This window comes from Molothrus aeneus, chromosome 2 (genome assembly GCF_037042795.1).
Source record: "Molothrus aeneus isolate 106 chromosome 2, BPBGC_Maene_1.0, whole genome shotgun sequence".
Lineage (NCBI taxonomy): Eukaryota > Metazoa > Chordata > Aves > Passeriformes > Icteridae > Molothrus > Molothrus aeneus.
Window position 1 is genome coordinate 101048521 of NC_089647.1, and position 230118 is coordinate 101278638.

Below are 230118 nucleotides of genomic sequence, written 5' to 3' on the forward strand. Positions count from 1 at the left end.
ACAGTTTTTATCAGCCTCTTTCCCTCAGTGGTGATATGAGAATTCTATAAGCTTTAAGTTGGATAATGAGATACACAAAACAAAATAGTTGAATAACTAGATAAGTTCTTACTTTGAAAGCATAGAACAACCCAAATTCAAACATTAATTGCTTCAGATGAACAAGGTTGGAATGATCTTACCCTTTTCATGAAAACCTCCTCATATCAGATGTTTCCATGAACTGTCAGGAACAGCCAAATGCCAGATCAGGCAGCCACCCTTGCCTACGCAGAGAGCACTCATCCATCCACACGGCATCAAACAGAACAGACAGTTACAACAATGAACAAACTATTTTATTTTTCTTGCTAGATAAGAACATCCCACTGAAAATAAAGAATAAAAAATATATTCTGTTGTAAGACTCTGAATGCTTGAAACTCACACAACAGCACACGGAGAAATTCTGGTACAGCAACATCACAGTTATCTTTGTGCACATGGGTACACAGAAAGCCTTGAACAAATATTTATACCCATAATAGTGCCATGTACAAAAGACCAAACAGAAAATTCAAACATCTTTGTTTTTCTTATGCCAAGGGCAATGTAAAAAATGAAAATTGTTTCCAGTCAATTACTTCCACTTAAATTGTATGGGATCTTTTTATGCTGAAGAACCCAAATTCAGCATAATAAGGCATAGAAGAAGTAGTATACAATTATATATATGTATAAACAATATACTGAACACGTGGGGCATGATGTTTTCATTAATATATAAATCTTGGTGTAACCATATGAAAGTGAAGCCAGTATTTTTCTAACACCAAGAGAAAATACTCTGTTTCTTCAATCAATGCTCTGACATTTTCTTACTATAAACAGCATGCCTGTATTGTATCATCTAAGCATACATGCACCACAAAAGATATGCAAAACAAATGGATACAGATAAACTTTAGTGTCAAATGTCTAATGATGTAATAACAAAAACAATTCTCAGGGCCCAAATGACTTTCTGAATTGAAATTGCATTGCAGTCACTTAAAATAACAAAATACTTGGACTTGTGAGTCACAAAATTCACTGGTTTTTAGTAGTACCTTGCTGAAATCTGATGAGTATCAGTCTACGGGTAAAGAAAGTCATTTTCAAAAAAGGAATTTGTAAAAAATACATTTATACTATATGCTTTCATATAAAAAGGCATTAAGAAATATAATAAATCCTACCATTTTAGGACTACACCTTCCCTAACAAACAGTTTTATCACTTGACTATTACATACAGTACATTCAATTTCCTAAACAGAAAGTGTATTTTCTTGTCCCTGATGTATTTTACAACTGGCAGTGACAACAAACTGTTTTATTATCACCACTCGTTCTTGCAGCTTATACAAACAGCACCAATTTTACCCAAAAAAAGGTTTATCAGTTACATAGTAGCACTTCCTCACAGGAAATATAAACCCAAAACATTGGAACCAAATGTGTCTTTCCAAATATATATCAGAATATATGGCTCAGAGTTAAGGGATGAATAACCAGGAGTATTGCATAGTACAGGGATCTTGCCTGTATGAATAAAAACACCTTTTGATTGTTTGTCACCTTCTGACTCCAAGAACAAATTAAACAGGTGCTAATGAAAGTAATACACAACTAAATTTACTGGTAAAAAAACCCTAAGAAATTGTACAGTTCTCTCTGGCACAGTGCAAAGTACACATTATAAAACTGAAAAAATATGTACAGTGTGTATGTATATTTTTATATAGTACGTATTTCCCTGACACATACACATGTACATATAAAAAGCATGAACACATCCATGCCAAACTTAGCAAAAAGATGGAATGTTTAATATGTGGATGCATTGTTCCAGTGAAATCAGTCTGTCTCAGAAATGGCTGTTTATACAGCCAATATGACCTTCCATGAAACAGAAATATTTACTGCCTGCCTAAACTGACAATATATGATACATTTGTCCTCATAACTTCCCAAAGGACTGATAATCACTTTATAAAAGCTTATACTTGTATTAAGCTCTCTCTTCCATTACCCTTCCTCTCTTCCGAAAGACCAGAATATTCACTACAGAGATGAAATCTTCTATTTTAAGATTTTCTTGCAATATAAAAGTTTACAGCCACCCCTGTAAAAAATATTAACACCTGATGCTGGTTTAATTTATTATTTCCCTTTGGGATTCAGCTGTTTTGGTTCTGGATATGAACACGTTGGCTGAAGCCTGTAACTCAGAACACACTTTTCAGGATTCAGAGAGCGTTGTTACCAGACCTGCCCACACCCGGTATGATCAACTGTCCTTCCCTGCCAACTTTCTGTGAAAGAGTTTGCAAAAATACTAGAATGTAATACAAATCCCTCCCCCCTGCTTTATCCTGAATGTCTCTTTTACAATTCGAGGCCACTTTCAAAAAATAAAGGTTTGTATCAGCAAAAGCGTTTCAAATGAAGGCGATGGCTGTGAACCTGAGAGCTTGGTGTGACCCCAACTCACATCTGTGGCATTGAACTGGCTAGAACTTCCCTTGTTTAAGTCGTTCAATGTGGTAGCACAGCTTTAGGGCAGGCCCCAGCTTCAGTCCCATATATTTCATTATCATATCACTCCTCAGTAAGAGTAGTGCTTTCCCATCAATTTCCTGCAGAAGGAAGAGAATAAACACAACAGACAACTACTTTAACAAGCTGCACGGGAAACCGGGAAAGTACATTATAGTTGTTTATACTGTAGTAAAAATATATCTACTATATACAAAACAGCAACTGTAAGTTTGAATTTACAGATGACCACTGAAATTTAATTTGTTTTAGTATTTTTTAATGTGTGATTAAGTATTTGAGATGCTAAAGAAAGAAAATAATAGTGAATAAAAGAAACTGATCAAACAACCCTCAGAATTAGGGTTTCCAACCAAGAAAAGAAGTGAATGGGTCAAGGGAAAAAATAGAAAGAAGCAGCAGAGGAAGGTCTGTGCAGTTTGTGATTAAATGACCCAAGCACTGAGGCCTTGCACTGAACCTTGAAAACAGCTGTGGGAGGATTTTGGCATGCATGTGCAAGTGGTCATATGGAGAAAAGGGCTAGAGACCATCTAAATATGGGAAATTAGACAGATCTATTTCCATGTTGAACCAAAGAGATTGTCAGGATCAAGACCAAGGACAACCTAGTCAGATTTCAACAGTCTGACTGAGAAGCTGCTGAAATATGACAGTCCTAAGCTCTTAGTATCATTACTTACCACAGAGAGGCAATTAGTTCCATAAAGCACCATAAAGAGAAACACTTTGTCTTACTTTTTTAAACATAAACCTGACAAAACAAGTGACATTTACTGTTGTTATACAACTAAGAATAAAATATAAGACAGGAATCTACATCAGAAGTTATTTTGATTTTTCATTCCAATCCAGCTTACTCAGAGCTTAAACTGTTAGGAGGAGCTGGAGCAGAACATAGGTGAAATACTACTAAAGAGAAAGCCAATCTCTTTTTGGAGGGCCATATATGCAATAAAATAAGAAAGCAGCCATTTACTGAGCAACCTACCATAGAAAGACACAGCAAGAAGAAATAGGGGAGATCAAACCTACTGCAACCTGGTAACAGTTTCTGTCTCTAAAGATAACATCTAGTCAGACCTATGAAACCCTTGTTTTCTCAAACAGATTAATTAAATATTTCAGTTCTCTGAATTTTAGTATCAATGACCAAGTGCCTAGCTAATGATAGGTAACATCATCTCTGCTCTAGAAGATTAAGTCTCCAAAACACGGGGGACTGAATGCCCCACACTGTACATGAGAATGCCATTGTCTCTAGAGGCACCAGGGAGGACAGGGGTACCACAGATGTTGGCCATTAGAACTTGGGCACTTCCAGGTTGGCAATATTCCACATACACTGGAAAGATGTGGCTATTTATGTTAGTCTAGTAAGACTGAAAAACATATACTGCAGGAGGGGTTTCAGGTAGGAAAGTAATTTTCCACCTCTCTCTAATATATCTGGAGAGTCTTCTCCACCTCCAGATGCAAAAAGACTGATAGACATGAAAGTTGTATTTTAAGAGATTAACATGATACAATCTACTAGAACAGAATGGACAAGCATCATACATGTCTTCTGAAGAGTTCTGCATGTGGAGCCAGTGCACGTGGATCAGCTTCTTTCACAAAACGCACTACTTCCTCTATTGACCAAGTGGAAGGATCCTTATTCAATATTCTTGAAGGTTCCCTTTTTAGTGAATTCAAATCCGGTCCAGTTGTGGAACTTGCAGCTTTTAATACAAAAATATTGTAAAAAGAAGAAGCATCACTAGTTTGTACAGGGATAACACATTTCATTTCACATAAGACACTTTAATATTACCTTATGGAATTTATTATGCATTGTTTCCAATATATTAAAATATGCTTTCTTTCCCTTCTAATAATACTGAACTGTTCCTTTTGTCTTTAAATGTCTTCTATAACTGCAAATATTTACAGCAGCACAAATTAGCACTGTGACATACCTAGAGGGATTAGTTTTACTTGTACTTGGCTCCTGAGTCCCAAGATGCTATTAACTGGGAATGAGGCAAAGGCAAGTGAAGCTGTGCAGACAGAGGGAGAGACAGTAGGAAACTCTACTCCTGTATTTCAGCAACATGGCAATATTTGATAAGATGCTCAGGAAGTGAGCTGCATGTAGCTATCCCTGTCTGCTCTGGCTTGCTGCAGGGTCCATCACAACAGCAAGAAGAAGCTGCAGCAGCAAAGACCTTCCCTGGCTTGCACTACACTATTAATACTAAAAGGCTTAAGTTTTGTATTTGCAGTTACGTTAGCAAGACTGACATGCTTGGCAACAGCACATTTCACTCCATATGCAAGCTCTCCAATGGCAAAGAACTTCTTTATTCATAACTTTGTCTGTTAATTGAAGCAGTTACATACTCTGGAAGGGTTTGTGTAACAGCATACCTTCAATCCGCCTCTGTATCCGATTCCTGCTGACTTCATAGTAACCACTGCTCCCAGCTGAGCTCAGGGACAGCCTGCGCAGGACTGGGGCTGAATTTGAGGTAGCAGTTGCTGGCTGATGGGAGTTTCTGTAATATGCAGCATTTCCTGAAGGGCGGTACTCTGTGGAATTTCGACAGGCTGGGTTTGATGGATTTACAGAATTAAGTGCAGAATCCACAGAATCCTCAGAAAATCGGTGTTCTTTGGAAGTGCTGTTTTCCTCTATAGGCAATGTTTCTGCTACACAAAAAGCAAACACCAATTTGTTCAAAGTGATGGACATTACACCTTTGTTACTTAAGGTCTAGCTATGTTCTCTTGAAGGTACTGACAGATTGTAATACTGTTATCAAATTTCTTGTGAGACAATCACTGAGACGGAATGTTTGTCCCTTTTCTTCAACTAATCATTGGGCTCTTATTGTATTTTCAAACATTATTTTTGTAGCAGAAGATTTAATATGTCAAGTTTGAGACATTCTTCCATTAATCATTTCAGTTGTACTTACTGAAAGCTATGAGCAGGGAAATGACAGAGGAATTCTTTTTTATAAAATTGTCTGCTGTAAATATTGATACATCAAATAATTTTAGTCAAGAATTTTCATTGCTTTTTAAACATATAATTAAAAAGCCAACCATTAATATTATGTAGCATTTATTTTGCAAGACATTATTAATGCAAAAAAACCCCGCATGTTAACTAACAATTGTTTAGTAAGTTCTAAACAGCAGAGGGAGTTACCAACTTCATAAAGAAAACAAATGTACAATTAATATCTATGGACCCACAGGTTCAGACAGAGGTGCCATTATTAAAAAGGGAAGAGGTTACAGACAAAGCCACAGAAGGCTGTGAGTGCCTGGTATGGCACACTAATGTAACATGTTTTGACCACCCTGATTTATCTTCACACAGTTCTTTGCATATGGCAGGGTTTCAAGGTCTCTAACTGCAGACTCTGGAAAGCTAAAGATTCAGGTAAATTACTGAACCCACAGAGCAAGCATAAAAAAAAAGTGAAGTCTCGGGGGGGAGTATAACAATAATCTAGTTCTTATGTCTTTTCAGTGAATAAAGGAAAGCAACATCCACTCAGAAGACTTGTGAACTCTTTAAAGTCTGTCAATACTGATTCGAGCCACCTGAATGTAGTTAAGCATGTCCCTTTCCCTGGGCCGTGAGATAGGAGCCAGGTTTGCTTGATTACTGAAAATTCCACTCCCATTCAGCCCAATTCAGGTCTGTTTGAGAGAAGCATGCTGCATGAGGAAAAAAAACCCAAATCAACAGGAACACCACTCCATTCTCTAGCAATCATAGATACTCTCCTCTGTTTGCATCAGACCACTATCTAGCACAAGAAAGAACTTGGAAGCATGATGTACAAATCTGTATGAAACAAATGCTGCTTTGGCAGGAGAGTTAAGAGCTGGAAAAATATAGCTAACAGGTTCACAGAAGTGTAAGCCCCACACTACCATCTTGAAAATAACTCTACTGAAGTTATAAAACATATGCTAGTGAGGCAGCATATTCTTTGGAATAAGAACTGGTATGTTCTGCAAAACAAGTTCCTGAAATAAGCTTTTTTACTACTCTTCTTATATGAAAACTTTCAAGAATTATTGGGCAAATGCCCAATTAAAACCAAAGGAAGAGTATTTTCCTAAAAAACCCAGTGACCTTCTCAAGCATGCTTTCAACTTGCTTGAGGTTCTCTTCTGCACCTCTTGCTTGAGGTTCTTCTCTCAGATTCTCTTTCTGAATCCTGTTTAAAGTGTACTACAGCAAGGGAACTGTTATGTGTATTTTGACCTTCAAACACCATAACCCTGAAAGGGAGTTAAAGGCTCTCAGAGAGCCAGCTCCCTGCTCAGTGAATTCAGTAAGGCAAGACCATAGAATCAAAGAATGGAACCACAGAATCCTTTTGGCTGGAAAAAGCCACAATGACCATTGGTAATCCAGTACCACTGTGTTCACCACTGAGCCACATCTACATGTCTTTTAAATACTCCCAGGGATGGTGACTCAAGCCTGGGCAACCCGTTCCAATGCTTGACAAGACTTTAGTGAAGAAACTTTTCGGAATACCCAATTTGAACTTCTTCATGTGCAACTTGAGGCCATTTCCTCTTGTCTTATTGGTTGGGAGAAGTGTTAGGTGGGAGAAGATATAAATTCCCACCTGCCAGTAACCTCCTTTTACATAAGTGTAGAGCACAGTAAGGTGAAAGGAGGTGAGCACTTCCACCAGCTCCTTCAGTACTCCTGGGCAGATTCTATATAGTCCTAGAGACTTGTGCACATTAGTGACCATTTTCTCTTGGCTTGTGGGGGCTTCAATCTGCTTCCCATCACCACCTTCCAGTTCAGGATGCTGGGTACATGGAGAACAACTAATCTTAGTACTGAAGACAGAACTAACAGCTAAAACTTCATCACTTTGTTTCACCCCACATCCAATAAAGGCTTGAGATTCTCCTTAGCCCTCCCCTGACTGCTGAGAAAAATGGGACAAAAAAATGGGACAAAAATTTTCTTGTCTTTTATGGCAGTAGCCAGATTAAGTGCTATTTGGGCTTTAACCTTTCTAATTTTTGCCCCAAATAACCTAAGAGCATCTTTGTAGTCCTTCTGATTTTCCTGCCCCTTCATCCAAAGTCCTTTTTTTCCCTGAGTTCCAGCAAAACTTTTCTGTTCAACCAGGACAGTCTTCTTCCATGCAAGCTTGTCTTTCAGCATGTGAGGAGGGCCTGCTCCTGCATCTTTATGTCCAGCCTTCCTGGACTCCTTATCTGCAAGGTGATGTAACATCTTTTACTGTATTTGATAGTCATGGAATAAAGAAGCTTTTATGGATACAAGTCCTTCTCTTTCATACAAATAACTTTCAAAATAACCGCTGCAAAACTTTCTAGTTTGTCCGACCTGAATCACAAAAGCAACGAAGAAGCTACTGAGGTATTTAAAGAAAACAAACAAGAAAACAAAAGCCTTTATATTTCTCAGAAGTACTTACAGCAACTTACCAAGATTAAAAACAAAAGATATCATTCCACAAAATTTCAGAGAGACTTTAAAAGATGAAGTAAATGATGGACACTATAAAATTAAAAAGTAGCCAACCAAGGGAAAATTAGAGCTGTAGAGCATGAAACCACATCTCAGTCCAAGGCTGAAAGGCAGAGGTGATACCTTAAATTGTTACAGCAAAGCTGTATGAAGGAGCATAACGTTTAACTGACTGAACCTGTACATTCAGATTTCAGAAGTCTTGAAAGGTAGGATGGAACAATGGAGACAACACTCCTCAGCAGAGTTTCAACTGGAGTATTGTAGCATATACTAACTCCATGTAACATAATAAGGAAAAAGATTTTTAAAGTTTTTATGGTAAACTAGCAGGAATAGCAGGAATCTGGTAGTAGGTTGGGGTTTTTTTTTTGTTTTTTGTTTTTTAATAATTGGCTTGCATTATGTTTGTCAAGATTTCTGTAGAAAAAAATGTTAAAAATTGACTGTATTGCAAAAGAGCTTAATTGTATTCATTCCAGGTGTATGCCAGGTTTCTCTGTGATGTTAAATATCCTGGAGGTAATACTAGGTTTGGGAAAGATCAACTCTGCTTTTTTCCCTCCAAGATATCAGCATTTGACTTTATCGTACTGTAATTCTAAACTCATATACACAAGGTAGAAAAGCTGGCATATTTCCCATCATTTTTTAGGTAAGGCTTTCTGTTCAGTAGCTAAAGTATTCAATCCACTTTCCAATCCATCCATCCAGCTTCTCTACAAACAAAATGCAGCCAAATTGGCATCTAGGAAATGGAGCATTGCAATCCATGGAGTGACTCAGTTCGCCTACCTCGGCATTTTGAGCAGCTGTGAATAACAGGGGTATGGAAGGAGATGGGAGGTTCCACTGCAGAATGCCTGACCTCTGGGCAGATTAATGAAGGCCAGTAAGAGGCCTTCAGTTTCAAACGTAGGGCTGACAGCAGACTGTTTAGGCACTGAAGCCTTAGCAGGAACTGGATGTTTTGTTTTCTTGAGGCTCTTCTGGGAATTAGAAGCCAGTTGTTCTGTCTCATACATAACAAAATGATGTAATTGGACACAGTAGTAGGAACACTCTGTTTTCAGGGGAAGGGAGTCTGAGTTATTCCCCACTCCCTCCTTCTTTATCTTTCGTAACTTTAAGAAGAAACTGTTAGTGAGCAAGAAAGGCAGCAAAACCTGCAAAGCATATCCCTGAGCAGATCAGAAGGAAAACGAGCTGTCTGAAAGACTTTCCCACAATTACTCCATTTTGCCTTCAAATGATATTTCAAAACAACTATTTTAAGACAACTGTGTCTCAATGGAACCAGAACTTTTTGGGGGCAGATCTTTCTTGTTAACCAACCCATGACTGACCGCTACAAAATTGCCTCCAGATTTTCAGCAGAGGACATTGTCCTAATGGGAAACACACAATGCTAGAGAACACTTTGCCTGTTAAAATACACAGAGTACAAATTCAAACCTCTGAAACTATGGAAAAACACTTACTTTAATTACTTCTTATTCAAGTAACTGCATTTTAAAACGAACTTGTGATCTTAAAAAGTATTTTAAAGGTTACCCTGACTCCATCTGTAGAAGATCTGCTAGCAAACAAGGAATAAAAAGCAGAATGTGTACTCATGTTTACTTGAGTAAGATTTCTTACAAGATACTGCAGATCTACTTAAACATTTCTTTTGCTCCAAATGAAACAACTTCATTTGAGTATTATTAAGTGCTCCACACTAATTATGTTAGTACCAGAAATATAACTTAGATATATAATGTATCTCTGGAATTAAACCAGAACTTGTTTTGTGAAGACACGGAAGTCAATAATCAATGCAGAACTGTGTATAATAACAGCTACAGGAAATATAAAGATGTGAATATGTTATATATATAAAAATAATAAGACATATAATTTTAAATAAGTTATCGTTTGGAACATTTTAATTTTACATCCTTTTCTGCTTTAACTGTAGTCTTATGGCTTTTTAATATGCACAGAAGAGATATCCTGCCTCCACTCATGGCAATAGATACAAAATCATTTCAAAGTCACAAACAAAAAAAAGAAAAAAAGGAGGAAAAAATTACTAATCTCCACTATACTTCAAAAAAGCCCTTGGAAATGATGTGCAAGTATTTTGCTGCAAGAGAAAGTATGTATCAGATGGGATAAGTCAGTATCATCAACTTACCATGTCTTAACCAGTTAAATAGCAAATACTCAAGCATTTTGCTCTGTCTCTCTCACTGACATTTAAACCTAGATGCTTTACTTCACATCTGAGGCAGACTAAGACTAGACATGTGCTCAGTTACTGCAGCTGAGCTGCAGCACAGGAAGAAGTGTTATTTCATCTGTGAACTACACCAGCCTAAGAGTGAGCTGTCACAGGGGGGCCACACTGCCCCCTGGCCATGGCTGCCTTCCACTCAATCCTTCCCTGTGCTCATCCAAGTCCACAGAGAGTCACTCCAGAGAAGTAAAACAAGACTTCACCAGAATGTTTTCTGTGCTTTTGCTCACTGCTTCAGCTCACTACCCAGCCAGGGAAAGGGAGCAGGGGGTGGGCTAGGACTCAGTGCAGGGACAAGGAGGCAAGGAAAGCAGGAGCAGCACAACTTCCACTGGCAGCTAGCTAGCCATAAACTCAGCTGAATTGTATCATCTAGCTGCACCCTTACTCACTTAACGAACTCAGCCTGGAGTTAAGAGTTGCTTCCAATTTACCACCTAACCCATTTCAAGGCAATTGGTTTTCTGCTTAGTTGCCCTACATGGAGCAGGAGGCTTCATCTGTCACCTGTGTGCTTGAGCCCCTTCACAGAAAAGGCTGTGGGTTTAGGAGAAGCACTGCTGGAGCCTGCAGTAGATCTTCTTTAAGTGAAAAGTGCCAGTGATCAATAATTAACATACTTCCACCCTGACCTGTCAAAGGCTTAGAGACAAACCAGATACATATGTTGTACTCAGTCCTTTTTGACTGGAAATACTGAAACCATAAATAATCCTCATATATAATTCTGACATAATGTAATTACCTTCAGATGGATGAGCATCATTTCGGGGAAGCTTAGGGGAAAGAGGAGCAGTGTATGGTGGAGAGTCCTGAGGGTATCGTTTAGCACTCCTGTTTTCAGGTATTTCTTCTTTGGCTGTGAAGAGGAAAAGTCACTACCTGTTACTCTAGCATAAAGCTGCTCATGGGCTAAGTCCAGAGACAGAAGCTAATGGCTGACAGACATCAGCCATTCACCAGGTTAGAGTTCCATTTCTTGTGTCACACAGACTCAGTCACTTCAATACAAAATTTCAAAGCTGAATAACCTTGACCCTGTCTACCTTCCCGAATAGTTAAAATTAAGAACTTTCATACAATAGATAGAATTATAAACATAATTTCTGCATTGGAAAGAGGAAAAAAAAATCTACAGCAGCACCAGAACACAGACTCAGCTATCAAAGAGCTCTGAGGAAGCTTCATTCCCAATATAAATCTTGTGAAATTGTCTTGACAACAAAGCTATCTCAGCTGTGACCCCTGGCTTCACCTGGGACTTGTAATACCAGGTCCTACAAACAACCTGTTGGGAGATCTTGGGCAAGTAATTGCATCTCCCCTTCACTCTACATTCCTGGTGCAGCAAAGGTATTGGACTCACACAAAATTTCACAAGCAGACAATTTCACAAGTTCTTCTACTAGATCACTGGACTGTACATAGTAGAATGTAAAAATTTTTTAGCCACCCCTAAGTAAGGTAAAAAGAGAAAGAAAAGACTTTGTACTTGTGCTGAACTCCCTTTCAGGGGAAGTGCCTTCTCCCAGGTAGCAAGCATCTTTTGGTAAATTCACTTTATGAGCCGCACATAAATTTAACAAATGAAATGTGAAGTTTTGAGCTTGTCTTTTTAGCAGTATCACAGTGGTGAAGTACATATGCTTTCTGGCTTGCCTACAAGGAGAAGTTTGCTGAACAAAATTATTTCTGCACATGTGGTATGACCTATCCATTACTGTCAAAGCACTTCCACACTGGAACCAATTCACTAAGAACTGACGTGTATAAATTTTAAGCAATTCATGTCACAAAAAGACTAAAAAGTTGCATTTCCTAAAGTCCCCACATTTCTCAGAAATATCAGCACTTGAAAATAACAAGTGATGAACAGTACCTGGCTTATTCCTATCGTACTCCATAGGACTGTGGGCACATCCCATGTAAGGGCTGAAGGGCTGGCTACTGAAGAGATTATCACACTGCAGACTGTGGCAGAGCTTCTCCAAGAAGCGTAGGACAAACGATGCACTGTTTACAGAAGGAAGATTGATGGCATGCTTTTCCCCATCAAAGGAAGCTGTGAATAAGAAGATTATGTCAAACACCCCCCAAGCATCATGAAGTATAGTAAAACACCATCATTAACTTAAAGGAAAAGACAGCCAGACTTGATTTAAACCATGCAAGACATGAGAGGAGTAAACAATCATTCTGATAGTTTAAAAAATTTATATCCAAAGGACTGATCTCACCTTCCATGGGATCCACGTCAGTTTAAATTTGCTTTATGGGAACTTATTTTAATAAAATAATTTTGGATTCAAACCAGTATAACAAAACTTACAACTCCCTCACCACTGAAACTCTATGTGGAATTTCCATCACTTATAAAGCAGCAAGCTCTCCACTACCTATTTACAGGAGATAGCAAAAAAAACACCCCTTACAATACTTGCTAAAAAATACCCCACAATCCTCCCAAAAAAAAATCAACAAAAAGCTCAGCTCAACAACAACAACAAAAAAACAAACAAACAAACAAAAAAAAAAAGCCCAAAAAAAACCCCTAAAGAAATGAAACAAACAATTTTAGTATTTTCTCAGTTTCTAACTGAATGGAGAATACTTGTGGTAAGGTGCTGGGATCCATTACCACTGAAATTCTGACTCAGAAATTGTTTTGCCATTTGCTATTTTATCCCTAGAGAAATCTATCCTGCTGTCAACACTATAGTGGTCAAGCACCCATTTATTTCAACAGGAGTTAGGTGGCAGAGATACCACAGCAGCCACAAATGGATCTGTTGTCTTTTAAACTGAGTGATTACAAAGAGTCTGGACATGTGCCTATGTCTTTTCCTTGTTGATATCTTTCCTTGCCCTCAAATAGTGTGGCAGCTGAGGATATTTTTCTTTTTTTGTGAAAATTAGTAAGGTTTGGAAAAGAATCAATACTCCAGATACATGGATAAATAATTACCATTACATCAGCTGAAACTTTTAGTTACTTGTGATTAGGAAGACTTTAGAACAAAGCAGGAACAAACTTGCAACTTGCTTAGGACTGAAAAGAAGTGGCATAAACACCAGGTTTATGCATCAATTTGTCTTTTTGGTTTTCAGCCTGTCATGTAGCTTTCTCTTGTTAACATAAGTTTCCAAATGATAAGCAGAGCTTTAAAGGATCACATTTTGTTGGTGGCAGATGCTTAAAAAAAAAAAAAAAAAAAAAAGCGAGCCAGAAATGACAAGAAAGCCTTTACTCACAGATCTGAATTCAGGAATACTTCCATATTGTGTTACAAAAGAGACAGATAATATATGCAAAACCAAGGAAAATGTCTAAGTCTAGCATATTTTAGGCTTCTTTAGGAAATCTGAAGTGTCAATTACTTACACTGTTGATGTAAGGAAGCTTCTGATTAGAGTTAATGTGAGTTAACCAGCCAGCACCAACAACAAGGTGCTGCCTCTCCCACCTGCTTTCATGACAGACTGACCAGTGCAAGTGCTTAAAGTTTAAGAGTCAGTACTACAAGACTGAAGTGTTTCCATGGCCTATTAGGTTTTTTCCAGGCTCCAGTGTCCAAATGAAGTGCTAATGATTAAAGTCCCACATGTAGCTCAGACACAAGGTCCTCTACATCCTGTTTGGGGAAGGAGTCTCCAAAGGCAAATTTTTGCTTGGAACTCAACCAGTTCTGAAGAGCAAATGGGCTGTGAGAGCTACCATAGCTTGACCTTCTGACAAATTAACTGTAAGGTAGTAGTCAACTACAGCAGAAATTTAAAATGCTCTATAATAGCCTTATGGATCTACCTGTATGGCCTTTGGGGAAATGACTTCTTCTATACCCCTTAATTTCTCATTTTGAAAAAAAACATTGAAAAGAACAATGCTACTCAGGAGTTGTCAAGAGGATAAAGCAAGAAACAGCTGAGGTGTTGTGACTGCCCCAGCAAAACATTTCATGAGAAAAATCCACAAATAAAGATTCAGTGGAAACACAGCTCCCCCAGACTCTTAACACCTGAGGGCACCCATACAAACTCCAGCCAAGGGTGTGGGATCCAGATCCACAGGCTCAACTGTCTACTCTGATTGGGAAAAACATAAGCATCTTACTTCCCAGATAAATGCTAGGGGAAAAAATAAAAAGGAGTACCTCTGAGGTGTAATAACCTCAATTTTAATGATATATAAACAGGGACTGAAGCCTGCATGTGCAACCCCAGCTCTCAGGATGAAGAGTCATACTCATTTCTTCGCCTTCCATTCTTTAAGTATGTTTTACATACCAGGTTCAAGCTGGGAAAAAGACTGAGAACGAAACAATCAGAGAAATGTGTTTTTCTGATAGTGATGACACTCATCCTAGAGTCAGATTTTAATTGAGAAAATTTATCTGAGCCTCAATCTTTTTCATCCCATCAAACACCATAGTCTCTGTTCTACAAAGAGAAAAAAGGGGCTGACACCACCACCATTAGTGGGCTTGCTAATCAAGCCTTTAATTTCCTTTCTGTTTTATTTGCCTGAATTGAAAGCTTATGCATTAAGCAAAAATAAAATAGTTTGTGCTTTTGTTTGAGAAGGAAAAGATGGAAAAATCCTAAATTTAATGTTATTCAAAACAATTATTTTCCTTGGTAGCTGAACCAAAAGAACCCACTAATTATTCCATGTATTCTAGCAAGATTATTTTATCCATGTCCTCATCAGCACACTGTTGCCTCCTATGGAAGGTATAATACTTTCTATAAAAGCATCAATTCACGAAAGACTTAGATTTCTTTGCTTATTATCTGCCACAACATTTTTTTTCTTGACAGTTTAAAAAAACCCCAATCAAATCCTGAACAACAAGCCACTCTCCAGACCCACTTTAAAACAAAAAGGCTACAACTGTATTTCCTTATTTTATTCTACAGATGCTTTCCTCTTCTTCCTTACTATTCATGTGCACAGCTAGATGTAATGTGCTACATTAATCTAAGTCATATTTTATGCTTCACAAAACTTATCACACACAAATTTTTGATAAAATGACAAGGAGTGTTTGCTCAGCCACTCCTCAGCTACCCATTTGACAAGCCAAGGAGAAGCAAAAGCTCAAGAACACTAGAAACCCACTGGGGACTTGTGGCTTTACTATCAGCCAGACCAGGACTCCAGAGCAGTCCACATCGCCAGGTTCCTCAAATCCAGAATACAGGCCTTGGGGTGAAGCCAGGTGCACAACAGTAAATCCTTTCTGTACAGAATTTTTGAATGCAAACAAGCCACAGCTACATAAGGAATCTGAAATTTCTCTCTCCTGTTCAAAAGTATTATTTTCAATTACTCAGTCAACGCCCAGAGATGCCACTGGCCTGGGATTTAGCCCTTGTTGATAAACAATCCCAAAGAGAATACTGGCAATGAACATCTCAGGGCATTTTGCTCCAGAAAACTGACTTGCCTGAAATAGGTACAGCAAGGTATTAATAATATAACAAACATTCATATACATTGAAAAAATAAGGCAGTACCAGTTTCAAACGATGCCATTAAACCTCTACTACACAGCAGAGAAGCAGCATCCATTTTGTGCACAGACTCAGGGGGATGCCTGAACAAGGCTTACTGTAGGTCTGCCATACACAGGTTGGGGTGCTGCTCTTTAAATACAGTTAGACAGCAACATCTGTATGAATACTTAACTGATTCTCTATTCCACTAATCATCTTTCACATCTGGTTTAATGTAAAGAGATTAAAGTAATGCCAGGTCTTTTACCATCACTGATGGATTTATGAATTGATGTGCTAACTGTTATACATAGAATATTTCCTAGTCTAGAAGGAAAAAATGTCAAGCAGCAGCTATTCAGATTGAGACATAGAGATCATTTATCTACAAACCTGCCATCAATATGTAATAGAAATAAACCTATTCCATAACAGGTGACATAGGTGGGTGAAGAGTGACCTGAGATACTGCTGCAGTTCTGGGGAATGGGACAAGGGAAGCAGCAGCAACTTTAACGTGTGGAATCACTTGCCTGGAAGCTAAACAGATTAGTTTGAGACTTGTCACCCACTTGGTTAATGCTTTAAGAGCACAAACGTCGTGCATGGATAAGATTATGCGAATGACTTGAACTAATAAAGCTGATTATTTCACTTGTAGTGAGTTTACTTGACAAATGTTTGGCTACAGCTGCTAAATGAGGTACACAAGCTCTACTTAGTGTAAGAAACTAAATGTATTGTGCATTTGTAATTTAAACACTGCTATTGCTATATTTTAATTCATATTTAAAGAATTGTTCAAATCACTCTGAACTCAGAGTAAGATAAATCATACATCATCAATGTTCACACCTGTGTTTACACAGCTACAAAAGTGATATAAATTCATTGCAACTACTTCAGTTCTTCTGCCCCACCTCAAGTTCAACAAGTAAAGAAACAAAAGAAACAGAGCATCTTCACATACCAGTTATCATTTCCCCTCCATGATGGCCAGATTTCAGAAATCCAAAGACTGTTTTGGCTTGATAGGCACAATCCACACAAGCCTGTACAGCCTGCTGAAGTACCACATTTACAGGACCTGGTCCAAAATGGTCTGGAAGCTGCTGAACCTTCTTCTTATCCAGGTGAGGCCCAGAATTTCCATGTTTGTTCACATAAACACACACTGAAAAGGTACAAGCCATATTTACTGCCAAGGAACCAAGACACGTTTCCAAGTTAGAACTGCAAATTGTCATTTTAGTTTTAATCCTGCAGAAAAGTTATACTGGTCAACTCAAGAAGCTGAGCATGCACACATATTTTTCAGAGCATGCAGAAAGTGCTCTTCTACCAAGGTTCTCCTGACTGAATCCTAAACTCACTTTTTCTCATGCTTTCTGAAGCCCTCTTTTACCTCACTAATGTAACAAAGCTGACATGATCTGTGCTTGTGTTTTGACTAATCTCTGCTCATACACTAGTTCCAGTAAAGTACAAATTACTGGTAGGTACTCCAAACTACCAAGCCACAATTCTACAAAGCAGGCCTTACCAAGTTAGTGCTTAATTTTTTTCCTATTTGAGAAGCTGAAACAAAGAGAACCGTGTGTTATATACTTGTCACTGATGCTCATTCTGCAGCACCCATAGGGCACTAACATATACATCACACAGAGTGGCTACCAAACTCCTGCAGCTTCAGAAGACCTGAACCACTCACAGGATTTCCACACTGCAATGTGACTGGTCTGCTAAATAAACACTTCTTTACAAACACTAAGGTGGTTTAAAGTGTACCACAAAACAATCATATAGGACTTTTGTAACTACTTTTTAAAGAGACAATGTGAAACTGTCCTCCAAAACAACTACCAAGGCAGAAGAACATGGGAAACATGCAAATTATGATTTTTTTCTTGTTCATCCTGGCTGCCACATGACCATGAATGCACCCAAGGCATTATTACAGCTTAATAAAATATGTGCCTCTGTGGTGATTGAGCAATCTAAACATTCTGTTACAGAGAAGACTGACATATTTTCTGAACTGTAGTTTGATTTTAGATAAAACCCTAAGCATTTAAAAATAAAGTATTTCTACAAGAGTTTTAATGATGTAATATCTTCGTGCATATCTGTTTACTCTCTGATGTCATCAAATTGAAGGACACATATTTGTACAAATAATCAAAGCTACAAAACAACAAGAATAGTGTGGCATTTTCTGTCTGGGCTCAGCAACAACTGTCTTGCAAAAGGTTTATTTTCCTAGGAAAAAGGTACTTGTTTTCCTCTCATCCATGACTGAAATTGGGTGTGAGAAGAGCCTGACAACTTCTATTGTAAAAACACATTTTGAATGTAAAAAAGCACCACAAGCAAAATGATGGTAATTTATGGAGTTTTTAGAAAATTCTGAGATTTTGGCTGACAATATATGAATTGTTTCACTATAGGGTTACCAGTTGCTCAATGGGTTAGTTCATCTACTGGCTTATTTCTTTTCTGCCAATCCATTTCAAGACACATTTCATTATATTTAGAGGCAAAAAAAAATCAAACATGAGGAAAGAGGAATGTATTTCTTCTGATTGCCATTACTGGGTTTTAACAGAGTTGGTTCTTTTCATGTAAGGTTATATAGAGATAAAATCTCCATTTTGTAACATTACAGTACAGCTTGCATGGGATCAGAATATCATATGGGCTTTTGGCTACATCTATTCCCATTTCATACATTAAGGAGTAGGACAGACATGAAAGAACTGTACAGTTTCCTTCTTCACACAGGAACAAACTGCCAGGTCTAGCAGACCTATCAAAAGTCCCTGTGCCCCAGCACTTATTGCTATAATGTGGGCATCCAAATACCATTTCTGAAAAGTAACTCTGGCTCCTACAAATATCTTTCAAAAATAAGGCAGCTGGATAATGATTTACAGTAATAAGAAGTTAGTTTGCAGCACATTCTTCATAAAAATGAAACTGCTTGACATGGAAGCCATTTCACACACTTCTTTGTTTTTTACCTGTGGATATAACTGCTGCAGTTGTACCAGACAAACTGATTCCATCTTTAAGTATCTGTGCAGTGCCATTTTCCCCCTCAGGAGATGACTGAGGAGAAAGAGATGTAGGAGTCAGTTGTTCAGGCAAGGTTTTTTTCTGTTAAGAGGAAAAAAAAAACAGAGTCAAAATATTTAATGTTTTTTAAGGAGTCTGCACAACCTTCCTGCTATCAGTTACCATCTTAATGAATGTGTGTGGTTCCTTATTATTTACCACACACAGCAGAGAAGGGAAAGTTCAGGAAAGGAAGACCAGAAACTGTCAGTTTGCAGTTACAGCTACTTTAGTAATGCAGTGGAAGACAAAAGACTTAGAAAAGAACCCACCTTTGCCTAAAAAGTGGGAAAAGAAAGAGCTTTATATACTACTTCATGACTCTTCTAAAAATCTTAGGAAGAGGTATTCCAGGTATTTTCCTGTCCATGCCCTTCCAGCTGGGTTTATCACAGCTCAAGTAAGTTAGTTGAGCTGTGTATGTACTGCCATTAAAAACCTAACTCACATCTACGGTGTCAACATTACAGTGCACCTGTATTTTTCCTCAGCTTGTTTCAAAGGGGCTGAAATTGTCAAGTAACCACTTCCAGGAATTTTGAGGTGCTTCATGCAAGATATCAAACAAGCCTGTAGTTACAATCCAGTCATGCTGCTTGCCAATACCCTTTCCTTTCCCAAAGCAAACTTATTTGCAGCTTATCATACTACAGATAACCAGAGTTCAGAGCACAGCAATTTACAGATTAGTCCATGTGCATTACTTTCTCCACCTGAGGAAAAGAGAATTTTGTTGTAATTTGGTTTGGACTAGGGTTTAGAAAGAAATGTGCACATGGAAGACATTTCACAGAATCACAGAATGTCCTGAGTTGGAAGGGACTCAAAAGGATCATTGAGTCCAACTCCTGGCCCTGCACAGGACACCCTAAGAGTCACACCTTGTGCCTGAGAGCGTCCAAACACCTCTTAAGCTCTGTCAGACTTGGTGCTGTGGCCACTTCCCTGGGGAGGCTTTTCCAGTGCCCAACCACCCTCTGGGTGAAGAAACTTTTCCTGATATCCAACCTAAACCTCTCCTGACACAACTTCAGGCCATTCCCTTGTGTTCTGTCACTGGTCACCAGAAAGGAGATCAGTGATGTGTTTTGTCATACTATAAAAATACATCAAAACAAAAGAAATAATAAATTGGAGTTACCACTTTTCCCTTCACCACTTATTCCTGCATGAGAACAGATTACTTTTTGACTCTCTTACCTAGCAAAAATTAGGAATGTAAGAGATCACCCACAGTCTTGGCATTGCTGAATGCAGCAGAGACTTTGGCAATGTGGTAAGGATTTACCATTAAAACTGGTACATAGAGAAGTAAAACTTCAGCTAGGGAAGGCTAAGCCCTCTTCCATTTAGCAGTATTCATCCTCTAGACTTTTAGAGAAGCCTATTTTTCAAGTAATGTATTGAAAACCATGTAGAAAGCAATCAGAATATACACCTTCCTAAAAGAAGCAGTGTTTAACTTCTTCATAAAACCTAGAAAGAATTAACTTTCTTCTGAAATCTAGGGCACTTAAAAAAATTCTGTGCCACTTACATTTTGGAGAAGATAGGTTTGGCTGGGGAAAGTACTTGACAATGTGGCACTGGGTGGAATCACCATGAACATTAAGAATAGACCGCCAAGGCTTGGCATTGCATTGTGAATGAGATGAGGTGGCACAGAACCAAGGAGTGATGTACTTGTCAGGAACTGCCCATTTATCTTACCACTGGCTGACAGAAAGGTCTCCATCCTTAATACAGAAAAAAATGCACTTGGGAAGATTGAGGTTTTGATCTGAAGTCCAACATTCCTGAAGGTCCCCTCTAGCAGGGATTCTTGCAGGGGGGCAGTTTTCTTTTACCATGCTAAAAAATACCCATTTTTGGTATTGATATTGGTCAAATTGAGGAAAAATATGAGGGAATCAGGGAAAATGCAGGAATGAAAAGAAAATACAAACACTAAACTAAGAGGAACCATCCACTCTCCAGACCAATGCACACATGTGGTGAGACTAGCTGGCTGTTTCCTAGCTTCTCCCTCAGAAGGGAATATAGCACATTATGCTTGCTCAGCTGAGGCTCTCATTTTGGAGCCCCCCCCCCATGATGGGCAGTGTTGTTTCATGAGACAGGCCACAATCCCAGCAGGGCTGGGCACAGTGGCTTTGTCTGGCTGGCCCCTGCCAGCTGGAAGGGCACACCAGCTCTGTCTGCCTGCAGAGAGCAGGGCTCACAGCTCATACCACCAGGACAACACCACCAGTTTCGTCCTCATGCTCAAAAACTCTTTTTGTGGGGTTGAATTTAGGGCTGGTACCCACACTCAGATCAAGGGGTTTCCTCAAGAAATTCTGAAAGGAATTCTTTGCACTGTTATGCAAAGTGTACTTTTAAAATATAATGAAAGAGATGTACAGAGGTTCTTTCTTTATTATGGAAGAGTAAAAACATACAGTGCAAGCTGTGAGAAACAAATGAAAAACAAAATCCAACATGCATCTCATACTTACAGAGCTTAGAAAAAAGTTAAATAAAGGAGAAAAATAATGCAACAGCTCAACATTTCTAGCTGTATAATAAAAGTTAGTATCTGCAAAATGATAAATACTGCAACATAACAAACCTAAAGGGGCAAAGAAATTCAAATAACTCTGCAGAGAGCCAGGCAGATACCAATGTCCCTAAATACACCAAATAGCCAGCTCACACTTGAAGCACAACCATTTAGTGCAACATCTGGAGAGGGGGTTTTTTTGCATCAGTCTGGAGGGGTGGATGGAAGAAAAAAAAGCATTTTCAAGCCTCTAGGCACATACCACTTGCATATTTGCATACATACTGTGAGGTGTACAGGCTGTATGGCTGCACTTCATGTCAGACACACCCTGTCTGCAGAACTCCCACAAAGCCCCATTTCCTCTCTTTACCCTTATGCTAACAGGTGTAATAGTCCAAAGAAAAGTTTGCACATATGTATAACATCTTGGCAATTTAACCACTTACCAAAGCAATAACAGCCTTCTGTTAATTCTCAAAAGGAGCTAATTTTTCAAGTTTTTAATGCTTAAGTTAAAGTAAAAATTCCAAATTAGATGTATCAAACCTAGATTTTGCAAAACCTCTCTGTTGCCTGGTCCCACAGAAGAAATTAGAAGTTCACAGAGGTACCCCAGATTTGCTGCCTCAGGACAGGGTATGTCAGCACTAACACCCACTCCTCAAACAATATCTCCAAGCACTTCACACAAACCAGGTGTCAAATACTCCAAGCAGACACTTTCAGACACCTAGGGCCCAGAAGCCTCTTCTAAAGGCAAGGTACCTCCAACTATTGCTTCAAAACATAGATAAAGCCTCTCCATTTCTTTTTAATAAGAGTTAAAGACAAAATTCTTACATGCAAGTGCACATCCTGCCACACCTGAATAAGACCTTAAGATATGACAGTCCTGTGTTCAATGGTGTCCTTTAAAGCTCTGTCTAGACTTACAAAGAGCACCCTGCCCACCAGCTAAGCCTGGATAGGAGCACCTTTCTCCTCTTTAATCCCTGTCACTGTGCATTTTTATACACCAAGTAAGAGAGAAACAAAACTGGAGACCAATTCCATCAGTCTGGATGTCTGACTGCAAGGGGCAGGCAGCAGAGAAGAGTGCTCGGCTTTCAATTTATGGTCCCCAAAATATTTTTTTATCTTGTGATCATCATTTCAATGAAGTGCTGCTTCCAGTTTCATACTAGAGCTTCCAGCTATGCTCTAGTAATGCTACTTCACCCTGACCAGCACAGTCACTGGAAGGGAGAATCCCCACCTTGCCATTACTACACCTCTTCCGAAGCATCATTAGGAATAGATCCCACAGCCCACACTGATACAGACTGGACAAGAGAAGTCCCAAGACTTCTACTTTTAGATTCTTGTTCAGAGGAAAGGGGAATGAACACAAAAAAACCCCTCAAAAATACCAGGAAAAAGCACTGCCCCCCCCACCTCCTCACTAGTGCTAATGCAAAGCAGGAAGGAGCACAAGGACAGCCTCAAATTGCCTGAGGAAAGACACTGCAGCATTGCTACTCTTCTTGGACAGCCTGCTGTGCATGAGCAAGCCTCAGAAAATAGACTGTACTTCCATGGCAATTCAAATTGCCCTAAGTCTGCCCTGCTGTGATCCTATTCTTCTTTGCAGCAGCTGTAGCATTTGTGCTTTTTTTGGAGTGGAGGAGACAAAGAAGGAAGTAGGAGGGATGGATGCTGTGCTACCTGTCTACCAGATCAGCTCCCTGAACTGGCTCATTTGGAGATTGTTCATATGCCAGTGCTGCTGTCAGTGGCAGTGAGCTGAGGGGACAGCAGTTGCAGTGTACACCTGACCAAGGATCCAGTGTGTACCTGACCAGAGAGCTCCAGTGTGTACCTGACCAGAGAGCTCCAGTGTGTACCTGACCAGAGAGCTCCAGTGTGTACCTGACCAGAGCTCCAGCGTGTACCTGACCAGAGCTCCAGTGTGTACCTGACCAGAGAGCTCCAGTGTGTACCTAACCAGAGCTCCAGTGTGTACTTGACCAGAGAGCTCCAGTGTGTACCTAACCAGAGCTCCAGTGTGTGCCTGACCAGAGAGCTCCAGTGTGTGCCTAACCAGAGCTCCAGTGTGTGCCTGACCAGAGAGCTCCAGTGTGTGCCTGACCAGAGAGCTCCAGTGTGTACCTGACCAGAGAGCTCCAGTGTGTGCCTGACCAGAGAGCTCCAGTGTGTACCTGACCAGAGCTCCAGTGTGTACCTGACCAGAGAGCTCCAGTGTGTACCTGACCAGAGCTCCAGTGTGTACCTGACCAGAGAGCTCCAGTGTGTACCTGACCAGAGAGCTCCAGTGTGTACCTGACCAAAGAGCTCCACCAGAGCTGAAGCTGGAGGCAGCTGCCAATGCTGCAGGTCTGACTCAGCTGGGCAGGGAGAAAGGCATCATGCCTTTCAGACCAGGGCAGAATTAGGCCCACATCTGGAGAAAAAGAAGCTTCCTGCCTCATGCTAGTAGAACCTCCAGGATTAGGGAGTATCCACAAGATTCATTTGGAAAATCCAGCTGTATGCTTAAAAAGCTTAAATTATGCAACGAAGTCCCCACTGTTTTTAATTCTGTGTTTCTAAACCTGAAAAAAACCCCAAAAATTGCAAGCTATAGATATGGTTCAGTAAAAAACTAACCCAAACTAAAAAGCTTAAATGCTTCCCTGTCTCTCTACTTCAGAATAGCATTTTTCAACACCTATTACTCACCCATAAATAAAACAGTAATCTTGTTTGGGAATAAAATAATCCACAGGATCTTATACTAAAATATTCCAGAAGAGCTATTCTAAACTTTTTCTTGTAATCAGTTGCTGAAAACAGTAAAGCCCTGAAGGCTGAAGAAAAGATAGAAAATTAGGTGATAATAATAAAAAAATCTCACTGCAAAATTCTGCAATATAAAATAAAGTAGTAGATAAGGACTAACCTTTTTTCCAGGTTTTAAACTTTTTTTCCTTGTTTTAAGATTTTCAGTATGAGAGGTGCTTTTTGTCAGGGGAATATTTTTAGGAGACCTGCCCTTCTTGGGAACTGCAGACTGTCCAGGGGGTTTGCCCCGACCTGGTTTCCTGCCCCGCTGCGCTGGTACTGGAGCAGATTTCTGTGGAGACTGCATTGAACGCCGGGTCACTTTGGAAGGGGAAGATTGGATTTTTGCACTGCTCTTTGTAATGGAAACTGAGGAAAAACAAAAACAAAAGGGAAGGGGGGGAAAACCTCAAAATGAACAATGGAAAGCAACTTTTCTAACAAAGGCTTAAAAAAATAAAAGTGTACTGCACAATTAACATTGTAAAATGAATATACTTTTAACTTTGAACTTAAGTAACTGGCATGAAACTACAGAACTTCATTGACGCCAAAGAGAGAACTCTTTGTACCCATTCTTTTACAGGGACTTTCCTAAGAGAAAAACATTCAAATAAAAATTGGGAAAAAAACCCAAGAATTAATCCACTCACCTTATAAATGCTTCCCATAATTTAATTACAATATTTATAAAGTGCCATTCATCAAGAAGGCCTTCAAAAATACTTCACGAATTATACAGCTTATATTACATCCCTTTTCTGCTAAGAGCAGCTTCCACAACTACAAGACATGCAAACTACTTCTAGGGAGCTACAAAACAACTTTGAGCAAAAAAGAAAATCATCCCAGTGACGAGGAGAAACTGATGACAGGCAAAATGTCTTTAATGAGTATTTGTCTGAGATGCTGATTTAGAAAGTTAAGCTCACATAACCATACCCAGATTTTTCTACCAGGGGCCATTTCAAAGAAAGGATTCCAAAAATCAAACACAAAGTATCATTTTTCTTCATTCTTAACACTGAAGTGATTTTCTCCCATGAGATGGGTTAATCTCTCCAATTCAATATGGGATCCCAACAGATATCCACTTGGATATGTTCCAATATGCAAATGCTGTGATAGCATTGTAATCTGGTGTGAGGCTCTCAGATGTAACCAGATTTCATTAAATTAAAACTTCCTAGTGAACAGGTCTTTTCCACCCAACTCGCTCTTCTCTGAAATAATGATAGTTTTATTTTAACAATTCCCTTCCCAATGGACAGATTAGAACACCAAAAGGATGCCAAACAGAACATGAGGACCTACCCTCAATGAACCTGCTACAGCAGCACCTGTGGCCAACAAAAAGCAAATATTAAGTCCCTGTGGCCAACAAATACTCCATTCTGTTGGCCCAACTGCTGGCAGGCAGATGCAGAAATTGCAGGACAAGTAAGTAGAAGATGAAATAGGGAAATAGGGAAATTTTTTGACATCAAACCACCTTTGCTGAGAGGTATGGGAAAGAAACACACAACATATTTGAAATAATGTGAAACCTCTACACTAAAATCAGACAGCTTTCTAGTGTCAAACTACCCCTATCACAGCCTTTTGCATCTTGCTGATAGTGAAATTCATGTGATTCACCCCAACCTTATATACCATAAACTTAATGTGACATAAGTTAGAGAAGTACTGCAAGTTAAGAGTTAAAGCAGGCTTTGACTGTGTCAGTCATCAGTGCCTGATTCAAAGCACTAATTAATACTGGAGATGGAGCATAGGGGGCTGTTAATTCTGGATTTTTTTTTTTTTTAAATTTGGAATCTTTATTCCCTGAAAATATTAGTATGTCGAAGCTTTCTGGTAAGCAAGTAAAACAAAAAATAAAAGACAAAGATACTTTTGAAATAAGAGATTGAGAAAATAAAATATTTAAAGATTGAGTAACAATTTTAATGTCAAGCTCTATAAATCATATTCAACTTAACATTCCAGCACCTTGCTTTACAACTATTCCTTTAACCCTGTATCTTCATTCAGGAGTTAACTGTTATTAAGTATTTGCAATAGAAAATGTCACTATTTTCAAATTCACTAAGATTAAATACACACTGCACACAGACTTCTTATAAAATACAAGCACTACTGACACACATTTCTAAAGCAGGAGGAGCATTTACATACATTGCTATTTGCCTGATTCAGTTACTAATCTAATATTCCTTAATGGCAGTTCAGAAGAAATCTCTTCATTATGGCTGGTTGCAGTCCTAATACATCAAATGCAGACCTGATATCCTGAGGTATCTGAGAAGGACCACCTTCTGGATGTACAAAGTGACCACTTTCCTTTTATTTATGTTTGCCAAAACATCTTTTCATATGCGATGACAAAATAAGATGAACAGAATTTTAACCAAATGCTGGCACAGCATTACTCTTATGTTCCTGAATTGCTGAACGACAACTCACGTTAAGCTGTATATCTGGAAAGCAAAACAAGATCAACTGTATGCTGTACAATGCAATACTACATATTATACTTACAACAATATAAATGCAGCTATTTTATTTATTTGTGCCCCACAATTATGCATTGAACAAAACAATTATGACCTTGGAAAGAAAGGTTGTTTAACAAATTCTTTGTGCTTCTGCCTATGCTGAAATCTAGCAAATGCATTTCTAGTCTCCCACAGTAAAGACATAGCTGTTGTTAAATACACACTACTTTCAAGTCAATAGGTTCTAGGAGCACAGGTAAAAGTTTTGGACACTGGGCAATCCCTACTCCCTTCCAGAAGGACATTTACCAGACAAAGAGTAACAATGCAAACAGCTCCAGCCACTTCCTGCTGCCCTCTTGAACCACACACATCAAGCACTACCTTATCTCAGCATCTTCCTACCTGTATATGCCAGAGGACCAAATATGAGCAGCATTAACCATTAAGGGAGTGGGGGGAATCAGGTCCCACTTGGTATTTTTCCTTCTGCCTAGGGCTGAAGCTGCTTTTTTTAATAGGCAGGACTGCAACAAAGCCCATGCTGCCTGGGCAGCATCCCAGAGATAGCAGCAAATGAGGAAGCTGCTATTTGCATTTGTTGATTTAAGAGAGGATGGGGGGAGCACAAGGGAGCGGGAGACTGCTAAAGTAATTCCCATATTGTCTGCAGGCTGTATTGACAGTGATCATCAGTCACCTGCTCATACTTCCCTCACCCTGGCCTTCAGAGGGAGACCAAAGGTTACACTGGGTCACAGGATCTGGGGGAAATGAAAAGACATGCAAAATCAAGCCGCCAACCCACTGCATCTGTAGACAGAGTTATCCCCACTAGGCCACATGTTCCAAAAACTAAGACACTTTAATAGTCTCATGAGAACTTGTTAAAATATAACAACGAAGAGAATAGAGAGGAAAAATGCCAAGCTCTGCTTGCAATTACTGCAGTATTTAGCTGGGATATTTACAACCAAAAAAGCACATTTGCCTTTTGAGGATGCTGCTTTGCATCACAAAGGCCCTCTCATTTGCACAAAGAGAATCAAGCATTTGTGTCATGTTGCTCATCTACAGAAATGTCCGCCTCTCCACTTTCAGGAATGGGATGCATTGCATGGCTTTCCTTCCCAAATATCTTGTTAAGAGCCAAAACCTGTACAGGCACCCTGAGTAACTGAAGAACAAAGGTCACACTACACAGATACACTTTACCATAGAAATGTTAGCAACTAAGCAGCACTTTCAGAGTTCACAGAGCTCCAATCATACTGCCACGTTTGTGTGGGCTATAGGTACCTAGCCCTCCATGCAACTCACAGCTTTCATACTTTCAAATACTTCTCTTTCAAAACATTCTTTCCTTCCTCCCAAAACGGTTCTGTGACAATCCCAACACCTGTGAACTTTGCATTTAATATAAGAGAAACCCCAGATCCTGTATTTTGGAACTCACAACCTGGAGATGCACGGCCACCACTCAGTCCCTTGCTGAAACAAGCAGATCCACTGCAATCAACTGAGCCCATTTGCATGAAAAGGACCCAAAAGGTTACATCTCACATGAGGGCCAAATTCTGCTGGCAGAAGTAGAAAAGCTTTGGCCCAGACACAGGTAGAACTGCAAAATTGACCCCAGAATGTTATCTCCAAGATCTCTTGCCAGAATAAGTAACATATTTAAGACAACTGTGAAATCTGAAGCTACTGAAACCTCCAGTACTTGGGAAGGGGATGGAACAGATGACAGCTCAAAAGCCTGAATTCTCATGCAATTCTAATTAGTAAAATTCCCTCAAATAATCAGCAGTGACAGTTTCACTCCATGTTTTTATGGAAAGCAGGGGAAAAAAAATGTTCAGATTTGTAATATTTAAACATTATAAATCTCCCATTCGTTAGTGCCACAGAACAGCAATTACAAGACAAGAATTAAAACAACTGATGGGAAATTACACAAAGCAAGGTAGGGGCTCAATGCTATGCATTCTGTGAACACAGAATTGCTACCTGAGGTGAAGGTGCCAATTAGGCCAGTAAAAAAAGTAGCTCACTTTTTAAAATCAGATTTTCTTTCAAGAGATAAATAATTCTATTTGTACTGTAGTATTGTTCCTATGCCCCCCCAATATATAAACCCAATGTTTTTCTGAGAATATAAAAGCTTGGTCCTTCTGTCATGTACAGACAAAAAAAAAAAAAAAAAAAAAAAAAGGCAAAGAGGTTTAGCAACTTACCCTAAATCCATGTGAGCATTCCACAGGAGAAGTAATGGAAACATATCTGCTGAGTTCTAGCCTGGAGTTTTAACTATAAAACTAACCTTCTTTAATACAGTCAGTTATTATCATGATAGTTTTGACAACTGGCAAAAGAAGTGGAAAAGATTAGCAATTTTTTCAAAACAGCTTAGTGCCAAGGATTATAAAAATTTATGTCCTTATGTCTCAATTGAACAACAGAGCCATACAAAACTGTAATTATCTGTACTACATTCCACCTCTTCCTATCTGTGTATGGATGACTCCTTGTTATGAGGTAGCTGTGAGATACTAATTGATATGTAGCTATGATACAAAATCAGGTGTAAGTCATTATTCTGCTATCTAAAAAGCAACATCACACTTGGAAACTTCAACAACCACCTTGGCAAGACATGGACACTACAGCTTGAAACTTTCTTCTTTCTAGATTTTAGTTTCTGTTACCAATATAATAAAAGAAATAGGAAGTCTCCGTCTTTGTGAAAATTTTTAGCCTTCTTTACACAAGACTGAAAGGCAAAATGGAGACTGCCAAGTAATGTAAGACAGAAATGGATGAAAGAAAAAAAAAGCATTCCTCTCCCAGTGACCTCCCCAGGCAGCACTGTAGCACCTTCAGTCCCTCAGTCCTTCACCCCCATCCCCAGTCTGCCACATTTTCAAGAGGTAGGCAAGCCAGACCCTACAGAAGTGACCACTGAAAATACTGTTTAAGATGCATCAAAACCCACTGCTAACCAAATTAACACTCATCACTTCCAAAAAAAACAACTTCTATGAGCTAAGATGGGGCAGGGAATTTGTGGGACTTGGGGGGTTACAGGCAAACAGAAGAAAGACTCCTGGAAGATCTTTTCAGTTAGTCCCCAGAAATCAAGAACTGTGAAAAGCCAGCTTCTAGTCTCATCCTTCAACAAGCATTGCCATTACAACCACACTAGCAAAAAAACCTAAACCAGAAAAACCGCAACAAAAAACTCCTTATACTTTGTTGATAATCTGGAAGGAAGGAAGACAAGGAAGACAGCAAGCAAGTAACTTGAGCTATCAAAACAGCATCAACTTGAGTTACCTGAAGTGAACTTAGATGTGCTGGTGATGAATCTGTCAATAAGCCCAGCAAGGCCCAGCTCTACAAACTGGGTACAAATTTAACAACCTGACTTTTCTCTCAATCATTACTGATTCTGCCCTGGTTTTGCCATTATTTTTTCCCCAAATAGCATAAACAGGATGAAAGAAGGGCCCAAAAATGACAGAATAAAATGCAACAAGCTTCCAGGGAAGAAAAAAGACACACAGAGCACGGATAGTACAATGCAACAATTTGTTTTGTCTCAGCATGTGAATGATGCTCTGGACATAGCCTATAGCTACTAACGCAGATTCGGAAAATATCTACTCAATCACATCCACCAGTAGGGCACCACAACCATTGGCTGTGGCTTGGCACACCTGGGTTAGCAACCCTTTACTCTTTTGTCCCCACAGGAGTAGGGTGTTTTATTACTCAAGCTGCAGGTGGGAGGTCTGTACAGTAGTACAACTTTCTGTTTAGACTATACTGAAATACCTGCAGTGTCCATAAGACCCAAATTAAAAAAAAAGTCCATGTAGCAGTCAAAAATACATGTGTTGGAGTACTTCCAATTTACAAGAAAATTACAATTACCTTATAAATAAACATGGTAAGATGACAGGGAATCCAGACTTACAATAAGGTCACATCTTTTGGAAAGGCAAAACCTTTATTCTCTCTTAAGTGATTAGTGTTCTGTAGCAGCACTATCCAAGCCTTGCTGCAAGATGTCAAGAAACATTAATACCAAATAAAAAAAGCTTAACATTTGAGAGAATGTGGCAAATCAGGTTTTAGCCTGAAGCACTGAGGAGTTTTTCATGTACAATTCTGAAGACAGCATAAATCTGCTTACTGTGTGTGTCTGACTTAACTACTGTGATCTGCTCATGAAGAGAAGCTGGCTGCAGTGACAGAAAAATAAAACCTCCAGCAGTATGAAATTTTACCACTTCACTTTTTTTTTAATGAAACTTAATTACCATGCTTATCTGATTTTTTTTTGGCTACTCTAAACATCACAGAGTCTTCACAGATCTTACTATAGCTCTGTATAAAGTTTCAACACTTCTTTTGTTTCATCTGCAAACAGGGAAAATACTTAGGTTTGTACTGATGTTGCACATTTGTGCACAACTCAGCTGAAAACATACCAGAGCTTTTTTTCACATAATTTCATCAACAACAGAGACCATCTCTAGTATCTAGCTCAGTAAAATCTGCACAAAGTAAACATTGAGAAAATAACTGAAAATTAAATAAAACTAAGAAATCATAAAGACAAATAAGATATTTTTAAATCTCTGCTTGAGTCTGTACTGCTCTTTTGCTGAAAACAGTTTTAAAAGGAGATCTTTAACATCAACATGCTGATTAGCATAATGAAAGAAGATTGCTCTCACTGACAATAAATGCACTAAATTAGGAGAAAAGCAATGATGGGACACAGGGTGTGGAAGAGGGGGAGACAGGAGAGTGAAAGAAAGAATATGACTAATGGTAAAAACAACATTGTATCATGGTTTTGGTTGGTTTTTTAAAATTATTTTATCATCTTCCTTGGGCCTCCCAAATTTTTAGAGCACAGAGAGCAGTTCCAATTTTTTGAGTTCTTTGCATCACCTTTATCCTTCAAAAATCCAGCTTCATAAGGCTGGGGGGATCATGAATATGTAGAAACTGATCCCCCTCTTTCTGCTCACATCTAAATGATAGATAGTAGTTAATACTGAAATCAATCTTTGCAGGTGAAATTACTTATTGTTTCCCACATGGCTTGTCCCCAGTTGTTCTTTTGTTTTCTCTCTTTTATGAAAAAGGTATTACTTCTATTATAAATAAAAAGGTGGGTTGCCTAAGTAACTGCCATTTACATGTAATAACTAAACAGTAAAATGAATTTATACAGAAAAAGCAAATAGAAATTGTTCTGACAATCTCCAGTCACCTGCTGCTTACTTCAATCATAAGCCTCAAAATACAACAAGCCACAAAGCAATACATGAATATCAAGAATATTCTTGGGTATAGTAACAGATTTCTATTATTCAACAGAGTAAAGTAAAAATTACAATCTATTGTGGTTAAATAGAAAAGTACAATACATTTGGCCTAGAAAAAGAGTGAATAAAAAAACATGCAGAAGATATAAAACTTTAAAATCCTTCTTAAAGTATATCAAAAGCATAAGTTACATGGACCCAAGAGATGACCAGATTTTAGAATAAGCAAATGCAGAAGGTAACACTAAAACAAGACTGAATTTATTTTGCATTCATACTCACTCCAAGGAAGCACACAGTATCAGTATAAGTCCAAAAATTCCAAATATCAATTAATGAATAATCATGGAAGGAACAGAAAACATAACAGAAGGCACCACTATGTCACTAAGCTTCCATATATTGTGCACTTCTGGATCCAGTGGCTCAAAAATGCTGTAAGTGAAAAGGAAACAGTACAGAAGAACAAGGGTGACCAGAGGAATAAAACTGACTCCTGAACAACACCACCAAAATCTTCCTGTACAAGTACTGGAAGTACAAGAACCTGTTTCAGTACAAGAAACCAAGGACAACAAATGAAACTACCAGCAAGGAAAAGGAATTTCTCCTTTTCCACAAAAAATATACTCAAGTAGAGAATGCCTTGTGCTTTAGGTGCTAAAAAGGATGTTGTAGGTGCTAAAAGTTCAGATGGCTCCAGTATATAATAGAACAGCTTAGATCAAGTTCCTCCCCTTTTATGCTGAGTACCTGAGAAAGCAATCAGCATAAAAGCATTATTCTGGGCTTGGAAAGACCGTGGCTGCAGATGGACAGATACTAGGAACACTTGAGCAAACCTGTCTCCTATGTGCTTATAATTTTCTTCAGACATTTGCTTTCAGCCAGTGCTGGAGGAAACCTTCAAGAGCAGATGGTCCTTCGATGGTCCAGCACAGACCAGTGTCAATCTCTTTCATTAGGTACTTTTCACAACACTGGTTGTGTTTTTTAGTCTTCTCTAAAAGCATTTAAATGACCAAGAGACACAGAGAAAACAATCTACTGCATCCTTAAAATATTAACCTTGAGGCAGTGGGCCAAGCCAACATCAAGCACTGAAGTCAAACCATACATGACCAATAAGTACTGTTGGAGATATTTCTAATGACACAAACTACAATGTTAGCTAAGCACAGCTTCTGATAGCATAAATATTGAATGGTACATTGCATACCACTGTGCACATATCCTGACATCCAGCCAGGTCCACTGAAGTCACACCTTCTGATAAGGACCAAAGACAAAACATAAATATTAGGGCCTGAAGGCTATCAACAGTTGGTCCAAAACAACTTTTCACCCAACATCTCTGTATTATCTTTTATCTTAGTTCATGAGCTAATAGCAATGAGAGGTACAGAAGATACAGTTGTAAAGAGTAAAGATAACACAAAATCTGGTCTGAATAACCCAAATCCTAGAAGCCTGTTCTTAAACACCTCCCATGGCAGAGGTCCTACATTCTCTCTGGGTGTCCTAAAAGGCCAAGACAGTAGACAGTTGAAATACAATCTTCCCTAATTTGCATACTGTCTCCCTTACTGCATTTAATCTCTCTTTCAAAAGGTTAAATTAGACCCCAAAAATATATCTTATGGCAGGAAATTGTTGTACTAGGTATGAATGAAATTTAAGGAATTTAAATTTAAAGCAAGAGCAATTCTTCTCTTTCATACTTTGATTGCAGGATACTGGCTTTGCATGTTCACTAAGATCTGAGGCTTTTTTCAGCCCTCTAAGTAGAGATTTAACACATTTAAATGTTTTCAGCTTTACAAAAATCAAGAATACTTTTCATATTCACTCTGGAATTCAAGCCACACTTAAATCAATTATTTTCACTTTTTATTGCAGAAATTCAAGCCAGAAATACTGAGGTAACCAGCAGGAAAAAGTTCCAGACCAAAATAACACTTCAATACTCCAAGGAAATTCCTACAATGTAGTACCTGTAATATTTTCTTCCTTAACAGGAGTAGTTAATGTTAGTATGATGTAATAAAGAATCCTGACAACATCATCATATTTCTGAATTCAAACGACTTGATTGTACTCTCCTTGAAGCTATTATTTAAATCTTAATAAAGGATTGTCATTGCAGTTCTTTAGTGGCTCCATAGCAATCAAATAACAGTGAAAAACCTAACCTGAGAGCAAAAAATATTTCATCCAGATACGTAAATTCAACAAGTGTGTATAACACTTACAAACATAAAACATAAAATAAATAAAAATAACAACACAAAGCAAAATAGAAATAACAAATTATTTATGCTTAGAATGAATAGTGGAAAAATGAATACACAATTTCAATAAAACTGCAGTTAACTTTGGCCTCACTTTTGGAAACAAAAATAAAAACCACTCCAGCCTGCATCTCTCTGCACTCAGTTTCTATTACATGTCCAAAATTCTCAATTTTAACTACAAGTATGTAAGAACCCTGCTTCAGATTTTATTTATGCCTGGAGTGTTTTTGTTTCTTATTACAAAGCAATAGTATCCTAACTGGATAGGTATTTCAAGTCTGAATTTTGTTTGGTTTATTACCTGAAGAACTGGATTACATAATCAGCTTTACTCATTGTCAAACAACCTTGAGCTCTATCAAGCACTGGTCAGGCAAGAAAAAATTCTGGATGTCTTACCTGAAAATATTGCTGGCTTTCCAGTGTGAAATTGGAGTAGACTAAACAATTTAATAATATTCTTTCCAGAAGATGAAATTGGACTCAGTAATCTGTCACAAAAATATGTTTTAAACTTCTATGCCACTTATTTACACAGCCCCTCTCGTGTATCACAGAATGGGTCAGGTTGGAAGGGACCACAGTGGGGTCATCTGGTCCAACCTCCCTGCTCAAGCAAGGTCATGCCAGAGCACATGGCACAGGATTGTGTCCAGACAGCTCTGGAATATCTCCAGTGAGGGAGACTGCACAACTTCTCTGGGCAATCTGTTCCAGTGCACAGTCACCCCCACAGTAAAGAAATAACTAGCTTAAGTGTAATAACACACCTCATTCATGATCTCCCACGACAAGGTCAACCTTTCTGAAGAAAGACACTTTAGAGATTGAGAGCATAGAAACATTAAGACCAAGGTCAGTGTGGTACCTATTAGATGACTTCTGATCCAATGTCCATCATCCTCACATGCCTTTCCCCTTCCCTCTCACTAGAGGTTTGTACCAGCAGATCATTTTGGGCAGTACAACAGAGTTATTCCTTTGCTGAAATCTGCCAGAATGGACTAAACACGATTCCAGGTACTATGACCCCTGGCAGCAACTTCAGACAGGTGAGAGCAAGGATGCAGAGATGCCATTAGCTAATTCCAGTTAGATTTTCCATACAGGTTCTTGATCTGCTAGCAAAAGATGAGAAAAATAACAGGGATGGAAAGGCCAGGAAACATTACTAATTTCTTGCCTTCTTGCTTCTGTTCCTTTCCTACTTCCATGTGAGAGTTCTGTGACACCAATCTATTTGCTCCTTACTCACCTAACACCAGCTATGAAAATTCTCACTGAGAACAAATCATTCTGGTTAATAAAGAAATTAATTAGTTAATTAATTCTGGTTAATAAAGAAATTAATTAAAATATTATTCCCCTCCTTCAAACCTCTCTTTCTGACATTTTTTAATGGGATGAGGATAGAAAAGCTCAAACAGTTTGACAGAAAAGCCTTACACAATAGAAACCTGACAAGCAGTCCCATAGTAGCGAGGGGATTACACTGAGGGATATCCCTCTTCATGCTATTTCCCTTCTTTCTAAGGTAGAGAGTTATTCATTTTAAAGCAGCCATCAGTTAAAGAGACACTATCACCTGATCAACAAACATCCCTAAAGGCAAGAGGATGACAAAGCACTCAGAATAGGCAGCTGCAAGACAGAATTTTGTGAGTATGAAGGAAGAAATATTAAATATATAGTTTAGACCTGCAATCATCAAAGAAGTAAACACTACTTCACTTTACTTAGCATAACATAAAGTGCTGCAGCAGCCAATATACTAGTATGACTAAACAGGAGCATGTATCTATCAATAATACAAACAGCAAATCTAGTTCAAGATTCTTTATAAGCACACAAAAATTAGAGGTCATCAGAAGTCCTCCTAACAGTATTAAATAAAACGTTCCCAGAGATACTACGAACAGGCAAAAACTGTTTCCCAGCAATTTCTATTAGCTTTAAGCTGCATAAAGAAAACAACATTTCATCCTCATCTGCTACTCACAAATCAAATCTTCAGTCTTATCTGCATATAGCCAGCTGGTTTTTAAAATTCTGCTGTAATTGAGGAGAAAAACAATTAAGCAATATTATTAGTCATCTTACCATTGTTCCCTGGTGGTTGTAATGCATCTCCTGTCAAGCTACACCATCCGACTGGGAAAATATCTCGAGAATCACACCTGCACCAATAGTCAAATGCTCCTCTCCAACCATCAAATGTAACAAAAACTTCATCTCCTTTAACATCTCCAATGGTTGCTGGGCAAATTAGGTATGGGTTCTTCCTATCTATAGCTTCAAGTTTCATTCCAACTTTAAAGCAGTTTGGCACAGGTTTTGGTGGCTCCTACAAAAATAAACAAGGTAGAATATTTGTATTTCTATGACTTCTTGAAAAAAACCCGAAACTAAGTAACAGCCCTTTTTTTTCCTCAACATTCTTACTATTTATAGTCACTACTCTCAGGAAGCTATAGAAACACATTCAAGGAAACTTAGTCGAATTTTAAATTTGCCTTTGCTCTTCTGCATGACAAAAATCTTCATTCTATTTCCCCAAAACACAGCTGGGATAATTAGCAAAATTCTCCATGACAGAAAGATTCTGATAAAAGTATTTACATAAGCAATAGGTTGCAAACAATACATTATGTCTGGGCAGCAAGACAGCCAAGACACTAAAATGAAATTATTACATGCTAATAAAGAAGAGGTTTGCAGAGCATGGATATTTCTGGGGACTGATAACTGTCTGGTAAAAGCTTTACCTCTCAATTAATCCATGAAAAATTCATTAGCATTGGACATTATTTATAGGCCTCTGTTAACTCACTTGGCCTTAGACCAATTCCAAGTGGACAAAAGAAAAACAAAAATCAAGTGAATGTGACTGGTGTAGGTGTACCTCCACAGCAGGAGTTGTGATCTGACAGAACACAAATTACCACCTCAGCCTCAAGAACCTTATTATCCAAGCCATCTCAGATGTGCTGCAGGCTAGCACAGAGAAGCATGGCTCATCATGCCTCAGAAAATTTATATTATCTTATCTAAAAAAAATTATATGAAGTTAACAGCAAGTAATGTGATTGCAGGCCTAAACCCAACTGTTTGATTTGCTGACATACTTCTCAGTATCACTCTCAGTATCCAAAAAGAACACACTCAGTATGACAACAGGGTTTTATCACCTCAACAAAAAATTGAACCAAGTCATTTTAATATCACTGTTATTTTTATATAATTTTCCATATTTCAAAGTAACTTACTGAAGAGTCATGTTTAAAAAACTGAATGGCTTTTTCTGCTATTTTCAACTACTTTCTCACTACATTTTAAATGATGAGTGTGTGCCCACTGAAAATCTTTAACAAAACCTTTCCAAGCACTACTGTATTCCAATGGGTCTCATTCCCCATTAATTTTGTTTTACTCCTGTGCACATCCACATGAGTACAGTGCTGTTAAGAAATGTGATATGCATTTTATCTAAAGTCCATGAGACAAAACAGGAGCAACACAATTTTTCTAAGTAACACACCATACTTTGAAGTCTCAGCTCAGGAAAAGAAATGGCCCTCTCTAAGGACTAGAAGCAGACTCCTTTCTGTCTAGTTCCATAGCATGTCAATCCAGTTCAAAGTAATTTTAAATAATAGTCTTGCCTTCCCTGTCTTTGCTGCAGACAACAGGGTAATATCTAATCATCCTCATTAAAAAATGTAACCATGGATGAATTGATAGGAAGTTGTTTACTAGAAAAGCCTTTCTTCTTACCTTTTTAAAGAATGCTGCAGGTGCCATTTCAGCTCCATTGAGAGTTCTTAAGAGAAACATTGGCCAAGAGGATGCATTCATCTGGAACCCTGAGGACAAACAAAAAACCAAACAAACAGCCCTACTTTCAGTTTTTAAAGCACAATAGGAGAAAAAGTCTGTTTCACTAATGCCTCATTCCCTCTATTTTAGTTAGACTTGGCCAAAACAGAAGCAGCTAAGAAGAAATGAACATGGTCACTGTCACTGCAGAAAGCTGTGCAATTCATTTCCATTCTGAGTGACTTGCCTGCAAAACCACTCATCATAACATCAGCCACTACAGATTAATTTCTAGGATTCAATGATATGCAAGTCCTAGTACAGGAGACCATTAGGTTGTCTCAGAGAGTCTCTGGTCCAGTGGAACTTCCCTGGCACAAGCACCTGGCTTCCTCTTCAGTTTCTAGCTCATTTATTGAGAAGATACTTTTTTATTTTTGAGAATCTTGTTTCACCAAACCGCAGACAAAAAAACAGTGCAATTGGTTTTTCTCCCTCTCTCATTAAAAGAAATACATAAGTAGCCATAAAAACAAAGCATACCTAAGAGTGAACAAAAAAAAAAAAAAAATCATGTATCATATTGAAAAACATAAGCCAGATGGTCTTTCTATTTCATTATTCTTCATTAACAAGTGAATAAAAATCAAAAACAACAATCAAATTTGTTTAGATGAACTACCTTATTCAAACAGAACAAAGATTTGGCTGAAAACCTTCTTATTCCAGATAATCTTCCCTCACAATCAACCACTTTACGTTAGAAGATAAAACAAAGCAAACAAAAAGTCCTTTTGCTTTCTTTGCTTTCCAAATGAATGTTTTAAAGTAATGAGTAAGATAACAGACATACTGGACATTTTTTTCTGCTTCTTTAGCAGTTAGATGTCTGGAACAGTTCTGCAGAAAAACAGACATAATACATACAGCAAATCGGAATTTTTTCCACAAAGCAAATAGTACCATAATCTGCCAAGAGCTCATGAGTTCCCTCATAACTGATCTTTAAGAATTGTCTTAAAAATCTGTAACTAGAAAGGTGGACCATACCTGCAATTCTTGATCAGGTAAATAATTCACTCATTTAAAATTTGATTATACACTATAGTGGTTCTTGAGCTCATAGCTTTAAGCTATCTTCAGTAGAATAAACAGTTTTCAAGCAAGCACTACTTATTCAACACCTAAATTAATGCAGAGCTCCTATATGATGAATGGTGTCATAATTCAGGGACCACTGAGCTGATTGTCAGGACTGGTTTCATACCAGAGTCTTCATAAAACCTGAACACGTGTGGTTATTGAAACACAAGATTCCCAACTCAGTAGCTCAGAAAATATACACAAGCAAGACAGAGGAGTGACAACTAAACAACAGTTCCAATTAACTTCATTTGGCCTTTAAGTTGTCCTGGTAAAACCAGAGAAACTGCTATCTGCATTGTAATTTGCTCAGAAAATTAAGCTCTCAACAACAAAAAGCTATGGAAAAGCTATGGAAAACAGAGGCTGGAACAGGAACACTTTGCTGCAATAATCACTTTCTCAAAACCCTTATGTAACATGCATAATTAAAGCCATGTAAAAATCAGGTAGGAGGGACTATTTTAGTTAGTCATTATGATAGAAGTGGAACATTAGTATCCAGAAGGTTCCCTACTACTAAGGAAAAGAAAATCCGTTGGTTAAATGTCTAACAGGAGGTAATTATACACCCAATTAGCTCCCAGCTTTACCCAGGAACAGGATGCTGTAAAACTGCCAAAAAGGCTTTTTCAAAAATTTATCTAGGTATGCCTGAATGTTTGATTGCTGGAATTCAGCCTATCTCTAGAAAAATCTAGGGCAGGAGGGCCAAACTAGTGGCACTCACATTCTTTTCTGAATAATCAGCAATTGTTCAGAGGGCAGGTAAACTTGCCTGAACACAGGGAAACAGCTGCTTGTTAGGTGCTGCGCTGCAGGCAGCCTGACCACATAAGGGTAAGAAACAGTATCTGAGGAGAAGGCATCAACCTTTCTACTGATGGTCACGGAAAGTTTCTCCTCTTAACAAATCAACTGCCCCCATCACACATAACCAGAGTTGTTTCATTCATCACTCTGGCTTAGAAACACAATTTTAAAACTGTTGTGCTCCTGAAGCTGTATTTTTTAACCCTGTACATGTGTGTAGCTGAAGGAACCTCCATACTCTTCCATTTTTATACTGGTATCATTTCATTCATTCTAGAAGGTTATATACCAAGAACTTCAGAGAGGTTTAACTGAGAAACTTCTTAAAAAAAAAAGGAAAAAAAAACAACTTCTTCCCTGATGTCAAGAATTTTTAGTGTATTCAATCAAAACCTCTATATATTCACTGAAAGAAGGGGGAAAAAACCCTTCTGGCTCAAACTCTATCTATCATAAGCAATATTTTTCTAGACTGGCACTCTGGTTGCATTCATTTTCTTGTGCTCCTGAAGGACCACAACAGCACAAAAATCTGCCTTTATAATCTATGTGAAGTGTCTTAATGGTTATGTCAACTGTTCCTGTGTCTATCTCTCTACAAGCAAATCAAGATTCATACTGTAGTGAAATTATACTTTTCTCTTCATCTTTCACACAGAAAAACTGGAAGTTGCTTCCAAAGCAAGATGACAAGCTTTTTGAGATGCTACTGAGAGAAAGCATACCTATCCTCACTAAACCTCCAATAAGAATTCTCTAGGAATTACTGATGGCAGCAAACCAGAAGTAGGTTCATAAGCATGAGATGGAAAAGCAGCAGCAACCAATTTCTGTTTACAGGTAGTTTTTTATTATTTTACAGTTTATTACTTTTATCTTTTCTTGCATCTTCTAAAAGTCACAGAAGATAATAAGATAAAAGGGGAGAGAGTGTTAAATTTTGGTCATTATTTGTCCTTTTTTTTAAAAGCAAAACTATTTGCAGATCATCATGAAATCTTTAAATATTTCCATACACAGAAGTTTAAGCTATTGACAAATATGGTATAAGACTGTAGATCTAAACATACAAGTTAATCACAGCAAAGAAAGGCAATGTCACATTTTTACTACCTCTAGCAGTTTAGTCCAAGTTACCTCTGACCATTCACCAGGTAACAAGGAATTGCTTTGTAGAATTTCCAATTTAATAAACTTCCTCAGTAAGTCTAAACCCAAGCACTATTTCTCAGACTGGGGAGACACAATGTTGTCACTCATACTGCTCATGGAAGGCAAAAGAAGTTCTGCATGATATTTCTAAGCCTTAGAAAGCTATACATTGTTCACAAGCATTTGCTGTGCTCACAAACCAGCCATGACACACTGATCTGACATTCCTGAACATATGCTGATCTGAGGCAATGAGAATATCAGGCAGTCTAAGCCTGCAGTTTGCTAGAGCTCTGAAGCGCTGCTTTTACTACCTCAGAGTAAAAATTCAGAGCAGAAGGCTGCAATTCTGCACTAACCCATCTTATGCTGCCTGTCCTAGAACACAAATCAATTTGCTTGGTGCCCAAGGAAACATCCTGACTGCCCTGCAGGGGCGTGCTTTCAGCAGCCCTGCTGAAGCTTCCCAGGCCTGCAGCAGCCAGTGCCCTCTTGTGAGCTGCTTGGATGCACTGATGAAGAGTAAAGGGGCAATTTGGCTTTCTCCAGTTCTTTCCAAGGGCTCCCACAAGGAGCATGCATGGCATCATGCAAGAAAACACTGTATACACATACACAAGGTGTGTGAGGAACATTTACAGAATGGGCACATTTAAAATTAAGGGCCTATTAAGAAAAAACAACAAAAACCAAAACTGGTCATTCTTATGTCAGAAGAATGAAAAACTAAGAGAAAGCCACAATTCACTTAGCCAGAATTAGTTTACTTACCTCTTTTTCAATTAAATAATGGTTTGGTGAGATGTTCATACCATTGAATTTGCCAAGACGAAAAGGTAAATTTGACTTCCTGAAAGCAATACTCCACGCACATTTGTTCAGCAGCTTTGTTACTTACCAAGTGGAGGCTGGAGCATGCCCCCTTTCTTTTCACAGGTCCCAATGGGCTGTATGTCTGAGGAATCCACAAGCCTCCAGAAATCATTTTTGTTGTCACTCCCATCGAGCCGCAGCCTTAGCCTGGCACCAGTGATTCCAATGACCGTAGCGATACAAACTGAGGTAACGTTGCGAGGATCGTGCGCTTCCAGCTTCATTCCAACTTTGAAATCGTTTGTAGGTGGAATTCTAGACTACAATAAAAGGCAAAAGACTTTTTCTTGTAGTTGTTAATACTGCTAAATTTACCAGCCAGATCAATAGACAGCTTTATTTCCTCCAAACTTAGCATAAAAATTATAAATATGAAGAAGCTTTTAAACTTTTGAGTGTCTAGCAGGAAGTCAGAAAAGGCAACTGGATAACCTGCCAACTGCATAAACATGTTTGATTTCTAAAAAGATAAGGACAGGGTAACAAGGGAATCTTTATGAAGATATGAACACAAGAGTGAAGTGAAAGAAATAAAAGGACATTAGGAAACATGACGTTCAACTCAAAAAAGCCCAAAAAACCAAAACGCAAACCAACAGACACATGCAAAAGAAAATCCCAACCACAAGGTTTATTAGCTTCCAATTCAAAAGAAATAATTATCCTCATTGTAACAATACTTTGGAAATGTAAACAAAATTTGGACCCTTCTGTATCAAAAAAAAAAGCTTTCATTACAAAGAAAGAAGACAGAAAAAGGAGTTAGTGTGAACATTTTTAAGAAAGAAAACAGTCCTAAAGATGCATAAAACTTCCATGCTGTGGTGGTTTGACAGGAAATGTGTTTTTTGGGATGCTGTGTTTTGGGCCAACGGATATTCAGGCTTTAATATTGGCATTTAACCTGGCCATTAGGACATGGACACAGACAACGCCTCTGAGAACACGGGTTAAAAGCAGAGCTCTCCCCTGGGAGGGTCCTCTTGGGTTTCTGGCGGGAAAGAGTTCGGGTCTCTCCCCTGGCCCAGCTGCTGGCTGGGCAGGGGGAAGGGAAAAGCCATGTGGCCAAGAGAGGTAGGCCTGAGCCCCGGGGTGGAAGGGTGGAAGAGAGAAAGAGAGAGAGACCGGGAGCCATCGGGCAGCCCCCCCTGAGAGACACAGAGAGAGAGAGAGACACCGGGAGCCATCGGGCAGCCCCCCCTGAGAGACACAGAGAGAGAGAGAAAGAGAGCCGCTGCCTGGGACTGTAACCTTGAAGCTTGATAAACATGGGCCTGTGCCGGCAGCACGGCTGGGACGGAGAAGAAGGGGGGGGTTCAGCCGGCCACTTGTAGGAGCTTTTAACCCCTTTTTGGAGAATGAGAACTTTACAGAACATTGACCTCTCCTAGAAGAAAGAGTGGAAGATGAGGAAGGAAATGTGCAAGTGAAGTGTGAGAGAGGTCTGGGCGAGCGAAAGATAGTAGAAGAGTAGAGAAGAATCCTAGTGGGAAGAGATGATGGAGTGGCTTTTGCTGGACTCTTTTTGTATAGCCATGGACAGACCCATGTTCCTTGTGACACAGAGACTGCATTCTAGGGGGAGGCAATGGCCTCAGAACCAAGAGGGTTCAGTGTTGATGCCCCTCGGCCCCAGGGGGTGAAAAAATATGGGGGGGACAGGTGTCCCAAAGGAGAGATTGTGGGGACAGGTGTCCCAAAGGAGAGACTGTGCCTTTTTTGGATCGGGACAGAGCATCCTTAAAAGACAACCCTAGAAGCAGCTCTGGTCCGTGTTCAGTGGTGAGAGCACTGGACATGAAAGGAAGAAGTCACGACGGCAAATGTACTCCGGGCGGTGCCACGAGTGACACAGAAACACACGAGGCTTCGACTGTGTTTCCAGGGGAAGCCCATGGTACAAGAAGGACTCCTCTCCTCTTGATGAACTGAGGATTGATTGTCTAAAAGGTGCTGCTGGACCGAGAGTTGGTGATTTGAGGAATAAATGTATTGTGTTGGAAATTTGGTGGGGGGAGGAGGAAATGCATTTGTGAGGTTTTCATTTTCCCTGTGTGTGTTCCCTTTTATCTGTAGTTGTAGAGTAGTTAATAAAGTTCTGGTTCTTTTTTCCCTAAGTAGGAGCCTGCTTTGCTTATTCCTGGTCACATCTCACAGCAGAAACCAGGGAGAAGGTATCTTCATGGGGGCACTGGCATTGTGCCAGTGTCAAACCATGACACATGCTAAGACAAAAACTGTAGCTTGTGCTTATTTGTAGATAATCACAAACATACAATGCAATGCCAATTTAATTAGCACAGGGAAAAGAAATGTGACAAATGCAATTTGGTTGCTAGGAAGAACTTTTTGTCACATGCTAAAGATGAACAAAAGAGGGTATTTTTTACTCATGTATCAACACACTACAGGCAGAGATTGACTGGATTGCAGTCTGATTACTTGCCTTCTGTCATATTGCAGGCAAATAACATGTAATGATGTTTAAAACTTTGTATGAACACTAACTGGGATGGAATGACTCTCACCATTCTCTTGTCTCCTCATTTCCAGCCTAAATTTTATTGATGGAATTTTTGGCCAACACTATCATTTAATATCATTTAATTTATTTTTGCACTTAAGCAAATAAAACCAAAAGCTACAACTGATCCTTTCTCAGTACCTTTTCAACAATGCAAATAAGTAAAGCACTGAAATTTCCCTTAGGGGAGGATGACTATTCTCCTACCACCCTGGAAACTCTTTTCTGCAGCTCTTCAGTACGAAGTTGGTTTTGAATACAGACATCCAGAACTATAAGCAGCCTTCCCCATGACATTTAAACCCAGTAGCTACCCTATCCAGACTAACACAGTCTGACTTCTAATATAGGAGGCACATTAGAATACCCAAAACCATAGGCATTCACACCCACAGGACTCCTCTGTCCCCTTGTGCCTGCCTGACCAGGCCAGGTGGAGATCCCACAGCAGGCAAAGTGCACTTACCTGTCTGTGGGCACAGGAAAAGACAGGAGAAGAGTCTGCTCCTGCAACAAGTGTTAGTGATGTTTTTTCTTCACCACATTTAAATGTCTAAAATACATCTTGCTCTACTTGCTATATTGTGCAGGTGCACTATTTACAACACACCCCTAGATCAACAGCAGGTGCCCTGGAGGAGCCTGAGCCCAAAAGCCAAAGAGGTGAGCAGAATTCAATGAGCATTTGCCAGTGCTGAACTCAGACAGCAGGCTGGCTGAAAGGGAGCCTGAGCATATTAAATTTAAAGGGCAATTCAATTTCAGGATATTACTTGTCAAGCTGTTATTTTGTACAAGCGGGAAAAGCAACAGAAATTGAGAAAGTGGGGAGTTTGTTTCTTTGTTTGTGGAAAAGGTGAGATTGTTGAAATACCAACAACTCAAGACAACAACTCATTCTACTAAAAAGGTAAGTCCGCCATGCTAGTTTGTCTTTAAATAAAATTACAAAACCTCACTCAGTAAGAGCTTTCCTTTTAAGTTCTGCTCAAACCACAAGGGACTGAGCTTTTACAATTAAAATTTTCAGCTGCTTGGGAAAAAGTTTTAGGGCAAGAAAAAGGAATATGAAGTGCATTGAAATTTTAAGTAGTTATTAAAAACAACTTAAAGCAACAGATAAAATACCTTCTAAATTAAGATAAATACTTTAATCAATTTCCATTATCTGTCTGTGTCTTAATTTATGGTAGAGGCTTTAATTTATTGTTCCCCAGGTAATTTTTAATTACTACAAAATTTAAACTTTTAAAATTCCCACAGGTCACAAATTCTGGATGTAATTGTCAAATTAATTTTCTTGCTGCACTTTATTTTCTGGCTGGCCACAGCAGCGTATTTCTTTGCATTACACAGAGTAATAATGACATGTAAAATCCATGTGTAACCCAATAAAAGTCAAATTAGTCCTAGGCAAAGCACAAGCACTTTAGGTTCTAAAAATCTGCAAACATTATGTAGCAAGAGGATCTAGCTCTGCACCTATCACCATTGCATGTCACTTCCTACCTAAAGATCGACTCTTAGAAAAAATGAAAATCTGCATATGCAAATTGCTTTGAAATTTGTTGTGCACATAAATTAAAGTTCTTCTTTTCAGCTCACACACTACTTAAGCAATCTAGGTCCCTTGGATTTCTCTGTCAATGCATGACATCTAAGCATCTCTATTCAAGGCATTATTTGGTTGCTCAGTTCAGACTTCTTGAGCATTACTAGAGGAGAGGAAGATGCAAGAAAGGCACAGGGAAAGGCTTTTGAGCAGCTTTCTGCAGTAGTTACATTCCTTGGGAACATACACTCTGGTCATGGTGGTTTATGGTCTGTGAGTATGGCATTAACCTCAGGAAGATCCAGGGACAACACACCACCCTCTGCCTCTACCCAAGAGGAGTCTGAGGTGTCTGCCTTGTGAAAAACACATACTGTGAAAATAATTTCTGCAGCTCCACTCAGAGCTATGGACACCAGTGTTTTTAGCCACCTCTCACTGAAAGCAGCATGAGAGGGGCTCTTTGCCCTTTGTCCTCATCTGCAAAGAGCAAGCTGAGATTCAAGATCTAGCATGAGGAAATGTTACCATCTGTGTTTCTGTCTCCTAATTCTCCATTCCTGCAACTGCTTCAGACTCACCAAGTGATGGCTCCTCTCCTTCTCAGACATTCAATTCGTGCTGCTTTTTATTTGGGCCCCCACTGGAGGCCAGTATCACTTACAGTACAATCAGACCACCAACAGACCCTAGAAAACAATTTCAGAACATGCCCAAGCCACTAAACTAGACATGTACTGCCTGTCACACCTATTACATTTCTATGACCTGAACAATCCCATTCCTTAGCAACTATCTTCCTAACACAGTGAGGGCACTGAATCCTATTTAACTTTACATAGACAAGATACACCTCAGCTTGGGAAAACAGAGAGAAAGATGCCTAAAGAGATTGACTCAGTCTCCAGAGGGCTGAACAACTGGAGGTCATTAGCTTACACAAGATGATAGATTTAAATTGCATCTGCAAATACATACTAAACCATCAGGTGGAGGGATCAAACTTGTAGGGTATAGAGTAACACCAAATAGTACATTAAACACCCTTCATCATAAATCCAGTATTTTCTTTGTATTCCCATACATTCCACTTGTTTGTCTGCTTGTTTTTTAATTTTAGTATCTGTTACCCCTAAGGAGAAAGCACTCTGTTCAGAAAGAGACAAAATTAAACATATTAGAGACCCAGGAAAAAAGTGGTTATTCAAATCTACTACACAGACATCTTATAGCTAGACAGAATTGAAAGGAATCTTTCAAAAATGGGGCAAAAACTCCTCTGACAATCAGGCAATTTTTTAATTCTCAATAAAACCATGGTAGCGCTAAGATTATTGAAAAAAGTAGAAAACATTTTTGAACACTGACAAGGCTATCTGTTTTCATTAGCTAGTCTTTTTTTTTTTTTAAGGAAAACAGAGTTCAAAGAAACAATTTTAATGAAACCCTCAAAATTTGGCTTGAGGCAGAAACCAAGAATGAAAAAACTTCCGTAGCTAGTAACTGCCAAAACTGTAAGCTACTGATAACTACAGATCAAAAGAAGTCAAATGGGAAGTCTGCAAGCAGTCTAAATGTGAAAGTTTTTCTAGGATCACCCTGTAACAGGCATACAATAGACACACACTTGCAAAATAGATTCTGGCATACCTGTCTGAAACAATGCAGAGGGGCAGCTACTGATTCAGTCTCTTTCAGATAATCATCCCAATTAAACTGTTCTGGAAGACACAAGATAAAAAAATACATATACACACTTATAAAAAAAGGAATTTACATTAAATGAAGATTTGAGGAAAGAAAGGGACAGAAAACCCAACGATCTTGTAAAATACATTTTCTCAACAGCAGAATCATTCTCAAATGGAAACTCCACCATCGAAATACATACAGACCTTGAAGGAGCTTCAAAAGTAATGTTAATTTAAAGGGGTGAACACACAATAGGCATAATTAATATAAACCTTCCTTCAATTTTTTTTCCAAATATAAAATAATCCAAGTCAGAATATCTAGATTCAGTTCTCTGCATAAGGATCTCCCAAGCATCCTTATATAAATCACATTAGCTTTCCTATATCTTTATTCTCCTAACAGCAGGGTTGATATGACAACCTCATATGAGTACTGAGATGATATACATTGAAAAACACAGGCACGTGAATACTGTTGAAATGTATGTTATGAACATTTTCCACTAGAAAGCAAGAAGATTAGCACAGCCTTCCAACTGTATCTTTGTCTCTTTTTATCTGAAGTCACATAAAGGTTTCTTTTTGTAGACTATCATGTAATATGGCACAGATAGGTAAACATTATGGCAATGTTAAGTAACAAAATCATGGTATTTTTTCCAGTGTTAGCAGTGTCATTGTTTATGTGTAAAGTGTTTATGGGCAAGTGGATTCTGAATTTGATTTAATTAGTGTTACCAGTTTTGCATGAATGGAAAAATATGAAGTACCAACATCAAAGATACAAGCAAGCATATTAATTATTTCAATATAAAGTGGAAGAGAAAAGCTACAATAGCACAGCTAATATTTTTGTTACTAAATTATCTGAGTGAGCTCTTTTGCTTATTTTTCTTGTTTGGGCAGCTGGCATCTTTCTGATGTTCCTGAAGAATAAAGCACTGATGAACCCAAAATGATGCAGTGATGCCACCCAGCGGCTCAGCAACAGCCACTCACAGAGCCTAATGCAAAATCCTTGGGGATGATGGAGAGCTTGCTCCAGGTGTGCCAGTAATTCTTCCAAAAACACCACTGGGCACAGATGCTTAAATACAGGTCTGCAGTTTTCAGGAGAGAGGAGAAGCAAAGAAACAATCTGAAAATGGCAGCATTTTCCAGCACTTGCACACAGCTTCTCTGAAGGATGTGTGGTGGCTCAAACCCAGATTCCTCCTGCAGCAGTACAGCGTTCAGCTGACAATATCAAGTGCCTCAAGCAAAAGGGAACCATCCCTTCGGCCTGCTGAGGTCCTGGGTCTTGGTGAAACAGACTCAGAAGTGTACAACTCCTTTGTCCTTGCCACTGCAGAAGCCATGTGCTTGTCAGCAATGTGAGAAGTCAGTAACAAGTCAGTAAAATGTCAAAAGCTCTTAATTTGGTGGTCTGGAATATATGCAGGCTGGTAACAAAGACACTTTTACACAACATCTTGGAATTCCACCTATTTTGGAATGAAAATTTTATTCACACATTTACACAGTAAAACTGATTTTGTATTCCTTACAAAAGGCAGGATACATTAACTTAAGCATATATTTGTATTTCAGGAAGGCAGAAATAGCTCTTCAGAACTTTCCCCAGAAAGAAGCCTCCAGATTTGTTGCTCTTTTCATTAACAAGCCAAGGAGGGTGCAAAAATTAAATATTATGAACTGATAGCAAGGTTTTATCTTATAAAAATTCTTCTTGTACTCCAATAATAAAGCTGCCACTTCAGGTTGCCTTCTGATTAAAAAAATATATTCAGAGTTTACCTTAGTAAAGTACCTAATTCTACATAATTAAATCTAGTCAAAGGAAAATATTATTTGTGTCCCAGCTGCCTCAGATCTAACATGATGTAAAAACTGTAGTCATGCATAGCCTCGTTGTGTTAAGGACTGTACAAATACAGATACTTCAGTGACATCATCGCATTTACCAGGACAAACAGTCATTCACCTCCTCCCAAAAGATTATAGTAACATTTCCCAAATTATCTGAATTTTAATAACAGGATGATAAATTTCGTGGGGTGACCAAAAACATAGAGAGAAAGAAACAGTTTTGTTTTTTCAAGGGAACATTTACTAGAAAAACACAGAAGGTAACAGAACATGTACTAGAAAGACAGAGAAGGTAAGCAGCCAGCTACAGATAAGCCAAGAGGAAAACAACATTGCCTAGCTCTTTGCTTTAAATCCTGGCTATCAAGAGCTCTTGCAGCAAGCAGAAATGTCCTGGAGTTAAAATTAGAAGCTCTCCACCTGTGAAGATACACTGTATTAAATTAGAGCCAAGCTCTCAGAGATGGTGCTAATTATCATTTAATTACTGCAGTTATAGAGATAGAACACACATGTATGTTTGCAACATATAAGATTCATCTCTAGAAAGATAAGCACATTGAAAAAATATCTACCCAAAAGCTTCTCTGTATTCTCAGTGTGCACAGGTAAAGAAGCAATTGTGTTATTCATATTTCTAATTCTAAAGACCCTGAAAATATGCAGCTTCTGACAAATAGAAATCCTTAAGAAAATTAGCTCATACTAAATAATGTAATGTGCATTTCTCTTCACACTCAAATCTGCAGGCTGAATAAAACAGCCTAAGAAAAGACTGTTATGCAACAACCACAACTTTATAACCCACCAGGAAAGTGAAAACTAGAGAGAAAAAGAAAATTTTATGCTGAAGAGCAAACCAGCATATACTGGAAATGGAACGAAACAAAACCCAAACCAAAGTTAACTAGAGCCTTTTGTAAATTAAAAAAACTATTAGTTTAAAACCTGCATAGGAGGGAGGCTCTTAAATAGTGATTCAAAAAAAAGCAGCAATGGCAAAAAAGCCTGACTAATTTAAAAATGGAGGGACTGAGTTCATGTCACAGTTGCCTGCATTACTGGCACTGACCCATGGGTCAATGACCCCTGATGCTCTCTTCAATGCTGTATCAATACCCTATCACTTCTTGTCAAACCTGCCAATCCCAAATTTACTCAAGCTAGAAGGGACCTCAGGAGGTCTCCAGCTCAGCTTCCCGCTCTTCCAGGGTTCCATCAGACTCAATGTGAAGATTTCCTCATCAAGGAGGAATTTCTCATTCTCTAGCCAGTATCTGTCACTTCTCCTTCCACAGTGGCTCTGACAGGAGCCTGGCTCTGTCCCCTTTCCATCCACCTGACAGGTAGTTGAGGACAGCATGACCATCTCCCATAAGCTTTCTTTTCTTTTAGCTGAAAAAGAAACATTTCTTCTGGTTTCAGTACCAGTTTTTTGCATTCAATTTTTTGCAGGACTTCAAGCCAGCCTACTCCAGTACAGCAGCGCCTTCCTTGTACTGTGCAGCTCAAAGCTGAAGAGAGCTCTCCCGATAGAGCCTCCCAAATTCCCCGAAGCAGTGAACGCCTGCCTCCTCCCGGCCCGCTGCCCGCAGGAGCCCGTTGCAGTGGAGCTCTTTGGCCACACGAGCTCGCTGCTGGCCCACGCTCCGCTCTGCCCGCGGCCTCGGGGCCTCTCCGGCTGAATTCCTGCCCGCCCGGGCTGCCTCAGGGCTCCGCTCTGCCCGCGGCCTCGGCGCCTCTCCCGCTGAATTCCTGCCCGCCCGGGCTGCCTCAGGGCTCCGCTCTGCCCGCGGCCTCGGCGCCTCTCCCGCTGAATTCCTGCCCAGGCAGCCGCTGCCCGCCTGGGCTCCGCTCTGGCCGCATTCACCACTGAGTCACAGCGTGGTCCTGCCATTCCATTTCCCCAGCACTGGCAAGTCCATCTGAAGGGCAGTCCTGCCTTCCAGCCTAATCCCTACTCCTCCCCATTAGATGTTACCCACAAACTGCTCTGGCAATGTGTCCCCACCTGACAGTAAGGCCTTAAACAGCATCAGCCCTAATACTGACCTCTAAGAAATGCCACTAGCTACCATCTGACAGGTGCACAGCTTGACAGTCCACTCAATTTTTCATCCACCTATCCAAACCACATCTCACCAGTTTGGCTGAAAGGACGCTACAGAAACTGTACAGAAAGCTTTGCTTAAGTTGACATGAACAACATCCATTGCTTTTCCTTGTTTCCAGAGTAACTAAGCACAAAAGGCAATCAGTCATGCACAGTTCACACACTTGACAAATCTACCTCCTCTGTTCCTAACCTCATTGCTGTCCTTTATTTGCTTGGAAATGGTTTCCAGAAATATTTTCTTTATAGTCTTCCTGAAGACTTAGACTGGGCAGGCCAGTCTGTAATTCCCCAGGTGATCCCATCTTGTCCTTCTTGACAGTGTGTACTATTTGACCTTTTCCAGCCATGGTGAAATTTCCTCAACCACTACAAGTTCTCCAAGAGAAGTGAGAAGCCTGCTTGTGACATCAGTCCCCTGCCTCAGCACCCCTGGAGGCATCACATCTGCTGCCATGAATAAGTGAAATCCTGATTTGTTGAAGTCCTCCCCATCTTTTTTCACCATATGTAATTCTCTAGTTTAGTAAAAGCTAAAAGTTTTACAAAATTTTAACTGAAGATTTAAACTATGAGTTGTCACTTGCAGATTGGTAGAATGTTTGGGCAGATGGAACATGTCATGTCTTCTCAGATCACCCCTAGGTTCCCTTGGCAGCCATCTGAGACTTTGGACATGGAGATGCCTATTTTCTAGTCTTCATCCCATAACCTTTCTTCTTCAAAGATGAGACTTCCTTATAACTTTTGTTCACATACTCTTGAAAATGCAGTAGTTTAGGTGTAAGGTATTTCATACTCCGCTTTATACCTTGTACCTCTTTCTTTACGTTGTGATCCTTCAATTAAAATTTTTCTCCTCCTCATATCTTTCTCTACTTGCTTCAGTCTATTTTTTTAACCTGTTCTTCACTTCTGTATCTCCTCTTTGACTTTTCCTATCACACATTGCCCTGGAAACTCTGGAGACTTCCTAGCTGCTAGCCCAAAGCATTGTATGGTGTCTTCATCTAGCATCAAGAAGCTCTTTCTGCTCCTTTGCCACCAACAAGCAACAACACAGGATAAAAAATATTTATCTGTAGATAATTGGAGATCTTGCAAGAAACTCCTCTCTGTTTGACAAAGCTGAGCCTAGATTTCATGAAGCAGTTCAGTTCCCAGACACTGGGTTAATAGCACAGACCAAGTCAAGAACACAGAATGAGGCTTGTCTGCTTAGCTCTGCTCTCCACAAAGAGAAGGTTTTTCAACACCTTGCTCTCAGCTGCAGGAGGAGGCAGGGACATTTTCCAGTAACTCATGAAATATGGTTATCTTATCCACATATGAAGAGCACTTTGCTGGTGAGGGGTGTCTACAGCACTCTGTCATGTCAGACAACATTATTTAAAACAGACACACAGAGTCCAGTTTGACTGGAGCTCCTTTTACACTGCAGAAGAAGAAAAAAGACAAATATGCCTCCTTTTCTGGTTCAAAGTAACAGGGACAAATAAAGATGACAGGTTGCCTGCACAGGTTGTGGATTATCCTCCTCTGGAGATTCTTGTACATTTTCTGGACACAATCCCAAGTAATGTGTCCTAGGGGTTCCTGCTTGAGCAGCAGGTTGGGCCAAGATGACCTCCAGTGGTTGCTTCCAACCTTACCCACTCTGTGATGGCCAAAGTCCCAATAAATGAAAAAAATAGCTCTGGCAAATGTAACAGCTGAAGGCTGCACTATGACTGGTATTGTATCTTTTATGTAAAGTCATTACCTCAATTACCCAGCCAATGTGTCAGTATCCTGGCATTGTTTGATCAGTGACTATGCTACTTGTCTCCACTGGTACCCAAGAAGAACCAGACCATCTATCAGGAGTCAGAAAGCACAGAAAGGTGAGCAGAGTGAGAGTTTAAATAATTCAGTGTCATTTTTTCAAGAACTCCTGAAAAGATTTTGTACTTTAGTCAATACTACTCATGACATTTCTTACTGTCCAAATTCAAACAAACAATGTGAACATGCAAAGCATATCTAAGGATGTTGCTGCTGTCTCACTGCAGCCCACCACAGAAGCTACCCTGATAGCAATCTCATGTATACACTGCCTTATGGCACCTGCTGTGCACAGGAGAGGCTAAGTTAGCCAAAAATCTGGATCATTTCTGGTAAGTGTGCACTTTTCCTCCGTTTACTAAAAAAAAAAAAACCCACAAATTCTGCTGGCACATCAATTATTTAAAGTAAAATTAGAATCCCAGGCAATTTAATCCCGTTAGCAATCCTAAAAACTCAAGACTATTAAACTGAAAATCTTTCTTTTGGCACCAGCAAACACAGTAAGGAAATAAAAGGTAACTGCAGCAGAAAAGGCATGAGACTGAGAAATACATGAGGAGAAGAACAAACAAATCAGTAACAGTTTAAAAATAATAAAGTTTACACAGCATCTTTGTTTATGCATACAAAGAATACTTATTTGGCTCGTAAAACTAGCAGGTTCAACTCAAGCAGCTTCAACCATCACTTTCTATAACAAAACATACTTTCCTAACAGCTAGACAAAAGCAAAGGTATGTTTTTTACTACCCACCATAATAACCCAAGAGATTCCAAAAAGGAAAAGAAGTCAGAAAAAAGTGCAATCCAAACACACATTTTTTTTCTTTTAGAGTACCTTAACTAAGAACCTGACAGCTGCAATACCTACCACTTTTTAAAGATGGGTTGTTTGCCTGCTGATTCTTTCCATCTTTCTCTTTTCTAATATTCTTTGAATCTAAAAGACAAGATTCCATTACATAATAAATTTAATATTCACATCATAACTATGTCCAGCATAGCACAGAATGCTTTCAAACAATACAGAATATCTTGTTGACTTTATTTTATTCATTTCAGTACATAATTTTGTATATTGAAAAGTACAGCATGAAAAAGCAGAGCTTTTGACTACTTTATATCAATTATTAGAATAAATCTAGTTGCAGAATACAGAATATGAGCTCCACAGACAGCAATCCTGTCCTATTTTTAAACAGTTTTACTTCAATCTACATAAAATTTGAGATCCTAAAGATCACTGGATAGCTTTATACATCTGGTTATACACAGATCACTGTGAACTGAGAAACAAGGAAAAAAAACAAACCCATCCTAAAACCATCTTTCTGAGTTAAAGATTTCATTCTATATTGAGATTCTTTAATACTCAATAGTCTCAATATAAAATTCTCAAATATTCAAAGCAGCTATCTCAGCACTCATCAGTTATTTAAAAGAATCACTCAAAAGAATCCACCTTCTCTGTCATTAATCTTGGCACACACTCAGGGGTCTGCCATATTTCATTTTTGATGGATTTCAGCATGCATGAGAGATGCAGGAGAGCTGGGCAGCTATAATGGAGAAGACTGAGAGAGACAGTTCCACTCATTCCTTTTAAAATACATTGTTTGGTGACCTGCTTTTGACACTCCTGGACTTGAGTGCGATATTGACATGATAGTGATCTCACAACAAAAATGCAAGCACATTTTCAGATCTAAAAATCTTTTTTGTTTTTTAACAAGATCTGCACAGGAGAATAACTCTCTTGGTCTGCAAATGCCTCACTACTGGGAATGGGGCTGCTCCTCTAGTTAGGCTTGTGCCTAGCTCACACCTTGGGTTATCCCACTGAGCCTGAACTGGTACAGGTGAAGGGAAGGCTCACTTTTACCGAAGATTGCATTAGTAGTCAATTATTAGTAGCTGTATTCACTCACTTTTAAGTCTACAACTACTGATGGGTTGCTCTTGAAAACAAAGCACTCCTGACCTAGAATGTGAAGCATTTGGTGACAGAAACACTTGAAATACAATGAATTGTTCTGCAGAAAAGACTAAGCCCTAACAGTGTTTCTTTTCTGTAAGTAAAGTATTTCATTAAACATACTGACAAGCAACGTGTGGTGTTCAGCACTTCCATCTCACATCTTTCATCATTATCGGGAAATTGCCACATAATGCAAGAGCTGGGTCATGACAAGCCTCTGCCACCAGACCCAAAATCCTGCCCTACCACTCAGTGAGGAGAGGATAAGCCATCCACATGGATGGATGGATGGATGGATGGATGGATGGATGGATGGATGGATGGATGGATGGATGGATGGATGGATGGATGGATGGATGGATGAGAGCCACCCCATCACCCTGCCAAGGAGCTACTGGGGGGGTGGCCCTGGGGGCAGCCCCAGCGCTGGGGGCCATCCCAGGAGACAGGCTGGGGCTGGGATGGGGCATGGGGCCAGGGCTGTGGTGATCTGGAGACTGGCTCTGCTGCAGCACCACTGGGGCAGGGCAGGTGGAGGGCCCAGGTGAGTCAGGGTCATTAAAGCCTATGAGTGTACTCAGGACCACAACACCTTCCAAGAATAATCCAGACTTCACAGTCCTACAAAATCAATGCACAGCTTACACAACTGCTCATAAAATACACTGCAAAAATACCACCCTTTTTTCCTAAAGCAGACACAGGCAGAACTCCAAGTCCTTTGAAAAAGAAAAAAAAATGCTATGTTTACATCTTGACTTAATCTTCTTTCTTGACTTATATGCTCTTTCTTTTGGAAGAAGTTTACTTTGGAAAATTTTCTATTATATAGATTCCTGAAAAAAAATGCTAATGAAAGTCAGCTTCAGATGGAACTGCTGAAATTATTTGGGATAGGGCCTACAGACCTCTAACCCCAGTACCTCCTCAGCAGTAGGGCTTTAACCCATACAAGTGGATACCCTACAATTACCTGTGGGAATCTCAGAAGGGATAATGCTAAAACTAGTTCAGTAACACTGAAAAGATGCAAGGCTAATGTTCACCTTCTCCATCCTACATCCTATGAAAATATATTTCATCCAGCCTCTTTGGGCTTGAGCTGAATCCAGATAATTTTCTACTAGCAGGACCTTTTGCCACATTCTATAACCTTAGTCAGTATTTCCCACAAACAGTCATGGTACTAAGGCAGACATCAGGCTGTCAGCTTGCAGAACAAGTAACTTCCCAATCTGACTATGTCCAAAAAGGAAATCAAGAAGTCTCTTATGTGGAGCTCCACTGAAAGAAGAGAACTAATAACTGCTTCCTGCAAACACCCAAAGCTTGAAAGGACAGAGTCATGAAAGAGTATCTACCAAACAGTGTCAGATTAAAAACAAGATGACAGCTTTTCATGACAAGAGACATCAAGAACAGGTGAAAGAATGTGAAAAACTGCAGCCTGGACACCACATGTCTTCTTGCTGACAATTGCTACATGAATTATTTATTCCCTATACCAGCAAGCTTTAGGGCCTCTTTCAAAAATATCACAGCAAATATGAAAGTTGAAACAAAACACTCTCAGCAATGTATTTCTCTTATCAGCCATTAGAAAACTACAGGAAAAGAAGAGATGATTATATTAATAAGTGGATTCCTCAACAGCATTTTAAACATTTCATTTGAGGTGGAGGCATTTTCATGCACAGTAAACACAAAGCACTGTCATTATCACTTGTTTTTGATGGTAGGAAATCTCATCTTTAAAACGTACAAATAAATCTCACCCAGCGTATGCAGAAGCATCCAAGAATAAGCCTGAATAAAACCAACACTGCTTTCAAAGGATCCCCTTGCTTTTATGCATTCCAACCTTCATCAGTGGGAAGCTGGGAATACCATTACAAAGCTGGAGTGTTTTGTCTAAACAGATGCAAAGCTACTAGCAGGAAGAATTACCAACCTGTTCCCACATCAGAAACCCTGTATCTTTCTATTGCCACCCCAGAAAACTTTCCTCAGTCTGTATTTCACAGTCACTATTCACAGTCTATACTGCCCAGCCTTGTTCAGGTATGCTTTTTCCAATGATGGCAGGTAGGCTGGATAAAAAAAAATGGTTTATTTTCAAAAAAAGATAAAGAAAGTAATATTTTATTAAAAACCAATTTTATAAATATTAAGTTTTTATAAACACATGGAGTTTTTTAATGCATGCCAATCTATATTTGAAATTTTAATATTCTATATTTTAATAAATTTAGTTTCCAAAGATCACAGAAAAAAAATTTAGACAGAAGGCTATTATTCAAATCCCTGGGCCAAACAAGATGATTCTGTCTGCACATGATCCCCAGCTTGGTCAAACTTTGAGGTCAAACCTCAAAAAATGAGGTAATGAATGACATAATATGTACCTGTAAATAAATGTACATGTACAAAGAGTATTTTCTCTTCATCCCATTGCACATTCGGCTCCTAGCCACATTCAATGGCTAATTCCTTGAAACCTGAAAAGTTCAGTTGAAAATAGGAACTCTATTTATATATTGGAGACAGAAGAGACTTATTAGTCCTACAGTCTTGAAGCTCATAGTAACAAAAAAAAAGGTCAGCTTAATTAATCATCTATCTTCTCCTGTCTATTTCTAAAGGGAAAAGTTTCAGTTTATTTCTTAATGTAAAACACAATATGTGTTAGATCATTTGCCAAAACAAGAGCTAGAATGAAATTTTGCTTAATCAAATGGGACTATATCAAATGCTACTCAGCTCTCTAAAAGAACAATGAAGAACAGGATACCTATCTCAAAAAAAGTTTTGAAAATGAACTATTACATATAAGTACATAGCATTTATATATTTGCTATGTATCTATGCATATTTAGCCTATACCATGTAAAGGCTAAATACCCTATGAAAAATTTCTTTCTTTTAGGGCAGCAAGATAGGAGTACAGCATACAGTAAAATTTTAAAAGCAACATATTCTATTGTTCACGAACAACTTATTTTCTAGAGTGCACTGCATAAGCTAAAGCTTTAGATACAAGCCAAGATTAGAGTAAGATTATTTAACATAGGGCTTTCTGCTTACTGATTCAAAACTCTGTGTGTTTACATTACTCCCACCCTATCTGTAACCACAGAATTTTGCTGATAAGATTACTCAACAGAAGACAGGCAAGAGCAACCACATCTATCACTTAAGAAATTAGAGACAAAGGGAAAAAAAAGGACAAAGCTATCCTGACTGACTTGTGAATACCAAACAAAAAATAATCAGAGAAGGCAGTGGTAAAGCTCTGGGCAAAGATAATCCTGGTGACCAATGTGTATTTCCTCTTATAAGCTCCCATACTGAACTACAGTTTCTTGCCTGAGAAGCTTTAAAACTTTGCAACTTCTTTGTAGAAGACTTAACCTTTCAGCAAACTAGATGACTGTTTTGTCTAAGGGATAGCAAACATCATGTCTTTTAACAGCAATAGTTTTCAGCCCAGAATGGTGTGCTACATGTAGGGAAGGCATGTATGTGCTGTCTTCTAAGACTTGTTATTTGCTCATTGTCCACTGTGGGGAAAATGAAGTTCACAGTCATGCTTTCAAGACTCCTGCAGCTATCCCTCAGCCACCCTGATGTCTTCAACTCTTCTGGGTCTTCAGAACATGGCAGGATACCACTCTTCTCAAACAAGCCCCTTTTCTTTTCCTGATGTAAATACCTTTGGGAGACAAAAACTTTTGCTCTTCCCATGCCACACAGTTACTCACCCTGAAATGAAGTTTACTAAAACAAGCCCAACACTAACTATTGCTCAGGAAGGGGCCTTCTTCTCACTCCCCACTACACAGCGTTGTGAGCGCCTTTCACCAAGCCTCAGTGCACACAGTTTAGGATATCCAGACAGAGTGAATATGAAAATTTCTCCTTTCCTTTCTTTTTGTGTTTCCCAAGCAGGATTCTTATCTTATCTGCTTGGAACAGCCAGTCTCTTTGACTATATTTAGACAACAGCCATGCAGAAAACCTACAAGAGAAGGGGTCAGACTTCCTCCATAAACTCCTGGTGCAACAATTAAATGGATGACTCCTGCCATTACAGAAAATCTATTCTAGCAAAAGACAATTATTTACCAAGGGAACACACAAGCACATAAAGCAGCTTGGGGTGAAGGTGGTAAGCTCAAGGAAAGTACAAAAGTGCTAGCAGCCTTTTATGGAGGATGACTACCAATCTGGAAGCTTCCAAAGCAGCAACAACATGGTTCCAGAGAGTAGATCTTTTGCTCTTCTAATTTTTTTTTTTGTTTCATCAGCCCAAACACTCTTGTTTCTTCTTAAGTCTCTCTCTCTATTTTAGCTCTGAACTCACAATTAACATCTGCAAACATGACACAGCAGAAATCACACCTTTGTGGTACACCATGTACTTGTGGATGAATTTCTTTTAAAATGTTCATTTTATCTTCAAAGACAGTTGCTAATGCCATTCACTGTGATAAAATTTGATTCTTTGTACTATTTAGTTATTATCCTGCTAAATTATAGGCAACTCCAGAATAAAGCCCTCAGTTTTATTTAATAGCACACCTAGACACATTCCTTAATTTCACAGTACAGTAATGATTTCAAGGCTGTCACAGGACAGAATTTTTTTCATTAAACTTGTGGAACTCAAGACAGCCAAATTCAGCATATATATTCTAAAACAATGGGAAGTTTGAACTTACCTGGATTCAGAAGATATCACAAACTGTCTTCCTTAATCTAACAGTATGGCAAATTGTCATGTTGTATTCCACCAGATCCAAAAAGAGAATTTAACAGGTTCCCCACTTTCTTTCCTCTTGGATTAAAGCTACCAGGCCTTACCTTTCGCTGCCGTTCTCCCCATGGTAACACTCTGTGATCTCCCCTCTCACAATAAAAAGGCTGAAGTTGAAAGACCAGTTAATTCTTCCTTTCAACACAACAGTTTCCTGTGGAGCAATAATACAACAAGTTAGGGGGGGAGGTTGTTGCTGGCATTTGGGTTTTCTTTTTTTGGAAAGGATGATTTTTTGTATTGGTATATAATTATCTTGCTGGTTTTAAATTGCAAGTGTTTAACAAACTATCTCTAGGAGAGTAGTGTGCAAACAACAGTTAAATAAAAGTAGCAAAAATACCAAATGCTAACTTTCATTTCCTTGTTTTAGACAGTTCATTCTCTAATGATTTGCATTTTCTGTGGATTTCTAAAACAAAGAAAGATATAAAATGTGCTTTATTCCTTTTCACCCCCAAGAAATATTACTGAAAAATGGAAGACTCTTCATACATAACCTACTCACCCTGCCTCACTTGCACAGAGTTAAACAATCATCAACTTCAATACCTCTGGGTAAAACACATTATCTTGCACAACTACAGTTGAAGAGGGAACAAAACACTAATGTGAAAAATCTGTACAAGGCCCAAGTGCTCAGTGATAGCCCAGCCCTATGATTTGTAACAGACTTGTAACAGCACACAGAGAAGTGTTAGGGAAATGCTAACTGCAGATAAAAGCACTGAGCCACATTCTTGTAGGGTTTAGAAACTGGAAGAGACAGATTGGTTAAACTAGTGTAAAACAGCAAAAACAAGCTTTCTTTTTTGTGTGTATTACTGTGATTTTCTACTCCAGCATCTAGTATTTTGAACTTTGACTGTGTTCAAGTCAAACTCATTTCAAGCATCTAGCCTTGAAGCAACAAAGCCAGAAAGTTTATTATCCTTGTCCATTAACTTTTCAAGTAATAATGGGTAAATATATTCAAATTTCTGAATTATGTTCTTGAATAATTTCCTTTCAAGCAACTTCCACAAGGTTTAAAGGTGACATCACCAAAAGCATGAGGAGTTTTTTGAATTTAAATATGTGCATACTCTTTCCATGATTAATTTTGTCAAAGGTAACATTTTTAGAAGCTACATCTTTCCACTGTGACATAAAAGCAGTAACAGTTGAAAAGCAGGTTATCTACATGGAATTTCTTGACTCTTCTACTCACATGCAAAAAAAAAAATTAAAATACTCATATATATCACATATAAAAAGAGAAGTATCATACAGCTGAGTATTTTCCTGAAACTGCGATCCTTTACTGAAACTTCAAGAAACTTCAAAGCACTATGATGATGGACTGGATGATGAAAACTTTATACAGTGCAAGAACATGACTAAAGCTAATTAAAAGTTTTTTAAAATGCCAGTGACTGATGAATTTATTTCACGTGTGTGTTGCCTGTGAACATGCTGGACAGTTATTACAAAAACTCAAGACTGAGACTTGAAAGGAGTTATAAATAAAACTGAGTACTACCATAAAATAAGCAGGTTTTGCTACACAATAGCATTCATAGTATAAGTGATCATCGAGATTAAGAACAGAATCCTTTTAAGCCATCAAATAGATTTGAAATACTTTATACTTTCACAGACTCCCCCAAAAATTCAAAGCTTTTCCACTGCAAGTAATAAATCATGGAAGGTGATGCAGAGTCAAAGTAACTGTTTTTACAGATTACTTTAGAACAGCGCATGGTTTTTATCTTTTTGTTCCAAGTACCAGATTGCACTTGGTGCAGTAATAAAGATTCCAACCCTGCAGTGATAGTCATCAAGTTTAGCACAACCGGAGCGTCTGTGAGAACATAAAAAGGATTCCAGCTTTTCATTAGCTTGTGTTGTACCAGATAGGCTGTTTTACAGCATGCCCACCAGCCTGTTAAAAATATAAGACAACTGAAAGTTCTGAAAGAGCTGTTTGAAATGAGGCAAATCCAACTGCAGGAACACAATATATTACTGTTTCCAAGAGGTGCTACTTAGAACTCAGTTACACCTAAGGATTCAATTTAAAGCTGCTATTAAATTAGCTCGTTGATCGTACTGTTTGTCACAGAAAACACTAAAGAACGGCATTTCTGAGCCTCTAACAACCACTACATGCTGCTGAACCACAGCAAACTTCAAACCAGTTACCTCAAACCCAGGGCAGGGTCAACCTGAAACAAAGTGCAACTTCTTCTGCAGGGGCAGATGTAGGAACTATTTTCCATCACCTCACATACTTAAGTAGCAAACTCTAAGCAAGGCAGTTGTGCCCTTTGCTAACCAAGACAGAGTCCCTTATGTCACACTCACCATCCCCAGCCTGGCTCAACCCGCAGCACACCCAACACAGAAAAGAAGAAAACCACCAGCAAACACAGAGAAAACACCTCCAGGCAGATTCTGGTAAAATTACACAGCAAGGACAGATCTCAAGATTCTTGTACACAAGCCTTGGCAAGCATGCTGAATAAGAAAGATGGGGTTAAGAAATTAATAGAGAAGCTTCTAGAAATAAAGGGAAAAATGAAACAAACAAGGTCAGGAATATATGAGCAAACAAAGAAATGCAATGGCAAGGCTGAAGTGCAATGGCATTAGAGTGCACAAAACAACAGAATGAAAACCAAAGTTATAAAGACTGAGATGAGCACAGAGGTTGTCAGTCACAGACAAAATGAACAAAGTAGTTAAGTGACTGTCAGTACAGAATCCAGTGAGAAACCATTTGCTGCAAATTAAGGAAAAAGCAATGGGGGAAAAATATTCCACAAACCTAGGATACTATTGGATTAATCATCAAAATGTCTTCAATCCAAAGAGCACTCAAAGGATATCCACACACTCCTGAAGTGTATTATTTACATCCCTTATGTCTCAATTCATCCTGTAAACTGAGTTTTAGTCTTATCTGATTTCCATCCCTTACATGAATTCCTTTTTAAAAAATCTGAAGGAAAGCATTTATCTGCCTTTAATTCCTTACTGAAGTTTTTATTGTTAATCCCCAAATCACTTCTACTAGCCACCTCCCACTGTGCAAGCCCTTTGTCAGAAAGCATTATATTAGTAGACAAGCTACTAATAGCTTGTCTACTAATATAATGCTTTACCTTCTCTGTATTGCTAGTACATAATACTGGGTGTCAGAAAACAGGGTAGAAAACATTTTTCCTGCCTAACTTTTCTCTTTCTATTTTTGGAAGAATTATTCAAAGGGCATGCATTGCTGCATTTCCAAGAAGGTAGCATTCTACAGAAAACGTCAAAATTGTTCCTTCTTTTGCCTGCCATGCATCTCCATTATCCTTCTGTTAGCCAGGCATTCAAGTAAGCCAAATGTCCTGAAAAAAAAATATATTTGCATATCTAGGGCTTCCCAGTGCAAGTTTATCTTGACAGCATGCTTGCTCATAAAAACACACAACAGAACTACGGAGATAAATGTAACATTTAAAAGAAGCCTAAGCAAAGAAGAGACTGTGGGTTCAGTCTGCACACAGAAGATTCAGGTTTTTCTCTCAATGACTGTGCATCTAAGGCAGGACAAGAGCCAGCAATTTTAGAGCCCATTAGCTTTTTTGACCCTACCAGTGGTACAAATGCAGTAACTTAGACCTCACCATTGGCATCTTCATGGGTGGGACAGTCATCAATGGGCAATCTCTGCTGGGTAAGGACTGAGACTATTCTTTCACACAGATACACTGCACTGAGGAGGAATCTAACAAAACAGCCACTTGGAAGCATCAATGAAGTTCTCAGTTTTAGCCTGAAATAAAGGCAGATATTTTTCAGGCTTAATGGGAATGAGTTGTATTTGCCCCTTTTTTATTCTACAAATGCTTCAAGATTAAAATTCCATATGCAAGGGTGAAAAAGAATTACACATAGTTTGAACAGCAGAACCAGTTATAGACAGAAAATAGGTACAGTGTAAGCTAAGAAATGCTTCCCCCTGCCAATGCTGTCATTTGTACAAGTCTTACATTTGCTTTCCCCATTAGCATTCACACACTATTACATTTAGAAACACATGAGACATCAGCTCCAAGTGCTGGCCACGCTCCCTGCTCCTCTCCTCCCTGCTGTCTGCCACTGCCAATGCTGCAGAGCCCTTCAAGGAAGGGACCTGTGCAGCCTCCCCATGGGCACGGCCCAGCAGCCACAGCTCCCACTCCAGGCTCCACACACGGGGAACGGGACCTACAGGCACCAGTCACTTCCCAAACCAGTGTGACCTAGCTGCATTACTTCAAAGCCATCCTTCATGAATCTGGAACATCTTTTCCTTAAACCTAATCATCTGTCTACTCATCTCTTGTCTCTTAAATAAAACCCTACTTCATACCATTTCTAAAAGTCTTTAAGGGGCTGAAAAGAGGCAAACAAGGAGAGTAAAACTTAAAAGGATTTTTAAAATAATATACAGTATTAAATAAAATTTTCAATACTTAAAAATAATTTCCAGCAAACTACCCAGCATATAGACTCATCCAGTATACTTGAAGACACAACAGCATACTTCCTTATTTCTGTAATAAAGATTTTTTATTAAATAAATAAAGTTTTCCTCTCAGTGCACACAGTGGCATCATTATGGTAAAGTAAGATCTCAAAGGCTAAAGGAAGAAAAAAATTACACTTATGTATCAGAACTTTAGAAAATGTAACAAAAGCCTCCTACTTCTAAACTTAGTATTATTTAGCATTACACATTTATGACTGTGAACCAAACATTAAAAATCAGGTCTTCTTTTATTTATGCACACAAATACATAATCAGTCGGTGTTCTGACAAGAAATTTGATCTGAGTTGGAATCCCTTTTAGTTCACATTCTTTGTATTAAAAAAAAAACAACCAAAAAAGTTAAATTCTTTCAAGGAAAGGAAATTAAACTTCTACATTTTCATACAGCTCAACTTTCAATAAAGTGATATATCTGAATACCTCCTCTAGTCACTAAGAGCAAAGCTAGACAGATAGACTTTAATGAAATTCACAGGCTTTCAAACCAGCAAATATTAACTAGCCATATGTATCATTACAACAACTAAGCTTGAGTATTTCTTAAGTTGTTAAAGAAAGCCAGTGGGTACTTAGTGCTTTACAAATATATTTTTGTAATGTCATTTTCTTTAACATCAAGCAGAAATTTTCTGCATTTGCAAAACTGCTTGGTAAGTCACCAGTGGTGTACTGCTCACTATTTATGAAGTGATTAGCATAAACAAACTTTTAAGCTGTCAGCAGTAAAATATTGCCTGTAAATGTTCTGCTCTCTCTCTCCAGGTAAGTTTATGACCTGCTTTAGAATATGAGCAACTGTAATTACAGTAAGTCATACATTTCAAGAATGCGAAACTCTCTCTAAACTCTCAAACCTTATTAAGTGTGTTATTCAGTAGAGTAAAGCATTGCATATTTTAAAAAGAAACATTAACATGGTTTAGACCAAAGATTTGTCCCAAAAAATCCTGAAACAAGAAATAATACTTATACATGAGAACATCAGAGAAGTAAGGTCTCCAAATTAAACAGCACAGCTTGTATTAATGCACAACAGAAACAATTAATGTCATGGAGATACAACATTTACTAAATTGACAGTAATTTTTAAAATTGCAGTTTAGAGCTGCTCTATGGCTACCAACAAAAAATGAAAAAGTTTTTCTCCTCCTTCCCTCCCTCCCCATCCTGCTTTAAAAGTCAGATGTGGGGTTGTAAAAACCTGAAAAAGGAAATGGTATGTGTGAAGTCAGCAGTTCAGCAAAGCGGCTGGCCATTAACAGCTTTAAATATTCTTAAAATGCCAATCTTCCCACATGAAAGGGTATTTTAATGTTATATTAAAATAAATAGAAATTTTATTTATTAAAATAAATTTTAAAACACAGCTTACGTTTCTATCTTAAACAAAAATGCCAGTTTTAGTAGTTTACTAGTACATATTTACAGGAGCACAAGATTTTGACAATTTGTTTAAATATTTTGGTGAATTCAGCACACTGAAACCTCTGTGCTATTTTCTACTTCCCCCTTCAAGCCTGGAGTACTCTTCCTGAAAACATTCATCATCATTATTCAACCTGGCTTTGTCCAAATACCTAACTCAATTTTTTTTCATAAAGTAAACTAATTAATTGTGGAAAAAACCCAACCAAACCTGCGTGATTAGCACTAAGAGCTACATACCTGCATGAAATTGTCTCTACACTCAGATACATCTCCTCTGTCCTCAGCTCAGCCTCCCTTACAGCCTTACAGAAGAGAGGTCTCAAACTATTCATTCTGCAAAGCACTGATCTTACTTTTAGCACAGTGTAAATACAGCAGGCAAAGGAGAAAAGAAATTGCTGTTGCAAACATAGCAAGTGCTAAAGAACTCTATACAGCTTTTCTGCACTTGTCTTTAGCAGACAAGAAGCAACAGCACCAGCAGCAGTCAGAGCGTGCAATGCATAAGGGAACTAGGAGAAAAAGAAAAACAGAGGCCCAATGGCAGAAAGGGAATTTTTCACCCTTTTAGGCAACTTTGGCTTCCTCCCTTCTACGCTGCCTTCACACTGGAAAAGGACTGTAAAATCTTGGTTCAGCTATGATCCAACAGAGCTCTGTCCACACAGTGCACAGCCAGGAAATTCATCCCCAAAGTCCAGATTTTTTATTTACAACGGATTATCTAGAGAAACACATCTACTTTTAGTCTGATGACGAAATATACAGAAGTCAAATAGCATGCACAAATGTTTTTTTCATTGAAGGCATGGAGAAGAGCCTTGGGACATTTCTGCACAGGATCTGACTGCTGCTGTCAGCACCCCAGATGAAGCTTCAGAACAACGTGTTTGTCTCCTCTCGCTTCTACTCAACACCAGCAGCAACATACTTCTGCTACCATCCTCTTCCAGTGCATAAAATACCTGTTTCTCTCCCCCTCTTGAGAATCCAAACAACATAATGCTGACTGGGACTACCTGCCACTATATATTAACAAAGACACAATTTGCCTCAACTCATTTTTCTGCTGCTGCAACACTCCATGGTGTAGCCTGGCTCATGTAATGGAATAACTACACTGATCCCACATACTGGTGTCCAGTCAGGGAACAAAACCAAACCAACCAGAACTAAACAACCCTCAAGCAATTTCCTGATAGCTCCTCTGTCGAGACAATGTTTTCTGCAGAAAAAAAAAACCCAGAGAGCTGCTTGCAGTTTCCAGGCACACGCACTGGACTCACCTGTTGCTGGTGCTCATAGCTGTGCTATTTCCCCAACTCAAAAAGTCCCCTTACACAAGGGATCTTCGTGCAAATGCCACTAAAAATATTTGTCCATCTATTGAACAAACTTATTATTGAATCTCAGAATATTGTGAGTTGAAATGGACCCACAAGGATCATCAAGGTCCAACTCCTCTCCCTGGACAGAACAACCCCAAGAATCACACCAAATGCCATTCCAAAGGACCATTCAGTGCTGCTAGACATTTCTGCAGCTAACAAAGCACTAACAGGTCATAAAAGACATAACAACTCCTAAATGCTCAAAGGACTAGACAGCTGCAAATACTCGGCTGTACTATTTGCTTCGCTCTGCAAAAACAGAAGACAACTAAAGACTAAAAGCATCAATTTGCAGCAAATCTGTATCTTTCTTCCCACTTTCTATGACAACTTCCCAATTGTATTAAAAAAAACAACACAGAGGTGAAGCAAGCCATAACAGGGCAATCTCCTCCACCTCTTCCTCAGCGTGGCAGCACATCTGTCACTGGTTGTATGTGGCTCAGGCCCAGGACAGTGGCAGAGTATCTCCCTTTCTGCTGTTTCTGGAGACACCCTTTCTGAAGGTAAGCCCCCCTCTTTCCTCCACTCAGTGCTTACACCATTGAGAACTAGAAATATTCAGACTATGTAGTATTTTCCTACAACAAGCTGAAAAATAATTACAAACCATATTCAGAGTTTTCCATCTAACCATAACACTGCTTATTTTGGGATTAAAACCAGTTCATATCATCTGACCTTCCCAAAAAACTGCTGTCTGCCTCTTTACAGCGCTCCAGTGCAGGGTACACATATAAGAGATCTGGTAGGGGAAGTGCCATCAAACATGCAGCAGCCCTTTTAATCTCTGAGCCCCTGACAGACATTAGTGACAATAAAGAGTTCCACCAAATTTAGCAGCTCTGATACCCTTTCACATTCCTCCATGCACAAGACTCACTTTTACAAACTGCCCTTTTTAAGTGGGCTTTTAGAAGTGCCCCACAAACTGCACTCCTTCCACTGAACCTGCCTGCATTAATCTCTGATAGATTCCACACAGTACATAAATAATGGTACATGCTCCATTTTAGGTATGCACCTCATTAAAATGGTGCTACTCTCTTACAGGTTTATAAACTTCAGCTGCTCCCTGCACTAATGTATGGTAGAGGATGAAAGGCTCAACCTCGTCTTCGCCCTACACTAAAAGGAGTCTCGTATTACCTTGAGAAGACAACTGACTTAGATTTCCATCAAAGAAGTTCATCCCTTTTATGAAAATTGATGGAAAGGAAAATGATGGAATTCCCTTGGTATCTTAAATTGAATTTGACCTGATTTGTGAAGGCCAAAAATAAAATGATCTAAACAGCACATCTACCTTTAATACAATGTTTTACTTGGGTTTAGATGACAACATACAAATATTAAGAATATAAACCACTTATGGGTTAAAAAAAAACCAAACAAACAGGAATCAGTCCAAAACTACTCATGCTTAAACTGGATACAGCATTATTCTTACAAAGTCAAAAAAGAAAATGTACTTTAGGATTAGTTTGGACCTAAGATATCTAGAGAGTATTCTACCTGTGAAGCAGAAAGGCTATCACCGTGCTATAACACATGAAAGAGCACTAAAATTGTGCTAAAGGTGTAGTATTTCAGAAACACATTAATATTAGGCTCTGTAAGTAATTTAGAAGAGCAGGAAGAGAGCACACATAACCACAACAAGCACACCATCAGTATTGCACCAGCTTGGATCCAAACTGATCAGCCAGTACCCAGAAAGCAGGTGCCTTAGTTGAAGTTGCCTTAGTGCCTTAGTATGAACCAGTCTTGAAACAAGACTGCTGAAACAAAAGAGACATGGAACTTAACATCACAAAGAAGAAACCCCTATTTCATTTAGATCCAAGATAAGAAAATAATGAATTTTTGCTCCTACCCAAAAGACATAGAAACTAAAGCTTCCTTCTTCTGACAGGGATCTTGGGCAAAGAGTTGCTAAGGGCACGTACACAGCACATCCCTGCAGACACACAGTGCTAAGGGTGTATGTAACACATTACATCCCCTTTACAACTGGTTTCATTGTGTGCACTTATGCCAAATGTCCATTGTATATAAAAGAAACTATCAGAGCAAGCCCAAAAAATAAAAGTAATAGAAACAGCTGCTGCTTTCTGAACGGTTATGAGGCAGCTCCTGACTTTCCTCCAGACCTACACCATTGTTGACCAAGCAGAAAGACCAACAAGGATGAGATACAAGTACCTCTGATGGTCATCAGCACCATTTATGCACCACTCACTCTTTGTGTATAGATCTGCTCCGGATAAAAGGGGAGCCTGCTCACTGTTGGCTCAGGTACCTGAAGTCACCCTTCCCATCCCAATAGATGGTAATCTACTTGAAGAGATCACAGATACAGAACACAAGTTTTTGGCAACGTGCTCCGTTTACAGAAACACACCTGGACTGAGCAGGTGACTCACCAAATGATCTTCTGCTGCTCCCAGGAGCGAGGCAGCATTGCTGCTCCAGCACTGCTGGCCAGCACTGCAGCAGGAGCTGGGTGCACACCCTCAGCCCTCACTGACCACACACAGCAAGTCAGCCAGCAGGTGCATGAAGGTACAAAAATAGTACTTACACAGAAACATACTCTTAAAAAGCCTTACAGTTCACTTAAGTACTCAACTGCCTCACTTTTCAGTGACTTTACCTCAAACAAATTAATTGCCCCTCCACTTGGACATTGTAAGGAAAGCTGCTCACACACACATTATCAGTCATCATTACGATGCAAAAATAAACTTAACTGAATATAACTAATATTAAAGCATCCTAACACTTATTTATAGAGCAGTTGCACCTTACAAGAAATCTCCAAAGAATATGTACAAATTTTCTAGGAAAAGCACCCTCATATACCAAAAGCACAAATCACAGTAAAAAAGAATTATTCATCAAATTGTATTTATTTACAAATATTCTGGAACTTTAAATTTAAACATTTCCACTGCTTCTTATTTACCCACTGCTCTATTACACTTTGACAATTTTATATGGGCATTTCTGGCTCTTCCCACACACTAGAAAAATCTCATTCTGAGCAATTTATGTTGCATGTCTTACACTTTCAAGAATACAAACGGTATAGTCCTTTACATTTAAGATTTTAATCTCTGAAAAAAGCAATCAGCACTAAGGCTGGGTGCCTAAGGCTATTTCTTTCAAATGGGAATGAAGAGAACTTTAAATGCCCCCGCAGATATGGAGCTCACAAAATTAGTTAACAACCTCCCTTGTCTAGACTCCTTGAAGCAGTGTCCTGGTCCCTACCTGTAATTTCTTCTATATTTACACTTTAAAAATATCACAATAGACTGTCAAATTATTTTTCTAAAGATTTCCTTAAAACATGAAAAGAATAACTATGTATTTCACTCACCCTTCTTTGAGGTAGATGTATCCAGACAAATAAGAAAGCCAGCTGAAGTGTCCTGAACAGTTAATGACAAATGTCATTTCCTGTTAGTGACACTATTTAGTGGCAGTGGATAATTGCTGAAGACTTCATTTGTCCCTGTACATTCACTCAGCAAAGGGAGTAAACAGGACTCACTCACAGCTCACGATCCCATTGGAATATCAAGAAAACAGACACCTATGTACAACAGGCACAAGCAGCTATCTAAGTTTGCTTAGAGTTTCTTCACATTCTCTCAAGTAAAGCTGCACTTCTGCACAAATTTTAGACAGGTAATGGAATCAATACTTTCTCAGTATACAAATTTCACACTAGCAAAATGTATCTTTTGAACTCGAGCAGCTACTCCAGAAAACAATGCCTCTGCCTTACGAGCACACTATCTGGTCACAGCAACGGCAGTCTCAGCAAAGGGGGAAAAAAGCATCTGTAATCTGTACATTTAATGTAGGAACACACAAAGTCAAAAGAAAAATATTTTAAAGTACAGCCATTGCTTGTTTCCTAAAATTCCTACATCAAGACTTATATATGTCTGAATGTTAAGAACAATCTAGTTATGTTATGTTCTCATATCTACATGGTCTCTAATTGTTGTGAAAGTAATTTATGCTTTTACTACAGTACATCATGAAAAGCCAACATTTGTTTTTGCTGAATCTAAACATTATTACAAGAATATAAAATACCAAGCAACCTGAAAGATATCACACAAATACTGCTACCTATTTACATCAAATAGAAAAACAGAGCATCGACTCCATCAACTGAGTTTCAAACAAAATTAGCAAACTCTATTTTCATATTCAATACCAGACCATATTAAAGTTAAAAGCCATATAAACACTTCCTGGTCTCAAACTCCGTTTCACCATACACTGTTTCCTGCAGCTTCCCACTTGCATTACTGCACAACTTCCCATAAATAAAATACTAACAGAAGGGTCTCCAATGCACTTCTTCTTTACATCAGATCAAGTAATATCATCCTTAAATAGTACTTACATTTTATGGCACCCTAAGGGATAAAATCAGCTCCCCCTGCCCCCCAAAGCACAGCCTGGCTATACAAAGAGTTTCTGTGGACACACTCTAAGTGCAATGGCTCACATGGGCTGTGGGCTGCTGTGGCCTGAGCAGCACTCGATGGTGGCCCGTGGAGAGCTGGTACAGCACAATGCATCATTCCCTCCCCTATTTACTCTGAAACATTAACGTGACAGCCCAAAACCCAAGGGTAACACAGCAAACGCCTCCCTGCAATACTGCTCCCATCTGTACCAGTGCTGCAGTTCTTGGTGACCCTGCACGACTGCCTCACCAACTGCTTTGCTCTGCCACTTCCAAAGAGTAAGGTGAAGCAGGAATGATCTTAGAATCCAAAGGTTTAAGACTGTTAGTCTATATTATAAAAAATTCATAACCAGTCATACTTGAAGAGCTGTTTACAAGTCAGACACAGCATGCTCTGAAAACCTACTGTCATATCTACAGAGTCTATGCTTTTTAAGTTTTCATCACCTTGTCTAGGTTAGTTAGGATATGCACGAGTCACAAGCAAAGTTTACATTACCAGAACCCAGTAAAATATCACTATTTTCCATTTTCATTAAACCTTTTAGGTCTTAGAATTATTTTTTGCTATCTCTTATAGTCTAACTCATCAGAGAGAAACAGCAAATTACTGTGGAAAGACTTCAACTTTAAATTGTATTAACACTTAAAGCATGCCTTCACTCCTAAAGAATAATTGAGCATAAAATTTAACTTGAATATTGATACACACTACAGCACGGTAATAACGTGTTATAGGTGAGCCTAGCTAACGAGAACAATGACACATAACACGGTAACAGAACTTTCCATATTTGAACTACTTTCTTTGAACCATCCAAAATTATGACTCCCCGTGCAAGATACCCCCTTTAAGTCGACAATCAATATATGCCACACACGCAGTTTAACTGTAAAGAAAACGGGAACAGTGCCGCAGTGCACAGCAACCCGACAAGTGCCCCACAATAGGCCACGTCTGGCACCGCGCTGTCTTCAAGCGGCCCCCCCAGCCCCCTTACCCAACACAAGCGAGCGCTCGGAATTAAATGATTTTTAACAGGCACCCGGCTTTCCTGGTCGACGCCCGTTGCCCAGTACCTCGCCAGCCTCGGCGGTCGGCGGGCAGGGATGATCGGGAGCAGCCCCCGCCGGGAGGACGGGGAGCCACCGCCACCGCGGGGGAGGCAGCGGGGCCGCCCCGGCGAGGGGAGGCGTGTCCTGCTCGGGCTCCTGTCAAACGCCGCCGGCCCCGCCGCTCGTCCCGGAGGCACCGGCGGCTCGGGGACCTCCCGTGCCGCCCTTGCCCACCGGAGCTCCTGCTACCGGGAGTCGCGGCCACCCCGGGACAGAGAGAGGCACGCTGTTAGCGCCGGCAGACAGAGCCGCCCCGCTCCTCTCACCCTCGCAGCTGCGCTCGGACTCGGCCACCCGCGGGTCCCCGCGGGCGCAGTCGGCGGGACCCGCCGCACTCTTAGTTCAGCCCGCAAAGGAGGGGAGCGGTGCTGGAGCATGGGGAAGCCCCGGCCAGACCCGGTGCCGCCTCCAGCGCAATGTTGTTGCCGACGAGGAGAACCCGGACCGGGGCGCCCGGCGGCCACGGCGGGCGGAGGCTGCGGTGCGAGCCTAGGAGGGGGCGCGACGTCCGCCTCGCCTCCCTTTCTCTCTCCGCTCCTCCCTCCCCCTGCCCGCCACCGCGGGGAGCGGGAAACGCCGCCGCCGCCACTCACCGGGCGGGCGGGACGCGGCTCCGCGGCGTCCTGTCAAGCAGCTCCTGCCGCCGCCCGCCTCACGCCGCCGCCATGTTCCGGGGGCACCGCGCATGCCCGGCAGCGGCACCGGGGGCGCGGGGCCTCTCCCCCCGCCGTCCCCCTTCCGCCCGCCGCGGCGGGGGCGGCTCCGCTCGGGGCTGCGCGACCCGCGGGCATCCCGAGATACCGGCATCTCCTCACGGCCAGAATCCCCGCACTGCCCGCCATCCCCGCCTGCATCCCTTCATGGCCGCCAGCCCCGCAACCCCCCTCCATCCCCGCGCCCCGCCGGCATCTCCGCACGGCCGCTATCCCCGCGCCGTCAGAATCCCCGCGCTGTGCCCGGACCTGCGGCGGGAGGGGTTGGCGGGGGCTGCTGCGTCCGGGAGCGGGAGCGCCTTGCGAGGGGGGAAAGGAGCCCTTGGCAGGTGTTTTTGTAGGAGACTCGGGTGTGAGCAGTGAACGCCTGCAGAAGGCGTGAGGGATCGGTGGCGGGGGCTCTGAGGGGAAGCTGAGGCGGCCGGTGCCGAGCGCGGCAGCCGCGGCGCGGTGGTGCCGGCACCGCCAGCGTACACGTGGTGAACAGTGCCCTGCGTTGAACGTGCAAGAGTGATCACGGAATATGAGTATATTTACATATCACCCCTTATAACGGGTAATAATGCACGTTATAATCGGTGCATATCCACCTGGGAAATAGTACATTATTATTTTACAGACATCTAAGCTTACAAGTACTGTATAATAGGAAAAGCTCTTCCTTGGCTTTTTGGGAGGATGCATTCCGATTTTATAAGTTTTGGGTGTTTTAATTCAGACCCGAAGAGGCGAGTAGGCATAAGCATAACTGGTACAACATCATACTTTAAATGCTACCAGCATTCAGAGGAGTTTGTGCCCAATTTTCATCTGCGGTATTTAACATCACTCGGAAGTGAAATTTTAAATGCGAAATTACGCAAAAGTCATCAGAGTGAGGTTCTGTGAGTTTTTTTTTAATGAAAAAAAAACCCCAAACCACAGAAAAGAAACCCCAAATATCTACCCAACCCTCCTCATACTCTTCTGTATGACAGTGAAATTCGTACAGCCCATTTAGTATCCTGCATATACTGCAAGTTACTAGTAACAATTTATTTTAAGCACTCTCATAAGCAGCAAATGGATCTTTAGAAACAAGGAAAATGAGTCCTTGACATAGTTGTAAATATTTAATATTAAGACAACATGAAAGAAACAAGTAAAAATATGCTAATCCAAGTAATTAAAATACACAAGAGGAAGAGAAAGAAATACTGAAACATGCTTACAGAAAGCCTTTATAGTGAAATGTGTTATGCTCATCACCAATGCAGATGAATGCTGCTTTTAATTTAAAATATTTTCCCCTTTCTGTAATATTGGACTTTTGCAGGAAAATGAGAGATTATGTTCATTGTAATGATAGATACAAAAACATGCCAAGTGTCACAGAATAAGTCCCTGTGAGACACAGAAGAAATGAAAACAGATTTTAAAGCTATTCTTTTAACCCAAGCCAGTTCTAGATACAACATCTGAGGGATCTGTTCCCTGGGAGGCAGTGGGACACCGTATCTCAGTTTCTACAGCTGTTGTTGCAGAACAACATGAACTGGTGCAGTCCTATACCAGCTCGTAATTGTCCCTGAAGGCTGAAATCGGGAAGTCCAGCCAACAATAATCCTGCTTCTTAGATCCCTGATGTGATGAAGCAGAATAAACAATAGTCATGAGAATAAATGTCTACAAGATACATCACCAGAAAAAAGAGCAGAATAGAAGAAAACTTTTAACACCTTCTTCTAATCCAGGAATGGATTTATAATGCTTTCACATGTGTCCTTCACCTCCAAGCTATTGCTGACGTAAAACAAAAAAATTCTTTACAGGATTTTTAGAAAAGGAAGAAAAAATCCTGACTGCTTCTATTTTCCAGCAGAATGATGACCTTGTTTTCTGGTGACTCGCCCATCATCTTTCATTTTCTTTTGGAGGTACTTAACTGAAATACTTGGGTCAGAAAAACAAGCTTTTTTTAAGTTCTCAGTGTTCTTCACAAAGAAGGAGATAGACACATGCATCTGCATGTATATATAAGTATGTATGTATACATATATCTGTATATGTATACATATATAAATGTATGGCTTCGCAGATTTTTTACAGGGAGATTCTGTGATTTTAGAAAAAAACATCAAAACACACCAAAAAATACATTTTATGGAGGTAGGTTCCCATGAACTCCTACAAGTGGCCAACATGATGTTCTGGGAGGTTGATAAAGGAAAAAAAAAAAAAAGTTTAAGAATTTCCCCAAAGAAACAACACCAAGGGTATAAGTAAATGAACTCTCCATGCAGAAAATGCAACAGGCAGAGTAAAAGATCAGCCCGGCTGTTGCAAGCTCCTCCTGAGCCTCAGATAGGAATGAAGCTTCTAGAAAAGAGAATTTGGGTCAGATTACTTGGAGGAGCTACAACAGCATAGCCTGATCATGCAGGGATTAAGTAAGAAAAGGCAGCAGAAAATGAGAAACAACTTGTAAGGGACATTTGGGGTAACATGAAATAATTTTAAGTGCACTGCCAGGCATGGAAAAGAATCAAGCAAATGATTATGCCCCTATCAAGCAAAACTGGAAAGTTTTTAATAGACAACACTGGGAAAGTCAAACTTTTTAATATTTTTGTATCTAATTTTTACTTTATATATATATATATATATATATATATATATATATATATATATATATATATATATATATATATATATATATATACACCAGGCATTATGGATAATTAGGAAAAAAGGCATTTCAAATTTGACAATCACAGAACCAAGTGAAAAATTATTCAAACACAATTTTCTGTTTTTCCATCACCTGAAATTAAAGGGCTGCTTGATGAAAACTAATGGTTATCATTGATAATTTTTGGTGAATGAATATTACAGGACAGAAGGGGAGAAACTCTATTGTTGAAAAAGAAAGAAGGAAAGAGGATATTACATACCAATCTGTTGGACCTCAGTACACAGAAAAGATACTGGAGCAAGTAAACAAGCTATCTTTGAGCAGTTATAACACAACAAGTAACAGCCAACACAGCTTTGTCAAGAACAAAAGATGTCAAATCTAATCTCTCCTGCAACAAAGTAAGAGATCATCAGCAGAGGAGAAACATTGAAGGTCATGTTGAATGTCACTTTAGTAAGATTTTTGACATGGTTTTATATGATATTCTTTCAGCAAACAAGGAAAACAATGTAAAAGGAGTTATTTAGGGAGCTCATACAAGCGGCTCGTTGTCAGAAGGATGTTAATGAACTCAGTGATGGTTCAGAAAACGTGTTTACATTACTGGAGATTATACCAAACTGAGAGTCTTTAGAATGCTGGAGGACAGATGTTGGGTTTAGAAGGATTTTTGCACACTAGTGGTTTGGTTTGGAAAAAGGAGGGTTCTATTCAACAGGGATAAGTGCCTGCTACTGGGTGGCGGCAGATGCGATCAGCTATACAAACAGGAAAGGGGGAACTACTGGGTGTTCTGCAGGGAAAAAAAGCTGCAATTATGTGACCAAAAAAAAAATTCTGTTTTTATGTGAATCACAATCTATAAAAAAGGGATAATGTCACAAAGCTGCAATGAGAAAGTTAAACCACATAAAACAATACAGAAAAGGATGGACTCTTTGTGAAACAGCCTTATTTACATGGCCCTAGGAAAACTTAGTAGCTATGGTCTGTTTGGCTTCAGTAAATATGTGGCCCATGGAAAGAGCAGAAAAGAACAATCTGAATGATCAGGTATCTATAAAACATAACTTAGAAGGAAATTTTAAAAAAAAACCCACAATGTGGAATTTAGGTTGAAGGGAGAAAGTAAAAGAAGGAGAAACATACATATCTATGCAGTACTGATATGAATGTGTATCAGGTATATGAAAGTACTGTAAAGATAAAAGGATGAATTCACTCTCCAGTTCCATAGTGGATGTATCAAGGTTTAAAACAAAGCAAAAAGATTAGAAAATAACAATTATAAGGATAGGAAGAAGATTGGCTGGGTGTTTGTGCAGCCACCAACCTCAGACTCTACAAGAAGAGCTTGCACCACTGTTCAGAACTGGCACTGGTATATTGGCCATCAGGCAGAGAGTGGACTCAGCCACCTTCTATGGTCCCTGATAATAACATGATTCAATGAATGTAAGCCTTCTTGAAGGCCATTGGAAAATATCAGCTTCCTCACGGAAAGGATTTTATTGTTTCTGCGAAACTCATGCCACTGTCTTCCAAAAATAAATTGTTTCAATAAGAATTTTAAAGTGCTTTTCTATTTTCTGAGTCCTCCTCCTTTCAAGCTGTCACAATATGATTATGTGACTAAGTATATCAAAGATATCTGAGAGGATGTGCAGTTTCACTAGCTGAAGAAAGCTGCAATTTAGACCTAAAGAGGTCTGCCTTAGCATTCCGTTATGTGAATTCAACAGATACAGTAGATTTTTATCCTACAGCAAATTAACATTTTGTTCTTTCTCAAGAATGAAGTTTGCCTTTTCCAGAACAGCCTCAGAAGTCCTTCAGGGCCTGAAGTGTGACGATGACATATGCTTTTAATAACATCTTCTTTAATGTTTCTTTTCCTTTTCTGCTGGCTTATAGAAAATGCCATCACCTCCTTCACAATTTTTAAACTGTGTAGATTAAGAGCAGGAATAATTTCAGATGACAAGTGTAAAGAACACTCACTGTGACTAGAGTAAGTAAAAACATTCAGGCCTTCTAAAGCAGTTTCATTTAATGCTATAATATTACAGTATATACATGAGGTGTTTAGACATGCATGTAGGAACTGGTAGCCCTGAAGAAAAGGAGTTATGTTACTTTCATTTGCATAGCTGCAAACCTGAAAATAACTTCTCTGAGGTACAAGAAGTTCACAGAAATAAGTGGGAACAGAATATTCACCACACAACTTGTTAAAATATTTGACTGTGTTAGTTAAAAATTGATTTTTAAAGGAAAAGCAGTGAGAAACCAATTTCCTGCAAGACAGACTTAAACTATGGCTAATCTTTTGCCACTGGATGAATAGTGATTAAAATTGCCCAGCAAGGGAAAACAGATTTTTTTTGATATTATTTTAAGTGAGTGCTTTCTGCACAATGACAAACAACAAGAATAAAATGTTTACTCCCAAAATCTTGTGGGCAAAAACATGTAATAGATTTATAAAACCAAAAAAGACAAAACTTTAAGCAGTAGTTTTTTCTATAATTGAAGTATAAGAATCCTGAACATGTTCATAAACTGACAAAGTAAAACCGGTTTTTATATGGAAATTATTTGTTTCAGTATTTCTAAATACCTCATTTGACCTGTTCTTTACCTTGACATAAATTGCATTGTGTTTGAATTCAAATTATGCAAATCCAATGTTTTCAGTACTTCAAGTTCTAACTATCTCATTTTGAGAGTTAAAATACCAACCTTGTTTTGAGGTTTGTTTTTTTTTTAATCCAGGAATAATAATCCCTCTACTGGAGACAATTTCAGTGATCCAAACTACTTGTGTAAATGTAGTAGGAATCTTTCCAACTAGGATAAAAGAAATTAATAAAATAGGAGAAAAAATTTTATGAAATGGATTCAAACATGGGATTTCAAATAAAGCAAAGGGACCAGGGAACAAAACTGTTACTTCTGGGTCATAACAACCCAGGTCAGTGATTTGTATTAGAGGTCCGAATACAAAAGCTCTAATAAACATCCGGCCACCAATCCTGATTATGTCATCAAATATTTTTGCAATGCACTTGACTCAAATTCCAATTTATTTTGCAATAGTAAAAATTAATGATTAATTATTGTCATTTAGTTGGCACACTCCACAAAACAGGATAGAAGGTAGCATAACTTTTCTCTTAATGCCATTGATTTCTCTGCAGGCCTAGGTAAGAATTAATTTCTCCAAGGTGTACTACAAGTGTCATCCAACAGGAGAGTAATAAATGTTTGAGCTTTTATAATTACCAGAGAGGAACTATTCTGGCTCCAGGTTCATATTTTGGCAAACAAAAGCAAAGTCTCCTTTAATGTGCTGACATTTCTCCTTTGGATGCTCTTTGAAAGTGGAAAGGAAATTCAATTAAAATAGAGCACCCTCATCACTAAGAGTGAGAGCAAACAAGATGAAGTGCTAATAATCCCTACCCTTGAATTCAGCAGCTGCTGCAAAGCCTGCCATCTCCCTGCTGCTGGGGCTTATCCAGCTGTCTGGGGACATCACTGCCCCACTCAGTCCCACGTGAAAAAAAACCTCCAGCTCTTCTAGCTGTGAGAAAGCTTTGAGAAATTGAAACACTTAAGCAAATGCACTGTTGTCTCCCAATATTTTTAGGTAACCTGGCAGAGTCATACAGACACATGTAAGGGGGTGTTTTCTCTCAAATGTAGCCTTTGGACCCCATGGTGCCACAACTTCCAAATCCAGTCCAGTTTCTGTGATGCTACTGAAACAAGCACTTCTGCCATGGGATTTGCCAGTTACTGCTGACAGTTCCCTGCCAGCCCGTGCTGGCAGCCTCCTGTGCCCCTTGGCTCTGTGCAGGGTGGGGCAGGCAGAAGGAGGCCAGGGGCAAGCAAGGGAGCAAGGTGGAGCCCAGCTGGCAAGTGAGGGGAGGGAGTGGGCCATCAGCTGGATTTAGCACAGGCTGGCCACCACTTGGGCTGCTTTGGGGCAGGGTGGCAGCTGTGACCTGCTGGAGCCACTGCCCTGGTTGGAACAGGATCTCAAATCCACAATCAAATGAATCAGGTCTCTGAGTGATGGGTGTGTAAATCCTTGCTTGGGCTACACCCTGGGCTGAGCATGCCCTGGGACAAATGGAGGTGACAGGGAGTGCCATGGCTGGGCAAAGGGCTAACTGCTAAATAAATGTGCTGCATAAGAATCAAACCAGAAAGGTGCTTTCTTTGAAGCCAAGAGTATGAGGATGTTTGAGCCAGGTTGCTATCTCTTTCAATTAGTACCCTAAAACCAAAAGAATTAGCTAATAAAAACACCATTAAAGCATTCTTGAAAGTTTAGTTTCAAGTCATGCATTGTTTGGCTTGATGTGACCAACCATGTACACCCTGAGAGGCCACCACAGGCATGAATAATATGACAAATGCCATTCTTTGTGTGAACAGCACTTATTTCCATTTCAGTGCAATGAAACCTGAGATGCCAGAGTGGTTAATCCTGTTTAGTGCTACTGCCAAGTCAGGGATCTGTCAGCATTATGTTTTCAAATGATGACAGAGGCAGTTTGCTTGCAGCTCTCAGCTTGCAAGCTCACAAATGCCAGTGACTTCTGCTTTCCTTAAAGCACTATTCCTTGTGGACAGAATACCTTGGTTTAAATAGGGTACTTCAATTGCTATTTCATTTACCCAGCTTCTAATAATTTATTTATTCATTTATTTATGGCTAAGTGTACTTGGCTTTATTAAGAATAGATGCTTCTGCCCCTCAACAGCCCCTTCAGAGCAGCATGGGCACTGGTAGTGTGCAGGGGTCTCTGCCAAGCACAGCTTTTCTCAGCTTTCCACCCAGGGGGAGCCTTGCTGCTGGAGAGTGTGAAGGGAGGGAGAGAGGGGGCAGGTGGCCAGGGAAGGGGGTCGGACAAAGGCCACAAGCAGCAGCTGCTAACACCTCTGTCTCTCCCTTTCTGCAAGGAAAGAGTGGTCATCTCCTGTCACCCATCCCTGTCCTAATAATAGATGACCCCAAGTCAGCACTAAATAGAACTAATGGAATTTTATTTTCTCTGTGTCAAAACATTACCTTTAATTATTTAGAACAAATACATAGGTTTTTAGTCTAATAAATGATGTTTGGCAGTTGAAATATTTTATATAAAGATACAAAAATAATGTACTTTTCCTTTCTCATAGAAATACCACCTTACCTTCAGCTTTCAATCTTTGGGTGAAAAAATGAAGCATTTCAACTCTTTGTTAGCTTTGAATTTTAACAGCATTTTTGTATATGTTACTTTTTTGAAAAAGTATATTAATGTTCTTTACTAAAAATATGAAGATAAAAGAAGAGGGTAGAAACAGTAAGAAAATGCCAGAAAAGCCCTATACACCATTTTTATTCTACCTCCAGATTGGAGATTGAGGAATCAGAGGGAGAGTTGTTGAAACAAGGATGAGGTGAAGGACAAGTCCTCAGTTTAAATAGTACATTCAGAGAGTTTTAAAATATATCATGGAACTGCTAAAATAATACACACTCGCTCTTAGGCAGACAAAGAGATACTTCTCAGGAACTTGTTAGGAATACTTTCTCTGCCTCAACCACAACAAAGGGTCAAAGATGCTCATGGTCCCGAAGGCAAATCCTAAGGCCACACTTAGGAAGCATCTGCATAAAAGGATCTTTATCAAGAAAGGTGTCTATAAACAACACAGAAAATAATTCTTATAATATTCAAGCACTATTTAAATCAGAGTTATATTTTCTATTGTGTTTTATTTTGTTCTCTCCATCTCAAAAAATGCAAACAAAATTATTACAAAAACGGATGATGAAACAAATTAGAAATTCTCTTGAGACTTTTATGCAAGGAGACACTATATGTGGGGTTGTTTAAAGTAGAGATGAGTAGGGGACAATAAATAAATACTTTCAAAAAAAATATAAATAATGTAAACTCACAGACAAACATAAGAATGTACACTTAAATGTCAGAAAATGTGATGCACTAAAATAGAAAAACCTGTGAAACTCCTTAACACAATATAACATTGCTGTTACCAACAGCTAACAGGGTATCACAAAGAGATAGACCTGTAAAGGTTAAAGTAGTTCTGACTGTCTTATGATGATAATAATAGAGATAATTTTAAATAGAGAGCATCCCTTTGGGTTTTGCTTTTGTAGCTGACAGATGCTGAGGGTAAGAAAGAAAACTCTTTTTTTTTTGGCCTGTAATAGTTGCTTGTACTTTTTATATAATCATTTATGTTGTCAGTTTCAGAGAAAAGTAATGGGACTTCATAAATCCCTGTTTCCTTTCCAAAAATTCCTTTGTTCTTAAAAATGAAAATCTGTCATGACCAAAATACCAGCTGAGCAGGACACAGGGAAGGAGAATCATATTTCTAATGGAAACACCAGAGATGTACAGAAAATGCATTGCATAAGAAGTAAGACATCAAATATGGGAATTATCAGAACATAATGTTTTTTCATTCTAGTAGTTCTTTTTTTTTTTTGCCAGGGATGTAAGTTCTTACACACTTGGCATTAACAGATTTTTCTTTATTCCAATGTTTATGTATTTATTGTTGTTCAGTTTCTTGTGAGGTTATTCCCAAAATAATACCACAAAGTAAGCTCTAATGGGAAAATTCTCATGTCTTCAAAGGAAAGAGGATATAAGCACAGAGACAGAGTCAAAACCCTCTCAAACTAAACCCTCTATGCTTGTACTCAGTCACTGGTGCAGAGGTTGATGTTCCCATCACAAACACATTATTTCTACACCTGCAATAAGGATCCTTCAGCTGCTGACTTAAGTGCATTCTCCTCTCCTTGAGTGAATTCTTTACAGCAGGATACTGCTGCTGCTGGGACAGCAGCAGTGTTGTATAGATATGTATATATCAGCTATATATACACACAATATAACATATATACACACACAATATAGCAATATGTAAAATACATCTAACACTGGAGGGAGCTACGGGAGATCAGAATTAGGAATGGCTGGAAGATACAATGGGAACTGAGAAATGGAGAAAGTACGGCATGAGCACATTGTGTAAACGGGTATGAAATAAGGTACTAGTTTCTGCAGTGCTAAATCTGCTCCACTCCTGGTGATGTTACCTGGTGTGTGTTGTCTGTTGCCTGTTATGGCAAATCTGTGTGAGCTGTACAAGAAGTCAAAGCACCCCTCAACTGTAACTACCTCCTGGGCAGCCCTCTCCTCCCCAGATGGAACTTCCCACTATGATTTGGGCCCACTGATATGGCAGTTCTTTGTGCATACAGGTGGAGTTTTGCCCATTACCTCTTTAAGGGACCCCAGCCCCTCAGGAGGAATGTGAAGCATTAGCCCCTTGGCCACAGGCTGGCCAGAAATGCATCAGCCTCATCAGTCTTGCCAGCAATCTGTGTGAAACAGTCTGAGCAGGAGTTGAGCATGTCTGAACACAGTTTGGAGATTTTTGTGCTAGAAATTGTCTAATCCAGGGAAGAGGCAGGGTAATGGAGGGGTTCCTGTAAGTGATGTGGCAGGTGTGATCCTATACCTGTTATAGGTCTTTTCCTACCTCTGTGGAACACACAGAGTTAATTTCTGGACATCTTCTTTCTCAGATTAAAGATGTCAGAAGCTAAGGAAAGAAAAGTGATTTACCTTCAAATAGTTCTGCTGACCTTACACATTTATCACTTTACAGGACTTCATTTTTTCAATGGAGTCCATTGTTTCAACACCATTACCTCCACTTTTAGCAAAGACAATTACAGGGCATTTATTTATACACCAGAGACACATTGCTAACATTTTTACATTCTTTTCACCCAAAATAGGTCTGTCGTGAAACAGTTGTTTGTCTTAAACAAATATTTTTTCTAAGTTTTACTTAGAAATGCTCAAATGTCTTTTTATTTGCACAAGACAAAGACCTGTTTTACTACCTGTGACAAGTGAAGAACAGGTTGAGGTAATGCTGGGAGGACATGGATTATTTAGGTAATGTCATACCATTGTATGGACAGACTATTTAAGGATTGGTTTTGGGAGGTTTTTGTATTCTCTTAGTTAAGCTAGTTATCTTTCTATCAGACTATTGTAAACAAATAGCACATTACTAATGTCCTACTTACAATTACTTAGCAACAAGGAAAAACCCTAGTTTTTTATTTTTTAAAAATTGTTATTTAACATAAAGATTATTTTTATTATTTAAAAGACAGATAAATATTTTTAAAATATTTTTACTTTAAAAACTCTCTACTTCATCCTAGTGCCCTACCACCAATCATGTGATAATTAGCATGATCACCTTAATAAATTGAAGATTAGAAAATCACCACTTTTTGTTTGTAATTTACAAAGTGGCCTGGTTCCATGGGCAGAATAGGGCCTTCTATGCCCCGGACCTGTGTTCATCACTGGATTTCGTGGCAGCATTGCTATATTCATTCCATCTGCCTCTCTTGGCCAGCTGGCTGAGGCGATGCCTGTGGTGGTGCTGGCTCTGTTCAGACACACCATGGCAGCAGAGAAGATACAGGACCCTCTTACTTCATAACCTTTGGCTGAAAGCTGTTCCTTAAATACATTTGCAAAATCCCACACATGCTGGAATTGTGCCAGGGCAATAAGCCCTAGAAACCATGGGGACTATGACCGATTTTTCTTGTTGGCCAGAGACATGAACACTTTGAGGTATCTTATGCCTCCAGCTCAAAAGTGCTCACCATGGAATAGCAAATGCTTGTGATTTGTCTGGTCGACTTTTCTGATCCAATGTAGGGATGTTGAAGGACAAGGAGAGAGCTGTAACACCCAAATAGTGCTTCTGAGATCATGGGATGAGGAAAGAGAAATGCCATTTCAGCTGTCCGGCCAGAGAAAAGCATCCCAGCTAGCTCGGCAGCACAGCGAGCAGCACAGGGGGCACTCAGCCCGATGGCCGCGCTTCGGGTCAGCGCCTCAGGAAAACGCCCAGCGTTATAGCAGGGGACGTTGCCAGGTGCAGGATGAGGCCGATGAGTGGCTGTGGACAACAGGGAAAGAAGAGATCGCTCTCCGGTCGGGGGAAAGTCCGGATTTATCATAGATCCCAGAGAAGCCAGCAACCAAAGAGCGTAGGGGGAAGGATTACATGAGGTTATAAAGGGTGTGGGAGGCAGGGGTGGAACCAAGTCGGGAGCAAATGGGAATCCAGGGGGGAGTGGGGTACAAGGAATTGACACACAGAAAAGACCATTGAAAATAACTTGAGGGAGGGTCCCTGGCCCCTGATCCAATCACTCCGAGCCCTAGACAGAAGTTTCTGGAGGAAAAGGTGGTGGCAGGGAGTGACTGGCAGGGCACTGGGGTGGGGTTGAGGGAAGGATACATTCGGTTACTAGGGAAACTGGGTAAAAAGATACAATGTGTAAAAAGATACAATGGTCACTATAATAACTGGGGTGACAGGCAGGAACTGGGAGGGGAGGGAGAACCTGGGCAGAACCATTTTAACCTAGAGCGGGAATGGAACAAACCAACACAGTACAACAGCCATTGCACTATCCCCATCCATGTATCACTACTCTATCCAGTCCTGATCATAGGAAACTCCTTTTGAAAATTGGAAATTTTCACTACTGAAGAACCTGTAAATTCAGTTTAATACACAAAGTTGGGAACCTTTATATTTTATGATTCTTGATGCCAACTCACTAATAAAATATTGTTTTCAAAATAGTGCCCTAGAATTCTTTGTTGAGTCAAGTTTAACAAATTGACATTCCGAGATGCCCAAGGCATTTGGAGAAATGACTGCTGCACAGAGATGACAAAAGAAGGGTCAATTTCTCTTATTTTAGTTACAATTAAACCCATGTACTGCTCTTTAATGAAATCTGTCCTTGTGGGCATTTTCAGTGCTTCAATAACTTTAGGAAACAATGATCTAAAGAAAATATAGCAGTAGGACATAAAACTGCCTTACTCCAAAAAGGCAAAGTAGTACTGGAGGAAACACGAAGGTAAACAACAAATCCAAAGATTGGGCTACAAGCTCTTGTGAGATGGTCAATGCTCCAACCAACAGATGGAAAAAGCAGCAGACTGAACAGAAACAAAAGGAACAGTTGTTTTTGTTTTGCAACTTTGGAAAGCCCCCCAGCTTTAGCTTAGCCCCTCCAAAGCCCTAGTTTTGATAAAAATAGGACACAAACTAGGACTGTAAATCTGACTGCAAAACAACATCTGAAAATCAGATACTGAATTTGATAAATAAAAATATTTCAACTAAGATATATTCTCAGGGAGAATAATGGGATCCAGACCAAATTAATTTTCTCTCTCTTTTGAGTCAGGACTATGTTAACATTGCCTAAAATAACACTAAATCTGAATTACATTGCTCTGAACAACTTCCACATAATATTAGTCCTGGCATGCATGATGCTACAGGTCTGGATGACACCACCTTTAGCCTACCTTCATTCTAAGCCATAAAGAAACATATACATTTATATGTGGTTTTGCCTTTTTTTTTCTTTTTATTTATCTTTAGCTACATTAGAAGTTTATGTGCTACAGTAGATTTTTGCACATATTGATACTTTTATTATATTTATCAAGACTTCCATGGCTTCCTTGGAACTTTGTTGGCTATTTCCACTGGTAAGAAAGCTAATTACACCAATCATTGATTACAGGAGTATTTCTGTCTCTTCTGGTTTACAGAGGCTCTTTGCACATCCCTGTTGCCATGAACATATGACCATATGCAGCATAATCAAATAAATCTCCAAACCCCAGACAAGGATATACCTGTTCAGAGCTGTTCATGTCCTTTGTAATCCAGAATTCTTAACCATGCCTTTAAATCCAGCACTGTGCAGATTAAATGGGACATTTATTACTACAGGCTGACTGACCCTTATGTATCCAGCACCTCCTGAACACTTATGTGCTCAGCTCCTTTCTTCCCTCTGTTCACATAGCAATCTATTACAGAACAAAAATGCTTGTTATTTTAGTGTATACTGGATTTGGCTACTTTAATTCTCACAGGAGTCAAAAATTAGAAAATGCTTCAAAAATTATTTTTAAAAAAATCAATTTTCAACGATCTTTCTTTAAAGGCTTCTAGACTATTTTTCTACATCACTACAAAATCCCTCCAGAGTACAAGAAGCTATTGTGAAATGAATATTCCATTGAAGGCACAAACACAATTACTAAAAAATAAGGCATGAAAGAGAGCATCAGAAACATCAATTGGTGTATGACTGAAGTAAAACAGAAAGATATCTTCCTGTTATAATGTGGGGAAAAAAGTCAGACCAAAAATGAAAATTTCTCCATATTGGTTGTGCTAAACAGAAAAGAAAGCCCTAGAACTGTAGTAATACTTATCTTGTTAAATAATACTAGGGATTTCAGGTGCTGAAAAGGGTTAGTAAACATACATCATTATCTAGAAACACTTCAACCTCATGAGAATTAGCAGGAGCAAAGAATTTAATTAAAACAATATTGATGTAGCTGTGGCAGTAATTTTTGATTTTTTTTTTCAGATAAAGTAAAGTAGTTCAGTGAACTAACCAAGCCATATTTCAGAGAAAAGTTCTGTACGAATGGGCCACTATGGCAGAAATGTCAATAGCCACTGCCTTTAGGCACAGGTAAAAAAGCCCAAAATACAAGACAACATGCAGTACGGAATCAAATGTTAAACAAATGTTCAAGAAGGAGATTTTAGATCTGACTTAAGTCAAATCTTTCCCAGCTGTATATGGCTGAGGGAGAGTGAAGTTGGACCTTCCATGAAATGAGCACACAGTATAAGGAATTTGCATCAGGCTGATTTGTGTTTGCAAGATTACCAAGAATTTTCAATGTGCTGTATGCAGTGAATCAGCAAAACAATGCAAACCCAGAAAACCCAGGAAAATATGATACTGGTAGGAGGTAACTATAAATAAAGTGGAATCTATGGAAACTGCATAGTTAAAAGCTATATCTAACTTATGGTTTTCCATGAGAAGGACATCATCAAATGAGTATACCATTTTTTAGCTGGTATTTAGCTGGTCCATACAAAGAAAAACAAAACAAAGAGAGGGTAACCTTAAAACAAGTCCTGATCGAACATTTCTGTCTTCCTGCAGTCAAGGACATGATGGCTCAGAAGCATTCATCTACCAGCATTGCTTTGGCATTTCTCCCAGAACTTTCAGGGTCTACTTGGCAAAAAATATGTAGCTGAATAATTTTAGTATGCTGAACATCTTTCATCCCATGCATCAGAGTCATCTTCATGGAAACTCTGCTTAAGCTGCAGGGGTGTAACTGGGAGGAACCTCTGTATTTCAGCTTCCTCAGGGATAGGAAGAAATCCCTGACAGCCTCTGGGCTATTGTTTTACACAGCAGCCTCCATCATGCATGTGTGGGAGCAGAGAAGAAGGGATGCACATATTGCAGACCAGAGGCAGCAATCCTCATCACCTGGCATTGGTCATCAATTCTAAAAAGGGTTATGGTCAATACAAACTCTACCAAGAATTCACTGACCTCCTGTTCTTGAACTAACAGGTCAGTATCAGCAATATCAGGTCAGTATGGCAAAGTCCTTCATACCCAAAATGAATTTACTGATCTTAGAGCAGCCCACAACCAGTACTCAGTACCAGCATGATCTTGGTTCCATAGCAAAGACAAAACTGAGCTTGAAATATGCCTCACCTTTAGCTGTTTTCTTTCCCTCACAGAGAATTTCCTCCTTTACTTCCTTTACTTCTATACCTGAAAGGACATCCCCACCTTGTTGGTGCTGAAGGGGAGCCCTCACTCCAGCTCAGGTGATGTGCATTTTCCACCAGGAGATCCTCATCAGGAACAAAACTGAGCATTGCATCAGGCCTTCCTCCTACACACCTCAGTCAGGGTTTAGAAAATGACATCTCAGCAGCTTCTACTTCTCTGAGAGTTCATTTCCTCATCTTTCCATATAGCCTGCTTAGAGGGCAAGTGATTTAAGCTGTTCAATTTAGAAAGTCTTCTTTCTCAAAATTAAACATGGCTGTAGCACAGGGAGTCTTTGTGTGACTCCTGGGGCATGTGTCAGACAATCATATTGTGGCCAGTACCTGCAGCACATCCAGACCAGCTCCAGAACCAGCCTACAAGAAAGTCAAGTGGCTGCTTTCTCAGAAGATGTCCATGTGATAACTGGAGTAGGTTTTAAACTGAGCTTATTACCATTGTGCCATCTCTTGTGATTAAATACTACAATTAAAAAATGCGATAATGGTCACAAAAAGAAAATACCAAATTCTGGAAGAAAGTGAGCAAAAAAAAAAAAGATTAAAAAGGGCAAAGAAGAACCTAAAGGAAATGTTCTCAGAAATTCAGACTTCCATGGTTAAACAACAACTGCAAAGCTGAAAGAAAATCCTTTGTAAACTTTATCAGTAAGTAAATAAAATGTCAGTCCTCTTCTTTTGCATAGAAGTTTGGAAGATCTAATCAGCATATTTTTTTAATTATTTAATATACACAAGTTATATGAAGGACTGAGGGATCGTTACCTGTATTGGGTGTGACCCACAAGCCACAGGGCAGTTATGGTTTATTGATTGACAAGATTTATTTCCACATTTCACTGTTCAGACTGTTACAGAGGGTTTGCATGTTTTTGTTGCTTTCCACACCTTTCCATCCCCTCACTGCTAATTTAAGAGCTGTTAGTCTCAGTTCATAGTGATTGTGAGAAAATAAAATTCCATCTGTTTCTGTCAGGAAAAAGAAAGATAGGGAAGGGAATGAGAAAATCAACAGAAAATTCCACTTGCTAGACGTGCTTTGCTGCTGGCTATTACTTTTCTAAAGGGATGCCTTACACAAAGGACCTAGAACTGAGCATATAAACTGTATTTTAGTTTTATGTATGACCTTAAGTTAAGCACTTCCAAGAATATTGTGCAAAGCGCTATTCTTTGACTGTTCAGCTAAATCTTTAAATATTACTCCCATGTGCAAATAGTGCCATACAGAACTATTTAACTAATAAGCAGCCTAGAGCTCATTTTTTCCCTTGCTGGGTTTTCAGTTCCAGAAATATTTCTGATGGGAATGTGTAGGAACTTATGCCAGAGTTGTAGAGCATAATAGCAAAATTCAGGCTTCTGTCTTTGCAATCTGTCTTTCCAATAGCTCTGGAATGGCTTAAAGGTGAACAAATAATGAGGAAGAGAGACAGAGAGATGAGGAGGGAGACACATATGCTCAGACAGAAGCAGAGATAGATTTAGGATGAAAAGCCATTAAGAGTTAAATGATCTGCAAAGAGTAAAGCCTTGAAATTAAATTTCACTTGATATCAAATAGGAGATTTAAGAGAGGTATGTTAGGAGAGGCTCCTTTCATGAAAATGCAAATAGCAGCAAGCTGGTTTAATTATAGGCTGTAAGTGTTGCATGATGGAAGACCAGAAAAAAAATGCAGAAGGGAGCAGAACCATAAACCCTTCCCGCTGGTATTTTCAGGTCTTTTTTAAACAACAGTAATCTCAATCAAACAATATTTTGCATTGCTACATTTTTTTTTCATAGTTCATTGATAGTTTGTCATATGCAGACAGCAGTGGGACTTCTTCTGCTTGAAGGTACGCCTTCAAGGAGGATCTTGCAACTAAAATGACAAGATGTTTTCTGCTTCTGAGGGATGGAAGTGCAGGCATGAATCCCATTTTTCTCCTCATCCAGAGACCTGCATACACTGCTGCCAATGGCAAGAAGATTAGATCCCATAATCCAGTTCCCTGGAAGAAAGAGATGGAAGTATCTGGATGAGGCAGCTACAGACCACAAAACTTTGCCAGCAAATGAGGCAGATCTCCCCTACAAGCAGCTGTACACAATGCAACCCATTAGTCTGCTATTCATTAGTTCATCTCCAGTATAAAACACTGCTTACTACAAGAGGAGAGCATAAAGAAAGCACATATTCAAATATGCTCTACCTAAAGGTAATAAAAATACAAGCAGTTCCCCTTAGTAGTAGAAGTGACAATTCTCTTGTCCTTTCAGCCCATTGTGGCACACAGCAGCCAGCTCTGTCTGAACAATATTTATGCTTGCCAGACCCCTAAATTCTAATCTCTCCCCTCCTTCAGTGAGCAAAAAAGTCCCTTTACTTCCATTCTCAAATGGAGAATGACCTAAAACTAAACCACAATCTTTCAGGAATTAAGTATTTGCATACAAAACAGGTCACAGAATACATTAGTTATGTGTTTAAAGTCTGGGAACATAGTGGTGATAGGTGCTTCCTAAAAAACAGACAATAATAGCTCTGAAATTGACAAAGGGAAAAATGTTAAACCTCTCAGTGTTCAATAATATATTAAATCCCTGATGTTTGTATTATGTTTTAGAAAGGCAAAGACTGCTTTCCCAAGACTTTTTTTGCTTTCCTTCAGTAGATGTCACTGCAGTACAGGATAACTAGTTCCAACACAGTTTTGGAGAAAAAGATATTAGTTTCATCAGGGAGTGGTCCACGATGGAGAACTGCAGCCTTATGTTTTCAGATTTTCAGCAGTGACTATCAGGCTGCACATCCAGATTTTTTTCTTAGACATTTTTTCCCTGGTTGGGGACTAAACACAAGAAACTATTCACTGTTGTGGTTGGATGCTGTTAAAATGATACCAGGGAAGCTAATCTGGGACAACCATCATCCTGAACCAAAACCAGCTACTGTGTAATTCATTCATTTTGCCTCTGAGGATTCAAATCACCACCTTTTTTCTGATGCAGCTTCCACCAAGTAATTAATCCCACATCCCATTATTCTGATCAAGACCTGAACTTTTTTCTCTGCATTCTTTGCTATAACTTGAAAGCAAAATCTCCACCATACTAGTTCTTAATTTTTCTGATTTAATATATTTCACTTTTAAGATGCTTATATAGTCAAACAAAATTTTGGTTTTAACCAGGGTCAAGGGGTTTTACTCAAAACAAGAAATCTTCAGACATCAGCCAACAATGAAAATATATGAAAGTAATTGGTTTACTAAGTTGAGAAAATCCATTTGAAAATATTTCTGGAAAATCCTGTGTGCCAAACCCAGAAGGATTGAAGCTAAAAATGGAAAATAGCATCATGTATGTGAGAAGCAACATCAGAAACTGAGGAGGGTTTTGCAAGATTAAAAACATACTTTCAGCATGCTGAAAGTACAGTTAAAGCAATGTGGTTGCTAACAGCGTCATCAGAATATAGTCAGAGAGTACAAACTCCTCCTCTCTTAGTCATTCCTAGAAAACAAATCAGAACCACAGTCTGCTGCAGCTCCCCAGGCTTAACAACCAAATCCCTTCTCAAAAACAGGAAGGAGAAAGCTTCTCTTGGAAACAGGCTTTTTATGGGCATTATGACTGAAACAAAAATGCTGGTGGAGAGCACCACGGTGAGCCTGCAGAACACGAGACCAGCAGACCTTTCTTTGTCACCTTTCAGGACAGGTGAGAACAGAACCCCCTCAGCAAAGAGCCCCAGCTGCTGAGCCCTGCCAGGGACTGAGCGGTGCATTCCAGCAAGATGGATCCCGTCCCAGAGCTTTGCATGTAAAAACACACACTTTGAATTTCACAGGAGCCAAAGCTGCCTGCCAGGAGCATTAGGAGGAACTCACTCTGCCAGTGGGTGTTCTGTGCTCACATGGGAAAGCTGCCTTTTGATCCCTGGGCATGGTCTTATGGGCTGTTCTCTGCAGAAACCCAAGCTCCAGGTGACAGAAGCACAGCAAGGTCCATGTCCAGGGGGAAAAAAAGTGCACTTCCAAACAAAGCAGAAGCAGCTGCAGAAACAGGAAAGTCCCTAAGACAGAAGCCAACACTATTATCAAGCAGCAGGGCCCTCCAATGCAGAGTGCTGAAATAAACCTGGTCTCAGCCATTTAGGTTGCATTCAGGATGAAGTCTGTATTAGGCATCATCCAAACAGACCTGCCAAATGTGGTGAAACAGAAAGATCTACACTTGTTTAGGAATGGTACTATTAACATCTATTCCTTCTCTCAGCCAAATGAATCACCTGATACTTTATTAAATATAGTTTCTGTCAGCCTTTCCACCACCACCTAATGCACACACTGAAGATGACAGAGTAGGAATCCATAGTTCATTTCCCACTGCTCTCTCCAGAGAAAAGCCCACACATCTGAGTAACTATTTGCAGATGATGTCTGGAAAGAAAAAAGAAAAATATTTTGAGGGACTCTGCTTTAAAGCCACCTTCTACTAAGATGGCTAAACAGAATTTAAGATCATTATTTTTACCATCCAAGTTTGAAAATTTTGTCTTTATGCTACATCTTCCTTTCTTACTGCTTCTACCTGTCTTTTGCATCTTCACATTTCACACCTACACCCTTCTTTCCTCCCACTTTCTTTGTCTCTGTAAAAAACCCCTGTCATCCATGACTTTTTCATATGTCGTTCCTTTCACCCTCACCAAGTCTTTTTTTATCTTCCCTCTCTTTCAGAAGTTTCTCTTTTCCATTCATTTCCATCTCCCCAGATACATTTCATGACAATCACACTGGACTTTTGCTCTTTCCCTGTTTGTACGCCTCCCAGGCTACATCCCTTTTTCTCCATTATTAGCAGCATTAAATATGACCCTACTCACTTCCCCGTATAATTTTCTTTCTGTCTGCTCTCCATCTTCAGCCTTGTCCCTTTATTCAGCTCAAGGCATTATTTTATTTTCATTGTATCCCATGTAAGTCTTTACCAATTCACCTGAACCCTTGGCTGAAGAGTCCCATGTCTCCCTTCTGTGTTCATTCCTCCTTCAGTTCAGCCTATACCAAGGCTTACAGCCTTGCACTGGTTTCCATCAGCCATATTCTTGAATCTCTGATGCTGTGTTCCTCCCTTTAAAACAATGATCATACCTTTCACCCTCATACTTGAGGTCATCTTCTCCATCAAGCCTTGTCAGTCAATCCTTCCACAATTTGCAGATGATCAGTAATTCTTGGTATTTTTCTCCCTTCTCTTTTCCCCAGATTTCTTCATTTCTCCTTTCATCCCAAGGATTGTTGTTAATTTTCTACATCCTTCACTTCACCCCTTTTCGCCACTGCAAGCTTTTTTTATCCTTCTATATTTCTTCCTGTTTCCTGGTTAGGTAACTCTCCGTTCTCCAGTTGGGGAACATCTGTCATCTCAAGAAGGATTTTAGCTACCCTGAATCATCCTCCCTTTTACTCTGCTCCTCTCTACTCTGCATCTCCTTCACTCTCCACATTGGGATCTCACCAATGTCTTCTACATGAAGACATGTGCTTTCCATCACTTCCCTTCCTGTAACTCCTTTCCTTCTTCCATGTCACATTTAAGAATTTCTTTTCCAACTCCTCCGTTTGCCTCAGTTCTTCCATCCTGAGCAAACTGTTGTTCACTCCTCCTTCAGTTCTCACGCTCCCACCAAAAATATTCTTTTTCTGATCCCCTTTTCTCACCAGCTACAAACTGCTCTGCTCCTCATTCCCATCTCCAAGCTCATTAAATTTACCTCTTCTCCAGTTTCATTCCAGAACCCCTGTAAACTAGGTTTCTCCCCTTAGACACAAGATAATCTGCTTTTACCTTTGACTGTTACTGATTTTGAACAGAGATAAAGTTGAAAAATAATAATCCATTACTGAAACCTTATTCTCCTTAAGTTTCCATGATTTTTCCTTTTTTTGTTGTTTTCTCTCTGTGCATCTACCCATCCCCACTTCATGTCACTTGGCGTTCTTTCAAGACCCACCTCCAGTATTCATGACAATGTGACCCTATGATGATTTAGTTATTATTTTGAATATTCATCTCTTCACTGCAGATCTGACTGTTTTTATTCAAAGGAAAGCCTCAGAAAATTTGGCTCAGATTTGTTCTCCAGGGACATGACCCCAAGAATGATGTGTTTAAAACAGCAGTTTCAGTTGCATCTCCTTTGCAGTCACCATGACAAATCATATCTAGCCTGCCGCTTATCTGCACTTTCCACCTCCATCTTTTTTTCATAGCCAAATTATGCTGAAATCCTAACAACACTTTTCCCTAACATTTCCAGTAGAAGAGTTTCTGCATTTATATGCATAATTAAAACTCATCCAAATTTTCATTATGCCACACATTTATTGCTGCAACATCTGTTTTCTTATCCTTGACACCAACTACCTTAATAATTCATCATCACTATGGGAAATGGCAAGTTCTAAATCTTCCTCTCCTACAACCCTCTCTTTGTTCCCCCCATCTTTACTGCACTAGGATACACTGTCTTCATTTGGAAGTCCATTTACAGTTTGTCCCCACTATATCATCTCCTAAGCTCTCACATCCACCCTACCCAGGATAGATGGGTGTTAAAAATTCAGGAATGCACATCCATGTTATCTCCTGTGTGCTCCTATGTGTTCTTGCTGAGTTCCTCATAAACATCAGGAAAGCTACTTCAGTGTTTTCCTCAAAAACCTCTGCCACAATGCTACAAATTTGGATATATTTAACCAATTGTCTATCATGCGTGTGATCTACTTCATCCTTTCCCAACGGTCTCTCACCATGAACCCTTGAATTATAAGGCAGGGGGAAGCAAGGATGATTCTATTATTTTGTGTTTGTATGAAACCTGATCCATCTATGTAAGAATTCTGTCCAAGACTAGGACTCTATTTTAGAAAAATTGTGATGATAATACATGTTACAATAAATAAAAATTGAAACAACTGCATTGATGCTGTTGTCCATCCCCTATTTCTCTGCTATATTTAAATTCAGATTTCAGAACATAATCTCTTGTATGTCAGGCTACAAAAATACATACACATCTTTCCCCTTACTAAAAATACATTTAAACAAAGTTATATTTTTTATTTAATTGGAGATTACATTTAGTGGTACATGAGCCTAGGTGCTGTATTTAATATATTATATGAAGTTTTTTGATTGTGTATATAGACACTAAATGTAGAAGCATGGACTCTCCGTGAGGCTTGACTTAGAAAGACAATTAACAAATTATATTTCTTATAGAAGGAAGGGTGATTCTTCTTTTATATAGAAATATTGTCTCTTAAAAATTAGGTCAAAAGAGCCCCCAAATGAGGATACTGCTGGTATGGTTGAAACAATAGTAACTACATAGTTTAAATGCAATCAAGAGACAAAGGAGTAAGAAGGAGAAGTCAGACGCTGAAGGAAAGTAAAGTATTTAAATACGATGAAAGGGACATGCTTTGGGAAACTGTTTATGTAAAGCTACAAATGTTCTGAAAATGGGACTGATTTTAAGAAAATAATCACTACAAAAATATGTGAGCTATCCTATCTAATCTGTCATCATTGCTAGGGACACCATAGGGACACTCATTCTGACATCATTGCTGGGGGCAGCGGAGCTCCATGGGGGAAAAATAGGTGGAAAACAAAGTGATGTGCTAGTCTGTAATGATATATGTCAGTACCATTGTTCTGAGATGAAGGTGAGGACTGCAGCATTGAAGGGTCTAGACAACCAGGAATTGCCCTCAAGAGCTTTACACACAGACTACCTCAGCAGAAAGCCACCCTGCAATCATGTTATCTTACCCCTGTCTGTTCCAACCAGATGCTGACATAGAACTATAAATTATGCTCAAGGATGAAATACATCATGGGCAAAGCTACCTATGTAAACACTGAAGGTGCCTATTACACACAGGAAGAGATATTAGGATGAATGAAATCCATTAACCAGAACTAGTCATTAATATTGAAATAAAGATGTATAGTTCTTGAAATGTCAGATTGTCTAAATTACTGTAGTCTGGTAAAAATATTTTTAAACTTTATTCTGTCCATTATTTTCTCATCATAGACAAATAACAAAACCACAATGATTTTAGATTTACAAAAGAACAGCAAAAGTGTTTTTACTTTGCTGAAAGTCAATTTACTTCATTGGAAAATACAATGCAAATGATCACTTGCACATATAGGTAATTTTCTTCAGGTATCAGCACTGTCATAAGTACAATAAATTACAGTAAAAAGAGGACTGAGTTCAGAATATCTAAAATTAAATGCCAACAATTCAGTTATTCATCTTTGCTTCTGCAAGTCAAAACAGTCACATTCTGATCTTGCAGGTTATAATTAGGCTGAGTCCTGCCTCTGTAAAAGCAGAATGTGTATCTCGCAATCTACCCACGTATGTTTAGGGAGCCAGCAGAAAGGGCAGTGCTAATGCATAGGGGGAGAATACAGCAGGTGGTTAAGCAGTGCAGAAAACCTATTTTTAAACTAAGAGGCAGAGAGTAGGTAAGCTCTAGATCACTGGTACTTTTCATAGCCTAAACAAGTCTTGTTAAAGAAGACAGACTATTTCTTAAAGACCAAGTACTATTTCTTCTGTTACTTTCCTGCTCTTGGAAAGACTTCATCTACCTTAGAAGTGCTGGGTAGAGCTGCCTTGTATTTCTGTCTCAGGGATGTGCAGAAACCCCTCATCCCTACCAGCACACACATCACACCCACACCAGGAAAATCTTGTGGAGTGAACCACTTGCCATTTTGATTGCATTGCCCACCAAATGAAGGAAGAAAGAATTGATTTGTAGGCCTTGCACAGAAATGATTGCACAGGAAGGAATAAAGCCGTAGCTCTTTGATCATGAGCCTAATCTTCAAAATGAAACAATCAAGAGCAATACTTGCAAGTTACACATTTTGAAATATACATTTTAGGAAAAGTTTTGTAAAAGGATGTCAATGCAGACTCTGCCACCTGAGAATTGTGACTATTGGATGTATTAAAAGTGCAACACTGTATAGGAAATTCACCATAAAATTATTTTAAAAGTACTGATTGCTCAACTGAGAGCTTGGTTCCCAGGAAAGCAACAGCCAGTTCGTTGAGAACAATAATAAAACCAGCATCACTCCCTTTTGTTACACTGTTTTCTCTTAAGACCTTAGGAAAGAAACAATATCTATTGACTATTTCATGGTTTTTCTTTCTTCTGTGTGTAATGAAATGTCATTGCAAGAAAGAAGAAATGAATATTCTGCTACTATCCATGTGCCAATTTCTGCACTTTTCAGCTAAGAAAAACTCCCATTGATTTTTGCCCTTTTAAAGGCTCTTCTAACGCCAGGATAGTATCTTGGCCCTTTTACATACATTCACACCTCACTAAACTAATGCTCATTACTCAATTATTCCTCCTTGGCTCTTAGTATCAGTGAGAATAGGGATGCAGTGGGTAAGCAGGTCTCTCCTTCCAGGCTGTGTGACATTGGTTGGCCACCAAACCAGGAGGTGCCTTTGCACCCAGCTGAAGTGGTGACTCACAGGTGCTCCGGAGAAGTAGGACACGTGTAGGACTTGGCACTTCTCACCAATTCCAGCAGAACTGATCAGACTGCTCTGATCTGTACTGGAGGGCCAGCCTGACACTGAGCCAACCAGTGTCTGGGACCAAAAAGGGAAGTCAAGACAATCTGGCTGCTGCCTTCAGGTGTTTGCCTCTGGCCTTCATCACTCCACAATCCCTTTAGGAGTTCCTGGAGAAAACACTTATCTGGCTCTTAGGAAACTTGGGTGTTTCCCCTTTTTTAACAGGAAGTTTGTCTAAAAAAAAAGATATCTTGTTATGAATGAGACCTGCTTATTTGTATTCAGAGTCATATATGATTGCTTCACCTGGTAAAACTTATTTTTTCCTACATTTTGTTTTAGTGACCTTATGAAATGTAGTCTAGCTTGCCAAAAGAAAATCTTTATAATAGATGTGAGTGTCAGTAAAAAAGGGTTTGGCCTCCACATCATTCCTGATTTGAATGGTTCATATTAGAAAATTCCATCTTTATAACTGAGTTAAATTAGCCTTATATTTTTGGAGACAGTAAACAAAGATCTCTTGTATTCTAACATTTCTGTTACAACCACAAGATGAGGGCAAAAAAATATGATGATGAATATGAAAGTAATCTAGAAGACAAGTGAGCTATGATGTTTGATTTCAGACATGTAAAATTATGGACTGCTGTCTGTAGTCAAGCTCCTCAAGAATTAAAGTTTATAAAAAAGTGTTTTATCTTATCTATCAAATAACATATTTCTCTCACACACACCTTCCAAAAGTAGACAGATCTCAGTAAAAGGAGTAACTACGTCATGTTAGTGCATTAAACTGGTTGCCTGTGAGAAGCACTGTAAGAAAAAGAAATTGATTTTGTGTATGTTTTAAGAAAAAATAAGCTCTGACTTTGCTACCACAGTGGTTCTCTGTATGCTTTCTTACAAAAACTTTATGTGTGCTACATTTCTTACAATCTGGCCTCATATTAAAATGACAAGATACACTGATAGAAAAAAAATGTTTTCATTGCTAACATATGTTATTGGAAGTTCATTCAGTTATTTTTAATCATTAAACCACTACCCAGTCATTTATTTTCATTTTAAACTTGCAGCACCACTGCCTTCTATCCTGGAATCTGTTGCAGGTGTAGGGAGATTAATAAGGACGACAAAATCCACTGACAATATCTGGATCAGCAGCAGTGGTAGCACATTTTTTACTCAGCTCAAGTCATCCTTATAGCTGTGGATGGTGTGATGTACTCCTGACACAAGAATATGGGATGATCCATACACGAACTGGAAGTTCTGGCAGACTTTTAAGCATCAAAGCTTTTAGGCATCGGTTGAGTGCCAGCTGTGAACCAGGAATCAGATGTTACTTTCAGATGTTACACTAGAAATCCCCTGGGACCTTCCTTCTGAACTACAAAGCTCCAAATCTCCAACTTCTCTGGCAAGCACCGAGCTCTATCAGAGCTGTGGAGTGCAGCCCTTGGTGCTGAGGGCCTGATCTTCAGGCTGTACTCACCTTAGGGATTCCTGGTGTTTGACTAGTTCAGTTTGAGTCCTACCCAGTGCTCATTTGTGGCTGGAATGCATTCGTTTAGCTTTATACAAAAGGGAACTATTTCATGCACTCCAGCACCACTCCACACTCTGAATTACAGCGCTGTTAGCAGAGATGATGACAGCATTTACTTCAAAAGTGCATCTCTGATCCAAACTAAAACAGTTCAGTGCCCCAAGGCTCATGAAGCAGTCTGTGTGGAACAACAAATGAAAATGAGATGCCTGATTTTTATGCACTGCAATGCCTTAAATTCTGCTATCTGTCTGTGCAGATCTTTCTAGATCCTATATTATTAAAGAAGAAATATTCTTTTGGTTGCAATACGCAAGCATTGCTGAATTCTGCAGCATGTTATGTCCATTGGGCTTCATAACATTTTTCTAATTTAAATAACCATTGAAGCATTACCAAGAAAATGGGAGTCGCGTTCAAGCATCCATAACTCGCAGAGCTACATTTTGCCGTGATGCATCTGATATTCGATATCGGCTGGAAAGTGGCTTTTACTTTAAAACTGTTATTATGTGTGAGTAAAGCTAAAAGGTGAAAGCCTTACAGGCGCCAACCACAGATTCTGAAAGGCCAGATGAGAGTTTCGTAAAAAAAGATGGAGAAACGCTTAAGGGCTGGAGGCATTTTCACCGGAGATACTGAATTTTAACATCCCCTTCTCTCCAGCCGCTCTCCTTCTCTCCACCCCTCCAGCACAAGCAGCAGCAGCTCCTACGGCGCTTCTCCCACCTCCCCGCCCCGCAGCCGGTGACAAACGGCTCTGCGCGCCGGAGGCGGGGACCAGCTTACATGCCAAAAAAAGAAATTAAAAAAATAAAAAGAGGAAGCCCATCCGTTCCGCGGAATCCCCCGCACGAAAAGCCCCCTGCCCCCTCCGTTAGCGAGGGACACATCCCCCACAGCCGTGCCGTGCCGTGCCGGGCCGGGCCGGGCCGTGCCGTGCCGGGCCCTGCTGCTGGGGGCTGGCCCCCGCCCCTCCCCCTGCGAAGGTGTCCCCACGTCCCCCATGACCGGGCCTGTCCCCGGGACCGCCCGACGCGACCCACGGGACCGGGACCGGGACCGGGACCGGGACCGGGACCGGGACCGGGACCGGGACCACGCCGCGCCCCGCGCCCCGCGCCCGCTGCGCGGCAGCTGCCGGGGCGGTGACGGGGGGCGGTGACGGGGGCGGGGAGGGGGACCCATGACTAGCTGCTATTGGTCGAGGCGGGAGAAGGCGTGGCCTGGGACACCTCCATCCTCTGCTATTGGTGGGCGGAGACGTTAGTGCGGGTTGGGGGCGGGCCCTGCGGCCAGCGGGGTGGGCTGAGCGCGGCGGGCGGGGGAGCGCAGCGAGGGGGCGGCGGCGGGCAGGGAAGCGCCAGCGGGTGCACCGAGAGCAGCGGCGGCGCCGGAGCGCAGGTAGGGGAGCCGCGCTGGGGGTTCGCCCCATGCCCCCCGCCGCCCTCACCTGTCGCCGCCCGGCTGTCGGGCTCCTGCCGCTGCTGCGGCGAGGCAACCCCGCGCCTCACCCCCTTCCCTCGGCTCCCTGTCCGTCCCCTCTCCTCCTCGGCCAGCCGCGACTCCCCAGCCGCCGCTGGCGGCCGCCTGCCGCCCTCCTCCCATCCCGCTGGGGCCGGTCAATGTCTGCTCGCGGCTCCGTTCCCAGCCCAGGTGCGCCCGAGGCGCCGGGAAGGGCCTGGGGGCGAGGCTGCGGAGCCCGGCGGGGTCCGCGGCTCGCGGGGTCCGCGGCCGCCCCTCTCGGGAGGGGGCAGAGCCGGCGGGCGCGGCCCTCGCTCGGTCCCGCCGGTGGTGCCGCGGGGTGCGGGGAGCGCCGCCCGTGGGATTCCGCCCGCGGGATTCCGCCCGTGTGCCTTGCCTTGGTGAGCTCTCCCCGCTTCCTCCCCGATACCCTCTTCCGTCGCACTGGAAGCGCTTAGAGCTTTTTCTAAAAAAGATGCTCCTTAGGTTATTATGATTTGGCGGAGGCACTGTTTCGCTGTTGGGTGGATTTGGGTTTGTTTTTTTTTTTTTGTGTGCGGTTTTGGGTTTTTTTTTTGTTTTGTTTTATTTTATTTTTTTAATCAGTCACCCTGTTGCTGGGCTTATGCATTGTCGGTGCCAGTTGTGAGGAAACGTACCAGTTGTTCCGAGGTAGGCAGGTGGTGATGGAGAGCATCAGAGGGGACAACACCCAGGAGAGAGAGAAGGCTGCTCCTCACCTCTTGCCGCTAGGAAGATGAGGGATGCCGGGATTCCCGTCGCTGGGCTGTTCCTTGCTTCTGCTCTCAGCTTTCGTCTTTTATATTGGCGGGTGAGCAGGGAAACCTCGGTTGCTGTCCTTGGAGCATACGGAAGGCGAAAGGATTTTTTTCAAGCAGGGTTTTGTGTGTCTGCAGCAATGCCTTTTCTAGGGCTGGAGGAGCAAGAAGCTGAGCTCCTATTCGGTTCTCTCTATGAATGTGAGGGCTCTGCACGCTGTTGCTGATGCTGAACTACTCCAGCCTTGCTCGCAGAGATCCTCCTGCCGTCTGCATCGTGCAGAACCGAGCATGGCTGCGGCAGGTAGCTGTGAGAGGCAGCAACAGCCTGCCACTGCCATGCTGAAATTAGTAATGATTGTGCATATTCCTGGTGCTGTGCCTCGGGCGAGGGAAGCTATTACCTGGCTTGTACTCAGTAGGCTTGTCAGGATGGTAATACATTAGTCACGGTCACATCTGGAAGAATCATATATTACTAATAGGTGTTTATCGAGTAAAGCTTTGCAAGGTCTCAAACAGGCTGTAAGAGAATGTATGACAGAGGAGGGCTGGGAAAATCCATTGGCACACTGGTAAACGCAGATCATAAGTGCCTCTGCGGTACTGCATGAGGGAAGTTTAAAATTGTCCTTAGTTTCTTTTGTTTTCCTCATGCCTCTATGCTGTTTTTCAGAGAATTTTTAAGCACCACCAGCTTCCAGTGTAATGAAAGATCAAGTTGTATTTGGCCAGCTGATCCTGGCTCCTTGGCTAGTACAATCTACAAGGCCCACTTTATTTTACTATCTATGTGTACACTTAACTATTTAGTTCCCAGATGCGGTGTAAGTGTGTGAAAATTTAGCATTTCAGATTGTCTTTTGGGTTTGCCTAAAACAGTGTGATCATTAAGACTGTTCCTGTCTTAGCGTGTGTGCTTTTAACAGCAAAAAGATCTGCAGTTGGTGGAAAAAAAAGCAAGCTTTTTATAAAATATATGTGTGTGTAGTAGAAGCACGAAGTGCCATTTTTAATAGGTGGATTGAATAAGAAAAGTATTGGCCTTTTCTATTGTGCAGACTTAAATACTACCTCTAGTTGTGTGGGTGTTGAGAATTTCTCTCATTTTGCTCATCTGGCAATAGGAAAGAAAATCTCCCCCTTTGTACTTCTGGCAAGATGCTCTTCAAGGAGAGATCTCTTGCCTCAAGAAGCCTCTACATTAAATAACTCTCAGGAATATGGGCTTGTTTCCCAGTGGTTACCTAAAACGGTAGTATTTAGATAATAACATCAGAATTGTGCGAAAATCTTGGTTGCCTTGATTTAGCTCCTTAGATTTTTCCAGCATGCAGAAGAACTGGATGGCACATTATAACTGGTGAAAGACCATATTTTATAGGAGCAGGGAAAAATCTATAGCTGTAGAAATCAAACCTTGCAAGGAGCAAATGCTATACTATGTTTTAAATATTTTAAAATTAACTCCAGTGCGTGTTGGACTTGCCATTGCCTGCTGTTGAAAGAAATTATCTTTAAAAATACACATGTAAAAAAATATTTGCATTATGCTAATTTTTTAACTTTAACTTAATGTGGATATTTTAGTGAATCTGATATATAATCCATGGTTAGTTTATGTTAAAGTTTTTTTTTAACATTTTAGATTGGAATTTTATGGAAACTGAAACTTGATATTGTTTTGATTCCTTTTGTCTAACTTTAAAATGAGAGTTGCAATAAACCTGTTAATGTAGCTGATGTGCCCTGGCTTAGTTTTCAAAACTTGGTGTTGAAACAAAAAAATTGCAGATCCTTTTTAATGTTCTTGTAGATCCTATCAGTTTATTTTAATAATAATGGGGGAATAAATAGACTTGGAGATTTGAGTACTGAAATGCATACTCTAGGTGTATGTTCCTAACAAAACCCTTGAGATTATACATTTCATAAACCTTCTTTACCAGTGAAGCAGCTACAGGGAAGTGTAAAAAACTGCATGATCAGTACAAAGACAGCCTCTTTATAAGATAGAGGTTTGGGTTAGTTTGGTGGAAGCTGTTATTGAAGCACTGATCTAATTAACATCATGTTCCAGTATTTTAAATGTGGCTACAAAGAAGATGAAGACTCCCTTTTGCCAGGAGTCCTATGGAAAAGATGAGAGGTGATGGGTACCAGTTATTCCTGGGGATATTCCAATGGGACATGAGAGGAATGTTTTTCACAACAGGAGCAATCAGCTGAAGGAATAACCAATCTTCCCAGCAAACTGTTGGTTTCCCCAACACTGGACCCATGCAAGACCCAGCTGGAGAGGGTCCTGGGCCATCTTGTCTAGATTGCAGTTTTTCCAGGAAAGGCTGGGCCAAATGATCCTTGGGGTCCCTTCCAACCTGGTATTCTGGGAGCTGTAGTCCCAGGCTGGCCTTACACTAGCAGTGACTCTTTCTGTTGTTGTGTGGAGCAAGACCATGAATGAGAGAAGAGCTAAGACTGGAAGTACAAGGTAGAATAACGGAATAATTTCTGTAAGCAGAAGACACCCTCTCTGTATATATTGAAAAGTCAGTTCAGTGCTGCTATAAAAATAACTATTTGTAATACTGACTATATATGGAAGCTCTTGAGAACTGCTCACATGTAAGCAAGCACTGGCTTTCACTCTCTCTCAAACATATAACAGCAATAGGAATCTGGACAGAAAGGACCTAACCAAGAGTTTTTCCTAGGTACTATTTAACTTCTGACTAGGATATGAGTTCTTATTTATGAAATCCTTTTTTGGTTATATGCTTATTGTGTGTGAAGCATGAACATGGGTCATGAAACAGTAATGAGAGAGAGCTACTCTGGAAATGTGTTGACATGGAGGATAAATGTGTCATTGTGAACTGCGTGCTCATCATGTGAAGAGAACAAGAATGCCTTATATTTGTCATAATTTCTATTTGAGAATTTTAAAGAATTTTAGTATTACCCATGAGCTAAATCTATAAACTCTGGAGTATTATCTTGATTTTTACTTCGGAACATTCTGATGTTATTTCTAACATGAGAATGATGAATGTTTGTAATCTAATGAATAATAGACTTCATTTCCTGTCCAAATTCTGTGTTTTAGCTCTGATACTTTAGTATCTAGATTAAGATTTGTTTGTGAATGGTTATAACAGCTTTCTTTCTGCATCACGAGCAGTAAGCATTAATTTTATAATATAAATTAAACATTAAAATAGTGCATAAATGGAGGAAATCAGCATTACAACATCAGCCCTACTGCTGAGTCTGTGCAGTTTCATAATGTTAAATGCGAATTAAGGAAAAATGTTACAGTTCTGAATGTTCACAAGACCAATATATTCAGCTTTTAACTATTTTCTAAATTTAGAACATGGTAATATATTTCTTTGTCACTGTTAATGAAGACATTTTAGCATGGCAGAAATAGTTGTGTTAAATATCTTGACTAAGTCACAAAGAAGGAACAAAATAAATATAAAAGGTGCTGCATGTCTTAAACTGTGTTGCTATAGAAATATTGCATTTTTTTTCCTCTCTTCTTTGAAGCAACTGTGAGAATTTCATTGGAAATAGGTTAGCTTTAGAGAACTTCCATGCCTGTTTCCTTTAGGCAAAGTAACTTTCAGAAATGAATGTATGGGCTCTCAAGTTGTGTTCCTCTTCTCAGTCATATGAAGTTTGCGATGTAAGTTACGTTTAGCTGATGTGGAGTAAAAATATTCTATTGCTGTGTTTTAAAATGAGGAAAGTGCATGTGGAATAGCTATAGTTATTGTATGATGACTTTCTGTGATACTGAACTGTTAGATCCCCAGAAGCTTTTAATTCTAGCTTTAGTGTAATTAGATTTATTTTTCTAACATCACTTCAGCAGCGATGTTTGTGTGTTCCAGCCTGGCTTCAAATTTGAATTCTTAATGCAGCCTTTTAGTGGTGGAATTGCCTACTAGTGTCTTGAAATTTAGTTATTTATTTATAATAATAAGACAATTTAACACTGACACTTATTTGGAGAAAAGAATATAATCTTATCGTGGTGATGTAGTTGGCACTTACAAGAAATACTTGCCTGGCAATATTATTTAAAAAAAAAATAAAAGGAGGGGAGAGAAAAACCCAAAGTGTGAATCAATTTTTAACTGAATCTTCAGCATGCCAGCCACATAGTTTTGGTAAATTGTATCACTCTCTCTGTTAATGTGTTCTTACAGATGACTGTAGTAGTACAGATGTTGATGGTAACACACTGCTGTATTCAGCTGAAGGAAGGGGAGCATGTGGCTGCAAGGTTCAGTAGAATAAAATATTTATTCAACTGTTAAGTATCAAAAAAAATATTTCTTGGAGCTCAAGTGTGAAACCAAAACTTTTTTCATTCCTTTCTTCTCTTCGTAATTAGGTGTTAGTGTTTAAAAGTCATCCTGTATTGTAGGAGCTATACATTTCTTAGTGAATTTGGAGAAACAGCTTACACTTAATATGATTTCTATGAAAAAGTATGTTTTGGCGGACTTCATAATCACATTCAGAGAAGCTGGGATCCTAAAATTGATGTTTTTTGAAGTCCTTACTAAATTCATGATTCTATGGGATTGCTGTCTGGTGTAGAAACACCCAGAGTTTTTCAGTGTGTTTAGTTTGCTTTGAGTTAGTGCTTATGAAGTGAGCTGTAAAGTTCTCAGCTGTGAAGTCCCACTTTATATGCAAAGTGAATGTACATCGAGGGATTTTCAGTCTCATCACTTCCTGACTTTGAGAGGGTAGATCCTTCTGTTTGGCCTGTATGTGGTATTCTGGGTGATATTTTAACTTGTTAAACCAATCTGATTTCATGGCTGCAACGTAACTGCCAGCTTTTTAAGCTTTGTACTAGCAAGTGAGACTTTGTACTTCTATATATTTGTTTTTAAAGCACAGGATATTTTGAATTAAACTTGATAGCATAGTAAATTTTTGTTTATACGCTTTCTACTTGCTGCTATATTTCCTAATCTTAAGAAGGTCATATTTATTTTTTGTGTGTTTTTCATGTAATTCACTTCTCAAAAGCTCCCAGTGTTTGCTTCAGGATACACCAGCACTGTGCTGGTGTAGAGCAGAAGGTCCAGTGTGCCTGAGTGTTGGGGGCTCATGATGCTTGGTGGTGTGTGCTGCTATTCTCTCCTCTCTCTTCTCATCTGGATGCATTTCTAGGTGATGGTGAAGAGGATGGTGCTCTGATGGGAGATCTGTAGTAGACAACAGAAGTGTGCTAGAAGGATTTGGGTATTACCCTCTGCTGGCTCTTACTCGTACCAGGCACACTGAGATTTGTTGTATCTTGTGTGTTGCAGCATATGTTAATTGCAGGTTTGTCACAGGCATTTTCAGTGAATAAATATAGTGTAGTTTGGTCATTCTGCTTCTTTTAACATGGTAAGAGTGGGGGGTTTTTTTGTTTGTTTGTTTTGTTTTTGGCATGGATTGGTTTTGTGTTTGTTTTTAGGCTGCATTTTTAGCTGTTACCTGAAATATTAATAGCAAAACCGAGGTGCATGGAAGGTGGGGGCATGTTGTAGTCAGCTGTTGCTAGAGCTCTTCTTGTCAGACCTATTACACTTGTTCTAAATTCCTGTTAACCTCTCGTGTTCAATAAAATTTCCAGTAGCTAAAAGAAAAATTGCAGCAACATTTTCCTTTTTGGTTTTTGATTTTGAACACTTGGCTGCATTTTGTTTATTCCCTGGAGTCACTTAAACCTTCTCTACAAATATTTGTGCACATGGTAAGTTCAGCATGTGTTTGACCTTAGTTGCATTGCTTATAAATGAGTGTATGCAGGATTAAGGCCCATCTGACTTTGTGACCCCTTTCAGAGGTGAAGAAATCTTAAAGTTGTCAAAACATATAGCATCTCATATAGGATATGGAACTGGTTTTAACATATCTTAATTGATATTTCAAGTTGATGTTGTTCAAAATAGTTGGTAGGCATACTGGAAGCTCTTCAGTGTTTCCTGTGTTGTGTAAATATAAATGTAATGATGATGAGCAGGAGATGGGCATAGGTTTACAATACACTAAAACAAGTTTGCTTTTAATGTTATATACCATTTGAGATGAAAAATTGTTTGTTGTGCTTATGGGTTATTTATAGATGGGATTATTCATCCAAAAATTAAAGCTGTTTGTTAGTCAAAAACTAGGCAATTGTCATAGCAGTGACAGTAGCTGTTACTAATTTTCAATTGTGACCCTCAGAACGTACACTACTTTTAATGATAACCTTTTTTTATTGCAAGATGGGTGTTTACTGAAATGAGGCTGTATCTATTAATAAATATAGAATACTCACTCTCCTACTTTCTACTGCTGTTTTTACTAGGATTGCATGGGGTATTTTGAAGTGATAATTAACATCAGTGATGGAAAAGGGCCCTCAGGAGGTTTTCGAGGTAGACCTTCTGCTCAAAAGCAGTGTTTTCCTAGAAGTATGTTTATTCCTAAAATGTCAGTAGGAAGAAGTTGTGTAAAACTAAATTATTTTTCTTTTTCTGGGGAACAAACAAACTTCCCTGCTCAGCTCATGGTAAGGACACTGTTGCAATATTTTCTTTTGAGCACTTGAAAAGAGAATTCTAACTAAAACAAAGCTAATGTCTTTGGTGCAAGCAGGCTTTTTTCCCCCCCTTTTCTCCTGGCTCTGATCTCCCTCTATTTTTGTTTCTACTCTTGATCTATGGCATCCACAATGTTGCCATCAGGTTGTTCGCTTAACCTCTGCAAAAATGCTTCCAGTCTTGCCGTGCATGTTGGACAAGGATGGAGTATTCCCAAATCCACCACTCCAGACATGGACACATAGTGTGCTGTTACCTACCTACACCTATAAGCTTTTTCAAACCCAAAGAAACCCCCAACTTGCCTCACCTTAACTAATCCTTTTATGAAAACACCTACAGGAATCTGTGCTGGCTTCAGAAGTTTCATGCTTTAAAACTTTAGTCTACCTTATGGACCTCTTCACACTTTCCTGATCCATCTGTTCATCTAGCACAGCTTCTTCTCTATCCCTTCACGCAATCTTAGGCTGTTGAGATGCAAGACGCCTTTGCAGATCCTTTAATTGGTAGTAGTCTTTATTTTTACTTCTCTACTTCTTTTCGTATTTCTTGAAAAACAAAACAACCCCCCCCCCAACAGAAATAAAAAAAAAGAAATAAAAAAGAACCTGAAAATAAAACCACCCCAGAAGCTCATGCTTTTTTTCTCCTTTCCTTGCTGGCATTATTACTACAAAGGATGTTTCAAATTACATGCCGTTATAATGTTTTTATGCAACCATTCTTTTTCTCCTTAACTGTGAAATCTTGTTTGTGTACAGCTTGTGTTTAAAGGCAGTTATTTATGGAGCACTGTGGCTGTACATCGTGATGTACAGTCAGGAATGTGTTGATCTGCTAAGTCTACAGACTAAAGCTACTTCTTTATGCTGTATAGCCTATTATAAAACAGAAAACCTTGAAGTGGGGAGTGGCTAGTGCTGATGAAATGCTTTGTGGAACAGGTGGGACTTCAAAGTTTTATTTTAGTTTGAGGGAAGGTTGCTTATGCAATTGTTCCATCTGTCCATCCATCTGTCCATCCATCTGTCCATTAGCTTGTCCTCCCACCCTGCCAGTAACTCCTGAACTGCTTGCCCAATTCCTAGTCAACTTTGGCAGAGGGGGCATGTTCTCCAGGCCTGTTGCATGCATATTCAGGTCTGACAGAAACAGGCAGGTGGTTAGAGAAGAGATTGGGCAAGAAAAGGGGAACCCCAGTCTGTGTGTCTGTGGCTGGCCTGTAATAATAACCACAATGGCATTTGCTGCCTTCTGCTGGGCCAGTGTGCATAGGGAAGATCAGATGGAAAGTGGGAGAGCCACGATGCTGCTGCAATAGGTGATTCCATGTGCATGATGGGAGGGAAGTCACAGGGGTGATAATTTGGGGGTGTTACTGTAGGCGGAAGCAAGGGTACTCTCATGGATGGTCATGGGACCCAGAGTTACTGTGGGAGACCTGTTTGATGGTCTAACCTAGGTTTGTAAAGAATTTCCTGTCTTTAAGGGAATTGGGGAACTGCTGGGCTTAGACCCATCATCAAGAGCAAGGAGGAATAGGTGGCATAGAAAACATCTTCTGATGTAAGAGGTGGTGCATATCCTGTAAAGTCAGTGACAAAAACATGAACTGGATGAAGGAAGAAGACTGCCAGCCAGCCAGGAGGAGCTTCAAACACAGAACCTCTATATATAGAAATGAGGGGGATTAGAGAGAAATTAGGTGCTGTAGCACAGCAAATCAAATTGAAATAATTGAAATATTTCTTGAAAAAATTGGAGGGCTCAAATGGTTTTTTTTCAGCTTAGGATTTAAAGAAATCTGTAGCTTCAGTATAGCAAATATGTTGCTTGACTCTCTTTAAAATCTTTACTACTGGTGTAAATAAAACCAGATTTCAGTATGAAGGTGACAGTGTGGGATGCCCACAATAATAGTAACAAAACAGTATTTTCAGAAGGTGAACTGTGACTATGCTTTTCCCAAGCAAATAGCTATTCCTGTCATTTGGAGATCATTAAATCTGTTTCAGTAAATTCTATACTCATTGACGTTTTACTTGCCTAAAGGTCTGTGAGTGAACAACATATCAGCAAAAAAAAAAAAATGGCATGGCCTTCCATCTATTAACCTAGTTGCTTTTCAGTTGCCTCTGCTGACTCAATAATATGATGTAACTCACAGAAAAAAAAATCAATGAATATTTGTAATTAATGTATTTGAAACTTAGGATTGTTTTAACTATAAGTTTGGATGCTTGGAGATTTTTGTTTTGGTTTTCTTTTCTTCTTCTGAGATAAATCACAATTTATCTATATATATCACTGTAAAATAAAGTGATTAAAATTGTATTGCAAATAATATGTATGGATGAGGGGAGATAGGAAGATATTTGTATTAAGGTCAGAGTCTGTTCGCCTTTGATCATACAAACTACTGAACAGCCCTGGAAGCCTTGGAGGCCAATCCTGTATTTTTCCATACCAGTAAAATGGGTGACCTTTTGTTTGACTGTTCCAGTTATAGTCACTTAAAATAACATTTGAGCTATTGTTGGCTATTTCAGTGAAAATGGAAGGCAGATCAAGCTTGTTATCTTGCTGCTCTTCAAAGAAATTAAGCAAGAGGAGGTATGCTGTCCTTAAAGAATTAATCTACATAAAGCTTCAACGCTAGTGAGAAGAGATCATTCAGTTATTGAAAAAATAAATAAACTGTTTACGCTAGCAAATTTACTTTCCCACTTTAAAATCAATGGGTAATTAAAAAAAAAACTGGTTCTTACACCTAGTTCTTCTTTTTAATAGCTCAGTTTTTAAAAGAATTCATTAATAACAGTAGTAACTTTCACTTTGTGACTATCAAAGTATTTTGGAATTTTTCTTGCTCGCTTTCTGATATTTTAATGATTTTTTAAATCTCTTTGTAATTTGTGAGGTGCAGAAATAGTTACAACATAGCAGCTCCCACCAAATGGCCCAAATTGCCAAGCCCATGCTCTTCTAGCAATCTGAAACAATTCAGATTGCCAAATTTGGAGAATAACTTCTAGTATTGAATAGAAGGATGATGGTGCAGGGTGTGGAAGTAACATTATGAATGTAATGCATGAAAATAAGAATGTGTTTTTACATGGTTAAATCTCAAAGGTAAGGGCTGTATGATGGGACCCCCAGCCTAATTTGTGCTTCTGGAAGTTACTGTACAGATGAATGACCTGACCACTTCCACCTTTCTACAACCTGTTGTGAATGTAGCTAATACTTAGAAAGGAAAATATGGTATATTTCCTACCCTTGAAGCTGGTTTTGCATACAATGCTGAGAATGAAATAGTGGAAGCTGGGTTGCAGTAGTGAAATGGAAGCAGGGATGAAAGTGAGACTATTCTGTTGAGCATATTTACAGATTTTTCATCTGCTCTGGAGCCCTGACATTGAGAGAGCCATGTGTTGGGTGATCTGGAAGACTGTGTGCACTGTTCTGGGCCATGTGGTCGAGAAGGGTCTGGTACAAGGCTGTGAGGAGAAGCTGCCCCTGTTGATAAGGCTCCCACTGGCCTGGAGTGTTGCTGCTTGAGGTGGAACACCAGGTGAGCTGTACTGCTCAAGCGTGGCATTGTACTGGGGGTAGCAGTCCTTGGGCTGTGTTGCTAACGTTAGAGAGGATGTGTTGTGCTAAAGATTTAAACTGGGGAGCTGCAGATTCAGTTTGATGTTTAAAGTGTGGGATTTGACAGCTTGGTACGTAACATGTATATTTTGGCAATGTTAATTTACATTTTTTTAAAATCATTTCAAGGCTCATTCATATTTGTTGGGTTGAAAAGCCAGTCTACCTGTGAAGCTGAAATAATTGGATCTTATTTGAGGTGCAATGATAGATAAAGATTAAAATGGACCTCTGGGATCAATTACATTTGTGTGATGCATGGTAAATTTTTTCCTAACTTCCTTTTCCTTCTCTAATAGACTTTGCCATTTTATTGAGGAACTGCAGGACAGATAAAATTACATATGGCTGACTGTGGTGGTGAAGTTCTCTGCTGTAAATCAAAAATAATTCTGAACGTCATGTGAATTGCTTAATGTCTGCAAATGCCTGGTAGTTACATAGAACAGATTTTTGGCATTGTACCACAGCAGAAGTGACATCATAGTATGCTTTAACCTGAAGTTTCAATCTGGAAGAAAAATAATGAAAGCTGAGATCTTTTTCAATGTTTGATAACCTTGCTTTTGTCCAGGTACATGTTGCAAGCAAAAGGACAAGGATATTACTGCAGTGTAGTGTGTGCTCACATTTAGGTTCTGTAGGGCTACTGGTGGAACAGTAAATGGTGCTGAGCACCTAAATATCTGTAAGCTAGATAATGTCCTATGATGTGTGCTTTAAGATTGACTTTATGAATACAAAAATCTACAAAATACACTGTTAATGCTCTTCAATTTTATTATAAATCAAGCTATTAAATTGTTCGTTACAAAAATCAGATTATTTTAAATTACAGGATGCCTTAATGGAATATTTAAGTTACAAATAATACCATGCTAAGAGCTTATTTTCTCCTGGTAATTTTTTTTTTTGGTTTTTTTGGCTTGTTTTTTGTTGTTATTGTTTTTTTAAAAACACCTCCAGAGTACATGAGCTGAAGAGAAATTGTCCAAAAGGTATATGGATTACTGGAACATGAAGAATTGTTTTTAAACAGTGTTCAAGAAAGTCATCTGGAAAATGTACATACTTCAATTTGATAAGTCTTTTTCCATTTTCTCTGATTAGATGAAGACAAGTAGACATTCTCTTTAAAATATTGCTCCTTAATAATACACAATAAAGTAATGGATGTTGTGTTTATCACTTTTATTATAACTCAAGATGCTTTCTAATAATTCCATCTGAGGAAAACAATACTGCCATTTAATTAGAAGCAAAACAAACAGAAGAGGAGAAACAGCTCAAACTAATCTTAAAAAAAAAAAGAGATGAAAGCAGGGGTTGATCAATTGCACTGCAGTACCTAAGAGAAATAATGTAATGCTTCTGAAGGAGAAACATAAAAGTTTTCAAATTGATTTCAAGTTAATATGTCAGTAGTGGGGGGGGGGGGTAGAAAACTGTGCATGTGCCAGTGCTAGCTCTTTATGGTACAGCTGTGACTGGAGTGCTAAAAAAAGGCGGAATATAAGTCAAGGTAGCTACCCTTCTCAATTCCAGGTGAGTAAGTTCTAGGGTGCAGCCATTGACTAAGGCTTACTTTGGTTCATTACTACGTTCCTAAAATACTGTGAACCCAGCATGCCTGAATTGAACTCTAAACACTGTTAAACACACATCCTTATGACCCTTCCCTTTCACAACAGAAGAATTACATGAAAACAGGAATTTGTCCTTTGGTAATGAGAAACAGATTTAAAGTGTTGAGTAAATAAGAGTTACTTACCTGCATTTGTTCTATGATGAAAACTGTATATTTTCTATCACATTTTTGAGAGCCCCTGTTTCCAAACTAGTACTCTAAGCTTTTTGTTTAAAACTCTTCTAGAATTGCCCCTGTGCCTTCAAGGAGTTCAGGTAAAAAAGCATTGTGCACTATGGTATAAATGACTGACCAATTGTTGAAAGTTATTAAGGGGCCTAAATAAAATATATTAAATTTGCAAAGAGTGGGAAAGAAAAAAATCTGAGCTGTATAAGGAGTTGTACTGAGCATGACCTGAAAATATACATTGGTTTCCATGAATGGGCTTATTTAATTGCCTTGTTTTGCATGTGTTCCTTTAAGAGATTTGTGAAAGAAGGTGGAGAAATACAAACTGGAGCAAACCTTGAGAAAACAGAGATCTGTAGCATGCTTATGCTTCTTGGTATAAACTGTGAACATTATGGGCTGTATCTGAAGTTACTGTGTGGTTTTTATCTTTGTTACTTGGCTCTGATCAGGATGGCACCTTTAGTCTTTTATTCCCCACTGTTCATATGCTGTTGCTTATACAATTCTAAGGTTAAAAAGTGGTCAGTATTTTCTTTGGCACTTATTTTTAATGATTCTTTTAGTTAAGCAGTATAATACTCAAGTAGTCCTTTTGCAAAATAAAAAACATAATTTTCCCCAATTATCTGGTAATGCTAATAACTATCCCTCTATTGTAAGTATTTCTTGCAGCAGAGGCACAGCTTAATGGAATCAGAGCTGAAGGATGTGAACAGCAGTAGTTTTTATCTATTCTTCTTGTTTCAGAAGGTTGAGGTTAAGTGGAAATGAGTTTTACTGGTGTCTACACTGAGAAGATATTTTAGATAGATTTATTTTGCAGCTTTGTCAGTGGCATAAGATCGGATGTTCTGAGCCCTCCTCGGTGTCCCTGCTCCTATCTCTGTACACAGGAAGTTGTTTGGAACTCCTTAATTTTCTCCTTTTTGATAATGGAGTTCATGGTTCAGCATTTAAGAATACTGAATAGAAACCAAACCTAAAAAGTCTCCCTAGGTTGTCAACTGCTTTTAAGACAGAATACTGAGGTATGCTGAGCTCTTTTATTCAGTGATAATTGTCATTTCTCTCTAAAGTTCCAGTAATGTCCTTCACTGTTTTGTCCATTTGTATTAAAGAAATTAAAGCTATTCAACTGCATAATGCATTTGTTCTTCTAACTGGGACACAAAACCCCACTATTATCTCAATATTTTTCTCTTGAAGACTAAAGGCCTGGTAGCAATTAAGTCATAATTGCATAAACTTTACATTTCTAGCTTTGCAGTTCAGTTGTACTTACGTAAAATACAGAAAATAAAAAGCAAAGCAATAATTGATGAATGAGGTGATAGGATGTGGAAGTACCAAGAGGGGAAGCATTAAAGCATTTCTTTTGGGACTGGGGGAGGAGGGGGAAGTGTGTTGCTGTAGTACATCTATAAACACATTTTAAAATACTGTAATGCAGAAACAGCAGGCTAATTTGCTTTTTCAGTATTGGGAAATACACCTTTAATGAGATCTGCTCTTCTGCTCTGTTTTGTGGACAGCCTGATCTCTGTAGTTCTTGGGTTTTCCAGCATGGATTATTCTGTTTGATAGGCTTCTACAGTTCTGAAATTTTTGGGGAGAACTTCTACAAGTGTTGTAGGAGCTTAAAGAGAGGAAGGAAAAAAAATTATGGTTGGAAAAAAATCCTGGTGAAATATCAAGATCTACACCTCTGTGGTTTTTTTGTCATTTAAGAACTTCATGTTTAGATGCCAACTGTGTGCTGTATCAAATAGAAAAATGTCTGTCTGTACTTCATTTATGTTCATTTTCACTAGAGGAAAACAAAAGTGTAAACTCAATTCAGTCAATTTCTGTTTCTCTGAAGTTTCAAGCCCTGTGTGACCCTGAAGTGAAGTCTACCTCTTACAAATTTTTCCTCAAACAGCATTACATTCTTATAAATAGTCCACTTGTATGTTAGAGAAATACTGTGCATATGGTTTGTAAATGTAAGATGATCTTAAGAGCATTCTTTTGCATGCCATGTGGGGTTTTAATCTTTCTGGTTTTTTCTTTCTCTGCCTAGTTTTATTCCTCAAATAGGGTTTTGAAGCTCTTCAGTTGAAGTACTAAGTAAACATCTTTTGAAATTTATAATGGACTATGTCTTATCAATTGAACAAAACAAAGTAAAAAAGGACTGAAACTAATTAGCTAATTGTCTTTTATTCCAGCTGATGTTTTAACACTTACCTTTAGATATTTGCAATACAGTCACATTTTGAAGACTAAAAAAACTCTAGCTTTGGTATTTTTGTTGAAAGATGTGCCTGTGATAGCTTATCTATAATGGTGACAGTAATAAAATGAAATACTGAACTAAAACTACTCCCCAAAGTCTTATTTCCTGTCAAATATCCCAGAAAACAGAACGGTGCAAGGTGTCTATCCCAAATTAACTGAAGATGCCGATACTCAAGTGCTTGTTTCAGATGAGACAATAATGCATTGATCAGGTACTCTGAAAGAAGGGAACATGCAGGAAATCATTCATCTCTAGAAGACTGATACCTATATGCAAAACTGACACTATTTGTTAGGCTCTGCTGGTGGGTAGGAGGTGTAGGAAGTTCTACTTTGTTAGTCATCTTCTGCATATGAAAGCTCTACTGTTGTTCTGCTGCACTTCCCAGTGGCTAGCATTTTAATTAATATATGGTGGAATTAGCATAAATCAGCATCAGCAGGTTTTAAAGCTTATTAATTTTTGTAAAGGTGTATGTCATAAGTGGAAATCATACAAACATGAACTTGCGCTTTCTATTACTTGCCTGAGAATGAAAAGTCACTGTTACTGCCTATAGGGTTTATTTTGCAGCAGAAGATCATGTGACAGTGTCTTCAATATTAATCTTTTGTCTGTTTTCTACAACTGAGTCTGTGTAATACTTGTTCACACTGCATATTTATGACAGATACAAGGTGTATTAAAGAAAATATATAATTTAGAATCAGTTCTTTTTACAAGGCATTTTATTTGGTGTTGAGTGTAGGATTCTCTTGTTAATCATGTTTGTGTGCTAATCAATGGAAATTAATTGAAGGAGATCAGGAAATTCTGAGTGGTAGTTCCATGTTGTTCTATGCTTTTGTGTTAGGTAAAGAAATGCTTTCAGACCAGAAATAAATGTCTTTGCCTTCTCAGGAAGACTTCCATATTAAAACAATTTAATTGTAACCCTTAATGAATGTTGAGATGAATGAATCAAGTAATCTGCACTTCTTAAGCTACTGAAAACACCCTATTCAATTTCCATTCTAGTTCAATTTAAACTGATAAAATTACACTTAACTATTAGATCAGTTTTACAGAAGCTTATTTCAAAAGACTAATGTCAAAAGGTAATAGGGTTTTTTTGATGTTTGAAGTCTGAAAAAAAGTAAAAGGCATATGAATTATTTGAAGGTGTAAGCAGATAGTGGATGTTCCGTTTCTGCCAGTAAACTTATATGAGAATTTCACAACATTAAACATGTTGATTTTTGAAGCAATTGAAAGGAAGAGAGGGAATTATTGGAAGCATAAAATGTCCTGAATTGAAAGGGACCCACAAGGATCACAGAGCCCAGCTCTTGGCCCTGCACAGGACACCTTGAGAATCCCACCTTGTGACTGAGAGTGTCCAAACTCTTCCCAAGCTCTGTCAGACTTGGTGCTGTGCCCACTTCCCTGGGGAGCTGTTCCAGTGCCCAAACACCCTCTGGGTGAAGAACCTTTTCCTAATATCTAATCTAAATCTCCCCAGCACAGGATTGTCCCACCTCAGGTGCAGAACTTGGCACTTGCCCTTGTTAAACTTCACAGGGCTGGTGGCTGCCCAGCTCTCTGATTTGCACAGATCCCTCTGCAGGGCGTCTCTGCCTTCAGAAGTCAACAGCTTCTCCCAATTCTATATCATGGGCAAGCTCACTTTGAATACCTTGAATGTAAGGTAAGCTGGCTGTTTTCCCTTCTGTACCTGCCCTCTTCTGCTCCCACAGTTCAAATTTGTCATTATAGCTGGATTGCTACACTTAAACAGCTCTCTGGTAAAATGAGAATAATCACTCCTGACTAGATGAAGTCATAAGAACACAGACAAGTTGCAACTACAGCTATAACTTAATAATTTCTGAAATTTCTGGGTTCCTGTGTTCTAGCAGACAGGTACCACCTAGCAGTGTTTTCAATATTCAGTGAAAGCAATCTTAAGACACGGTTGGAATGGAATGCTTTAATTGTTCTGCACTTCATGTGAACTATTGTGGGTGAAAAGTCCTTCAGCCCTGTATTAGTTGCTCCAGCACCATGACCTTTTCTGTTGACAAGTACCCACTTTAGGTTCTTCAAATTAGGTACATGCTTTGTGCCCTTTGAGTAATGAATGTGACATTTTTAGAAAAAAACTATTTTTAACATATGGCTGATTTATTACTCAGTCATTTTCAGTGAACTGTTGTGACTTTTGGTTAGCTAAAGCAGTTTGTTTTTAGCTGTTCTGATACTCTTTTTACTGTTTAGTAAAGCTATTAGGTTTTTAAGACCTTGAGTAACTACTCTAATGAACTGCTTTAGTCTGTCACAAATCATCCAGAAATTTGTGTGTAAGGATGATAACATCAAGTTTGAGCTAAACTAGGTTTTACTTGCAAATCTGTATTTGGTAGATTATTCTTGTATTAAATTACTCTTCTTGTTACAACTGTCTTGTTGTCAACATGGCATGATATTATGCTCCTTTTAGTTTCTGCAGTATTTTGTTAAATAAACATTGTTTTGTCAAAGTGTACAAAACAGGGCTGTACTGAAATCTAGGTCTGAAAAAGTGGTGATCTCACTCGAAGACAGTGAGAACAGTTCTGTGTTTGGGGGCTGTGTCTGCATGGGGAGAGTCTTTGGGAGAATATTTGTAGTGTTCTTGTTCTATTCTCGTTATTACCTCCTGGATGTTGACAGAAACCACATGCTGGATTTGGTAAATTTGTGGTTAATCAAGTGTAACGTTTTTACTGTTCTTGGAAGATTGGATATTAGTAAAGCTCCATTTTTTGGGCTGATGACAATACTTCATATAGACTCGTACGATCAGTCAGCAGAGCCATAAATATTTGAAATACCTGTGGTCTGCAGGTCTTACTGGTGTTAATGATTTACTTTTGGTTTAAAGAGATAAAGAGCATCTAAAGATAAGTAGCCTCCACCCCTTCTTTTAAAGAAACAGAATCCAAGTTAATGAAAAGTGCATAATACTTATTTTGAAGACATTGCCTGTATTCTTTCTTAGCAGGGAGGGAGTTTTAGAAGAAGGATTTGGTAACCTAGATGTGTTGATACCTACTCTGATTCCATATTTAGCAGGTACATTTTTTAGTGTCACAAATTAGGGTTTTTACTTTCTTCATTTAGAATCTGCATTGGTATCTGCAAGGGAACTTTTTGTCTTGTGTAAAGTGCAAGGTGAAACTCAGGGGAAGTAGAAGAACCAGTACTAGGAGCAAATAGAGGAGAAAGAGTAATGGTATATTTCCCTACTCATTAATTGGGAAATGGGTAATAAGTAGGCATTTGGCTTTATTTTTTTTTTTTTTTGTTAAGATATTTGCAAGTACTAATGTTAGCCTTTACTTAGGCTGTGAGTGTCATGCTGTTCACTATGTATGTGAATTACTGGGTTATTGATGGCTTTGCTTTAAATGGGAAGATGAGGTATTTGTTCTCATCTCTTCCAAATCTTCGAATGATTGAGTGTGATAGCAAAGTACTTTCCATTTTCTAATGGTGAATAGTGTATTTGCCAAAAAAAAATCCTCGAGGAATTGTAGATAAGGAGTACCCTAACTGAAGTTGTTTGACTCTTAAATGAGTTTATTGCATTCTGCATTTATAACATGGACTAAAGCAATGGGTTTTGGACAGAGTCATAAAATATGGGCAGATGATCATGTGAACAGGTTTTTTACTGTTGCTTCTACCTGCTCTTGCACAATTTTGTATTGGTACTGTGGTGCACTAAAATAATTTTTTGGACACCATCTTGTCTATCAGCACCTAGCAGATGCCATAAATAGATCCCATTTTTTTAATACAGTGGGGGAATTTGAGGCTCCTGAAAACCTCAGGAACTCTGAGAAAGAGAGAAAATTTTTAAAATTCATTTTGATGAATTAAATAATCATGGAAGAACCGTAAGCAGGTAAGAGGCAATTGTTTCAATGTCAGTTATACTCAATTATGTACCTGGGGAAAGGACTGAAAATATTATCCCTCTCCCCTGATTTATATTGTTTTATTTTATGTAATATTAAGTTTTATAATAGACACATGATGTCTACAGGTGGACATGCTTGTTCTAGGGCTTTTTCCTCCCCAAGTGTCTGTCTGTGAGGAAAAGCTGTTGAGCAGTTCTTTGATTTGTGGATGTAATTAGGTAGCCTTTGAATTGTACCATGTCAGTCTAATTGTAAAAGGTAAGTAATGCAGGCATCAGTTTTCAAACAGTTAAAACACTTGAAATTAATCCTATTAGGGCTGTGGTTTTTACTATGCCAGGGCTGGCTGTCCCTATATGCTGAAACGGGAGAGGATATTAGAAGGGACCTTGTAAGGAAAGAGTTTTCCCTGGAGTCTCATCTTATGCACTGTGGTGAGTAGGAGAGAGAACAGAATCCAGTCTTTCTTCCTTGATTATAGGAGATCAACCTTTCTGATTTCAACAACTGTTGCTTAGTATACTTGTATATTCCAGAGAAATCATAAGTATGGTTAGAGTTAAGCAAGCAATGAAAAGGCTAAAAGCTTCCTGTGGGAATGGAAATACATATTCTGGTCCTTTTCAGTAACTTCTCACTGAAACCTTTTCTTTGATGTTCTAAGTGTTTCCCCATCTGTTCTGTATCTCCACAGCAAATTAAGACTGACATCCTACGGAGAACCTGAGTCAGTGATGCATTTTCATTTTTGGTTCTAGGTGTGATTTTCCTGCTTTTAGGTCTGAGATGTTTTTGCATTATATCACTGTATTCTCCTAGTTACACTCCACACATTGTTCTGTCTTGGCATTTTAGATTTGACAGGGTTTTTTTTTGTAATACGAAGTAGAGGATAAGCAGCTAATAAATAATTTGCTATATAAATGAAACCACAAATGAGGAGTAATCCACTGGTGAGGTAAACACAGGTAACCTAGAATGTCTTGAAGAGTAGTTTCAGGCTGTATGCAACTTCTTCAATGGGAGTTAAAATTCATCTTGTATCTCTGTTTCCTTTCATTGTCCGAAGGAAGATGACACAGCTCATACTGCTTTTTCCAATAACAAAAGCTAGCCTGGTAAAATAATTTCATTCCTGGGGCCTCTAATAGGGCTTGTAAGTGGATGGCCTATTGCTTTAGTATTATTAGCATTTTGGTGATACATCATTAAAACTATTTCAAAACAAAACTTGCAATTGCTGATCTATCCCTTAAAATCTGAGATATTTTTGTATTTCTGTTTGCTAAAGTAACTGCTACATGACATAACAAATTGGTTAATTTAATGTGGCAAAGTGTAGGGAATAAAGAATAAAGTTATATATTTTTTTCTTTATAATTTTTTTTTAATTAGAAAGCTATAAAGACATCTGAAAATTCAGGAAACTCTTCACGTTGCATTCAAAGAGGGAACACACAATTCATATTTTGCAAAACAGGCATCTGAGCCAAGATTAGCAATACAAAGTTTAAGAACTGTCTTAATTTAGGCACATCTGAAGGGACTATGTATGGATAACATAATTATTAGAAAACTGCTAGCTGCCTTGAAGTGTGGGCAGGAGCGAAGGAATATCTCAGGATTGAAGAGGATTGTGGCAAATTAAAATGTAGGCATTAAACACAGACACTATAGAACAAGCAAGGGATAATAAAATTTTGCACTCCTCTCTTGAATTTGGGCAGTTCCTTTCTGTTGTTGGGTAATATCCTCAGACACATCATACACTATAGTTTGAGGTAACTCCAAAGGTGTCTAACATTCAGAGAGTAGCTGAGGCTGGAAGGCACCTCTGGGGAGCCAAACCCCCTGTCCAACAGGGCCACCCTGAGCAGACTGCCCAAGGACCATGTTGTGACCATGTTTTGAGTGTCTCTGACGTGAGGCTTGCAGCCCCTGGAGCAGCCTGCTCCCGTTCAGAGCCCTCCTCACCACCCCAGGGCTGCCTCAGACAGAGCTGCCTCTGGGGCAGGCCCTGCCACTCCTGCTTGGCCTTTCAGGGACACCTTCAAGAAGAACCTGGGTTTGTCTTCTTCACCCTCGTGTCAGACACTTAAACACTGAGAAGATCCCCCTCAGGTCACCTGTCTGAAGTCCTTGACACCCTAGTGTAGGGTATTGGAAAGTGGCAGTGCCTGCTGACTCATGAGACCACCCTGAGCATTCCAGCATTCCTGGAGCTGCTGCCTCTCAGGGTTTTGATTCAAAAACTTGGACTGTTTTGATTCTTAGAGCAATTAAAAAAATAAAAGCTCATTATTATGTTTTGGATCTTTACAAAGTAAAGGTATTTTATAAGTAAAAGTTCAAGATATTTTTGTATATGAGTACTTCACAAAATCCCATAACTCTCTTCAAATAACCTTGAAAAGTTATCTGCATCTATACATCACTGAACTGGTTGCTGTACTTCATTTGCTTTTTAAATTTGAAGGAGAACAAAATTTCTGTTCTACAGCTTGAGATGAACCCTGCTAATTTTGCTTGGATTCTGCAACTCCTTTGGATAACTGAGGAGAATTTCGAGTATTTTTTTTTCTCCCTCAGCCTTGAGTGAAGTTCACAGATGTTGCTGGTGCAGTTACAAACAACGTTGCTCAGCAGTTCCTAATCTGATCAAACACAGTACCTATCCTTTTCAGTCTCAGGAATGCATTGTTCAGCCTGCAGTTGGTTAATTATCTTGTAAGCAGTTCCTCTCTAATTTTCTGCTTATTTTCTGTTTCCATGGATTAATCTTCTTTTTAGAATTAACAAGAATCTTTTTAGAATTAACAAAGTGAAAAGAAGAATATCAGAATCTTACTGATTTGTTCATGTTGATGAAAGTGAATGAGAGGCCATGATAGCAAACTGCTGGTTTTTCATCTCAGACATGTGAGTTGCTAAAGATTCTGGTCATGAACAAGCCATGTTATTTTTTGTGAGATTGCCATGGTGATCAGGTGGGTTGTGAAGCACACTGAAGAAATAAATACCTTTTCCCAATTTATGAGCTAAGAAAAAGGGAATTTGGGAACTCCCATTTATCTGAGCCTGTCAGGATTTTTTGTGTCTTGCCAGTACCATTCTCCTGTTGGTGAAACTGCAGGGGGAGGGAGCACAGTAGCCCCAGTGTTGTTCTGACAGGGTGGAATTGGCCAACTCTTGGTTGCTCCTGTTTCAGCTTATGGAGAGTTGTTAGTTTGGAGATGCCTGGAGCTTGTCCAAGTAACTGGGAAACCTCTGTAGTCTTCTGCAAGTGTCTTGATTTTTATCACAGGACTTTATAGCCATTGCTGGAATTGTGGGGTTTCTCAAAGATGATTTTTTTACCAGTTGACCTTCTTGGCCATTTCTCCTGTACCTCTGAAGTGCACACAAACCAAGTAGCATGAAGGGAACATGAGAAAAACTCTTTACACTCAGTTGAACATTTTTTTATTATCTCCTCCTTCTGCTATAGCAATTGGTCCAAGAACTCTTGGATTATGCTGTTACTGAAATTTGCTTGTAATTAGTAAGACTGACATGAAAGGCATAACGTCAGTTTCTAGAAATTATAGTGTATTTAAAGTGATCATTATTAGTGTAGAGTAGTACACTGGTCTTTTTATCAGTTGTTGCTGTTGGTACAGAAAGAAGTAATTCATATTATTCTGACTGCAGCATTGGTTTAATCTGCTTGATGTCCATTTATTCATGCAATACTCTGCTGTTTAATCCCTAAAGTAGGGTTTAAAGGTATATGAAGCTGGATCATATGGAAGGGGAAATAACACAGTAAAAAATACTTACTATATATAGAAGTAATGAATTAGACTTCAGAGGCTGTGCTAGAGTTGCTGTGGGGAATAATATTATATCTATCATAAATTTAATTGTTATTGCTCTATATAGACAAGCTCAGCACGTGTGGTAGAAACATAACACTTTTAACTTTGGTTTTCTTTCTTAAAATGAATGCTATCCAAGTTAACAAGGCCTTAATGTCTTCCCTGTGAAGTTTGTAGTTTGACCTGTAAAATTAGTAATTACTGAACTGAAATCATTGAGGTGATTGATTATTATTATATGCTGGGTTTTAAAAGTATACATCATGCCAGAAAGGGACAATTTGTTGTTATTTTGAACAAGATAGGTGATTATTTGGATCCCTCAATTTTATATATTTTTTTTCAGGATAAAGCTATGTAGAGAAAAATTTAAGTGCTGAAGAATCTTCTATAAAAACCAATACCTGGATGGAATGCAGCCTTAGTACCAGTTTCCTTGTGTGCTCTGATGCAAACTGATTTGCCTATCAAGTTATAGTGGCCCAAGGAGATAGGAACTAAGAGAGATATCAGTGCAGTACAGATTGACATACAAATATAACTCAGGATTTTGCTGAAATCTGGATTAGTGAAAAACAGTATTGTTGGTATTTAACTGGTATAGATGATCAAATATCTTTTTCTTTTTTCTAAGGCTTATATTTCAAGTTTAAATTTAACTAAGCTGCTGAACAGGTTCCATGATCTATATTTAAGCAATATTTAACAGCTGAGGATGCCAGTCCCAAATACCATTCTTTAAATGGTTGCATAGCATTTCCCTTTTCACAGGAACACAAAGGTAGTTCCAAAATTGAATCTGGTAACCTTAAATTACATAATTACAAGCAGAATTTCTAATTTTTTTTTGGGAAGATGTGCAGTCAGAAGTATTTCTTTTGCTTTTGTAATTTGCTGTAGAGATACTCTTATGTGATCCCTCCTGATCATGCTAATAGAGACTGATGCTAAACCTTAAGAGAAATAAGTATTGTAGATGAACACTGAATTGCATTTTCTTGGCAGATACACAAATCCAATTATCAATATTAATCTGCAGTGTTAATCCATGAGGCAGAATTGGTTAGTGCTTTTCAGGGTCATGAAAGGCAACAGAGCATCACCCAGAAATGAGTTTTGAAGGTTCTGGTGGGAGAATGTGCCAAGTCTGTGCTTAATACAAAATAATATTAAGTGTTGCTTCTTGAGCTGTAGATTTCTTTTTCTTGTGACAGACGAAAACCTCATTAATGTCAAATATTTTAGAAAGCCCAAGAATCTGTGCTAAAGGTGTATATAAGAGGCTAGGGTTTCTGGGGGCTTATCCCAATACCAATTTTACTTCTGAAACTTCTGCTGCCTTCAGGTAATTCTGCAAATATCCTACCAAGTAAGCAACTGGCAGTCTTCAAGTTAAATTGCATTCACATCTGTTTTAAGTATGTATCAGTTTGCTGATCTAAGTTTTGTGGTAAAGAAATTACACCATGCAATACTTAATGAATTGCAGTACTTCAGATGGGTGTGGTTCCCCCACCCCATTATGTAGGATTTGAAACACTTTCCTTGGGTAACTGCTGTTCATTTTACAGCTCATTATATTTCCCTCTTTTTTCTGTTGTTGGGGTTTTGTTTGTTTACAGTTCTCCTTTATTTCAGTCTTTCCTGTTGCACTAGAAACAACCAATCAGTTCCTGATTGCAGACCTCTCTTCTTTATTAAAACTAGAAAAAGTCTGGTATATCCATATTATTGCATGAACTGATCTTTTGATTTAATCTGCTTTCTTTTATTTCACTAAGTGAAACTTCTGAAGAAGTGGTATTTTGCAGGAAAGATATGCTTGGGTAACTGAAATGGGCTTCTTGATATGGCCTTAAACTCGTGGACAGACAACAGTTTAAGGAATTTATGAAAAAAAACCCAAACAGCCAAACCCCACAAACAAAAATCCAAACAAAAAGAACCTGGTTTAGCATTTGTGCAAGGTGTGGGGTTTTTTAGTTGTTTGTTTTTTTTTCAAGATGACTGCCTACAATCCGTAGACTCATTTTCAGTCATTTCTAAAAATTAAATTAAAGATCGAGGCATATACATTTTAAGCAGTCTTTTGTTTATCTTGCAGTGCCAGTTTTATTTATTACTGAAAGAAAGATCAACACCAGTTCCACACTATAGATACATATACTGAATTCATCCCTTTCTGTTTGTCTCAGATCTCTGCTCTAAATGGAATGAATCCTTTGTGACTATCGTGGTTGTCAGCTTGAAATTCGTAAATTTGAGAACTGAATACTGTAACAGTACTCATATTCTATGATATATACAGATCTGGAGATATAAAGTGAGATTTCTTGGTTTAGAATAGATGTTGATATATATGTGGGACTTTCTAAGCTTATTTTAAAAAAGTGATGTTTATTTAACAAGGGTGCAAAAAGAATAAATTGAAACATCTGGTCTTGCTAGCTCTTTGGATGTTTTTGGGTTTGTTGGGTTGGGTTTTTTCTAGTACACAGGTCTGGAACTCTCTATAATTAAGGTTTCCAAAGCTTCCCCTTTGGATCCCACTTTTAAATTGCTTATAAGTTTTGCCAAATGCATCTGGGCTATTTTTTTTTCTTCCCTCCACCCTCTCTATACTGGATGACTACCTCATTATTATTTGATGGGTTTTCATGTGGTTTAGTTCTGACTCTTACTTAGTTCAAGCCAAAACAGTTAATTGTTGAAAAAGCAGCTACTTCAGAAGTAAAAAATCAAAGTCTTCTTTTAGAGTGCTGTTAGAATATCTAATAAGGGATGGAAGAGTCACCTTCTCATGGTTATACTCAAGATTTCACAAATAATGATAAAAACTTGTCCAGGTTTCATGCATAAAAAAAATTAAAAATTCTTGTTTGAATGTGCTTATTGCTGTTTGGAATATAGAAGTTGTTGAGAGCCAAAGATGAAAAGCTTGAGTAGGAAATTGATTTAACTTAGTAGAGTGACTGAGCTCAAGATATAGGATAATGGTGTGGGAAGGGGAAGAAGAGATGGTATTTGAGGACAAGGTAGAGATCAGTTATTGAGAAGGGGATATAAGAGACCAAAGCTGAGAGCAAAGGGAGTCTGCTCTAATGCCAGCTTTTTAGAAGGGAGTTTCTTCTTCCTCTGCTGTGAGGCTTGGTGGCAAAAGATGCATCTCTTATCGCTCTCTAGGGATATGATCACAGAATCACGAGTGGTTGAGGTTGGAAGGGGATTCTTCAGGTGATGCAGTCCAACCCCCATGCTCCAGCAGGGACACCTGAGAGTCAGCTGCCCAGATCCATGTCCAGGTGGTTTTGGGTCTTCTCACAGGTGGACACTCTGCAACCTCTGTGGAGAAACCTGTGCTAGGGCTCAGTCACCTTCACAGTGGTTTCCTGGTGTTCAGAGGGAACCTTGTGCTTTTCAGTTTGAGGCCATTGCCTCTGGTCCTGCTGCTGGGCACTGCTGAAAAACTTCTTGTGGAAGCTGATATTTCAGTGGGAGCAGTGTTTGAATGACAGGGATAGGTCAGGGGCAGTCAGGTGTTCTGCCTGGCTTTTCAACTCTCTATGGGCTTTGTGCAGAATGAGTTAATCTGCTCCTCCACTCCATACACACCACCTGGAGAACCTACACAGAGGTGTATGAATGTGTCCACGTATGCAAATTGTTAAAAATATTCCTATGTTGAAATAGAATAAAAGAGAAAAAAATTAGGATGCCTGAGTCTTCTTAATTTGTGGCCTGTATTTGCTCATATGATTTCAAAAATAATATGATTGCATACCACAATAAACAGGAGTTAAAAATGAAATATGGAATGACTGATTATTAAATGAGCATTATACATTTTGCAGTGTGAACAAAATCAAAAAGAAAACAGTATTTGTTTGAGCACTGATAGGAAAGTTATTTGCTTTCTCAAAGGCTCTGTATGTCCTGATCACTGTAGTGTACAAGTGCTTGGTACAGCTCTCTGATTTTGTGTTCTGCTTGGAAAGGTGAGTGACTTTAGTGCATACAATGTTTAAAATATATTTTTGTGTTCAGCATCTTATTTTAGGTAGTTTAGTTTTTAGCATTTCATTTTGTGCTTCAGCTTTTTATTCTTCTTGAAGCTGGTTGTAGCCTTGAGTGTTGTATGTGGTTGGAAAATCCTGCTTAAGCTATCAAGATGGGAACCCAGTGTAGAATGACAGAAGAAATCTTTCCATGCTGTAACAGGCTTTTTTGGTAACACATGCTTTGTGGTGTTTCAGTGTATTTCCATTTGGAAATAATTAAATTTATTGACTTGTTTGTCATGTGCTAGAACTTCTTGAACTTAATTCCAGAAACTTCCTGGCCACGCAACTGGCTTATTTGTACTGACTTCCTTTGCTTATTAGAGAGTATATTTAATTAGTTGGAGAGTAGAAATAATTTCATTTTTCTTAGATGATATTCAGGAAATTTGGCTGCACCTTAATATGGTTGGTTTAATTTTTTTTTGCCCTGAATGAATGGGGGTCCCAATACAGGTTTTCCATATGGTTAAATGAAGAAAAGATAATTGTCTACTTTTTTGAATGCTATAAGGTTTTTAAGAAAACAAAATGTTATATTTATTTTCTCAGGATGATTCATAATGCTTCAGTGTATTTATGTCATCCTACAAATCTTGAATATTGAACTTAACATAGGAATATTCTACCTCAAGTATTACAATACTGTTATCCTTTATGCTAGGAAGGGAGGGATGGCTAATGACATTGTAGGCATATATTCTTGTATATTTTTGTGGGGTTGCTGATCAATTGTTATGCTTTCTTTTTGCTTGTTCCAGTTCCCTCAGCACTGTAGCTTAATGATCTATATTAAATATCTGTAGGCATTGAATTAAGCAGTACAGGGTAATGATATACCCAGACTTAAGCCCATGACAAGGCAAACACATTTGCAGCTGTTACAAAAACTAGGTTCAGTTACTGCTTTTTAAAACAGCTTCTGTCTTTCTCAGTCTTTGTTCAAGCTGATCACTGTTGCATTGGAAAACAAGCAGTGATTTTTTTTCTTTTTGTTTACACAACAGGGAAAACTTTTACCATTGTGATTGCTGTGCTATGAAAAAAAATTGTCATGCTGCTAATCTGTTAGTGATACAGGACTACAGGACTTGGTCACCTGTGTTAGATACAGAGTTGGAAGACAATCTTGAATTTGTAGTGTGAAATCTTCAAATGTTAACCTAGGCTAGGTTAAGAAGAGATGTGTGAGAATCCATGTATTCTAGGTAGCTTGATCTGTGAATTGTCTTTGCTACATGAGGCTGGAATTGTCATCTAGCAAGAGAAAACAGTGGCAGGATTGTGTAAAAGGTTTGTTGTCTTTGCTTGGAGTCATTGTTTGAAAGAGCATTAATAATTTGGCAACCTGGAATCCAGATGGCAAAGCTACTCCAGAGTGTCCCCTTGAGCCTGCTGTGACTGTGGCCTAAAGGGAGAGCAGAATTTTTTTTGAAAAACCCCTCTGCTCTCTATTCTCATTGTGTAAAATCTTCTGTACTGAAAAAAGAATATAGTAGGTTTATTGCAAAGGTTTTTGGATGTACTGTCTAATTTCAAAGAAGAAAGCTAAATAAGTGTGTGGGGATTTCTTCTTTAAAAAAAAAAGTCATATGTAAACACATAAAATAGATTTGTCTAAAAACTTTCAAACTAGAACTGGTTTTTGACCCTGGACTAGTAGAGGTGGTAGAAATAGGGATTTGTGATCGACTGTGGATAATTGGATTTGCAGACAACTTTATCTGGATCAGGAGCAGCTAGAATTGAGTATCTGGTTGTATCCTGAAACATTTCAGTATTGTCTTGCAAATATTTGTGGACACTTACTTTTGTTAGTCTTGCTTTCTATTCAGTGGCGTTCTGTGAATGCCAAATCTGTGGTGTACTTCACAGTTGGCATCCTTAACATCCTTTAACAGTAAGGATAACAACAAATTCATGCTCAAACACCATAAAATAATATTAGGGTGTTTTACTCTTTAAACACATGCTGGGCCTGCCATGAAAGACATCACTTATTAATGGTGAGGCCTCAGCCAAGTTCTTCTCTCTGAGTGGGCTGACCCTTGCAAGAGAAGGGGGTTGGTTTCACAAACCAAGAAACTCTGTTTTCTGCATCTGCAAGGTTCATAAATTTTTATTAGATTTTCTGCCTTGAGTCAGGATAAGGGCTTTTTAGAAAGACATTTATTTTTATTTTTCCTTTAAGGAATAGATAATCTTTTCCCATTGTAATTTTTGATGCTGCATGGAAGTTTTCATCTAGTAATGCCCTGAAGAACTTTAACTCCAACATGGAAAATATGTTGGAGAAAGAGGAGGGCAAATAACAAAGGTTAAGACATGAAAAAACTTACAGAAAATTTACATAGGTAGTACTGAAACGTCCTCACCCAAAAAATATGTTGAATTAACTTGGGAGTTAATATTAATTTCAATAAATAAATAAATGTCCTTTAAATTACTGCTAGAATAATGTGTAGATTTCAGTCAAAACCTGCATAAACTGAGAAGGTGGATATGTTTATCACATTTTGTCATATTAAAAAATGAAATGTTAAAAATTGTCGGGTCTTTGAACACTTAGATGAAGTCAACAAGGATATGTCACAGTTCAGATGGAGTCTGTTCCTGATATTACTGAATGCCTTTTTGCCTACAGTGTACTGACCTTACAGGCATTGCAGCAATCCAAAGCTAGTTATTTGTTACTGTTTCATGTATAATGAGACTTTTGGGAGATTTGATTGAAAAGAGAAGAGATACTCAAAAATTGGCATGTGTTTGCATTTGGATTTCTTTTTCCTTCTCTGAATTCCGTAGTAGTTTTTGTCAAGGCTTGTTCTTTTTTAAAAGGTGCTCTACACACCTGTATACTGAATGCTCCTTTCCATATATAGGATGATCATGATTAGAAAATTGCAGTCAGTAATTTTGTAACTGTAAAAATAAATGGTAAACTGTACAAAATTAATATCAGCAGTACACCTCAACAAAAAATACTGTGCTATTTTAAAGAAAAATTAAGCCTGTAGTAATATTGTATGACTAATGTATAAAAATAAATACCATATGTCTTGCAAAATATCATCTGTTCTCTTGAAATGAAACTTTGTCATTGCCTTTTGCTAAGTGTACCTATGAATTTAGTTGACTGTAGTCCCTCAGTGCAGTTGTCGTTCTGGCTATTGATGAAGTTATTTTAGAGCATAATCCTTTTTTTTTTCTTTTTGATAGACCAACATGAAAATACTGAAGGCAGATTATTTTTCTTGGGCCTGTAGAAAGCACAGGCTTTAAAAATCTGTCATGCAGAATTTCCAGTCATCCATTTCTGTTGTGGGTTATTCAGATGGGTTGAGCTGCAAGTTCTTTGGAAGTCTTGCTAGCAATGGGGGAACACCTGAGAACACATCTCACAATCTCTATTGATCTTTTTTGATTATTCAGCTCACCTGGACCCTAGCTTCTCCTTCTAGAACATATTTTTTGTGTACTGACCTCATTTAAACAGGAGAAACTAAGCAAGCACCGGGCTTTTAGAATGCTAATTTCTGTATCTCAATTTGCAGATTTCAGGAGGTTCCCAACTGACTACTGAGGTCTTACCTGAGTGCAAAAAAAGAAGCTAATCTGCCAGCATGACACTGAAGAAAATAGATGAGGCTCCAATTCACTGCAGAGAAAAAGCCCTTGATTTTCCTTTAGAGATTTTTCAAAACTAATTGTGTGCCATTAGACAAGCAGTTAAGAGGATGAAATGGAATGAAACTTAGAAGTACTTTTGTATACTTCAGTTTTGTTAATATAGGCATATTATAGTAGGTTGGTTTGATATTGGGAAGCAGTGCCAATAACTAAAAAAATCCAACCAGCAAAAAGTAGCAAACTTGGGGCAGTTGAATGTTTGTGTTAAATCATGTTTAGTACAGAAGCTCCCTTGAGACTGTTGAATTTTTATCTGCTCATCCTTTCACTCTTAAATTTGTTGATTTGATTTGGGTGTTGTGTGAATTGTTTTCTTGTCATTGCTGATTTGTGCTGTAAATGTGATACAGGTTTTATTGTTGTTGTTGTTGTTTGGTTGTTTCTGGTGGGTTTTTTTTTGCTCTGGATACTGCAATGAAAGCACATCTGTCATCATGTTGTTCTAGTTTGTCTTGTTTGAAATGCTTCACAAACATAATAAGGATTATGAGTCCTGAGCAGTCTGACTGAATGGCTTTGCCCCATTTTGAACTAGAGCAGAGCAGCCTGTGTGCTCTTCTAGTCCCTTCCAGCCCCATCTTCTGTAGTTCTAATCCAGTGCATCTATCTCCTCCTTCATAGCTCTGCTGCTCACTTCTGGAAGCCAGTTTTTTTTCACAGTCTGGGTGTGGTTATAGGTCTGCCATGGAGACATTCTCAAAGACAAATGCTTCTTTACATTTTCTCTCATATTATGTTTTCTTCCTACTGTGTACACTATATAATATGTATATATCTTTATAAATATATATGAGTGTATACAAACATACACTGTATGTTTTTATACACTCACATATATATTTATATATTTTTCTATATATTATATATATTATATTATATATAATATATATATATTACAAATATATATATATTGCATATATATATTTCACAAAGCAGTGTGTTTCTGGCTGCTGACACTCTGTTGATGTATCTGGAGCTTATACCTTTGGTTCTACTGCCTGATAGGTTATAGTATGTCAACAGTTTATTGTATGAAAGCTGATACTTGGAATTTCATATATGAGTGTTTAGAAGCTGGTAAATAAATTGGTTAGTGCTTTCCAGTGAATCAAATTATGTATTATAAAGGTGAGGAATTTTGATTAAGGTAGTATGTTTGGTTGTGACTGGTTTACATACTGATGCCAAATAACCCATGAGTGTTGAAAAGCGAGCTGATGTAAGTTACTTGTTGAAAGAGCAGCTCAGTGGAGGTGTAGCTTTGCTGGGAGCTGAACCTTTAGCAAATGTTGATTCCTTTCTTCCTTTCAGCTGTAAAATCTCTTATCTGAGTTTTCTTCTCTTTTCAGTTCAGGTGAGCTGTTGAAGCTCAGTGTTGTGGTTACAGGTATGAGTGTAGGTAATTGTTTTACTCCTGGTGAAGGTGTCCTTGGCACATTGACATTTCTCTGGTGTGATCTCACTGCCAGATCTAGAAAGAATTTCCTGGTTTGCCATGGGGAAAATGTATGTTGCTTATTTTACTGAAATGATGGATTGTTCTTTGTGGTGTAGGGATGACACGAGATTAGACTGGACAGTATCTCTAAAGGTGCTGTAAGACTACCACTGTTGTACTCCCACCACCCAAAACTTTGTTTATATTTCTCTTTTAAGGTAACTTTCTGGAGGGAGTAGTAAGATTATATGGCTCCTCTGAGCCAGGTTTTGGAAGCTGTTTTTCTTTACTGCAGGAAAAAGAAGGAGGTTATATATAAGGTAGGACATGGGACTGGGAAGGCAATGCAGAGAACTAAAGCCTTGTGTTCTTATTTCCTGTTTTCTTGAGTTGCTATGTGAAAGTTAATTGGTTGGTGTTAATTGAAGGCTTGTCAAGGTTTTGGCTTCATTTGTGTGTGAATTTAATAAACATTAGAGCCTCTAGTGACCCAGCACTCCTTTCCTCCTCAGTGGTCTTCTGCTGGCAATCCCCAGTCGTCTCTGGATGATTTATGTGCAGAGTACATGACACTCATTGTGTCAAGATTTCTTTGAGGGTGAAAAATTTTTATCCCCTCAAAAGTTGATTTGGATTATATCCAGAAGAAAAACTGAAGTAGTCTTGGAGGGTTTTGTTTGGTTGGTTGGTTTTTGTTTGGATTTGTGTGTGTGTGTGGTTTTTTTATTGATTGTTGTGGACTTTTTTATTTTGTTTTCCTTCTGTTGTTGAATTGCTGTGAGTAAGGACAGCATGGTAATATACTTTGGTAGGGAGTAGATGCTGGGATCCTTACTGTACTGAGAATAGGGAATTCTGTATGAATGCCTGTGAATTGATTGGAACACACCACCAATGGCTGATGCTTTGTATTGAGGTGGCTTTGGTTTGTACACTTCTTCTAAGTAGTTTACACAATCTTCCTGTAAAGCTTAATATATTTACTATAACTGTTTCAGTACTAGACAAATTTGACTTTTCATGGCAGTAGATTTTTAAAAAATACTCTTGATTCCTTTAAACATGGTATAAATGTTACTGGTAAAAATCTTGATTTTTCATTTAGTGTAAATCTCCCATCACAACGCTTATTTTTAACTAATGAGATAGAAATGAAAATAAATCAGGTTCTACATAGTAAAAGCATGTTTTCCTAGCCAAATTCAAGCTGGCACATTCAGTGTCCAAACAGTTTACATAAACTAAGCGGGTTAAATATAAATTGGGCAAAGAACTGCTAAAAGGACACAGAATAAATTAGCCCTGGGTTTTAGAATGAATTATATTTGCTTAGTGGGCACTTGACAGTGCCTCTGTTACAAGTAAAATAAGTGTTTAGTATGCTTAAACCTCTAGTTGCCTATATTCTTGAACTCTGAAAGTTGTAATGTTTTCCCACTTTAATTGGAAACTTCAAATGAGGTTAAATAGTATTTCTTCTTTTTACTAAACATTTATTTCAGTATTTTCCTCAAGTAGACACAAGTTTTCAAGCAGCTTTGCTGAGGTCTTGCTTGTGTACTGTGTCTTGGGAGGGGATTTCCCTTTTCTCATATGAAAGAAGAGGATGCAACTATTTTTGATGGCATGCTGTATTTAAGAACTGTGTGGAGATAAGAAGTCTTTTATTTGTGGTTTTTTATTTCTGCATCTCATTGATGCAGGTGTTCGGTACAAATGTATTTGTCTTCCTAATAATGGCATTTGACATTATAGTTTTTAATTATTAAAAAAACTAAACACTAAACAAAAAAAATTTAACATAATCTTACTTAGAGAAAGTCCATCAACACTTTCATCAGCCTTAGAATACTTGCTTTTGTTTGCAGTGTGAATATCTGTGCATATTTCATTAACCTTTATCTTGCTTGATGTGTAAATGTGTGCTGAGGAGACTTTCAAAATGCCTGAAGTTAGCTGCATTCCGTGTTCTATTCCTGGTGTTACTTAGCTGCTGCTACTGCTTAGAGGCTGAACTAGAAGGAAGATCATTGCATTTCACTGCCACTGGAGTTAAGGGTACAAAATTATTTAAGTTCTCAGTTGGCCAAGTTCTCAGCTTGCCAAGAAACAAGTTTCTAATAGTTGGAAAATGTGATGATGGATTCCTCCCCCCTTCCCCCCAATTAATTAAACTTCAAGAGCTAGAATATATTTCTGAAATGAATTGAGAGCTTGTTATTGGAGCAGATTCAAGTACTATATGGAGAAGTTCTAAGAGAAGGAAAAAAAAGGTTTGCTTTTACATAAGTAAAAGAAGAGGGCTGATACCTCCTCCTCACACCCCCAAACAAGATCAGAATGGTATTAGATTTTGCCTCTCTCTGTTTTTACTTGCAAATTAATAAAAATGGCAGTATAATTTGTGTTCACATCTCATGGCAATAATGACAGACCTTCTATTTTGAGAAATTGACTCTTTTAGTGCTGGAGACAGTTGACATTTTCCTTACAGTTGTTTCATAAAAGTGTTCTCCAGTGCGCTGGGCAAAGCGTGATCCACGGATCTGTTTTACCCTCGTGTGGGTGACGGTCCTTTGTTAATTCATCAGCTGCTGTCTCTACAGGTTTGTAAAGCATATAATTTCTTCAGTCCAAAGAGCTTTATTTTACAAGTGTTTTCTGTGTAGAGCTTTCAGAAAGCAGTGGTCTGTAGCAGTGTTTAGTCCATGGGTGTATGAGAAATCTGGTTTTCTTGGTGCTTTTTTTGCAATGCAAAAATCTCATTTGTTACTGTAATAGCGTGGCCTTTTGTAGGAGATCTTCCAACCATGGAGGAAGATGTCCATCAGACCATTTCTTCATTTTTGTAGTTTACCTTGTGAATTTAGACTAAAAATAGGAAGTAAATTACTTTTTTTTTTTTGCTTGGGAATCTAGGGTCTATTTAAAAGTGCTAAAAAGAGAGTAAGTTATGATTTCAGTGAAGCTTTTGGCTTAAGTATGATTCATTTCTAGAAAGTAGAAAGAGTAGAAAAGGTAATCCATTTAATTCCCAATTAGTTTGAATAAAGACAAGAAAGGTGGTCATTTAGTTGAACTTCTAAGAAGTTACATTTTCTGGAAGGTGGACTTTGTCCCCTGTTAGAAGTAGGTCCACACATATGTACATTTCTCTGTGTGTGTATATATGTATATAATCTGCAGAGATAAGGAAAAAATATTTGACCTTGTATGTCTGTACAACAAGGGTATTTGTGAGGAATTTTGGGCATCAGTTTGCGTGAGAACCAGTTCAAAATTTGCCAGTCTTAGCTCTGGCAAAATTGGCCAAACCCTCATTTTGTTGAGCTGAGTGAAGTGTAATCGTGTTTGAAAAACCCAAAAGAACAAAAGCTTCCCCAAAATACCCCAACATAAGTCTGAGGTTTTGTGCTGGGGAAGGGGGGGAGTTGGCTAACTTTAAATGTGAGGACAAAGCAAATGAAAGAAAAGCATAATAAACCTGGAGCATTGTCTGGTCTAAAAGACCCATAGTGGAAAGAGATGTGCTATAACTTTTTCTTGTTGAATTTCTTGAAGAAGACAAAGGTATTGCACACCCCCACCCTAATGATAGTCTTTTTGCTCCCTCTTTTTTTCCCCCTCCCTTGAATTAGCATTTTAGACTGTTTTATTTTCCTTCTTCTGAAGTTAACTGTTAGTTTCCATGCAGAAAAAGTAGTTTAAACTTCTGAAATACTACTAAATTAGAAAATTTTCATTCTTTTTTTTTTCCTGTATTCTGGCTTTCTTGAAAATCCTTTCCCCTCCCCCATATTCATACAGTGACAATTCAAAAAACAAATTTTATGTCCATTTTACATTACAGGCAGCTAACTAGATTTATTCTTTTAAAACAATAAGAAGCAGGCAGAGAATATAGCCCTTTTTTTACCTTTATTCAGTATTAACAAAGAAGAGAAGGTGGCTTCTAAAGTTGGGTACTTAATGCAAATTCATTCTCTTGCATAAGCTACAGAGCAATAGAACATAACACTGTCATTAAAACTGACTCATAGCATTCAGCGAAGGTGTGTTTCAAGCTTTAAAAGTGTTAAGAGAATTACTGCAGTCTAGTAAATACCTTGCAGTGGGAAAAAGTACTTGAGCTGCATCTTGTTGCAAAATGTTGTGCAAATTATTTTGAAAGTATTTTGTTTTTTAAAAATATCTGACCATATAAGCAGAGAAATAGAGTTATTCTAAGCTATAAAGTATTTTATCAGTTCAAAAATGGATGCAAATAGACTGTGAAATTCATTTAACATCTATATTTGAAATTTCTGCTCGGGAGGGAGACTCTTTACATTACTTGATTGTCTTTTAGCTCTCTTCATTGCAGCTGTGGGGGGATGACTCCTATATATTAGAAAAAATCTCCCTCCAGCAGTAGGTGTTCAACTCTGTAAACTGCTGTTTTGGTGGGTTGTATTTGGTTGGGCTTTTTGACATCTTAATGGAGGGGAACATAAAATACATATCTAGCACCACAAAAAGTCCTAAATGTTAAACATGCATTTGAAGTGGTTTCATATGTAACCTCAGCAACGAAAAAAGTGGTCTAATCCAAAGGAGATTACAACATTATTTCTGACTTTTTGTCTGAGCAAATAGCATATCACCCATTCTATCTGGATTCCAAAGGAAGGTGGAGATGATTCTTCTAATGTTAGAAAGGCACAAAGAGAACATTAGTGGAAAGGAGCGATGTGGTGTGGTTAAAACTGTAATCTCTGCCTTGCCTCCCTGCCTGCTGAGCAGTGGCTGCTGGGCTTGGATGTGCTGGGTTAGGCCTGGGCTCCCTGTGCTGCTGCTCTGTGGTTGCTGCCCATGGTGGCTGAGGAAATGTCCTGATATCCATCTAGTTCCTTGATGACCAATATTCAGGCCTGTCAATGTGTATGGTTCTGTAGAGCTTACTTGCAAGCAAAAGACAGCTGTTTCCTCTTTGGTTTGGAGTCTTTCACCTCAGCATCTCCCTAGCAGCCTTTGTCAGTAGGTATAACTGGATATTGGGAAGTTCTAGTTAACCCTCTGAGACATGGTATGCCCTATATTGTTGCCAGTCCTTATTTTCTTAGTAGTTTTTGCTTTTCCTTTACAGGAAATAAATGACAGTATTTTTCTGGGTGTATTTTTCTGCATTCATATCTCCCAAGTTACTTTTATTTCCCTGAATATTAGAAGCCTGTTTGTTCAAGAAGTAACTAGATATATAAGAAACAAGAAAGTCAGTTATGCAAATATTGACTTTTGGATGCTGCAAGTCTGTATTTTTTATAAACTAATATAAATCTCAAATATCATGATGAACTCATTGCTCACGCCTGAAGCATCTTGTCCTTAGTATTTTGTTTTCTTCTTTCATTTCAACACTTCTCCATATGCCAGTCTTTTACTGTCTTCTCTTGTGACTCCCTGCAGTAGTTTCCCTTCTCTTCCTCCCTCACCCACCCTTCTTGTCCTTTGCCAGGAGCACTGCCTTCCCTCTTTTTTCCCTTCTCCTCCTCCCACCTTCCACACTCCATAATTAAACTTGGAAGACTCAAAGGATAGAAAACAAATGAAGGATGAAAATTAGGATTATGAGGTTTTTTTATTACCTTTCTTCTGGTAGGTCTGCCAGCATTATTTACTGTTTAGATGTATGTCCTTTTTCTCAGGACCTGTTTTTCAGGTCCTCTTTTGGGTCACTTGCATATCCAGACATGCTTTTGCTGTCATGGGAATCTCTCAAGCAAGAAGCTGTCAGCATAGCAGGAGACACTCTGCTTGCCTTGCCTTTCTCTGTGGGAGAAAGGCCATGGATCTGCCATTTCCTATTTATGTTTCAGTATTTTTCCAGTGATACCTAAGCTTCTAATCTGGATGATTCTTCTCTTTAGATTAAGGTGCAAATAATATCCTTTTACCTTTTATTTATTTTCTGGGGGGTTAGTTCATGCCTTCAGTAGTAAACTCCTTGATTTACTTTAGAGACATTTTTGTCAGATTAATAGTGTGGACAAAAGTACTAGTTAAGCAAAATTCATTGGATATGAATGTTTTACCAGTGTATTAATGGTGGTTGATGAAGGTATAGAGCAAGTACAGACTTCATTTGTATTAAGAAAGTTAGTCTGAATGTTTGTACTTTTAATTATGAGGATAGTTTTTGTGTTATGTGGGCTTTAGAATATTTCCCTTTTCTTTCTTTTAACTACAAAGTGGAAACCACTAGGCTGAAATTAAAAAAATAAGTGAAGTAATAGCTCCTCTTTTGAAGTGATAATAGAAGCTGGCATTGAAAAGATATTGCTTATTATTTAAAAAATTAAAATATTACCACATCCTGTTTCCAGAAATGAATCAAATTTTCTCCTAGTTTTTTTGAAGTTTTTTCCTGAGTTTTCTGGTAAGACTTACCTTAAGACTTATATTTTACCACAGCATGCTGTTCATGCAAAGAGCTGTTACCATAGCATGGTTTCAAACAATATCTTAGTTATTTTATAACACCACCAGAGGCCTTCAACATCACAAAAAGTTTCCTCATCAAGGAGCTTAACATGTAATTAAAGACAACACCTAAGAATGCAGCTAACAGTTGAAATAAAGAGGAGAGGAAAAGACATCATCATGAGTATGTCTTTACAACTAGGAATCTGTGGGGGGTTGACCTTGGCCATCCACTGTCACCAAAGTCGCTCTGTCTGCTCAGCTCCTCAGAGCATCACGAAGGGCTTGGGTTGGAAGGGACCTCAGTGCCCATCTTGTTCCAACCCCCTCTCCCCAGGGTCTTTTCCATGCTGAACAGCCCCAGCTCTCTCAGCTTGTCTGTAGGAAACATCCTCCAGCTCTCTGACCATCTTTGTGTGTGGTCTCCTCTGTACCTGCTCTGGTATGTTCACGTTTCTCTTGTGCTGAGGACCCCACAGCTGGACACAGCTGCACAGCTGGGGTCTCACGAGGGCAGAGTCCCCTCCTTGACCTGCTGGCTGGGCTGCTTTTGCTGCAGCCCAGTGTGCCTGAGTGCACACTTGTTGGCTCATATGTAGCTCTTCATCCATCCGAGGAACTCCCATGTCCTTCTCTGCAGGGCTGCTCTCAATGGCTTCTTCTCACAGCCCTGACCCTTTGCCGCACCTTGTCCTTGGACTTGTAGAACTTCATGAGCTTCTCATGGGCCCACTCCTCAAGTTTTTCCAGGTCCCTCTGGATGTCATCTTGTCCTTCTGTTGTGTCAGCTGTACCACTCAGCTTCTGTAATCTGTAAGCTTGCTGAGGTGCACTCAATCTCACTGTCCATGTCAGTAATAAAGGCACTAAAGTGCACTGGACTCAGCACAGAGCCCTGAGGAACACCACTCATCCCCAACTTCCAACTGGAACATGGAGCCATTGACCACAACTCTCTGGCTGCCTCCCGCCAGCCAATTCCCTACTCGTATTCTTGGCTGGACAGGGGAGAGATAGTATAATTAATATTTATTTTTCTACTGCCTTTGGATGAGATCAGCACATTAAATTTGTGCTTTTGTTTCTTGCTTTTTTTTTCCCTCTACTGGAAAATTGCTTGCACATACTGCAAATTCCAAAAATGCATCTTCCAAAAATGTTTGCAGTAATTTAGCAAACTGAAGTTCCCCTACCTGAAGGTGTTGTAGGTGGCTCAGCATGAGGACATCTGTCCTGACAGCACAAGTCAACGCTCTGTTGCTGTTGCTGCACTTTCTCTGCAGTGGATTTGCATTGAACACAAACTTTATTTCAGAGTTTTCAGTTTAATGTTCAGAGTCCTCCCTCAAATTGCCTTTGGTCCATGATACATTGCTGCTGCTGTTTCTGTAGTGAGACATTCCAGAACACTAAGCTTTTATCCTCTGCTTCAAGGAAGCCTATGTTACTAGGTTGTGATATTAATAACAGTTAACAATTGACAAATAATGTTAATTTAGGAGAAATGTCAGTTGTTGAGTTTTTTTTCTTCTTTATTTGGAATGTGATTCTTTTTTATTGAACTTCATCTTATTGTGATGGTCATAAGCTCTTAATGCAGTCTGAGACACTTTGGAGATTAGTCTTCTTGACTTGGGTTTTAGTTAATTGATTTATTCACCTGTGTAAGTTTAATGTTTTTTTTTTTCCAACTAGAAAGCGTAGCAAAACTCACCTTGAATTTAAACATGGTTAGTGTTCAGTTACTCTGATAATAGACATCTTAAAAAAGCCCCAGCTATGAAGTGTAAAATAAACACATTTAGTACACTTTTGCACTTTTAGTACTAATCATACTCTGTTCAATTCCTGGCTGGTAAAACTGGAGCAAATAGCTTGTAATAGAGTTTCATACAGTGAAATAGTAGCAATATCTTCAAATTCAGATGAAAATTAATACGGAGAGATGTTTCTATAGGTTTTAATTTCTTTGGGTTTTTTTTTAACCAATCTGCTTTGAGATTGATGGAATTAGAGAAGAATTGATGGAATTAAAAAGTAAGTCAAACCTGAACAAAATTATTACAAAATCCTCCAGCACTCCCCCACAAAACCCCAATGTACACCATTTATCCACCACATATTTTAATCACTTGTAATGACTTTAGTGACAGACGACCCTATGATAAATCTTTCAGTTGTTTCTTTCAATGTGCTCCTGCACATATGCCTGCATACTAATATGAATTTATTCTTGAAATGACCTGTCTTAGGACCATTAATTGTTGAGTGGCTTCTTTTTGTCTGTTTTTAAAACTTTTAATGGCATTCTTTTCAGGGTTAGCATTGTATAAGGTGGATCATTATTATTTAAATAAAATGTTCTAATTATTTGCTTGGAAAATGCGTGAAGAAGCAATGATAAATAATTTTTTAGTGTAGAATGTAGTGCTGTTCATTTGTATGTATTGTATTTTATTAGTAATTTAGTACTAGGTTTTGGGGGGCTCCCACCTCATACTTTTGTTTGTTCTATGTATTTGGCATGCCCTTTTCAAAGAAAAAGGGGTTTCTTGGGTTGTTTTCTTTTTTCTATTTGATAGTGAAGCAGTCATCTGTATTTAATTATATGCTTGAAGATTACAAGAAGAGTAGTCATTGCAGTTGTTCTGATCTGCATTAGAATGCCCACAGAATTTAGTTCTGGCATTTGTTTGCTATTTATAAATACTTTTTATTCACCTTTACTTTTCTGTACTCTTATGAGAAAGATCCATCTCAGCCAAATACAGTGCAGAGAGGAACATCTGACTTTTAGAATGTGAATGGGAGTTATTTTTAGAACAATGAAGACAAAACTGGGTTGGAAGGAGGGGGAAAACTTTGTCAGATTAGCAGAATTTCAGTCTCACAAAATCACCAGCATGCTTTGTGTGTGCACGTATGAAAGATTCAGTGGCTGATCCAGTGAAGAATTCATCAGAGGACTTTTCCTGAAGTGGCCAGCACTTGTGCATGTGTTGTTTTGTCTGCAGCCAGCCTGGCAGTGCAGCAGTGCAGGGCTGGTCGGGGCTGCTGCCCTTGTGCAGAGGAAGCTGGCAGTGCCAGAGGATGCCAGGGACCCGGAGCGTGATGGGCACACTTGGCAGCTCCATTCTTCCACAGCTGCCCTGCTGAGCTCAGACTTTAGAGCAGACCTCCAGCTGGCTGGCTGCTTCTAACACGTCCCCTTCAAGAGAATATATTGTACTTCTCTTGGACAGGAACACCCTCTGCCCTCGTGCCTTTTTTTTTCCTTCTTATTCCTAAGAATGTATCTTTAAACGTTGGAATTAGCTGCAAAGTGAGTCCTGATGTGTAATAGCAGCTTTTTTTTGGTGCTTCTAAAGATGAAAAAGTCTGTAATATTATTTTGTAATAGTATATTGAGGATTTAAAGTCCATGGCAGATTGTCAAAAATAATATGGGACTAAATCATAGGCAACGTGACAAATTAATATAGGATATATTATTGGAGACTGTTGTTCTGAAAAGAAAGAAGGAAATATTAAAATCAAGAACTAACTTCCAAGGAGACCACTACAAATATTGTGTCAGATAAAAAAATATTAGCTTCTTCCCACAGCAAGCTATTCTGTTATAAAATAAAACCTTCTATTATGTAAAAGAAATAAAATAATTCCTTCTCTTTGCCTAAGAATATATCACTAAGCCAAAGTGTGCTTTTACTTCAACTACAAATGTGTTGGGCACCTGTTTTGGATAGAAATGAAAGTGTAAAGGGTCAGGCACCTTAAGCCAGAAGAAGCTGCAAAGGCTTTGGGTTTCACAGGTTGCTGTTGGGAGTTTTATCCTCTGCACACTGATGATTTTCCTTCAGAGCTGCCACAGGTACAGTGAGGCCCACCCAGCATACGCCAAGACCGGCATCAAGTGCGTAAGAAGCTGTCACACCCACAATAGACTTTCTTGTTAAGGTTCTTGCTGGAGAGCAAGACTAAAATGGAAGCAAAATTGTCTTTCCTGTCCTCCTGTTATGACTCATGGGAGCTGCTTTTGTGCTCAGTGCTTTCATAATCAGTCTGCTTATTTGTCAGTATGGTCTTAGAAGCATCCTGCTCAGCACCCACTCTTTTTGAGTTGGCCACAGCTGTTAGGGAAGATCGTGAATCCTGTGTTTTAACTCGGAGAAGTGAATTTAGTTCATGTATCCAGGATGAGCTGAATTTATTTTTGAATCTGTACTTGGATACAAAAAAAGAGCACTCATAGAACAAGACAAAGCAAACCAAATCATTATTTCTTCCCTGCCCTTCAAGCTCAGGTTTCCATTAGGAATTTAACCAAACAGGTGTCTTGAATAGTTGGGAACTGTTTCACCCATTTTCTAGTTGTTTGCTTGCTGCAGGATGGGAACTTTATTCAGGTTCTTCCCCCATGCACTCCTGGCCCTGTGGCCATGGAGATCTGTTGCCTTTAGGCCATTCAAATGATGATGCCTTCCATTGATGTATAATCATTCAGATGCATTTGCAGGTTTTGTTGTATCAACAGCTATTAAAAAACCCAAAACCAAAAAACCCCAAGCAAATTCTCCAAAAACCAGCAATGGTGAAGTCAGGGTCCAATGCTGATATTAGCAATGTCAAGAAAAGCTTTCTGGAACTGAATTTTAAAAATCTGTGAGCCTGTGCAAGGAACCTTGGTGTTTTGCTTTTACATAATTTGTTCAACTTTGACAGCTTTCTAAACTTTGTATTTATTTTCACCAGCTGTTCTTTTCATTCCTAATTTTTTCTTATGAGCAGAGGAGGATAGATTAAAGTTTTGAGTATGAAAAATGGCTTGCTATAATTAAGTTCTTGTTGATTTTTATCTCTTCAGCTTTATCTTTTTTTCACCTTCCTTGTTGTGGATTTCTTCATATTGTGAAATCTTGATGGCTCTTTCTCCAGAATCTTATCTCATTTAGAAGGTCTACTGTCCCTCCATAAAATGGAAAAATAAAGTGGTACCTGTTTTTCCAAATTATGGAGTGAGATTGGTACAATGTCACTAGGAGTATGATTGGATTATTTTTCCCTGCATTCCTTAAGTCAGAATGTTACTGCTGGCTTCCTCCTTGCAGCTTTTCATACACTGATTTTTTTCTTCCTGATCAGTAATTCCTTATAATAAACGTGACACATTCCTCTGGATCAGTAAATCCAGAAAAAAAAAAAACAAAACCACACCTATTTTCTTTACCCTGTCACTTGTATTTACTGCTATAACAATGAGTTGGGTCCCTGTAAATCTAACTGGGGTTTTCCTGGAAAACCTCAATGAATAGAGCTACATGTATATTGGGGAGGAAGAGTAAAGGTGCTGAATGATGCATCATTGCTGACAGAAGTGGTTAATGCTTCTTTCATCCACCTACCTTGTTTGACAGAAGACATGCCAGGGTGTGGATTAATGCATAACCATCAAAGATGGTATGGTATAAGTTCTTTACATTTGTGTAGGGACCTGCTGTTTTGTTAATGCACAGAGGAAAATGTAAATCAGCCTCTAGAAATTCCTAGTTGTGGCCTCGTGGTGGGTAAACATAATAAATAAAACAGATGAAGTTTACTTCTTGTTTTAGAAGAGCAAGAGGGGTGTATTATCTGCTGGCAAGAAGCTTGTTTAAAAGCTCATGGATGACTTGGAAGTCAGTTAGAAGTTTGTAACTAAGTTCAGCCAGATGCAGATTGCATTCTTTCTGTCATGATAAATGGAATTCATACGTGATTTTCAAGATCTAGATATATAAATTAACCTGTATTTCTAGAACAGTTTTATTTCTCTACATTTTGTGAAGCCAAACATCTACCTCACATGTTTCATTATTCTCACTAAGTGTATCTACTAAAATCTAACTGTGTAAAAAGTGCTTCTCTCTTCACACAGATACTGATGATTATGAAATAAAGAATAGCATTTCTAACCATTGAGGCTTTGGGTTGAGTGGTTAAGTCTGATGCTTTTGGGTGATGCATTAGAATTCTTAATGGTCCTGAAGGGAAAAGGAGTTATGAAAAAGCAGGGGTTTTCCCCACTGCTTTAATTTCAATTCAAATGTTCAGGTACCATAATGCTGAGGTATTCTATATGCTCATTTTGAAAATGTTTGTATGTTTTCTGTGATTTATGTATAAGCCTTACATGCTATTGCAGAACAGCTACTTTTGTATTAAAGTCTCACACTATTACACTTCTGGATTAAATAAAACTAATTTTTTGATGTTCATCTCATGATGTTTCATTTTGCTGAGTTACTCTGTTTTTTGTAGAATATGATGGCAATGTTGAGAGCATCTCAGATCTGTTGGTTTAATTAATAAATTGTTGATGTGCTGTGAATCTGGCTGCCTTAGAAAGGGATATTAGGAGAATGACTCTCTACTGAGAGACTTTGAGAGGTAAATGAGGGCCTTATTTCCACTTCTGCAGCAGTTACTCTAGACAGCAAGCAACTTAGGAAAACAGACCAGTGGCACTCAGTGCAAAGAATGAAATTGTGGCCCCTATTAGGTTTTCCTTGCTATTTCCAGTGTTCAAGTTGAAAGAATCCGGCCTGTCCTCACTACGTTACAGAATAAAGTAGTTCTTGCTATGGAAAACTTTCTTGAAATTACTTTTTTGTTTAAGTTTCTCTTTTGCTTAAGCTTTTGTTTAAAGCTTAAGTTACACACTTTTAGGTGTTTTTCCTTGTTTTTGTTACTACAGTTACTGACTCTGACATTCGTTAAGACTCTGTGTCATTCATGGAGTTTTGAGTTCATGTTACCAGATTCCCTGCAAGAATCAGTGATTCTCAAAACAATCTTAACAAGGCCAGTGCCTTTTGAAAAACAAAAGAATCCTAAATAGTGGGTACTGCCACTGAAAAAATATTTTAGCAGCTTGATTTTAATCTTTCAGCAGCTTTTGAAGACAAAGATCTCAAATAAGCATATAAATTTTGTCTAGAGATTAAATGGGTCTAACTAGTCTGACTTCACTAATGTTTGAATTATAGCCCAGTTTGAGGCAAAAGAGTTGGGGCAAAAAGTGTTTGGGTATGAATCCATACTACTGCTGTGTGCCACTAGCCATCTTACACTAGCTTTCCTTTTAATTTCAAAATTAAGTTCTCATATAGTGTCCTCAGCAGAATTGGGCACAAAGCTGCCTGGAGCCAGTGTAAAAGAGGGACTCACTCGGGTGCAGTTTGCTTTTGGGAGCCCCCCTGTGTGCATCTGTGTTCCCTGTGGTGTCAGTCACTCATGATGCACTTTGGGGAGAATCAGGGGAGCTGCTTTGTGTGTTTCTTTGGGCCAGCTGAAGTGTGTCACTAATGGTGAGTGAAGATCACTAAGTGGGTTGGCAGGGTCTTAACTTTAAGGAGTTGCAAATGTTACTCTAGGTGCCATGAATTCAGGGGTAGCAGGGGATCAGCTTTCTGTGGCTCTTCTAATGCAGTGAAAAGGGAAGATGTGATCAGTGGGGAGAAGATATACAGCATTGAATTTCATAGAATCATAGAATTTGGAGAGTTAGAAGGGACCTTAAATATCATCTTCTCCCAACCCTGCCATGTGCAGGAACACCTCCCACTATTCAGGATGCTCAAGGCCTCACCCAGCCTGGCCTTTAACACTGCTGGGGTTGGGGATCCACGACCTCCCTAGCTGGGGGATTTGAGAAAGGAAGATTAGCTGCTTGCAAGTCTAACCTTTGTTCCCAATAAAAAACTAGAATTCATACTGAATAAACGTGCAGAACTGAAAATAAAAATAGTGGCTCACAAGCTGCAGGCCTGTATAGATTTAAATAGTTTATGAGAAATTTAGAAATTATGAATGAGGGACAAAGGAAACTGCATCTTAATTTCTTCTTGAGCTTTTGGTACATTATCTCATAAGTTTCTTTACTGTTTCACCATATATCTAGAAGTATTGTGCACACTGTTAGGCAGAATGAGAGTGTACTGTGATAACATTAGCTGATAAGTAATCAATTTATCACAAACTAATTTCTGGTAGGACTTGTCAGTGAATAATGTTGGGAACTGAGGTAAAAGATTTGGTGATGTTACTGAATAGTGCTGATAGAAAACAATATATATTTTCTGACTTTTCCTTTCTCTCTGGCAAGTAGTTTTGCTGTTCTGAGTTTGGCTGACCAGTTTTGTTGTGTCTCACTTGTGTTAGAGTGGCATCAATAGTTGTTTCAAGGTGTCCGTGGCAGTATTTCTGTCACTCAGCTGCAGCATGGGGACAGCCAGCTGCACCCTGTGCCTGGCACCAGCCTGTCTCAGCAAAAAGCTGAAGCAGCTCAGTGTGGGCTCTGTTCTCTTGTTGATGGGTACAGCTGAGCAGATGCTCCTGTTTTTCCAGGACCTCATTTTTTTTAAGTTCGTTAGTGTAACCAGAAAGTCTGGACAAACAGCAAAAAGGCTTTTGTGAGGAGATGCCAAATGAAATAGGAGGAGAACATATGGAAGGGAAAGGAAGGAGTATTTTGTACAATTCACCAGTGAAGAAAAAAATTATTAATTAAACCAGTAATTAATTAATAAAGGACTGGACAGCTTTTTCTAAAAAACAAAAGCAAACCAGAAAACCCTAACTATCCCTTTAATTTGGAACTCACTGCTTTATTTTCAAATCACTGTGGTTGATCAACTCTGGAGTTCTTTCTAAACTAACAACCCCTCCCCACATGATCTGCCTGTGTCTTGCTGAAGCAAATGTCATTGTGATTCCTCTCCACCCTTGGGCTGTCCTTTTGTTGTGTATGACCATGTCGAAACTGGGCTTTTGGCCAGCCCCCCTGGCTTACAGTGACATCCCATTTGTGTGAGCTGAACCCAGAATTATTGGGTCACACTCAGCCATTACACATAACTTAATTAAATGTATTCACTTCCATCCTGTTCTTCATGAGTAGTTCTGTCCTTGAGTCACTGAATTGTGAAGATGGTATATTTCCAATTCGTGGTGAAAGCAATTGAGGGTTTTTCTTTCCCCGTTTTTGAATGTTGGATATATACCGTTAAAATTAAGGGAGCAAATGCAGTGTGAATTAGTAAAATCAAACTTCTGATAGGATAGCAGAGAAGTGGTAAGCTGAAAACAGCCAAAAAACTTTGTTCTTTACCCTATCTATAGTTGCTTAATTTGAAAAATTGCTTCAGTGTTTGGGAAACATGGAAAAAAACCCTTTGAAGACATTATCTTTCCTGAATTATTCCTTAAATAAGCTGATAATGGAAATAATTTTAAAATCTCATTCCTAGTCAGTCTAGCAAATTAATTTACTTTCATTTTTTTCTTAATAATCACAGAAAATAGTAGTAGAAAGCTATTTTCTCCTGTAGAGTGTTCTTTCTGCCATTTCCTTTTTATCATTACAGTGGACAAATGAGAAAATAACTAAACAAAATTTGTTTCTGTACCTAGCTATCAACATACACCAAGCAGACCATAAATAATTACAAGCTTATTTTTGCTTACTGAGGTAGCTCCTGACAACACTTTTGTTTGCCTCGGTTCTGTAGAAAATTACTTTATGCCAGTTAGTTATTATTGTAATAGACATCCTGTGTATGGGATTACAAGGCCAGCTGCTGTGTCAGATGCATGGTGTCAATGGATTCTGTCCATTATAGCTGCTGCTAAGCTCTCCTGATCATCAAATGTAGAAGTAAATTAATTCTCTGTTAAAATTGTTAGACTATATTGGTGTAATGTCTGTGTACCATTGCTTTCTCTTACTGAAATAAATCAATGTACTAATTATGTTATTTTCTGTTCTTTCCCCAGGAAGCTATTGATTGCCTAGAAATTAAAAGGGGGTGTGAGAAGTCTGATTGATCAAGGTGGAAGTTTTTTTTCCCAAGAGCCTTTTCACAACTGCCTTTTGCAAAATCTTCAGAGGGTCCCATTTGTGCCATGTTTTGTGGCTCTCACCGTAAGAGGAATTTGTCTTGATGAAGATTCCTAACATTGGTAATGTGATGAATAAATTTGAGATCCTTGGGGTTGTAGGTGAAGGTAAGTAGTATCTTAATAGAAGGTTAATTAGAATTTTGTAGATTTGACTTAGATGATAATAAGTTACCAACTGCAAGATTTTTCTTGTATGTGTTAATTTAGGTTTATTACATAGCTTCCACTAATTTCCTTGTCAGATGGATGAAGGAGTTTGGAAGCTGAAAGAAAGGGAAGAGAAACAGAACAGTTTTGTGGGGGCTTGGGTTTTTTTGTGGTTTTATTTTTTTTTTCCTTTTAAAAGTTTAATGTATTGATTTGTCATTAGTGGTACTAGAGAGATGCAAGTTATCAAACATACCTACAAGCATATTTTTTAAAAAATAATTTCAGTGTTTTAAAATCCATTTACTTTTGAGCAATTTTTATGGAATTGTTTCAGTGTACAGAGATTTAGTACCTATGTATGTAAGTTCTGAATAATAATACTGGGAACAATGTTACTTCTGTAGTTAGGGGGTTGCTGAACACTGTTTTATCTTGCCACTTTAAATTTTTTTCTGCTTTGAGATGACTTATCTCTCATCTTCTCTGTTTCAGGAGCCTATGGCGTTGTACTTAAATGCAGACACAAGGTAAGTGAATTACTTTCAGGTCAGAGGGAAATGTTGGTGTTTGAGTGAAGCAGTGCCTTTTGATGAGAGCTAACATGTTAATATGTATGAGACATGGCATCTGGGGTGGACTTTCCCATGCAGAAAGTTACTTAAAGCAATATTAATTGCAAGTTTCAGGGGAAATGGCTATATCTAGTACCAGATCTCAGTTTTTTGTGTTTAATATTTCTCTGAAATATTACTAATATTTAATTAATTTCAACTTAGAGAGTTTTAAAGAAAATATATCAAAATATTTTGGAGCACAGTTTATGCTCAAGCAGTCTTAATTAGAATGCCAAACTATTTGCCAGATACTGCTGTAGAAGCACTTGGCTGTCTTGGAAGGGGCAGGGGAGACAAAGGGGACTCCATGATTGATTTTGACATCTGTAGGATAATCAAATAGCAGTGAAAAAGCAGTGACTTTTTTGGTTGTTGATTTTAATTTGGAAAAGGCAGAAGTTAAGAAGGAAAGAAAAACCACTGTTTGATACAAAAATGAAGTCTGGCAACCTGTCTACACTGTTTTAACTAGTGTGTAAGTTGGATGCATCTGAACTTGCTGCTCATCAACACAGAGCTGACACAAACTACTTTGCTGTCTTTGAAGCTGCAGTGTTTAAAGCTGCATTTAACAAAATAACTTCTCTGAAGCAAAACATTTCAGAATCACAGAATCATAGTGATCCAGGAATATATACAAGTCTTTTTATGTAGTTCATACCTTTTTTCCAGAAAAAGTTCGGACTGTGCAGAGGGTTTATGTTCCTATGGTGGCTTTTAGGGTGTACACAGAAGGGCTTTTGCACACAGTGTATGGTTCTATCTGGTGTGTCTTACATTGTTGTACTAACTAAAAAATGGGAAAAAAAAATGGAACTTAAGATACTCTCCAGCTGAAGCTTTGTTGGGCTTGGGGATGTATAACAGTCAAAATAGTGACTTAGGTAAGTTGGAACTTTTTAGATATTTATGGTATGAAAATTCAGGGTGAGTAGTTTGAGAACACCGGGGTAGTGATGATGGAGTTTTTACGAGGCATCTCTGTTCTTTGTGGAAAGTAACCTCACCCAGACTCAATAAGTTTCTCAGATTTCCTGCATTGCTGAGTGAAATTTAAGCTGTGCATGTCTATTCACGCTCATGCAGAAGAGTTCAGTACTCCAGAAGTATGGTGTATTGGCAGGGTAAGCTGTTGTCCAGGTTCCTATGAGAATACCTTACAGCACACCAGATATCTAGAAAGGAAAGTCTTTCCTTTAGCACAGGGAAATGTTCCAACAGCCTGTGTAAGACTGCTGCCTTCCTTGTGAGCATCTAATTTTCTAGTAGTCACACCATTTTGTTCTACAGCTTTGTCTTGATGGAAACAGCTGTGCTAAACGTTTAAAACAAAGTGGTATTGCTTTAAGCTTCTAGCAGGTGGTTTACTATGACCTAGGGTTTCCAGTTTTTGGAGACCTAAAGAAAAAGGTGAGGCATGTTGCTGTTTTCATCTAACTGATGTATGATTCTCACTTAAAACGAGCTGCACCGAGCTTCTGAGAGCACATGAGTTTAGAAGCTGTCTGTTTTACCAAAAAAAGAGTAACTGTCTAAAAGTTAAATGTTGGCCATTCCTACTTGGATGGGAATACAAAGGTGAAATACACTTTCATACAGTCTTAACAGACTTACCTGGAAATGCAAGGATGTATGGTTTGGGGGTTTTTATTGTGTTTTTGGGGGTTTTGGTGTTTTGGGGTTTTGTTTTGTTTTGTTTTGTTTTGTTTGTTTTTGGTGGGTTTTTTGTTTGTTTTGCTTTGTTTGTTTTTTGTTGTTGTTGTTGCTTTTTGGTTTTTTTTTAAATTTTTTTACTGTGTGGCTGCTGGTGGACATACTTTTGAATATAGAAGTATTTATAGTAATGTTTATAAATAGTGGTAATTTGCCAGGATCAAATTCCCAGCTATTTTATATCTCCAGTGTATTGTTGAGAGGATAAATTTTCTGTGAAGTGAGGAGCCAGCCCTTAATTGCAGCAATTTTCCAACATATAATCCACTAGTGCTTCACTAAATATATAGCTTTTTACCTCAGTGCATTTCAGTGGCATATGTATATAGATTTAAGTAGGAGAGAATGGCATCAGGAACAAATACCTTGTCATTATTAGATGTGTTTTTCCTTTGGTAAAAGAACATTACCAGAAAAGCTAAACTAGGTCCTCTAGAATGACTGTATTTACATTATTATACAGACTGTTTTTATCCCAAATCCTTCATTGCTAATTGTGGTTTGTGCATAAAGATTACTTGTTTATCTGAGGGGTTTTTTCTGATGCTAAGCTAATGCAAGTAATGTTGAAAAAAAGCAGAGATGATGCTCTGAAAAGCTTTTTCCTATTTTTTTTCATTTAGTCAGTGGATGTTTCCCGAGGAAATACACTGAAGTGCCTTGTGTTTAAAAATACTGGAAATACATTTGATAGTTACAAACTGTTTTAAAAAGCTGTCTTGGCTTGTTTGTATTTGGCTGTTTTCTGGAAAGAGAAGCCACTTGAATACTTCAGTAGTGTCAGAGATCATGGCTGAGGAAAAGAGTCTTTGCTAATGTTTGAGATTTGTCAAATGCTTGCCCTTTAAATAAAACTAATATCCCTTTTACTTTACCAAGTGGTCTTCCTGCTTCATGCAGAGTTGTTGGGCAGTAATATGATAGGAAGGTGCTGTGGTACAGCCATAGGTCTCCAAAGATGGGCACATGGAGAAAGAAGCCTAGAGAAAAAATTAAGCCAAAAGCCAGTGTGAAAAGGAAATGTTGCACTGTGAGATAATAAATTGTGTTTATAGGAGGAACGCTGGCAATTGCAGCTGCAAGTAGAGTTTATAGAAATGAGGTAAATCCTTAGATGCCTGAGGGAAGTGGAGAAGATGATGATGATGCTGGAACAGGGGTTGTTTCTCAGGATGAGGCAGAGCTCACCACAAGCCAGGCTGGAGAGGAAGGCAGGTTCATCTAAGCAGGCAGTCAGACCATGAGAGGCACTTGGACAAGGCTCTCAGGCAAATGCTCTGATTCTTGGGGTGTCATGTGCAAGGCCAGGAGCTGGACTTTGGTGATTCTTGTGAGTCCCTTCCAACTCAGGACATTCTATGATTCTATGCCTATACACATATATTTGTATGTATAAATTGATGGTGGTTTTTTAGGTTAGCCAGGTGTGCAGGAAGGTGTGTGGTGATGCAGTTTCTCTAAAAGCATAGTTGAAATGGATGAAATCTCCTTGACTTCTTCTTCTCTTGCAGTGTGCTGTGTGTTACCAAAGGTCTGGAGCCTGAGGGTATACAGTTTAATGATTTGGAAGTTTGGTGCCAGTTGTTCTTATAAGTCCAACATCTCCTGCCTAATGAGATGGGTTTTTTGTCTTTTATTTTAGGAATGTGTCTGGTTTTGGTGGTTCTTAATAGCATGAGGCATTTTTAGACCTTTTTCTTTGAGATAAACACCACTCAGTTCCCATATTAAAAAGAAACAAAAAGAAATGTTAGTTAGAATTATTTGGCACTTCAGTGCATTGAAGAATAATGAAGAATAACCTCTGGAATAGGTTTAATACTTTGAGACAATGTCTTCTTAGCCTAATATTTAATTTTGCCTTGTTTGAGCCTTCTGTAATACTCTTGCATTGTGTTCTGGTAAGTTGTTTGTCTGCCTCAGAATACATTAAAGAAATATTTGCTGATCCCTTGAAGAAAGGTACATTTTACTCATTAGAAAATAAAGTGAATATGCATATGTAGCAGAATCATTACATTTCTTTTGAGTATCTCAGCCTCTTTCATGTATTTTATTACTAGAATCCCTATGGACCAGCAGGGTCATGGTTTTCTTAGTTTTCCCTTTGAAAACATTTTTTTTTAATGTTTCTACAGGTAATCCACTTCTTCACACTTCACACTATTTGTTTGTGTTTGAGCAGAGTCAGAATTCCCCTTTCACCAATGCTGGCCAACTTGAGAAAATTTTCCCATGGCCATCACTGTGCTTAGAGGAGGTAATTCTTGTAGAACAACCACCTCTCATAGGCTCCTTTGCTCTTCAGGGCTGTCTCCAAGCAGATCCTAGAACAAGGTGAAATCTGGTCATTTGAAAGTCCAGGGCTGTATTTCTATTGTCCTTCTCTCTTAATTATTTCAGAATCTTAAATTCCACTGTCGTTGGTGGAGATGCTGGTCTGCTGTAATACCCATAAGAAAGGAACACAGGCTCTGTAAATTGTAATTTAAAGTGTGTCAGTGAGTATTAACTTCACTATAATAAAGTAAAAATGGAACAGGTGATCTTACCTCCCTTCAGATTCTGGGAATCTTCAGTTGAGCAGCATCAAAATGGCCTCTGATCAGAGGGCAGCATTCTGTGAAGACCAGTCTGTAAGAAGAGTTTCTTCACTATTTTCATTATTCAAGCTATTGCAGAATTCTTTTAAAAGAAAACTCCTGAGCAATTCTATTGTCAAACAGAAAGATGTACTCAGGAGAACTTCTGGCTACATCCCTGGATAAAGGCAAGGCCACGCAGGGTATGTAGCTCAGATGGTGGGTGGGAGCTGCTTGCAGGCTCCTCTGGTACAGTGACCTGGCTGAGTTTGTCCTGCAGTCCAGGCAGCTGAGCCTGGGCCAGCTCAGATGAGCTCTGACGTGCACCACTAATTCCTCCTTGTACAGTGGTCTTTGTTCAGGGTGCACACACAGTGTGATAACCCTGAGGTTATCATCAGCCTTCATGTTCCTGTTGGTTCATTGATCAGTGTCAAGCAATTGCCTTCTCTGTTTTCCAAAAATCTGATTGTCTCCATCATGCTGTATTACCCTAGCAGCAAATGTTGGAATACTCTAAGTCCTCTGTGAAAACTGGACCTTATTGTAAGGCTTCCCTTAAAAAGGCTCTATCTATTTTGCTCTCTTCATAAGGTGCTTTGAAGCAGGTATTCCCCCTAATGTAACCTGTGTTGTTCTGTCTTCCAACCCTTGTGCAAGAACTTTTGACTTTTGTCTTAGCTATTTGAAAGCAAATGTACATGTATTCAAGTCCCCTTCTCATCTGCAAGGACATCCTTGCCTTTGTAGGATATTTAATAGAAGATGGGCTGTGTCTGTTGTGGCAGAGCTCTGGTCACAAATGCTATTCCACTACATTTTCTGTACCCCTAAAGAGTGGTGCCATCATGTAGGATGACAGGTAGTTCAGATAATGCATGTTTCTAGAAGTGTGCACTGATTCCTAGTTCCTCCTGGTCTTTCCTGGTGCCTGTACGTAAAATTTCTGAGTAATCTGGTCATGCTGCTCTAATAGAGCAAATGAGAACATTTGGGTTTTGTCTAATATTGTCATAAAAGCAGAGTTCTGAATTTTCCTGGTGGATGTTAGAATCCCTTTTCCAGCTCTTGTGTCTGCTGATGTTATTAATACCTTCACACTTCAAATCTGCTAACCATTTTTATGTTGTTGAGTTCCCCTTCAGTGTTAAAAGGTAAGTGTACTTGTTTGTCAAAGTTGTAGGTTTTTTCAGTGTGTTGTATTTTTTCATGTACTTTCTTTAGATTTGGGTCTCAAGGTTCCTCAGCTCCCCAGCATGTGTTAAGTCAAGTACTTGGACTGAAGAATACAGTCATTGCAGTTTAACTTTTATGGTATAATCTTTTATCTTTTGTACTGAAATGGGTACAGCTCTTTTTTATCTTACTTTGGATGTGACTGATTTGACAGTAGTTCCTGTTTGGTTGATTGAGAGATTAAATGATGAGTAAATGAAAAATCTGAGTTCTCAAAATGAGACCAGATTGCTGCCTGTGTTTTTCCCCTCATCCTCAAGTTTTATGCTTATTTTTTTGTATGTAATTAAAAGCAATATGCTAATTTTCTCAATTAATCAAATTTGGTTTGTCTTTGTGGCAAGATTTTTGGTTTTAATTGTTGCCAGGGTAAAATCTGTGTGCAGCATACTGTTTTCTTTCAGTAATGGCAGCTTACCTATGGAAGATTATTCCATTAATGTTTGGGCTAAAACATCATATCACTGGTGGTTTTTTGAGCCAAAACTTGTGTGAAACACATACAATGAATATGAGACTTTCTGGACCTTCTGGATAAATAGAGGTTGCCAGTAGTAAATGTTTGCAGTAGTCAGAGTTGAGATCTGTCCTCAGTATTATGTAAGGAAAACAGAGCTCTTGGGCAAGTGATAGTACTGAGAGTCATAGTAACTCTTTAATAACCACTTGCTTCAACACCACTATGTGACAGTGAGTTACCTTTTGAATTCCTTACAGAATTCTGGTGTGAAATGTTAGATATAGAGTATTTTTTGGTGGACTTCTAAACTCTACTTCTATGGCATTTCCTTGAGTGCAGCAGTGAGAGGCAAGCTTGATTAGTGCTGATTCACTTCAGCTATTGCTTCCTAAACATGTAGGAGACATACAATGAACATCTGTAACTGCTTCCTATGCAGGGAAGATGGGAATATGCTATTGGCAGTTTATATAGCTTTCATTTTTCATTGATGCATTGTGACATTTGTCTTTGCCTGAACCTCTTCCAAAGTCCTCTCAGTCCCCTGTGGCAGGGGGAAACAGACAATTAGATAGCATTGTATCAGTGTGGTTTTAAATATGATTGATGTCAATAAAGTGCTGATTTACATTCAAGGAAGTGGAAGATTCATGTGTGTACTGTTAGTGCTCCAAAGATCAGATAGTTATGCAGAATGGAACATAGAAACTGAACTTGTTGAGTTCCCACAGCTTGAGCAGACCACTACTAATTCAATCTCCCCTCTCACTCCCAAGGTGGGCTATAACATTCTCTTTATCACAATAGTGCTGCCTTTTATTTCTTTTCCTTAAAATCTTATTCCCAAGTCTCTCTCATTCTTCAATTATTTTTAAAGAGTTTTTTCGTAATACATTTCTTAATAAAAACCATTAAAGCACTAATTTTGAGGAAACTATGAGATTCTAAAATGACTAATCCACACTACTGAAAACAAAAATAGATCTTTGGTGTTGTGCTAATTTTCCCAAAGTCTCATTCCTGGGACTAAGTGAAGTAAGCATTTGGGTTCACACTTGCAAGGCTATGTAGGATGAGGGGATGAAGTAAGATAGTTCTAGATAATTTTTTCATTTATTTTATTGTTTTCTGTCTGTTGCTTCTGCTATATGTTGCTAAGATATGCTCTGTTTCAGAGTTTTATTTAATTTGATCGTATATAAACCCTTGCTATCTTTATCAGTCACATACAATGATTTCTTTAAGAGGGCCTGGCCAGGGTTCAACAAAGTGGGCCTGAATGCATTTTTAAGTGCATTAAATTATCAGAGGGAATGGTAAGGGAGGTTTAGGTTGGATATCAGAAAAAAGTTCTTCACCCAGAGGCTGGAACAGGCTCCCCAGGGAGGTGGTCACAGCATTAAACCTGACAGAGTTCCACAGGTATTTGGACAATACTCTCAGGAACATGGTGTGATTCCTGGGGTGTCCTGTGCATGGCCAGGAGTTGGACTCCAGGATCCTTGTAGGTCATTTCTAGCTAAGGATATTCAATGATTTTGTGAAATTTAATGTTTTTTATTAATAACATCAGTCACTTTGTGGCCATATCAATGGAATGATGCTGCTTTGATGTCTACAGTTGTGCTGTGTTGTTTCCCTTTCAGTCTTTTCTGACAATCCAGACTGGTGTTTGAAATTTCCCTTGTAGGATACTCCATTCCCTTACCTCCTCCTTTGTGCTTGTCATGTTATGAACCCTGGATGGTATTCAGTACTATAAATTCTCATTCCATCCCTCCTTTGCTCCCCATGACTAGTATCTAGAAATGGAAAGTGCAGGGCAAAGATAAGAGACAGAGCTTTCAGAGGGGAGAAATTAATTTGCTATGGAAGGGGATACTAAAAATTTTTTTTCTTTTCAGATGTGTTCAGTTTAAAGTACAGTGTGAGGGTGTTTGCTCTCAGTACCACAAATTAGGATGGCTTAGGTTGGCTTGTCCATTATAACATTTCATGCAGTACAAAGCTGGGGTGCAGAGACACCTGATGCTGCAGAAGAACTTCAAAACAAGGGTAAGGGAGGGAAACAGGGAATCACCCTTGTACTTTAGTAATGGAGGTAGGTGAAAGAAGCATAGAAGCCTGAGTTAAAAATAACAAGAGTGATTCATCTTGCTTTGGAAGGATATATAAAATGTATTACTGATGGTTTTCAATTTAAATTAAGTCAAAGACAAGCAATTTGTTGCAGTCACACTATCTCAGATCAGTATTTTAATCAGACAGTTTCTTCCAGTTGGTCACACTAAGGGCTCTGGATAAACCGGACATATTTTGCCCTTCTTCCTTTGTTTCTTAAACTATATGTATTTCTGATACTATTTTACATAATCATTTATATGAATTATTGCTGTGGCTACTGGTGTTGCTAAGTGAAAGGTTACTGCTTATGCCACAAGTAAGAACTTTGCTTGGAAGATTGCCAGTCAATAAACAAGCCCCCTAGTAGTTGCTGCAAAATCCATCTGCAAAGGGATTATATATCATTACACTTGTAATAATAGAGGAATCATATTCAGACCTGCAGCAGTGTGTTCTGTGGCTGCCCTTAATGGCTCTTAATTGCAAACAGCTTGTAGAGCTGTATCTCATTTCAAGGTCCTTGTAAGTGAAAACTTGCTTTTAAGTGTGGATGTGATGAGCACCCAAAGCAAGGCTATCCATACAAATATTTTTTTTCTTGCAAAAAGTTGAAAATTTTATGCTGATAATTAAAGTTTAGGAACACGAATACAGTATTTCTTAGAAGCAGTAGCAGAAGAAATTTAAATAGATGAGTTTTAGAGACCTTATGTAGGGTTTTGGATCATTAGGAAAGTAGCGGTGCAAGCGAGGGAATTTATAGTTAATGCCCATTATTATATGGGAGAGGGAACAGCATATGGCTAATTATAGGACTACATCTGTAGTAGTATGAACTTGGTTGAATATTGGATTACAATCTGGTCTTGTCATCAAATTGCAAATTACTGTGTAGCATAATTGATGCAAACAAAATGGTATTTCTAAATTTTAGGCTAATTGTTTTCCTGTGAGGGATTCTTGTGGAGTTTTTAAACTTTTCTAAGACACATGAGCAGCTCTAAGAGCACTAGGTTAATAATTGATTTCTGGACACGCTGTATTTAAACAAAGGCCACTAGGAGCATAACTCAGTGTTTCAGAAGATCATTCATGTAGATTATTAAATGTACCTTGGTAAAAATGGGTCTGGATATCTGTCTGGCTTTCAAAATTATTTGTATCAACCAAGTTGATCTAAAATTTAAATACACTAAGGTGTCTTGAATATGCCATTCACATTACCTTATTTTCCTTTTTTTTTTTGTGAATTTAAAGTCCTTTTTTCTAAAACTCAGAAGTCCTGAAAAACTAGCTTTGACACTGTAGGTAAAACATTCACAATAACAGAGAAAACTTTCCTATAATCTCCTTTTTTTCTGAGAACTGTAGGCTCTTCTTGGCACTGTGTTTTTTTAATCAGTAAAGATTACAGTGTGTTTTTAAATAGTAAGTTGTCTCTCTGAATGTCCTGGTTAAAGCAATTTATATTTCCTTGATTACTCACTTCTGTGTAATTCCTAACTCATGGAATACCCTCCTAAAATATATATATAAAAAAAAAACTTTTTATTATTTTTGAATAAAAATGGTTGGATTTTTAAACTTCTTTTCAAGTATAGTGGTATTTACTTCTCATTCAAAGCCTGGATAACAATAAATGGGGAAAAAGTGGTTTCCTTTTATACCATTACAGCTGTTAAAATTTGTACAAACTTGTAAGTTCTTGTGCAGAGGATCTGATAATTTTACTTTTAATGTGTGGTTTGATCATAGCTAAAAGCCTAAGTAAGGGACTAGACAAACCTCACATCAGAGTGTGGTGATCAAGAAATTCTGGATACAGTGGGAAGGCAGGCTGAGCTCTTGAAGAGGGACCACTTTTGCTAAGACTGCTTTCTGCTCTTTTTTGCACCAACAGCAGTTGTTAAATGTGTGCAGAGAACTGGAGTCACTCTTTATGAGATCTATGCCTTATACACATATTGCAATTCTGAAACTCTTCAAAAGACATACTTCTTTTTGCTGTGTGTAGCTGCACCTGCACCTGGACAATAAAGCTCAATGAGTCTGCTGCTTGCTTTTTTTCAAGAATAGTCCAATTGCAAGCTAGCTTTTCATTTTCTAAAGTATATCTATTTATGCTTTTCTTATTTAAGATAAAAACTAAAACATTGTCTGGATTTATAAACTATTAGCATTTTTACTATCCCTGATGCATTTTTGTTTAAATTGCTAAATTAGATCAATCTTTATGCAAGTCCCTTTTAAGCCCTAACACCATAGAACATAATGGCTTTACTTTGCTCATTATGAGAAATCACACACTTTATGCAATTTTATTTTCACTTTTTCAGACGTGTAGAAAAGTGAGGATTTATTTCTGAACAGAACAGGTAACTCTGTTTTGGAAACAGATACTAGCATTGCTCTCCAACTTATAGTTGCTTGCCCCTTAAAAGCTTTGATAAGGCATCTTCTGTTTCTTCCTCAAGACTAATTTCTGTACAGTACTGGGTGTACAAAGATCGGTGTAATGAAGTTCAGTGTCAGTCTTGCATAAAGGGAATGTTTGCAGATCTTCAAGTGAAATGCTTGTACTCATGGATGCCCATTTCTTCATGGTTTCATTCACTTGTACCCTTTTACCCACACACTTAGAAGTATGAAGGGATGTGTGTGTGCTCGAGAGAGGTGTCTGATTTGGGTAGTATCTCTAGCATGCAGGATGGAGGACAAGGGTAAGGAGCTCTCATGTCCCCACTTTATCTCTGAAGTTCCTCTGGGTGGTGATGAAAAACAAGTTCTTACATCTTTTGTATATATATAATGTTTAGATGTTGTCTGTTGTTATAGGATAGTCCTTAGCTTCAATCTTGCTTTCTTCAACTTCCATGGGTCTGTTTTCTGCTTTTGCTTGTTTGGAGTTTGTCTTTGGAAATTATGTTCATAATCCTTGATGGGCTAACAGAAGATGGGCTCATGTATTATGAGCTGCAACCTTGTGGCCATCCTCCTGTTGGGGAATGCATGGTCTGCTTGTGAATCAGCTGTGCTGCAACCTTCTGGCCTTGGCATAATGTTTTACTCAATTTTACTTTTGAAGCACCGTCCCATGAACAATATTCTTGATTATCAACAGTGTTTTTTCTTGAAACTCTGCGCAGTTTGTTCTCATGCTCGTGCATGCTTGTGTATGCACTCAGTTCTTCCTCCAATACCCTATTCATACCTTGATCTATTACACACTCCTGCAGCAGAAACAAGATACCTATGTCTCTGAAAGGGTGGTTGTTCTTTTTTTCAGTTTTTGGCATAGAAGTGTGCTGCCTTATTAAACAGCTCTCCTAATCTTTCAGTCAAGAAAGAATCCTTGCAACACTGAGAACTCCTTCCCAATTGCATATTATGAAGTATATTTTTCATACAGTTCTAAGAAGAGAAGATTACCACAGATTCAAGTGTGCTGAAAATTGTTTGCAAAACAGTTTTCTTAGACTTAACTTTGGCTGAACAGGATTATCATCATTATTGATTTTCCTTTAAGTTATAGATGGGCTTTTAAAGAAATGTGGTTTTGAGGTAGACAGAGATAGGTGATATTTTTAAGTGTGATAATGCACTGAGATGTGGAAAGATCAAATTCTGCAGGATTTAAAAAACTTTACTGGTTCCACCTACCTCTTCTTTTGACAGTATGCATGTTGACCAGGAGGCAAGCTATCTTCTTGAAATCAATTAACATTTCCAACAGAGATAGAGTAATGCCATGTTTATGCACAGAAATATGTTGCAGGCAATGCCATCTGCAGAGCAGAGCTGACTAGCTGCTGCTTCTACAGGATCAAGTTTTCTGTGCCTGTTAGTGTGAAAAACTCATCCAAGTGGTGCCTACCATTTTTTCTCCCTCAAAGCATCAGCTAGTGAGGAATGGTGTTAAGAAACATACAGGATAGTATCTGATGGACTTGCACCCTGGGCTTTGAACCTGTTCTAATTTTGTAAGTCCTTCCTGCTTCCACTGTTGTGTTCCACTGCTTACTGTTCCTACTTCCTGCTAGAAATGTTGTTGCAGTGCTAAGGAATTATTTGGGGAGCAAAAGAGAATCAGTAGGAGCTTCCCCATTGTCTTTTAGAAAGGCTAAACCTAGGCCAAACAACATCCATCCCATGGGCTCTAGCAGGTTTAGAAAAAATGAAAAGTGAGGGAGTGGCATTTCTCCTCAGAAATTCTGGGGTGTAGTGCCCCCTTCATCCATATTCCTCAGATAACATAAAAGAGAATGCAGAGTAAATGTCTAGATGATGGCAAGGCCAGAGAAGCAAGTCAAAGGTGATCAGCCTGTCTATAATATTCTTGGTGTCTGCTTAGTAGGGTTCTCAATGAAATGGATAATGTTTCATATGTATTGTTGTGGATGAGCTTCTGTTCCTTTACCAGCATCCTTCCCATTACACATGGGCACACGTACAGAGCTGTGCACAGGTGTGCACACACATACACACACATATTTGTTTAATTAATACACACATATTTGTTTAATTAACGAGTTACAGCAGAGTGGTCTCTTCTGGTCAGTTTTAGAAAATGCTACTAGCCTGTTCCTTCTGTAACTTCTGCAAAGGTTTTTGGATGTACTGGTTAGCACACTGTTGCAAGTTTCATTTTTATGGATGTAAGGAGAACTGAACACTCGTGTCTCAGTATAAAATATGAATGGCAATAAATCTCTTCTTTTATCAAAGTATATAGCAGGCATGTACAAGGCTTTAACAAAAATATGAATAAAAATTTCACAGCCCAAGTCTTGTGATTATATTTTCTCAGCTTTCACTTGTCTCTTCATCTGAAGATTGTGTTTCAGGAACTTTCTGAAAATTTATCTTTGTTGCTAAAGTGTCTTGTGTTTTTTCCAAAATATGTTTGTGTGAACAAAGACAATCTTTTAGCACTTCTGAGCTATTAAAAGAAAAATGGAAATGAAAGCTCTGTTTAGTTTTATAGCTCTGTATCTACAGTAAACAATAAGACTAGAATTTTTCAGTGGAAGAACATGCCCTTCCTGAACAGATCTGGCTAGGAATCAAATTATGAGGGCATAGTTTATTCTTGCAAAGAACAAATATGTGGAAAGACAAAAGTAAAGGAATAATTAGGAATAGGGATCTCTTATCTATGGATTTGTTTGAGGTTTTTATCTGGATTTTTAGACTGGGATAGGTTAACAACTAATGTTCTTCAAGGCCACCTTTTCATTTTTTGAAGAGGTGGTGGTAATTGACTATTCAAACAGTACTACCTAAATGAAACCTGTGTGATGAGACTAATTCTTTTTTTCTTTTCCATGAAGATTTCAACTGAATTTGAAGTAATCAATTTACTCATTTGCTAACTTTTTTGTTTATTGCTACATATCCAGAGCTATTGCTATATAATCTTATACTGCAATGCTGTGTATTTTTAAAAAAAAAGAAGAAATCACACCCAGAATCATGTTATGATGAAACCAAGTCAGATTTAGCACATTCAAGCACAAATGCTAGTCAACAAACTGCTGTTAGAACTATTGTTTACTCTCTGTACCACCAGAAGGCTTGCTACTATATCAGTTTACAAAGGACAGAAGGCACCCTTCCTCTGGGGAAGCTTTGTTTTCCATATCTGCATCTAGTTTAGACCAAGTGCTGCAATGAAGCTCCAAGCTTACTTGCACAGGTTTAGCTTTTGGATTTTTGTCATCATCTTAAATCAAATCTGAAGTAGGAGTCCTGTTACTGAACATTAATGAGAAATTTTGCGAAGTAAAAGGTTCAAAACCTTTACTCTACAAAGAATCATCAAACTTTTTGAATTGTTATTTTTTCTTTCACCTCTTTTTAAATGAATATGTATAGTGCCTTAGAACTGAGAGAAGTATGGCTCTAGGAGGTCAATATACAACATACATTCTAAATTCAGAATTTTCTTATGAAAACCTCTCAAGTTAAATGTCCTCTCAAGGATCTGATCTAAAGCATTCTTCTGGAAGCTTGTAATGGGGCCTTATTTGCAAGTTATTTAAAGTTTTATTGATCTCAGGTAGTACCTTTAATTATACCAGAAAAGGAAATGCAAAGCTCATAGCAGGGATATTTTTAGCTTCATGAAGATCCTCACCAGTGAACATATACTTTATTCTCTAATATGCAGGTGAAAGAAGAAGGATGAGCTTCAGAAATTCTGGCCTTGCTGCTAGTTATGCCAGATTGCTTTGTGGGATGTGAGAATTGACGCTGCAGTTACGTTGGCAATGGAGATGTTCTTACTTCAGTAGCACAGTTTGGAATACTTTGTGTTTCCAGCATGTTAATTACAAGTACAATCCAATGAACTGTGATGATCTTAATGTAGCAATGCAACTCAAAAAATAATGATCCAGAGAAAGTAATATCCCTGAGGTTACTAGTCTTGATAAGATTTGGAAATGTACCTTAAAAACATGTGCATGCATGTAAGTTTGTGCATGCAAAAATAAAATATACAGACAGAAGGGCTGCAAAGTTAAGTAACTTGGGTGGAATTAATCTCACCCACTGTTTCAGTGCTTAGGTCTTGCATAACCCATCTCCCTCGTTTATATAAGTTGAGAGAGTCCAAAATCTGAAAAGCAGCTCTTACCATCTGGAAATAATTAAAACCAGTAACCTTCTGGCCAGATCTTCTCTCCCTGCCCTGCTTTTACTAACTTTCCTAGCCTTGACAGTTCACACAGAGTATCTAACTCTTAGCTGGCTAAAGCTAAATGAGATCGGCTCTACCTTAGGAAATATCTGGCCTTTTATGTAGATTCATTGAGTCTTTTAAAACACAGAATATAATTGTTCTCAGTTTAATTTAGCCTTGGAGGCTGCTGTTTCTATTTTAGACCTGGAGAAGGGCTTCAGTTTCTTTTGCATACACCAGTATTTCTAATGAAATAATGCTGCCTTTTCCCCTCAAATGCTGCCTTGCTTATATATACTGTGATAAACTTACTTTTTTTTTTTTCCCCATAATTTTCTAGACTTCTCAAATACAAAATTCATCATGGAACACCATATGGATACCCACGCAGTTGTCACACAGCTGTCAGCTTCTACTATTTGAGATGGCATAGCTAGTAACCTGTTGCCTTCATCCCCCATGCATACCAGAACACTGTGGAATGAGACTCATCTGTGCTTTTAGTGGGTTTGCAGCTATTTCTGAATTCTCACCGTTCCTCTGCTTTCAGTTAAATTGGGTTCCACTAAAATTTTAATGTTCACAGATTCATTTATTTGTTATGCTGGTTTTAGCACTAACTTCTCAGTCGAGGTGCCTTACCCCAGTTCTCTTTTCCAATCTGTTCTCAGGCTGCATTTGTCTGCCTTCTTTTCTCAGTTTCTTTAGCCCATGTATTCCCTGGCCCTTAGCTCTTCACTCTGCACTTTTTTATCCTCTCTCCCCACATAGTGTTTCCAGTGTTTGTGATAATAAACTCAGTGAGATCATGACACTTTTCCTTCCCCTTTTTCCAAGAAGTATTTTTTTTGTCATGCTTGGGCAAACTTTCACAGTGAACCTAAATTCTGTGTGGTTATCTTTTTTTTTCTCCTGGCTCAAGAGTACATGTGTTGTGTGTAAGATGTAAAAGGGCAACATGTTAGTCTTACTGGTAGGGGCAGTTTTTGCTAGAAGAGCTTTTTTTAGTCTTCCAAGAATTTCTGTGATGTTTAGGCTTTTTTCCTCCTTATTGAAATATAAAGGAAGATATACTGATCTGGCCACACCTTTTCAGATGCTGAAGAAACTGTCTGAAATAAGTCCACAAACTCTCTTTCTTGATTTAGCTCCTAAGTTGAAATTTCATCTGCAGAAAATGCTATTTTTATGAAAACTTAGCTGCCATTTCTTCTTCATCTGTTAGTAGTAGCAGAAATCTTCCTGCAGATTCCTTAATTTCCACATGTATGGTTGGCTTCTCAAGTTAGCTAAATTATCATGCATCTTGTATAGAGGCAACCCTCCTGTTCCTCTGACCTTTGCAGCAATGATCAGGGGGTGTTTGAGTTATATGAATTTTGCCTGCTGTCTTTCTTTTAGCAGTTTAGAATAAATTTTAATCTTAATGCTTTCTATGAAGAAGAGAAAATCTCTAAAAGGAATGTGTTTTTAGATGCTGCACAGAGAAAAACTGCAATTTTCTTTAAAAGGCAAGAATTTCTCTCTCATTTTCCAGAGAGTGCACTGTCTTTTTTTCCTCTGCAAACCTGAATGTAGAAACTTTGAGAAGAAATCAGGGTCTCCACTTAATTACCCATCAATATACAGATTGGAAAAAACTTCTAAAATTTAATTTGCTATGGTATGAGCATAATGTCAACAAAAATATTTCTTGATGAAAAAGACCGAGAGAGCAAAAAGATGTCTTGTAAATGCCACAAAATCATTACAGGCAGAGGAGGGTATTGTTTTCTTTCTGTAATACTGTTGTCTAATGTGAACTGAAGCTTGAAAATACAAGTGGCATTTCCTATTCAAATTTATCATTCCCTGGAGAACAACACAAAAAATATTCTCATTAACGATCTGGAATAAGTGAAAGGGAATGACAGATTCCTAGGGTTAATGCAGACATCTATTAAATGTTCCATAGCCAAACCTAACAATGAGCTGACACCAAAACACCAACAGTGATGGTTACATTAGGTAACACCTTTTACATACCAAATTGCACGAAGAATTAGTGTTACACTAATTTGTGTGCCCAAAATGTGAGGAGGAAAAGTTTTCAGTTTAAAACTTTATTTTATTTTATTTTACTTTAATTGGAGGCACTAAACATAAAAGTTGAATTCTGGACAGGAAGACCATTGTATCTCAGGCTTTCCCCCAGATGTGGAGTGCTTACCATTACTAACTAATTAATATGTTAAAACCAAAAATAACCTCAACCCTGGCTCTTGCTTTTGCTCCAGAACAGATCTGGAATGGCTGCTTGGTATCTGAATAGGCAATTGCCACCTCTGGTTCTTTAAAGCCCACTGCAGAATACAGAGGAGTTGTTGCTGCCATTTGCGCTTGAGAGGTGTTAAAGTTAGGGCAAACCTTGTTTCTCCTTGTGCAGCATGGAAATGACAGTAGCTGCTGCTATGTTTAGGTGTTTTTCTTTCAGCACTGAGAGCCAATTTTTTTCTAAGCTAGTGTTAAGCTGAGTTATCCAAGTTTGAGAAATCCTGTTGTAGCTTGCACACTAAAACAAAAATTTAGTTGGTATGTAAAAATTGTTAACATAGAATTAATAGTAGTACTTTATGATGGATGGATGGATGAGTACAGACATTTCAGAAAAGATGGGCTAAAAAGAAAGGGGAATGAAGTTTCCCTTTGTGGGGAAGAGTGTCTCAGATGTATGGTGGTATTTTCTGGGATGGTGTGATGGCCCACTCTTAAGGGAAGAGTGGGTCATAGTAGATGGATGATACTGTGGTTGATACCCTGTGGTTCAGAGCTAGAGGTGACACCAGAAACTGTGGCATTATTTTGGTTCTTTGCTGTAAACCACCTGATCAAAGTGAAAAAATGGGCAAAGCCTTTTTTATGCAGCTGATGATGTTTCTGAAACACTTGTTTTTCAGGGGGGAACTCTGACCTTGTTTTCAGGGGTGACTTTAACTTCCCTGGAATTTCCTGGACAGGCAGTGTGGTGGGATGTAAGCATTCCCTAAGATTTCTGGAGGATATCAGGGAAATTTCTTGATGCAGGTGATGGAAAGACCAGTCAGATTATTAGAATAATTGGCTGCAGTGTTTGCATAATAGTGGAGCTCAAGACCATGAGTACATTGAGGAGAAAATGTTAGAAAGTACAGACCTTGAATAGAGAGTATTCAAAAAACTGATAGGTGGAGAGATTTCAAGGGAGGCAGCTCTAAAAGGCCTCTCTGATGTTCCCATGTAGGTGTTGTAGATACCTCAGCAATCTTAAATGTTTCTAGATGCCCATGTTTAGGCTACTGAATCATCACTGGAGTGACTGATCAATGTAGAGCTCTTAGAAGTTTGAACACACAACTCACATACAAAGATCTGAGTATGGATGTCTTAATCTGAAACTGAATTTCATCTGAAGAGTTTCAGCCTCAGGAGCCTGCTTGACAAGTTTTCCTTTGGTTCACAGTAGGTCTTGTTTTACAGTTTAAAGAAAATGCCTGTTAGATTGTTGATGAGAAAAAAGACAAGCCCAAAAATTTTAAATGTGTAAGTACCAGATAAAAACTAAATTGTATCCACTACAGAAATAAAGATTTCAAAACTAAAGCTTGAGATGTGATAAACTTCAGAATTTCAGCCAGTCATGCTGAAACTATTTTGACTCTGAGACTTAGGATATCAACACTGAGGACTCTGGCAATGATATATTTTTTTAATAACCAACCAACCAAAGTAACTATTTTCTAATAAGTTCTATCTACTCTTGATTTACAAGGTGCCCAGGAAAGGAGCATTGCATTATAATAAGAAAAAAAAAAAATTAGGAAATACAGTGTAATTATAAATGTCTTGTTGACCTCTGAATCTGTGGAGTCAGTGATATCTTAAAGGAAGCCATGAAGGTAGTACAGTTTGCCTTGCTGCATTTTCTGCTTTGCTATCACTTGTATTACAAGTGTCAAGATTATGCTATAAAAAGTAATTAAATAATGCTGGTATCTGTCAATGCAGTATTATGCTATTTATAAATAGCTTTCATTTTCACAATTTCCAGTGTTAACAGACAAAAAAAAAAAAAAACCCCGAGCAAATAGAACTGGAAGAAGACTGAGGTTTGAAACTGAAATTACTATTACTGACATTTCTGCATTGCAAGAATTTTATAGACATGTACTGAATTTGGTTTCTGTTTTACATCCATGGTTTGGATTAAACAATACTGTCAAATTATATGGATTAGTGCTACAACAGAATGAAATGAAACACAGATTATTTTTAAAAATTGCTAAAATAGTACTAGTTTATCATGAAAAGCTAGAATAGCTACATTTATAGTGTTTAAAGCTGTTTTTTATTCCAAATCCTTTTCATTACATTATTGTACACATTCTTTGGAGATGCATATTTACTTTCTTGCTTGGAGAAAATTGTGAATGAATATGAAAAATCCACTAGGAAAAATGGAAGTTCTGATGCTAACCACTATCATCAGCCCAATAGCTGGTAGAAAATACTGAGTGGGTTCACTTCCTTTCAAGTGTTCTTTTCAGGGTAGTATGTACACCCTAAATTAGTAGACTGCAAGTTCTTGAAGAATGTAAAATGCATGCTTTGTAGTGCACTCCTTAGGATTCAGGTGTGCCTCTTCACAACTGCTCAAATCAGAGTCAGCTCCAGCACGTTGCTCCAGATCTCATCCTGGTGGCTTTTGAATGCCTTGAAGGCTATTGAGAATATCCCTGGAAATGGAGGCATTCAAAATCAGCAGAAGTGCCTTCAGCCCCAGCTGTCTGTCCTGTGAGCCTGTAACCTTCCTGCAGTCTGGAGAGCCCCTGGCAGCAGCATCATTGGCACCTGAGCCTGCCCCTGGGGCTGGAGCCCCAGTCTGGGAGTCCATGGACACAGATGGGACACTCCTTTGGCTTGTGGATTCATCTGATAAATGGATGAGAAAAGCCTGCTGTTTATGACTCCCTTATACTAGGTTGATTTAAACACTTGATTTAAAACAAATAAGTAAGGTTGGTAATGCAAGCATTTTGCTCGTGACATCTGAACAAACAGTAAAGTTGTTGCAAGTTTTTCTGAAGGACATAGATAAAGAAATCAGAGAAACTGTTTCAATCTGCATGATTTTTTTTTTAAAGTCTCTTTCCATCATTACCTGCACTTACTGGTAATTTCCTGCCAAACTTGTAGCTCAAGGTTCTGGCCTTTTCTTGTGCTTCTTTCCCCAGTGGAATAGCTGAGCTTATATGGCAGCTCCCCTTGAAAATCTTTCAGAGTGGTTTAAGCTTTCCCCAGTCCTGTTGTTCTTCTTCTCCTCTGAGGAGACAGTGTGACCATCTTCCCTAAAGTAGCACATCAAATATAGAACTCTTTGTTCCATTAGGAGTCTTCCCCTGCACTTAGATGGTTAGGAAATAACATTCTGCTTTCAAGAGATAAAAAATTGATTTGTGGTGATTCACTCTAGGTGCTTCTTCTCAAGTAAACTCTAACATATATGTGTTGGAAAAATTCTAAGCAATTTTCCAGTAAATAAAGGCATTGTGATAACTCAGACATACTGTTCTGTCATTATTTATGGAAGACTCTGTCTCTTCCTAAAAATAAATAGGACTTTTAGATTAGAAAGTAATTTCCTGAAAATTCTCCTATGCTAAGAGTTGTATTGCTTAGATAAACCAAGTGTGAGGGTTTTAGCTGATAAACAGAAGAATTGCAATTTTCTCAAGGGAGAAATAGAAGGGTGAAACAGTGAAGCATCTCTTGAGGGAAGTTCTCTAAAGTTTTTTATGTGTAGAAGAAGACACAGTATGTTGTGACTTTATATTGCCAAACTGTTTGAAAAAAGAAATTGCATCATCTGGCACATCTTTCTCTCTAGAGAATATTTTAATGTACTCCACTAGATTTTTAAAGTAATTGCCAGCAAAAGTGTTGAGACAGCAGGAAGGTGGTGGTGGTGTAAGGCAGAATGGAGATGGAGTCAGGACAGTGTCTGGGCAGTGACTTAAGGGCCTGGCATAATTGCAGGTAATGATGTCTGTGACCTCTCAGAACATTGATTTCCTGGCTTAGTTTAAAAACTTTTGTAATTGCAAATGCCACATTTATGATACATTGATCTGACTAAAATGCTAATATTTTATGTTCCTGTTTTGAGAGTAAATTTGAAAAAAATATTTGGTTGTTTGTTTTTTATTTTAAGCTTCACTTTAAGCAACTGATGAAAAATACTCTACCATCTTGTAGTGGTTTTCTGGGATTTTGTTACCTTGTGGCTGACTGCTTAATGTTCAGGGATTTTGCAAAATCAAGATTATTGAAAAATCTGTTCTAAATACTTTAATGTTGTAGAACATATTATGCAATGTTTATGCAAATCAGAATAAAATTGTACTACTTTGAAAAGACATTAGCCATTGGATATGTTTGGCTGAATTTTGTTGATTTTTTAAAAAATTTGTGTCTTTGTTGTGGCAAACTAAATTGTACAAATGTGATAATTGATCAGTGAGGCTCAAACCAGGTTGTTGCTCACTTCTAAATAATTTTTCTGACATGTGAATACTCTCTGTGATTAGAGAATATGATTGATTTAACTTTTCCTAACAGAAGTTGAGTTTGGGCCTAAACAGCCTCATACTTGTACAGATGGAAATGATGAGCCAACCACAGAACTTGCCATATCATATTTTATTGTTTCACTTAGTAGATCAGTGTAAAATCCTGATGTGATGTACTAAATAGGGCTGGAGCAGCACCACCTGAGTAAAGGCAGCAATGTGCTGCTTGTGCATGGGATGTGCTCAGCATTGACTGCTGCTATCTCTGCTCACATTTGTTGATATCTATAAACATTTGTTCTTTCAGTTGCTTAAAGAATCCATGCTTGAGAAATTCTTGTACTCATAGAGGGTGAGGCAGTAAAATTAGAGGTGAACAATGTAACTTTCAGAAGGTCGGAGTCTTGCCTGTTTTTCAACAATCTTGTTGTGTACCTGTGCTGTGTATCAGATTTTCCATGATTTGCAAAAGAGAAAGGAAGAAAAGTCCTAACAGAAACTTTAAAATAAAATAAGGACAAACATTTAAAGAGATTTCTTTTTGTAACATGACATTTTCAAGAATAGGATATGCTTTCTCTTTCCAGACAATAATGGTTGTAGTTCTAAGATCTTGATTTATGCTAAGCAGCATCTTTTTCCTTGAGTACTCCCATCAAGGATCTTTCAAGAAAACAACAGAGATACATTACTCTGCTGTTCTGACACTTGTGTCTTGTGCTGTATATAATTACATATAATAAAAGTGATTTCTGTCATAAATTTTGTAGAGACAGTGGAAAAATAGGGGACCTCTGGTCTTTAAATGAGATAAAATTAAATGGTTTTGAATTAGGAACTCTTCTAGTTTGATAGTGATGACAGGAAACACCAGCTATGACAATCTTTTGAGGAGAGCTCAGAGAGAAACTTGTGGGTGGCAAGGAGCGCAGCAGTGAAAATGCTCAGCTCTCATAGCCATGCTCTCCTCTGGGGTTAAAGGGGCAGAGAGTAAGGCATGTCCTTTCTCCAGAGGCAATTCCCACCGATATTTTGAGGTATAGGAAAGGACTGAACCTTTATATGAAGTGATTCCTCCCTCTAGGGCTGGAGGTACCCTTTTCCCATGAGCAGGTATCTCCTTCCTCCTCTCTATTACTATATTTATATGTGAAGAAATTTGAACAGAAATTTTTGTCTTAGCCTCATTAAAAGACATTTGCAGGTTTGTACATGAAGAGACATATTTTGCCCCATTTTAGACACATGTAATCATGTAGCCTGAATAACCAGTTTCTGTACATCCATAACTTTTACATAGTCTTTTCAATAATATTAATCTCTTGTTGTATGTTTAAATTTAAAACTGCTCTTCCTATAGTTTTATAACACAGCATGTTTATAATATACATGCTCAATAATCAGAGGTAATTCCAGTGTTAAGAGAGATTTGACTTCTGTGTTTGCAATTTTGCTGTTGTTGTAAACTCAAATATTGGGGCCATATTTTTTTATTAGAACATGGTAATGAGGTCCTTAGTCATAGATGTAGCTGAGTGAAGCAAAATTACAGCTAAGCAAACTCAAACTTTCCTACTTCATGATATAAACTGGTAGTAGTAAGTAGTAAAGATCAGAAAGGATTATATGAGGTTTTTTCTTTCCTGGGATTCATTGAAATCAAACATGGAATCAACTAGTATCAGCTTATCTACCTAGGTGATACATTGAATTGGCAATGACAATTTTCACACTAGGAGTTTGATACTCAGCTATTGTATAAGTAGGTTTCAGGCTGAATGTTGTTTTCAGTAGTATTCTGTTTCATAGTACAGTCTTGAAAGAACACCCCTTGAAATGCAAAAAAATACATTTTAGTGAATGACAATTCTATTTTGGAGAATTCCAATTTAGCCTGTTTTTGAAGAGCAGAAAACCAGTTCCACAAAAGAGCTCAGATCTCCAAAATGTCCTGTAAGTAGATGTTTAAGTAACAAAGTCTAAATTCAATCTGTAAAGAACCTTTCAGATTTGCCCAGAAGTCTGAATTATCACTATTGAATTTCTTGCTTCCTCTTCATTCATCTGTTTTTCTTTGTATCCCCTGTTCTGTCCATCTTCTCAGGGCTCAGCAATGTGGTGTCTGTTTACTTTGCACCAAGTGCCTGTCAGTATTTGTTTGAATACAAACAGGTTTGGCCTGTGTCTGACCAGCATGTCTCTCCTAATCCAGGAAGGGTATTTTTGCCACCTCTATTATATGCCTTCTGTATTCATCCATACACAAAATTTATTCCATGTTTTCAATTCTGTATTAGCTTATGTTAAGGAAAATTATGTGCAATAGCTGAATCTGTTGCACAGTCTACATATGCTGCTGACCTGCAACATCATACAGGGTACAGGAGACTGAGTTCTTGCTGGTTCCTTTCCCCAAGGAAGGATATTCTGTTTATAGATGACAAATTTCAGACAATTTTTTTGAAATTTCCTCTTTTTATTTCTTGCATTTCTTTTTTAAAATTTGGTGGAAACCAGACATCTAGTTCAAAATTAGCAGGAGTAATGGAAATAGAGGAACAGGGCATTTCAGATGGGTTCTTTCATTTGAAACTAATTTAAAATTATGAGGGGTGCCTGTTTTTTATGTCACTTCATATAAACCATTTAGTTGTTTTAAAGCACATGAGCAAGAACTGAGAAATGTGCACTTGGCTGCAATTTTCTGTGCTGTCAGATGGAGCACCCCAGCTCTTCTGGAGGTGTTCTGCATCATAGGGAAGTTACAGACTTTTTGTCAAGCAGGTGCAATGTATTCAAAAATCTATGGATAGTAATCTTCAGTGTCCTTGTATCCATTTTAGCCTTGGCTTGACTGCTTCACCAGTAGCACATTCCTAGAGAATATAATTTACATAGGATGATACTCTCCAAGAAACCTAGACAAGAATGTTCTTGCTAAGATGGAACATAATGTTACTAGGGTAGCTCCTTAAAGCACCTATTGTCTAGTCTCATTTTGCTGCTGTTTCCCTTCAGGTTATTTAAATATTATTTGTTGGGTTTTTTTAAAAGACAGGGAAAGTGTCATTTATAACTTCTTAATTGCTTGTGACACCATTAATAATCATTTCACTGGTTTAATGAAATAATAGAAGTCACAAAGATTTGTAAATGAAAATTTCTTAAATGTTAGATTTTTTTTTTAACTGTTTGGGTAACCTTTTCATCCCTGTTATTGAGGTCGTTCTGTTCTTTTTGTTCCTAGAACCACTCATGCCTAAAGTACTGTAAGTAGTTAGAATCCTCCAGAATGTTTGATAGCATATCTTACCCAAGTCTTTGAAAGACCTTGACCCAAGAGCTTTTAAAACTTAATTTCCAAAGTAATCACATTCCATGTAATCAGGATATAGCAGAGAAGCCATGTGGACTAGTTTTCTTGAATGAATCAGAATTGCTGTCTATGTGAAGATACATGTTTCAACTCCTGTATTTCTTTCAGTGTACTTAGCTATTACTTTGACAATAAAAACACAGCCTTTTTGTGGTAGCTGAAACATCTAGAAATTTTTCTTTTACCTCATGGGAAGTAGACATGTAATACTAATAGATAAATTCAGTTCATCTGCAAAGCGGTGTATGCAGGCTGCCTAAACATAGGCATAATACAGTCAGCAGAGGCTTTTTAGGGCAATTGCAGTGTTCCTTGTCTGAAAAATCTTTCAGTGGCTTAATTAGTCAGACCACCTAGCAGTAGATACCAGAAGTAAAATAAACTAAATTTACTCACCCTCTTAATATTCCTTCATACTTCTAGTAACTCTTACTATGATTGCTGGAATTAGAATTAATAAATATAACAATACTATAACTCAGTGGTAGAAATATAATTAGTGAAATAAGTCTTTCAGCTTATTTCAGACCATTCTTTCCATGTGCTTTTATTTTAATTGGGATCAGGTATTTTACAGTTCCATGTGTTACAATGATTTGAAATGAAAAATGGAGTAAATGTTTGTGTTACTTAAAAACTGGTTATGCACATGTCTTCAAGTATTCTAGAATGGCTTCATTTTTATTGCTGTCCTCTAGTCTGGCCTTTGTATGCTATAAATAGTGGGATGTTGCTGTTTTTTTCTTTTTTAAACTGTGATTTTTGGTAAAGGTGTGTAAGGTAGATCTAGCTCATCAAGTACTCAGGTACTCCTGCCTGTCTGCTCACAAGCCCTTACCCTGTGACTTTTAATGTTTCCTCCACTTTTAATGTTTCTTCCATGTCCTGCTGCTAAAGTTCAGTGTCTACATCGTTGTATGAACAGACCTGAACTAGGCTACCTTTTGTCCATGTGCTAAATGCATTCCTGCTCACACAAGAGAGAAACTTAAACAGAAAAATGTTTTAGTGAGTAGAGAATGCTAGAGGAATGCAAAGGCAGGTGGACATCAGGAAGTTATCCCTTATGACTGTTCAATAAGCATGGTTGAACACTGCCACATGCAATTACTGATGCCCATTTTGGATAGATTTCCCTTAAGATGACAAATTTTTAAAAGGAGGCACAGAGAAGCTACTTTCCTAATGCTGTATTTTTTGTGGATGTTTGAACTTTGAAGCCCAAAAACTTTTGGCAGCCAAAATCACAGGTCTAGCTATAAGCTTTATACTGGCACAGTATTTTCAGTTCACTTCATAAAGATAAGCACCCATATTCATACTGTGGTTAGATAATAAAAGATTATAATAATAATCTTTTATTATTATATATACATATATATATATTGTATATATATTATATACAATCTTTTATTATAATAATAAAAGATTGCTAGAGCTTCAGAATAACTAAAAAACAAAAGTCACAGGAAAAGCAATTCTGAATATTTCTCTGTTATATATTACAAGATGTGTAAATATGAACTTCTGGCATTTAACTCTATTGCTTTGGTCCTGGGGATCCTAATTGTGACATATCTGCTGTGTGTGCATTTGTATTCCACTTGGCCTGATCACTGAGGTATTTCCCAGATTTTCAATTAATACTTTTGCATTGTGAAATTCCTTTTGGATGCTTCTTTTTTTCTTCCTCTGATGCTCAGGGGAAAAAAAGGCAAGAGAAAATGCACAAAAAGTCTTGCTCATTTCCATTTCTTTGCTTTTATTTTACAGGAGACACATGAAATTGTGGCTATCAAGAAATTCAAAGACAGTGAAGGTAATCTTTTCTGCTGCATGATCTTTAATGTCAGTAACTACATTGTTAATATCTATTTAGTTAAAATGAAAAGTCTCATATAACAAGATATTATTTTAAAAAGATAATGATTTATTAGCTCTGTAAATATGCAAGGCACTTGATCTTTCATACCTTCCTAGAGACTGCATTATACACTCTAATTAGATAACTACATTTGATGCATCTGTCTTAATATGGATGAGATTGTGGTGTTGTACATGGTAGTAAGATGCACCATTTGGAGATTGGATGTGACCAAAAAATGTAAAAAGTCCTCTTGTAATAGTGACTTGCAGAGTCCTTAGGCTTTATCACCCTTCATCTGTGAGAGGGGATCTAAATATCAGGGCAACTTGAAGTTGTAAATGGAGGAGACTGAAAGAAGTTCAGTCACAGGAGGATAAATCTGGGAGCTCTCAAGGATCCATGGAGGGAGCTGGGTGTGAGGCAGCAGCTCTGTCCTCACTTCAGTGGGCTTCAGTCTCCTCAGGAACTTGCTCTTTGCCCCTTCACAGCAGACCCTGGGTACTCTGCAGCATTTCTGAGTTTGCTGAGAGGGAGGAAGAGCCAATTTCTGCAAGGATTAGTGTTGCTGGCAAAGAGGGAAGGCAGGACACACAGAAATTACTCTGAGTGCTCCACACACACATTCCTCACCAAACAGTAACAAACCCAAAGGACTGTACAAGACAAGGCTGGTTCTCTCACCCACACTTGGGGTCAGGGAATCACCATATCCATATCCTATATCCATAGGCAGCATTGGCAGTCAGCCATGAGAGCAGCTGTGTGCCTTGTGTGCATCAAAGTCAGCCCTGAGCCCCAGAGACCTGCACAAACAGAAGTGTGAGGTGTGAGAGGATGATCCTGGTGTGATGTGATGCTGCTGTGGTTCGCTGTGTACTGAGGCTTTAGCCAAAAGTTAGCAATGTTGTTTAAGGAAACAGCACTCACTTTATTTTATCACCAAAACTTTCTGGTTTTGCTATCCTACAGGACTGCTGGTGGCCACGAAGGTGCTGTTGGTTACAAGGGCTATATTTTTCAGTCAGTCAGACACAGCAAAGTCTGATTTGCATCTTGTTTTGCACAGTGCAGTCTCTGCTTGGCATGTCATTTTCCCAGACACTTGAAGAGTAGATTTGATAAATGTTTTAGCTCTGCTGTTCAGAAATCTGTTTTAAATCGCTGTTAAGGATGTAGAAGATAGTTTAATTGTGGTGACCATCTTTACCAGGTCACAAGAGTATCTCAGAATTGCTTTTTGGAACTTGCTGTGGCTATTCAGTACAGATCCTAGGAAGTAAATCTCAGTATTAAGCCCTAAACAGGATTATTGTATTAGCTTGTCTACCAAAAAATGAAAACAAAAAATACAGCATTGCCATTAGGTCTGGCTTTCCAAGGGTATTACATAATATCAGTTTACATGACTGATGACTGCTTTTCAGATTTGTAGCTAGTTGTTTACGAGTTTCTGGAAATATGACAGAAGTTCTTTTGATGGATTTGATTCAGCCCATTTCACATCTGTCTTGTTAATATGGTAGTTCATTAGAAGTTTGAATATACTGTAATTGTTTCTATTGACATTTTTGTTTCACTGAATTTTTGCCGTTGTTTGACATATGAATACTAAATGTGCTGGAAAGTGACTGTCTTTTTTATAGATGAGATTATGCAATCAGGCTGATGCAAGCCAACATCAAGCACTCAGTTTTAAAATGAAAAGATTTAGATTGCTCTAAATTATATATTTTTTAATCAAAACATTTGTGATTATAGTATTTTGTTTTCCTTTTCCCTCCTGCTGCACTTCAATTTTTTATTTTCCCCCTCTCTCTTCTGATGATGATGAGTGCGTTTGCCTGACCAGTGTTATTTGCTCTCCCCTGTAAACATCTTCTGGCCTTTTGCCTTGGGAAAACAATTTCTCTTTCTTGTTTCTTCTTCCTCTGTCTCTAACTGTCTTTGTGGTACACAACCTGCAAATGTGATTTAGTTTGGAATTTATTCAAAACAAGCATTTCCCATTTAGTAGCTCTCTGTTGCAGATAACAGTCCTAAGTGATTAAGTGCACTGTTTCTATGTGCATGAGCAAATTTACTGAATTAATGGATTTCATTTTACTAAATGAAAAATAAAACCTAATAGTCAGATTTGCTTCACATATCGTTGCTAGTAGCCTTTAGAACCTATTTAGTTCAGAGCCTCTTAATGGTAAGCAGTGTATGAAGCATTAGTGAAGCACTCCTCCTTTTTGAACATCTTTCAGACAATTAAATTGTCAAATCAGTTAAATTAAAACTAAATTTAATTAACGAAACAGGTAGATTTCATGACTCCTTTGAATTAGATTCAAGACTTTGTTGCATCAATACTTAACTCTACTTCCTCGTGTGGCTGCTGCACTGGTCTGGCATTGCTGAATTTCCTTTGAAAGCCATATGGGAAGCATACAGAACTTAAAAATCTTCAGTCTTAAAATTAGCCATGGCTTTTGGAAAATAAAATAATTTCAGCATCAAATACATTTATTTGGTATTGGTCAAAGATGAGCTTTGCATTCCAGTGTTCTGCTGAGGGCAGCCTTCTCAGTGGTTAATGTGTTTGTTGTGTATTTGTGGGGTATAGCATGTGCACACACATGAATGTTTTTTGAAGCATATTAGTTCCCTTCATAATGAAAAAAGATAGAAATGCAAACAGTTTGTTTCTTATGACTTTCTCAGCCACAGAAAACCTTTATGGTAGTGATGAGAAATCTGTGAGGGTTGTATAATAAGCACAGTCATCATTTACCTCACTTCCAATGCAGAAGTATGCAAACAGAGGGTCCATGCTGGAAAATACACTTTTTTTTCTCAGTGGTGTCTAAAACCAGAGAATTTAATCAGTGGTTCAAAATGAATCTTTATAATGCTTTTTACTTGGAGGGTTTGTTTTGTTTTTTAATCAGCTTACTCTGTCACTTTTACTTCACACTCTAGAAAATGAAGAAGTCAAAGAAACCACTTTACGAGAGCTTAAAATGCTTCGCACTTTGAAACAGGAGAACATTGTGGAGCTGAAGGAAGCCTTCAGAAGAAGAGGAAAATTATACTTAGTGTTTGAATATGTGGAAAAAGTGAGTTGAGTTTGTAGTATCCTTGCCACAGTTAAATTATCAGCTTACTAAAAATGTATTTAAAATGGCTTTTTTTAAAAAAAATTTAAGTGATCCTAATCTCTAAGGAGAAGCAGCAGAAACTTTATTGTAATATGTTGTGAGACAGCAACACTGATTTTACATCATGTCTTGGTATTTATTTTAAAAAATTCTTCCATTTGTGAATGCCAACATGTTAAAAATTATGCAGACTGGAATACATATGATTTGAAGAAAAATCTCCATCTGAACTCTTTAATCCAGTTTAATTGTAAAGCTGGATAACTGTCCTGTTATGTTGTGTAATGAGTCTTGACTTAGTCTTTTAAAACAAGATCATAGACTTTTGACCTTGGAATCTCTTTCAACTTTCTCCACCCTTCCCTGTTAAAAATAGGATTTATTTGTGTATTTCTGTAACAAGGCCACTATCAATAGTTGCTTAGAGGGATTTGGCAAAGACCACTGTCATTAACTCCAATCCTGACCTCATTTTGAAACTATTCCAAAATTTCTTTAGATTGGCCTACTACTGCCAAGCATCCTGATCTGTTTCCAGGGAGAAACAACCTAGAACAGATTGGTCTTTTGTCATTTTTGCAACCTTCTTGATGAAGGTAGACCTTCCCTCTGAATTCTAACCATTTAGCATTTCTTTAAAGAAACACTTAGGTGGTATTCAGATACACAGAGTAAAAGAAAATGCAGGTTTAAATATGTCTATAGCCTTCATGAGATACTGTTCTTTTGACTGAAGTTTTCATTTAATTTCCTGCCAGTGTGGTGTTGCAGTCTAGCTGAGAGCTAGTCCTCTGCAGTCAATTTTCTCTTATCTAAAAATTTCTCACCTTAAAATGGTGTCTCCTTTACATCAAGTTGACAACTTATTTTGTCATATAACTTGACTGCATAATGTGAGGTGACCTATATTAGCCCACAATTTGGCAGAAATCAGTTTTGGTTTTCACCAGCAGATCAGCAATTTCTAATGTGGTGGATCTTACTTGGATCTAACATTCAAAGTTTAACTTGTTTCACCCGTGTTCATTGTAATTGTTCCAGACACATGAAATGTCTTCGATCACGTACCAACTTAGAACATGTATTTAATTTTCTGTTGTAGTTGACTTGACTAAGCTATCTGGAGAAGTGGGTTGAAAGAGCAGCATAAATAAAAGATATTTAATTGATCTGATAAGGGGTATATATTAAAAAACTGGTTAAGATCAGTAAAAACACCAGGCTGCAATATCTATCATTATTTACATCAGAATAAAAGAATTTTGTAATAAAGATAGGCACCATGTCTAGTTTGTACATAATTTCATTTCTGTATTAATGTTCATCTTTCTTTTCAGTTAAACTTTGAAATAAATGAACATTTCTTATTTTCAGGTATCTTAAGTAGTGTCACCCATAGTTTCTTTCAAGACCAGGATGTTTCTGAATTCTTTGGATGAGGGAAAAATAGAAAGAATTAAATAAAATATGGTAGAGTAGACTAATCTTTTGTTTAACTGGTAATGAGCACTATGTGTTCTTCAGGGCATGTTAACTCTGCAATATTGAAATCCAGATTACTTAAATTCACATTTAGTCTAATCTCCTTTATTCATCCTCTCCTTAGTTAATATCTTCATGATTATATCTTCCTGTGTTGATGCTGTTATTTTGTTTTGTATTTGTAACACTAAATTCTTGACTTATCCAGATCCATAGCCTTCTGTGTGGACAAGAATCTAACTAAAATCAATATGGTTTCTTAGCAGAAAATTCCTTCCCTCAGATCTGAAGTGTGTTTGTAAGAAAACTCATGCTCAAGCACATAGGTTCCAGTATTTACTCTCAAACTGCAAAACTTAGAAATGTTCTGAAATATCATCAAAATCTCTACTGTTCATTAAAACGTCTTTCAAGAAAAACCTAAAAAATTTTACTTTACAGCTAAAGAAAATGTTTGTCAAAGACATGGTAAATTTACTTTTAATGAAAAATCTACAAATGCTCAGATCCATTATTAAATGAGTTGTGTAAGGCAATATAGCCAAAATACTCCTATTTCAGTGTTCAGTAAATTAAGATTTTTTTTTCCTCTCTTCAAGTGGGCTGCTGCTGCCCATTATTATTTCAGAAATCAGTATACAAACTTCATTGTACTTCTAATTGTGCAAAATTAGAGACAACTGTTAACATAATGGGAATCTAAGTGTTCTTTTTCAAAGAGGAAATGTACTAGTATAAACAGTAAGTTTAATTTCTTATTTATATCCACAAAATAGTTGATATGGCCGTAGTTGCTGTAGTGCCAAGATGTCCAAGATCACTACAACTGATCTGTAGCTATAGGATACTCCCTAGGTTTCCATTTATGCCCCTGTGAGGCATTTTTATATCTGTGTTACTTCATTTGCACTAAGAGGCTTGTGCTGTTTTACACCCACCCATATACACATACAGTTGATGATTCATGGTGGCCCTGCATGGTGTCAAAGTGGCAGAATTAACCTAATGAAGAGAGCAATGTGTTAAACCATTGTTGAATATTTACAAAATGCTTTGATTTGCTAAACTTTTTGTATGGCCTCACACCTGACCTGGTGTTTCTGTTTAAGCAATGTTCTGTAACTAAATGACTCTTCAGGTGTTTCAGGGAAAGTGGTTTGCTGGCAGTGTTTTAAGGATTTATGGTATATTTGTGGTTCACCTTTTAGGATTATTGTCTTCACAAGTGTTTTCTCCAGAATGAAAACAGCTAGAAAAATGCTTATGAATAAAATTCGCTCCTTGAATGCTAAACTACTGATTTTCCATAGCTGAGCTCTTTAGCCCAAATATGTTGCTTCAGAAGGATGAAAGCATGTTATCTTCCAGCAGCTAGAGTCTAGCTCTTTTAAATGATGTGTCTTTTAAATGTTTAGAATATGCTTGAATTGCTAGAAGAAATGCCAAATGGAGTTCCACCAGAAAAAGTGAAAAGCTACATCTACCAGCTGATTAAAGCAATTCATTGGTGCCATAAGAATGATATTGTTCATAGAGGTAAGTGTGTACTTCTCCACGTGGAATAAGGCCCTTTCTAAAGGGAAACATCTTACAGCTTGAAGTAATTTGCATTTACCATAAATATAAGCAATTGCTTTCTATCAGCAGAAAAAAAAATGTAAATTTGGCTGGGTCTTAAGTCTACTGCATGGCTCCAGGTCATTTTAAAATGAAATTTATCTACACAAAATATTTGCTGTCCACTGTCTTTGGGAAGTGATAAGCACAGCAGGCTGTAACTGCAGGAACAGACAGTGTCTAAGAAAAAGGATTTCTTTTTAACGTTTCATGGCAATCAGTCATTTCACTTTTGAATCTGATAATAGAATATTAGAAGAGAAATAACCTAAAACTAAAAACTTGGTCCCCCATGTTCTACTTCTTGAGGCAGTTCCTCTCAGCTCCCTTGAGTTTCAGCTCTGTATATTTACTTTCTTCCTAAGCTTCAAGCACTTAGAGTACACATCTTGATTAATTACTTCATCTAGTTTTATGTACTTTATCCTGATTCAGTAAAATTGTATTTTGCTTTGTGACTTTGCAAGAGTAACATTTTTAATTAGTATTTCCAATAAGATAAAATCCTCACATAGTGTGCCTTTTATATTTAAGACCAGCACGATTCTGAAAATATTTTTAAAGTGTAATTTGAAAAATGTACTATATGTATAATGGAGGAATGAAAAAAGGGCTTAAAACTGGGCAAGACACTTTTTCTAAAGAAATTACAAGAGGTGGTCAAATGGTCATTATAACTGAAAATGTTGAGCACAACATACTTAATATTTTATTGGTTGACTGGATAGTTGAATATCAGTCCTTTCTTTTATTTTGCAATATGAAAGATGGATATTGGTTTTCTGCCCAGGAATATCTGTAAGCACATTTTATCCTTCCATATTTTGTTGGGAAACACTTTAGAAGACTTCAAAAGGCGGAAAATTAATTCTGCCTGTTCACAAACTGAATTGCTGGAAGCTGTTTCAGCAGTTGCTCTTGTAATGCTTCATTTATGATTGCATGAATATCTCTAAATAAGTTATAATGAAATAATATTTGTTGACAAAGTCCAAAATTGAGAGACATTAATAGCTTTTTTTTTCTTTCCACCCACTCTGATACTTCAGATATCAAGCCAGAGAATCTCTTAATAAGCCACAATGATGTTCTGAAGTTGTGTGACTTTGGTAAGTTTGGAAGATACCTGTTACTTACCCTTTTAAAGAAAATTTCTTGCAGTGCAGTTTTGCCTTATTTTGTAAGAGTTCTGCAGTATGTGCTGTTTAAAAGTCTTCTAGCAGTCAGAACTGATTACTGCTTCAGGTTTGGGGCTAGTATTTTAATTTGAAAGAATTCTGGTCTTAATTTGCAAACCCTGTGAAATACCTGTGTTAACATGTCTATAGAAACACTACATTTCTCTCTTCCTGTATTAGACAAGGTTTCTGCTTTTGACATTGCTGAGGCTCAGCTGAGGCATCAGCTCAGATGATGGAGCTGATCAGGAGGCTGGCAAAACTATAGGTTTATCTGGCCTGCGTATTAAAAGAAAAGATAATTATTACTTGTTCAGTAAAGACACAGTAAACTTGTACTTTCTATGTGTTTTCTGAACCATTGGCTTTTGTGGAATGTTATGCGTGTAGTTATAGATTTTTTTGTTACCTTAACTAAGGAATCATATGTCCAGCTGTGATTAATGACAGAATGACTGGAGTTCAGAGTCAGAGCTGTACATGTTAGGTTAACTCTGATGTTTTCTGACCCACCAATGCCTGTTTAATGTCAGCTGAAAGGCTTTGAAGAATCATCACCCAAGTACAAGGCAAACTTTGCCCATGTGAGTAATCCAAGAAGACAACAGGGCAGAATGTTCCAACAATCTGTATTTTTATTCTAAATGCTACATAAACACAGAATAAGATATTGTTCCATCTGAAAAGCCTACAGTTTGGCTTGGTAAATAAAAGCCAATTCCATAGTGTTTCCCCAAGGGCACTTTTCAGTAAGAACAGTTTGAAAGCTGTCATTTCAAACCTCTGCAATTTTGAATGAAAAGAAGAACCACTAACAAAACAAATGAAAATAGTTTTTAAGGAAGACAAGAAAGGTGTTTGTCATTTGCAGTGCTTATTTCTTTTAATCCTAAAGGCATTTTTGCTTAATCATTCAGAAACAATAACCATTCCAGGAAAAACCTTAGAATATTTGGTCCATGTAAGTTCTTTGAATTCAGTGCCATTTATTCTGCAGTGTAAGGTACTGCACAGCTCTGACAGAGTATCAGGATACTCTTTGTGGTGCTCCTGGTGCCTTTGCCTTTCTGGCACCCACAGGCCTCTTGTCTGCACCACTGTGGTTGCCCTCCCTTACCTTTCACTGATCATCAGGGTGTTGCCCCTGCCAAGCAAACCCCACTGAGGGACCAACCCACTGCCCTGTGCAGAGCTGAGCAACCAGCACAGGCTGTGCCCTGCACAGTGCACACCCCAGTCTGGGCTACCTCAGCACAAGCAGCAACAGCCAGTGGGAGTAAGGAGCATGAGTGGGTCTTTGTGGGAGCTGTGCACCCCACACATGCTTCCCTAACCTTCCCTCCCTTCCTCCCTCCCTATTTTTTTTGGATGAGGGATGTCCCTGCTTCAAGGTAATGCCATTAGAGTTGGCGTCACCTGACAGAACTTGTGTCAACATCCACTGTGCAGCAGAATTGCAGGAAAATAAAAAGCCAGACAAATGGTATGGTCATGTTTTGGACATCAGTTTTTGCACCAGATAGAGATGATGTGAATTCTGCCAGCAGTGGTGCACTGTGTGCTGTGTTGGCTTGCTCATGCTGTGTGCTCCAGCCATGTTCTCTTTCTGCTGCTGGAAAAGATGTGCAGTCACAATGTACTCAGAGTGATCAGCATAATATCAAGGCAGGCAAACTGTTACTGGTATTTCTGTGGTTCTTAATGTTCATGTGGATTAGTTTTAATTTTAATTGGCCTTTCAGTTTTAGTTGAATTTAAAATTCTGAGGAACTCTTGTAAGATGGAATCAGTTTTACTTTTTTAGTGTTATTACTAATTGACTTAATTGCTAGTAGGTTAAGCTGTTACTGTAAAGTACATGTCAGTATGGTGTTAACCACAAGTGTTTCCTGAGCGTGCAGAGATTAGGATATAAGGATTTGCCTTGTAGCATGTTATGATATCCTGTCTGACTACCTTGCTTGATTCATGTTTTGGAACACGGGTACAATGTCACATTCCTCATGTGATTACAAATGCAAAGAAAAGGATAATGCATCCCTTTGCAATAGCCCAGTGGACAAAACCAGTTAGAGCAGAAAAGATCATAAATTTTTAACGAGATAATTCTTCATAATCCTTGTGCCATGTGTTCTGTACATACCGTGCTAAATAAAATTGAGATTGGTTGTTGTGTTTGCCTGGACACATGTTGTGTGGGTGTCATTTCTGCCAATAGAAGTGGAAAAAGAGAACAGTACAAAGTGCTGATTACAGGAGATGCATCTGACTGTTGGAAATAATTCAGTTTTCTGACTAGTGTGTTTTGCTTTTTCAACACCAGGGCTTCAAAATTGCTTGTTTTAGCAATCTCTTAATTTCTGTATGGTGTGTAAGCATAGAAATCGTGAAACAAGGGACTGGAAAAGACCTCAAGAAATCCTCTAGTTTTTCCACCTACTCAAAGAAAGGATTAAGAATGTCTGTGTCATTCTTGACAGGTGTTTGCTTAGTATATTCTTAAAATTCTGAATAATAGAGGTTCCCTAGTGTTCCTAGGCATCTATTAAAGTACTTAGATGTCATTAAGATTAGAATGCTTTACCTTATATCTAACTTAAATGTACCTTGTTTCTCTGTAAGAAAGTGACAACCTCCTCCTTTTTTTTCTTACATCTTTTTCCTTGACATCTCTCCTACCATGTTCTGAATTGTTTAAAGTCCTTTCCTGAAATTTCTGATTTTGCTTTTTTCTTTCTGCAGCATGATGCCTTTGCAAATGCTGTTGTTTTCATAGTTGCTGTCACCCAAATCTCCTCCTATCTTCATCTTCTAATCTGTTCCTGCTTGCTGTTTAGAGTTGATCTAATCTCCCTAGCTTCCTTCTCCTATTTCTATATTCCTGATACCTCAGCACAATTGGGGAGAAGGAAAAGTAAGCAAACTCCATCATAACCAGAAATAATTGTTCCCATAGAAAGATGTGTGTTCCTGAACTGTTAGTTCTGTCCATCGTCTTTCTGCATGGTGTCATGGGGTCAGAGCAAATTTAATCTATAAAAGGCATCACCTGACAGTAAAGAGGTGACACTGAAGCTCACGATGATAACTTTGCTTTCTGTCTTGCCACATCAAATCCATGCTGCTCCTGGCCTATAAAGTTAGGGGTTGATTTTTCAGGCTACATTAGCTGTTTCTGGACATAATAGCTCCTGTCTGTGACCAAGTTCGGATGGACTGGCCTGGAAGGAGGAGGATGAAACTTTCACCTGTTTATTCTTCTGATGCACAGGAGCTCATGTGCTATCAGATCCATGTGTTACATCAGCACATGTATTTATTTCTATTATGTGACAACCTTTTTCCTTTCTTCCCCTCCCCCTTTCAGCCTGGGGTTTCCCACATTTTGACTGTCCCATTTCTTTGGTGTAGCTCCTGTTTGTCTTCCCTCTGTTCTTTAAACACATGAATGAAAGATTTTCCACTGCCAAGATTAATCAGATAGCTTGTAATTTGAAACAGAAATGGGGCTGCCTAAGCAGTTCTAAATATAGTAATATTTCAAAATTCAATCAATCCCCATGTTGGAAGTTAAAAAACAATCCATTCCAGCTTTTCTGCAGCAGCACCAGTTATGTTCATTGGACTTTATGGGAACAGATATGAATTCTTATGTTTGAATATGTTTGAATCCATTCCTCATCATACTCATCCCATCTTTTAGTTTACTAGCACTTGAAGTTAGAGGTATCTTGCAAAAAGTAACAGCTGTAACCTATGTCATTAACAAATTTATAATTGTTTTCTATGGTCACTAGTCTAATAATAATAATAATAATAGTCTGCATCCAAAATTTTACTTCATCTTGTAGTAAATTAATATTCAACAGGGGTGAGTGGAATTGGGCTTCTTCACACTAAGCTTTACACTTTCAGAATACTAAAAACCATTTTAAAACTTTTTAAATTACAACCTTACAAAACATAATTGAATGGAAAAGGCAATTTTGGCAGCTTCTGCTCAGGAACTCAGATATAAAGAAAAACATCTATTGCATTTAAGTAGGACTTACTGAGTCAGTAAATAAAGATATGCCTTATTCTTCTGCAACACAGGAAATTTTACTATTTCTTCATTGTTCATGCAATAATGGAAAGATTTACAGTGATTTCACTGAAGGGAATTTTGAACTGTGTTTTAATGCCACATCCCCATAAGAAAGCATCTTGGAAATGCTGCTTCTGCATTTCAGTCCCAAAAGTTTGTCTCACTTTGAGCTTTAGTGTGGAACTGACACCTGTGGAGCCTTGCTGCTGAGATCTGTCTGTCCTGTGTCACCCAATTGTTAATTATTTATTTGAAAACAGTAAGATTTGATACTTCTTGAAAATAGTGCTAATATCTGTCCTGGAGTACTTCTACATGAAAAATTCAGTAACATTATTGTGGTGCTTGGCTGACTTTTAATGAATGGAGGAGAATAAAAATAAAAGTTCAAATTATTCCTACAAATGGATATTCCAGACACTTTTCTGTCAGCCAGTGGTCATAATTGTACACCTTAGGACAGTAGGGAATTTTTGGTACAATTGCAAATAAGTATACGTTTTAATTTTTTTTTTAATTCTTAACAAAATTATGTGAATAAAGAAGTTAATTTGGATATGCTTTCAGATCCTAATTCATTAAGAACTTTGTTGTGAATGTGATGCTAAAGCAGTTGATAAGCCAAAACATGTGGAGTGAGCCAAGTGCAGATACAAACAGTATTGCTGGTTTTCCTAGACCTCCTGCATTTTACAGTTTTGAGGAGATGACCATTTTCCTTGCCAAGCCCGGGAGGCAGTGTCCTTAGATGAGAATAATTTGTTGTTTTTTGACCAGTTTAAAAAATCAAAGACAGTAGTAGTTAGGATCAATGACCAGAAGAGTCTAGTACACATGCATGTGTAATGTTTCTAAAGTTATGAATCTTCTTCTGCAAACAGTGAAATGTAGTGTAATATTTCAATAGCTGACATGGCATACTGCCAGTTAACTCTTATCAGTCTGTTTTGATTACATGATAGCATACAGAGTAATAGCAAAACCCTACTGACTTGTGAGATAGTACACAAGTAAGGGAGTCAATAAAGCAGACATGCTGACTTTCACTGTTGTATCAATAAAAGCTTGCATTTCAGTAGGCAAGCAGTTGTTGGAGACATCATTCTGCAGCAGGGGTTGTAAACAACTTGCTTCTATATAAATAGACATGACCTCTTCTGCCAAAATCAGTGGTGATGCAGGTATTGTTTTGAAAATGGGATACAATCTTTCTCACTGTTTCTCCGACAGGCTTTGCTCGGAATCTCTCTGAAGGAAGCAATGCTAACTATACAGAGTATGTGGCTACCAGATGGTACCGCTCACCTGAACTCCTGCTTGGGTAAGAACACTTTGAGAACTGCCATAATAAACCTCTACTGATTCTATAGGGGTTTTCAGCACCTTTTGTAAGCTTTGCCTGTGGAGAACTGAGTTTGATTTAAAGGCAAGGTTTCAAGAGCTTCCAGAGTTTCATTAATTTTTGTTCATTTCCAGTAAGTCAGTATGAATCATCAACATATTGACCTGTCTTGAGCTGAGCAGTGTTTACCTGACCAAAATATTAGGCTGAATTATAAAAGATGTACTTCCAGCTCCTGCACCCCATTCCCAGTTCTTTCAGAAGAGGATTCCATGGTAGCCCTCTAGCCTGGAATGTTCCATCAGCCTATGCCTGTGGACATCACATAGCAATGGCAGTACAGCTTTTACAATGCAACATTCCTAGTTATCTTCATCCTTTGTGTCAGAACTGTATTAGGAAGGAATTTTTTTTGCTCAGAGGTGGTGAGGCTCTGAACAGGTTGCCCAGAGAAGCTGTGGGTGCCCCATCCCTGGCAGTGTCAAGATCAAGTTGAATGGGGCTCTGAGCGTCCTGATCTAGTGGAAGGTGTCCCTGCCCAGATGAGGGGGATTGGAATGAAATGATCTTCAATGGTCCCTTCCAACCTAAAACTTTCTATGATTCTGTGCTTTGGTTTTCATTTGTAGTTACTCTTTGCCAGCACTGCTGAAGTCACTCAAAAGGAAGGTGCTAGATTTTTAGTAGTTAGGAAGAATTTATTGAAGGAGGCTGTATAAATCATTTTAATAAAGCACTGAGAAGTTAGCATTGCATTGACTGCAAAAGTATTAGTTACATGAGTAGCCTCGGCCAGAAAATTTACTATTGCTCCTTTATTGATCTGTAAAATGAGCATTTTACTACCTCACAAAGTAAAACAGATTTTGAGATACTAAATGAACAAATTCATGATATACTAAATTAACAAATTCAAGGGCAAAGGAAGAGGAAAAAAATTTGGAGATCTGTGATTTGTGATCTTCCCATTACAGTCAAGTTAAACAGAGCATTAATCTAAACTACGTGAACGCTCTCCCAGAATACAATTCCAATATACAGTGCATGTGTATTTATATATGTATATTCTTAAAACAAGGAACTGTTAGCCACAGGATGACTCTAAACATTTCTGGTCACTCCTAAGAGTCTTTAAGCCCATGTTAAGTCCTTCTGGGAAACAAGCCTTTGTTGGAACATTTGATTAACACTGAGCTAGATATTTTTTGAACAGGTGAATAATTAAGTAATAATTATTCTGTCAATAAAGTCATCCCAGTGTTCCCAGAGCTGTGCTGATCTTAATCAAATTTGTTGGCAGTTGTTTTCTTGTGTGCATAATAGTATCTTAAAGTTGCTATTAAAAAACTCTAAGCTCAATTTTTCATGTTTTGGAGAAAACAGTAAAGCTTCTAGTGAAGTGTGTATGTACATTTATAAGTATAAATAAAAGACTGGAAAAATAGCATAAATTTTGACCTTTTTAGATACAAACAATTTTTTCTGTCTCTAGTAGTAATGAGTATTTAGGAGGAAAGACATGAAAAGCTTGACAGACACAGTATTAGTCTGACCTGCATTTTCTGAAGCTGTTTTGTTGGCAGAGGAAATTTAGCATGAATTATGTCTGTTTGTAGTTGACTAAATCTGTTTGATTAGCTTCTAGAGAAAGGGGGGGATTTGTGTATTTAATGTTTCAATTGTGCTTGTGTGTGTCTTTAAAGCCAAGTTTTTCTGGCAAAGTGATGCCTGTTTCTTGGCAATTCTCTTCTGTTTCCCAGGCATTCATCTTTCCCATTCCCCCTTTCCTTACATTTACCAAATTTTTATAAGCATCTAGTACTCAGAAATCTTCACAGGTTTATTAACTACATTCAGTTTAACAAATACAGTTTTACTTTTTCAATTTTGAAAATGTGTCCCAGAGAGGTTTTTGTTTAGTGATAACATTCAAGACCTAAATTTCAGGAGACGAAAGAAAATTGCTCCATAATTATTCACAGAACATCTAAAATCTACTCATTTTGGAGAGCCTCAGGTAACTACTGTTAGTGGAGTACTCTGTACCCTTTGATGACAAAATATTGCTAAAAGCCAGTAGATTTTAAAGCATGCTAAATTACTAGATGAAAACATGTTTTGGAGAATCTAATATGTTCAGGCATAGACTGTAGTGCTTCTCAGGTATGGTCTGTCTGTGCTATAGGAGTTATTTTCATTTGTCCAGCCATGTCACTTTTGCATTTTTTTGTCTGCTGTGATCTGACCAGACTGATCCTGACAATCAGCAGAAAAGAAGTCTTGAGTTTTCCTTTTCAAATAACAATGCTGCAGTTTGTATTGCCTTAAGAAATGGCTGTTTTCTGATTTGCTTGTTTGACTACAGACTAAATAGTGAAATGTTGTTAACTTTTAGTGGTTCAACTTCCTTTGTTCTTGAGAGCAAGGAAAGGTAATGGTCCATTCCTCAAAGGAGTTTTAGCCCATCCCTCAGTTGTAACCCCAGCTTGTTCTACAGTAACCCAGTCTACAGCAACCTTTTCCCCATTTCACATTTTAGTGGAGAAAACTGTGTATTAAAGGAGTTGCAAGCAAAGATGTATTTGGGTTTTTGTCATAATAAAAGGGGAAGATTTTTACCTGTACTCTCACTGTTTTGCCTACAGAGCCTTGGCTTTGGAGTCCATTTTTTGCCTGTGTTGCCTTGTGCACTGGGAAGGAAAACTGGGCCTTACTTTGAGTCATTCTGACCTAGTGGGTGGGTTGGACTAGCAGCACCCTAAAAGGGTCAAACACTGAGTCTCAGCAAATCCACAGGGAGCCACTGTGCAGGATTATGAACCCCAAACAAATGAGGAGCCCCACTGAGCAGTAGTGGTACCTGAGGAATTGTGACATGGTCTGCTTTGCCTCTGGTGGTTCTCTGTTGCAGTCTCTTCCAGTGGGGCAAACCTTTGATTTTGGGGTGATTGTTGTGAGAGAACTACAGTGTCTCATGGCACATTCTCTAAGGCAAGTGGTTCTTGAAGTTTTGGTGCCTTACTTCAGCTTTCCCAGCTGCCGTAGAGTCCTGCAGCAGTTTCACTTTGGCTATTGTCCACCTAGAAATGCTTTCTCACCTTCACCTAAAGGGTTTACTGTTCCTCTGGCCAAGTGTCCTCCCCACAAGTGAAGTAAATAATCATGAGTAATCAAATCAATGGGGAAGAGTCAAACTATATATATTTTTTTTTTTTTAGTTTGAGGATGTTCTTTCTCTAAACATCATTATCAGCAATATAAGGAAGGAGTGAAAGACATAGATTTAGGATAGGATTTGTCACCTGCAACTCTTGGTGCTGTCTTACTCCAGAAAAAGGCAAGCCAGCTGTAATTTAAATCTCTTGAAACAGAATTTGAGTTACTGGATTAAAAGTTTCAAAAAGAAGAGACTCAGTGAAATATGTTTTCAGTTCAATCTTTGTTCCAGATTTTTTGTTTTATATGCCTTTCTTTGACATGAAAAGCATTCTCCAGTCATTTTATTCAAAATCTAAACATTTGAAAGGCATTATTGGAATAATAGGGGTATTTACAAATTTTTTTTACAAATTCAACAAGCAACAATCTGGGTGTATACAAAAGCGCTCTCCCCAAACCCCAGCCTGTGGCTTTGCTCCCAAACAGGAATTTATGATGTTTTCATTGCTTCCTCACTTGTTTTTTCTATCAAATAGTTTTCAGGAGAACTCTGTTTTCTTGCTAATTATAATTTTTGTGTATAAATGCTGAAATAAAGATTTCTTATAATTTCTGTTCTCCCAGTGGCCAGACCCAGAATGCCCATCCACCTATTAAGCACAATCAAACGAGATGTAATGCAGGAACAGAGTGCACGCATGAGCTCTAGAGAGAAGGGAAGTTAGTGGTAGTTTACCTGTGAGTGGAGAATGCTTTGTAGTCAAAAAGGTTATTCTTGTGTGCAAGATTTTTCAAAAAGAACAAGGTCCCTGGGGGCACTTGAGAATCCATCTCCTGCCTTTTCAAGCAGTGATAGATACATCAGGAAATCTAGGGCAGAAACAGAGGGCTTGGTTTTTGAGGTAGTTTGCTTAATAATAAAGTTTGTTTTTCTGTGTTGTGAGGAGGAGTGCCATGGGAAATACGGCAAATGAATTGAAGCAGCTCAGTAAGAAGGCAGTGGCAGCGGGTAACAAACATTTTCTTTTTGCTTGGCAGAGCCCCTTATGGCAAGGCTGTGGATATGTGGTCTGTAGGCTGCATCCTGGGGGAGCTGAGCGACGGGCAGCCGCTGTTCCCTGGCGAGAGTGAGATTGACCAGCTCTTCACCATTCAGAAGGTGCTGGGCCCACTGCCAGCCGAGCAGATGAAGCTCTTCTACAGCAACCCACGCTTCCATGGCTTGCGGGTAAGGGAAAGCTTTGTTCTTTTTTCTCATTTTTCTTATTTACTTGTGTGAAGTGCTGCAAAGGTTCTTTACATTTGCATTGTGCGTTATCTGCTGCCTACGTTTCTGGGTAAGTATAGGATGTAGAGATTATAAAGCATTCATAAGTCAAAGTAAAATTCTGATTACACCAGAAGTGTAAGTTATTTGTTTTCTTGTTAAAAGTATTGTAAGTTATTTGTTTTCTTGTTAAAAGTTGTTTAAAGATTTTCTTTCGTTTCTTAGATATTTTTGGCATGCAGTTTACTTCTTATACCCAATCTAACATTGCCCTGCCAGGTTTGCACTGGAAAGTTTAGTGGCAAAGCTCTGTAAGGTCAGGATGTGGAAAATTTAGGACTGTTGTCTATAAGCTATTTTGTTGGGAAAATCAGAGCTGTAGATGCTACTACCATGGCAGAAGAGCTTTTTGCCTTTTGACTTACATTCCTGGGGAGTTTATGTAAGTCTCTTGAGTAAAAAAGCTCTTCCTACTGAGAGCATTGTTCTCTTCAAGGGTTTGCCAATATAATATAATGACAGAGACTCACTTGTGTGAAGATCTACCCAAGCTGGGATATGCAATATGGCAAAATACCAGTATCAATAAATAAATATTAGCTCTGTTACTTTTAACAGTACCTGGTCAGTGATTGTACTCATGTTTCCTTGTAATTCAGTTTTGGTTGTCCTTTCTTTATTGATCAGTGTTGCTTGGAAAGGTGAGTTTATGATCTCAGTAATATTCTGAAATCTGTAGTATAAATCATATGAAGAGACATATGAGGGTTTTAGGAGACCTGATCTGTGCTAAAGACTCAAGATTTGAGTTTTACTCTGAGAAAGAGAAAATGTGAGAATGTGAAAGGGAAGGAATGGGGACCTAGTTCTGTTAAAGCATGTTCAAAGTTGCCACAAATTTGTTTTAGCTAACAGTGATAAGAAAGGAGTTGGCTTAAGATGTTAGGGTATTTATTTTAGGTATAAGAATAACTGATTCTGAAGAGATTTTGTTGAAGTTTGTAGACCCTTCAAGAGTGGAGGGTTTAAAAAAAATTATTAGACAAGTATTTCTTGCAAGGTCCTGTTTGTATTTCATCCTGTTTAAAACAGTGAGTTGGATGATGTTTTTGTATGAGAAATTTATAACCCCTTCTCAGGAAAACAACACTTTAAAAATTGTGAGTCAAATAAATTACTGCCTCTTCAACATCATTTTACAGCATTTCTGATTGTGAAGTGTAATCTTGTTTGGATAAATGCTCTGTGATGTCTTAAGATGAAATATCTTTGTTTTGTACCTTTAAAATACAATAATTCAAGAAGACAGCACAGACCTGATGTGATTAGCACAAGGCTCAGAGTTATGAGTCTGTTCTCATCCCGGATCAGTGGTTCAGTGCTTGGCCTCAGACGTGTTCCTGCCTTCTTAGTCCCATCTGTAATGTCAGGATGCTGCTGATGTGGACAGGGCCATATGGCTCCTCATTGAGAGTATTTTTTAGAATTGAAGTGAAGTCTGAATAATGGCTTAAACATCAAAAAAACTACAAAAATTATTTGTTTGAAATATCATATTCATTAGTTAATTTGTGAGAAAAAATTATCCTGTGCTATAAGACAGCCTTAAAAGTACATTTTTTCTGAATGTAGCTTAATTTTCTGAATGTAGTGCTTAATAGTGAAAGATTTTCTGTTGCAGAGCAGATAGTAGGTATGCTGTGATCAAGCCAATTATTACTTACAAGCTGGATTTGGTGCTGGATATTCTCAAGATAGAAACTAGCCCATGATGTGAAATTTTTTTATATGTTTAGACTTTGTGAATTTCTATATTACCCTAAGTGAATAGTACCATATTGTAAAATAGGATTAAAAAATTCTCTTCAAAACAGCATGGATCCAAACACAGATTTGCAAACTTGTCTTTTCTTTCTACTCATATCCTCCATATATATGTATATAACACAGTTTTCCTTGCTCCTGAGGTTTAGGGAGTATTTAGTGATCTCTCTTCAATTCTTTTGAGGAGGAAAACATCCAGGGTATGTTGAAGACATAAGGAAGTAAAATAATATGGGATCAGAAACTACCAATAGGCTCATGACTTTACAGAAAATTGTGAGTGGCAATGTAGGGATATAAATATTTGTTCTACCAATAAGTTACATGAGGAATGTGAACAATTACAGTGACAAGCCACTGATGCTTTGCATGGCTTTGGCACATTTTCCTGTTTCCCTAATCATTCTAGATATAAAAGCTTCTTTATGATTGTCACTCCACAGGAAGACACAAACATTTTACAATTTGATTTATGTTAAAATTGGAGGAAGCGTGGAAGCCTTGTTTTACCCAAGCTACTGTCGAGGATCAATATAGCAGACTTGGACTTTAAAAAATTCTCAATTATTAGTAAACCACTTCAAAATAAAGCAAAGTCAAAAGAAAAATACAGAGACTATTTAGGAATAAAAGCATTCAAACTAATGTTCTTCCATTTTTCTTCAAAGTTCACAAAATATAATTAATGAAAAGTAACACTGGTACAACTAATGGATGCCCCCAGCAGTGTGCACTGCTTCTCATGGTGTTGCCAGCAGCATGACCACAGCAGTAACCCTGAAACTCAAATCCTTGAGCTTTTGCCTTTTTTCACTAAAAATACTTGGGAATTGTTCGTTCATGTATAGTATTATGTTAATGTTTTGTATTATTTAGTAATGTTTAGTTTAATGTTTAGTATTATGAATGAGTAGTACTGTATTTGCACTCTCAAATTATCTCTGAGCTATTTTTAACCTTTTTTTTAAAATAAATATTTTACTTATGTTAGTTCTGAATCTATTTTAAACCTCCTGTCAATCATAGTGCCACCAAAAAAAATATTAGGTTGATTATTTCTCACTTGAGAATGACTTCTTGGCTGCCCTAACAATCAAGAATACTTTTTTTGGTTGACTAGATGCTTACCACACATCTAGAATTATTTGTTTCACTATAATATTTTATAGTTTTCATAAACAACTAAATTTTTCAGTGCTTAGGATTCCCATTAATTACATGTCTTGATTCACTAGTTTCCATTTTTTTAAACATTGTATTCATGCATTACCTTGTTTACATGATCAGTATATTTACAGTGTATTTTTTACAGTTTCCAGCAGTCAATCATCCACAGTCTTTAGAGAGAAGATACTTGGGAATTTTAAGTGGTGTATTGCTTGATCTTATGAAGGTAGGAAAATGTCTTTTTTTCTCTGTCTGTGATATGTAAGAAAATACATAAGTCACTTTTTACCTTTTTTCTTACATAATGCATCTTAGAAGGACTTTGGAAACTCCATTTTGAGATATTTTGATTCCACCATTGTTTGTAGTAAGGCTTTGTATTTCCTAGGAATCAGGAAAATATCCCTTGCAAATGCCAGGAGAGTCTGTTCAATTTTAACTGATTCGATAAAGAATATGTAGCCCAGACAAAGCATCGTCACCATCCTTTGCAGGGTTGTGTATCCACACCGACATCCATGCACTGACTGCTGGGTGTGATCATATTTAGAGACATCCACAGAGTATTGGGCTACCCTGAGCTGTTTTTCATTTGTTGTTGGGTAAGGGTGAGGATTTGGACAGTTGTCAAAAACAAAGTTGACACACAGGAGTTCTGGGTTTTTATCCAAACTCTTAATCTGCTTGCTATCAGCTGTACATGGTGTATATGTTAGTTTACTCTTTTGTCCTGTTTTGGAACAAGTCAGCTAGTTACACATGGCCAAACTAGGTTACAGTCCTGGGAGTTCTTCTTATGGGGGATCAGGAGAAGCTCATTCCCCACAAAAACATTGGGCTTTGCATTTGTGCCATGTTCCTGGGTATGGAACACGTGTTGTTGTCATCAATACTGTACTATAAAAACACTCCCATGGTGAGCTGCAGTACAACCCTCACATCATTTCATCCCCAGTGAGCTGAAGAAAGAAGTCATAGTATCCAAAATTAGGTTTATAATCATAGAACCACCAAAGAATTAAAGGCAATGTGGGACACACATGAAGCGTGGATATGGCTAATCAACTCTGAATGGTGTGATCCCAAACCCCTCTGCACCAGTTGTCTTGGAAAGCAAAGATGCTTTGGGAAATACTTGGGTGTTTACTTGCTTTTAGTAGTATTGCTGTAGCCAGCAGAAATCCACCAAATTTGCTCTACTCTTCTTCAACACAGCCAGTTCAAATCCCTTTGATCTCCTTGCCTTATGAAGAGAGTCAGCATGGCTTTTATCTTGGTTTCAAGGAGTCTGCAATATGTTACACTCCAGTGCATATAATTACTTGTTCTGGTATTATACTTTCTCCTCTATTTTCTAATTCACAGAAACTTTTTTTCATAGTTAGCTGTAGCTCAAGATCTGGTAGTATATATTGCAGAACGGAAATTTCAAGATCAGTCTTAAGACTATTGTTACATGTACTGGGGGAGGATTTATTTTCATTTTATCCTAAATTTTATGTAGTATCTCAGTGTCTTTTAGGTTCTTTTGATATGATTTAAAAGTTGCAAAGATGTGAAATTAAGTACTTGAGTTTTAGGGAAGCGCAGGTTTCCAAGTAATTTCATTCTTTTCTTCTTTTCTGTTGATGTTTCTGCCTACAAGGTGAGAAAGGTCAGGAATTCTGTAGAGGGGATATTTTGTGTTTGATCTGCATTTCTTAATTCAAGAATTGGAACCTTGTTAAGCAATGTGCAAATGCCTACAAGGAGAGAACAGAAGGGACTTGTGGTCAAGTTGCATGTTGCAAATGCTGCACATACTTTGTCGTGTGCCTGTCTCTTCTGCAGACAAGGGACAGTCTGACACATGCCCACACTTGTTGTGCTCTTCATTATCTGCATTCCCAGGGACCTCAGGTCAGATTACTAGATTACTGAATAACCCACACTTCAACTTATGCCAACTGAAGTAGGGAGTTATTAACATATATCTATTTAGAGAGCATTTCTGGACTAGATTAATGATGAGGCACCAATTTGACCTTGTTGCTTTGTTGTTGCTCCAGACCTCTGCTCTCCTTCTCAAGTCATGCTGGTTTGCAAGTATTAGGGAGTTAGGAACTGGTTTTGCATGTTATGACTTGGGAAAAAAAGACATCGAGACTCTCTTCTTTATATCATCTGCCATTCAATTGTCTCTGCCACTCAGCACCAGACATGCATTTCCTCTGAGCTGTTTGCTAAAGAGAATACTTGTAGAAACCTTTCTTTTTACCCTTGGTTTTCTTCACTTGCCTTAGCTGGACTTTAGATTTGTGCTAATACACTGCTTTTATAGTCCATCTTTGTATCCTGTCCTTACTCTGGTTCTCATCCACTCCTGTTTTGCATTTTTGTTTATTAGGAAATTCCCTGTTTAGCCAACCTGAACCTCTGACAAAGATTGTGGTCTTCTGTACAGTAGGATGCTTTGTTCCTGAACTCAAAATAAATTTTCCATAAAAATCAATGGCTGTCCTGGACATCTTTCCTCTTATGGTAGTTTTTCAGGAGACAATGCCTGGTAATTCCTTATAGAAAATGGAATTTGATTTCCTGAAGTCCTGGGTCTTATCTCTGATGTTTATCTTCCCACCTCTTCTTTCAGTCCTATCTGTAATCATCCTATGGTTGCTACAGCTCAGAGTGTCTTCTGTGATCAGATTTCTCACCGGTACTTTACTGCTGTTGAGCAGCAGCTCGAGTAAACTGAAGTCCCCTCCTTGGCTAATTTGTCTCTCCAGCAGCTGCACTAGGAGATTTCCACCAACTGAGTCTAGAAATCTCCTGGAGCATGTACACAGGCTGGGTGTCAGGATAGCTGAAGTCTGCTGTGAGGATGAGGATCTGTGACCAGGAGGCATTTTTTTTGGTGTTATAGTGAGTTTTCCTCTTCATCACTTTCATGCTCTTCAGTGCATCGCTGGTAACAAACTCCCATCATAACATGCCAAATGTTGCTTTCCCTTCTAATCCTGACCTAGAGATTGTCCATGGATAAACCTTTTGTTCCATGCTGACATTGGATATGATCCAGGAAGCCAATTTTATGGAGTGCCACTCTTCTCCCTGTCCATCCCCTTCCATCTGAGACCCGTTGTACCCATCAGTGACCATGCCTCAGCCATGAGCCCAGTCCCACTACTTCTCTGTGATTCCAGGCAGATTCCCAGCCTTGTGATAACCTATGGACTTCCAGGTCTCCTTGCCTGTCATCCAGCTTGTGTAAGGTAGTGTACAGGCACTTGTGAGAAGCCTCTGGACATCCTCTCTCCTGAGGGGGAATGTAGGAATCACATGCAGCCTCCTCCTCCTCACATTTGTTCAGCCTTTTGAGCCACTGTAGTGATGAGGATCAGAAAAAAAGGGGAAAAGAAGTTGTTAATCATTCAGTACAGTGTGTGAGAAGGAAAGGTGCTGCATACTGTATGACCAAACTGCATAGGAGTTTGGTTTGCCACTTGCTTTGTTTCCTGAGCATTTTCCATTTTGAAGTGCAGGGATCCTGTGAAGGGAAAGCCAGTTTGTGGTCGAGTGGCTGAATGTGTGTGTGTGTTTGTGTGTGTTTATGCATGTGTATGCATAGACACACATTGATTTCTTCTCTCTTAAATACATACAACCCTTAAGAAGTAGCTGGTTTTTTACTTAATAGCCATTCAAAATTTAACCTTGCTAACAGTCATGCATGTTTGAATATTCCAGTGTAAACTCTGTATTGCTCTTTTCCTGCAAGAAACCTTTCAAACTTCCCAAAAATACTCAAGCTCCTGTTCTCAAGTTTTGTGATTAAATATTTTCTACGTGTCAGGAAGTGTCTTTATTTAGAATCACAACTGATCTAACAGAATTATAAGGCAAGTGTTATTCTGAATGTATTGTAAACAATTGAGAGAATTCTTTGAAAATATGGGTGGACTTGAACTCTATAAGCTAAAAACAGAACTCTTTTATTTGTGTATTTTTAAAAATACTAAATGTTAAAATAATGTTTGTTTTTGCCTAAGAATGTTCCCATATAGTTGGTTTTTTTGTTTGTAAAGCTTGTTTCATTGCAGCATTTTATTACTGGTAAATTTCATATTTTTGATTCAAAACAATGTTGTAAGGTTTATCCTGAAAAATATGTTCAAAATACATATGCTTAAAACATATATAGATATATATAAAACATATTTTAAAAATTTTAAATATCTTTGTATTTTAAACATACTATCATATATGTGTACATAAAATTATATACATATAACACATATGGTGTTATATAAATAAACACATATGTGTTTATTTTGTATCATATGTATTTTAATGCACCATGAAATTATTCTAGCAGTGACATCTAATCACAGAAACTCTGAAGATTATAAAATTACCCAGTAATGTTCTTTATTTTGTTGTGGGTTTTTTTGTTTTAGTTTGGTTTTGGTTTTTTTGTTTTGGTTTCTGGGCTTTTTTTTGCTACTGTAAATACAGATACTAACATTTAAACTTTGGGATTTGTTTTTCAAAGAACTTACTGAAGCTAGATCCAGCAGATAGATATTTGACAGAACAATGTTTGAACCACCCTTCGTTTCAAACCCAAAGACTCTTGGATCGCTGTGGAAGTTCACCTTCACGGTCAGCTAAGAGAAAACCCTACCATGCAGACAGCAACACTTTATCTAACAGGTAAATGTAGTCTTGTCACTGTTACCACTGACGTTTGCTCTGCCAGTGAGCGAGTTGTTGTCGTGCTCACACACAGCATCACCTACAAGAAAAGGGGCTGTTTGGCAGCATAGGCACAGACATGTGTGCTGTTCTGTGTTGCCTCACTGAGTAAAGGAAGCAGACAGAGTATTTACAGCTACACAAGCTGAAATTTTTGCTTACTTTCTGCATCAGACTGCATGCATCTTAAAAAAAAAAGAGACAATGTTGAAGCCATTTCTATATATGACAAAGAAAAATAATTGGCTGATCCACCTTAAAAAAAATGTTAGCCTTTTTCTTGAACAATAGGAATTTTGTGGCTTGGAAGATGCCCAAGATTCCAAACGAATGCTCTTTTCTTTGGAATGCTACCACGGCTGTATATGTACAAATCTGTCCAAGATTTTGATATTTAAAAGCTTAAAGTTCACACAGATTTGTAGCGGCTCAATGTCCTGAAAATTGTGCACATTGATCACATTCCAAATTGGAGATGAACAGAATTTTGTCTGCAGTTGCAGTTGTGGATCGTGTCTAGTCTGTTTGACCTCAGACTCATAGCAGGATATGTTTGCTCAGTGACTCCCTTGCTGGACCCACATAGCTTGAGAGAAGCCACTTAGTTTTCATACCTCAATGAACCAGGTTTACTGGATGAAATACTTCAGTACAAAAAGCTTCTTGTTATTGCTCTGATAAATGCATTCATAAAGGTCACCCTCTGAAGTATGCAGAATATTTTAATATTCTATATGCAGGCTTTTAATCTTGGCCATATTTTTCTTTAGCTTATCCTGTGAGATTTGAAAAATTGCTCCTCTATTTTAAGACTTGGGATGACATTCACAATCTCTACTTTTTCAAAGATAGACACCAAAAAGTTTTAGTTGCCTTTACAGATGCTTAGAGTAGAAGTTTTACCATTAGACATATGGCATCAGAAAGAAAGACCTACATCCACTGGAAACTTGTCCAAAAGTCTTGCCTAGTGAAAATACTAGATTCCTCTATCTCTGAAGTTTTGAAAAATATACTTGCTGTTAACAGAAAAATATTTCAAACTGGCATTAAAATTGCTTAAGTTTTAGGAATTGTAATGAAATAGATTATGAGATCACTGGAAGTGGTTAATACAAAAATCCTAGGTATAAAAACAGCTAGCATTATCCAATTGTAATTAACAAAAAGGTCAACAAAGGTACAGTGAGCTCTCACTTCAACCCTCAGTAATATATCTGAGTTACATCATAGATTTGTTACAGAAATAAGTTAATTACTCATAGCCTGCCTAGGTCCATCAAGGCAAATAAGCACAGCTCCAGCACTGTTCAGTCTTGGCTATTGCAGTGCCAGCCTAAATCCAGAAGCTGAACTGGTTTAATGCCAGAAAACCTGAGATAATAAATCCTGCTCAAAAAAAAAATAAGTCTCAGGGTTTGCAGAACCAGCTCATATCTCAGTCCTCTAGTCCCAAAACCAGAAGAGCTAGGGAGTAGAGGATAAGGGGATAAGGACACAACCAAGTAGCTCTGCACCAAGTCAGTCTGGTTGCAGAGCCTTTCAGGTGCAGCTTTGGAATGAGTTAATGTACCAAAAACTGGGATAGTGTTAGTGGAAGTTCCACAAAAGCTGTCTTCTGTGGTAGACCTGGTTTTGGATTTGGTGTTCCAGGGCTAGCTCAGGCTCACCTCATCTGAACAATAACCTCTTTTCCCCTCCTTTCTTCTCTTTCCTCCTCCAAACCAGGAATACACAAGATAGCCTGGAGCATTGATTGTATCAGGGCTTTTTGACAGTGCTGACATACATGATTTTTCTACCTTCCTTTGATATGCCAGGTGTATTTAAGATTTTTTCGATTGATATGCAGCTAATTTTTATAATGTAATGCTTCACTTAGCAATGTACTCACATCATACACACATGCATAAATGTGCAAATATATGTTGGAATTTCTATTATTAGATTTGATATCTTCAGGGTTTTTGTCAGCAAAATCATTAACCAAAGCAGAGTTTGCCATCAGATTATAACCAGAAACAGTCATGTACTAACACTTGCAAATCTGTTATTTTAGTGAACCTTCTGGTGCCTTAGTTGGCAATATTTGATCTTACTGCAGTTAAATTTTTGGTTTTAAATGGCAACTGGAATGGGTGTACTTTTTTGAAGTTATTAATACATGAATAAGTAATCTGATATATTAATGCTTCTTTATGCATTTTAATATAGAAATCAAGCCAGCAAAAGTTCTGCTTTGCAGTCACACCACAGATCAAACAGCAAGGATATGCCACTAGGGGCTGGCGGGCCAAGAGAAGAGGGGCTTCCAGCAAATGAAAGCTTTTTAAATGGAAACCTTCCTGGACCTGCACCTAGTCCAATGCACGCAAAAAAACCAAGCAGCACACCTGGATCTGGCAACAAGGATATAGCAAATAATAACATGCCGCATCTTCTCAGCCCAAAGGAACCAAAGGGAAAAACAGAGTTTGATTTTAATGTGGACACCAAAAGTTCTGATGGTTCAGGCACAAAATACCTGAAGTCTAACACCAGATCTCAGCAGAACCGGCACTCCTTTATGGAAACTTCTCAAAGCAAAACTGGGACGCTGCAGCCCGGCGACAAGCACAGTCGCCACAGCTACATCGACACCATCCCACAGTCCTCTAAGAGTCCCTCCTATCGGACAAAGTCCAAGAGCCATGGAGTTCTGACAGACTCTAAATCCGTGGGCAACCTTTCTGAGGCCAGGGCCCAAGCTGCAGAACCAAACACCAGTAGGTATTTTCCATCCAGCTGTATGGACCTGAACTCTCCTACCAGCCCGAGCGCTCCCCGGCACAGCGATAACAGAACTATGCTCAGTCCGTCCGCGAGGAACAACCGCAGCGAGGGCACCCTGGACACCCGAAGACCACCAACCAGACACTCCAAAACAATGGAGGAGTTAAAACTGCCAGATCACATGGATGGAAGCCATTCCCACTCTCTGTCTGCTCCACATGAATCTTTTTCCTATGGTCTAGGTTATACCAGTCCTTTTTCTTCCCAGCAGCGCCCTCATAGACACTCTATGTATGTGAGCCGGGACAGAGTGAGGTCAAAGGGCTCAGAGGGTGGCTTAAGCGTAGGGCAAGGGATGGCAGCCAGAGCAAACAGCCTGCAACTGTTATCTCCACAGGTGCAGCATAAGTCACTCACAAGGTCTGTTGGCTCATCACGAGAAGACTGTACAGAAGATTCTAATAGGGTTAGTCCAAAATATTGCCTCTTATTTGAAGGTTTACCTTTCTCTTTTTAAGTCATGTGGGGCAGTGGCCTGCTTTCTGTCTTGTGTTTGTTTCTTTGCAGTTATTAATTTATTTGTCTTGTACAATATGGGGATGTTGTTGGGGGCTTTTTTTCAGAAGGGCTGAATATTTCGAGGTACTTTGAAAAAATGGGCTATGGATACCATTATCTTAAAGTACTGAAATGTGAGAATGGAAAAATGATCTCCAAAGTTAAAATTTCATTAGTTGTTTAGTCCTTGGTTACATGGTCTGATGTCATTTTTACTGTATCATTTTGCTTAATTATCTTTCTCATTTGTGTTTTTATTTAGCTTTTCCTATATGTATTTCTGTTATGAATGCTAATGTTAATTTTTGAAGCCAGTGTTTCATTCAGGTATAGCAGGTTATTATTGCTGAAATACCCTAATTTACTAGAGAAATATCAAAGCTTGCAATATTTCTTTAGATTGGTATGATAAGTAACTGGTGTAATCTAGAGATCTCATGTTGTAGTGGCCACTGGTAAATTGACTCCTCACAGTGGTTACTGTCAGTGGATACCTGGTTGTGTTTTTCTGTGAGCATTAATTAAAGAGTGAGGACAGGCTGGATCTGGTGTTGATTTACATTTGTTACACAACACTTCTGAATTATCTCATGTTTTACATATCAGATATGTAAAGATGACTATGAAAGCTGTCCTCAAAGCTTTAAATTTCTCTATTAACAAAATGGTGCAGAGACAAATACAAAAATGAGTGTTTGTTTCTCTATGCCTACACCTGTGATAAACTGACTTCTAAGGAGAGAACATCTAGTTCAGATTTGTTGACAACTTGAAGAAAGTCAAAGAGCTCTAAATAATATTTAATGTCCAAAGATTATGGTTATGATTATGAGAAACTAAAATACTCTGCCCACTTAGTAGTTCATCTAAGAAATATATGTAGCTGACCTAATAGGGGTCTACAAGTACCATAAAAAGACCAGTTTCAGGTAGTGGTTCTCTCTTCAGTCCAGTAGAGAAAAAAAGACATAATATATTTTTTCATCCATTGCACATCTCCTCCATTCAAGATTATGAGTATTCAAACATGAGAAAATATCCAAATAGAAGTGCAATGGAATAATAATTTTTAAAAAGCTACCTAGAGGGGATTACAGCAGCTCCATTTCAAAAACACTTCTTTCCTGTGTACTTATTTTTCTGTCTCTCTCATTTCAGTCAAATTAAATGTTACTTATTCTTCAGGACATTATTTGGAAGGGCAGTAATATCAGTGTTTTAGTTTTTGATAATAAAAGGTCACACTGCCTTGTCTTCTTCAGTTCATTTTCTGCATTATGCAGCAGATAGTAATTTGAAGTCATTTTGATTTTATTTTGTACTGTTTGGAGGCCAGTTGTTTTTATTGGATCATTCTTTCTCATTGAAAATGTGTTGACAGATTTTTATTTTAATTAGGAAAATCGATGGGTATTGTAATGCTTATGGTTTTGTTCGTTTTCATTTGCTTTGGAAAGTCTGTTCATTCCAGATAAAGAACTTTATCTCTTATGGTCAGTATTTTTAAAACTTCAGCCTTTACTTGATTAGTGCTTTTAAAATCTGTATTTCAACCATTAGAAGTGTGAAAGGAAAATGACTTTTCTGAAATGGATGCTAAGTCTGTGAATTCACAAAGCTGTTTTTAATTTGTTTATACTGCTTTCAGTAACAAATCAAATTGTCAATCTTCTTATGCCTCATGAAGGCATTTTCACAAAGTCATTCTTTGGCTCCTTACTATCCTCATTTTCCCCCCTTTTCTACATTATGCATTAGGAGTCAGAAAATTTCACTGCCTTCAAGATTAGTGAACTAAAAAACTCATTAATAATATGTGTTCTCATAGATTCTTTACTGTTTTCATACTTACTTTTTCTAATCAATTCTTTTAGGTTTTTTTTCTCTGCTCATCTTTGGTGAAGTTTCCTCACTTCCATGTTTCTAGTTTCTCACTGATTTTCTTCTTAGCTCTACCACGGCTTTTTAAAGAAAAGTATTCTTTTTTTGCCTAGCTTTAAATCTTATTTTAGAAAAAATCAAGAAAAAACTCTCATCCAGTCTTAGTTTTAGGACTTTTCAAGTCTCAACACAACAGTTTTAAGGGGTTTTTTTAACATTTAAATTAAATGTACACAAAAAGGGTTAAGCAGAAAAAAATCAAATACAAGTTGCTATTACTGTCTCATGTTAGAAATGTAACTGCTGATAAAAAAGAAGTATCTAATACAAGTAGTAATTTAATCAAATGCTTCAGCCTCTGGTAAATTTTAGAAGAATCCAGCTGGGATTTGAAGCATTGTTTTAGCTGCAGTTCTGACCTCAGTTTCAAGGTTTGTTTTCTCTGTGACTGTGAGACCAGAACTTCATCCACAAAAAGCAAAATAAATTTTGGAAATCACTTGTGCAGTGAATTGAAATCCCAGATTTTAGTTTTGGTTAGGTTTTTTTTGTGGGTTTGATTTTTAACCTTTGTCATTCTTGAACATTCTAGATTTCAGTTAGTACAGGGGTTTCAGTAGTTTCCTGTGGGGTCTTTGAGAGAGCATTAAATTTCATGTGGTCAGTCCATACTGAGGGAAAAATTGTAGTTTCTGATTCATTTAAGAGTGGGGTTAAGTCATATTTGGTGGCTAATTATGTGCATAAGGGTATTTCTACTGGCTCACCTGAAGTTTTACTTGAAGTACTTCCAGTACTGTTTTCAGGAAAATAGAGTAAATTAGAGGTAATGAAATGCTTTTAGCTATCCTGTATGACTGAAGAACTTTGTCTATAAATTTCTTAGTTCAGAGACTTTCTATTATTTTGCATACAGTAGATTTTGTGATTGTTGGTACCTCTAGGTAATGATATTAAGAGATAAGAGATGATAAGCAATGATAGTGCTTTGGTGTTGCAATTATCTCAAATTAGATGCATTCCTATCTGCTTTTTAGTGTTTGCCAGTAGCAGACTGACCAGATTCCATCAGAAATTAATTTAACAAGCCTCCAGTAAAAGATTCCTCCAGAGATGTTACTGCTGTGTTTCATTCAGGTTGAAATTCTGAGGGCCTGAAATCAGATTCATGTCTTTAAAATTACAGCTTAGAGGTGAAATTTTGTTAATGCCATTTTTGTCATTTTGGAAAGAAGAAAGCAAGCAGCAAAACCAAGTAATTATTGATTACGTTGCCTGTAATGTGATATTTGCACTTATTAATAATATGAAAGGAAAATTGTGGGGTGAATTTGGAGTTTTCTTGCTTATGTATATTGGTTAAAAACTGAAAATCAGTTTACAGTCTTTCATTTTAAAAAGATTATTGTTCTTTTGCATAGGGTGGAGCATATCATGATCCACACACAGAAGATGGAGCATCTACTAAGGAGAATAGAATTCTGTATAATGACCCTGTTCCGAGAAGAGTTGGCAGCTTTTACAGAGGTAATTTCATGGTGGATCTTTCAAATTTAATCCAGAATTTTAGCATGGAATATAAATTAAGTACTAAAAATTGATACAGAGAATTAACATGAACAATTACCAAGGTTTATTGGAAAAATAATTGTTACTCAGCTTTCAGAGGGTGAGTTTGCAGGACCTGCATTGGTACCCTATTGTTTATTTGTAAATGATAGCTCACTTTAATTGGAAAGTACATCCACTGCAGTACCTTGTAAAGCAAAATGTAATTTATCAGGGCAAAATGAACAAAATTAATATTACCATTAATATTAACTGCCAAAGTAGGCAATTAATTAATATTTTAAATTTTTATTTTCAATTCTTATAAAGAGACTATTTATACCTATGCACCTGTAGCACATAGACATACTTACTGATCTGTTTCAGACACTGTGTTACATGGAAGTGTAACTCTAGCTTTTATGGCTTGAAACCTGTGGCATTTCTTTTGTTAAAACTTACTAAAGAGCGGGGTTTCCTACAAGCAAGAGCTAACTTAGATAATTCCAGTTCAGAATAAATAAAAAACAGGTCTGTGTATGGACACACACAAATAGATACTGTTCTGTTATGGCACACAAAAGATGGTGGTTTCTGAGCAGCTGCCTCATGGCTAAACCTAGGTAATTGTTTTGAAAAAGATGATAAGAGGCTAATTACTGTCCTGCAAGTGTTAGGAGGCTTGTGGGGCTCCCTGAACCTTAAGAAGTCCCAATCAGCTGAAATTCGCTTTATGAGTCACTTAATAACCTTAAGCAGAGTCACAAATCTCCCTCTGATCCTCTTCAGGTTGATCACTTGGCTGATGGCCTGATTTGGACACGTTAAAATCTGACAATCCTTGCAAATGTCCCACTGCAATATTAAAACCTGTGAGCAGAATTAAAGCTTGTACTGTTTGGAGTGATGCTTTTGAGTGTTCGTGTTGCAAATGCAACAGAGGATGCTTAACAATTCTCAGTCCTGAATTGCTTTCATTAATCCATAAAAAGCTCCTAAAATTGTACATGGATTATCTTTCTTTTTTATGTATAGTGAAACAAAAGTTCCAAAGAAGAATGGCTTTCATAAATCATGTGCTAAAGAAACTGCAGAGCTGGGATTTATTCAATTCCTTGTTATAAAAAGAGGGGTTTTCCTCTTCAACTTTATCAAACAAATATATTTTAAATAGACTTAATTAACGCTTTGGGAAGATGATATTATATTTAAAATAATACTCTGATAATAGTATGTGCAAAACTGGTGATAATAATATAAGCAAGTTACTGTGAAAAGGGTAAATCCTTATTTATATAAATTTAACCTTTGTATTAGAGCAGTATTTATTAGTATATACTTTTGTGCTACAGCTTGAACAAAACCTTACAGGTGCTGTTTTGATAGATTGTGTAATATGATGCTGCATTAATGTTCCAACTAATGTCTGGTCAATTTTTAATCCAGTGCAGGTATTTCTAGTGATATTCATAATTCTAATAAATTTATGTTGTAGATCTGTATATAGCTGTGTATTTTCAAAACCACAGTAAGTCTGTTTGAAAAATACATAATATCTAATTCCAATGTTTTAATTTTCAGTGCATTATCTCTTAGTTACATCAAAAATCAATTTTTTTTTTCCAAGATGGGTGCTACTTTTTTTAAGGTCTAAAGTGAAGACGAAATGTAAACTGTAGTGTTTCATGTCTTTAGTAACAGTATTCCAACCTCTTATTCTCTTTCCTGTTTTAAATATCATTCACATTTAGAGCTCCCTACCAATAGAAGTGTTCTCAAATCTAATAACAATTTACCCAAGTTCTGATGATGGTCTCATTTTGCAGCCAATATTACCCTGCAAAGATACAAAAATCAGCTTTCTTTTCAATCATACACAAAACACAACCGTGTCTTTGCTCTTTTGTTACTGTAAGAGGCAGAGAGGGAGCAGAGAAGTGGGAGCTGGGATTTTTGGCAGGGCTCAGTGTACATTGTTTGCTGTTCCTCTGTTCAGTTCCATCTCCACGGCCTGAGAGTACCTACATAGAAAACAATGTGTCCAACAGAGCCTCGGTGTTACCAGCAGACAGCACCACGGTGACAAACCACCCCAAGAGACAAACCACCTTTGACACCTGGTGAGTTGTAATGTGCACACATGTGTAGAGAATGGCAGGAAAAAAATGTGCTTTTAACAGGAGGGACAAAAACCTCATGCCTTTCTCAAGATTTGCAGTTGTCCATGTGCTTAGCATGGCATGCTTTCTGTCCCGTTGAGCAGCAAGGAATCCTGCATTGCGCCCATAACATGAATGCATTAAAGTTTATATACTTTTGTCCAATCCTTCACAATTTTTTTCCCACTATTAGTCTTTAGGTAAAGATAGTACAAAGTGCTTGTGTGTGTAGTATATATAGAAATTTGTGGATTCCAGAAGCATGAATTGTTAGACAGGTGGAAAAAATATCAAAATGCATGTTTCCATAGATAAAGTACTATATTAATGAAGAATATTTTCACCCTACAATGGGTACCGCTGCTCTCTTTGTTTATACACAGAAGGAGATGAATACAATCTATGGGAAAATGAATTAAGTGACATCTTAATGGTGTATATTGATTTCAAAAGATTAAAAGCATCACATGGCTCCATTATATAACAAAGAGCACCTTAATTATGCTAATAAAATGACAGCATATACATAGCTTTGCAGGACTCAAAGAGAAATACTTTTGTTTTTCTTAGAGCTGTTTGGCTCTAAAATACTCCTAATCTTATATTTTTTAAAATCACAATAAAGAATATTGAATAAAAATAAGTAGATGGAGCTCACAGGATTGGTGAGAGGAATGGGCTGCATACATTTGCATGGTTCAGCTGTGCTTTATACCACTCTCTGAAACACTTCTCTCTGAAAGGGCCATGAAGTTATGCTATCTAAAGTGTTTCAGTGGTTTGTTGACTTACTGTGTTTTCACACAAATAACCAGAGAATTATGTGCTTAAAGAGAAAGGGGGGTGGTGGGTGGTGGACAGCTTCTGTTCAGGTGTTCTACCTATGTCAGTAATAGAAGATGTTTACTCCAGAACCCTTCTCACCTGCTCTGATTCACTAGAGTCTGCTTCCTGTCCTTCAGTAGCTCCACCTACATCCATTTTCTGGACTTAGCTGAGGAAAGCGGTCATTTATGTAAAACGGTGGTACTTATGTTGTGGCTTGTGTGGCTAAAGAAGGTATTTATTCCTGCTCTTGAACCCCTTTACCATTTTACATTTTCCTTCGTATCTGGATCTTTCTATCTTGCATATAACATAAGACAACTGGAACCTTGTTTTGCTTTATATATCATTCAGCAATATAATGTCTTGACTGCAAAGAAACATATAATGTTATTTTAACTCTGAACTGAAAAAATAGTGTATGTTATTAGAGCTGGTTGGGAATATTTTTATGAAGTACTTTCTTTTGTTTATAATGCCAAATTATGAAAACCAAAACTTTTCAAAGGAACTGGCTGATAACCGTTAACCTTTTATTGTGAGGATTCTTCAGCTCCAGGAAAGAATTGCCAGTCAAAACCAGAGATACTCTCAAAATAACAAATATTTTGGAGGCAGCATTATTTTTTAGAATGTGAGGAACTTGAGTGCAGGGTCTTTGTTATTTAAACCAGAGGTTTGAACCGAGATCTTAGATCTAACAAGTGAATGCCCTAAACCAGAAGTCAGAGGTTATTCTGGAGGACATTGCTGGTTCCCTCAGTGTATTCTCTTGAAGCTGTTTCATCTTGTTAAAACAGTGAAAGGACCACAGAGGTGCTGAATATGGCCTTGTGAAAAAGGCCCTTCATTAACTTTGAGACAGTTAGATTTAAGTCCTTGCTCCAAAGTACTCAAGTATTTTCACGAAGTGGAACAGCTCCTTTGAGAGAAGAATCTACAGAAGAATAAGCATTTCTTCTTATGAAATAGAAGAAATAGCAGTAGCTGCAACACCAAGTTACTGCTATTTTGGCATATGCTTACCTTTATCTTTTCTTTTCCTACTCCCTATTTTCCTGAAATGTTTCCTGCCCAGCTCTACCTGCTAACTCTGTTCAAGTTGTCCTGGCAATGGTCTAATGTTGCAAAATTGTTCTGTGCCATAAATGCAGCTTAACCCAATTCCTGAGTAGTGAAGAGTCTGTGTTCCTCTACTTAATTTTCTGTATAGAAGTTGTGTAAATGCTTATGAAAATGTTGAAAGCTCTAATGGAATGTGATTCTGCTTACATCAATTTTATGATGAAGTAAATATTTGATGTTTGAATAACATACCTAACTGGTACATGACAATTCATCTCAAATTATGAGTGACATGTATTCCACCTGGACTTGCCACTACTGTAAAATATTGCTTCTCATACTATTGCTCTGTGTTGCCTTTCTTCTGTCAAAGATTCTGTGATGTTTGCTAGACTGAATTGTCACAGATGTTCCCCTGTCTTTGTGTGCATTTTTTTGCTCTGTCCCCACTGTCCTGCCTTTTAAAATAAAGATATTATAAACTTGACTTTTGTCATCAGATTTTACTCTTAAATTACTAGATCATTTCTGAACTTCAGACAATTTTATTTGAAAACAGGCAAATTTTTTATCCTTCTAGAAATTCTTTTCTTTGCTAGAGTTTAATTTCCCGTAACTGACCTTGAACTTGCTCAGTTTTTTTCAATTGATACAAGAATAAATGTTTTATTCTCTTCTACTCATACAGGCTTTGTCCTGTGCTGGGCAAATTCAGTAGTTATAGGCAAGATATTTAATTGTATTCTGCCAGAATATTGGCAGAATATTTAATTGTATTCTCCCAGAACATTGGCCTGAATTATCTTACCACTGTCATAGTTCTAAATATCTCTTTAGAATTAATTCCAACTTGCAGTAGTGTATCTCAGATCATATTGGAAGTGTTTGTATTGGCTGCTTGCAAGATATTTGGGGGCTTCTGGAAAGCATTTTTATTTAGACCTTTTATGTCCACACAAATGTTGTCATGCTATGACAAGTAGGTTGTCATATCTTCTCTAGCACAAGTCATACGTTTCTGCAAAAATAATAAAAAGGAAAAACTCTATGAATAATATTACTGTTTTTATATGTATATAATATATATAAACACACACAAAATCTCTGTCATTCAAGAAAAGAAAAAAAAATCATTCTTACAAGAGTAAAAGGCTTAAAACTATATCCACTGTCAAGTTTCAAGGTTCCTGTTTACAAAAAACAGGACACGACTGACTTTTATATTGCTGTGTCAGTGTCAGTGTAACATTATAGTCATACTTTTTATTCCTGAAAGTAAAAGGTTACCAGCATCTGAGCAAATTAGCTTAGAGCATGTTCAGCTGTGTGTGCAGCATTATAAATATTTTCCAGTTCTTTAATGGAATTCGTAAAAAAAAATCAGGAAATTTCAAATTATGAATGTTATTCTGTATATGAGATAATAGATCTGGGGTTTATTCCAATTAATAAATCCTCCTATTCCACATGATAAAATAAAAAAAAAATTGCAGCTCCAAACAGAGTTCAGATTTGATCTTTTGATTTTAAGCTTTCAATGCCAGACTTTTAGACCATGACCTTTTACTGTGGGCTTCAGCTTGTGGGATTGAGATTCTTATCTTGAACTATCTATTTGAATGGTTTCATTCATTTCTGACATTTTCTTGCCTTTGCTGAATGGTAACTGTGTGACTGCCCCTTAAGGGTCTTACTTTGACTAAAACTAAAAGGTAACTTGGAGAGTTAGTGTTTGTCATTTATCTTCATAGAAAAGTTCTGCTATTTCAGTGACTCCTTCATTAGACAAAAACATCACTCATTAATTGTGTTTGGATCCATAAAGGGAGTAGTACATGAGGGTTTCCAAGCCAGGCTGCCTACTGAGATTAGGGTTGCTGAAGAATATCTAAAACAAGCATGAGGAATTGCCTCCCAAAAAGAGCTGTCTGCAATACAAATCTCTCTATGGCAGCATGAATGCAACATGCTTCCTATTTTTTCTTTTTAGTTAATGTGAAAGCACATCAGCTTGCTTGCCACATGCATGTTTGCTGCTACACCTCATTGCACCTGCATGAAGCTGGATACCTTTCTTACTAGGGGTAATAAATTAGAGTGATAATCACAGAATTTCTGTTTGTACTTATGCCTTTTCCGATGTTTCAGACCAGAATAATCAATGTGTTCTACATTAAATGTCCTAAGCATGCAAAAGGTACACAAAGATAAAATAACAAAGCACAGCACATTTTGCCTTCAGTTTCTGCTTGAGAATGAGCTCTCTGAGTGGGGGCTCTTCTCTAGGGCTACTCCTACTTGTTACTAAAACAGACAGCACATAGAAGACTCTGGTGGAACTGTTTGCTTTCAAGAGCTGAAGCTTTATGCAAAATACCAAAATACTTACAGTATGTTGTAAGAATTTAGTGTTGTGTGACTCTACAGATTTTTTTGATAATCCTATTTTTTTCCTGCACTGTCCATTATCTGAAAATCATCTTTTGGGATGCCTAAATTATCCCAGTGTTTCATCATCGATCAAAATGTTCTGCTCTATTTTTACTCAGTACAAAATCCTGGTGTTGAAGCTTCCTGCTATAATGCTATATATGTTCACTCTCTTCACATAATGAGCATGTGTTTTGAAGCAGTTGCTTTTCAAGGTCAATGCTTTTTCAGACAACTGTACTGCATTATGAGTCATAGGAGTTAATGACAAACCATTCAGTATAAAACCACTGGCTTTTGGGTAAGCAGCAATTGAAAATGAGCAGTTCTCAGCCCCCTATTTTCCAATTCTCTCTGGTCACTGTAGCCATAAAGAGGAAATGATGGTGCAGAATTTCATTTCTCTCCTCTCTGCTCAGCTGCTGTGGAGAGCAGTTTTCTCATCCAGGTTCACTGGGCCAAAGAAAAGAATCACACTTCAGTGAATCTCTGTCTAAAAGTATAGCAAAAAGTGTTCCAAGCTTCACTCTGAAGATTAACTTCACCTGTTAAAATACAGCATCTCCATTTTGGATTAGACTTTGTAATAGAAAAGCTATAGCAAGACACTGAAAAATTTTAAAGGATAAAATAACCTCCTGTGATCTTGCTTATGATCTGACACTGGTTCCTCAGTGGACAGCAATCATTGGGTTGATAATTTGCATTGGGACTATGGTTTGGGATATGCTTGCAGCTGTGGATGCACAGGAGCTCCTTTGGGGAAAGGCTCAGAGGATTCTGAGCCCCATTTACATGATTTTCTGAGTAGAAGCAGGATACTTGGGGTGTATGGTTTTCTCCAGCTTTTCTAACAAATCAAGTAAAAATCATTTGGTAAATAATTCAGCAGGTGTTCTGTGTCATGTCAGACTCCTGAGTTCACTGAATGTAATCAGTAGTCTTTACTCCTTGGCTTTCTCCCTGGTGCTTTAAGTGACTTGTATAATAATGCCTTACACCTGTCACATCACTTACAGTAGTACCAAATACAGGGACATGACAGCAGAGGGAGTCCTTAGCAATTCAGTATATTTAAAATACCTGTTATAAGTATAATAATTACATTAAACTGGAGTTTTTTCCCTGTATTAGTGTTGTAATGTCCATATTAAATATATATTGTCATGCACCTGAATGTAATTTCTGCATCTAGATATAAGTTCTCAAAAATTTAAATTAGGAAAATTTCTACCATACTTTCTGCCTATGAATCTTTTTGCTAAGACCATTCTCTTAATGAACAGTTGCACTTTATTACAGGATTTAAATACTGCATGCATTTATATTTAGAGGCAGATAACATTTCAAGCTTGAGGTGGTCTTGTGTAGAAATTGAACTGATAACACCTATCAGAGTGAAGATGGTTTTATCAACAAGGAGGATGACTCCAGTGATTCCTACCCCAATTATGTTTTTCACATTTATTTGGGGAAAAAAAAGTCAGCCTGGCATGTAGTAGCAGCTGAATCACCAGCTGATAGCATAGCATTTAAAGCCAGAATTAGAAGCCAGTGACAACTATATTAGACAGTTAAATGTTGCTACATTACAGTTGCTCCAAGAAAAGCTGCTCCTGTTTGTCATACAGAGCCCTTAAAAGAGTGGCTTTGCTTTAGGTTTTCCATCCAGACAGTGGAATCTTTTTTTTGTTGTTTTCATGCAATTTAAGCGTGAAAAGGGCCTATTAAAAGACCCAGTATGACTTCTGGTATGTTAGTGGCTATGAAATGTTGTCCATCCTCTGGGATCCAGGCCTAGAGGCAGACCTGTTGGCTTTGTTTCTCCCAGAGGAGTATTGGGTCCTGATTCGAAATGTCAAAGATGGGAAGTGCACTTCACTAAGGAGCTTGTTCTGGCACTTAATGATGTTATTGTGAAAATCAGTGCATTATTTCTAATATGACTTAGGCTACATCATCCACCTGCTTGTTCTTGTAATATCTTTACTTGTTAGTTTCAAGATTTTCTAGTATTCTCTAATTTCTTTCTGGATATGTAGCTGTGCGTCATGATCAAGGAAACTAAATACTTGAGTTGGTTTGGGTGTATTTTTAATGCACTAAAGAGATTGAAATCTCTGAAAATATTTCTGTGATGCTTCCCTGCACCATTTTCAATTTTCAAGCTATTTTAAAGGGCACTAGAAGTGCAATCAGTTATGTCTCACCGCTGTCCTTGTAAACCATCTTTTTACCCTGTATAAGTACTTCACATGCATGGTATACTGTTTATCTTGAAAGTAATGTGTTATTTATCAGCTGTAGTTGCTTCAGACATGTAAGTTAAGAGTTAAAAGGCAGAAATTCAGTCTTCAGGCAAGTCACCTGTTCCATTTTTGGGTCGCCTCCTTTTGCCAGCACTGTCTCACGCATAGCAAACTAACAGAAGGTTTTAAGTTGAAATGGACAACAGTAGATCCCCAGCTTCCCTGATGATAGATTTGGAACCATGGCAGCAAGGGTCAGGAAGTGCAGTTGAAAGTGGTTCTCTCTGGCCAACTTTGCAACTCCTGCTTCTCCAGCAAGCAATGGATAAACTGGACCTGTGCTTTGATTTGTATGTTCTCTCAGATATGCTTTTCATTTTCCTAAAAGACCTTGTGTGTGATATTTTGATTTGAATATTAAATTCTGGCTTAAAAGAACACATGCATGCTTTCCTTGTCCCTTAATAAAACTATTCATTGGTTTAAACTAATTATTTTACCCTAACACTGTGTACCTCCTATCCCTTGTAATAACTCTATCTGGTACTTGTGTAGTAACCCTGGAACCAATGAATGCTAAAACTTTAAGTAACTTTTTACTTTAATCAATAATTTACATTCTTTGGCATCAGATCTCAGTATTGCACAGAATTTGCAAAGTAATACAATAATAAAATTTCTCTTACAATACCTTATTTCATATTTAGGAAAAGTCCTGAAAACCTTAACAGTCACTCAGAACAGCTCAAGGAGAAAGAAAAGCAAGGTTTTTTCAGGGCAATAAAAAAGAAAAAGAAGAAATCTCAAAATGTAAGTATGCAGCATTTCTAGTAGAAGTATTTTTTAATTCATTTTGAATTATACCATTTTAGTATGCTAGATTAGTACAGTACCTTTGTATTATTTATTGTTATATGTGTATACACTTCTTTTATTTTCTCTCCTCACTATATGAAAATCAAATTCCTCTTCTGTTCAGGGTTGATTTTTCTGCCTTTTCAAATATTTCTTCACTTACTAGGACTAGAGAGTGAAGAAATCCAAACTTACACCTTTATTTTTATTCAGACCCTTTGAGAGCCAGTTTTGATGCAAGTTTTAAGATGATGTGGCAACAAATTCTTTTTCAGGATATGGTGATACCATTCCAAGAATAGTAACTTAATTCTTGTGTGTCCCCAGAGCTTGAATAGTTTCAGGCAGCCATACAGAGAAAATGAAACTGTAACAAATGATAATTCTTTCCAGTCTTTTTCATGGAAGTGTCTTGGTAACAGCCTCTGTCTTCTTGATGCATTCCATGACTGGAATAAGGATGATGTGTCTTAACCATTCTTAAGTGTTTTATGTTTTGTTGAGGGAATGGATTGTGGCTTTTGTTATTCAGTATAAGTCTTTGATGTCTCATACATTTTTACATTTTCATAAAGTTTTTGGGAGGGAGAAAGGACTTTTTATTATCAGAAAGTAGTGGTATACTAACATTTCACTAGTATTTATAATAAAAATATCCCTAATAACTGAAGTAACCTAAACATAATCTCATTCTTAAATGACAGCTCTGGAAGCAGTAAAACATTTAAAATTGTAATGTTCCTGTAAGTGTAAATGCAGTTATAGTTTTGAATATTCTCAGAATTGAGTAAATCATGCTTACTCCTGGCAAAGGGGAATGACTTAATGTAAATATTTACTGTCAAGGTGTGAGGTGATAGAATTGAGAGTTGGTGGAGGGCTGATCTGTTGAAAATTGGGAGAGAGGAGTGATTATCACGTTTTTTGTTGTTTTGGGTTTTTTTTTAATTTCTTTGAACTGTGTGGAACATGTGCATATGTATATTAATTAGCACTCAGAAATGCACCTCACCTTCCTGCTGGGTGGGATTTACAACAATGGCATCTACCTCTCCTTCTGAACTTGTTCACCCTCATACCTGTAGGCAGCTCAAATATGATCATCTGTATTAAACAACTGAATTAAATGTCTACATTACAGCTCTGGGACTGGTTGATACCAAAATGTCCATGTAAGGGTAATGCCTAAGGCCATTGGTTCCAGTGATGCATTTTCAAGGGAAAAAAAAAGGTGTTAAATTTGCATTGCTGTACTCTACTCTGATTCCAGCCATGCAGACATGGTGGCAGACAAGACTCCAATATCTCAGCTGAAAGATGGTGTATTGATTACCTACACATTAAACTGTGTGAAAGAAATACATTCTGGATTGTATTGCCTCTCCAAATCTGGCATTTTACTAAACACCTAAATCAAAAGCTTCTTGATTTATAGCTACCAAAACCATCACTGATTACAGGCTAAGGCAGGTTTAGATATAATCCTTACTCCTGTTTCTTCTCACTCTTAAAAAGAGGGGTAGAGAGGAATAGAAGAGAGAGAGAAGGGAAAAAACTGCGTTTGCTACTTAGAGGTGGAATCTCACAAAAAGATTAATAAATTAGTGAAATAATATAGTGATACAACTCATCCTCAGCTAGAAACTTGCTGAGATCGACTTAAGTTTTGGATCAAACCAGAGCCAGAAAAACCTCCTTTCATTTGTACTTACAGCTGATTACCAGGACAGTATCTAGGCATAGGCTGCACCACTGATGGGTGTACAAGTGTCTGGCTCAGACTCTGGTCTTTGTTCCTCTTCATCTCTTAGTTGAAGACATCTACCTAACAAACTCTGGGACAGTCTTTAGGATCTTCCAGCACAAAATAAAATTACTGCCTTCAATTCAGCACCAGATTTGGTGTTAGTAGTAAAAGTTGTTCACAGCACTGTAATATTAGCTCTTCAACTACACATACAATGTTTTCTATGAATTCCTATTAAAAGTCTTAATAGACAGCTTGATACTACCCAAGGGTTTTTTCTGAGACCTACAATTCATGTAGAGTCCTACAAGTATGAAATTCCAGTTATTTGCTCAAATACAGACTTTAAGCAAGAAATAACAAATTAGACCTGGGGACTGTCACAGAGCTAGGAAGCACATAGTAGCTAGCTATGATTTACTTCTGATATCCTTGGGCAAGTCTCATTTTGCTGGTGATCATCATTACAGGAATTGTAAAAGATACCTGAAATTGGATTGAAGACATCTTAGTAATATCATTCTTAAAATATCTAACAGCCTAAAATTGCTCCCCGTTCCTGACACTTCTTCCTGCAGGTTGTTCCCATCAATCATTCTCCCTAGAGTTCTCCAGGTGCAGTACCTTGTGGGTTAGCAATTATTACTGCCTGTTAAGGGATATTTGCAATATTGTTTTTGCAGAGCTGTTCTTATCCATTCTCCTTTTCATTGTTTGAAGTGTTTTAGTAATGTAGCAAAAGGTTTTGAGGATTGTTATAATCACAGTTTTATGTCATTTGCCACCAAACAATTTGATATCCATGAGGGTTGTGCACAGTGTCAGTAGGCACTATCTTCAGAGGAGCCTGAGTTTTGCAGATTTTTGCACTTATTTCAAGCTATGGGTCTGAAGAAATTACCTGCTTTGGAAAAAGCAGTTGCAGGTGAGCATTTCTCTTAGCAGTGCTTTCATTTACTTTTAGTTTACTGAATTTGAAACAGGAAATTTTTCTGACCATAAAGTTCCTGAACATAAGCTATGCTAATTATTGATTTTCATTAACTTGGATGAAATCTAGAAGCTGGAAAAGCTATTTGAAAGCCCATGCTTTTGGTAGTGCACTTGTCATTGTATTTAGTTATATATTAATTCTATTCCATAATAGATTTCTTCTGATAGACAGGAAAATGCAAGACACTATATATGTGTCCTATGCTTGTTTGCACCTGATCAGGGGAGAAATAGACCCATTTATAGTTCTAGTACCTTATAGTTCTGTTTGTTGTTCATTCATCTACTGGTAAGCTCTTTGGTTGTGCTCCATAAATTAAAATAAACCAGCCAGTGTACTTGCAGCTACACGTGAAGCTGCTAATGGCATATTTATGTTAGAACTGAAATAATTCATCTTGGAGCCTTAGTTCTTATTGCAGGTTTAAAATAGAAGGCTTTTTTTTTCCCAAGTGTAACTATCAACTGCTCATTCTGAAACCAACTCCTATTATTGTTAGTGGATCTTTAATATTTTCTTGATATAAAAATGAGAAATGTCATACTGCTTTAGGTCATTATCAGAAATACAAATGATTGCCAGAGTTACAGGATTTAATTCAAAGCTCAGTAAAGTCAACAAGAGCTACGAGGTATTTCCAAAAGCCTTTGAAATAAACATATTCTGTATTCCTAGTGAACATGGATATAAGAATAGGTGTGCTGATCTTTTTTTTACATGCTTTCTATGCATTGAGTTCCTTGAATTTGTTCCATAGGCTTTTTTCAATCATTATTGTATTTTCCAAAAGCAAATTATAGGCTTGATAACATGTATTGTTGAATTACCAAAAAAAGAAAAGTTAACTTAGTTAGGGGCAGATCTCTTGAATTGAAATATTATGCATTTAGTTTTTGTGTCTTATATTGCAGACAGACTCAACCAACGGCGAGAATCCGAGCATCAAGAAATCCCTCTTTCCTCTTTTTAATTCAAAGAATAATTTAAAGCATAGTTCTTCTTTGAAAAAACTTCCTGTAGTCACTCTACCAATGGTATTAATTTTTAAGTACAGTAACACTGTAAAATGCTCTAGTAAAGTTGTTTTACTGACTACAGCAGCATGTGGTTTATTTTCATGGTATCACTTCCTCTTCATGCCAGTTAAGTATCTTGGGCCAGTTCAATAAATTTAAGTAAAATTGGCAGTTTTGTTGAAACAGATTGTTCCTAAAAATTTTTTTAATAGTATTTGATATAGTGAAAATGTAACATACACAGTTCCAGAGAGAATGAACCTTGGGAGTAAGACTAAGGAAGGGAAATAGTTGTGAAATTGTGTATGTTTAAAATTAAACTGTCTCATTGTGTTTCATTCAGAAAAAAAATTAACCTGGTTTGGTTTATAACTGTATTGTAAATACATAATTTTTTATACAAACTACTCCTTTATATAGAAATTTAAATAAATCAAATGTTAGCAATGGATTATCTGGAAAGAACTTTGCTCACGTGTCTGTTGTATTTTTGTTTGTCCTGATTGTTCATGATAAAAGACAGCTTGCATTAAAAATAGTTTATATTTTGACTGTCCTCTTTTTACTTAGAATTCTTGAAATGAGATAAAAAGCTACATGTAAGTTTTAAATTATCTTTCTGCTGTAAAGTTTCAGCTGTTTCTTAATTTTTGCTTTAGTTTGGGATATTTGTGGAGGAGAAGAAAGATGGGAATAGAGAAAGCTCTTGGTTTTGTGATGTCAGTCAAGAGATCAGTTTAGAGGGATTTTGGTCTGCTTCACTCTGGAGCAAATTTATAGAACTGATCCATGGTCTTAACTGCAGTATGGAATGCTTTTTAAATGAAGATGAGGCTCAACAATATTTTGGTTTTAATTTTATTTTTGATGCCTTGTTTAACTGCTCTTTCTTACAGCAAATAACACTAACAGCATGTGAATGCTTTAAGGGCTAAAGGTACTGCAAATCTGCATGATGTCCACAGCCACTAGCTCTTACTGTGGGGAGAATAATTGAGAGGTCATTGCAATTCTGCTGCAGTAATGGGCTTCACTTGTGTTCTGTAATTAACTGTGGGAAATTATTTACAGCTATTCTTAAGAAAATACTAGGAGACAAGTATTTAATATTTTGTTGCAGATGCCTAATACTGAAAGTCAGGATCTCTTGGCATTACAGAAAGCCATTCATTCTTCCAATCACCAGAGCAGCAGGCAGAAGGATTGGCATCCTGAGAAGATGACAGAAATCCAGCCTCATGTAAGTGGCATTATCAATTCCCTCTATATTAATATCACTGATACATCTTGACAGGTTTTTCTCTGGTGAATAGAAGAATTGCATTTGACATTATTTCCCAGCTTTCTAGTTCCTTGCTCACTAGATGTACCTGCAGTCCTGCATAATTTTTTTTTAAATATGGACATGAATGACAAGGAAAAGAGAGATTAAATGTCCTTTGTCAGTCTTTGAGCCCTTTGAAACATTGGTTATGTTTTTGTAGTATAGGCAAGCAGTGTTTCAGTGCTATGGTAGCAATGCAGTGCTGTACAAAAGCCCTTAAGTCAGCTCTGTAAGGAATGGTGAATCTTGAGGGTTGGCTGCTGCTCAGCAGAGTTTGATAATTGATCTGGTCACCGAAGCATCCAGACCACGTTACAGTCTGGCTGGCACAGACTGCAGTTTCAGCAGGCTACATTTTTGGAGCATAGCACTGCAATAGTGCAACTTTATTTTCTCCAGTTCTAAAACCAGCTCAGTGGGCAGTGTTTGGGAGGGAGTGTCAGTGCCATGCTCCATTGTTGTCACATTGGAAACTGAAGAGGGTTTGTTGCAGCTGCAGTGTTTGAAGAAACAAGTTGCTCTGTGATCTGTGGAGTTTAACAAGACTGCTTTCATACCACTTTGTGAACTTAGGCTTCCCCAGGTTCTTGCTACCCATTTTTAGTAACCCTGCATCACCATTCACCTTCAACCTGCTGACCAGTGAAAGGAGCTGTGGGAGACTGGAGCTGCCTATCACCAGCTGCCAGAAAACAAAATATGTAACTTCTGAGTTCTGCCAGACCTCCTTTCAGTGCAGATGGTTACTCAAGACTCACTCCAACCCCTAATTTATGTTCACAACATTTTTAAGAACTTGTATTTCTGAAATCTGTTCCTCATAAAATGTGGCTGAGGTTCTTAAGTTAATAGCAGACAGATGGACAGCTAATGCAATTTTCTATGCCTGCATTTTCAAAGGAAACAAGGATAAAATAACTGACGGGAGCAATTTTTTTCTGAGGGAGAAAAGGTTCCATCTTTTCAAGTAGCAATAGATTGGACTGTGATGAGAAGACATTTTCTCAGGTGTGTAGTCATAGCTTGGAATGAAATTTATCAAACAAATATGAACTAAAAGTGAAGAAGTCCCATAAAGTTTAAGATGTTCAGTTTAGGATAGGACAGCTTTTTTATGGGAGGTCTGATATGATGGAGCTTTTCTGCGTGTCTTTCAGAGCCAGCCCTTAAAATCTCTTCGGAAGCTCTTACACCTCTCTTCAAACCACCCCGTGGCTGCCGAGCCGCGCTTCCAGCCCTTACCCAGCCAGCCAGCCAAAGCCTCTTTTCCTGAAGTGCGGATCCATCCCATGAGTCAGAGCTCCAGCAGCGGCAGCAGCAGCGTGAGGCCGGAGCCGCAGGCCAAGAGCCGGCCCACGCTGCAGATCCCCAGCCAGCTGGAGCCCACCTGGCACGTGTCCCCCGTGAACCGGGCCGGGAGCGACGGGCCCCCCTACTCGGACCAGCTGCCGGCCAAGGGCGGCCAGAACGGGCACAGCTACGGCCGCGCCAACCGGGCGCGCATGCCCAACCTGAACGATCTCAAAGAGACGGCCTTGTAGGGGCACCCAGCAAAGAGACCAGCATAGGGGGGAGATCAGCACAGGGGAGCGTGGTGCTCTGCTGATGGTAAGACTGCATTTTCAGCTGTATACAGGTGTGCAATATGTGCGTGTGGAGCGATGCTGTTCAGCACCACGAGAGAGTCAGGGATTTACAGGAGCACGAGTGGAACTATGAGTTACCAGTCATCAGAAATGTCACTGGACGCCAGGCAGAGTGTGCTGGTCAGGGAGAAAAATGCGTTGTCATTTTCTCTCATTTACATTCCAGCTTAGTGCACATCTCTGTCTGAAAGCTGGGAGACTTCTGGTATGTATTGGCACTTACAAGGGTAAAAACATTGTCTAGGCCTATGCCCTTACTACATTTTTTGCTGCCTAGTTAAAACAGTGGGGTTTATGTGATAAAAGTGTATCCCTGTTAAGGGTTTAAAGTTAAATTGTATGTCTTAAATTTGTTTTTTAAACTTCCATATTTGATAGGATTTGTAATATTTATTTATGATGACCTAATATCGTACTGTTATAATCATATCTTTTATGTTATAATGTAAAGTTATTTTGAGCTGTTTGAAACATTGTGAAGCAGTGCAACAGCTACAGTAGTTTCTATAAAAAACTAACAGTAACATTTATATATTGCATCAGGAGTATTTTATTCTATATATAAATATATATATATAAATGGAAAATAACTGTCTGTTTTTTAAATATACTCATTTAAAAGAAAAGTATTGTTATGACACTATCTGCCATATTTTTTATACATTTGTGATATAAAGTGCAGTATTATACTTCTAATAAAAGGAAGCTGAATGTGGATATAAACGTGACTGTAACAGTATGGATCTTGCTTGGCTATGAGAGCCCAGTATTACAGGCATTATTGGTAACAAACAAAAGACAAAATTTGATTCCAAGCTTTATTATGGGCTATTTTGTTGGAAGTATTGGCTAAATGTAAGAGACTGCAGAACTGTACAGTAATCTAAATGTGGTATGTTCTCCCCTGTCCTTAGCTTTCCTAGTAATATTAATGGGATTTCTGCATCTGCATCAAGAGCACAGAGCCCCAGTACCAAATTTTTGTTTCTTCTAAAGAGATAAAGTGCCCCATTACTACAAGCAAAAGCAGGTGCTCTTCCACTTAATAGCAGGGGTGAAAACCAAAGAAACACAGCATGAATTGCAAGTGAAATGCAAAACTTTGACACTTAAGCATAGCATGGCACTGCAGATCATGGTATTAGCTTTTATGCATATGTGTATTTTACATCTCTAGCAATCTATTAACTAATAAGATAAACACTGTATTAGAATTTAAACTACTCTTGCACTTTTTATTATATTTCAGGATATATTTAAAGCTACAAATCTGATATTTGGATATTGCGGGAGAAGGTTGCCATGCAACTTGACTTCTCCTTAGGTCTTACTATCCAAATATTCCCATACCCAGTTCAGCTACCAGTCTCAGCAAAATACTAGATCTTGGGCTCCAGCCTCCTGTACAACACAGTTAAAACTGCCTTTACCTTGGTGAATGTCAAGTGTAGCAAATACACACCCTGATTCCTCTGTTGCTACCAGTAAAGTAAATCAAAGGTGAGCCAGCAGGAGTCAAAAGAGTTATGCCAGTCTAAACTTTGTGCAATAAGAGGAGAGCCAGGCCTGTAGTGTCAGAACAATACAATCTTTCCTTTTTAAACACATTAGTTTCACTCCCTCATTACTCTGCAGCACACTTTGTTTTCTAGATGCTGTCTTCGTAAGACACCTGTACTTGCAAATACACTGTCTTTTCCAAAAAGAGATTAACCTGAATGTAAATTGAATGATTTAGCCATAGATGAAGTTAACAGAAGCAGCAGAGGCAGTAACTTCCAACTTGAATAACAATGCAAACTGGACATGCTGTTCAGTACCTCTTGAGTCATACCAAAGTTCTAACAACAGCAAATTCGGCACCACTACTGTAAAAATAGTTGTCAGAAAGAACAGTGTGGAAGGATGTTATATCAGTTTTGTCCAGGACTCAAAATAAGTCTACTAAATTTGAAAAATTAAAAAATAGGAATTCTTCCTTTGTCAATTGCCTGCAAGAAATATGCATGTGATTTTTCTATAGCTAGATATGATATATAATATCTCTCTATATATGATATATGCACCATATTGATATATCATATATATAGCATATATAAATACAATAGACATGAAAGGGTATTCAGTTTTTTTCTAAGTTCAGTGGGCATCCAGGAAAGATATTATGATACTTACTTGTTGTCCCTGTCAGAGTTTAGCAGCTTATTTTAGCAGCCTCTGTTAGATTCATTGCTTGGTCACAGCTATGTGAGCCCTTTTAGCCCTGCTTGAAATGGGCTGATGCCACTGAAATCCCTCACAAAAGCACTGCCTGAGAGACTGGGGCTCTAGGCAGTGCAGTTTGAATGTCTCTTTTATGGCAACAGAGCTGGGGAAGGGGCTGGAGCACAAGTCTTACAAGAGTGGGTGAGGGAACTGGGGGTGTTTGGTCTGGAAAAAGGAATCTCAGAGGGACCTCACTGCTCTCTACAACCACCTGAAAGGAAGGTGTAGCCAGGTGAGGATCAGCCTCTTCTCACGTGTCTCAAGTGAAAGGATGAGAGGAAATTACCTTCTGTTGTACCAGGAGAGGTTCAAATTGGATATTAGGGGAAAAAAGATCACTGAAAGAGTGTTCAGGCATTGGAATAAGTTGTCCAGGGGTGTGGTGCAGTCATCGACTCTGGAAGTGTTTGAGAGGCATCTGGATGTGGCACTTGGGGATATGGTTTAGGGGTGACTGGGGTGGTTGATGGTTGGACTGGATGATCCTAAAGGTTTCTTCCAACCTTGATGGTTGTGCATTGAGTCTCACAGGGAGTGTTCAGTCTCGACTCTTCTGTGCTTTGTGGATATGTATCCTTTTGCCTCTGCAAGGTTTTTAGCTTGCTGGTAAGATCTTCATGCTGGGGATGATGGTACTGGGCAATATGTGGTTGTTATGATTTCTAGCAAGGAAAAGTGTTTATAGAGGATTTTTTTCCTCTGTACCCATTAAGTTAAATCAGGGTGATCCCTGACTGTACATATAGCTGTTTAAAGTAGTTAGTCAAAGGTGACCCAAGGAATGTTTGAGTATTTGGTGGCCCATATTTACAGAAACTTGTTTCTACTTCATACTGCATTTTCCTCTTGAATTCAACAAACTGTAGTATCTTTCATTGAATACTAAATTGTGTTGAATGTATGTAGTATTTTCTTTCTTCTGTTGGAAAGAAGTTCCAGTAGCTCGGCCAGCTGGTGCTGGGATGAATTCTGTATCTTTAACTTGGTTTAGCTTCCCAATATTTAGAATATGGCTAATGTAATTTTGTCGAGATTTTCAAAGGAGTCTTATTATAGTGACTGAGATTTTCTGACTTAATAAAGGGGAAGAGAATTACAGAACAAACTCTTTTGTAAGTGTGAGCTTTCCTTTGCACTGGTCTGTGAGTCCTGTACTACATGCTCTATAGATTTATTTAGTGTAAAGGATCCTAGTTAAACTGTATTTTATTCTTTGGCAATCTTTTGCCTTATGGCATCACTGATGATGTGAATAAAAAAGAAACTAAGTTTCAGAAATTACCTGTAGTAATTTTGCAGAACTCAAGCTGCCTAAACTTGTCTCTATGTTTTAGTTATAGCTCTTGAGCTCTT

General features: G+C 38.2%; 2 protein-coding genes and 1 long non-coding RNA gene across 4 annotated transcripts; 2 read left to right on the top strand and 1 right to left on the bottom strand.

Annotated features, from left to right (window-relative positions):
* Window positions 1–320: 320 nt before the first annotated feature.
* SCML2 (Scm polycomb group protein like 2) lies at window positions 321–74337 on the bottom strand. The gene is made up of 15 exons (XM_066545400.1): window positions 74267–74337; window positions 60723–60829; window positions 54753–54821; window positions 48029–48099; window positions 42328–42562; window positions 38280–38368; window positions 36606–36849; window positions 24487–24737; window positions 18910–19045; window positions 16860–17063; window positions 12273–12455; window positions 11139–11252; window positions 4992–5273; window positions 4140–4303; window positions 321–2659 (listed from the first exon to the last, which is right to left on the bottom strand). The coding sequence occupies exons 2-15, from the start codon at window positions 60742–60744 to the stop codon at window positions 2534–2536; spliced, it is 2190 nt and encodes a 729-aa protein (XP_066401497.1). The 5' UTR covers window positions 60745–60829; window positions 74267–74337; the 3' UTR covers window positions 321–2533.
* Window positions 35451–42506, top strand: LOC136553694 (uncharacterized). The gene is made up of 3 exons (XR_010783204.1): window positions 35451–35557; window positions 40936–41117; window positions 42366–42506. It is a non-coding gene; the product is annotated as an uncharacterized lncRNA (long non-coding RNA).
* Window positions 74338–102386: 28049 nt separating the features above from the next.
* On the top strand, window positions 102387–229870 carry CDKL5 (cyclin dependent kinase like 5). 2 transcript variants are annotated; one of them, XM_066545402.1, is made up of 18 exons: window positions 102387–102454; window positions 150918–151148; window positions 151686–151720; window positions 178338–178383; window positions 181396–181532; window positions 184472–184592; window positions 185723–185782; window positions 191169–191259; window positions 195478–195667; window positions 198843–198923; window positions 203229–203389; window positions 205646–206669; window positions 210064–210169; window positions 212187–212310; window positions 219626–219728; window positions 223426–223548; window positions 224651–224770; window positions 226012–229870. In XM_066545402.1, exons 2-18 carry the CDS (start codon window positions 151085–151087, stop codon window positions 226393–226395), a joined length of 2970 nt encoding a protein of 989 aa, XP_066401499.1. In that variant the 5' UTR covers window positions 102387–102454; window positions 150918–151084; the 3' UTR covers window positions 226396–229870. The 2 variants fall into 2 exon arrangements, with proteins under 2 accessions (XP_066401499.1, XP_066401500.1); XM_066545403.1 differs by lacking the exon at window positions 223426–223548.
* The last annotated feature ends 248 nt before the right edge of the window (window positions 229871–230118 follow it).

Bases quoted from the DNA above. Each gene is read 5' to 3' on its own strand.
- SCML2 (XM_066545400.1), bottom strand. From the start codon at position 60,744: ATGGGGAGAACGGCAGCGAAAG. The intron at 19,046-24,486 runs GTTAGTCCTTAT...TCCTCTTAACAG, and splicing joins GTTTAAAACCTGGAAAAAAG to AAAAAAACCTTGCCTGAACA. The intron at 11,253-12,272 runs GTACTGTTCATC...TCCTCTTCACAG, and splicing joins GTACGATAGGAATAAGCCAG to CCAAAGAAGAAATACCTGAA.
- CDKL5 (XM_066545402.1), top strand. From the start codon at position 151,085: ATGAAGATTCCTAACATTGGTAATGTGATGAATAAATTTGAGATCCTT. The intron at 151,721-178,337 runs GTAAGTGAATTA...TTTATTTTACAG, and splicing joins TACTTAAATGCAGACACAAG to GAGACACATGAAATTGTGGC. The intron at 198,924-203,228 runs GTAGGAAAATGT...TGTTTTTCAAAG, and splicing joins TATTGCTTGATCTTATGAAG to AACTTACTGAAGCTAGATCC.